This window comes from Oryzias latipes, chromosome 5 (genome assembly GCF_002234675.1).
Source record: "Oryzias latipes chromosome 5, ASM223467v1".
Taxonomy (NCBI): Eukaryota; Metazoa; Chordata; class Actinopteri; order Beloniformes; family Adrianichthyidae; genus Oryzias; species Oryzias latipes.
Genome location: NC_019863.2, coordinates 12,282,362 through 12,570,719, shown reverse-complemented (window position 1 = coordinate 12,570,719; position 288,358 = coordinate 12,282,362). Strand labels below are relative to the sequence as shown.

General features: G+C 38.4%; 1 protein-coding gene across 1 annotated transcript; it reads right to left on the bottom strand.

Moving 5' to 3' along the window:
* Positions 1–53,735: 53,735 nt before the first annotated feature.
* On the bottom strand, positions 53,736–273,260 carry cdh22 (cadherin 22). The gene is made up of 14 exons (XM_004068783.4): positions 273,027–273,260; positions 222,003–222,081; positions 167,776–168,877; positions 155,517–155,811; positions 132,275–132,394; positions 126,977–127,144; positions 124,844–125,025; positions 122,039–122,295; positions 114,145–114,281; positions 95,732–95,853; positions 65,179–65,296; positions 61,166–61,315; positions 60,751–60,852; positions 53,736–55,520 (listed from the first exon to the last, which is right to left on the bottom strand). The coding sequence occupies exons 3-14, from the start codon at positions 168,004–168,006 to the stop codon at positions 54,991–54,993; spliced, it is 2,412 nt and encodes an 803-aa protein (XP_004068831.1). The 5' UTR covers positions 168,007–168,877; positions 222,003–222,081; positions 273,027–273,260; the 3' UTR covers positions 53,736–54,990.
* Between the last annotated feature and the right edge of the window lie 15,098 nt (positions 273,261–288,358).

Sequence of the window (288,358 nt, the reverse complement as noted above, 5' to 3'; positions counted from 1 at the left end):
GGTTTTCAAACCCTACTGCGCATGTGCGAATGATTTATTCCGACGGAAAGTGTGACCTTAGTGAACGTTTTTATATTCTGAAAACATTTTTCTGGGCCCATCTACACGGTTGGATTCTAATCCGACCATTGATCCCATCAAGATATTTTGTACATGTAACCGCGGCTTATGGGGTCGACTCGTAACGTGGCGGGGGCGTGGCATCACGATAGTAGTCTCTCCATCGGGATGTCAGTCACCCATCACGATGGACGATGATATCGTCCACTGGCACAACCCTACTATCTATCTATCTATCTATCTATCTATCTATCTATCTATCTATCTATCTATCTATCTATCTATCTATCTATCTATCTATCTATCTATCTATCTATCTATCTATCTATCTATCTATCTATCTATCTATCTATCTATCTATCTATCTATCTATCTATCTATCTATCTATCTATCTATCTATCAATTTTGGAGTTTTGAGCCAGATGTCATCAAGTCACAGACTAGATGTGAATAATGCACCTCGACAGACAAAGAGACTTTCCCTTTTGCTGAATTTGGATCTCACATAAAAACCAAATTGCATCTTTGCCCCCTTGAATTATCACAAACATTATAATAAAAAATAAAAAAATACATTTGCGATGCACTGTAGAATAAAATTTTAGCATGTATATTCACGGTGCTTCTTTAGCAAATCTCTGTTGTTGCTAATGGTGACAAATGCATTCAGGACTCTGTCCTTCGATAATCAAGGACAAATCGGATCTATCTGTCCTGTTCTGTTTTACAATGTCTTGTTTGCACTCACAAAACATGAATCTCATACAGTAAATAATCAGCTGTGCAACACGCTGGTGAATGGTAATTGCCTGTTATGCCAATCAAAATTCAATTGTCCAAGCACAAATCTGTTATTATTGAATTTATATCTAATGTTCTCACCCGGGCTCTGAGACACATTATGGGATGATATTATTCTCTCCACTACTCTCCCAGCCCCTTGTGTAAAGCTGAAAATGACAACTACATAATTAAGAAGGTTTCATTAGTTAGATGAAAGAAACAGCTGATTCACAGTTAAGATTCTTAGCTATGCCACAGATGATCCAGTCTGATAGAGGAGTGTTAAATGGAGGGTATTTTAACTGGAGAGGTGCTGCTTTAAGGAAAGCAGACATGTGCTTGTTGTTAAGACATTTATTTACTTGTTTGTTTAAAAAATACAGTATTTTGAACTTCTGGATTTGCTACAGGTTGAGGGACTAAAGTTTCTTCTATGTTCTGTGTACATGTTTCTATATCAAACTATTTGTTGTCCAAAATAGCAACAATTGGTTTAGGTTTTTTTTATCTGTTGACCTTAAAATCGTATTTTAATCCTATTTTAATCACAAAACCTTTTCAAACGTAATAAATACACAAGCACTTCTTGCCTTCTGCAACAAAATATAGCTGATGATTAGTTGGATGTCATACAGCAAAAAAGAGTTTAATATGTTGTAGCACAGTTATGGACATTTTTATGTGAAACAAGATTGTGGGCTGCACATATATTAGTGCTGAGAAGGTCTTGGTTCAAATCCCGTCTGGGACTTTCCTGTGTGGAGTTTTCCCGTTTTCTCCAGGCATTCCTGTTAACTCCGTAAGTCCAAAAACATGCTTTATAGGTTAATTGAAGCTTCTAAGTTATTCCTAGGTGTGAATGTGAGTGACCTGTCAAGGATGTACCTTGCCTGAGCTGAGATAGACTTCCCGTGACCCCCGGAAAGGATTCCGTTGGGTGAGTAATTGGAGGATGGATGAAACAAGATTGCTTCTTCTGGAATTCTTACCAACTCCTAAACCTAAAATGAAAGTGTGTTGAAGTTAAATTTACAATTGCATTGAATGCAGGGAAGTTTCCTGTTTATTTATTTATTTATTTATTTTAACAACTGAGCCCTTCAGTTCTTTGGTTACCGTCTGGACGGACCAAAACCATCCTTTAAAGTCCCACTCAAAGCGTCTTTCATTTATTTTAAAAGCATTTCCTGTGGTCTTTTAATCATGATTATGCCATTTTTACCCCGAATCAAAAATCTGTTGTTTTCTAGGACATAGTTTCTGCAGAGCAGCAGTAGTTCATTAGAAATTCACCTCTGGTTGTGGGTGAATATCCCTGCCTCTACTTACCATCATCCATCTATTTACAAGCTCCTACAAACTTACCACCCCAACCCCAACCTAACATTAGTGGTGTAGATGGATCCATTTGTTTGCAAGTGGATGCATCAGAATGGAGCGAAGCAGGGAGCTTGTAGCTTGTACTTTTTAGCTACAAGCTTTTTCCAAGAGCATTTTTTTATCATGTAACCCTACAGAATGATGTTGGTTAAAATCCGACTCTGCAGGGCTACTTAGTCTTTTAAAATATGATTGTGGGACCAAGGGCCAATGAGTGTCAGTCTTAAAAGTTTGGATATTGAGCTGAGGCAATCATTTTTTAAACACAGCTTTGGATTAAATGGTTCATTAAAATGGATCATTTAAATGCATAGGAGAAAAAGAATCCACCCTATAGCTTTGTGAGGTGAACCCACTGAAGAGGATATGACAGAGTCTGATGCAGATCGTAGATTGATGGGCTGTTAGAGAGCAAAGGTGCGAAAACTGGTTGCTGATTGAACTAACTTAGGTAATTAGATTTATTTTAGAAGTTTTGCGTTGATCGTCATTTTTGTTTGATCTGCATAGGTGTTTTTAACAGCAAAAACAGACTCCATAATCTTTGTACTGTCTTCTGTTCACTTTAAACCAACCATCCAGTAAATGGGTGACACTAAAATAGCAAAGCCAAGCTGACAGATTATCACTTTTCTTTCGTGGACTGTAAAAAAAAAAGTGAAATCAGCAAGCAAAGCTTTTGGTTGAAGGAGTACAAGGAATATTTTCTGTCTTCTATTTCACGGCTGGAGAGAAAGAGAGCGTATAACTAATGAATAATATGATTGATTGCCACTTTGTTAAAGGCAGTAATTATGAAGGGAATGAGAAACTGTTTCCATGGAAGATATAATGACCTAAAAAACAGCAAAAGGAAAGAAGTGAATCAGGCACAAGATTTAAACAATCAATGCATGAACATGTTTTGGGGTTGTCTTTAAAAACCTTTAAATGTAAAAGGTAGTGTTTGCATACAGTTGTAATTATGGATGTCCATTTACCCTGCATTCAAGGTTTGTGTTCGCCCTGACTCCTGCTGAGTCAAATATGGCTTTGTTTTGGGTTAAGCTGCTTTTGTTTAAAACACTGCAATCTCACTGCTTTATTTATTACACTTTTAATATTTTTTACAATGTACAATTATAGTTTGTTAGGTTTTCATTTGATTACCTTGTTTGCATCAATGAGAACCCCTTTGAATTGAACTCCTATTTACTTGATTTTATCTTTACATTTTTTTAAGTCAACAGTATTTTAACTTTAAGATACCAATAAGCATTAATGAGTCAAAGCAGTTGACTGAATTATGTTTATTAGGGGTGTGTATCTTTCCCTGCTATGATTCCAAATGTATCTAGATACATGGTCCACAAATCGATACATAGATTCCATTAACCTTCTGGCCATAGGATACAGTCCAATTATCTTATCTAAATGGATATAATCTAGGTATTTATTATTCATTTGGTGTTTAAAACTACAAATAAAAATGCCTTTAAACAGCCAATTTGTTTTTTTCTTATTGGCCCTTTTTATTTTCAGTAACATAAATAGTCTTTCACAAAACAGCTTCAAAGCTTCAAAAGCTGATATTTTGGGTCATTTTTCTACTGTTAAAAGGCCTATATCATGCAAAGTCAACTTTCAACACAAATTCCCAGAATATGGGTTTTGGGGTTGAAAACACCAACCCCAAAGCGGTGTTTTGATCAATTTCTGAGTATTCCTCCAAAAACCTGAGCACCACCAGCCCCTCCCAATCCACGAAAACGAGTGGGTTCTCATATTGTGACTCCACAAAGTGAAGAACAGCCCCTTCCAGAAGGAGTCTGCACTGCCAACACCGCCCCCAGGCTAATACACACTCACACTTTCTCCACGGAGCTAGCATCTTTCGTGGGCGAAACGTGGATACGGTTGACGTCATGAAATGGGCGGCGCCCACATGGAGAAAAAGGCAGTGCCTAGAAGCGAATTTAAACCTGTGGTCATCAACTGATAATGCTGCTAACTCCCAGTGCTCAATGAACACTTATCTTTTACATTTCTAATATTAAAAAAAAAAAAAAAAAAATTACATATATAGAAAATGACTGAACAGAAATTTTTGTTGTGATTTGTCAAATCATGGATGATTTTATTGGTTTCATATAATTTATACGTTTTTTTTTAATTACAACCGTTCACAAGAAATAAAAATCCAATACTTTTAACCTAACCATAAACAGATATATGGAATAATAACATGTTTTTATTGCCCTGATTAATAAAGCCTCCGGTGTCAACAGTTGTCAGTTTAATAATTAGAAAGTGTGAAAAATGTCATCTTTGTTCCACACACCAGGAAACACAGTCATACAGAAGAGGCACAGTACTGCTCCATTATACATATGGTTGGTCAAATGCTCCAATCGACCTCATTTGTCCCCTGACATTGTTCAGATGCAGAGCCCGGCACAAGATAGATCTTATCGTAAACTCCACTTGCGTAAAACTATTGAACTGATTTTACCTCAGGGGCCCTCCTCCTCCTCATCCTCATCCTCCTCCTCCTCCTCCTCCTCCTCCTCCTCGCTCTGCACATAACCACTCAAGACAACAACCCCGCAACCTTAAACGATGTAAGGTCTGGTGTAAAAAGTGTTGTGGAAACCAAATAATAAAGAGAGTCTAACAAATGCCCTCAGGCCATTTCCAAGATAAATTACTTAATTAAACAGACAGATGTCTGCAAAGAAAAAAGAAAAACACAAGTATAAAATGTGACTATTTATGGTTTGGAAAAAAAACAAGGAAGTCAATTTTTATTGTTTTTTTATTCATGAAATTCTATGTTTTTTTCCCTGTCTTTTTCACATTCGTATCATTTGTGTCTATTAAAAAAATAGTTATGTGACCTAGACAGTCTTTCATAGTGATTTCTGGGAATTTGTGTTAAAAGGTAACAAACTTTTTGAAAATCTCTTAATATAAGAAGCTTTTTCAGCTGAACAGAAGCAAAATTGTCATGTCCAATTTGCGTGTATTTGCATCTGTATGGTAAGCTTGGCAGAGTCTTCGTACAGCTTGGCTGGATGCAATGAATGCATTTCCCAGAAAGGGAATGAAATGTGAAAATCCCCGGAGCAAATGCTTATTGAAGTACAGGAACATGCTGGAACAACTAAAAAACAGCACAACTGTTTTAAAAACATGTTTTGTTTTGCTTTTTTTCAAGGTTATATGCTCAACTTTAAATCGCTGTCTTTGGGTAGACCACACTTTGAGTACAAGCAGCAAAAGACAAAAGAAAGCAGCATTTGTCTTATTGCTCCATGTCCTAATATTGTAATAATTATTTTATTATTAAAAAAAATGTAGAAGGCAGTGAAGACTGAACAAATATAATATTCCTTATTCAGATATACAGCTATGGTTTTAACACAACAGTAATGTGGAATGATCAAAACAAAGTTTGCTATGATTTTATTTATTTTACAGAAATTCACCTAGCTACAAAATAGACCTACAAAAGACCAATCATTGCATGTGTAAGTGTGTGGCACAGATCACATTCAGCAACTGCTATTCATCTTGTTTTGTGAATAGTGGTGGTAAAAACTCAAAATTGGCTCTTCATATCCGTTTTGGAGGTTGCAGAAGTTCTGTTTTCCTCCCCTGGGGTCAAGAACTCAACAGTGTGAAGACACTGCACTCAAACTCTGCCATGTTTCCATTGCTGGGTTTGAGTGACATTTTAATTTCCCTTTTTTTGTTTAAAAAAAAAGAAAAGAAGGTCACAGTTTTTCCTGTAGCGGGCAAAGCGTGTTTTTTTTATTCTGTATGTTACCATAAATGGTTTATAGTTTATAGAATGGCAACATTTGTGTAACAGAAAAAAACAACATTATACACTGCCTTTTCCTCTCTATATTGCGCATCATCAATGAATGGTCTATTTTCGAATTTGTGTCATATATAAGGCACAACACACTATGAGGCGCATTAAGCGAGTCAAAAAGATAAGAGAAAAATCTGTGTCAGACTTTATTAACTATGATCACAGTAACTACAATTTGTTTGTTATGCTACGTTGACACCGGCCATGGAAATAGATGGGGCCCAAACTGCAGACAAGATGGCGCCCAGACGTCATTGGCCAGAAGTGGAAATTGTAAAAGATTTCAGAATTGTAGCACCTTTCATTAAAACCTGGAATATGAATAAATGGTTTAGTGTGCAAGGTAAGTTTCAAAAGCGGTGCCGCTTGGCGGTGGTATGTAACACTTTCTGGTCAGTAAAAAGCCCTTTAAAGTGTTACTCAGCGGCGCAAAGCTGCTTTTCTCTGCAGATCAGCTGATTCATACTGATCACGGAAGGAGTTACTGTATGTCAAAACATAGTAGGTTTTGACTGAGTCATTTCTGTGTTAAAGGTTTAAAGCTTAAAAAAAAACAAAAAAACGTAAAAGTTAGGTTAGCCAGTTGAATTAGTCTTTTTCGACGAAATTGGAGATGGGGGGGACAGGACGTGAATTTCCGTGCCTGGACTTCCAGTTCCAGCTAATGATGTCTGGGTGTCATCTCGTTGTCTGCAGTTAGGTCTTTTTGTGGAAATGCATGTTCAAGCAAGCACTTCCAATGAAAATTTCAAACACGCATATATGTGTGTTTCAGTCTTCCATGCTCAAAACCCAAGTTCACACATTGTCACGCAAGATTTTACGTCCGTTTTTTTGGCTCTGTGTACAAAACCTGTGTCTACCGAACGCACGTTGAAAGTTAAACCAGTTGAACTGTGACCAATCAGGGATTCAGATTTGGTGGTGATGTGTGGGTGGTTTCTTTAATTCATGGAAATGTCGACCATTTGAAAATTGATCATAAAGAAGAAATTAATAATTGCAGTGTACGCCCAGCTGGAATTCTATGACACCAAGTCTTCCATGTTTCAGAATAGAGCATGGGAAGCTTATAAGTGTGACTTATAGTGTGGAAAATACAGTATTTAAAACCAGTTTGATATTTTTTTAATTAAATGAGTGGGAAAGCATTCTCATTCACTCCTTTGAGTGGAGAAGTTTGTTTCTGTTTCCACATCTATTCTCTTAAGCTGGTTAGAAAATGTAATTTACACTCCCATCTATGCACTTATAATATAAAAAAAACGAGTTTTTATTTAAAACAGGTGAACTACGTTGAAAATGCTTTGATATCTAACTAAACAATTAAAACAAAGTGAGGAAGATGGTATTGACATCACCTTAAAAGGTGATTCTTCACGATTAAAGAAAAAAATGGAGCAATACTATTTGAAATATCAAATTAAAAAAAACTCTTTACTGTTATAGATTTGCAGCTTCACTCAAAGGGCTCAAATATCAAGAATAGACTTACGTGAAAGAGCAACCTCAAGTATTATACATCTCTGACATGCTAACCTTCGACAGCTCACCACCCCACAGCCTAAAGCCCAAAGTCAGTGATTCAGTCTTTGCTCTTTCATCAGTCACCATGTCCACAAGCACCGTTGAAGGAGCGGCCCACAATGTCACTGGAAATATTGTGTGAAGGGATGAGAGTGGACAGGAACAGCATTGTCATTTCTCAAGTAAAAAAAAGAAAAAGGAATGAAAAAAGGAAAGTAAAATGTAACAAATATTTCTTGCCAACATAACCATCACATGGGATACAAAGCAAGAAAAAAAATGAAATGGATTTTTTTTTAAAATGGATAACATGGAAAAAAATGCTTTACTCAAGGTTGGGAACAAAAGACAGAACTTTGTCCTCAAAGTCATTAATTGCCCATGTGGAAGACTTCGGCATTCAATTACACATCTTTCCTTTCTTTCTCTACGGCATGCTTTGATTCCACCCCTACTTCCCTGATTACAGTAGCCAAAGGTTTAGCTGGAATCTAAAGCTGTTATAGCTGAGCTGGCTCCACGAGTAGCCAGACTAAAGAGAAGTGACAACTCTATCTCGGGGGAAGGTTGACAATAGAGGACATAAGGAGTGAGGAAGAGCAACAGAGAAAGAGAGAGGGAAACAAGAGAGGGAAAAAGCTAATGGAAAGGGAAAAAAAGAGTTAAGACAACAGGAAATTTAATAAGTAGAAAAGGCAGACAAAAGATTTATAGAAATTCTATTTCTGAGTATTTCTTTATTCAAATCTTTTTGAATCAGTAGCTGACGAAAAAACTGCAGTTTGAAAAAGCTTGTGGTTACATGTAAAAGCTACAATCTGCTGGTCGCAAACTCCCTGCTACGCTCCTTTCTGCTGCATCCATGTACATCTTTGTTTTCCTCATCTGAGCTGGTATTTGGCTCTAAACTGTACGGCTGGATAGCTCCAAAATTTCTTGTCATTTTTCTTGCACCAATAATGTAGGTTGGGGTTGCGAAGGGATGTAAGCTTGTCGGAGAGCGTGTAATTAGATGGATGATTGGAAGTAAGGGCAGGCTTACTTCGTGCCAACAGTCCTGCCCACAACTCAGAAGTGAATTTGCTAATACACTTCAGTAGCTCTGCAGAAACTGTCCTAGAAAACCACACAGTTTATTTAAAATTCAGGCTAAGAACGGTAGAATCAGAATTAAAAGACCACTGGCTTTCAAAATATGTTAAAAGATGATCAAAGTATGAATCCCAATAATAAAAAATCTTTTAATATGTTAATGTAACTAACCCAAACAACACATTTTTTCATATTCTTTTGACCTAATCATATCCTGCAAATGCTTTTGTTGCTCTTTGACAAGAAATATGAATATTTCTCTTAAACATTAAGTGACTTTTACAAACACTTGAGATATCACAGAGTGCAAATTACCCACCCATTTAACAAAATGACAACAGATGTCTAATATGTTGACCTCTGCAATAAACTTCATTTTTCCTCAAACAATAAGACTTTCAGGAAATGGGTGATGTGTCGAGGTCGTCATTTTTAAGAACTGAATCAGTTCAGATTGTAAAACAGGTAACAAAACTCTGTAAGCTTCAGAGATATTTAGTAGGAGCTTTTTGGCTTCATAGAAAAGAAAGTCACTGTTTGGCCTTTTTTTTCCCCTCTGGTGCAATTACTTGGTTATGTTAGGTTTGGAGTTGCTGGACCCAAAAAGGCAGACGAGGACTTGGTTTGATTTAGTGAGTTTTATTGTAGGATGAAACAGATGATGTTGGGCGTTGGATTTTTGGTGTTGGTCTTGGTTCTTTTGGGTTTTTGTTCTTTGGAGGAGGATTCAGAGTTTCTTGCGAAATTTTGATCTGGAGGCTTGGGTTCTTGTGGCTTCGGTTCTGGTGGCTTTGGAGTGGACGTTGGCTTTGGCGTTGGCTTGGGCGTCGGCTTGGCTTGGTGTGGACTGTGGGCGTTAGCTTTGGCTTGACTTGGCTTGGCTTTGGATTTGGCTTGGGTTTCGGCGTAGGTTTTAGCGTAGACTTCGGCTTTGGCCTTGGCGAGGGCTTTGGCGTAGGCTTTAGTTTGGCTTTGGCTTGGATCGGCGAGTCCTTCATTAGGGCAGACGAACCGACAATGGCTGGAGGGCCAGATGGACTAAATAGGGTCCCTGATTGGATGTTGAACAGGTGTGCGAGACTGGATCATCACGCAGGTGTGCGGGGACGACCCCGATGCCTGACAGGTTAGGTTTTAGGAAATGGTGATTGTTTTTGGAATCTGTCTTAAATGGAGCAGTCAGACATAGAACTCTTTTGATAAGGTTTTCATATCGGATCTAGTGGAGGCTTTGCCAGGTGAGAATGTGATCCTCCTGAAAACTATGGCTCTTCAAATTCACAAGATCTGATGTAAAAGATCACAAATTTTGAGTTATCCTCGCATCAAAATCTAGATTGACATCACATTTATATCAATAAAAATTAAATAAAAGAAAAACTACTACAAAAATGGCTTACAACAAAAGAAATTATTTAAAAAAATCAAATACTCTTTTTAACATTAAAGTAACTTTACTCTTAGCGTGACCCACAAAAATGATTTCTAATCTCACAGATTGGTGGATAATTCGGCAAATTAAATCAATTAGACAATGAAAGGATACTCAATATTGAAATTCAATAGTATTTATATTCTTGTCAACAAATTGAAAATGTGTATGTCCACAGTCTTACTGTTGAAAATTATAATCTAGTATTGCTTCCAGAGTAACTTGATGTTAATCAAGTCTTAATCTACACTTGTTATTGCAAATTCATTTGTGAAGCTGTTAAAATAATTTTTGCATTTCAACTCCCACCCCTTACTGCACTCATGTAGCTTTCCTTAAAAATTCAGTGATAGAGAGTGTGGTAGAAAATCCAGCTTGTTAGCCCCGTCAAGGGGCATCAGATGCAACATATTGACTCGTTTGTCTTTTAGGTGTGTTGAATATTTATAATATTATTAATAAAATATAAAGGAAAAACAATAATTAATGAAACCTAACACTGGCATAATCACCTGAAGTCCAGAAATGCATTGTTGGTATGAATCTTAACAATCAGCTTTGAAAGCTGCAAAAAGGAGAAAGAGCTGTGAGAGCTGCAGACAGTTAACCATGAAATTCCCTTTCACCAATTTTCCACAAGGATTGAACTGAATCCTTCCCAAGTTACATGTCAGATTCAGTTTGAGTGTGTGTGTTTGGCAAGATGAGAAGATGTGGACTTTGCTCATGTAATCCCAGTTTACAGGTTTTAATCAAGCATAAGCTCAGTCATAATTCGAGGAGGACACTTCATACAAATCTGACACAAGTTTAAATGAAATGAAAGAGGATGCAATTTCCTGTTTTTAGGGAATTCAAATTGCCTTGTAAAAGATTAGTCCTTACATCTAACTCCAGCAATCCTTAGTCATAACTGCCCTTACGGGTGGATACAGGCAGAAATATGGGCAAAATAAGATGTATATTTCAGTAAGCCTGCATGCTATGAGCAATTGATCATAGCTAAGAGTTAAACAACATGTAAGGTTAATTAAGGGTGAAGTAGGCGAGACGCAGGTGTGCGCTCCTAGTGTGTAGCCTGGCAGTTAGAAATGAGGAAATTAGACAATCAGAGTGTAGTTCTTTTGGGCATCCAATGGGCATCTGACTGGCACTTACATATAACTTGCACACCCCGTGCCTGCAGCATTTGAGGGGTCAGTTTTTTAGGGAGCCAATGCTCGCACCTTACTAGTGGCATTAGGGCACTGTGCGACATGTAGCTTACATTGCCCTTACAAATACTTCTCCAAAAAAAAACTTCTCGATGCATTTACCACACATAAGACAAAGGAATGTACCGTTGTCTTTTGTGGGGTAAGACAATGGTATGTTCCATTTTCATGACGTCCATTAAGGTGATCTCACCAGCCTCAAGGGAACAGCAAGACACACCTCCACTTAGGATGCAGCTCCTCCTCTTTCGGTGACCCCAAATCCCACAGCACCCAAAATGGTCAACCCCCTGTATGGGTAAATGGTGAATGGTGTATATTTATATAACTCTTTGGTAGCTTCTTAGGAGGAAAAAAGTGTGCTCACACACGTTCACACACTGATGGGAGCTCCACTGCCTAACACTGTCACCAACCTATACCCATCAGAAGCAATATTTGGGTTCAGTGTCTTGCCCACTTCAACTCAGGGCAGGAACCGAACCTGCGGTCTTCCGATCAGAGGTCAACCTCTACCTCCACAACTAGCGATGTAAGACTAGTGATGTACTACTAACTTTTATACTTACACATATAAATTGTTCCTTTGAGTAATGTTGCAGAAATATAAGCATAGCAGACTGGGTTATATCATTTGGTACCGGGCCGCACAGAAAGAAAAAATAACTTACATTACTTCCGTTTTATTTATTTCAGAATCTGAAAGATTTTTCATTTTGAAAAAAATGCCAGATTCTCTGTTACATCTATCTATGTCACTCTTGACGCAGGCCAAGGCGCTCTTCTCGGTCATGTGGTAGGTTACCACTAAAATAAAACCCAGGAGCGAGCAAAATGAGCAAAAAACAAACGTCTTTGGAAGGTTTCTTTGCCGAGGGGAAAACTCCCACCTAGGAGTCAGAAGAGGAGCCATCGACTTCCAAAAAAAAGAAAGCCACATTTAATAGACAGTACTTCTTTTTTGCACCATGAGTGTGGGAAGGGGAGAGGATGATGACACCTGTGTTATGTACAATGTCATGCATGTCAAAATAAAAGCACAGAGTACGACTTGCCACGTCCCTGTTCCACCTTAATCGTGGCATCGCTACAATAATCGTCCGCTGCATCTATGAGACTGGTCTGTGAAAACTTTGTATGAGGTCATACCGGTCAATGACGTTAAAAAGGTTGGGGACCGCTGGGTTAGATAATGTCAATATTTGAGTTTATTGCTATTCCTCTTTCAGTTTTAGTTTAGATTTTCAGTTAGAACCACTCCATGCATCATTTTGCCTCCTGCCTCTTTCTTCTGCTAGGATATTTAGCCATTAGCTGGTGTTAAAAATGGGCATGTCGTTCAAGGCTGTGCAAGACTTTTTGCACATGTCGACTGTCTGAACTGAAATGGTTCATGAGCCCAGCCAGCGGTCAGACAAATGCGCAGTGGATCGAGCCAGCAGCAGAGAAAATAAAAAAAAAACAGGAAATGCATCAAGTTTGATGAATTCCCACAAAGTACTGCATAAGAAGTGTATTCAGTCAGTCATGAAGTTGTAGAGAGACAGACAGATTAAAAATAAATAAATAAAATAAAAAGAAAGGGAGCGTTGATGTTAATACTACTGCTCATCCAATTCTGGATTCCCTACAGCATGAATTAACATTTTATATTCAGAGGAGAGTGTGAGCGGCTCTGGCTCTGCTGAGGGCTCAATGATCTCTCATAAACTTGGCAAGCTCTGTAGGCTTCTACACTGGCATTTATAATTAGCCATCCACATTCACATATTGCCTGTGGGAGACAGCCTATGTTTTTTTTTATTATCATCATTTTATTATTATTATTATCATACCAACATGATAAATCACTCTTGCGTTTAACAAGGAGGAGTGTCATTTTTATTTTCCATCAGACAAAGATATGTGCAGGTACGTCGATGATAGAGGAATTGAAATCCCCTCTTACAGCTGCACAGCCTTTTCAAAGGTTGGTCAGAATGAGCTCATGACATCAAACTATATCTAAGTGTCAACAAATGTATAAGTACAATATATTTTATCAGCAGAACAAAATATTTTCTCAAAGATTCAATGCTTAAGCTGATAAAAAAATGTCCTCTTTGAAATTAAAAAAGTATATAACTGATACAAGATGCATAGACACTGCTCTTCCTTTTGAGTGTCTTTTTTGCACTTATCAGGGTATTTGAACATCCATCCAGTACTGCTGATGTACATTTTTCTTTTGGTCTTTGTTGTTGTCTTTTGTTAGTTGAAAGGATAAGGTCACAAAAGGCTTTGCCTCTTTGAGTGGTGTGTAGGGCAGTGAGACAAGGAGATTGTGAAAGCGTGGCCACCTTGTAGCATCCTTAGAGGGAAGGTCTTAATGACATGCTCAATATCCCAAACAATGTCGTTAGAAACAAACAAGTCCTGCATCAGTGATCCTGGAGATAATTGCTGCCTAATTTGCATGAGAAATGTTGTCGAACCAATCGGGGTCCTGAGCAAATAAGCATGTACATAATGCCACTGATGCGTAATTAAAGGTGAAGAGTTAATGATAGTTAACCACTGACCTTATCAAATGTCAATCCTATGTTATCCTCTCATCAGTGAGTAAATGTAACAGCAGAAAAACAAGAAGACTGTACTTTTTAATGAACTCTAATGGTACTGACTAAAATAGGAGATTTCTTTTTCAGCAGGTTTTAGTGATAATGTTAGGCTTAAGGCAAATTTTTATCCATTAAATTGTTAACCCTTGTGTTATCTTAGATGACCCCACCCTTACATTGACATGTTCTTCCTTCCATGACAAAGGTGGATAAAGTTGGAAAGATTTCATGTAATCCATGGAAACCAGTGAAGATCACAAATCCTTGAAGAAAAAATGTTCAGAGCTAGTGGGTATAGATGACCCAACTCCCAATGTTAAAGTGCCTAGGATAGCACAAAGGTTACAGTGTAAAGTTATGTACAGAACGTGCATCTGATGCATGTTCAAGAGCGTGCTGAATGTGGGTTCTCGAAAGTGCTTTCAGAAAACTGCAACAAAACAATTCTCCTTCATAATCACTTCCTTGAATTAAAAAGGACACTACCTGTGTGTCACTACACAATTCCAGCTATTAATTAGTCAAAGTTTGACCTTGTTTAACTTTCAACGTTTCAATGTTCAATGTCCGTGCGTTTTGTACGTAGATCCCGAAAACTGACCAAAAAACCATGCCTCGCGACACATGAACATGAGAGTTTTAAACACGAAAGTCCGGTACATGTGTGTGTAACCGGGATAACTTTTATGTTATTTTATAATAGCACAAAATCAGCTCAAGTGTTACCATACCTGAGAGATTTTTAACAGACTGTTGCATTACACTCTAAGTCAAAGCCCCTCCCTCCTTTTCTTCTTCTTCTCCTTCATTTGAACCCCCTATATATTCCAAGGGCAACACTTTTCCTCCCCTTTTTGTATGACCTCCTGTTAGAGGTGGGTGCCATCATACTGAAATAATCTTGCTATCCTAATCCATCCTATTGTTTTTTTTTGGTGTTAATTTTTATTTGTATAATTATAACAATATTTGTGTCTAACTTGTGATGTGATTATTGTAAGATATTGATGTTTTGGGGGAAATATTTTAGTTGATTTGCTGTTAAAGCTTAAATTTTGTTTTGTTTGTATAGGAACTGGAGTGGGCAAAGATGATACAAGTGTATTGTGTTTCTGTATATTTGTTACCAGGTATGTATGGATAAATTTGAGTTTACAATGTGTTACAAAGCTGGTATAAAGCTTTAGCCTAGCTTACTGTGTGTGCCGTATCACGCGCCCCCTTTTTGTATGACCTCCTGTTAGAGGAACTGGAGTGGGCAAAGATGATACAAGTGTATTGTGTTTCTGTATATTTGTTACCAGGAATAAACGGATGTTAACACTGTGTCACGCCAACTAAATAACCAGCACAACGCAGAAAGAGGCCGGTTACATGTGTACATAGACTTTTCATTGGAAGTGGCCACTTGAACACGTGTTGTTGGGGACAATGCAAACGTAGCTTGACAAATGGAGGAATTGATGCATGAACGCGAGAGTTTAAAACGCAGAAGCCCGAAATGGGCACTCATGCTCATTTACATAGACCTTTTATTGTAAGTGGTCACTTGATCGCCTGTTTCTGAGCCCAGTGAGAACATAGCATCAGAGCAAAGGGTTTGATCTAAATCACTTGTATCCAAAAAAATGTTTCTTTCTCCACCCATCCAAAATTTGGCATTATTCAATTTCAATGAACTCACATTATTTGATTGAGGACTGCCTCTCTCCAGCTGGCGTCAATCCATCACTAGTGCTGCTTGTGTGGAGAGTAATTCAACCGCCAGTTAAGCAGACTGCATACCTGCTTCTGCTTGCTCTCCTCCCCGTGTCATTCCCTATTTGAAAGACAGATTATATTGGCCTCCTCTCAACACACAAAACCCTCAACTATAAGCCGTATCATGTTCTGTAAATTAACTGCAATGCTGCCATTTCATCAATAACCGCTTTTTTCTGGTTCTACATAATAGAAGGTGACGCCTGATTTTTCCAGCGTAAAGACATATATTTATGACACTACAATGACACCAAAAATATTCCACAAAACACACCACTGAGCCCATAGTTCTATAACCTCATACTCCATCAATGATAGCAGATCCCAACGATCATACCAGGTAATACTCTATGACTCTACCCATACCAGATTAAGTGTATTTAATTAAAGAAAACTTCAGAGAACCAGTACATGTTTGTACTTTATGTTTCAGCCATCATACCAGGAATAAGGAAAAAAAACCTATTCGAGTCAGCTTTTGCTTTTAAAATTAGATTTGATTTGTGATCTTAGAATTTTTTGAGACACTGCAAGAAAAATAAGCAGGAAGCCAATAATGTTGATATTTATAGCCACTAAAACAGGATATTGTTATAGTGTATATTTATCTACTAACAGTAAAGAAGTAGAAGACTGATAAAAAAAAAAGGTGGACAAATATATTAAAGTGAGAAATGCTACACCAAATAAATTCTAAAATGTTAGATTGTTAGAACATTTATATGAGAAGCACTCACAGGGAACAAACAAGTTACAATGGTCAAATATTAATAACAATAAAGGACAAAAAAATGTAACTGAGGGTGTGATTGTCAAGAATACAAAAGTCATCTGGGACATGAAAGGCAAGACAACGTTAAGAAATATTAAAATGAAAATTTTAGGACAGTGAAAAAGAAATGGATTTAAAGTAAACTCAAAGTTACAGTGTAGTTGTGAAGTCTTTGGATGAAAGCTAAACAAATGCAGCTGAGAAGAGGTGGTTCTTTAACCTGGCTTTAAATAAATTCAGTTTTTCAGCTGATCTGAAGCCCTGGAAGTCTGTTCCAGATCTGTGGAACATAGAAGCTGAATGTAGCTTTTTCCTGTTTGGTTTGGAATCTATAAAACTGGCAAAGGACCAGACCCAGATGCAGCAGCTCAAATGTATAGTGGAGGATGGGCAGGGAAGTAAGCTAAGTTGAACTAACAAAAAATCAGAAATTAAACCACAAAACAGGCAAACAAATATGTACACACCAAACACAAGCAATCCAATACTAGTATAACAAAAACAGAGAAACACCCAGAACGAAATGCATCCATGTTTGAGGACTTTCAGGAACAAAGAAGAATAAAACTGCTCCCCTTGTTTTGAAGCTTAAACAATCTAAATATTTCAAAAGTGAACATCGTGAAAAACAAAATAAATACTTAAAACACGCATTACTGTAGTTTTTGGATTTATCTTCTTCTGAAGTGGTTTAATGAAGTTTACTGCATGAAACCAGGGGTTATTAAATGTACCTAGATTCCTTGCGTATAAAAAAAAATACCTATCCCCTAATCTGTCAATGACGTTCCTGCTTTCTTACTTATAGATGCTGAATTTATTTTATCTGGCATAAACAGAGCTGTTGGCAGGGAACACTGGAGTGCTGTTGTTGAGTGATTTATTCAAGTCCTAAAATACTGTGAATACTTCTTTCATGTCAGCATGCAGACACTGTATCTGCAGGGTGTTATTAAAGATAACTCTACACTAAGTCCTCAAATTGAATTTGCATTTTTTGGTCACTGAACACTATGTGGTGATGTATTTTCAATAATATCACAAAAGGGTTGTGCTCTGGTTTTGATCAAATTGATATAAACTCCGTGACGATATAGGTTTTTTTCCATTTCATTTTAATGAAAAAACTACATTCACGATTCCTATCAATGTAATCAAGTGTGTCGTGCAGTGGATGACGACACTTGAACTCTAAGCTGTGTCCCAAATCTCTTCCAGTGCTGTCTGACATAAAGATGATCTGTAACTACAAGGCCCAGAAGAAACAGACATCGGAAGGATCACTGCCCACTCTGTGAACCGTTTCTGCTTCATTTGGCCCTGCTGTGGCATTTCTCCCAGCTTTTGCTCCTAACTCACTCCATCATAATGCTAGACATGTCAATCAGAGCTCTGCGACAGAACACTCATCTCCCAAGGAGATTATGTGTCATCAGAGGATGGAAGAACTTGCAAATCCCCCTTTCCTTTCACTGCTCCTGTTGAGGGCTTGAGGAGTAGCCTGTCTCCTCCTCAGTGATTAAAGTGGGAGATTGAGTGTGTTTGCGCAGCACACAGAGAGGCTCATTACAATGCGCTAGCATGTTGTCTGAAATAGCTCCAGCCAGGAGCTGTAATCCAGAATGTGCCTAATGAGGGGCCACCCACCCTCTTCATGGGTCTGAGGAGTCAGTTAGACCTGAAGAGACAGAAAGAAGAGGAGGACAGAAAGGCCTTTCTCCATCAATCTTCATAGTGATTGAAATTTGGTAGAAGGAGAGATCAGTGCTGAGGCTCTAGCCTCTCCATCTGGTGCTGCTTTGATTTTATTAGGATTCATGTCAGATGCCAGTTTGAGGAGAAGAATTAAAAAGCATGAAGAGTTACAAGAACATGCCAGCAATCTATAAACAAAAATAAAGTCAGAGAAACCTGGTGGGATGTTGAGGTGAGAAGGGGAAGGAAAAACTGAAATTTCCGAGCTCTGCAGCTCTGAAGACTGCTTTTCTTTTTAAATAATTAGTACATATTGAGCATTTGCACTTTTAATTTAATACAACCCTTTTTGTTTTGTAAAATATGAAGCTCCCCATTTTCCTTCTAGGTTAACAATTCAGTTTTTCTGATCCCGCAGTTATCAGAGGGAGATGTCAGGAATTGGCAGGACCCAAAATGCAGTAAACTGGGCTTGGTGGGAGAAACCTAAAAATTTAATAAGAAAACTAAACCTGTCAGGACCAAATGAGTAACAAAAAGGTGACAAAACAGTTATTGAAGAACTGAAAACCAGACTCTTAAATACATAGGGGGGCATTAACACAAATCAAGACAGCTGTGGAGGATTTAAAACCTAAACCTGATGAAAACAGAACTTAAAGTTACATTCACATCGGAGATGTGACACAGTCAAGAACGAACTAAACATGGGGTCTTGAATGTACATATAATCCATAGTGTTCACACTAGACAGGCAGGAAGGAGCTTCTTCCTCGTCTTCTACTGTTTACTAGCGCATGTCTGCCATGCAAATCTTGCGGATCTTGCTCCAGGTATTTTTTTTCTATTTTCTATTCTGTTATATGAAAGAGTGTCATAGAAATCCGTCCGGGCACAAACCACAATTGTTAATTTCTCCTCCATGATCAATTTTCAAACGGTTGTCCCTTCCGTGAATTTAAAGGGATGTTATCCATTAGTCACTACCAAATACGAGATCCTGATTGTTCAAACTTCTAGTTTAATTTGCAACTCCTGATCAATGTCTTAAAATGTTGTGAATGCAAGAGTTTTGACGTGAAAGCCCGAAATGCGTGTTTACATAGACTTTTCATTTAAAGTGGCCACTTTAACACGTGTTGCCGAGGGCGATGTAAACGTAACTTGACAAAAAAGGAAGAACCGCTGTAGTAAGACGTTAAAAATAAAGAATTTGTTTGTAAAGTTTTATCAGTTTTATAATCCAACAGCTGAAAACGAAATGTGACCGAAAGATCAGCTTAGACTTATTATTATAGGTAGATGCAGTTGAATGTATCTAGGGAACAAAAAGTTTAAGTGTTTTTTATACAAGGAGAACATCAAAGACAGGATTCAAACCAGCAGCTGTCTAAAAGGCAGCTTTTGCAGCCATAAGAATTTAAGTAGGAGGAATTTTGACGGCTTAGAATCGTCTTTTTTCTAAAAGTTCTTATGCTAATATGTGATTATTATGCTGTTAATACATGTGTAGTGCAGCTGTGGCTGCAGTAATTAGGGTTATTTAAATTGTGTTGATGAAGCTTTTTATGTCACCGCTTTAAGGCATTCATTCTGACTTTATGGCATGATCTGATTTTTTTTTTTTTTTTTTTTTTTTTGGTGTTCTATATACTGTTGTCTGTTTCCATGTTGTCACAGTGACAGCAGTACAAGGGTGTCACTGAAGGCCTAGTAGTGAAATGCACAGCCTGCCACAGGGATACGCAAAACAATCTTGTCACAAAACAAGAGTCTAAAGAGGTTCCAGCTACAAGTACATCTCAAGTTACCAATGATACAATAAACTGTCAGTGGAACAACAGGGCTGACACATAAATGGGAGCAAATTAGTTTTGTTGTGTCCCTTGTTTTGTTGATACATTTCCCTAAAGAACGTTTCCCATTTTTCAGTCTATTCCTTTCATTTTTGTATTTCTTTTCTCAATTAATTTAGTTAATTTATTTCCAACCTCTTGCTTCTGTTTTAGTCATATGGAACTGCCTCCTTGTTGCTTAGAGACCTTTTGTGTTTTCTCAAATATTCATTCCCTTTTTTTGCACATTTACAGAGCAATAACACTCAAGGTGTAAGCTCATTTAATTGAACAATAACACTAACTTTGTCCATTTTAGGTCCCTAATGAACCACTTTCCCACTCAAGAAAGGAGAAAGTGTCAAAACTTGATCATGCTGTAATAAGGATTCATTTTGTCACAATAGTTATTCCATGATAGTTATAGAAAAGGATAAAAACATTGAAATCTATAAGATTTTTAGTAGCAAATATGTCAATGATTCACACTTGTGTGAATCATTTTGTGTCCAAACTAGAGCAGAAGTCTCCCATTTGTTGAGGCTGACACCCAGTGATCATCTCTTTGTGTTGCTGGATCCACCACAGGCGCCAGTTTTTCAGCTTTTTGACATATTTACCGGTCCTCCACTCATGTAGCAATTATCCCACTGCAAATGCATAAAAATGCCAAACAGTTTCCTGTGCCAGCAGCTCTTTGCAGCAAGCACTCCTGATGGTTTTGGCACCGTGTCTGTCATATGAAACACTTTTAGTTTTTTTTTTTTTGGTAAACCACGACATATAATTTTACAACAATTACTTGATCATCTGTCAGACTCATTCAGGTTTTGATTATAACTCATTTTAGTTTTGATTCACTTCTCAGTGTTCATATTTAAAATATATTTTCTTAAAGTCTTCCTCCTTTTTCAATAACTGAAACATTTATCTTCTTAACACCTCTGAGAAAATGTATATGAAACTTGAACAAATGTTTACACCAAATCCCATTATTTTTGTGGATTTAATGTCATCAACAACAATTTTCTCTCCAATGTTGTGTCTGCCTATAGAATCAATCTGTGGTTCTCAAACACTGGAAAAATCAAGACACTCCAACTGATTTGTTTTTTCCCCCATTTTACATACAGCTCCCAACGGCAAGATGAGGTCATGTTTAAATATTTGATTTGTTTAGGGAGTTAATTATTAGCCTTGCATTGTGATTAGTCATTTTTACTCTTTCGTTATTTTTGCAAATTTCTTTTTTTCTAAATACTTTGTCAAACTTTACACCTAAAAGTGTAAGCCAGCCTGACCAAATCAGATCCCCCCAGGATAGACGCTATAAGTATTGTTCAATTTCACACTCGGTATTGTTGTATATCAACATTGCTAAAAATGGACATGACTAGAACTTGGCTTTAAAAGAGTTTAACAACTTTAACATCAGCAAAGCAAAAGCAGCAAAGCAAAAGCAGCCAAGCACCGGGACGACGAGCACATCAGCTCCGCCTCTCCACTCTGTTGTTTCCGAGTGTTTGCTTTCTGATTCAACCCAAGCAAGTCCACCTTTCAAATTATCCAAAACAATGTTTTTCTGGGGGAAACAACACACAGTTTCTGAAGTTTGAAACCAAAACAGACCCTGGTGAGAATATTCAATAGAAAGTAATGCTGTAAACTGTTTCCCATGCAGACGGTTCAACCCAATTTAATCTCTGTGATGTTTTGTGAGTTCTCCTTCTTATGTTCAGCTGAATACATTTGAAAATATCAACAAAAAAATCATGTCTGTGCTCCCCAGCCGAACTCTTCTGGAGCCAGATCTTTACCTGAGTTCAGTTTTCATTGAACCTCACTCTGCTTTGCTTTATGTTTCATCAAGAGGAAAATCCGAACTTTCATTTTGGATAATACTTGACACATTGAGACATGCAATCAAATTGTCTTGTAAAGTAGTATTTGAGGGGAAAAAAACGGGAAAAAAAAACAAAGATAAATAACCTTAATGTGCATCAAATTTACAATCTTGTGTATTTTGGAACTTTTTGTTATTCTAAAATTCATGTACTGGGGTGGGGGTGGGGGGTAAATAAAAAGAAATAAACAAACGAAAGTTAAAGCAAACTAAGAACGGATGGTAGAAAATTACAGATTCGTTTGTAATGTTAGTGTATTTAACTACTATTTATCATCCAAAATGAGGTTTTGGATCAAATGGTAGACGGTAGACGGTGGAGCACGTGATGCTGTAGTATCGCGAGAGCCGACGAGAGGAGTGTGGTGAGTTTACTTGGCGGCGCGTAAGTTGTGAGCAAACATTTTTGATTTATTTAATTACACCGCCATATTTAAATAATCCAGAAAGTTTAAAAAATAAAAATCTGAAAAAGTTTGTCAAGCATTTGCCAGCCTGGATGACCTGGAGGACCTGGAGGATCTGGAGAATTACATCGACGAGTGTTTCAATACCTGCCTCATGAAGAAATCCAACACCGCCACTCCGTCCACCAAACGCAACCGTCCCGAAGACTCCCCGGGGGCTGCCTCCTCCCCAGGCAGCAACATGAGTGATATCCTGGATTCGATTGATAAAAGGCTCTCCAGCCTTGATTGCCGTTTAAATCTGCTGGAGATCCTCCATAAGAAATTCCAAGGTCTGCGAGAGTCTCTGGAGTTCAGCCAACAGCAGGTGCAGGAGCTCACAGCGGAGAACCAGGCCCTCAGAGAGACCGTGAAGATCTTGGGCCACGACACCGCCCGTCTCTCTGAGGAAAACCGATCCATCAAGGAAACCCTCCTGGATCTTCAGGCGAGGAGCATGAGGGACAATCTAGTGTTCGCAGGGATTCCAGAAGAGGCAGGGGAAGTCCCGGAGACCATTGTTAAGTCCTTTATAGAGGTCCACCTGAAACTCCCCAAGGAAGAAGTCCAGAAGATCTCCTTCCACAGGGTTCACCGGCTCGGAGGAAAAAGGCCGGACAATCAGCGTCCCCGTCCTATTGTTGCTAAATTTGAACATTATAAACAAAAGATGCAGGTAAAAAGCAGAGGGCGAGAGCTGAAAGACACACATTACAGTGTGAATGATCAGTTTCCAGGCGAGATCCTCCGCCGGCGGAAAATCCTCTTCCCGCTGAGGAGGAAGCACCTGTCTGCTGGAGCCCGTGCGGTGGTTGCCGTTGATAAACTTTTTGTGAATGGCAAGCTGTTCCGGGACCCAGAGGTAACACCCTGGCTGTGCTGAAGGCTTTCAGAGGCGCACTGACATCTGCGCTGCCCAGAAGAAACCCGCAAACTTATTTAACTAGGAAATAATCGGATCATCAATAATCCACACCTCTCAGGAAAAGTGTTTTTTCTTTCTCTCACATTCATGTTTCTGTTGTTGTTTCGTTGTTTTTGTTTTTTGTTCTTTCTCTTTTCCTCTCTCTTTTCTCTTGTCCCCCCCCCTTCCCATGTCCTCATATGTGAATCAGGTAAAGTCAACGCAACCACGGTGAGTATTTATTTATGCACGGAACGGGCGCGCGCGCATACTAGCGCGCATAAGAGCATGCACACGCGATCCCGCACACACACGTTGATAAACTGCAAAAACCTCACTTAGGCTCACACAGGACGCACGTAACATGCAGCTCATAGCCAAGACACGTTCACCCACAACGCACAGCGCTTGTCAGTGTAGCAGGTACGCACAGCGGGCACGCGCACACGGACGGGCACACGCACTATTTAGCCTTGCACTCTCCCGGTTAGAACAGCTATGAACAGTCTTAACATCGTTAGCTGGAATTTGCACGGACTTGGTCCTGGACCAAAGAGATTGAAAGTGTTAAATCACCTGATTGATCTTAAAGCAGATATAGCTCTGCTGCAGGAGACCCATTTATCTTTATCAGCTGGTCATCTCCTGTGCTGTTCCCAGTATCCAGTTATGTATTCTGCCAGTTTCAACTCCAAACAAAGAGGGGTTGCAGTTTTGATTAATAAAAATGTTACATTTACTCATAAGGATACAGTTACTGACCCAGAAGGCAGATTTGTAATCATTAATATATCCATTCAGAACAAGGACTTTTGTATAGCGAGTGTATACGGTCCTAATTTTGACGACTCTTCCTTCTTTCACAGATTCTTCACCTCACTCTCAGTTCACTCTGACTCCACAATCATTATAGGAAGAGACGTCAACCTTGTTTTGGACCCTGAACTTGACAGACTCAGCACAGCAGCAAACCAGCGTACATGGCAGTCTGCAAGTATTCTAAAGCAGTACATGAATGATCTGGGTCTCTGCGACGCTTGGCGCTCATGTCATCCAAGCACTAAGGGGTTCACCTTTTTTTCTCCAGTTCACCATTCACACTCCCGTTTAGACTATTTATTAGTCAGTAACTCCCTTTTGAAAGAAATTAAAAGTTCCAACATTCATCCAATTATTATCAGTGACCATGCACCAGTTTCTGTTACTATTTCAAGGGAAGTACCCAGACCCTCGGGTTCAACCTGGAGGTTTAATACATCTCTGTTAAAAGAGCAGGAATTTATTGAATTCTTTAAAAAAGAGTGGGCAACCTTCTTAGAATTCAACGATACTTCTGAAATATCACCAAGTATTCTTTGGGAAGCAGCAAAAGCAGTCATGAGAGGGAAAATCATCTCTTATTCAACGCATAAAAAACGCAAGGAGAAAGCAGATTTATTAGAATTAGGAAATAAAATAAAAACTCTGGAGACTGCTTATGCTGCTTCTGCACAGGAACACATACTGGGGGACCTGAAAAATTTAAAGCTGCAGTTAAATGACATCATCAATAAACAAACACAATTCCAGATACAAAGGCTTCGACTGGAAAGATATGAAAACTCAAATAAATCTGGCAAATTTCTAGCTAATCAGCTTAAAATTAATAAAGAAAAATCAACAATCACTTCGATTATGGACCAAACAGGGAATGTCACCCATGACCCGGTAAAAATTAATAATGCGTTTAAAGACTTTTATCAAAACTTATACACTCCACAGATCAATCCATCAGAACAAAGCATCAACTCATTTCTCAACAATATAAACCTGCCCAAGTTAAACGAAGATCAAATCACAAATTTAGACTCTCCGCTCTCGTTGTCTGAGCTTCATGAAGCTCTGTTACTTATGCCTAATGGTAAAGCACCAGGGCCTGACGGCTTTCCTGCAGAGTTTTATAAGGAATTCTGGGAACAACTGGCACCAACGTTTTATAAAACGGTAAAATTTATCAATGAAAGCCAATCTCTACCACCTAACATGAACTCTGCCAACATTATCCTTCTTCTAAAACCAGACAAAGACCCCACGAGTCCTTCAAGCTATCGCCCCATTTCTTTAATTAATGCAGATGTAAAAATTATCTGCAAAGCACTAGCACAGAGAATAGAAAAAGTCACTCCTCACATAATTGACTTTGATCAAACTGGATTCATCAAAGGCAGACACTCGGATGACAATGTCCGCAGACTCGTTAACATAATAGACTTTGCTACCATCAAAAACCAGGAAATGACTATACTATCACTGGATGCTGAAAAAGCCTTTGATAGAGTAAATTGGAAGTTCCTCATTGCTGCCCTCCATAAGTTTGGGTTTGGAGAATCATTCATCAATTGGATCAAAATATTATATCACAACCCCAATGCATCAGTTAGAACTAATAAACAGACTTCCAACAGGTTTTTTCTTGGAAGAGGAACTAGACAGGGTTGCCCACTCTCCCCCTCTCTTTTTGCAATATTTATCGAGCCTCTAGCTGCAGCAATAAGACAGAATGAGAGTATTAAAGGAATTAAAACCAAAAACAGCCATCATAAAATTAATCTCTATGCAGATGACATATTACTGTTTTTAAGTAATATACATTCTGTAAATGAAACGGCAACAATCATTAATGAATTCTCTTCTATATCAGACTATTCCATTAATTGGAATAAATCTGTTTTATTACCACTGAACAGTAATGCGGAGCAAGGACTCACAATACCAGTTAAATTAGGCAATATAAAATATCTAGGTATTTATTTTCCCCCCAAAATATCAGAACTGGTGCTGCTAAACTACACCCCATTACTGAAAAACATACAGGACGATCTAACACGCTGGACCAACCTGCCTTTGTCATTATGGGCAAGGTAGCCACGGTTAAAATGAAAATCTTACCCAAAGTTAATTATCTCTTCTCAATGATTCCCACACAACCGCCATTAAAATGGTTCAAAACATTAGACTCATCCATATCAAGCTTTCTATGGAACAATAAACCTGCAAGAATTAGTCTAAAAAAATTAAAATGTGCAAAATGCTGTGGAGGATTAGAATTACCTAACTTCCACAATTACTTTCTTGCAAATAGATTACAATACATCTTAAAATGGTTAAAAAATAATCCAGAAACCAACTCATGGTTAGACTTGGAACAGGCGTTATGTGGAAAGATCAACCTGTCAGATCTTCCATTTATTAGTCAAATAGTTAAAAAACAGGATTGTTTCAAAAGTATTAATATAAATGCCACTTTAACAGCCTAGTGGGAATTTCTCAAAATATCAAAATCATCAATTCAACCGTGCAAAATGACACCCATCTGGAACAACCCAGACATCCTCATAAACAAAAAAATTATCCACTTCCCAGCTTGGCAAGCAGGGGGCATAAAACAACTAGAGCACATAATTATTAATAGAAGATTCATAACTCCCCAGGAACTTCAAGACAAACATGGAATATATAACTTCTTGGAATATCAGCAACTTAAATCAATTATTACTAAAAAGTTTAAATACAGAGACAACGATTTAAAGCTACCAGATGTAGTTACCACTCTGATCAATTTCTCAATGAATAAAACTCTCTCCAAAATATACAAACTTTTATGTAATTTAGATAACAATATTTCACTTCCGACAACAAAATGGGATGCGGATTTGAGCATCAGCACAGATGAAAGTTTTTGGTCAGAACTTTGTCTAAACACCTTTAAAATGACAAAAAATCCAAATCTGCAGCTAATCCATTTCAAAACTCTTCACAGAATTTACTACACTGGACAGAGGATGTTCAAGATGGGTCTCAGTAACTCAGACATTTGTCAGCACTGTGACAGTAATCTACCCGACAATTACATGCATGCACTATGGTTCTGCACGCCTGTCCAGGCTCTTTGGCAGCAGGTATGTGCCGATCTATCAGTCTGGCTTAAGGTTTCAATCACAGCTTCACCGTCACTTTGTGTGCTTGGTGACATGAGTGCCATCGATGTAGAAGGAGGATTAGGCTCTATCATTTTCATAACTCTTTGCATTGCTAAAAAAACTATTTTAATAAATTGGAAAAGCAAAAAATATATAAATATAAGTCAACACAGAAATCTGCTGCTTGATCATATCAGCTTGGAAAAAATGTCAGCCCAAAGTTCAAGTAACTTTGAAAGAATTCGGTCTCTCTGGTCTCCCATAGCTAGCTCCGTGACTTAGGGGGTGGGGGGGGCATGGTCGTCGCTGCTCCTTGCCCTTCTGCCGTGGGCCGGGGTGGGGGTCGGGGCCTCCGGTGCCTGGCCGGGGGTGGTGGGGGCTCCGTTGGTCGGGGGGTCGGGTCCGGCGCCTGGGTGGGGCGGCCTGGGGCGCTGCGTGGTCCTCTGGGCTTGGGTGTGGGGGTGCGTGGTGGGGGGGTGGGGTGGTGGTCTGGCTTGGCTTGGCTTGGGGGGGTGGTCCCTTTGCCTGTGCTGGGGGGGGTTGGCGGGGGGCGCTGCTCGGGGGGGGGCCCAGCGGCGCTGGATGGGCTTCCCGTCTACACCTGGGGCTGGGATCGGCCCTTCCCTGGCTCTGGGGCGGGACGGGACAACCCTCTTGGGGCCCCCGGTCGCACTGGGTGTCATCCGCTTCGGCTGCGGGGTCTGGGGGTGGGGTGGGGTGGGGGTCTTGTCGGCCCTGTCCTGTGGGGGGGCATTCTGGGGGAGGGGGGGGGGGCACTATTGGTACGGGGCAGGGGGGGTTGACGGGTCGGGGTCTCTGCTGAGGCCATCGGCGGTTTCCCCGGCCGGTTGGCTGCCTCGGTCCCGTCGAGGCCTGACCAGAGCTCTTCTAGGGCCGGCGTTTGGGGGTGGGGGCCTGGGCTTGCTCCGGGGGGGGCCGGCGCTTTCTGGCTCCCCTCTCTCTGTGTGGGGGTGGTGGTGCTGGGCCTGGGGTGTCTGCGCCTCCGGGGGTGGGGCCCCGGGGCTGGGTGGGCCTGGCCCCCTTGCTGGGGGGGGGGCGGGGGACGGCTGTTTGACCACCAGGGGACAGTCTATCATCTGTCCCCAACTTACCCCCTTCCTCATATAACCTCATAATAGGGTGAAGGGGTGGGGGGCTTAGCCTGCGATGAGCCTTGGGGGGGGGGGTTTACTAGGCAGTGACCCCCCTCCTGTGGTTGCCGTATGGAGTGGGCCCCCCCTCTTTCGGTTTTATTTGCACCTTAGACATGTAGGGCCCTTGGTAGGGGGGGTGCTTGGACATCACTGCCAGCAAGCAGCGGATGTCCTCCTAGCACCCTACCCGCCAATTTTAACCGCACCTTAGACATTTAGGGCCCCTTGGTGGGGAGGGTGAGGGGACGTCACTGTGAGTAATCAGGAGACGTCCCCTTAGTGCCCTACCCGCCAATTTTAACCGCACCCCCCTTAGTACACACACCCCTCCCCCCTCAATATATACATCCCAACATAAACACACACACATGCACACACACACTCTCTCAAACACACATACACGCACACACATTTTGCAAGGAAGGTGGGACCTAGGACCATCTGTCCCCTGCCTCTTCCCTGGTGGGGGGTACGGGCCCCTTTGCAACGGCGGCTGTGTCCCCGGGGTGCCGGCTTCCTGGGCCCGGCGGTGCTCTCTCCGCGCGGTGGGGGGTTCACATTACATCTGAGCCGGGGGTGTTCGTGTCCCTGGGGGGTGGGTTCTGGTCCTTGCTCCTGAGTGCTGGGCCCCGCCAAATTTCCAACTGTGGCCGAACCTGGTCGGGCCATATTTACAACACCCCTTGTGGGCCCTCTTTTTTCCCCGGGGTTCCCCCCTTCTGGGCGGGGGCGGCGGGCCCCTGCCTCGCTCCTCCCTGGACCAACCGTGGGCCGGGCGGATGGCTGCCTGGAGTGCGGAGTGGGTCTCCCTTGGGGGGTCCTGGCTCGTACCTGGGGTTGGGGCGGGGGGATGCCCGGAACTCCTGGGTGGTGGTGGGGTGCTCGTCTGGGGCTGTGGGCGTCCTTCTCCGGTGGGGCCCTGCGTTGGGTTCTCCCGGCGCGGCGGGGGGGCTGCTCTCCTGGTTGGGCTGGGGCGGCGCCCTCTTTCCCTCCGTGCCTCCCTGCTCTCTGGCTCTGGGGGCCTTGCGGCGGCCCTGCTGGCCCTGGCCTGGGTGGCGGGCTTGGTCGCCCGGGCGGCGGTTGTTCCCTGCCGGTTCCCGTGTGGCGTTGGGGGGATTCCGGCTGCCGCTGCTGGTGCGGTGGGGGTCTTGGGGTGGGGATGGCTGGGCACTCTCCCTCCTTCTTTTCACGTTCCACCATCCACTTTAGAAGAACATAAACACTCACCTGAGCACAGGTGTTAGCTCAACAGACTGAATGACTGAAATATTTCACACTAGTTGGTTTTAAGGCATAATTATGCGTGTGAACACTATCTGTTTTGTGTACATGTCGACAGGTGGACATTTTTGCAACTAACAGGTGTGTTTATAACATTTGAGTGTGTGTGTGGACAGGCTCCGCCCTTTTTTTTGTTTTTTTTTACATTTGAACCTTACCATAATGATTAACAACCAGTAAACTTGTTGCTTTATGCTGCTTCATGGTCTTATCCCCCTTCCCCTCCTATTATCACCCCCTACCCCCCCTCTCTCTAACGTCCCTCTCTCTTCTTCCCCTCTTTCCTTTTCCGTCCGGTCCAACACCAAAGATTTTCAGACATGTTTGAAATTAATAAAGTTTGGCCTCAATTACAAAAGGGGTTTATTCAGACATACCTTTGGTTTGTCTGAAGATTAATAACCCCTCTTGTTAAAGTAAAATATGTCCAACCCAAGAGGCCCTCAGCTCTCATCTGTCTGCCTAGCTGTTGGACAGGACAAGTTAAAAAAAAAAAAAAAAAAAAAACTACTGTTTATCATAGTTTTATCATAGTCCCACATGCTGATCTGCATAATTTTTGTCAGAAAAACAAACCTAAATCTTTTCCTCAGGATAAAATAGAAAATCAGAAAGGTCCCCCTTCTGTAAGAAGTCCCTGGCTGCAGTGTTTAGACTGAGGCGGGCCTCAATGTAGGCAGAGTTAAACAAATTGAGGCACGCCCACTGTATGTGATTTCTTTTCGTCACATACTAATGTTGTTTGCGACTGCAAGAGAGTTCCAATGAACATTTGAGTATACTTTTATACAAGTATATAAGTATATAAGTATAAAAATAAATAAATAAATAAACAAGTATACAAGTATACTTGTGCATTGTACACTTTGCATACGTATATACTTTGTAAATAATGCCATCGCTTCCAGGGTTTATTTATAAGATGAACGACATCCGGCTCATTCACTTGCTGCGTCTGTACACTCGCTGACGCTGAGGAGGGTGGTGTGTTCGTCCACTGAGCAGAAGCAGGATTAAAAGAACCGAAATTGCATTCTCTAGTATAGTGCAAAATATATCTATATGAGAGCTGTTTCATTCTCGACCGATGTATCACTGTTTTGTTCATTCAGCCTTTTTTTTTTGTACCTGTTGCTATAAACAAAAAGGGCTTTTAAAAAAAAAAACTTTTAAAGCAAAAAGTGCAAAGTTGGCCTTAATTTCATTATCTCAGGATACACTCCCAAATCCTTTAGGTGGCAATATTGTTCATGAAAACGTAAAAAATGCGAAGAAAAATATAACAATTACGGTGACGAAAAAGAATCATATACAGTGGGCGGAGCGCAATGCATTCAACCCTGCCCACGTTGAACCAAGCCTCAGTATGCACACTGCAGCCATGGGTAGTTACCTTCTGTAAGTAAAGAATAAAGCCTTTTTTTTACTGCTAGCTGTGGTGTTGGAGAATAGATTTCCCAGATGCCACTCTTGTAAAAGCTGTAAATGACATAATTGTATGTATCTCATACATATTTGATGGATCTAATCTTAGTTATGCCTGGGGTGTCACACAACAAGGCATCTCTGATGTGCACCAGTGGATTCACCTGAGCGCTACCCAAAAAGATTCATTATGTTAAAAATGCAACAGCTTTTGCTGCTTCAAACAGCAGTAAACTGGGACTGAAGGTACTTGTTGCTTACAAAAATGCTAATTTAGGTAGTTTCATGTTTCTTGAGCTCAAAATCAAAGAATCAATTTGCAAAATAACTAAAATTTGTTAGGCATTTTTCAGTCAGTTAACCCACCACAATTCCTCTGAATGCTTACACCACCAGCGCCATCTAGAATAATAAAATAAATATGGCTACAACCACATAATGCGGTTATTCCTAATAGACAGTACTTGTAGTCCAGTCATAGATCAGTCAGCCAACTGCATTGACAAGCATATTACTGACTGCCTATGTTGAGTTTAAAAGCTCCAGACGTCTGATTCCAGATCAGGTTCCTGCCCTCATTGGATTACAATGACTCAGATAATGTTTTAGATTAAAAAACATTGATTAAAGTTCATCAATTTTTTTCTACCTTCCTACAAGCCCCCCTTTCTGGACACGGAAAAGACTAATGGATTGTTTATCCGTTCTATTGGGGCATGAAGAAAATCACTGAACTCACACTTGCCATCGGCTTAAATAAAAATTAATGATGTACAAACACTGATAATTAATTGTGCAGCACATGTGCTTTGCCGCACTACCAGCTTACTCTGCAGAGGGCAAATACTGCATACGGTAGTTGTGTGTATATAACGCCTAATTAAATTTACACTGGATTAAAGACAACAAGCTGCTGAATAACCAGAACAGTCACAAGTTTAAAAATCCACCCACAAAAATCTACCAAAAGCAACACAACAGGAATCACACCAACAACAACAAACATTTAAAGAGCTTTGTTGACCCGCTGAGGTGATTATGGTTAACAAAAAAATAAATAAAAAAAACATTGTTTAAAAAAGAAAATAAAAATGTGATGAAACTTGCCTTGTCAGAAATAAATAATAAAAAAAACATTGATAGTTTTCAGAATGTACCATGTATATTAACAGCATTCCTTAATTTCTTTTTTAAATATTATGAGTAAACAGCGAACAGTTTGAACCAGTTGTCTCAGCCAAGATTAATATGCTTTATTATTTTATTTTTGAAGAGGTTGGCCAGTTATATTTTAGTGAGACTAAAGTTTTTCTCTTTTTTTAATCTAAATTTTGTTAATAAACTAATAATAGTAGAGCCTGGCAAAAGCTATAAATTAATTCCAAGCTAATTCCTAGCTAGATTCTAGGAATTAGCATGATAATTATAAGGTCATTTTATATGATTAAAATTTTGATTTAAAAAGCTACATTTTTGCTGAAAGTAATATTAAAATCAAAATTAAAACCGTTTCATTTGTAACATGTCTGTAACATTCTTAGAAATTGCCTTTTTTCCCCTAAAAGGGTTTATCTGTTGTCATTACTTAGGCTAAAGTTTTCGAACAAACATCACTCAGTGCAACTGCCTTTAAATACAAGATTTTAACACGTTCTGCTTGTTTTTTTTTTTTTGGTTTTCACTCTGTGATCTCGTGCAGGGGGGTATTCCAGGAAGCATGTTTAAACTAGCTTGACTTTAAGCCTGAACTCTGGCTGAAATCCGCCTGAACTCGCTTACTCTGGGTATGTCGGTTCCAGAAGATCGGATATGAGTTGGCGTAATTACGCTCGACTTGGTAACCCTGGGTTAATGCTCGTGCACGGAAGGTACATAAAGACATTCTCAATAGAACGCCGATTTCCGGAGTCACCATGGAAACGCGTGGAGAACCAAAGAGAGCCCAATACTTTAGTGAGACGGAGTCTGAGATTTTAATGACGGCGTATGAAGATTATACGTCCATCAAAAAAGTAACACAGCTGCATCGTCAAAAGAAAGAGTTTCTGCTTGTAGTAGAAGAACAGACAAAGTAAACGCACAAGTTTCTGATCTTATTTCCATTTTCCCTTGTGACGCATACATATATATAACTTATCCAATTTTGCCACCTTAAATGAAATACTTCTATTGGAAACAAATAATTGAGTTAAATTTAATCAACCTAATTTCTTACGTCTATAAAACTCAATAATTGTTTATACAACTCAAATTTATGTATTTATCAAACTAAATGTCATATTACTCCAATTCAATTAATATTTTTTCCATCTTAATTAATTATATTTCTTGATCTCTCATATGTCTAAGTATGAGCCGGCAGATATGCTCATTTTTACAACAATAAAAAGGACGAGGAAAAAATGCACATTGCGCTCAAATTCATTAAGGAATTCTCTTTCTTTGTCATTACACTAATTATTGGTAGGGGTGCTATATGCTATGCTAAACTCATCATCCTCTCCTTCACTCTCACTAATGGTGCAGAGACATAAGCACAGTAGGACAAAATAACTCAGCAAAACATGGCAAAACACAGTAAAACAGCTAAACAACTAAACACATTTTGTCAAAAACCCACACTTAAATCAAAATCCGTCCAGACTGGCAAAGGAAATGGTATCCCACAATCCCTTGCGGTGCCGATCTAACAGCAGCACCAAAGTTACACCTACTTAATTGAATTAATTTGAATGAAAGTAAAATAACTGTCTGTTAACTACGTGTTATTTTTAAACTGACTTAACGAAAAAATAATTTATCTTAACTGAAGCAAATAACTAAGTTAGATCAAAGTAAAAAAGTTGAATTTTCCAACATCCATATGTGGTCCTATCACCCTCTCACGGTGGAAAAAGTATTATCTGAGCTTCTTCATCCACTAAATCATCTTCAAATGGACACGCCATGCTGCTTCACCTCTCTGTAAACAAACTAACCTTCAACTAAACCTGCTCCCGACCAGGTTATGTTCAGAGCATGAGTTGCTATGGCAACTTGACATACCCTGAAAAATACCTCCATTTCTGGAACCGAAAACTGAGGTTATCAACTTCCTTAGCCTCAAACTTACCGTGGGAGCTAGCATAACCTGCTTCCTGGAATACCCCCCAGGTCTGCTTGGCTTCTTCCTCTTGCTCCGCCCACTCACCTGTGCTTCCTGCTGGAGTCCACAGCTGGACCTTGTTAGTTCATTGGGTTGTCTGTCTATTTAAGCCACCTTGTTTTGTATCTCTTTGTTGGAGCGTTTTGTGTGCTACACCTTGGTTTTGGTCTACTGTGATTAAACAGTCTTAAAACTTGGCCTTTGTATCAAGTTTTACTCTGCAGCTGGGTTCTTGAGCTGTAAACCGTAACAGATTTATCTATATACTTTGATGGTGAAAAATATTACCACATTTCAATGTTTACATTCCTGTAACCCTTGTGCTATCCTAGGCAATTTAACATTGGGAGTTGGTTCATCTAGACCCACTAGACAGTGCGCTGAACCTTTTTTCTTCAATGATTTGTGATCTTCACTGGTGTCCATGAATTACATGAAATCTTACCACCTTTTATCCACCTTTGTCATGGTAGGGAGAACACGTCAATGTAAGGGTGGGGTCATCTAAGATAGCACAAGGGTTAAAACAGGTAACCCACAGAAAAGTACAAAATAAAATAAATAAAACTCTTTTGCTGTAATATTAAAAATTCTATTTGTTAAGAAAACCTAATGAAACACAATATTTAGCATTTTCTGGCTCTAATGAGACTTTTGGTTGCCATAATCAAATAAGCACGTCACACGGTGTTGTAGTGGTTAGCACTCTATCCTTAAACCAAAATGTTCTGGTGTGAACCCTGATCGTGTCCTCCCTGTGTAAGGTTTGCATGTTAACTATGAGTACAGGTTCTCTTTGGGCTTTCTCCCATCCATCCATCCATCCATCCATCCATCCATCCATCCATCCACCCACCCACCCATCCTCTAAACCTGTTTTTAAGGTAAAGGGTTGCTAGAGGCTATCCCAACCAATGTTGGGCAAAGGCTGAGTACATCTTGCACAGGTCACCTGTTCATCACAGTGCCCTAGCTTCTTCCCACAGTCCAAAAACAGTGTTTCATGGTCAATCGGTGACAAAATTGTGCCTAGATGTGTGTGTGTGGTTGTTTGTCACTGTGTACCCTGCCTTCACCTGAAAAGGTTGGGATTGGCTCCAGCAACCCCATGACTGCAAAGAAGATGCAACAGGTTGTAAAGATAGATAGCTAAAAATTGGTGGGTGGTGGTGGTGGGGTCAATTAAACAGCCAGGGCACCGATCCTCTATTTGCATTATACCAATTTTGAAGGCAAGGCAGGTATTTGTATGGCAGCTTTCACACACAAGGGCTATTCATAGTGTTTTACTTAAAAATCATATTTAAAATGCGTTGCATTAAAATAACCTTTTGATCTCAGCAATGTGTGGTAACTTTAACAGCTTTTGCAGAACACATTCAGCCTGCATGCTACAAAGTGAATAAATGGAGTCTAAATCCCTGTTATAAAGTCAGAATTGACTATGTGCTCATCCTGTTTATTCTGCTATAACACAAATCCTCCCACAGACATGACAATGACACCAAACTTGTTTGAAGTATGTGTAATGACATCCTCATTATTTTTCATGCAAAAAGGGAATAGATCAAAAGTAGAGAACAGAGGGGGGTTGTGAGGACTCGTGAGACGAGTAATAACCTTGCCAATGGCATTCTTTGTATGGAGATTATGTGTGTGCGTGTGTGTAGGCACTGGTTTGCAAAAGATGGACAAGTTGAGACATTTTGGACTAACGCCAACACGAATTTGCTCCCCAAACGAATCACTTTGAGAAATACTCTCTCTAACATAGGCTACATGCACATAATATGGACTCCTGGAGACGCACTGCAACCTGACAGGGTCTTGCCTGTTGCCTTGATGTCTTGTAAATAAGTAAACTGTGGATTTTTGGAAACAAAATTAAAGAGCTGCGGTTTTTACAATAATTAATTGGTTAACATGTCATATTGCTTGAGCATGTGCAGTTTTGATTAAATAAACATCTGAGCCGAGCTAATTCAAAAAAGGATTTCTGAAGATATAGTTGGTAAGCAGAAATATAAAGTAAACTTGAGTAAATAAAAACTTTAAAAAAAAGTAGGAAAAATAAAAACCATGTTTCATCTTTTAGGGGCTGAACAACATGTCTTGACATGGTGGGGCTCGGAAAAAAAAATATGAACCAATAATTAAATTATTTCTCTAACATAATTTTATAGACTTAGAGTAAGTGGAACCAACTGTATGGCTTTTAATATTACATGAGCCAGATCGTTGAGGAAGTAATTGGCTTTTAGATCTGGCTGATACTACCCCACCATCTCTACTAAGATTTATATTGTTGACTTACTGTACAAGACAGAGAGGGCAATCAGGGAGACAGTTTATTTCAAAGCTCCATCTATCTTTTGCCCTCTGTCTCTAAGAAAATGGTGTAATTGTGTAAGGGCAATGCAGGTGTCAATATTAATGGATAAAAAGAACAGAATTGAAGAAATATTAGTCCAAAAATCTACACACAGATGTATGTATGATATGATATTGAAGGAGCAATCCATTTAAATTAGATTCAGAGAGTATCTAAAGCTTTCTTCCAAATGTATTTTGCTATATTTTCTTTTGATCTTCTAATTCCTCTTTGACCCCCCCCCCCCCCTTTCACTTGCTCTACCCAGGTTTTAGTGGGAATTAAATTCATTTGTATTATGAAAGGACATCAAATTTGTAGTAAAAAAAAAGAAAAAAAAGAAAAGTAACATAGAAATAGAGAGACTTTCCTCTGAGGGTGGTTAGGGTATGAGCTACAAGAAAAAAGGAGACGTGCAAAAAAAGACACAATAAAATACAATTATACAGTTTCAAAAAATCCATAATTCCAGCACATACAAAAATACCCAGATAGGCATTTCACATTATTTTGTTCGACAAAGCTATAAAGGCTCATTCAAAGCTGGAGTGAGCTTCACAAAACCACAAAATGTCTAATCTCCAGGTTAAAAAAAAAATGGAATTAAAATGTCACTAACCCTAGTTAGAGCCTCTACTTTCTAGGTATTATTACTAATTACAGTTCTATTATTATGGTAATTCTTGGCAACCCTCAATAAAGAATCCCATATAATTATTCCATTAGTCTTTATTTTTTATGCATAGCAACAGTCTGAGATATTGGAATGCTTCTTATCGTGATAATTGTAGATGTGATATTTAAATATTTAGACAATTTTGGGCTAACAGGGAATCAAGGCACTGAAATATATACTGGTGGACCCCCCCCCCACACACACACACACATACACATTCAGATATGTCACTGATTTTGCATGTTGTCACCACTTAAGTAGATGAGAAAGGACTTTAACTTTGAAAGAAAGAAAGTAAATAAAAAAAACTTTTTTTTTTTAAGAATTTATTTGTTTAACAGTGCAGAAAATATTTTGTCAATAACACAATTTGCCTTAAGGCCCGTACACACCGGGACGAATATTCGCCAGGCGTTATTCGCCAGCGTTTTTCGCCGCGGTTTTTGTGTTCACACCCAGGCGATTTTCGCTGACGATGAGCCAAGTGAACATGCAATTTCATTCCCTGACATTAGATGGCGCTTAATGTAAATCAGAAATACTCCTGTACACAAGGTGGCGCTGCGCAACTTTACGCTTTTTAAAGTCGCTTTTCACTCAGAAGAAGAGAGCCAGTATTTACGCTCTTGTCAGAATCATACAAAGAAAACATGGATATCTCAAGCACCAGTAGCTCCAGCTCCAGTTCCAGCGATGAAGAAATTATTGTTTTGTTGAATGCTGAAAGACCCCGGAAAAGACGCCGATTTTGGGTACATCCCATAATTACGAGAAGAGAAGAACATGGGGAGTTTTATCGACTGATACAAGAGCTGAAAATGTATCATGAGCGTTTTCGGGGATATTTTAGAATGTCCGTCAGTGAGTTCGAAAATTTACTTCAACAACTGGCTCCCTCGCTGACGAAAGAACAGACACACTACCGTAAATCAATCGACCCAGAACAGCGTTTGGCCGTGTGTTTACGGTGAGTTCGTTTACATTGTTATTCACTTCAATGAATGTTGTAAACATATGTGAAGCGTTGTTAAAAACTAGTATTTGTCTATTTCTGTTTCAGTTTTCTAAGCACTGGGGACTCGTACTGCACTATTGCGTCCAGCTTTCGACTTGGTGTGTCAACTGTGGCTTCGATAGTGAGAGAAACCTGTGATGCATTGTGGCACTGCCTCAGAGATGAACATTTGCCTGTGCCTACTGAAGAGATGTGGAGGAGTACAGCCAGGAGATTCCATGAAAGATAGAATTTCCCTAACTGCTTGGGAGCCATGGATTGGAAACACATATTCATCCAGGCCCCTGCAAACTCTAGTTCTCTGTACTTCAATTATAAAGGTACATTCTCCGTTGTCTTGCTGGCCTTAGTTGATGCAGATTACCGCTTACTGGTGGTTGATGTGGGGAGCTATGGCAGCAACAGTGATGGAGGAATCTTTGCCAATTCTGGACTAGGAAAGGCACTCAGAGATGGAACTCTGAATGTTCCCCCACCAAGTGAACTTCAAGGTGCTCCTGAGTTCGGAAAACTTAACCATGTCATTGTGGCAGATGAAGCTTTTCCGCTGAAACCATATCTCCTCCGACCATACCCTGGACGCCGCCTCCCCACAGAAAAGAGAATTTTCAATTATCGTTTGTCTCGGGCACGGCGCATCTCTGAAAATGTATTTGGCATCCTCAGTCAACGCTTCCGGGTTTTCCAAAGAACTTTACAGGTTCAACCAAGTGTTGTTGACAAAGTTGTCAAAGCTGCTTGTGTATTGTGCAATTACTTGCGCCCCAAAGGAGAAGACCAGAATCATGCCACAGAAGATGACCATGATTGTGAGCAACCACTACAAGGCTTTGAACATTGTAGAGGGCAGCGGGCATCTGTGGAGGCCCAAAATGTCCGAGAACTGTACAAAGAGTACTTCAACTCACCAGCAGGAGAAGTTGCTTGGCAGTATGAACATGTGAACCATGCTCTGGGGAACAGATAACAACCTGAAAATTTGAGCCATTTTAATTATATTTTTCAATGTGAAAACCGCTAGTGTATGTGTATATATACAATTTCTTTGAACTTGAATACACTATCAAATCTATCGCATCTGATTCTTCATTAATTAATATGGCAGCACTCACCACAACAAATTAAACATTTTTGATATAATTTTCTAGCAAAGTTAAAGCATGTTTTAATGTTTAAATGTAAAGTAATTTGGTCACTTTAACATATACTTATCTACAACTAAATGTAAGGTGTACTTTTTAAAGTGTGTCTTTTTAATAAACATTTTTACTAGCTTTTTCTTTAAGATGTTCTCATTCCCTGCACAATGCTGTGCACATAATAGTTATGTTCCTGTAGATGTTGCCTCTAAATGCAGTGACTCCATAATTGGGCACATAGCTATTTCAATAAGAGGTCACGAATACTTATGTCCAAAGATATGCAAAATCTCAAAATGCTACATTACTTTCAAGTCACTGATGCACAATTTCTTTAGGAAAAATGAAACGTTTTATTTTGTATGAACTATGATGAGTTGCAAGAACAATCATAGGAGCGTGCAAATAAGTCACAATGACTGCAGTGCAAATGAAAAGTAGTGCAAATAAACATTTATGAAATAGCTTTTTACAAATAAATTTACAGAATATAAAACAAAAAAAAGACAGAATTAAAATGTAAACAGTAAAAATCTTGGGTTGCCATGACGTAGAGCAGCCATAGTTTGGTGGGGTCTGCGGGGGGAGCTGGTTGTAGGACACCGGTGAATGCTGTGGAAAAACAGCAGAAGAGGCCTGGCCAAACTCAGCATCATGCAATAGGTGATGGATTCTGAGTTTGACCAAAGACTGTACAGCCGGGGACAGTCTTCTTAATGTTGGTATTAAACCAATAGCAAACAGATAATTTTCATCGTTTAGTTGTTCTCTTCTTTGCTCTCTGCGTTCCTCTTTTTCTCTTCTCCGTTCCTCTTTCTCGTTTTCCCTCGGTTCCTTTGACAAAAGGTACCGGTCCAACAAGTCTGGTGTCTCAGGCCTTTTTCTTTTGTTACAAGTAGTAGGCCTCACAGTTGGGCTGGAGAAGGTCGATTCTGAGGATGTGCTTGCCGATCCTTCTCTGTCGCTGACATCTTTATGAATTACTTGATCAACCCCTTCATCCGTATTTTCTTGGGAAATATTACTGTGGACACTGTAAAGACAAATTCAGTTTACATCAGAAACAATAACTCACACTGTGGGCCATGCCACACTCATACCCATTTTGACAAAATACCCCAGAGCTTAATGCTTAAATAATTTTGTTTAGATTCATACTAATTTAAATGTACCATATGTCAGGCAACAACATTTCAGCAGAGGTTACCAATACACAGAACATAAACTAATATACTGAACTAGAGGTGTGATTGTATTGTAAACAGGGAACATGCAATGATATCATGTTAATCATGTTAATTAATGTGTAATGATAATATTACCTTCGAAATTCTGTTGATGCTGCGAGGAACTCCATCACCTTCATATATTTCCAGGCCTTCTTTTGTTTAGCCGCCTGTCCACTTCGGCAGTCTTCTTCGCGCTTTTTTCGCGTGTATGTGTCTCGCAGGCTCTTCCATTTTTGTTTTACCTCCTCCACTACAGCACACAAACAATGGCGATTGTCAAACGTTTGTTGGAACGTACATGAAAGGCAATTAAATTAAATGAAACTCACCATCAAGGCCCATTTGCTGTGCAATGCCACTCCATAACTGTTTTCTTTTGTCCAGATTTTTGTAATCGCTTTCGCGTTTGTCGTAAAGTTCTTTGTGCACGGACACCAACGATACCAGCAACTCTACATTCATCGTGCCCTGCATCTTCTTTGTCTTCTTCGCGGCTGTGTAGATGCAACTCGGCGTCTATCTTCTTTGCTGGTATGTGTGTTCAGCAAGAAAGTTTTGTGTTTGAGCGCCCCCAAGTTGTGTTTTACTGTAACTTCAAAAGCTCCAGACACGTGTGCAAAAACGCCATTCTCATTGGTCGTATAGATTTCGACGCGACGCGTCAAAAAAAAAAAAACGAACCCGAGGAGTCTTTTTTTTTTGACGCTTTGACACGTGGCGTTTTTTCGCGTCGGTGTGCACACTTTCATTGGTGCCCTTTGTTTAGTCACGAGGCGTTAAATGTCGGAAAAAATCGCGTGCGAAATTCGTCCCGGTGTGTACGGGACTTTACTTTGTAATGTAACTCTGGTTGATAATGACAGAGGTCATAGGTCTTCTGTAGGTCTTCAGCAGGTTTGAACTGTAGCTGCCATTTTGGTCCATTCTTCCATGCAGATCTTCTCAAGAGCTGTGATGTATGAGGCTGTCGCTGGAAAACATGGCCTTTCAACTCCCTCCACAGATTTTCTGTTGAACTGAGGTGAAAAGAATGGTACCAGAACTTTGAAAGAAGCCACTCCTTTGTTGCCTGGGTGCTGGATTTGGGAACATTGTCATGCTAGAATATCCAGCCATGTTTCATCTTCAGCGCTCTCAGAGATGGAAGATCCTTTTCTCAATACTGATAGTTATCCTGTCCCGATTGAAGAAAAGGCAGCCCCATAAGTTCTATTTTAGTCTCATCTGAGCATATGACACTCTCCCACTCCTCTTCTGAATCCTCCAGATGATCGCTGGCAAACCTCAGACAGGCCTGTATGTTTGAACAGGAGGACCTTCAGAGGTCTGCAAGATTTAAGAATGGTCTTTTGTTTTTACATTCCATTTCTCACAGTTGAAGTGTAACAATGCTGGACATGACAGACCTCTTTCATATTTGAGAGAGACAACTTGAAGAATCAGGTACTGACAAATAGGTATTTGCCTCACTCTCTGTGAGTGTGTATGTGTTTCTTTATATAAACAAGATTCTGTCAAACTTCCATCTTTTCTTTGTTAAAATAGCTTTTGTACACTGACCTCCTGCCAAGGATTGTATTTTGGGTCTTTGGTACCTTGTGTGACCCTGAAGAAAGGATCCCAGCAGTACTTGTGTCACTTATTTTAGAAAAAACTTTGTTTGTTTTGTGTCATTTAAACAGGTTGCTGCACAGAGTGATTTTCAGAATAATTATGCTTAGGTGTAACCCTTGTGCTATCCTAGGCACTTAACCCTTGTGCTACCTTAGATGAACCCACCCTTGCACTGACGTGTTATTCCTACCATGACAAAGGTGGATAAAGGTGGAAAGATTTCATGTAATCCATGGACACAAGTGAGGTTCACAAATCATTGAAGAAAAAAGGTTCAACCACACTGTCTAGTAGGTCTAGATGACCCAACTCCCAATGTTAAAGTGTCTATGATAGCACAAGGGTTAAACATTGGGAGTTGGGTCATCTAGACCCACTAGACAGTGTGCAGAACCTTTTTTCTTCAATGATTTGTGAACATCACTGGTGATTATCCACCTTTGTCATGGTAGGGATAACACGTTAATACAAGGGTGGGGTCATCTAAGATATAGCACAAGGGTTAAACCAGCTGTGGTGAAACGCTAACTTCTCTGTACCAAAGGTATCATGTGGGTAGCTCTTCAGCCTTGCCCTGTATCATTGTCATGCCAGATACCCTTCTTGATGCAAACAGACTGCAACAGAACATGGTCTAGTGCTTGTAATTAGCAAGATTTTGTTCAGAACAGGTTTGGGAGCCTAATGACTTTTTCAGAATTTTCAGTTCTGGCCACCCAATTTGATGATTATTTTTTTTCATGTTTTATCTTAAAAGTTTAGGATATTTTACATTATTTGATTTTTTTCAAGTAAGGAGCTACACTAACTGATTATTTTTTCCTTTCTCTTGTGTGAGGATCGACATCAACCCAAAAGTAATGAATTTTAAAAAAAAGTGCAATTTCAGCTATTGCATGACTTTTGGGTTGATGTCGATCCTCACACGAGAGAAAGGATAAAATAATAAGTACGTTATTGATTACTTACAGACTGTGTTTTCCATAGTTTTGAGTATGTAAAAATGAGAAAAAGACTTTACATTAACCTATTTCTATATTTTGGAAGAAATAAGGAAGAAAACACAGCATAAAAGCATAGACTGGTGTCTAAAAGAATCAGTCCTTCTGGTCCGGACCCAGTCTGCTTAATTTGGTCTAGATCGAGTCCTGAACCTTGCATTTGGTCTGCATTCAGACTTCAGTCAAGCGGACTTTCCTGTTCCGGACTAAAGTTTGTAAACAAAACCATGTGACTAAAGATCTCTTCAGTCATTGGTCAGGAGTCACGATGGAAATTATGGAAGTCATGCGCTTTTAGTTCATTCAAACTTTATATTTTACTTTCAAGTTTTAAATTTTTGTCTCAACATCAGGCTCCCCGCTGGGACTTTTCTGCATAAAATTTGCTTGTTCTCCACAGTATATCGGCTTTGTTCCACATAGCAATAAACTGGCTTCATATGTTAATTGATATCTCTAGCCCTTGTGCTATCCTAGGCACTGTAGCATTTAGAGTGGGGTCATCTAGACCCCACAAGAAGTGCGCTAGGCCTGCACAATATACCGCAAATTTATCGTTATCGCAATATCCAGCTCTGCAATATGCATATCGCAAAAGACGGCGAATATCGCAATAAATCGCAAACCCAAAATGTGTTAAAACAATCTTCTAGCAGCTTGAAGCATTTAACGAATCAAATAAATCCCTTTATGCTTTGACCAATCAGATGGACGCCTTCCCATTGTTGACCAATCAGATGGAGGCCTATTATGTTAACCCTGGTCCTGAAGAGCCTCAACTATGCCTGTTTTCCAGCTCTCCTTAACCAGCTTGCTGTTGATTGGCTGACTCAAGTGATTTCACATCCTGATTGACTGAACACACCTGATTTTGGTTATCATTATCGAGCAGTCTAGGGAGAATTGGAAAACAGACAGGGTTGAGGCTCTTGAGGACCAGGGTTAGCCACCCTGACGTTTGTCCCCCATGTCGATGAGGGTCATTTGGAGTATAATTTTTAAACTGTTGCAATGAAAAGGGAATGATGTTTTTGTTTATTTTTCTATTTGTTTATTTACCGCAAATTTATCGTTATCGCAATATTGATCACTAATATCGCATATCGCAAGTTTTCCTCATATCGTGCAGCCCTACAGTGCGCTGAACCTTTTTTCTTCAATGACTTGTGATCTTCACTGGTGTCCATGGATTACATGAAATCCTATTCACCTTTATCCACCTTTGTCATGGTAGGGAGAACACGTCAATGTAAGGGTGGGGGGTCATAGGATAGCACAAGTGTTAAATTGCTCCTAAGTATGCATGTTTGTGTGTGGCCCTGCAATAGACTGGCAACCTCTTTAGGGTATCCCTTGCCTTTGCCCAACAGTAGCTGTTGTGAAGCCTGTTGAGGCAACTGTGTTGTAATATTGGGATATATCTATTAAACCGAATTGAATTGAACTAAACTGAATAGCTGGGTTGGCTAAGTTACCCAGGGAGTAAGCAGGTTCGACGTTGACACCCCTTTATTCATTTTCTTTAATTTATTTTCTCCTAAATCAGGAGAAGTAGAGATTCTACTCTGAGCTTCTCTCAAATGATTTAGCATAACTAAAATAAGGAAATAAATAAAAAGGATTTAACAATTTATGAGAACTACAAGTATTAAAGACTTCTAAAGAACTTCTCTTATCCTTGACTTATTGAATTAGTATTTACCCCTGAGATGGATTTCAAAGTCAGCTGAAGGGGACACTGACCCAACCGAAGCAGGAAACTGTAGAGGATGGAAGGAAAACTCTTTTGCTAGAAGTGATCTACGATCCATCTGTGCCTATGAACTATTACACAGAAATTAATGCGGCATGACATGAGGCACAAGAGACAATTTTCCTCCCCGTAAGAAAAGAGACTCATGCTTGAAGCACGTCCCAACTGGTTGATCAGCAGCTTTGGTGGCTATTAGTTTATCTATAAATCTTCTATGTGAACTCCACTGATAAATTGCTATAAGTTTAACAAGACAATTTTAGGCAGGTTGCTCAAGCGTCTTTGGAATGTCTCCTTGAATGAGTCTCTGCAAGGTGACAGTAAAGTGGCCTGCCCAAAAAATATTAGTTTGCAGTGTGGAAAAAGGCTCTGGATTATATATAAAGCCCATTTCCTTCTGTACAAATATTGTTTTGTAGAGGATACCATTATAAAGGGTTTTGCTCACATTGTATCATACGATTATTCATTTCAGTTTGTGTTACTATTCAAATGTAGTATTTTTCTGAATGTCAACATAGGTCTAATGATGTTCCTAAAAGGTTGGAGAAATTATCTTGCATTTCAGGATGAGCTTTAGACATCCAGAGACAACAGGAGTTTCAAGGGCAGCACTCTCTCCTCGCAGTGAAAGGGATCCCTAAGTTCTCCGGCAAAAACTATGACCATGATCACATCACACCTAAGCCTTGGGGTGTCTATGTCCTTGTGGTGCTGGTTCTGGTCCTTGCCCTCGGGCGCTAAGTCTCTCCGAAATTACCACAGTGGGAGCCTGTTCAGCCTGTGTTTACCACGCTCGTGGGGGACCCCGACTTCTCTTGGGCGTCTACCTTGGCAGGGCTGGGTTACCCCTGCCTTGCTCTCTCCTGGACCTCCAGTGGGGTGGCGGGTGGTTGCCTGGGGTGTGGGGCTCGTCCTCTGAACTCCTTGGTGGTAGTGGGCTACTTGTCTGGGGCTGGGGGACTATTCAGGGGTGGGGCCCTGTGCTGGGCCCCCTGGCGTGGTGGGAGGGTTATTCTTCTGGCTGTGCTGGAACTTGCACTCTCTGTGCTCCTGTGCCCCCCTGGTCTCTGGCGTTGGGGGCCCCTGTGGCAATACTGCTGGCGCTGGTCTGTGTGTTTGACAAAAGTGCTTCAGAGGGGGTTTCGGTGTGGGGGTGACTGGGCATTCTCCCTCTTTCTATATTCCATCATCCACCACAGTAACCCATAAACACTCACCTGAGCACAGGTTTCAGCTCACCTTTGCACCAATAGTATGTGAGACTGCATGAAATGTTTTACATGCGTTGGTTGTATGCATAGGTGTGTGCGTGTGAACTGTAGCTGTATTGTGTATGTCATGCTAACATGATTGTATGTGAATATTTTTGGAGACAACAAATATATGTGTAACATTGTGTAACAATTCAAAGGTTGATTTGTTTTCCATTAGAAACTTTAATTAATTACGTTTAGTTTAAGGGTAATAGGTTTGCGTGTATTTCTTAAACAGCCTATACCATGCAAAATCAATTTCTGAGCTTTTAAGAGTACTATAATGTTCATTCCTCACAAAAAGAATCCGCAAAGCAGTATTTTGATCCATTCATGCATTTTTGAGTATTTCTCTAAAAACTCGCTCTCTGAGCGCCAGCCCCTCCCAACTCACAAAAGCGAGCGGCTTCTCACAAGCTGTGAGAACAGCCCCTTCCAGAAAGAGTCTAACCCAGCACCGCCCCCAGGCTAACACACACACCCACTTCCTCAGTTATCAGCTATAAAACTCTTTCATTTTAGAAATAGAATATGGACATCCATCTTTGCAAAAGTTCCGATGTTATTTGTTTTCATGGGCGAAACATAGACCCGCTGCCGAGGCCGATTCTAGGTTGACGCCTCTTTGTGGGCGTCATCCACAAGTAATATATTGCTTATGATATATTACTAATATTTTTGGCAAGTAATATAATATCATAAGCAATAAATTATAAGCATGGATATTGTTTATTATAAAAGGCTTACAAAAAGCATAGAATAGGCCCTTTAAATTAGGACAGGCTCACAGTTTAATCGCCAGTTTTGTTAAATGAAAAAATAAATAAAAGAAGATTTCTTAGATGTAGCTAGCTTTTTGATCTAAAATTCAACGGAAGTTTCCAATGTTGTTAAAAAAAAAAGGCTCAGTTTTCATCAGGTTCAGAATGAAATGATTTTGATCCCCATGTCACAAAATGAGCTCAGTGGCTGACGAAGGGATGGAGACACTGTCAGATTGCTAGCTCCTTACATTAAAGGTAGAATTTGTCTGCTGTGCAGGTGTTGGGGGATTCTGGCTGCTGCTATGGCGGGGGTCTTGGTGTGGGGATGGCTGGGCCCTGTCCCTCCTTCTTTTTACATTTCATCACCCATTTTAGAAGAACATAAACACTCAGTTGAGCACAGGTGTTAGCTCACCTTTGCACAAATAGTTTGTGTGATTGAATGAAATGTTTCACACTAATTGGTTTGAGTGCATAGATACGCGTGTGAGAACATTATTTGTATCGTGTACATGTTGACATGTAAACATTTTTGGAGCCAACAGGTATGTTTATAACATTTGAGTGTGTGTGGAGAAGCATTGTAACCATCCAGCAACTTGTTGCTTTATGCTGCTTCATGGTTTTATCCCCCCCTCCCTTCTATAATACCCCCCCCCCCCCCAACATCCCTCTCTCTTCTTTCCTCCTTTCCTTTTCCATCCGGTCCAACACACAAGATTTCAAAAAATGATTAAAATGAATACATTTTAGCCTCGATTACAAAAGGGGTTTATTCAGACATACCTCTGGTTTGTCAGAAGATTCATAACCCCTGTTGTTGAAGTAAAATATGTCCAACAGAGGCCTTCAGCTCTCATCTGTCTGCTCAGCTGTTGGACAGGACAAGTTAAAAACAAAAGGCAGAATTTATCCAGTCTTCAACTAATAGGTGGGGGCTAAAGCTTTCTTAGTCTAATTCCAAATTGACATGAAGAGAAATAAAACCAAATAAAGCCTGTAAGCAAGAAGTCGAGTGAAATTTGACTTAAATAACAATGTGTATATATATATATATATATATATATATATATATATATATATATATATATATATATATATCATAATAATACACATGATTATTTAAGTCAAATGCAGAGAAAAATGAAAGCATTCTGGGGTTTTGTTGTGTTTTCTCATGCAGGGGAAAAGCTTCAGGAATATACAGTGTAGCACTATTAGGCTTTACAGATTGTATGCCAATAGACCCCTGTTTTTTTCATGTCATGGAATGAAGAATCAGGGAGATGTCCTCCTTTATTTAAAGTGACAGAGCTGCTGCAGAGGCAGTCGCAAATGCAGCAGCGTGGAGCCAGCATCAAATCAATTGCCTTCTACCCTGCCATAGAGCAATGAGTTATAGAGCAGTCACTACTGGCCTTTATATCGGGTCTACCCGCAATAAACCAACCAGGGTAAACACATTTAAGCTCTGTAGTATTTTTGTAGATAAGTGCCTGCAAGTTGGGTGACCAACACATTTTTAACAGTTATGTGTTTTACCACTAAATTGAGACAGCACTTTTTGGTTGTAAAGACTATCTAAAACTTTAAATCAGACTTTTATTGTTCTTCTTTCAGAGTATTAATCAGATAAGAAAATATGTTTAAAGTTAAATCTTTTGAAAACGTTTTTTTTGCACACAATTAGTTTGTCTGGTGTGTTTTATAACCAAGGTTGACATTCATTAAATGCCACCGTGGTGTGTTTCTGTCATTTTGTCTTTGGCTGTTGCATTACTCCAGTGCACCTCGGCCTGCATTAGCTAATTGTTATACTTGTTGATGCTGTGTTGATTCATATGTTGTTGTCCTATGAAAATATGATCATAAATTAGGGTACAGCAAGAAAACACTTGAAAACATGGAAGTAAATTGGAAGCTTGGAATTTCTTTCTTCCCCTTAAGTATTTGAAAATCTGTCACAGTAAATCCAGTGTAGTCTCCTGACTGAGTAAAGTGAGGTTTAATTGAAGGAACGTTGTAATTTAATTTCCAATGAGCACCTCATTTCTTATTCAGTTACATTCAAAGGGTGGGAAAAACCAAAAACCATTACTTCCTTTGGTTTCTATGATTTAGTTTTCTGGTTCCATCCCCCCAAAATTAAGTAACAAGCTCACTCTATCACAAAAGAAGAAAGAGACAGAGAAGAAAAAGACTTCAAAACTGGAAAAAAAAAGCGTTGTGATTTTACTCAGCTGTTGGGGAAGATAATTATGCAGCGTTCATAATCTTTTCTTTTTCTGCTTGCTTCAAAGGCCACACAAATTGGATGAAATTCTTCTTGATTGAGACTGATTACAAGAACAATTTGGTCAAATAGTTAACTTCAGTATGGAAGCATATTGTGTTAAATAAATGTGTGTTGTTTTAGAGCAATTTTCTGTGCTTTTTTGGTGCTATTTTTTTTAAATCTTTTTTAGCTAATTTTTTTCTCTTGTTTTTGGTGCTACATTTTTTAACCCTTGTGCTATCCTAGGCACTTTAACATTGGGAGTTGGGTCATCTAGACCCACTAGACAGTGCTCTGAACGTTTTTTCTTCAATGATTTGTGTTCTTCACTGGTGTCCATGGATTACTTGAAATCTTTCCACCTTTATCCACCTTTGTCATGGTAGGGAGAACACGTCAATGTAAGGGTGGAGTCATCTAAGATAGCACAAGGGTTAAGAAGTACAAACAAACTGGGTATGAACTTCATCAGCTCTTGAAAACTTTAAGATGAACGGCATATAAAAGTTGGAAAGCCACAACGTCTCATTGTCATATACATGATCCGTGTCCATGTTGTTTTATTGACCAGAATGAACCGTTTTATTTGTTTGTGAGTCAATCCCGACAACAGCATCTGGCACAAAGCATCAAAGTCTGTTAGTGACAAGGACACTCAAGTTGTGACTTATAAACTTGTAGCATTGAATAACAAATATCCAAAATTGTTATTGTTGACTTACTTTTACTTAAAAATGAAGTCTGTGCACCGCTTCTTCTGAAGAAACACAAGGATAAGATGTCTGTAGAAGTGTTCCTTTTCTTTCTTCAGTTGTAAAAGTCTCTCTGTATCAATGGAGATCACTGCCAGTGACGTGTCTGAACAAATTCCTGAGTTTAGACAAGTAATCCTCCATTTAGAAAATGATGCTCAACAGTATGAAAGAACAACTGGACATGGCTTGCTACAACTAATTCTATTATTCTTTAGCCGCGGTGTCATATACTCTGGGATCACCATCGCCCTCTGCCTTACTTCTAATGCACATTTTTAGGGGATAAAAAGATTAAATGGATCTCAAACTGGGACCAATGTAATCAGACAGTTGGAAGTAAATAAGCAAACGAAGTAATTAAAAATAAAGCGTCTTTTGTGTTGGAAAGAGCAAAACAGTAAAGGGCATGTATCAGATGCAACTCATGTAGTCATTGTGTGCAGCTCAGGCTGGGGGCAGGGGAGGCATGGGTGGCCAGTGCCTCGCCTGACGCTCTCTCATGTTTTTGAACAGGAAATTTGTAAATTTGCAACTTTCGTATTTATTAAAGAAACTTTGAATTGCCAGAAATAAGTAATCATAGACTAGACATGTCTGAAAAATTTATATTTGCTTATTTTTTTTATTTTAAAATTTACATTTGTTTTCTTTAATTTATGTATATTTAAGCTATTTTATACAAGTGAGGCACATCCTCGCCTGCATCTCCTGAATGCACAACACAAAAAACAAACAGTTCATACTGGTAAACATAACCAGTACTTCCCCAACGAAAATCACAGAAAAAAAAAGCTGCAGTTATCTTGTGAGGTCTTCATTCTCTTGATTTGTGAGTCAACAAGCCCTGTGAAAATCTGGGGACTAGTCTTGGATATTGTATTTTTCCTAACCAAAATACGTCCCCTTCACTGTACAGCAACCTGAAATAGAACAGGTGCTTTACAAAGTAGCAGATACATGCAACCATTTAAGTCTTTTATTCCCTCTTCTGTCTCGATCTTATTTTCCTTTTTTGTTTTCTTCTGCACGTGTTTCTTTTCATTTTCCTTTTACAAGTTCCCTCCAGATATAGATGGCACTTTTGTGTCTGATAGTCTTCTCAGCAAATAAACCCAACAAATGCTCTGCAAGTTGATATAAAGCCCAGACACAAGAAGATAATCACAGTCATTATGCAAGTTCTGAATAAAAATGCATGGGTGCTGAAAGGAGGCTCATTTTAAGAGTAAAGCACACTCTACAGTTTTCTACCTATAAGCACTTTTTGTAAATAGTCAGCAGTGACCTAAGGACTACATCATCTATTTTATAATTTTTTGGGGGGGAAGTTGCAATTGCTTTGTAAATGCAAATTAATGAAAATGAATGTAAGGTTACACCACAAAATAAAAGCTCTGTTTTCATTGTGCTGCATGTTTCACCTACCCCCACTTCCACTTTCAATCAATTGTCATTAACGAGTCAAGTGCAAAGAGAAGAAGATTCTTAATATCCTCTAAGAAAGGAATCAATCACAGAACATCTATCTGCATAACTAATGGTCAGCCTCTTGTTGCCCTTGGAGTTGGGGCGGGGGTGTCCTGATTGATGGCCACACATTCACATGTTCACATGTGCAGGTCATCACTAAAGAGTGACATTTCCCTTGACAGTGATGGAAGATGAATGAGACGCTCATTTGCAAAGAAGGTACTGGATAACAGGAGCAACCGTAGGAGCGTCCCCCTCCTGAATATGTTATGTGGTCTCAAAGCTCTGCTTGCATAATTTGAGTTTGGCTAGTTTTACAATTATTCCTATAACACTTTGTTTCATGTCTAATAGGAGCACATGTGAAAAATATTTATACTCTTTTTTTTTTTTTTTGCAAGTGCTGTTGAATCCAGAGCTTCAGTTCAAGAATTATGTGGACCAATGAGAATTAAAGCAAAAATGACAACTACAAGTTTTGATAGAAATGCAATAAAAAATATCAATTCAAATCTAAAATTAGCTTTACGAATCATCTTTTGTTACCTCCAGCTCCAACCAAATGAATAATTGTTTTGTGATACAGACGCTGCCATGTTGGAGCTAAACAACATCGATTTGACTTGGTCGGTCTGAGTCAGCATTTATGGAGACCATTCTTGCCAATCAGGAGTGAGCTTGTTGGAGGTCCACACCCCTACCACAGGTCGGAAGAATCTGTCAATAAAACGCTATGAACGTTTGAGGCGGGGGCCATTGGGCACCACACACATTTATTGAGGAATCTGATTGGTCAATTAAAAACTTGAATAACCTGGAATGAAGAAAATATGTATAAAAATTTTGGATTAGCAAAAACTTGTTTTAAAAAAAAACTTGTTTTAAAAAAAAACAGGTAGTAGGGCAAGAATGGTTATTCAGACCCACAGTTTTAAAAAGCTCAGGTTTGTGATACAGCAACTGCCATGGGCGGGCCAAAGTCTCCCTCCTCTACTCCAAAAACAGAAAAAAACAAAACAAAAAAAAAACTGCATAATCATCATTAAAGGACCACTGGGAACAATTGTACAATTGAAAAAGTATAGTTGGAGTAGTATTTAAAGAATTTTTGAAAAATGAAAAAAATATTGTGACCATAAAGCAGGGGTGGCCAACCCTGGTCCTCAAGAGCCTCAACCCTTCCTGATTGACTGAACACACCATGATTTAGGTTATCAGCATCAAGCAGTCCAGGGAGAGCTGGAAAACAGGCAGGGTTGAGGCTCTTGAGGACCAGGGTTGGCCACCCCTGCCATAAAGTCTTGCCATTGAGTTAGATTGCACTGCAAACTTAATTCTTCTTATGCTGATTTAACCCTTGTGCTATCTTAGATGACCCCACCCTAACTTTGATGTGTTCTCCCTACCATGACAAAGGTGGATAAGGGTGGAAAGATTTCATGTAATCCATGGACACCAGTGAAGATCACAAATCATTGAAGAAAAAAGGTTCAGCGCACTGTCTAGTGGGTCTAGATGACCCAACTTCCAATGGGAAAATGCCTAGGATAGCACAAGGGTTACAGGAATTAAGCAGCTGAATTACTACCAGGGATCAAACCACTGCATATTTACTTTAGTCTGCTTTGTCGAGCTAATGACTTAACCCTTGTGCTATCTTAGATGACCCCACCCTTACATTGACGTGTTTTCCCTATCATCAAAGGTGGATAAAAGTGGAAAGATTTCATGTAATTCATCACAAAGCATTGAAGAAAAAAGGTTCAGCGCACTGTCTAGTGGGTCTAGATGACCCAACTCCCAATGGTAAAGAGCCTAGGATAGCACAAGGGTTAAGTGGTACTGCAGATGTATGAAACGTATAAAAGTAAGTCATACTCACATCTCAGTGATCATTTCAGCAGCAAATTTAAGCTACTTTATCTGTGGAAACATTATTTTTATGACCAGTACAAATGCTGTTTGTAGTCATGTTGCATTTCATTAAAAAAAAGAAAAACTTTGAATCTGTCCGTCCATGGTATGAAAAAGAGTCAGACCTTATAATCATTCATAATTTAGAAGCTGCTGTCAGAAAACAATTAGCTAGCAATAATTAGTGAAATGGATGCTCCATTAAGTTTATGTCCATAATTTCATTTGTAGAGCTCTTAACTGAGTCATTTACGAAACTATTGCACAGAGCCGCATTTACAAAAACAAAATTATATTTATTTTTTAAAATGTCAATGCTATTTTTCCGTATACACTTGCAGGTTAAGGTCAACATGGATAGGTTGCAATACCAGGTTGGACAGGGGTGAAGATGTGTTACCCTGTAAAACATCTCCTAAATTAGACACAACCCTTCTGCTGGAACTTGTCTCTCTCTCCTTTCCTCAGAGGAAATATTCAATCAAATGCAAAATCAGACATCGCAGGATTTAAAATGAACACATTGTACATATTCACACAAGAAATCTGGAATATATACCGGTTCCCAGTGGTACGAAGCTGGCCATGCGCCAACTTAATAAAAGAGTCATTTTGTTGGTCTTAAATAACTGTTGCGGTTTGTGCCTTATTGCCTTCAAAATGGCGATGGAGGGGTAAAAAAAAAAAAAAAAAAGGACATTGTCAACACAAAATAGTCTTCAGTTTGTGACCTTCAATTTCTCCTTTTTATAAAAACCAAACAAAAATGCAGCAAAAGTACATCAGCCTCATTTTTGCAGACCAAACTCTGCCTCTTATTTCTGCTGTCCTTTCCTTTTTCTGTTTGCTTTTCTCACACACAATTAGAAAAAAAAGTGGCCATACAAAATAATACAAATATCAATTTTAATATTTTTTTGGAATCCACATTTTACATCTGCAGTGGGCATAGTCCTCAACACTGCAGGCCTGTCGTCAAGCAGATTTCTCCCTCTAGTAATGCCCTCCTGCTTTTCTTTTCTTTTTTTTCTCACTTTAGCACAGTTCCACACTTAAAGTCACCATAGTGATCGTTGTTTAAATAAATAAATAAACAAACACAAATAAATACATGAAAATCCTCCTGTTAAATAAGAACATGTTTTCTCAGCCAGTTTGTTACGCTGAACTCTGGATTCATTGTCTCTGATGACAGAAAAGATAGGATTCTCCCATAAAACTCCCATATATATAACTATCTGGCAGTTTTTCATATTTCATACAAATAAAGTTTTTGTACCATAACATAAGTAACACTTTGAAACTCAAGTGAAAAATTAAATAAAAAAAAAAACAAAAGAAGTGGGGGGAAAAAATGAAGTTTTTAAAAATCTATGAAGGGATTTCCAAAAAGCGATAAAGAGGTGCTATGCTCTGTCTTTGACACAGTGTTGGCTTTGATGATCTCCGAAGAGTGCCAGGGGAAATATAAAGGACAAAGTAGAAGCAAAAGGGAGTTTTAAACTGTCTCTCCTCAAAGGAGACGCTGTGCTAGGACCCTTCCTTCTCTGGGCGCTCTGGAGCATAGTAGCCTGCCAGCTGCCTGAACCGTGGTCCCCAGTCGCTGAGGTAGGAGAAATCCTGCTCCGAGGTGGTGGACAGCGTGTTGATGGAACTGAGTGAAAGTGCGGGTGAACTGCTGCCCTCAAAGGCATATGTCTGAAAAGAGTCATATGGCGGCACCGACAGGTCTGCGTCAGCCTGCTCCACCTTCTTTCTGATGTAGCTTTCAAAAAGAGAGAAGTCCGCTGGTGCTGCTGCTGCGGCTCCATCCGCACCTCCACCCACTCTGTTTGCTTGTAGCCACTGTGGCAGTGAGCGGATGTCAGGGCCAGAGTCACTTTTAGACTCTGGGAAGTCGTAGAGGTTCCTCAGGGCGCTCATGTCATACGCTTGAGTGTCCTGCTCGCCTCCCCCCTCATCGTTGTATTTGATGACGTTGTCCCTCATGTCCTCTTCATCCTCCGTCATTCTCTGGCCTTTACGGTGGCGTTTCAGGGTTAGAATCAGCAACACCAGAACTGATAGAAAGAAGGACACAAAAACATTAGATATACTGAACCACTTTGCTTAGATTACCGTTATTTCCGCACTATGAGGCGCACCTAAAACCCCTATTTTGGGTTGTGAATAGCGATTTCTCTCTCACACTTTTATCTCGCTTAATTTGCCTTATATATGACACAAGTTAAAAAATAGACCATTCATTGACAGTGCACAAAATTATCAGGTGTGCCCCATAGTGTGGAAAAAGATGTAATCATTTCAATTAGTGATAATCGTTCAAAATGTCTATATAGTCTTAAGGTATGCTTTTATTTATTTTGACCAGCAAAATGGCATTTAAACCAAAAAGGCTCTTACTATAATAATTACATATACTAAACACAAACAACAGAGACATAAAGTACACTAGGAATAAAATGTTTGCTATAATTCTCATTTGATTTGAACATATGAAATGACAAAGCCATTTAATATTTAAAAAATGGATTGCAGAAAAAAAAAAAAAAAAAAAAAAAAAAAAAAACGTCTGTCAGACATTCACCGCTCATGATAGATTTGCAAACTACTTATCTTTGGGAAAGTTTTACTACTCTGATTGGAACTTTGATTTCACCCCTCAGAAGATCATTTATTATGCATGGGCATTGATTTTTCACAGTCCTGAATGCACTGCACAGGAATATGATTTAAGAGAAATAATGGTGGCCAATCTGTCCATCAATACTCATCAAAGTCTAATGAAAATGAGACTTGGTTGTTATGAAGTTTAAAAAAATCAAGGTGGCCGCTTGTGAAAAGACAGAATTATGTCAGTTTGGGTTGAAAAAGCAAAAACAACCGAGAAATATCATTAAACACTAATGAGACTAGAGGAAAAAGGCTGAATGCACTGAGAAATCAATGAAGATTTAATTTCTGCTTAGTTATTTTAATTACTGCCCTTTATTTCTAATTAGACATAGTACAGTTTCCTAATCTGCTCACTTTAACCATGCACTTTGTCCCTTCCAAAATATCTTTAACATTTATGATTTTTAAAATTAGATGTAATTAAAGTGGGATAATAATGAAGAATCAAACTAATAAATCCATTTTTTATAGTTTGCAATCAAGATCAGGACATCCGTAAAAGCATTTTTCAGAGACATGGTAATGACATCCACGCACGTTTATTAATTACTAAAAATACAACATTTATAGTGTTTTTGCATTAAAATTTTCCTGATAAAGATCCATGCTAACATTTTGGAGTCTTTAAGAGGGAAGACAAACAAAAAAGGTTGATTTTGTTTTTGTTTTTGAAATAACTGGCAGTATGACTTCTCTTCTTCAAAAATGGTAGCTTTTTGACGGTCACACATAGGCCTGCTCCCAAAAACTAGAGTGGAAATATTTGCTATGTCCAGGATGGATTACTCACGATCTTTATAAATTTAGCAGTCTTGTAAAAATGCAATTCGGGAACAAAGTATTTAGTGCTTTGAAATGTCGAATATTGTTGGATTTTAAGTTTTTAAACTAACAAAAGCCAAATGTGCAGCGCTAATGTCACGGGAAGTGGACAAATCTTTTAAATAAAGTGTCGGTGAAGCTTTCAGCTTTCAAAGTCAAAAATAAGACTGAAGTTCTGTTTACTGACATCAGTTCTGAAACAATGAATTTGGCTTTAGCTCCAGTGTTAACTCTCTTTTGACTACCAGTACATCAACCCTTTAATAGTTGATGCAATTAACATAATTCTGAAGCGGAGAAAAGCAGCTTTACACCGGCTTTGCACCCACATCCAATGGTTTAGGATGTAAAGTGTTGCAGGACTTTGGAGAATATTTTCAAGATTTGTTGTTAAAGGATCCAAAACATTAGGGATGTTTATGGGGTTTTTTTTATGATTGATGGTTGATGGGGAAAAAAAACGTGTTTACAGGGATAAGCATAATTTCTTTCTATCTAAATCTTTGGGTTTTTATCAGTTTAGTTGATTCTGATCTCCTGTTTTAAATAAAGGTATAAATGATGGTGATTTAATAAATATAAGTTAATTTTGCAAACATCCATTAAAAAGACATGCATATGGAAACTGTGCAAACATATTGTTTTAAAAATTAAGAATGTTTTTCGATCTGTAAATTGTTGAGATTGATTCCTGATTTGAATCGGATCGCCACCTATACGTAAAAATCCACAGATCTAAAGACCATAACAACAAATTTAGTACAAAAAGAATTAGATAAACCATTAACAAATAGGCAGCATGAATCTTTTGAAATAAAAGGCCTTAAGCCAAAAACAACAAGTCCAAAAGCATGAAAAAAAAGGCCATCAATTATAAAGTGGGCTGAGCTGACCCGTCAGGACATCCATCCATATGCCGTGAAGATGAAATATAACTCCTCTGTTTTCCAGTTAAAGTAGATCAATGTCAGGATTTCATGAACTACACACAGGAAATTCATAAATGCATAAGTACATTCCCCGTATATTTAGTATGCATGGAAATACGCCTGTGGACACTTGCACTTTTTCATAGCCAATGACAGGTCAGGATGTGGAACTAGTCACCGAACATTCGCATTTGATTTCTTTAATAGTATTTCCTTTCACCAAGGAATGCTCCAACATGTCAAAAAAAGGAGGAACAAAGTGAACAGCCATGTTTGAATTCTGCTTGCTTTTTTTTTTTTTTTGTTGGCACTGTTGCCTAAAAGTGAGTAGTGGAGTGAAGCAACCCCTGCACTCCTTAACTAGAAATCATCCATTGTTGATCTTGAATGGGGATTTGATGCAGCCTCTGTGGGTGATGACATTGTTGTCCTCTTTTCTTGTTTGCCGGGCTCCACTGGGGAGATGGTGTCTGTACCCACTGTGTTCATTCTTCGCTTCTGCGAATTTGGAAAATGAATTGCCATGAGGCGGAAAAGAGAAGTCATGGTTTGCGTTAATCTGTGGCATTCACTGCCATGCATACTAAACAAACACTGAGACAATTACTCTAAATTCGCACTAATGAGAAGAGTAATAGGTCGTGGAAAACTTGGCGTCACGAGAACCGTCTTTGGCGCAGATCAGCCAGTTGAGATAAAAAGTGAGTGACATTTTGTTGGTTTTTGATGAAACTATGATCAGACACCTCGATGTTTGGCACAGGCTCACCCACTTACCGCTAGACTGGAAAACACTTGCGTGGAAATCTGGTTAACTAGCAGATTTACATGCTTCAGAAAATGTCAGCGCACTAGCAAGTTCAGAAGTGATTTCTTCAGGAAGCATATGCACCTGTGTATAGCTGACTTCTATACATGCAAAGCTTATACTCATGTGTGCAGATGTTGGGATAAGTGTTCCTGACAAGACGGTTAATTTCCCCTTGGGCTGCGCTGGTTGCCCCCGTGCGGGAGTTCATCACAAGCAGATGGGAGGTAATTGGAATGGATGCATGCAGATGCTTCGACGCAGTGGAATAGATTCCTCACAGCAGGGCCATAAATGAACTGATGGAGAGAGTGTTTGTTTGTTAGGTAATTAGGCAGAAATTTGTTTTCATTTTCCTCATCATCCAGCAATTGATGTAATAGAGGTGGTCCAGCCTCTGAAGAAAGGGAGCGCAGGCCAGCTGGTTTTGGTGGTAACCGTGTGTACGGAGGCCTGCGCGACATTATTCAGGCTGAGGAAATGGATTGCATTATAGTTAAGAAAAGTGCAAGGATTTGACTACGACTACTGACGTGTGCACAAGGAAATCATCGCTGTGACGCATGAAAAGCGGGTCGACATTATGCAGTAAAAATAATAGGATTGCTGTCAGATGCTTCACTCTCAGAGTGTCATTCAAACTGCGTGACAGCTAAAATAAACACAGCTCAGCCTCCGATCACGACCCGTGTAGCAGAGGGGAGATGCTGGAACTTTAGCTTTCACTTTTTTTTTTTTTTTTAATTGTTTTTTTTTAGTTGCTTGTGCCAATGAACTGACAAGGATTGAAGATGTGACATCATTTCAGGATAAAAGAAAGCATGAAAACCTCAAAAAATGTTTCCTTTTTGCCAAGGGCACCATGAAAATTTCCTTTTTTATTTTCCAGCACAGGGTCTCAGAGAAGGCCAAAGCAGACATTTTGAACTCCCGCTTCAGAAGGGATGCTATCCGCCCCACAACACCAAAAACTACACTCCACTACAAACAGAGGTCTATTTTTTGTCTATAGGCCAGCGGGTGTCCTCAGATTTCAACATAACATTTTTGTTGAGGCTTTTAAGGCCCTGCTGAATAAATGATGCTCTCCTTTTAAGGTTTCTCTCAGTAAATGGCTTCGTTAATGGAGACAAACTTTTAACATTTCTCACCAGAAAAAGCTCCTCAAAGAAAATACAGAGCGATGTCAGATGGTTAACGTTAGGGGTCTAGGGACATTGCCCATCATTCTTTGCTGGCACAATCACTGCAGAAAAGTGAGGTTGGGACAAAACTCTCTGACAGCACTGCTGTTCCTTTACTTTCACTGGGGATGCAAAAACTTACAGTTGAGGAAAAGCAAACTCATAAATTTTTCAAATACAGCAATAACATCTGTGGTATCTGAGAGGGTGAGCATGTGCACGTCCTGATGCATTACTGCGTGTTTGCACCTGTATATAAAAATCTATGGTCCTCTGGAAAGCCCCTGTCTATTTTAAGCATCCTGTGCAGATTGATACAAGTGCTGAGGCAGCTTCTTTATCATGTTTGTGTTCCCTGGCCTCCTTGCACTTCACTGTTCTCCATTCCATCTCTGCCTGTGTTTAGTGGATCAAAGTGGCTTGATGTCATTCATAAAAGGAGGCAGCTTGAACAAAAGCTTTCTCCATCAAGAAGCAGCTTGTCCAACAGAATAGAAACATTTTCAATTCGACTCCTTTAAAGGTACTTGCTTGATTTTATTTGATTTTTTTCTGATGTTCATTCAATTTAATCTATTTTTTTTCTTCAATCTCCTGAAAGACACGTTTGACTGACTGACTTTCAGAACAGGAGCTTTGATGTCTTTGGGTGCGCCGCTCAGATCTGCCCTTTTTCTGTAGAACATCCCTCTTTGGATGAATTATTTCTAGTGTACCTGCTGGAGAGTTTGAACTTGGCACTGACCCCAGAAAGCCAACACGGATCCATTGTGCTTATCCATCCATCTAGCCATCCATCACAAACCCATTCATTTATCACTTGTGCATCCATACATATGTATTATACATAAGAGAGCCCTCATCTACTTACCTATGAGGATGAGCATGCAGACCAGTAGTGCTATAAGTGCCCCGGGGCTGAGAGCCGCACTCATTACATACGCTGTTGCATTGCAGGACTGGATGGCCCCATCTGCATTGTTGGGGAAAAAAGAAACATCAATATGTTAAATCAAGTCCAGCAGACGGGGACTAAGCTCTGTCTAACAAAGGTAATACCAGTGTCTTTACTATGCAAATGCTCTACCTGCCTGAAATCTCTGTAGACAGCCATTTGGCTGCAAACTTGTACGCTTGTGTTGTTTTCCTCCCCATGCATATAAGCCGATAAGAACTGTTTGCTAAGCAAAGCAGCGACACTGTGACCTTTTTCTTAATGCTGCTGATGCAAAAGGTGACAGTGATGTTAATCTCAGCGGTGGTGCGGCGCCGACAGTCGCTCTCACCTGTGTCGCAGCCGCAGACGTGGATGGTCAGGGTGCCTGTGGAGCTCAGGGAGGGAGACCCGCTGTCAACCACCAGAATAGGCAGGAAGTAAACATTCTGCTCGTGGCGGTTAAAGCCTGACCTCTGGGTATGGATGCCAGCTGTGTTGTCTGGGTAAACGGTGATGTGAGGTAAAGTGGGGGGATAAAGAGGGGGAGAAAATGTAAAGCAGGGGGTTAAACTCAACTGACTTCATGTTATAAAAAACGAACAACATTTTTTTGTGGCCTAACATATCGGATCCTTTTTTTTTTCCCACAGTGAACAAATCTGGGTTTGAAAAATAGACCAAAGGATGAGGCTTTGACAAATAGTCGGACTGGCCGCTGGTAAAGGATAGCAAGTAATCCATCACTCAGAACATACATCGCTGTTATACCTGACACCTCACAACTCCTCTGGCACATACTGAACAATTTTCATATTACTGCTTATGTACTGCTTATGGGAATGCTACACCCTTCTGGTGTCCTTTTGACTTTTACACAACACAGTCTAAAATAGCTGAACACCAAGCAGACACCTCACATGTATTTTAGTTAAACTTTCTGTCAAATTGTTAAATTATCATTTGCAGGTTCCTAATTCCAAACAGTGCTATTTGTCTGTTTTTACCTATTTAAACCCCAACTACACAAAACATTTCTAAACTGTCTAGATAATGCAAGAAAATTATAAACCTTTGCTTAAAGTCCCACTCCAACTGTGTGTTATTTTTTGCATTGTTAAATCGTTCTCAGTGGTCTTTTAATGGCCAGTTTTTAGCTAAAATATATATGTATATATAGTTTGAACTGTGTTGTTTCTTAAGACATATTTTCTGCACGTCAGCTGTAGCTCATAAGGAATTAGCTTTTAAGTTGTGGGTGGAACTGTTAGCACAAAAGTTAGCCTACCTAATTTCCCAGCATGCCTTTGTCTACATTCTTCCCCGCTTGCGACAAATGCCACACAAGACCAACCTAACATTAGCATAGCAAAAGAAGGACGAGCAATGTCAGAGGTATGTCCGACATTATAAAAAATAGGAGTCCCACTCCAATCATCTTTTTCTAAAGCATTTCCACTGGCCTTTAATTCTCAATATACAGTTTTTACTCAAATTCCAAAGACCTTTGTGGTTTTTTAGGACATAGTTTCTGCAGAGTAGCAGGAGGTCATTAAAAAGTATAAGTAGATAGGACTTCTGGTGCAGAGTACGGAAGTCCGCCCCCATTTCCTGGATTCCATCGGTTTACACTGTCTTCTGCTAGTTTACAGTCCTAGTCTTAATTTTCCTTTATCAGAAAAAATGCCACAAGAGCATGTTAAAAACACCAAAAACATGATTTTCCTCAGAGTGGGTCTTTACCTTCTTTTCAGGATTTTTTCTTTTTCTAAAGGCACAGCCTTATAAAACCCGTCAGCTAAAGAGCTGACTTTTTTTTATTTTTAATGGTAACAAACTTTATTGAGTAAAATTAGGTTTTCCTGTAGGCCACACATTGCCAGCAAAAACTTCAAAGGGCTTTTTGGAGCATCGGGAAAATGCCTTGTCATCATTCTATGTCACCGCTAACCTGACAGAAAGCAACGTGAGGGCACAGAGAGGGACAGAAGACCTGACAGATCCAAAGTGACAGGTTGACAAACGTGTCCATGAAAAGAAACAGAGTAAAAAAAACGGGGAGTATGTGGATTCAAGTGGGGGTTTTGCCTGTTTTTTCCCGCTTTTTCAAAATTTTGTTTAACAAAATGTACACAAACTTTACAGATGAAGAAAAAAAAAAGACATTTTGCATTCTAGGATGTTTTGTGTATACAGACACAAAAATGGAGCTAAAGGGACTTTTAACTTTTCTTATTCATCTATCACATGTTTGTAGAAAGAACAATGTGTGCCTCTGCATTACGCAATGTTTGTGCTACGTGAATTCCCATTCACATGCATATGAGGTGAACTACAGCAGACCTTGCTGCCTGTACACAGTGACATTTCCCTGGCTCGAGCTGCTCCCCTGACATTTTCCAAGTGTCAGATCTATCTTGATTTAGCCAGATGTCACATTTACTTAGATTGTCATCTCTAAACGAAGCATGTGCAAGCATGTTTGCAAAAATACTGACACACTTGGGGAAAAAAAAAGGGACAAAGCAAAGTTATCACTGGGGAAAACATGGGGATTTTAAAATTCCAATACATTCAGCTATGCACATGACTGCTGTCAGCACAAATTTCCACATAAAAAAACTGCTTTTTAATAATTAAAATCCTGGGTTAATACTTTACTTTTTAAATTAAATTAACTGTTTAGACCAATAATTGTATTGTATAACAATTACCCTTATCTGCCAAAAATAGATATTTTTGTACCTTAATATTCCTTTTTGGTAATATTATTAAACTGAAAAGACCAGAGCAGGTGGTGTTTATTCAGACATTTGCCCGATAATGAGGGAAATGCTTAACGGGAAAGAAAAATAGCTGAATTCTGTCTTTGCTTTTAAAAATCGTTTTCATTTTCCGAAGATTAAATAAAGTTTATCCATCTGGTGTCTAACTAAACTGAACGACTGCAAGAAAGACAGGGAAGTCATTAATGAGCAACAGCCTAACAAGCTAACTTAGTACTAGAATAATTTCTGAATTTGCTAATTGCTCTCAAGCTCAGCAAACTTTTACATTTCAAACCCCTTTGATGAAGACTGGTATCATCCTTTAGTGTTTCTTTTAAATAAACTTCATGATTTAAACTTTAACCACTTGAAATAACATTTTGCTTAAAAAAACTGCATTTCAAACTGTATTTTCTGCACTATATGGCGCACTGTAAATAAATAATCTATCATAGAGATCAAAGAACTATAATGCTGCCTTCACACTGAACGTGATTCGCACGTCAGAGGTGTCGAATTTCAAGTTGATTTAAAGATGCGATTCGATTTCCTGGGATACGATTTGAGCGCTCGGTGCAGCGTCTCAGTCTGGCAGCAGCGCGTTTTAAATATCACAGGGCGCTATTTGGGGACCAGAGTTCCAATGAACTTTGGTGATGCGTCCACCAATCAGGGACTCAGCTAAGGTGCATGACATTTTCAGCGACTCCATCAGCCGGTAAAATACAAATCCAATATGGCTGTCCAATGCGAGCATTCTCGTCATGAACTTCCATCCATTTTCTCAAACTGCTGTTTCCCTTTCGAGGTCACAGGGTTGCCGGAACCTGTCACAGCTACTGTGAGGCGAAGGTATGGTACACCCTGGACAGGTCGCCAGTCTGCAGCAATTGCACCTGCCACCTCAGCTTCTGGGAGGCTGGCTGAGCCGGCAGACAGGGTAGGCAACCTGCCCGGGCCTCCTGAACCCTAAACATTTGGCAGTGGCTCCTCCCACATGCATCTGGGGTGTCAAGCTTACAAAGGCATTTTTGGGCAGACAGCGAGCAGTGAATTTGACATGTGTCAAAAGAGAGTCAGCAGGCAAAAGAGTCAGAGATAAGTCCGTCATTCAGTCATACTTCATTAACCGCGTTCACAGTATCTCTAGAACTTATTTTTAACACGCTGCATGTTAGAGGCGTTAGCCACGTTCGCCTATTCAATATTCAATAGCTGTATCTCCAAACCTTGTTTGCAACACATAAAACAACCGACTGATACTGCTTAACAAATGTTACTGGGATTACGCTAACTCCCAATCTTGTAACACTTAAAAAAAAACAGTCTGACACTACGACATATTCACAATAACACAAGACTGACTTTTTGAAAGAGCGCCATATACCTTTCAAAAAAACGCTTTAACATCAGTAAGCACAACCAGAATTAATAAATATATGACACTTTCTGAAAAAATGTAAGGATTTTAATTGCACCATATAGTACAGAGAAAACATGTCTTGTAATAGGGTCAACATTTACCTTAGCTCATAAAGTCAACAGCACTGTATATTTTTTCTACTATTAACAAGAACATAAATATGTGAACTGTTACCTTTGACATCTCTCAGGGTGAAGTGACGGTTGCTGGAGGCTTCAGGTGCCAGGGTGAAATAAAAGCGATGTCCAGATTGTGGTTCATCTCTGTCCACCACGCTGATGGTGTGAATCAACTACAGACACAGAAAAGAGCAAGAAAAAAGAAAGGATGATTTCCACTCAGCCCCACTCAACAAAAACAAGGAAATGAAGATAAAAATCACTTTGCATTTGAAATGTCAGGCTGGTGAGAGAGGGACTGAGGTGAAATGCGATGCAACAGACTGAGAAGGCTTGCCGCAAGCGAATAGTTCAGAGAGTCTAAAGACAAAAAAAAAAGACACCAATTTGTTTCCTTTAGAAAACTTTTATAAAATATATATCTTGTGTCTGAAATGCTTAACCATCACGAGTAGGACAGACACTAGAAGAAAGACAGAAAATGGAAAGTAAAGTTGTTTGCAGCAGTATGGTTTCTCCACCAGGATTGAGAACGTGTGTAGATGCAGGTAGCTGATTCACTGTAAGCTGAATGGACATCAAACACTCTCTGGATGTGCTTTTACCTTAACACAAGGTAAAAGTCACATTTTATTTTCTCTTTTTAGACCACGAGCAGATACTCCAGTTTAAAGTCACATCTCTCTAAAGCTGCGTTCAAATCAGGCTTGGAACCGTACGTTCGAGTGGCAGCTTCCAATGAAAAGTCTATGGCTAGGTACACAACGGCCACATCGTCTTGCATGTAAACGGCCAGTTTAAACAAGAAGTATATGTAGACACGTATCAACCTGACTTACAGGCTTCCGCGTTCAGAATGCTCGCGGTCATGTGTTGCTACGGAAATTTTTAAGTCCAGTAGTGGGCTTTCATTGATCGCACACAGGAAGCTTCAAGAAGTTCATCTGTTTGAGCTTCTTGACCCCAAAATGCTGAACTGTGACTAATTAGGGACCTGGATTTTGGTAGTGACAAGTGGGTAGGGTCTTTTTAAAAATACGGAAGTATCAACCGTTTAAAAGTTGATCAAGTAGAAGAAACTACCGTAATGATTGCGGTTCCTGCACGGCTGGAATTCTATGAAACCAAGATGTACAAAACTTTAAAAAGAAGAAGCCTTGGCAACATTTGCACCATTTTGACTTTAAGGACCAAGCCTTTACCAGTTGCAGGGGGTGAATAAGCGCTGGTGAACAGTAAAATAAAAAAAAAAGGAGAATTCCCCTCCTTGTCCCTCCCGGCTTGTCCACTGTGTGAACACCACGGGCTGAATGCGCATTCATGAAACCCCATATAGCGTGTTCTTGAAAGCGTTATATGCGACCGGTGTGAATGCAACTTAAGTAAACGTACGTAAATGTGCGTTTCAGACCTCTGCGTAGAAAGGTCTTGCAGTCACACGTTTTTCTAAGGGAACGTTTTTTCAAGTCCATTTTCGGGCTCTACGCACAAGATGAGCGACTATTGAATGTGAGATGAAAGTTAAACTAGTTAAACTTTGATCAGTCAGGAACTCAGATTTGGTTTTACATATGGGTAGCCACCTTTTCAAAACACGGAAGTGCCAAACGTTAGAAAATGTATCATGAAGGAGAAATTAACAATTGCAGTTTGTGCCTGCCTGGAAGTCTTTCATATTTAGAAATTGAAATAGAGCTGTGAAAGAAAACGCCTGGAGCAAGATTCGTGAGATCTGCACCGCTTCGACATTTGGCACCAAACCTCTTCCAACTGTGAAGTGCATGTGCTAATATCAAGAGTGTGTGCCCTTATGGTGTGTGAACGCCATTTAAAAACCCACGTTCAGCCCATTCTTCAATGCGCCACACATGCTGTAGAAGTCCACATCTCGACAAATTGTTTCTCTTGTTCTTGCTTAAATGTGCTAAAATTATAGAAGGTAAAAAGTGCAACATTATCTAGGTTATATTGTTGTCAATATTCTTCCTTAAAATATTTAATCCCATAATCCACAAAGTGTCACATCAAAGGTTTAAAGTAAGCTCGGTTGCCTCTGAGAAGCAGAATTATTGCACTTTCACTCAATAAGACTGTAAAACAGATAAATAATTAATTGTACCCAAGAATATTTGATCAAAAGTGTAAAACTTTGGCTACTATTTTTTTTCCTCAGTGGAAATAATGAATCCATTCTTCTCTATTTTAGTTCTACAGAAATGTGACTTCTTCCACAGTTTCTTGATTTGTGCTGCATATAAAAGGAGACAGGTTTAATGAGAGAAAGAATATCAGATGATTCCTCAGCTCCACGCCTAATGTATGGACTAAATCAGTTGCACAAAGCTTTTTTTTTTTTTAAGAAACAAAAAAAGCTACTGAATCCTATTGAAACCCCAAATCAATATATGTACTTTTACAAAGATAAAGCTCTTGCTGTAAAGACGTTTTTATTACCTCAATTTTCGTCATAAGCTGAAATGTGGCTTATTCTTGAAGTTAGCTGTACATTACATTTTTGTTTCCCTGAAAAAACAACAACAACAAAAACTTTTACCATGTTTTTTGTATAATTAGATAGATACACATTTCAAATGAAGAGGTTGTGAATCTTACATAAAGAGCAACCTGAACTGTTCCAAACTGTTGTTTTATGTGAATCTAGTTTTACAAGATTTGTTGGATAGAACAAGAACTTGTCTTGAGTTTTGGTAGCCTGGCATCTTCTCATATTGAGTTAGGAGCCGAGCACATGACCTTAGATTTCTCTTAAAAGGCTTGTAAAACTCATCAATATCCATTGCTGAAAATAATCAACTTTAAAAGTGCTTGAAGGTGAATTTTTGACAAAGCTATCTTCCTATTAGTCTTCCGACTCTCCTCAAAGGTTGCCAAAATGGAATCATCCGCCTTTATCTAACCTACTTCTCTGCATCTGCCTCATTGACACCAACTACCTACCATGAATCTCCTCTTTGGTCTTCGTCCAGACCTTCTTGCTGGTGGCTTTTACCAAAACATTTACTGCCCAAACCATCACAATCTAACTTTTGTTACTTTATCTCAGAAACATCTAAGATGAGCAATTCCTCTGATGTATTGATTTCTGATCCTATATCCATCTTCATCACCCCTAAAGAGAACCTTAACATGTTCATCTCTGGTAACATCAGTTCTGCCTCTTGTCTTTTTCTCAGAGCCCCAGTCTCTAAAGGAACAACATGGTTGGCTGCACCACCATCTTCAACACACTTCCTGTCACTCCTACTGATAATCTTTGGTCACACATTACACCTGGTACCTTCTTGCACACATTCGAACTTGCTTGCACACGCCTCTTCACCTCTTTCTCTTGCTCTGTTGATCTGGATCCAACATCCTCCACCTTCTTCACCTCTGCTCCCTGTAAACTGACCGTTCCACACAGGAAGTGTTGCTGGGGTTAGCTTTATTTCCTCTCCTTTGCAAAGCAAATATCCACCTATCTTGGTGTTCCTCCGCCTGCTCCCTGCTCTCACTACAGACCACAATATCATCAGCAAACATCATGATCCACAGTGATTGCCTCACTAACCTCATCTCTCAGTCTGTCCATCACCACAGCAAACAAGAAGGGGCTCAAAGATGATCCTTGATGCAGTCCCAGATCCACCTTGAACTCCTCAGTCACACTTACACCCCTCATCAATGTTTTACAGCCCTCACATGTTGAACAACTCCAACATACATCTCTGCCACTCAAGAGTTCTTCAAACAAAATTGAAGCTCATCTCATGATTTTTTTTCTCACTTCATAGTGTTTTTCTGTACTGAAAGCAGTACTACGTCACGTATTTGTAACACAGAAAACAGTTCTCCAATTGTTTTTTGTTTTAACAGCAAAGAATTCTCCTACTGGATGTTTAATAGTGTTATGTGACTAAGAAGAAGCCACTTATGAGGGAGGATGAATAGATGCAATAAAAACATTTCCACCTCAGAAAATGTACTTAATAAAGCATGTCTGAATAAAGAAAGAGAGGCAGATTCTTTCATGAATCCACAAAAGGTTTTTCATATTTTTCTAAAAGTCTGCAAGAAGGCTGTCAAATTAGCTTCTGCTGTGGAGGTAAATCTGTTTTGATAAAAAATTAAAATAAAACATGTCCATGCAAAGGATACTGTTGTTGATTTTAGCAAATAACAAATTTATCTTGTGCTATATTTCTCCTCAATTCATGCATATAAATAAAGTTGACCTGATACATATTTTTGTTTAGAGTGTGATATGAAATAAATAAGACAAACTATATAAAACTACACTGAGGAATACCCTTTTTTAATTTTTTTTTATTATTTATTTATTTTTTTAACTTGTTCTGTCCAACAGCTGAGCAAACAGATTAGAGCTGGAGGCCTTTTGTGTTGGACAGGTTTTATTATTACAGAAAGAGGTTATATACCTTTGAAAAACCAGAGTGTAAATTTGTATAAACCCCTTTTTGTTATTTTATTATTTCTTATTTATTTGTTACATTTAGTGTGTGTGCGGAGGGAGAGGGGAAGAATGTGTGGGTGTGTGTGTGGGGGGGGGGTGGGGGGGTGGAAGAGAGTAAAAGGAAAAGAGGTGAGAAAGTTGGGGATACAAGTACTGATTTGAAGTTACTTTTTAAAGCTGTAAAAATTATACCAGATCTGCTGGAAAGACAAATATTACATCAAAGATCATATTCTGACACGATGATGAGCGGAAGGTGTCCGTCCATCAATACACTGTGGGTTAGGAGGAAGGATGAAGCAGACAGACAGGGAGCAGTGTGGCAGTGTGCACATGGGGGTGGAGATACATGCATGCTGCCAAAGTGAACCGAGTGTTCATAAGGGGAAACAGGTCCTCCCCAGCCCAACCAGCCAGACCAGGAGAGGGGGGGAGAGACCCCCAGGCCGGGAGCGCCCCATGCGATGAGACCCAAGCAGCCTGGGAGGGGGTGGAAGAGGGGACCGCCCACCCACCCAGCCAGGCGCAGAGGGGCCCCCCCTACAGGGGCCCACCCGGCGCCGAGAGGCATAGGAAAACCCGGCGTCTGGGCCCCCAGGTCATAGGACAGGCGTGCTTAGCCGTACCAGGCGGCAGCCATGGGGAGCGCCGCACACCAGAGATCACCGCGCAACCACAGCTCCACCCCCCCCCCCCACTACTCTACCCTCTACAACCCTCCTCACCCGCCATATTATCCGACTGCTCCTCCCATACCCCCCTAATGCCCTCCCCACTGCGATGGGGAAGGAGAGCCCCAGAGGAACCCGGTGAGTCAGCCCCAAGGTCTGCCCCACCCATAGGAATACACTTTTAAGGTTTGTAAAAAATTAAGGGTTTAGCTAAAGGTGTATATTGCTAAAGAAATTAAAGCCAACAAGCATATCCTCTTAAAGACTCACTGCAATGAAAAATGTGTTTTTAAAATGTTCTTTTGGGATTTTTCTTATGGAGGACATTATATAAACAAAATTGAGCTTAAAATTGCATTTGTGAGTATTTCTTTATTCAAATCATAGTGAATCAGGAGGAGATGAAAAATTGTGATTGGAAAAAGATTGTAGCTGTAATGTAGGTGTTATGGATCTAGTGGGGAGCTTGTGGTCTGTTGATTATGTTTGTCTTCATTTTCCTCGTTTGAGCTGGCATCTGGTTCAAAACTGTACAGCTAACTTCAAATATAGCTCCACTATTGCTAACCATATTTTTGTTTTTGTTTTGCACCAGTAACGTTTATGATAAACTCCTGCCATTCTGCAGAAACTATGTCCTAGAAAACCACACGTTTTTTAATTTTAATAATTAAAAAAAAACAAAAAAAAAACTACTGGAGATCAAAGGATGCTCTGAGTGGGTTTTAAAGGACTTTTGACAAGAACTCATTGTAATTTATTGACACTTTTTGCAACTTCTTTTAATTTTTCCCCCCTTTATATGTCTTTTATGTACTTGCACATCTCTGAGATTTCTCAAGAGTATAGGTGTTTATGTAGTTTACATTTTTTTAGACTCAAAGAAAAGTGAAAAATGCACGTAAAGCCAGCTTACTAAAAACACTTTTACAGTGTTTTTTTAATTATTTATTTTCCACGGATTCAGGATTCTCTGTAATTATCTCATCCCAAGCAAAACAGCCAATTTTCATCCTCGCCTTTCCACAAGAAATGTGCCCTTTATTCATCCTCCATCTGCAAACTGACTAATCACACAACAATATTGCTTCTTAACACCCCAGCTTTCTCTCTCTTACTGTATGCTGCCTTTAGCCCACATTGGCTTTCTCTGAAAAATACTCTTATTTGTACTTTTGCACACGACTCCGAATCATAAGCCTGAGCAGTGTGTGCATTATTAGAGATGATGATCACACTTCTGAGCCACAGTTGTGGCTTTTCAATAAACAGCTTCTCTGCATTGCCATTGCATCACAAGCACACAACAAGCTTAGTCATACCCATGGCTAAAGGAGGATGTTTGGGATAATGTGGCTTACTTTGTAATTACAAAATGCTGCTGCTTGATTTCAGGGTAAATGACACGCTTGTTCCTTAGAGTGCTTCAAAATATGCACTTGAGAAATACCAGAACACCGCAACTTTATTGCCACTGTTCTTTAAAATCGCACCCATAACTCATGCCTCAAATCTGCTGTATTCTCAGAATATTACACAGAAGCTTAAATTTAAATAGTAGAATCTCTAAATTAGCACAAGAAGAAATGTTTATTGGCATTTTCTTTCTACTAGAGTGCATTAATAATCAATACATTTGATTATCTAGACTAGGGGTCTGTAACCTGAGGCAGCGAAGCCACGAAGCTACTTTTGCCCAAAAAAGTGCTCTACAATTAAACTTTGATTTCATTTTATTTGATTTTACCCCTCCAGTGGGGCTTTCAGGTTAAAGAAAGATAATAACATTTTAATTTAAGAGAGTAACAGAATTCTTGGACTGCAAGACACATCAAGCAAAACTAAACAGCCAGATTAGTCTAACTTCTTTATTCCACTCATTTACAAACAGTTGAAGCACATATCACTCTGCAGGGCTCCGTACAACCCATAATGCTCCAACTATCCATTAAGCGGTGTAGCTTTGTATTTTACTGAAGACGTACTAAAGCATTGTGACCGACTTTTGAGCACCATTTACCACAGAAACTCAATGGGAGTTCAGTCAAAACCACCAAAATTCATACTTAGTGTGTATAGACAGTACAGTCCAAAAGTTTCTCACTCAGATGTGTCCAAACTTTTAGTGTGTGCTGTGTGTATATATACACACACACATACACACTTGTTTGAACAACTGCTGACATTATACTATTACATGTGCTTCACTAAGCTAATCCTGAATGGTACAGAATGTCTTCTTTAAATATAATAAACTACTTTATATAATATATAAAACAAAAAAAGAAAAGAAAAAGAAGCTTATAAAATACAGTATATATACTGTATTTTATAAGCTTTTTTTTCTTTTCTTTTTTTGTTTTATTTATGCAAAAAAGCAAAAGTACATTTGCATTTATCCAAATACCAAAAACAAAAAAATCAGTGTTTTATTTTTCTGAAGGGTGTGGTGAGACTTTTGGCTTGTGGTCAGTAATAAATGACCCAAATGATTGCACACCCCTGACCTAGACCAAATCATAATAACTTAATGTTGTTGATTTTTCAGTAATATGTTGTCGTATCCGTGTGGCTATTTTTACACCACAATGGTTACTGCTGCATATTTGGTCATAATAATAATAATAATCTACAAAGGAAAAAGTATCCTAATGTAACACCTCAAGATTAGACAACTTGTTGAATAATGTTGAACAAACATTTTTTAAACAAGATAATTTCAAGGCAGCAGTCAATTTATTATATAGTCTTTTACACTTTACCAACTAATATTAATCAAGTGGGGAATCTTTTCTTTTTAACATTTACAAGATGCCATAGAGAATCTATTTTTCAAATAGACCACATCAACCAAAACCAAACAAAGCAGCTGCAAACATATTACTTTAGCGGTTTAAGCAGGGAAAATAAAAGATAAACAATTTACAAATAGGGGAAACACCCTGCCTCCTTCTTTAAAAAGATGAATCCTTTACCTGTGTCAGGTGCACTGAACTGCATCTATAGCACATCTTTGTGTGTGTGCTCCTGCATAAAAGAAGGAACTACAGATCCAGTCACCCAGGGTGATCTGTTTAAAAAAAAAAACTGTGGAGTGGGCTGCACAATCTGCCAAAACATTACTGATCTTTTCTCCTTATCTCTCTTGGATGCCTTGTCGTTGACAGGCTTATGTGATTTTGAAGGTAAAAGAATAACGGGAAAACAAGAGAAACTACAGCCAATGATTTTAATATCAACTAGATAGGGAGGAGGGGGTAAATCCTCTTTACTCTGAGAAGAAAATGAGCAGCAGTAAGACTCTTGTAAAAAGCCATGGTCTAGTCTTTGTGACTGTGCCCTCAGCGGGGGACTCTCAGTCAGTCTTTAGGTAAGTGAAAACTGAACACAGAGACAGAGAGAAATGAGCAAGGAGGAATGTGAGTGTGTGGGAGTTTATCGAGCAGCAAGTGAAGATCCTTCTAGCACAATCACCTAATTAGATTTCTATCTAGCAGTACCCTTCCCTGACCCCCTTAAATCTCTTGCATCTCTGGAAAGCTGGATTGGGAGACTTTCCCAAAAGTAGAACCCATTTGTGCCGGAGTTGTCTGAAAGGTGAAGGTTGTGAGATGGAGGGGCTTTTCTCATTCACAGCCAATATCAGCCATCCAGAGACATAATGAATGCGGAAGATAAATAAATTAAGCCATAACAATGTGAAATATGTCATTACAGCTTCATCTGGAAAACTCAGAGTGCACCATTAATGTGGAGGAGGTGCTTTTGAAAAAGAGCTGCCATTAGTCCAAGTGGTAAAAATCTCTTCTTTATTAAAAGCATCAAACTGTCTTGGTGCATTACTAAACTTTGGTGATGGCAGCATGACTTTTTCTTAACTTTAAGTGTTAAAATTTGAAAAGAAAGAAATTGTAGCACCTATGCTATTAGGCAGAGGTAGTCAGGCTACTGGACCAAATATAGGTTCGCACGGAGTGGTGTGTATTGAATAAAAGAGCCAAGAGTCAATAAAAAGGTAGAACATCCTCCCCTCCTTTTCTCATGCACGTCCTCGTACATGTTTCACACAGTTTCCATCTTTAACATCTTGGGAGCATTTAAAGAGTCAGTGAATGCTACTGCTAAGCTTTGAAATAGAGACTGGACTACAGTGACGAGTGGGTTACCTAGTTCAGGATAGGTCAGTCTCTGAGCAGGTTCCCTATGTCTGTTTGAACGTCTTAGGGGATCAGTGATGGTGTCATTAGTGTCAGTGGCTTCTGGGCACTGGTCTGTGTCAGTGACAATCTCTATGGGCATGTCAGAAATGTCTTTGGTTTGGCTGTCTGTTTCAGGGGACTTTTCAGGATCTACTTGAGGTAGGTTTTCTTCTTCAGGGTAAGTATCGACTTGGATATCTCCGTCAGTTTCGATTGGATTCTCTTCAGGTAAGTTTCTTTCTACAGGTTCGGTTAAGGACTCTTCTGGTGGGTTTGTCTCACTTGGTAAGTATGTCTCATCTGATAGTTGTTGACTCTCTTTAGCTTCAGCAGCTTTGGTTGTTTCCACTGGCGTTTGCCCTACAGCGGTTTCAGGGTTCTCTGTGTCAGGTGGGATGTAGGGACTTTTGGTTTCCACTACTAGATCATGATAATCGTAGTAATAGCCAGGATCAGAATCTTCACAATCGGACCCTTGTTCAACACTTTCTGTTTGTTGGCGTGTTTTGGGTCGCCTTGGTTTGTCTTTCACAATTTGTTCTGCTTCCTCTGGGCTAGCAGGAAGGAAACCGCATGGCAATAACAGGTCACGATGAAGGGTTCTTTGAGGACCGTCTCTTGTCTCTGGTTTAACAACATAGACAGGGAGGTTGTTTGATTGTTTCACAATGATGTAAACTTCAGGTTCCCAGCGGTCGGCTAACTTATGCTTGCCTCGCATACGAAGGTTTCTCACGAGCACTCTGTCGCCTTCCTTCAAGGTGGACTCAACAATGCATTTATCAAATCTTGCTTTGTTGCGACTGGCCGATTTCTTTGCCATTTCAGTTGCTATTTTGTAGCTGGATTCGAGGCTTGACTTGAGGTTGCGAACGTACTCTGAGTGGGAACTTGGCTGATGGTCAACTGGCAGACCGAACGCGAGGTCGACGGGTAGCCCGGGCTGTCGGCCAAACATTAGTTCATATGGGGTAAACCCCGTCACCTCATTCTTTGTACAATTATAAGCATGTACTAAGGGTCGGACGTGTTCGCGCCAGTGTGTTTTCTTGTGATTCTCCAGTGTGCCAAGCATGCCGAGGAGGGTCCTGTTGAACCGTTCAACAGGGTTCCCTCTCGGATGGTAAGGAGTAGTTCGTACTTTTCGAATACCAGCCAGCTGACAGAGCTCCTTTATCGTGCGAGACTCGAAGTCCGGACCCTGGTCACTATGAAGTCTCTCGGGAAAACCATAGTGAGAGATGAAGTTTTCCCAGAGGAATCGAGCAACTGTGCGCGCCTTTTGGTTTGGAGTTGGCAAGGCGAGCGCATACTTCGTGAAGTGGTCTGTAATCACTAACACATCCTTCGTGTTGCTCGAATCTGGCTCTAGACTTAGAAAGTCGATGCACACCAACTCTAGTGGACGGGTGACGACAATGTTCACGAGAGTTGCGGCTTTTTCTGGTCGGGCTTTGCGACGTGTGCAACGTTCGCAAGTCTTGACCTTGAGCTCAATGTCTGTGGCCATTTTGGGCCAATAGAATCGCTTTCTCACCAGGTCCCATGTCCTCTCGACACCTAAGTGTCCCATGTCGTCGTGTAAACTTTTCAGGACAAGGGGTCTCAACTCTTGTGGTAGCACGAGTTGATACTGCGTTTGTGCACTTTCTTGTCTGGTACGATAGAGGACTCCGTCTTTAAGGACTAACTTGTTCCACTCTCTTAGCAACAAGCCAAGTTCAGGAAGCTCATTTTTTGCAGTTGGTGGGGGTTTTTCTCCCAACGTTATCTGGTTGACTATTTCTCTGATGCTTGTATCAGCATGTTGTTTTTCTTTCAAGTCTGATGTCGTAAAGTGAGGAATGACTGGCAAACCACCAAGCTGGTCCTCCTCTTCATAGCTTTGGGGGACAGCTTGGGGAGTGAGAGCAAAAGACAGAACCAAAGGATTGTCAGTGATGGACTCTGCTAGTTCGTCTGTGGACTGGTGGACAAAGTGCTTTTCACAGATGGCTTTTATTATGCTCTGGTCAACAAGGTTTGAATGGTGTGTGTCAGGTAGGTGCCTTTGTGTGAACTGTTGGATTCTTTCCAGTTCTTTCTTGGACAGCATGTCGTCTGGTTGTGCGCTATGTGGGCGTCGGGATAGTCCGTCCGCGTCCTGATTTTGTTTTCCTGCCCTGTATTGCAGTTGGAAGTCAAAGGTGGACAGCGCAGCTAACCATCTGTAACTTGTAGCGTCAAGTTTTGCGGTGGTCAAGACGTACGTTAAGGGGTTGCTGTCAGTGATCACAAGGAAAGGGCGTCCGTAAAGGTAATCTTGGAATTTTTCGGTAACTGCCCATTTTAGAGCGAGAAACTCTAACTTGTGTGCAGGGTACTTAGCTTCACACTTTGACAACCCGCGGCTTGCGAAGGCGATCACACGTTTCTGACCTTCTTGTGTTTGGTAGAGGGCTGCCCCCAACCCTGAAGTGCTTGCGTCTGTGTGCAAGGTAAAGGGAAGAGTAGGGTCGGCAAACCCGAGCACTGGGGCACTTGTCAATTTTTCGATGATTTCGTCAAATGCTGTTTGACAGTCCACATTCCATCTTGCTCCAAAAGGATCTTTGGGGTTATGATATTGGGCTGTGCCGGCTTTGGCACTTGTCTTTTTATGCAGAGGTGGATATCCGCTTGTGAGTTGGTTGAGAGGTCGCATGATCTTTGAATAATCCTTTATGAATCTGCGATAGTATCCACAGAATCCTAAGAATGTCCGCAATTCCTTCAAAGTGTTTGGTTTTGGCCAGGTTTTGAGTGACGAGATTTTCTCAGGATCAGTCTCGATTCCTTTTTCTGAGATGATGTGGCCAAGGTACTTTACGGAGCTCTGGAAAAACCTGCACTTTTGTGGCGACAGTTTTAAACCATACTCTTTCAAACGACCCAGGACTTGCAAGAGGCGTTCTTCGTGTTCCTCCAAGGTTGAAGAGAACACTATTAGGTCGTCAAGGAACACAAGGGCTTGTTTCAGGTTGAGCTCTCCCACGCAACGCTCCATGAACGTGCTGGGGGCATTTGTGATTCCTTGAGGCATTCTATTAAACTCAAAGAAACCGAGGGGGCAGACGAAGGCAGTTTTCTGTTTATCGGCCTCCTCCATTTCTATCTGATAGAAGCCTGATTTTAGGTCTAAGACCGAAAACCAGTGTGATCCACTTAAAGCCGAGAAAGACTCCTCGAGATTGGGTAAGGCGTACGAGTCTTTTACAGTCTGCAGATTTAACTTTCTGTAGTCAATGCATAATCTGACATCTCCATTTTTCTTGCGAACGACTACAATCGGGGACGAAAAGGGAGATTCAGACTCGCGAATGACTCCGGCATCGAGGAGCTGTTGCAAGTGGTTGCGTACTGCCTCCAAGTCTTGCGGATGTATCGGCCTGGCCCTGTGTTTGAAAGGTGTAGGGTCGCTGAGAGTGATGTGGTGCTTGATTTTTCCAGTACGACCAAAGTCAAGCTCGTGTTGGGCAAATACCTCTGGCATTGAGTTTAACTTGTCTGTTATTCTTTGTTTCCACTCACTAGAGATGGGGGAATCACCAAAATCAAACTGGAGATTTGACTTGTTCTCAGATTTTGGATTCACTGTTTTATTGTTTGCAGGCTGGACACTTTGGATAGCATGAATCTCTGCAATGATTGTCTTTGGGGTGAGTGTGATGGCATGATCAGATTCGTTCTTGAGGATGACTGGTATGCAGCGAGGGAACTTGGATGGGAGGGTTGCTAACCCATCTTCGACAAAAAGGCCACCAGGTAAAGAGGTGGTTGTTGGCGCCTCAACAGTCACCCATTTTCCAGTTTCTGGTACTCTGCGAGTTATCGATCCTTCCAAAACTTTTGTTTGTCCAGCTCCAATAGTTTCACAATCAGTACTGTGGAGTCTGACTTCACCCAAGCCTGAATTAACGGAGTGTTTTTTTCTGGCTGCAAGTGTTTTGAGAACGACTTTGTACCCATATGGAACTGAATGTTTTTCTTTGGAATCTACAACCAATCCGTACTGCTCATACAAGATGTCCAAGGTGTTAGTACCTATCAGCAGCGAAGGTGAGTTGGAGCTTAAGTTGGGAACGATCAGGGCTAGTGTTGGCACTTCAATGTCCGCACCCAATGAACTCTTGGGGAACGTGATGGCAGTTTCGATAAAGCCAAGGTAGGGGACATTCTGGCCGTTCGCTCCTTCTACCTCCAGCAGGTCGTTTAAGCTGTGGACAGGTAAGTGAGACAGTTTTTCTTCGTAGAAGGATTGGGAGATCGTCGTTACTTGCGAGCCCGTGTCTAATAGACAGCTGCACACATGATCGTCAATGGCTACTTGGGCAGTGCACTTCGCTCCAACAAGACCTTTTGGAAGAGAAAGTGACATTTCAGCTTGTGTGTGGAAGTTCAAGACGCGTTTCTTTTCCTTGGGACTCTTTGTCTTTGGCTCAGCTCCAATTTGTCCCACAACTGGAGCCCTCTTTAGTTTAAAAAAGTAGGTTCTTGTCCATTCACTTTGTCCCATGCCATCTGCTTGTCTCTTAAGAGTTTCCTTTTTTCAGCAACTAGGGGAGAGTTTGGCTCATTTTCACACTGGGGCTTGATGTGCTCGTCCTCCCCACATCTGAAGCAGTACCAGGGCTTTGGACGATTTCTTGGATGAGGTTCTGATTTTTGTTCTGAAGGCTGTGGCTTTGGAGTTTTGAAACTTTCAGGGGGGACTTTTGTCTTGGTCGAGTTTGTGGATTTTGACTTGACTTTACTGTTTGAGTCTTTTTTGTTCTTTAGAGATGCAAGATGGGACTGCAGATTGGCGATCTGCTTCTTGAGGTCTTGTATTTCAGAAAGGGGGTCAACAGTTTTTGATGTATCTCGCTCTGGACTTTGGGACTGAGCGCCTTGGTAGTTGGAAAACACTTTTGGTTTTGTTGTATTCAAGTGCTGTTTCATGCGCGACATTTTCGCTGTGCGCCTTTTCTCAGCAGTCCGGAGCATGAGAAGGAGTTCGGAAAAGTTAGGTGGAATTTGCCTTTTCTGTTCGAGTTGGAGCTCTGCTATTAGCTCATTGTCCCAACAGCCTCTTATGAACTGCTTTAACAGCTGCTTGTCTAGTTCACCAGCAGGAACACCACCTCTTATGAACGTGGTGTTCAGCATGACTTGAAGACGCTGGAGGTAAGACGATGGTGCCTCACCATTATTCTGCACAGTGTTCAAGTATTTGGCAAAGAGGTCGTCTCCATCTTCAACCGTACCGAAGGCAGAGTCGAGTATTTTCAAGTAGGTGGAAGGAGGTGACTCTGTAGGTATGTGCTTTACCAGATCGACAGCAGGTGAAGAGAGACTTTCCAAGAGCCTCCTGGATTTGCATGAATCAGGCTGTCTGGGGTCTCTTAAAAGGAGTTCCACACTCGAGCGCCAGCTCTCATAGTCGACTTCGTTGTTTGGGTGGGGACAGCGCCCTGAAAAGGGTCTCAATCTGAAAGGAGTGTTCATCTGAGCATTGAAGTCTTCAGTTTTGAGGGTGGGTGTCTTAACACTGTCTTGCACTCGTGGGGGATTCTCAACTGGAGCTTGGATCAGTGGGTGGACTGGTTCAAGAGTTGGTGGGTTCTCTTGCAGAGGACTGAGAGGAGCATTCGTGTCAGGGACTTGGGGTGAGTCCTGGCGGTCACCTGAGTCATTTTCGTCAGGGTTAACTACTTGGCTTATAGAGGAAAGTTCGTCTCTCAGTAAGTCTGCAAAGTCTTTACCTGTCAGTCTTGCAATGTCTCTCAGTTCAGTCAGGTAAGTCTGAGTAGCTGTCTTGCTAACTACGGGGCTGTAAACTGAGCTTAATGCTTCGACAAGGTAAAGTATGTCAGGTTTGTTCTTGGGTGAGAATCTGTATGGCAGTAAGCTAGATAATGCCTGGACTGGTGCACTGGACGCGTACTCAAGAAAGGACTGCTTGCCCTTTTCTGGACACGGGGGATCTACAGGTACCATTGTCTGAATGGACCCATATTGTTTGAGGAAGTCAAAAAGCTCTTCATCAGATTCAGTGTCAGTTAAACCAGTAATAAGAAGTGAGTTCGGTATCTTAACATTACTTCGTTGCACGGCTTCCATTTTTTGTTCAGTTCTTAGTCAAATTTGAGCTCTGAAAATTATTTACGAACCACTCCTGGCTGGCTCGCCAAGAATTTGTAGCACCTATGCTATTAGGCAGAGGTAGTCAGGCTACTGGACCAAATATAGGTTCGCACGGAGTGGTGTGTATTGAATAAAAGAGCCAAGAGTCAATAAAAAGGTAGAATGGAAAAAGCCGGCAGTTTACTGAACAATTGACAAACAACAATAAACATACAAATTTGGTTCTTAAGTAATGTTAAGACACCTTTTCAACACCCTTTATGTTGTTTTTTTTCCTTTACTTTTTCTGGTAAAGTTCAAATAAAAGGTTTTGTTCAAGTTAATTTCAGTTTCAATCTATTTTTCTTAAAGATGACCGGTCATTTGGTTTAAAGGGATTTTAGTTAAAGAACTGAATTTATTTAACTTAAATTTAGTTTAAGCTCTCTTTTGAGTTTACTATATTTACCCTTTTCACTTTTTTTTTGTAAATCAGTTTTGTCACTTTAAATTTACACCAAAAGTATCCTTTAAAGTTACAAAATATCAGATATCAAACAAAAGACAATTCAATATGCAAAGCAAACAAAGAACTGTTTTTCTAAATGTCCAATTGCTTAGCAAAATCCTTTAAAGTTTGTTAGCAGACGTATCCAGTTTTGGTAGTGCTCCTTTAAAGTATATTGGATCCACAGTTAGTGTTCAATCTCCTACCGCGACCTTGGCAGAGATTTTGTAGTAGTGAGGAAAAGTAAAGGACCACGTGATGCTCTACAGGCAGTCCGGATTATCGTGCTCCTTGGGTAGGCTCGCCATCCATGGATCAGGAGAAGTCCAGAACGATCCGGTCCGGAACCGTCTCCCAATTACTCTCGGGGGGACTCAAAAACCTGGCCAAAACTCGTCTGGTAATGGCATAAAATCTTATTTGGCTCACACCCCTCTTCCGGTCTGGCTAGACAACAGGTTTGCACCGTTATTTTAGTTTTTCACCGTAGTTTTTCAGCTAATGGCTACTCTGCTGCGCGTGCTTGCTGTCTCTGCCCTAAACAGGCCTATCTCTCCGCTACGCAACGCACAGGTTGGGGAGGGCTCTTGAAAAACTTTAAACTTTATCGACAACAAAAACAATTTCTCTTTTTAAACAAAAATAGTAATAAAACCTATAAATTATTAATGTTAATACTATTTATATTTTTATCCTCACAACTTTTAGCTGTTTTTATCATGTTGTTTATTAATATTTATTGACCTTTTTATATCATTGTAAAATGCTCTATTATTACTGAGTGTATTTGTAACGGGGGTTACAAAATACAAAATGCAGGTCAAATTTAGCCTTTTCTAAACTAAGATCAATATAGTTGATAGGATTTTTCTGTTTAAACATGCATTGTTATTGTTTTATGCAAGAACCGCTTCATGTTTGACATACATAACATGTATAAGTGAAGGAATTGCCTTAAAATTACAAAACACAAACTAATTACAATCCAAAATTAGAAAGCAGTGAAAAAAAGTAAACAAAAAGCAAGAAGTTTCACACAAGAAAGAAAAAATATGTTGCCAGTCGAGTACTACAGCTGTCACTAAGTTTGCGTAACAAAAACACATCAATAAAAAAATAAATAGAAAAAACGTGCATGTTTTGAAAAAAAAAGGTTTTTGAGCTTGGAGGACGTGGTTTTTGAGTCGCATCGAAATTGACAAAATTCGCAAAACTGCAATGGAAACAATCAAATGAGCCATGTGACCAACAACTGGATGGAAATGCTTTCTGGTAGGAACTGGATGCCTTGGGCACTGCACAGCAGGCACCACAAGAGGTCCCACAGCATGAATCTCTCCGCTGGCCGATCAAGCAGGGAGGGGAGGGACAAGGTGTGAGCAGCAGGAAAGGTGTGTGCGCTGTTTACACAGACACAGTGGTGTCAGATTGGGCAGTTTTCTGCTCAAATTGGGTGGGTTTTTGCTCAAAATGCGCTGTTTTTTGCCCAATCTGGCAACGCTGGAGACAGGAAGGTGCTGTGGTCCCATGAACTTTTTAAGTAAATCCAAGCTCTTTACTGCTAGTATTAAAGAAAACTGCAACGAAAGTATTGAAAGTATCGATCTCATCACTCTAGTATCAATATTTCCGCTTGGTATTGATACTATAGGCAGGAGCTCAGATTGATCCGCCCACCCCTAGTTAACAGTACAAACAGTGCAAATCACAACCAAAACATAATCAGGTTGCACACCCAGAAAAATAAATTTCTTAATATCCTTAATGAAAATGTATAAGTCATCCACTAAGAGAACTTGTGCAACTGGTAACAGCAGACATCAAGAGAGGCTTTAGTTGTGAGATAGTTTTGCCAAAGAAAGTTTAGAAACAGAACCAAAAAATACAATGGACATTTAACTCGATTTAACTCTTAGTGAAAGAGGAAATTGTAAATGCTGCATGTATTTGGTATAGAGTTCACAGGCTATATAGCTGGTTAAACAAGAATAACACATCTCAATAATCTTAGCACATTCACTATAAGGCACACTTAAAAGCTTTGTATTTTTAAAACCCAGCAGTGCGCCTTATTATCCAGATCGCTTTAAATATGGTATTAGTTCTAAGTTAAACCATTCAGTGACAGTCCACATTATAATCCACCTTAGTATTTTCCACCCTATAGAGCGGAAAATATGGTAGTCATTTTTCTTAAATTATTTACTCGAGTTGGTAAGATCATAGAGGTGTTTACAAATTCTCCTCCTCCTAATGACTGCAACGACTGCAGCCTTTTGACTGTAATATATTGTGCTTAATGTTGTCACAAAGCAACTGCAATGCTCTTTGATTTATGATAAATCACTTTAGTGGAAAAACCTTGATCTATCTGCAACTTATCCTTGCCATTTTTTGCTTTTTAAAGCCCACATTGCCTGTTCAAAGGCAAAAATGCAAATATGCGTTTATTTACCAATTTAACAGACATATTCATTAAGTAGTCAATCAGGTGCTAAATGCTTTTGTGTGTCCTATAAATTTCTAGATTTTCCCTCAAGAAAACATTGAGTAAATTCGGCCCCTAGTTTCCTGCACATTACCCGTTTTTCTAGTTCTTCATATTTTTTTTACCTTATTTTTTTGCTTGGCCTTTGGGTAAACTTACATTTTTAATTTGTGAGCTATTTTTATTTTATTTTTATTCTTTCTTTGATTCCGTACTTGTGGTTGAATCTCTTGCATTCATAATCACGTGGACTGTGTGTGTGTGTGTGTGTGTCAGACAGACTTTGCATTTAGCTGTTTCTCCCAAGGGGTTTGGAGGTTGGCGGTGCAGTGGCTAAACGGAGGTGATCTGTCGGAATGACCCACTCAACCAGCTGTGAGATGGCACTGCGAAACTGACAAGCCTCTGTTACTCCAGGCAATACTTAGTATTTGCCTGTCCACCCTGCCTTTTTTGTTCTCCTCGTGCACATGGCACATGGCATATATGCATGCGTCTGTTTTCAGTCAGATAGGGACAGCAAAAATGGGTTAGCAAGCAGAAGATTCTCAAACCGTTCTAACATTAATAAAGTTCTGACAAGTTCATATGGTAGTTTTATTGGAAATGATTGTACCAAGAGAAAAAGAGAAAAAAAAAAAAAAATAAAGGAAAAGATTGTACCAGGATAAAATATAAATCGTTTACACCATATTTGATTATTTGATGAAAACAAACTTAAAAGACAAAGTCTTCTGTGGATAAATGGATTTAAAATAGGTGGTAAAACCTTTTTAAAACACTTTGATGTGTTTTTGCATGCATGTACAGCGGCAATCTCTTCTTGACAGCATAACATAAATAGTAATGGTTTTATCAACATTATATTTGACTCAAAAATCTGATCCACAGTGTTTAAAATAATTTTAAAAAGATTACATATCAAATAGAAAGAAAAAAAACTTCCAAATTTTGTACTGATATGTACCTTTTTAGAATTTTATTTTGAAAAGGTCAGTTACCAATTCCTTTAATCATTAAAAGTCCACCTTAACATAGGCAGTACAATCTCGGAAAGCTAGAAATAAATGTCTTTAACTGGTTTATGTTTGAAAGAAGTCCCTTCAGGTATGTTCACTTCTAAATATGAGTCTGGAAAAGGAAAATCAATGAATTTCTTTTCAAAGGGCTAAAGTACTTCAAGTTTTATGTTTGTGGAACTTTAAAAGCCTTTTTCAAATTTTTTAATGAGAAATGAAAAAGTCATGTACATGTTAAGTTATTAGTTATTAGTTATTGAAATTATCAGCACTTTTCCAAATCTTTATTAATTCAGGGAATATTTGTTTGTGACGTGTACAGTCAGTTAGTGAGCTATTAAGGAAACTGATTGGTCGGGTAAAACATGGTGATCAGACCAAATATTGAGTGTGTAATATCTGATACCAGTTTATTCATATTGGGATAAATCTTTCAGAAACATCAACTGTCATCGGTTACTGCACTGCTGGCTTTAATAAATGTATCAACTTTTCCATTTATTTCTCTTCCTCATTCTTTTTATCCAGAGGCAGGTCATGCGGGGAGCAACCTGAACAAAGACCCCCAGACCTCCCTCTCCAAAGAAAGGTCCTCCATTTCTGCCAAGAGGACCCCCAGGCACTACCAGGCCAGCCGAGAGACGCAGTCCCTCTGGCATGTCCTGGATCTTCCCCAGGGTCCTTTACCAAGCAATCTCAACTGGCCTCTGTCAATGTGGAGGAGCACCGACTCTAGTCCAAACTCATCCCAGGTGACAAAACGTTACACCCCAACTCTAATGAAGTGCCCAGCCACCATATAGAAAACTCACTATAGCCATTTGTATCTGGGATCTTCTCCTTTCAGTCATGATCCATAGGTACCCTCACCGATGTCCAAATGTGAAGGTCGAAACACAGATTGACCAATAAAGTAAGACCTTTTCCTTTCAGCTTAACAACTTCTTCACTACAACAGACCAGTACAGCCACTCTATTGCTGTATCGTCAATCCCACACTTTTTTCCCCTCACTCATTAACAATCAAAGGTACTAGAACTCCTCTACTTGAGGCAGGAGCTCTCCACCTATCCAGAAAGTACACCTTTTTTCCGGTCAGGAGCCAGGGCTTCTTCTGATTTAGAAAAGCTCATTTTCATTTAAGCTGCTTCAAACTCAACTGCAAACCGTCCCAGTGCTCATTGAAGCTCGATGATTGGTTTGATGAAGCCAACAGAAAAACATCAACAGCAAAAACCAGACATGGATTATTGACCCCAGATTACTTCCAGACCTTGGCTGTTCCAAGAAATTCTGTTCATAATAATGATGAACATACAGTAAGTTATGACAAAGAGTATCCCCTCCAGAGTCAAACATCTACTGGGAACCATCAGGAGTTACTGCTCGTAGTCTAAACCAAATTCCTGCTCTGGTTGCCCATAGTACCTCCCATAGAATACTACCGGAACATGGAACTAGATTGAACAGAACAGAAACCACAAAGCACATGTGGATTGGATGGGTAAACTCCAATAAACCATCAACCACTCTGTGAAAGGTGTGGGTGTAACTGTCAAGCCTGTGACAAAAACAGTACAGTTTCTCCTGCATCAGTGGTTTGACCATCAACTAAATTCTCCTCTACAGTACTCTGGAGTAAACTTTCCCAGGGAGGAGTGTGATTACCCTGTTGTTAGAGCAGATCCTGGAGCCCACATCATTGAAAAGAAGGACCACCACCCCAGTCTCCCAGTACTGAGGCAGTGTCTCCAGTTGCCACACAGACACAAACATACAGTATGTCAGAGACATTAAATGCTTAGGGCCATTGCCACCAAGGAACTTTTTGACTACATTTGTGCCTGTGAAAGGTATCCACCTGGGTGAACCTCACCTGAATAACTATCTTCCTGCTTAGCCTTCTGCACAAGTTCCAACTCGGTAAGGTGACATTCCATGAACCAATGGTTGGATTCCATCTCTGGATTGATTGCACAGCATCAGGTCCTTGTGATCCTTCATTTAAGTGGTGAGCCAAATGGAAAACAATTTCATTTAGGCCTTTCCAAGGTGAGAGGGACCCTGGGCACCAGGCACATACCCACAAGACCAGGCTTGGCTCAAAAATAGGACCCTGGTGAAGTCAATGCGGGCGATGTAGCAAAGCATCTATAAGGTGTGTGTCAAGGTGTGGGGGCTCGAGAGCAGGTAAGGACCCAAATGCAGAGGCGGAGGCACGTGGTTCAAGGGCAAAGGGTTTAATTATAACAAAAAGCGCTGCAGAGCAGGATTACAAAACAAACAAAAATTACGTTGGCGTGGCTTGAAACATGGAACAAGGCGTGAAGACAGGATGACAAAGACACCATGACAAAGCTAATGGACCAGCACAGGAGGAAGGCAGAGACAAGACTTAAATACAGACAGGGCAGACAAGACACAGGTGAACACGATCAGGGCAGATGGGGACCAAAGGAAGTAAAGCTCAAGAAACAAGACAAGACAGGAAACCTTTCAAAATAAAACAGGAAACAGAACCAAACAAGACAGAACAAGAACTAAAATGAAAAACAAGACACAACAAACTCAAACCATGACAGTGTGTTTAATACAAAGAATAATTTAATAATCTTGACTTTATCTTGACCCATCTGCAAGTTGATCTCTCCTTCTCTGGTAACTATTATTAGTAAAGATAAATTCCTTATAACTTAAAATAAAAAGCTAACATATAAATGATTTTAACATTTAGCTTTATAATGAGACAATTAAGAAAAGATAATAAACTTTAAATCACTGAAACCAGAGTATTTAAACCACTTTCTCAGCTTTGTGCACTAAAACAAAGTAAAAAGTACAAAATTGCTACTCAGTCAAGCTCAAAAGGTGATCTATTTTGCTTCTCATGTGTCCCGAAATGCTTCAGAGTTCGACTACTTTGGTCACTACTTTGGTTGGCAGTTTAGTTTCTGATTATACATCTTGTTCAATGAGTGCTGAAGACATAAAAATGGAGCAAAATCTGTGGAAATTATGAATTTGGGTATCAATACCAAGCGGAAATATTGATACTAGATGATGAAATCGATACTTTCAATGCTTTCGTTGCAGTTTTCTTTAATACTAGCCCCCCACCCCCCACCAAAAAAAAAAGAGTTGTTAGCACAAATTCAGGCCGAATAAAAGCTTACAAATATATTACTGATATTTAGACAAATGCTCCTAGGAACAAAAGAGAGGACCAACTCAATTAACCTTCAGCTGACTGGTCATAGTTTACTTAAAGGGTATTACTTAGAAAGCCTCTGAGCCGCTGTTTACACTGAACTGTAGTGATCTAGCATTGAACTGCTGCATTACTGGATGATATTTAAAACAAATTGTGGTTTAATGTGTTATTTATTATTCTTTTGTACATTAATTACTTACAAATATGAATCAATGATAAGTAGGCCTGTTCAGACTTTTAATGTTTTTCTTAAGCATATTGCAGCAGGTTTTTTTTTTAACTTAAAAATAAGACAAAACCATTTGGATGAATCTCTCTGTTTCTCCCCTTAATAACAAGTACAAGAAAAAATAACTAATGCTGGCTAATGTTTAAAAATGTACTTTGCGTGTATGTGTACTTAAAAAGTGAAAGGTTCCTCTTCAACCCATGACTTTGGTATGAACTGTGTCACTAAGAAAATTAGCCAATATTACACAGTTATTACGTGTTTTTCACTAAACACTATACTCTATATCCAAATGAATACATCTTCTAAATAAAAAAAAAAATATGCACTGTCACTCTCTGCTCTAGTTAAAAATCTTTGGCAAACTGATTTTACTAACCCAGAGCAGAACTGTAGGGCTGACATTCCATGATCAAGACTTGGTGGTACCACAAACAAGACCCATTAGGGAGCCTCTCGTTAGCTCTGTAAAGCATGCTTGCATCTGAAAAATCAAGAGTGAAGGTTTTTTAAGAAGGAAATGTGTGGGTGTGTGAATGCATGCTTTTATTTCACAGCAAATAATGTGTCCGCGCATTTTTGGGTAAACACAACAAATGCATTTATTTGAAAGGGATGCATAAAATCACTTTGTTGTTCCTCCCACAGCCTCACTGAATAGTCTGGTTATAAAATTACTGTTTACTTAGGTCAGTCTCTACTCTGTTTTATCTGGCATGTAAGACAAGTGGATTATTTTCAGTAAAATCGTCAAACAAAACGTTGTTACTTTTGTCTAAAATTAAGGAAAAATGGGTAGAAAATTGCATCAAGCACCAATTTTTTTCCTCCAGTCAAACAAACGTAATTAATATGGATATAGTTTAGCCTCATATACAAAAGGGGTTTATACAAATATGAACCTTGTGTGTCAGAAGATTCTTAACCCCCTTTTGTAACAGTGAAATATGTCCTTCAGCTTTTATCTGTTCACTCAGCTGTTGGACAGGACAAGTTAAAAAAGAAATAAAAATCTTTTAAGAAAGAACTATCAAAATTCACTTTCTTTTTCAATCAGTTAAAGTACCATTCCAGTCATACATTAATTTATTTTCAAAGTAGTAATTTAATGATAATTATATATAATTTTTTGGCCAAATCACTGTCATTTTCTAAGAGCACTAGTTTACATCTCCTCACAATCCCAGGGTAAAATTAGCAGTCATTAGCAATGTCAGAGTTATCCTGCTGTACAGTTTATACAGTTTTGGCACTAAATTTTGCACCTGGTTCACCACAATTTGGACAAAGACATACTCAGAAACACAGTTTTAAGCTTAATCTTCTACATGAAAGTCCTCCATCATTGGAAAAATGCTGCAAGAAGATGTTAAAAACACCAAAAACATGATATTCATTGGAGTGGGTCTTTAAACATTTAAACATAAGCAAAGCTTAAAGGTAGAAATAAAAATGAACAGATTTAAATCTATTAATGAGTATGTTTAGCATTTCCAGTATTCTGAATTGATAAAACAACATTCTAGGGAAGTGCAAGAAAAAAAAATGCTCTTTTTATGAAAAACATCTGTCAACTGATGCAGAAACCTCTGGGTTCTCTGTTTGGCAGCTTATTTTACTAAATAACTAAGTGTATCTTTAGTACAGGCAGACATCAAAGCGCTTGAGTGTGTTAGGATTCAGCTTTTTAAATCAACAGATCCCCTGCAGTTTTGGATGCTGTGTGTATTAATATTACAGGTTAAAGCACCGTAGAATTTCTCACCAATGGGGAGGTTTGTTCCAATGATATATTTATACATGATAGCAGGTACAACTGTTAGGAAAAGATGATCTTTGGTTTGTGCATTTATTATAGGAAATGACATAAATAAAAAAAGCACCCTTGAAAAAATCTTGACTGTATATACCTCCAACACTGTGGATTAAAAAGGTTGTAGACCAGCATACAATTTTGGAAATATAGAAAAATTGATAAATAATAAAATCACCCTTTAGAGCAGTTCAGTCGAGCTTCTCCTGTTATTTCTCCCTAATGTTGTGATCACACAGAATTCTATTGGTTGGGCTTCTCTATCTTGTTGGTTTATAGGTAATCCACCCCATACATGGTGCAATCCTTTTATGTTTATATGTTTTTCACTTTTGGATTTTTGCTGACTAAAGAACTGTTTCTAAAGACAGTGGGTCTTTAGAAACAGTTCTTTAGTCAGCAAAAATCCAAAAGTGAAAAACATATAAACATAAAAGGATTGCACCATGTATGGGGTGGATTACCAATGGAAATGGTGTTTTTGGTGTTTTTAACATTTTCTGGTGGCATTTTCTCACGATAGAGGACAAATATGAAGCAAATTAAGCTTAAAATGGCATTTTTGAGTATTTCTTTCAAATTGTTGTGAATCAGGAGTAGATGCAAAAATGTAGTTTATAAAAGATTGTAGGTGTGACGTAGAGCCTACAACACCAAACCAAAAGCTCGCTTGCACTGCTAATGTTAGGTTGGGACTCTGAGAGGCTGCAAGCTAGCAGGAGAGAGTAAAGTAGATGGATGACAGGAAGTAGGGGCAGGCTTACTTCACACTAACAGTCCTGTCAACAACTGAAAGGTGAATTTTTAATGAACTAGTGCTGCTCTGCAGAAACTATATCCTCGAAAGTGACAGGTTCTTTGATTTTGGCTAAACACAGCATAAACATATTATAATTAAAAAGACAACTGGTAACACTTTGAAAGTAGATCAAAAGATGATTGGAGTGGAACTTTACTCACGATACGAAGAATTCAAAGCGAGGCAGTTTTAATGTTGCATGTAGTAGTTCCTTTTACAAATTTGCCTTAATATAAGAACTATTAATGCTATGGGAAATATTTTTGCAAGATCATTTGGTTACTGGGAACAAAGAACTGTAATTTAAAACACTCTGAACCATCTTTTTTGCAAAAAGACTAATCATCTCTGCATAATTATGAGCTCAAGGTTAAAGCAGGGTCTCACAGATGGGAAACGGCTTTGTGAGAGTGAGAGACTATAGAGAAGTATCTACAGGGGCAAAGACTGGCAGAGTAGCAGAGTCAAGGGTGTAGTGGGGGGGGGGGGGGGGGGGTGACAGCAGAAGTTATGAATCTATAGAACAAGGAGGGGAGAGGCCAGAGACTCATTACAAGTGTAAATGCAACTTCCAGCATGGGAGCCCCACTTTAAAGTTTCCTGTTTTAATTATTCATTTTCTCCTCCCATGATAATGGGGTCTAAGTCAGCTCAAGGCCTGCTGGCTGGCTGTGTAAGATGAATGAAACACTCTAATGACTTTGTCCATTTTTATGGTGATCAGTGGAGAGAGCTGTCTATGCATTTGATTGGAAGGAAAACAAAAGTGCCCTTTGTCTTGATTTTTCCTCACAGAATCCCGCAGCTTAATTGGTGCATGGTAATCAGGTCCATAAAAATCTCTTTTTAACCTAATTTTGTTGTTGCTTGAAAACCCCTGCAATATAGAAATTCACAATCAAGTGTATTATTTCAAAAAAAAAAAAAAGAAATTCATAGATTAACTTTAAGATATTTTTTTTACTTTATCATTGTAATAGGCTATGCACCACAAACACACACAGAGATGATTCGACAGAATAAACGATCTAAGTCAGTTGCCAATGTTTCTAAGTAGGCATGTGGCCTCTGTGGAGGGCTGTGGAGAACCTGGTCAAAAGCTGCAGCTATTTTGCAATTTCAGAAGCCCCCGGATTTTGTAAAACCTGTCTGAAAGATCACATCACCAGAGCACATCAGGAAACCCCCTCGGTGCGCTACCTTTCCGCAGAAAATTGCTCAGCCATCAGCAACAAGAGCAGGAGCTGCAGCCTCTGTGATTCAATATATTAAACAGAGTAAGCTTCGCCAGTAGCTCACTTGCTCCTGGCAAAAAACATGCACATCATCAAGTAAAGCTGTTATTTAATCCAATTTCTTTCAAAGATGTGGCAGTTTATTAATTTTTCACTCTACTACAGCTAAAAAAAAAAAAATTAAAACAATAGCGAAACGTGTTTTTTGATAGTAAATAGACTCATGCTTGTGGCTGGGGCAGATTGTTATTTAAAGAATTTATTGCTTTTAACACTAGATTTCCTTTTCTTTCCCCTGCCTGTCTTCTGCAGTTTCTTTCTTTCTTTCCTTCTTTTTTTTTTTTTTGCTAAAGGTTAGCCTTAAATTATATATAACTTCTGACATTCTAAATTGGGGAGAGAGATTCAGTTGTATTATGGCATCTGTTCTGCAAGTAAAGATTTTCAGCACAAAAGATTTTCTGCACTCAAATATTTAAGATTGTCAATTAAGGAACTGACTCCACTGATTAATAATTGCAAGGAACAGAGGTTACACCTTTTACTGTGGTCCTAAAGAAGAAGCAACATTTTTAAAAGATATGAACTTGATGTTAAAGATGACTAAAACATGCATATTTGTTCAGTTACAGTTCTGTTTTTGCACAGTTAACAACTCTTTATTTTCTATAACTACTTTTTATTGTAGCCAATAGAGTTTGCAATACGTGGCTGAGGAGTCATTGATGTATTGAACTGACTCTAGGTCCTCGGTACCGGTTATGCCTTGGGCCCTAGAGTCCCTTTGAAATGCCCATGCTCTCACAAAAGCCTATCTTCTAACGGACTAGTTAAACAAGGCTTCAAATTCAAACATACTTCAAAGACCTAAAATAGTATTCCAAAAAGCAAATCCAAAGAAGAAAAAGAAGCACCTAAAAAATAGATGCATGGTCATAATGTGGATATTCAGTAATTTATGCAGAAGAGCAGACTTCCTGAAACGCGTCCTTTTTTCATGGTAGATTTAGCATTTGCATAAACATTAGAGGAGAAAGCACCAAAAATAGTCCCAATAACACTTTCTGACATCCATTTTAGAAAACATTCCAGCATTGTTTTTTGTGTAAAAATTAATAATGATCAACCACTGCTTGTCCAACAGTCATTTGAGCCTTTTGTGAACTTTTGATTTCACCCTTAGATATAAAGTCTGAAGATGAGCACAAAGTGCTGAATAGGAAATTTACCTGACAGTGTGAATTTAGACTTGCTGGGTTCAACAGCGGTTCCTTTGAAAGTCCACAACTTTAGTCTGCACTTTCATGGGATTATCTGTTTGACACCTAACAAATCTGAAGGTGAAAAGGCTCATTATCCCAGCTGGGGTGTTATGGCTTGAGCCTGGAAATGTAAAGGCCCAAGACTTGACCCTTTTGATAAGTAGGCAATGTGACAGCCTGGGTAAAGCAGAAATCTATTTCTCTTGAAGCCCACAGACACGTAGCAATGCTAATTAGTGAATCAAGAATGATGGGAAGATGTTCTTTTTTGTTTGCCCTGCAGGATTTGATTATTTGCTTCAATGGCTTTGATTTTTAGACACTAGCATATGAAGAGAACTATTTTAATGTAAATATATACGTTCTGAGTTTAATTTAGACAACTTATCAATCCAACTCTTGTGTGCAGCTTCATTTTCACCACTAAGACATTATTATGATTGGATGCACTTTCAAATCCAATTTTACTTTTTGAAGTTAGTGTAAACCAAGTCAAGTACTTCCTCTTTATTTGTTGGCATCACCCTTTGTGGAGCGGACACTTAAGTTGGCTTCATCCTGGGAGCTTCACAAAGCTGTGAAGATCATTAATTAGCATGCCATAATAGCAGGTATAAAACAAAAGCCATGTCTGTTCTGCTACGTGCACATTCTTACAATAGTATTTTTGTAAAGCTAAAAAAAAAAAAAAAAAAAATGTACACATCCCATGTTTTTATCATGTGAATTACTACATTTTGCAATTTTTATATCGTTGACCGAAATTGTGTGTTGGACTGTTACACAGGAAACCAGAGTTTGATTGCCAAAGGCGACGATGAGCTGATTCGCGGAGACGATCCCTGATGGGATGTGCCGAAAGATAGTGGGGTTTTTTTATTTTATTTTTTTTATTATCCATGCTAGTGTGTTATTTATTACCAGCATTAGGAATCATTTTTCTGGTTCTTGGGCAAGACCCTTTACGGCAGGGGTCGGGAACCTATGGCTCGCGAGCCATATATGGCTCTTTTGATGGTCACATGTGGCTCGCAGACAAATCTTTAATTATACTTTTTTTTTTTCATTAGACCAGTCCTTCTCGGGCGCGATGCGATGCCAGAGGCGCGCAGTAGTAGCAGTGCTTAGAGAGAGAAATCTGCGCCAGCGCTATCAGTTACTATTATCCATTATTTCACAGAGTTTGTACCAGCTGGAAACCTGTGAATTGACGTGCCTAAAACTGCGCGCTCCCGTCTCTGAGAAAGAGCGCGCAGTAGCGGGGACGGGATGTGTGAGGAAGACAGCGAGGGTGGGGCTGAGGTGTTTTGGGGACAGTCAGCAGGTGAATCGCGCAGGGATTGTAAAAACGTAAAACCCGCTGCCCGTCACTCACTGCAGCGTGTGAGTGTGTGTTTGGCTCCCCGTCTGCATGTGAGCAGTCTTTGTCACATCTACAGAACATTCAGACCTACGATCACGTTTAAGTCTCAACGCCTGCATGAAGCAGAAACTCACAACGTATCAACCAGACTAGACCATCAGCAAAACCACCACGAGAAATACTCATCATTTATTAGCAACAGAATAACAATGTTATTAAAAAGAATCCACAGACTTATTGTACTTTAAAAATGTTGAAATTAAATCAAATGCACACATTCATTTGTATATTTAGTTTTAAACAAATTGTCGCGGACTGAGTTGGATGGCTGTTGGGCCGCCTTAAAAGTTCTGGAGTTCATTGAACGCGTCAAGCAGAGATCTGATTGGCCCTCAGTTCTGTCGCTCAGCCTGTTGTTAGGTAGTTTGGACCAATGGGGTTCAGCTATGGGCCGAATCAGGGAAATGGGAGGGCTGCAGCGGGAGCAGGGGAATATAAAGTTGGGAGAAGCGCTCTCGTCTCGGCGGGAGAGATTCAGGAGTTGCTGAATTAATTGAACGGCGTTTGTTGCGGTCTGCAGTAATCGGAATAAAGAAATTTAAAAGAGGTTAAGTCTCCGTGCCTCAGTGTGGGGAAGGGACACTACATTATTGTATGGCTCTTTCGAAATTACATTTCAAAATATGTGGCATTTATGGCTCTCTTGGCCAAAAAGGTTCCCGACCCCTGCTTTACGGTAATGCCTAACTATGTAGCCACAAGAAATCCAACGTCTGGGTCTCACTGTGCCGGTCCCCAGCCCGGATACAATACAGGGTTGTGTCAAGAAGGGCATCTGGTGTAAAATAAATAAACATAAATGTAACCTAAAATGGTTACAGTAGAACAGGAGTGGGATTATATAAGTTTGCTTCCTTCCACTCCCTTTCAAGCAATACTTAATTTTATGTCTAATTATACTAAGTTTGATTAGTTATTGTATGAATGTATAACTGATGATTGTATTGTTTTTGTGTATTATTCCAATTTGATTGCTTGAAATAAACCATTTCAAATCAAAAAATCTCTGCCAAACTACTGGTCAAAGCTGATTCACTGTGGCAACCCCTGAAGGGATATGGCAACTGGTGAACAACAACATTTTGAATGCAAAATGAAGCATCATATTTTATTTTACCTGTTTGGTTTGATATAAAAATGGGGTTGGGTCTTACCTGGCCTGGTTTGGCATCTTCACATATTGAGGCTTCAAATGGTGTAGCAAGTTCAGGAGGGTTGTCGTTTACATCCAGAATCCGGATGCTCACGGGGGAGAAGGATGCCATTGTGTGGTTATCTACAATGCAACAATACAGTACACATTAAGAGTGCCAGCAGATCGAATCGGAATTCTGAAAATGCTTTGTAATCAACCTTAACTGTGGAGTAAAAACTGTCACGTAACATCATTGTCTGGAAACGGAAATGCTGAGACTCCTTAGCGCGCATCAATAAGTCAGATTCTAGGCACTCCACCTCATCAGTAAAATATTAGCAGGAAAATTGCTCATTCCCTTTATGAAACAAAACTGCAAACATCTATTTTAGATCTGCAATTTACTCATGTAGCTGCAACCCAAACATTTTCAATTTGGAGCATATCATTTTCAGATTAAGGCCCAACAAACAGTAATACTTCAGCTATCTGCCGCTATTTGACAGTTGAAAGAGAAGTGCAGCCACCGCTATAATTCTGCTGACGAGTCTGCTTTTCAGTATGAGGCTGGTAGAGGCCAGGTGTGAGAATACGTGGACGGCAAAAAATGAGCATCCACTTGGCTCAGGCAATTACGAAAAGAAAAAAAAAGCTCAAATAGCATTTATGACAAAATATTATATTCGGTAAGGATGTTTCATGCATTTATAAATATGACAATAGAGTCATAATAGAGACAATAGAGTTGAAGGGGAATAAAAAGCAAATAAAATAGGATTTTTCCTTAATTTTTAACATATTCCTTAAGCCTTTGATAATGTCAGCTAGAAGTTATTTTTGCTCAAAAAACATTATGTACAGTACACACAGAAGCATCTGGCTCCAAGTACACGTTCGTGCCGATGTAAGAAAGTGTGTATCAAAGAGGAACAGAGAAAAAAAGACAGAGAACATTATGTGGGAGTGATCTGGGTGCTTGCAGTGTTGGTCTTGATATCCTGGCTAATTAGAGTACACAGACAAGCATAAATTGGTGTACACAGCAGTCATCACCCAGTTAACACATCGGAGTGGCACCCCACAGAAAACGTAACAACATGCAGCGACACACAATTACACACAGGAGGAGAAATCCACACAGACGCAAGCTGTTAGAAGAATTGCGTCGGATGTATTTGATTAGTTCAGAAATAAAGGCAGATATTTGAATTCTGCATAGAAATACTGTCAGTATACAGTACATACACAAGCATTTGCATCTAAAAGGGAATATGTATTTATTAAATTTGGAGAATTGTTTCAAATGCATTTCTGTCAGTATGTTTAACAATGTCATACATGACCATAAAATTAACAAAGTGAAGTTTAAGCGCAATTACAATGAGGAGGATCCACCTTACTTACACTGGGTTGTTGCGTCACTCTACACACTATTATCAATTAGGCATTGAATTTAGGGCTGTAAAAGTTCATCTTAACAACAATTCAATTCTATTCTAATTTGTGGTTGCTGATTTGATTTGTCATCAATTTTGGTTCATTTTTAACGATCCGATTCACTGACCTAAAATCAATCCAGGCCATATTTAGCCAAAAATCCTACCAATGTGACTCAGAGATAAATACCTGGGTACTGAACAGTGCAGGTGAAGTTTTCCACATTCCTCCCATTTCTTGCAAGATGATTAAGTGTAAATAAGTATGTGTGCAAACAAACGAGAAGAATGAATGTCAAATCTAATCCCATTTAAATTTCATAAAGTTCAGTCTATTGTAAATTCTCCACATCAAAATAATCCAAAGAGAATATTATTAGAACATTCCACCACACTTTATGGTCACGTCTTTGAATAATTCAAAGTGTTTCCACACATTAGACTGGAATGATGACTTGATCACATGCATTTGATCATTATTTTGTTAGTAGAAAAACCTACCATGCCTCAATTCAAATAGTATTTTCTAGTGTCGATTGTAATCAATGGATTTATTTTAAATTGATTTTTATAATGGTATAGGTTTATTATATTCATAACTTTGCTTTAGAAAGATAAATCTGGTTAGACTGTAGGAATAGATATTGATTCATTGTATAAGTTTATAAATCATTACACTCCTACCATTGTTTTTTAGTTCATGGATTATTGTTTCTTTGCATTTCTGTGTTCCTCCTGCTTTGTTATGGTCTGGTCTCTAACCACCATCAACGTTGACGCTCTGGGGTTTATAAATCTACAATTCAAGCTCATCACAAGCACATAAGACGTCATCAGCCCAAAGCCTAACAGTCAAGGATTATGAATTTATTAAATGCACATTTTTCTGCAAAGGCTGAGTCACACAACCACTATGTACATGTTGCAAATATTGCATGCATGAAAAATGGTCATATAGGATTATATGTGGAGAAAGTGAGAAAAGTTGTAGTATGTACGTAAACGTTTAACACATGTATCATGAATGAACAACGTTAAAACCACGGAAGTACAAATAAACCACACAAAGAACTCCTAAATCTATGTAGAACATGAGCTGTCTGTGATTACTGCGCTGTAAATACACAATTCATTAGTGATTTGTTCATTAATTATGTAATTTGAATGTAATATGTGCACCGTATACATGATATAAAAGTTTTACATTGGTGGTGCATGCCTGAAAAATCAATTGGACATACATGGAACAGCCATGGAATGCCACAATTTTGTGCATGCATCTTGCAAAAATCACTCACAATTGTATAAGTTTTACTTAATAATTGTGCATAAACAACATAAAATGCGCATGACCCGCATAATTCTCACCTGATTTAAAATTTTGAAAGGCTCAAAACAGAATTCATGTAAAGACCTGTAGCCCGAAACCCTTGACGGACATCTGCGGGCATCGACGGATGCCGAATGTTAGAAACTTTTATGAGTTACGTATATCACGCATGTATTATGAAAGACGGAAATTTCACATGTGGAAAATGTTCAAAATGTATGTAGTGGCTGTGTGACATGACCTTAACACAAACAAATCCTCAGTCGCAATCCTCATATCGCTCTTGAAATTAGTTTAAAGATAACCCTGATGAATCATTTTCCCACCTGGACCCCACTTGAAAAAAGGAAGACATTCAAACTCAGTCAGTTTAACCCTTGTTCTATCCTAGGCACTTTAACATTGGGAGTTGGGTCATCTAGACCCATCTAGTCTTTCAAACTAAACTAATTTAACAGTCGACTATGACTTTTTAAAGGATCAACTAAAAACGTACAACCACGCTGTTAAACAGGCAAGGACACTTTATTTTTCTAACCTCATCACAGACAATAAAAACAATCCCCGGTTTCTTTTTAAGACTATTGATTTTTTATTAAACAAAGATTTTAATAAATCCATCATGCCTCACTCACAAACTGCATGTGAGGACTTTGCTGACCACTTCAGGAGTAAAGTCAATGCTATTAGATCCAACCTTCAACAGGTACATAACATTAATCCTAGCAGGTCAGTGGCACTGTCTTTACCTGAGGAAACACTGGAGAGTTTTGTCCTGGTTGATGCAGAGATGCTTGGTGGAGTTTTTTCCCAAGCAAACACTACAACCTGCCTCTTAGACCCTATTCCTACTTCTCTTTTTAAAACATTTTATAAATTTTTTGAGTCCGAGATTTTAAACATAGCTAACTGCTCTCTTCAGACGGGGGTCTTCCCCTCTGCCTGTAAGACGGCGGTGGTGAGGCCCCTTCTGAAGAAGAGTAACTTGGACCCAAAGATCATGGACAATTACAGACCTGTATCCAACTTACCATTTTTAGGAAAAATTATTGAAAAACTTGTTTTTATTCAATTACATGATTTTTTAAATGAACACGATGTTCTTGAAAAGTGTTCTTATAAGTGTAGTCTGGTTTTAGGACAAATCACAGTACTGAGACGGCCCTTTTAAAAATTTTAAATGATCTTAGAAATACTTATGACTCGCAGAAACTTTCTGTTCTGGTGCTGCTAGATCTTAGTGCCGCCTTTGATACAGTGGATCACCAGATTTTACTTGACAGACTTATTAGTCGGGTCTGCCTCTCAGGAACTGCTCTTAACTGGTTTCACTCCTATCTCACAGATCGCCATTTTTTTGTAAGTATGGATACTCGGTCCTCAGGAGTCCATGAAATTAGTTGCGGCGTTCCCCAGGGTTCAATCTTGGGTCCAATACTTTTTAACTTGTATATGTTGCCTCTTGGGGATGTCATCAGGAGACATGGCGTTGACTTTCACAGCTATGCTGATGATACACAGCTTTACATCGCCGTGTCTCCTGATAACCTTGAACCTGTCAGCACTCTTTTAAACTGCATTTTAGATATAAAGCTGTGGATGGCAGAAAACTTCTTACAGCTCAACCAGGACAAAACTGAAGTTTTAATCATTGGTCCTGAAGACAAGAGAGAGATGATTTTACCCAAACTTAGGAATTTTAAATCTTCTCAATGTGTGAGAAACCTGGGCGTACTTTTTGACTCTGAGCTGAATTTTATTCCTCACATCAGAAACGTTGTGAAAACAGGATTTTACCATCTTAAGAACATTGCCAGAGTCCGCCCGTTCCTCTCTCTTGCCAGCACAGAGGTCCTAATGCATGCTTTTATTTTTAGTCGTTTAGATTATTGTAATGCCCTGCTCTCTGGTTTACCGAAAAAGTCAATCTCAAATCTGCAACTATTACAGAACTCTGCTGCACGAGTTCTGACGAGGACCAGAGGGCGGGAACACATTACACCTATTTTAAAGTCGCTGCATTGGCTCCCTGTGCGTTTCAGGATTGATTTTAAAGTTCTTTTAATGGTTTACAAATGTTTTAATGGTCTTGGACCTTCTTATTTAAATGATGTTATTTTAAAATACGAACCCTCGCGGACCCTGAGGTCCTCTGGCACTGGCCTCTTAGTTGTCCCTAAGGTGAGGACCAGGACACATGGTGAGGCTTCGTTCTGCCATTACGGCCCTCGCCTGTGGAACGGCCTGCCAGAGAGCCTCAGGGCTGCAGAGACTGTAGAGGTTTTTAAGAAGAGGCTCAAGACCCACCTTTTTAGTCTGGCTTTTACATGACTTTGATCATTTCCTATGTCTTTTTTATTTTTTATCTATCTATTTATTGATTTATTTATTTACTTACGTATTTATTCATTTATTTATTTGTAAGGACTATTATTATCTCTGTTTTTAATATACTATTCTTTTTATTGTTATTTTACCAATCATACGTAGGTTATGTTTTTTTTTTTTTATACACTGTATTTTATCCCACGAAGGGAAATTCTTTCTCCGCATTTGACCCATCCCCTTGGGGAGCGGTGAGCTGCAGCCGAAACCGCGCTCGGGAGGCAGTAGCGTTAAGGGTCTTGCCTAAGGACCCTCACTGGGTGATGTTAACTGCTCGCCATTGATATGGTAATTGCCCCCAGTACCATTGCTCATTCCCCTCTGGGAATCGAAGCCTGGTTTCCTGCGTGGTAGCTTCCCACCTTACCAACCGAGCTACCCAGCCGCATGTTTTAATCAGTTTTACGTATTTTATTTTTTAAATACTAAAATATTTAAATCTTATTTTATTTTTTATCTTTTTTCTATTTTTAGTGTTGTTATTTTATGATAATTTTTATTCTGATGTTTTTAACTCCAGTGTTTCCTCTTGGGGATCCATTTTTCTGGGGCACCACCGGCTTGACCTGTAGGGGGTGCTATTGCTGCGGTGCCCATTCTGGTTGGGCGGGCTGGGGTCCCGCTCTGTGGTCTAATAGCCATGGAGTGGGCCCTGGGCTGCTCTGTGCTGGGCGGGCGCTGTGGTAGTGACCCCTGTGGTCGGGCTGGGCCTTGGAATAAATGGATCCCCATCATATCGTTTCCTCGCAGCAGTACCAAGCCAGACCTTCTTTTAGCTGCAGTTCTTTGTTTCTGTTCAGGGTTCTACTGGGGGAGCTGGGTGGGGTGTGGGTGTGGGTGGCGTGGTGGTTGAGGGAGGGGTCCCATCTTTGTGTGATTGTCCTTTGTTTGCTGTTTTTAACAATTTTCTGTTTTTTTTGACTGTTTTATCTGCTTTTATGTTAAGCGTTTTGTGTTTTTAACTGAAATGAAAGGCGCTATATAAATAAATAAAGTTTGAGTTTTAGTTTCTGCCAAGGTTTTATTTATTTATTTGATGCTCCAGACCTCATACTCCACTAGTGCAGTCTTAAAGAAAATGCTTACTCTCATGGTTTACAGATTTTAAACATAAGACTTTTTCAAGTGTTCCTACCTTGATTTGTAGGTCAAAACACTTGAAATGGATAGCAATGAAAGGATAGAGAGGGTTTTAAAAAATAAATAAGAACTACCTGTCTAAGAGCTTTTTCTACCAGCAAATGATAAAGACTAAACAGAAGGAACATTTGGACTGAAACAGAAGAGAGGTAAGATTGCAGAAGAGACAAGAACAGACAGTGAAGAAGTGACAGAAAAATGTGAAAAAAGGAATGAGATGAGAATATTGGAAAGAGACAAAAGATGGGAGTGATGAAGAGACAGATGAAGACAGACAGTCTTCTTGAGCTTCAGACAGGCCTTATCATCTGTTTGTACTGTCCATCCAAATTGGTTCTAGCACAGTGAAAAATCATTTCACTTGGTTATTTCTCATTTAAATTAAGGTTTTCCTCGAAATAAATACCCTTCCAAAGTCTTTTTACCCCTTATTACCCTTTTTCTACACTTTCCAGTGGTTCATTTTAAAAGAATCCAAGTAAAAATTTTACATCAGACACATTATGTAAGTGATGGACAAATGGATTGGCGAGATTAAACATTACTTCATTAGTGAGTCTCACATATCACCAAAATGTAACACATAATGGAGAGGGCTGTTTTAAAGTAAAACTCAAATAAGTAAAAGGCAGAAAAAAAATTGTAGGAAAGCAACTATGATGGATAGAAACCCAAAAGATGAAACAAACAAGTCATATATCAAAATCTGTGGTGAGTGTTGAAAAGAAAAACAGGCCTGTTGGGACTTGCTGAGCAGGCTGAACTTCCACCAAAACAAAACAAAAAGAAAACACGTTCAAGTTTATTGTTTCCATCATGCAATGAACCCGACTGAAGAGGAAGGAGACGCCTGAAAAACTGCCAGATTATCTTGAGAAAAAACAGGTTGATTTACCAGAGTCCATTAGTGTTGGAGTGACATTAATTACGAGAGAAAGACTTGTTGACATAACGCTTACATGTCAGCTGGACTGCTTGACGAAGGCCAGACAGGCACATCAGGATGAAGTCTTGTCAAAAATATCAAACTGTATAACATAGTAACAGGGATTTGTGTACGTGTATGTGTGTGGTTTAAACTGAACACTAAACACTGCTCAGTTCAAGATAACCAAGTGGCCATAATGCAAGTAGACTTTAGAAACATACAAAGTTCAATAAATAATCCACACTTTCCTTATCTTCTATTTTATTCTATATTATTGTAATTTTTTTTTATTAGTGCATTTTTGATGATAAAGACCACATTATTTTTTAGAATGTCTAAACTACAACATGAATTAATAATACTCAAAGAATATCTATGGGTGAGTCCAAATTCTTTCACCAGATCCCAACCCCTTAAAAGACTTTTTAGTGCAGGACTATCTAGTGCGCTAGATTTTAGTATTGTAACGATTAAGGGGCCAAATCAGTAAATTGATTTATATTCCTACAATCCAACTAGATCAATCTGTTTGAGGTGAGTTTTTACTCAAAATATAAAATAAATTGATTATATTTGCCATTATAAAATACCATTTGGATTGAGACATGGTAGGTTTTTTTCAATATGACGTAAAAACGATCAAGTTCCATCACAGCAGACGTCACACACTTGATGGCAGCAAAAACTGACCAAACCATCATGCAAGTCCAATGTGTGGAATTTCTCTGAATAAGATATTGTGACCATCCAGTGTGGTAGAACCTTCTAATGATGTCCCGTTTGATGTGGAAAAAAAACAGTAGTCTGAACTTTATTAAACTAAAATGTGAATGGGTTTGACATTCATTCTTGTTTACTTGTTTGTTAGTGCACATATTTAATTTACACTTGATGATCTTGCTAGAAATAGAAGGAATCGGGAAACATCACTAGTTCACTTCCCAGGTATTTATCACTGAGTCACACTGGTTTAAGTTTTGGCTAAAGATGTCCTGGATCCATTTTAGGTCAGTGAATCGGATTGTTCCAAATGAACCAATATCAGTTATGAATTGTATCGGCAACCACAAATTGTTATATGAGTGGAAATGAATCCTTAGAGCTCAAATTTTATTGCCATCCAGACACATTTTAACAACTTTTTAACTTTTAAAAACACCAAATACATTGTCACCCGTTTGCTAAAGTAAAAACCTAATAAATAGGAACATTTTGTGAAGACAATTTATGAACCCAGTCAGTCCTGATGAAGAAAATATGGATGATTTATAAAAAACCCAATTTAAATAATTTTATTCAAATGACAAATTGTTCAAACGCAATGCATTGTGGTCTCTATTTGCCAATCTAGTTTGAAAAAAAGACTTCTGGGAAATTTCTAGGGCAATTAATTTTCGAATTTTAGATTCAAAAATCTCTATAACATGGCATGTGCACTATATAGTGCACTAAATAGTGAGGGAATTTGGACACAACCTCTGTTTTTACTTCAGTGTGCAAACAAATCCACTATGACATGCAGATTCACCAAAAGAAAAAAAAATGACATCGCTGCAGAATATTTCTTAAATTAGGAGCTAAAGCCTCACCAAAGTTTAATTTAAATGGGGGGAAGCAGCCAATAAGAATCCCGGCTTCAGATAACGGCATAATCCTCACATCAATGCAGATTTTAATTGACTTCTTTTTGCCAACACAACAAGAAACTACAAAGCATGAAGAGTCACCAGTGCACGATATTTCTTCCTCTTTTCCTCCTGTAATTCTACGACCATCCCTATTGTGACATAATGAAAACCAGCAAAGATTGGGATGTTACACATTTTAACTTTCAGTCCCCCAAATTGGAAACAGATTAAACAGTCTAAGAAAGCTCCACCCTTTCTCATTCTAAACTCTCCATCCGTTCTTTATTCATTAAGACAGGTTCAGTCATGTGGACCAAAAGGCTGTGTTCTAAATCTGTCTTCAGATAAGAAAGAATAAAAGGATTTTAACAGATTATTGGCACGCTTCGCATCTGTGCGCCACACACCAGCTGTCAAAAATCTTACTGCAGCGTTGTATCTCAGGCACTGAAATAAGTTGGCATTTCTGTGGGGAATGTAGACAGATGATGTGAGTGGATGAGCATGTCTTTACATGCATGTGGATGCCTGGATGAGCGTCTCCAGAGTCTCTTAGTGGTTCCAATCCCACACTGTAGCTGATAGTAAATATAAACTCATGAATCACAGGGAAATATACATTGCAAAAAAAAAAATAGTTGCAAAGATTCTCAAAATGTTACGCGACAGGCTGGCGACCTGTCCAGGGTGCAGCCAACAGTAGCCAGGTTAACACTTTGGCTGCCCTGTGACCCCAATAGGGATAAAGTGGGTTAAGAAAATGGATGGACTGATGGTTCCAGACGGAGCAGCGGCTTTCTCCTGCCACAGTGCGGGACAGCTGCTGCTCCTCACTGGGAGAGTCCCTGACTGATTTCTAAAGGATTTCATAGAGACGTGCATCAACACTTTTGTACAGTTCTTCAAAATAAATGAACCATCCACGTCCTCCATGATGAGGTCGACAGAGTTGCAGGTTAACACACTTTTGGACAAATATCAAGCAGCAACTTTGACGCATAACAAAGACAATGCACATGATTTTGAAACACAAATTGCGTTTGGTGTGAAGGGACAATTGATTTAAATTTAGTGAAAACCATAGCCTAAATGCACCTTCATAAACCTGTGTTAAGCGCATTCTTTAACACACGTCATATGCCCAGCATGTCCATAGCTTAAAGGGTTCCAACTAGCGCCTATAAGTGCTATGGAAGCTAGATAGCCAGTTTTTGTGACTTGGGTATGGGACCAGGATAAATTTATTGCAGGAAATCTGTTTTCTTTGAGAAAACATTGTACAACAGAGGCTACTGACACTCAGCACAAACCTTTAATAGTGGGTAGGCAGCTGAATGAAAGGAGGGATGGTACGCATTGAAGATAGCGGAGGTGTGAAAAGAACTTTTTGGCTGAAGGAGACTTTCTGCAATAACTGCCTGGTTTTAGTCCTCTTTGGACTAATGACCTTTCCTAAGTGCACCACTATGATGGTGGCATATGATGTAGTATTGTTAAAATTGAAAAATGAAGTAAAATAAAGTAATTTTGATTTTTTTTCTCTTTAATAGCTGAAACCTACGGAGCCCGTGTCCTGACATTAAGATATAAAAATATATCTTGTTCCCACAGATTAATATCTTGTTCCCACAGGTTATTATGTCGTTCGCACGAAATACTATTCCGTTCCCACAAGATACTATTCCGTTCCCACAAGATACTATTGCGTTCCCTCAAAATACTATTCCGTTCCCTCGAAATGATTAACTCGTGCGAACGCAATAATTATGTCGTTCGAACGCAATAATTAATCCGTTCGAACGCAATAATTATTCACGTCATAAGTCATTCACGCGGATATGCTCTTTGTACGCCGGCAAAAGCCGCTTTCAGCTGTAACTTCCGTGTCTCTGTGACCCATATTCGTTCAAAAAAGGAACATGAAAAACAAAATTGATCACTTTATTACCGTCTCAATGAATATAAGAAAAATATCACAAGATTTATGATAACTAGGCTGCTTTGTCAAACGATAGCTCCTGCTAGGCTAGCTCCGCCGCAGAGCTCTCTGTTTGATCATGTATGCCGGCATTTGGGCAACTGGCTGGTCTGTTGTCAGACAGCTGATATTGTAGTTTAGGGTCGAATAGGAATAATAATATTCAGGACTTGTCTTTTATTAACTTTAGCAGTCAGTATCTTTACATTCGAAGGCTATTAGGCTACATGCTAACTGACTAGCCGATCATTTCCTGTTATTAATTTACGTCATAGATTTACAGCAGATACCTTCACATTTCTGTCTGTGTGTGTCTCATTACATTGCATTGAAGACACGGAGGATGTTTAGAGAACAGATTTATTTATTTTAAAAAGCACAGAAGCATCCATCGTATTCACGTTCACATCATCATCTGGTACGCCCTCAGTCATCTTGCTGCAAAAGCCGCTTCCTGCCGCTACTTCCGTGTCTCTGTGAGCATTCAATAGGGGTAAAAATAAAAGCAAGAATGGTCGATCTGTTATTTTCTCGATGACAATCTGAAAAATATCATATTAAGCTGGCTGCTTCGCCGAAAGCACTTACCTTTAGCTTGTAGCATAACAACAATGGCAGTACGTCACGTTTCCCAGAATGCTTTCCTGCCAATCATTGGCCAATCACCGTGTCCCTGTGACCAAGGTCTAACAACAAGACCAATGGTTGGCCGCAAAGCATTCTGGGAAACGTGACGTACTGCCATTGTTGTTATGCTACAAGCTAAAGGTAAGTGCTTTCGGCGAAGCAGCCAGCTTAATATGATATTTTTCAGATTGTCATCGAGAAAATAACAGATCGACCATTCTTGCTTTTATTTTTACCCCTATTGAATGCTCACAGAGACACGGAAGTAGCGGCAGGAAGCGGCTTTTGCAGCAAGATGACTGAGGGCGTACCAGAGATCATCATCATGTGAATGAACGTGAATACGATGAATGCTTTGTGCTTTTTGAAATAAATAAATCTGTTCTCTAAACATCCTCCGTGTCTTCAATGCAATGTAATGAGACACACACAGAGAGAAATGTGAAGGTATCTGCTGTAAATCTATGACGTAAATTAATAACAGGATCAATGATCGGCTAGTCAGTTAGCATGATGTATCCTTATAGCCTTCGAATGTAAAGCGACTGACTGCTAAAGTTAATAAAAGACAAGTCCTGAATATTATTATTCCTGTTCGACCCTAAACTACAATATCAGCTGTCTGACAACAGACTAGCCAGTTGCCCAAATGCCGGCATACATCAAAGAGCTCTGCGGCGGCGCTAGTAGTAGCCTAGCAGGAGCTATCTTATGACAAAGCAGCCTAGTTATCATAAATCTTTTGATATTTTTCTTATATTCATTGAGACAGTAATAAAGTGATCATTTTTGTTTTTCATGTTCCTTTTTTGAACGAATATGGGTCACAGAGACACGGAAGTTACAGCTGAAAGCGGCTTTTGCCGGCGCACAGAGAGCATATCCGCGTGTATGACTTATGACGTGAATAATTACTGCGTTCGAACGGATTAATTATTGCGTTCGAACGACATAATTATTGCGTTCGCACGAGTTAATCATTTCGAGGGAACGGAATAGTATTTTGAGGGAATGGAATAGTATCTTGTGGGAACGGAATAGTATTTCGTGCGAACGACATAATAACCTGTGGGAACAAGATATTAATCTGTGGGAACAAGATATATTTTTATATCTTAATGTCAGGACACGGGCTCAGTAGAAACCAGAAGTACCTTGACATACAAAGATATTTAGCTACTATAGTGTCTTTTTTTTCTGTTGCCTTATGTATGAAACTCTTCTTTGGAGCCTACTTTTTCATCCGGAAAGAAAAGAAAAAATCAAAGTAGTAGCATTGTTTGTATCAGCTTTTGAAAATTATATGTCACTCCAACTTTACCTGATATGTTTCCAAAGAGGAGACTGTCAGGAAGTCTGAGTGGAATGGCTGGTGACAGAGAATTAAATGCTTTTCCTGTTCTAAGAAGAAAGTATGCTTTCTGAAGGGGAAAATAGTGCACAGATAAGAGGTTGTTTTGTCAGTTTTAGCAAGTGTCTGCTGAAGGGGCAACATTTAATTTGGGTCCATTTTAAGCCATGTTGTGGGTTCATCGTGTTTAGGTGGAAGAAAACTTTTTTTTTGGCAGACTAATTACTGTTTTTTTGCTGTTTTTTGTCATGTCCCAATATTAAGAAAAGATGAGGTTTAGAAATGTCAGGAAGATGTTGGTTGTTTGCACTGATACACTTACAATGCAACAGTTCAAAAGCTACAAATGGACTGGGGCAATTAAATATTATGGAGCGTAAAAATGTCCCCAGAGAAGCTGAACTTGTGGCCCTTGCTCATAAATTAAATAAATAAAAAGAATTCAAAGTGTTCCAGCTTCACAATCGTAATCTTGCCGTCCTCCATCTTGTTTGCGGACATTTTCCTTTCCGTCTCATCTTTTTCCTTCTGTCTCTTGTCTTTGAATGGAAACCTCTCAGGGCTATGTGGGCTAACGGCCGATAAGGAAATACTCCTGGTGGTTATTCTAACGGCGATGACCGCTCACTTTGTCTGTGAAGATGTCTCCGTGGATTGCAACATAGGAAAGCCTTATCTTTCAAGTGCAGGGATGTGTTTACGTCTGATACGGAAAGGTACAGGGCCACTTTAAATGTTCAATTGACATTAAAATGTGCCGACCACATAATGCCAAACACAAAGAGATGAAGGACAAAAGACCCTCAATTACTTTGGGAGGGTTCAGGCAGTCTAATTTTCTTAATGTTTGTGCTGGGTTAGACTGCAGTCTATTCAGCTTAAGCTGGTATTGATTATTGGAGTAATCACAGTCAGGGGAAATATGAAGAAGGGACAAAGATGAAAACAATTCTAAATCAGTCTTGTTTATCACATTGTTTACCTTCTCCCTTTGTGTTTGATAGTAGATCCCGGTTAAATTAACAATCCATCACATCTGCTTTACTAAAATTGCTTTCAATGTGTCAGAACAGAAAAGTGAGGAAAACCAAACCTCTTAGTTTTCAATGTTCACTCTTGGCAATACATTCTATTTTCCATTTTGTAAAAAAAAATAACGCATTGAGAAAAGAATATCTACACTCTTAAATAATTTCTGGTATTGCAGTTGTCATCCTAACAATTTTGATGGCTATTTATTTTTTACTTGAAGCATAAAAAAAACTTGTGATATAGATTTCTATCAAAACAGCTCTGATGTAATTGGAAATGAATACTATTGGTTTTGTAGCTATCCCAACGATGGCTATAAAACACGACCATTATATGGGGGGGATGGAAAATGCTGTTAAGAATAAATAAAATAAAATGCTCATTAAGAATAAAGTAAGCACATACGATTCAAAACCGAAAAGACACAATGGAGATATTGGCGGCAGTATGGAAAAACAGATAACAACATTACTAGAATGGTGGAATAAAGAAACGGAGCAACTCTAGACACTAGAGTCAGCCAGAAGGTAGAAAGTTCACTAAATAGCGAGAACAAGATCCCTTCTACTAAACAGTGTCAGCAAAATAAGGGTATACAAGGGAACAGATTCAAACTGAATAATAGCTGGAAGGCAAATGGAAGCAAGAACCATCTTCGGATATGAGGCTAGTTGATCTAAAGCCTGATTGGACATAATGAATTTAAAAATGGTAAAGATACAAATTAGAGTAACTTGTATGAGGACTTATGCTACGTTCACACTGGGCATGTGACGTATATTCAAGAATGATTGGCATATAGTGGAATGTCGCTACCCAATTTTAGCACATATACCGACAGTTGAAAGAGGCTGGGCGTGAAATGTTGAAGAGCTGAAAATTTCACAAATTTTGCTCCAAGCTTTTTCTTTCACAGCTCTTTTTTTCAATATATGAAAAACTTGGTGTCATATAATTCCACACACAAACACAAACTGCCCATTTATTTCTCAATGATCAACTTTAAAAAGGTTGTCACTTCCGCGAATTAAAAAAGACGCTATCTATACTTCACTACCAAATCCGAGTCCCTGGTTGGTCAAAGTTGAACTGGTTTAACTTTCAACACACGTTCAATGGACACAGGTTTTGTATGTAAATATGTGCATAGCGACGGATGAACACAGAAGCCCTTAATGTGCACATATGCACTTTTACATGGACTTTTCATTAAAAGCAGACGGTTAAATGTGCAATGCCAAGGCTGGTGTGAACATGGCATAATAGTTCAAATTCGGACTAATCCAGATTCTGTTACTTCAGAAATACCTGAATGCTTAGTCTCACAAATAAACAATGCATTGATGTATCACAGTGATCCCAAGACTCTTTAGTAGTAGTGTAGTGAATCGAATTACAGGTGAGTTCTGTATACAAAAAAGGGTTAATTAAGCATAACATGGCTATGAGACAACCTCAGGCCTGCCGAAATTTGTAGACTTTATCAATAACTCAATGGGTCTGTGGAAAACATCTCAAGTTAAGTTCGAAATCATTTGCATAGTTTTGCTTCAAGTGGGGTATATACTCATCAGGTGCATTGTTCAGGCTGCTGGAACACCCATTGCCAGATCATCATAGAGTGGGAACAGATAATGGTTCTGAAGTGAAGCAATCATCAACCATCCCCTCTATACGGATTAAACAGTATGCCAGAAATGAGAGTGATCACTCACAGGTCCACCTCATCAAGGTGAGGCAGAAAACGTCAGACAGTTAAAAGTACTTTGGAGTCTCACAGGCAAATGACACTCAAAGATTAGCATGACTTCGAAAGTCATTGCCTTTCTATGTTAAAGGGTGGGGAATCCTGATTATACAGTACCATACAGCTGATTCAGCTTCAACTAGACCTAAATTGTATGTTACACCACTGAACCATATCATGAGGAAAGATCATCTTTGCATCCCTACTGCATACGTTTGCACATGTTTAAGATAAAAGTGTCAAACACACATGTCTTGCTAAATTTAAAAAGGATTTATTATTTATTATTTTTATACATTACACCAGGCTTAGTATGGGCCAACTGAAAGGTTTTTGTTTCATTGCTTATAAGCAAATTAAAGGGCCTATATCATGCTATTCTTAAGCCTTTCAGAGTAAACTATATCTATCTATGTGATAATGTATTACATTTGGCACACTAAAGCACACATTTTTCAAAAAAAAATGAGTCATTTTTGCAGCTCATTTTTCTACCAGGAAGTAAGACGGCTCGATCTCTGAGGCACCGCCTTGTACTCCTTGTGGGTGTCGCCTATTTAGTGACATCAACCTAAAGTTTCTCGCCCACCAAAACGGACAACATCCGTTTTGGAGGAATGCTCGGAGATGCATGAAGGGAGCAAAATACCACTTTGGGGTTGTACACTTAAAAGTTAAAAAAAAAAAAAAAAGCTGATTTTGCATGATATAGGCCCTTTATAAAAAAGATATCTCTGATGTTTTTGTTGTTGTTTTGTAATAAAAAAATTTCAAACCAAAACAAAATTGTGATCCTAAAATCTAGGTTTGAGCCAAATCATATTGACAGTGAATTGTTGAATCCCTAGCTTCAACCATAATGTCTTCCAAGGATGGTAACAAGAACAAACATAAAAAAAAATGCAATAAAGTGGTCCTAAATAAAAGCCTGACTTTGGAAGCTCAGGACAATGTGTTGCTGAAACAAACAGAGCAGATCACCAGCTCTATAAATGGCTCAGTAATAGAATATAATCAACAATGGACCAATCCAAGATTGGCATGCTGTTTTGAACTTTTTATTATTTTTTGAATTATTCTTCAACTGTTCCATTTGCCATAGATGAAGTGGTAAAAAATAAATGCCCGGGTGGCATGGGTCCCGTCTTTGGGGGTGCTCCTGGTCCGGGGGTCTCCCCCTCTCTCCTAGTCTGGCTGGTGGGGCTGGGTAGTATCTGGTTCCCCTTATGATCACATGGTTCACTTCGGCAGTGTGCACGTATCTCCACCCCCACCTGCACGTGCAGAATGCCACACTGCTCCCTGTCTGCTTTATCCCTCCTCCTAACCCACAGTGTATTGATGGACAGATATCTTCCGCTTATCTTATTGTCAGAATTTCCCTTTTGGATGTAACATTTGTCTTTCCAGCAGATCTAGCATAAATGTTTCACATCTTAAAATCATAACGTATTCAAATTAGCAACAAAGCACTTGTATCCCCTCACTTTCTCCCTTTCTCTTTTTTTGTTACATTTTTCTTCTCCCCCCCCCCCCCACACACACACACACACCCTTTTACCCTCTCCCTCCCCTTTCATAAAATTATATATATATATATATATATATATATATATATATATATATATATATATATATATATATACTTAAAACCCAACATGTAGCAAATTAATAAAAAGAATAAAAAAAACAAAAAGGGGTTTATACAAATTTGCCCCCTGATTACCCAAAAATACACAACCTCTTTTTGTAAAAGTAAAACCTGTCCAACACAACAGGCCTTCAGCCCTCATCTGTTCACTCAGTTGTTGGAAAGAACAAGTAAAAAGAAATAAAATAAAAAAAAAATAACTTCCGTTAGTTAACCTCTGTTAATAAAATGACAGTCTTAAAAATGAAAAAAAAGTAAAGAAGCAATAAAGTATTTACATGGCTAACCCTTAAACTAGTAAACCCTCAATATCACTTCATTTTTGTGACTACAAACTGATTAAAAGATGATTTGTCAAATGGTATTCTAGAGCATTATCTTGTGTACTCCATAGAGACTGCCCAAGACAAGGGGTACACGTTGGAACCTAGTCCAATAAGACATGGCTTGATACAGGATAAGTTAAGAGAATTCTGCAACAGAACATGAAAGTTATCTCAGCAGATAGTAATCCAGAACGTGCCCTCCAAGGTTACAAAAGCAGTCATGGAGGCAGCACAGCACTGCTGTTTGGCAGCAAATACCTCTATTGATTTGAGACTATGCTTTCAAGAACCACTGTATTCCTGTTCCAATACACTGCTACCCTCGCTCAAAGCTCGAGCCCAAAAAAACAAACAAACAAACAAAAAGAGGCATCGCTTTCACAGAAAACGGCTCTTTTCCACCTCAACCATTTCGACACTCAAATCCACTGTTACTTGTTCAAACAACCTGCTGTCTGCAGCCTGACCCCTCAACCCAGCATCCAGGCTTCTTTACATGCAAAACCTCCGCTGTTTTTTTTTTTCTTTCCCTCATATTTCACTCAGGGATATCTGTGAGACAAACGTATCAACACTTCCAGCAAACAGAATTCCAAATGTGATGCTGATATTAAATATTCATGGTGGATGTGTTTATTTTATCTAACAGAAATCCTCTTGACAGTTGCTGTTTAATTATTAGATGTAATTAGCTTGTGATGAAAGTCCGGGCCAACAACAACAGACAGTTTCCAAAGTGCGGGTAATGCATTCTATTGTGTTTTTATTTTAAGAACAGTTAGAATATTAATCACAAAGTCAAATGACATGACATAACACTTTTCTTCAGAATTGAATAATTGGCCTAATATTGTTTTAAAACAGACAACGTACCTGCTTCTTCTGCCTTCACAGTAATATTGTGCCAGCCTGCAATCTCTCTGTCCAGGATTTTTCCTAATGTGATGGCCCCCGACTCCGGATCAATGTAGAAGATCATTTCCTGGTCTGTGGTTCGATCAATGGAGAACCTGTTGCAGAAAAAAAAAAAATATATTCCTTAATAACGAAGAGGGATCTTGTAAAGCATTTCTAATTTTAGTAATGCATCACATGTTTAAACACCTAATTAAACCAAAAAAAGTGAAAGTAATATTATTTCATTTACAAATTCTGCAAAAAAACAGGAGTTCTGTTCTTTTCCAATTAAAAGTAACTGCTTAGGAATTTTAAAGTTCCAACCAGATGATGTAAATCCTAATTTGTATGATTTGCTTGCCTTTTGTGACCTAGTGGAGCAACAAATTTAAATCCAGTATTATAAAAAAAACTCCAGTGGCTCAGTGTTCATTAACAAGCACACTTAGTGCCTGAAACCATAATCAGTGACTGTACTGCAAAAGACCAGGGGCCTGCAATTATTTTTGCTTTGATTGACCCTGATAGTTCTTTAGCTGTTGTTTTGGTCAGAACTTTCTTGAAAAAAAACAACAAAAAAAAACTCAATTTTGTTTTTTTCTTTTTGTGACAAAATAAAATGATTGTGATCACATTAGATGTTGTTTCTTTACCTTTACTATTTGTATTAGCTGTAGTAATTATTACCTTATTTTCTGCACTATGAGGCACACCAAGAAGCCCTAATTATTAAAAAAAAATCTGTTTAATCTGGACCGCCTTATATATGGATACATTCTGGCTATTTACTGATGTTTTGAGAGGTACTCTGTGCTCTGTCAAAATGTCAGACCGTTTATTCGATGAGTTTCAAGCAAGTTTGGGTGTTATTGTAAATTTGCTAATGTAGCTGTTTTAGTGGTATCAGTCTATTTTTTTAAATGTTGCAAACAAGGTCAGGAGTTACAGGTATTATAAAAAAATGCCAATGTTCACATTAACATATGTTTTAGTGGAATCCGTCTGTTTTTTAACGTGTTGCAAACAAGGTTGGGAGTTGCAGGTATTGTGAATATGCTAATGTGGCTGACATGTCACAAACAAGTTTTAGGCTATGTCCGAATTCCTTCACTACTCACTATAGTGCCTTCGCCATTTTTTAGTGCTGTCTGAATAAACAGTCAGGACCATAAATATTTGGATAGAGACAAATTATTTCTAAATTAGTTTTTGTACATTACCACAGTGAATTTGAAATAAAACAACTCAGATGCCATTGAAGTGCAGACTTTCAGCTTTTACTCCATGGGTTGAACAAAAAGATTGCATACAAATCTGAAATGTGGTTATGTACAGAAACTAAATTAGAAAGAATGTGTCTCTGTCCAAATATTGACAGTCCTGTCTGTACAATTCCAAAATCGAGTGTCCTAAAAATTTTCCAGAAGTCTCTGAGAAAAACCAGTGCACACCGAAGCTAGATGGGTGAATTTCTTTTAAAATCCATGGCACTTCATAGTCCCACACTATTTAGTTTTTTAATAGTTAGGGAGTAAGGTGGGAGGGGCCGGTTTAGCTCGTGCTGGTTTGCGGCGCCTTCCGTCCGTGAAACCAGGGTTCGAATCCGGGCTGCTCCCTATTCCCTTCTCTGCTGCTCTGCCGGTCCTAAACCCGGTTGGATTGAGAGGGTTGCGTCGGGAAGGGCATCCGGAATAAAAACATTGCCAGAGTTACTGTGAACACAGGTAATAAAGTCTGACTAATTGACTAATTTCTGATTCTTAATGTGCCTTAGAGTTTGTTGTGCCTTCTTCATGACAAAAGTTAAAAATAGACTATTTATCCTTTTAATCTGGTGCGCCCAATAGTCCAAAAAATATGGTAGCCTAAAGTAAACTACTAAGTATAAAACTAGAATATTAACTGTACAAAATATTAGACAAAGAAAAGTGGCTCAAATTGTTCATAAATAATAAGTACATTTCACAAACCTAATTAGCTTTGGAATGATTTGACCCTATAAACATGTGTGACAAGGGAAATAGAATAATAACATCAATGAATGTGCCCTTAACCGTTAAAAAATAAAAATACACTACATAGTGGATTCCAGAAGGACACAGAAGTGTAATTGAATTTTTTTTTTTTTAGGTATGTGGGGAATAAAAATGTTGGTGAGTCGACAAAACAGTTTCCTTATTTCTAGTTTCTCTTTCCCAAAACCTAAACACAAATACGTGCTCACAGCTGGCACTTTTACGGCCACATAAACAATAACAAGAAACCACGGGCCCCATCAGCTTTTATGGCTTTTGAGAGACATTCCTACCAGCAGTCTTTTGGTTCCTGAAGAACATTGTTTGGATGTAGATATAAAGTAAGATGACACATTTAACTGATTTAGATAAAGAAATCAACGAGTTGATCACTGTTCCATTTTTAGACTAGGAAAAGCAGAACTTCGGAAAAATGTAGATCCGTCAAAGGACTGTCGATTCCTGTTCCGACATTCTGGTAGTAGGGCCAGAATCTGACTTAAAACACATAAACATGAATCCATCCTTTTTTGTGTCAGTGCTTCCAGCTACTGCTGGTGATTTAATGGTGGGGGGGATATTTCTTGGCAGATTTGAGGGTTCATTAGGCTTTGTCTAAAGCACCAGCCAACCCCGGTATTCAGGCAAACCATAAATTCTTGTTGAGATAGTTTTTACTGATGGTAGGTATCAATATTTTAAATTAATATACTGCCACTGCACAGATCCAGTTTTTTCTTTAACTTAGTTGAGTATTGTCTGAACCATCCAAAATTCCCCCCCAAAATGTGTTCTGATGTTGTCAAATTGAAAATGTGATTGCAGCTTTAAATATTTTATATTTTAACGTGTGATCTTAGCCCGTCGGTTTTCTAACTTTTAAGTCACTGTGGTGGGAGTGTTGTCACAAATATGGCAGGAAACCAAGTGAAAACAAATAAGGCAGTAAAGCAGAACAATTTGAAGCGACATCTTCATCAAAGTCAAGCTTGAAAGCTCATACTGTAACCAGACAGTGTTTTCTATACGTACACTACTCCTTCTGCTTCCAAAACACAGGACAAAAAATACATTTTACATGTGTTGATTTTAATGGAGCTTAAATTTATTTTTTGGCCCTGAAATGTCATGTTTTTTGTATCTTTCCTTGAGTATTTTGTTAAATAATCAAAGAAGAATGTCAAAAATCACAAGATTCTTGCTTCATCATTCATATTCTTCTGCAGCTAAATTATTTGTATCAACTAAAAATGTAATTTTGACTGTCCGAGGTCACACTGTACCAAGGGTCTTTGGGTTACATGCAATTATAGTAGATGATTCTACTACTGCCTCTGTATATTTAGTATAAATAGTTGCGGCAACCCAATTGTTTTGAAAATCGTTTGCGTGGTCACGCATGTAGACTGCGGCAGTAAGGCGGCAGTCAGTCAGGCGATGACACTGTTATGAAATTGGGCGACAGCTGGTTGGCCACAGGGCGGTAGTAACCGGATTGCCGGCTGGCCGACTGGCCGGCAGCAGCCCTGATCGTAGGATGTGTAAATGTCTCTGGACGGGGTCCATATCAAGCGCCACCTGCTGCCAGCCACCTTGTAGCCTGGGTGTTTTTATAAAGTGGGCTATTCTGCACCATTGGTCACTACCAACCCAGACTTTGAGCACACATTATGATGTCAATTTACTCGCAGTGGTGCTATCATTTTTGTGCAGTATCAATGCCACACGTTTCTCATGGAGGCCAGGATTGCCAGATAGTTGTCTGTGACCATTGTCTAAGATAGCTGTTCATTGAGACTTACAGAGAACTATGGTTTTGGGACATAAACCTACAATTGATAATTGTTGTTTTGTCCAATAACCAAACCTTATGCCACAGTTGAAAAACTTCAGGGCTATTGTCAAAACCGTGGGTGATAAGAAGACCCAGAAATAGCTATAGGATTCTGGCAAAACTGTTACATCTCAAAATAAAGATCTTTTTTGCAATCCTTGTTGGGATCCTGAGAAGTTTTCTCAAGTTTAACCTAAATATCCATAAACTGTAAAGTTTCCTTTACCATATCTTCACTTCACCAACAGCAGAGGAGTTTGGGGTTCTGTGACTTGAGTCACACCAACACTCCCTTCAAATACCCAGAGGAAAGGTCAGGAAAGTGCTTAGCAGTATTAACTGTGGAAATGCTGCTAAAAAGACTCCAAGGAGTATTAAAGTACTCTGCAGAGCACCCAGCTCTTTAATCTCTTTCTGTTCAACTGCACTGTCCCTAAATGCTTTAGGTTGGTCACATAGTAGCTGTTCCTAATAAAATACCTGCCAGCAGCCTTAATGATTACAGTGCTGTCATTCTCACTGCCACAGTGATGAAGTACTCTTAAAGGGCTTGCTCTAAAGCACATCAAATCCTTCACCCCTCCAAGCTTAGGTGGTATCAGTTTGTACACAGAGCCAACAGTTTGCCTTGAAAGGCCAACACGGTAAACTGGTAGAACATTGAGAACAAACAAGTTCATGCTAAAGGAGGCTATTTAAAGTCACACTCTGATCACCTTTTGATCTATTGTAAAGCGTTCCCAGTGGTCTTTTATTCATGATTATGCTGTTTTTTTAGCCAAAATCAAAAAACTGTCCTTTTTTGTTTGGAAAGTTCCTGCAGTGCGGCAGTAGTTCATTAAAAATTCACCTCTGAGTTGTGGGTGGAATCGTTACCATCGAGTAAGCGGGCCCCCAATTTCTATCGTCTATCCGTTTACACTCTCTCCTGCTCGTTTACAGCCCCTCATACACCCAACCTAACATTAGCAGGGCAACAAAATGGTGAGGAATATTGGAACTATCCAGCTGTTCTGTTTTGAGCCAGATTCCGAAATCTATTTGGATCTAATTGTCTGCGAGTGGAAGCATCAGAATAGAGCGGAGCAGGGAGCTTGTGGCCTGTCAGTTGTAGCTTCGAAGTCACACCTACAAGCTTTTTCCAACAACTTTTTTGTCTGCTGCTGATTCAAGAAATAGTCTAATTTTCTTCACAAATGTCCCCCATCATCAGAAAAATTCAACAAGAACAAGTTAAAAACACCTGAATCACCATTTTCATCTTAGTTGGTCTTTCAGATTGTCAAAAGTTGCTAAGCTTTGATTATATCACTCCTAGATCCTGATCTTCAGCAGATGTCTTCTGCTTTGCACCTCTTACACCAACAAATATGCAGTTAATTGCACAAAAGCAACCCTGAATATTTAATATTAAAACCTCCCAGATTGCAAATGATAACCAACTGCAACAATTCAACATCTGCAAATGAATTCCTCCAAAACTAAATAAATGTTGCCAGATTTTGGGGAAGACATAGAAATCTTGCCCTCTTCAGATTGCAGAAGACATGGCCAAGGAGGGCAGTTACTTCCTGTTCCTGTGAATACGCATCTCTGAATGATTATACAGCTTCTCTTCAACTACAGAGAGGGAATAGAGCTCTGAATGTGCTCAAAGGTTCAGCGTAGCTGCTCTGAATTGCGCTTTCAGATGGTCCAGTGGATTCAAGAAGGACAAATACACAATTGTGTAAGTCACTGAGCTTTTTCACTGCCTTGGTTTCTGCTCCTGCGCAGCACTTTCTTCAGATGCAACATGACAAACTCACCGATGTACCCCTTTCTCCACGGCATATAATAGCATTTATACAGAGGCACAAAATTAATTGTCTGAAAGGGGTGAGAAGTGGAGCAACCTTTCAGGGTGCTGTGACACTCTACACACGATGAGCGTGACACTTTCTTTCAGATTAGTTTCACATGAACATTAGAATTGTGTCTTGTGTAAACAAGAAACCACTACTTCTGTGATTGTTGTTGTTCTGTTCAATGTCAGTTTACCTGCTATGAATATTTCAGAGCAAAATATTAATTGTAGAAAGACTGGAAACATAATCCTTTACCTCTATTCATAGCTTAACCCTTTAACATCAGTTACATCTAAATAACACAAACTCTTCAACCATCCCCGAATTGCTTCCCTACACCTACGGCTTTTGCCTATCCCTAAATTTATCCCCCTAAGTGAGGGGATATGGAAAAACAGAATCTTCAAATTTGGACGTTAATAACGCTGGATGATGTCATCAATAGATGTCGGTCATTTCCATTAGTGCGTAGCTGTCAACGCTTGAAAAATACATAACAATATTTGCCTGACTTTAAAAAGTTTCGCAGAATCAAAAACATAATACTTACATTGAAATGTAAACTTCTGTGCTTCAGAGCACACCCATGTGAAGAAATGTGTTTCTCCTCTACGTCACAAGTGCGATGCGGATCACCCTACTGGCGGAGGCATACTCAGCCCTAAGTTGCTATGGATCCTCTAAGGAGCCAGAAGGGTAAGGGAGCTATTCGGTTTCCATAAACATATCCTAAATCTTTGACTGTTCATGTGGAAAATGTGGATTAGCTGATTCTGACACAGAGAAAGCAGCTTTTCATATCAGTTTAGCACCGATATACAAGACATTACATAACGTAAATTGTTGCACAATGGCGCAGGGCCGCTTTTTTCTGTGATAGAATCAGTTGATTTACATTAATTGTAAAAGCACTTCATTGGTGTACGCACTGTGTTGCATGTCAGCACAAGGCTATTTGTCTCCACTTCAGAATCTGCCGGAATTACTTTAATGGCATAAACGGAACAGTTAAGGTAGTCCAAACACTGGAACTTAAGCTCTAATGTCAAAAGGGTTAAATAAAACATCAGTCTTCATAGAAGACCACAGCAATCCTTATTTCCCTGCCAACGTTCCCTTCTTTCTTCTTCTTTTTTGCAAATTTAGCCACACACGCCAAGACAAACACACATTTCCATGTGTGTTTAAGCCTGTTTTCCCCAGACAGCTTTGGCTACCGACTGCCAAGGGAGGAGGGAACGACAACACTGACATTTGTGTTGTGCTTTATTACACCTGCAACTCTAGTCTCCTGCATTTTGCCTCATGCATTTTTAATCAAAGTAGTTTATCCAGGCCCAGCATGTGCTTGTGTTTACTTTGTCTGTAGCACCATCAGGAAAATTACATATTCTGATGTCAGACAGGGGTAATGGAATCTGTAGCTATATTAAAAGTAAATGAGTGGTTTTATATCCAAATATTTAAATGTTAAAGTATTTACAATGACAAAACTGTTTGACCCTGAAAAATGTGTATAGCTTTTAGAAAAATAAAATTTCTTTCACATGTTGCTAATGTGCTTCTGTCACAAAAGGAACTTAAAATAGATAAAACATAAAAAAAATGCTTCAAGAGGACCGCATTACAAGTTTTTGCATTGTAGTATCAGTTTTAAGCCCTATCTGAAACTTTATCTGATTAGTATTTGAACAAAAAAGTGAAAAAAGATGAATAGATTTCACAGGTAATAGTTTTTTGATGAATAAAACAGCTTGGGTGGCAAATGAGGACATAAATGCTGATAACTGATAAAGTATCTGAAGTATTAGACGCATTATTTTAAGTAAAACTGCATGAATTAAAAGTTTTATGAACACAAAGTAACACTCTTTTGGTAAAGTCAATTTGGGTAAGTGTTTCCGTCATTTATGTTTTTGATAGATAACTGTTTGAAATAAAGAATCTTTGCTTTTAACAAATCAAAAGCAACTGTTAAACATTTGCCCAAACCTGAAAATTATAACAAAATGTTGAATGCTAAATATGTAAAGCGATTGTCATGATGTAGATGACAGATCCAAAGAAATTGCAACTGTATCTGATAAAATCAAAAAAGCCTTATTTAAGTTTTACATTGTTAAACAGAAAACTAAATTGTTTTATTCCCTTTAATCGAATGAGGTCATGCATACCTAATGGGTTTATTCTTCACATCTGGATCCCTGGCAGTGACGACGCCAACCAGCGCTCCGACTTTGGCATCCTCCTGGACTTCCATGGTTGTGCCATCTGCTGGTTGAAAGATAGGCGGCTCGTCTACGTCTGACACGCTCACACGCACGATAGTTTGGTCCCGAAAAGAGCCAAGGTCAACAAAGCGAGGATCGACGTGCTTGTTCACGGCCTCTACCACAACATTGTGTGTCCTTTTGCTCTCAAAGTCCAGTTGCTGGGGAAAAAAAAAAACAAGACAAAAAATACACAGTAATGAAAGACCGTTTTGTAGGAGTAACATTTTATAAAATTACTCGATGAATTGATTCCTGCAATCCAACAGCACTAACCTGTCTGGGGAAAGCTGTTAATCGAATTGACATATAGCATTATAAGTTTGTTCAAAATGAAATGAATAGATTATTTCAATATTGGAAGATACCATTTGTATTGAGCGAAGGTAGGTAGAACATGAAACGTGCCTGATTATTGCTTTACGTGAGGATTTTCACAGATGTATCACAAATTAACCACATTAAAACCACAAAAGAAGTATGAAAAACCACGCAAATAACACGTAAATCAGCTTAGAACATGAACCGTGTGTGATTATTTCGCTGTTTATATGCAATTCATTAGTGATTCGTTCGTCAATTATGTAATTTTAACATGATATGTGCGCCGTAGATGAAAGTTAAACATCAGTTGTTCATGCATTAAAAGTCCAGTAGACAAATTGTGGAGTGGTCATGGAAAGCTACAAATTTGCGTATGCATCTCGCAAAAATCCTGCACAATTGTGTACGAGTTACGTAAAGATTTGCGTATAAATTACGTTAACTACTTGTAAACTGCGTAATTCTCAACCGACCAAAAATGTAAAGCACCTCAAGTAACAACCCGAATGACTAACGCACGAAACACTTCAGAATTCCAAACATCATGCATGTATCACAACAGAACAAATCTTCATAAATAGAAAATACGCAAAACGGATGTGGTCGCTGTGTGACATGGGCTTTATCTCTGAGTCATACTGGTAGAATTTTTGGCTAAAGGTGTCCTGGATCGATTTTAGTTAAGTAAATCGGATTGTTTAAAATGAACCAATGTCAACCATGAACCGTATCATCAACCACAAATTACTATATGAATCGAATAGTTGTTAAAAGAAATCGTTCCAGTCCTAATTTTAACACATCAGTAGCAAGAGAATGTTTCATTCTTAATTATTAAGAGTACAATTCAATCCACTAATGTTTTTCACAGGGTGACTGCAAGTGAAACCAGCAACTTCACCGCAATCAAACTAACTTTGCTCCTTGACCACAGCAGCCACCCCAACACACACAGTCTGCAGAAAACCTGTCAGAAAAGTGATCTCCCTCTTTACCTTGAAAACCTTTAATATCCATGCTGCTCATTGCTGACAACTTGCTGCCTAAATACTTAGACAATTCCAACACAACAGTGGCAGCAAGGTGAAATTTAATTACCACTGACAAGTAAGAGTGATCATTAGTGCCACATTGTTGACAGCATCCAGACTGAACTCATGTCACTTTCAAAAATCTCCTCTTTTTGTGAATTAAGTGATATGTTGCTGCACCAGCACTTAAAACTTCAGTTCAAATATTGATAGGCAAAAAAATAAAATAATAAATTTGCTCCCTAAAGTTAATAATTCATTGAACAGCAGTCATCTCTCTCTAAATCTGTCGTCTTGAAAGGGAGCATGATCATTCAGTTACCGATTTCTGCTCAACTGGATTCCAATTACTTTTACTTGCTCAAGGTGCCAGAGACTCAAGCCTGTGACAAGGCAGTGTGAAATTGTTCTTACAAAATATGTACAAGATTCAATAAATACTTTACCGAGACGTGCACAACATCCCTTCAGAAAGAGGGACACTCAGAGGTTTTTTCATCCTATTTTTCTCTTTCACTCTCAGTAATGGAGAAGAAAAGATTTTTTTTCTTGAAAATCCTGAAAATCTGAACGTCATTAACTTTTTAATGGAAAACAACCATATTGTAGCACAACTTTACTTTTCCTTTTCTCTGTCAGTGTAGTAAGACAAAGCCTTGTGAAACATGTTGTTTAATTCTGAAAAGGTTCTCGTCTCTTTCTTGTTGTAGGTCTCATTTTGATTTTTTTGGAGTTAAAGTTTTTTTGCATAGTTTGGCCAGGGGTGTGAATAACGGTGTATTCAGACTGGACATAATTGGTTGTCTTAAAGTGAACCAGAGTTCATTTCCATCGATGATTTGGAACAAATTTTCAGTTTGACTACACCCACTGGTCTGGGACCAGGGACCGCTCTTTGACCCATCTTTCGAGGTGGTCATGGTTTTGTTTCCAATCGGACTGAGCTCGGAGCGGAACAACTCAATCAAAACGGCCACTGTAGCTAGGCATTGTGCAATGTAAACAGAGGAACGGAGAGCATGTCCTTTATTCTATGGTTATCTGAATAAATGTACATTCCTCCTATGTTTCATGAAGCTAAATAAGCATCTTAATGTTACGCTGGTGAAGCGTCAAGTGAGTCTAATATTGTCATCTATTCCGTTATTATGATTTGCCTTTCAAGATAAAACGTCCATTCTTGTTATCATATTTTGTTTAATAACTTTCTCCCAAAAGTGTGACTTATATGTGATTTTTTTTTTCCTTATGATGCATTTTTTGGCTGTGGCGGCGTATACTCAGGAGCAACTTATAGTCCGAAAAATATGTCAATCAGAAAACAGTAACACCAACGTCTTAAATGTTTTTGTACCTTCTTGATGGCGACAACTGCCTCCTGCGTCTCCACGTCTGTAGTAACCTTGAAGAGTTCCCCTCCTTCTCTTATCAGATAACTCATGTCTGTGTTCTCTCCCATATCTGCATCTGTTGCAATGACGCGTCCAACCGGTGTCCCTACAGCAGCTCCCTCTGACACTGAAAACTGGTACATCTCTGGCAAAGACAGAAAGCCGCCAGAGGGAGAAAAGCATAGATATTTCAACCAAGGTGCATAAATGAAGTTGTAGAAAGCGTCAGCATGAAGGATGGGAGATAAAAGTCTCACAGGAGGGGGGGGTGAAAGATGTGAAGAGTGCGGTGTGCAGAAAAAAGATGATGGTATGGAAGAAATGCAGAAACTACAAGCAAAGAATATAATCAAAAAGGAGTGAAAGGCAAAAAAGTTGGGACTGAGATTGACAAATATATGTTATGCTTTCCTTAATTACATCCACTTTCACAAAAGGCACATTTTATATTTATACTTGAACAAAGTTTACACAGCTCTATGTACAGGTATATTATATTGCATCTCCCCTAATGGAAACTGTTAAAGGCTGTGCCACGTACATTTTGCACAATTCCACTTGTGATATTTTGGTCTTTCATGATAAAGAACATGCGTGATATTCATGAGTGTTTCTTGCATTCATCATTCGGCCATGTGCAGATGTCCTTCAAGGGTTTCAGCCAATGTGTCTTTACGAGAATTCAGATTTGAGCTGTTCAAACTTTTTGGTCGGTTGAGAATTACCCAGTTTACGCGTATTTTACGAAGTTCAAAAGCAATTTTTACATAAATCTTACGCAATTGTGCATGATTTTTGCGACATGCATACGCAAATGTGCGGCATTCCATGACCGTTCCATGTTTTTCTAGCAGACTTTTCACGCATGTACCACTAATGCATAACTTTTATATCACCCATACGGGACACATATAGCGTTAAAATCAGGCAATTGACATACACATCACAAATGAATTGCATCTAAACAGCGCAATAATCACACGCGGTTCATATTCTACGCTGATATACGTGTTCTTTTTTTGTACTTCTTTTTTAAAATCTCACATAAAAGCCACAACGTTTCTCACTTTTTCAACGTATATTCATGTAGGACACGTGCAATCTGTGCAATCTGCGCAAAATAGTAGTGGCGTAGTAAAAGTGAAGTGGCTGTGTGACACAGCCTTATGGACGCTTAAAACATATGATCAAAATGTAAACCATCTAAACAAATCTCTTTCTATAAACTTTCTATAAAAAAATTATGCAACACATTCATAAAATCTGCCACATTTTATTATGGATTAGAGTTAAATTTAATAAACATAATCACTTCTGAAGGAATAATTTTATTCAATCACTGAAATTGTCAATCTCCTGTAAAAGAGATTTATGAAACTTTTTTATAGTTGATCATTTTAACTAGGTAAAAGTGATTTATTGAGAGGAAAAGCAAGATTCAAGTCTCTTATTTAACTGTGAAATAAAGGCTCATTGAAGAGCAGATATTCGATAAACATGTTTGGTTGTTCTTGGAAGCTTTTGGCTGCATGTTTATTAGCACACGAATATGATTCCAGAAAGACAAAAAAAGTCACTATTCTAAAAGTATTAAGCCAATCTCCAGTCTTGTTTTAATGAGTTTTGTAATTTTAGGGGCTTGATCTAAAAATGTCTGTAAAGCATACGCACACTGAAAGCACCGCAAGAGCCATTAAGCCAAACACCAACGGCCTGTGATAAACGTAAAGTACAATCAGTTGTATTGATTCAGTTTTTTATGAGCCTTGCCTAAAAAATAATGATCAAATACGCTGCGTAAAGCATCAATTCTCCTTATTTGATAGTCTACTTTGTTATGGACTGCTGGACTGAATGGCTCATAAATTTAAGCAATTTTCTTAGACTAAATGCAGATCATTCACGGCCCTGCCTGCCTGTTGCTGTCAGCGGCCTGCAGGTTTGCAAGATATACTGTGCATATTTTATCAAGCACTTTTTTTAATTTTATGTCTAGAAAAAAGTCTCGTGGACTTTTCCAACTCCGTTCTCTTTCTCCACCTACATCACAATCTTCTTTTGATTCTGAGGGAAGAAAATGTGCAGGACACACTCACTCTGTGGGAAGCGTGGTGGGTTGTCATTAACGTCTGTGATCACTATGGTCACCGTAGTGGAGCCGGAGAGACCACCCATTTGTCCTGCCATGTCTGTTGCCTTGACGACCAACTCATAACGATCCTGTGTCTCACGGTCCAAATCTGCCACTGCTGTCATGATGATTCCTAATGATTTAGAGATGAAGAAGAGTTTGCAGGAGTGGGACGGAAAAAAGGATGAAAAATAGTTTCAAAATGAGGCCACTAGAAACGGTTACAACCTCTTACTGCTTATGCAATAACAGCTTGTGTTATACCTTTCAGTAGGAATATTAGCCTCAACAAATCACTGTAATATGGAGGCATAAGTGCAAAATGCCGTCTTTCTACTCTTCACACACGCTGGGAGGAAAGGACTGTGTCATAGTTAGCCCTCTGCACACACACACCATTTATGACTCAGTTGTATTAAAATGAATAAAATATGGGGGCAGAATGAAAGCATGCCACAGCTGCCCTGAACAGCATTATAACTCTTCCATGGTGGCAGGACTGCACTCCTGCCTAAGAGGCTGATAACTAGAACGCATGCAAGGGACGTAAAGTACATTATAGAATATTGAAAGATTTGGTAAATACCCACACAATCACACTCTGTGTGTGTGTAGTTCCAACATTCTTCCACATTGAATGTTTCCTCGAATCACAGGCTGACTGATTTAGGATTTTTCTATCATTTAAATAAGCTAGTCTAAACATTTAAATTAGTCACTTTCAGCTAAGTAATGTGAGTTATTTTTAGGAACGAACCAACGACAAGCCATTTTTGCCACTTTCACTCTGTGAGCTTTCTCTTTCAACAATTTTAAAAAGAAAGTAGAAAATATTATACATTATATGTATATATAATTTTTTTTTGCAGAGGGAAGAGTGAGGGAAAAAGTGTGAAGAATAAAAAAGGGGGAGGTAAAAGAAAAAAAAAGAGAGAGGGAGAAAGGAGGGGGATACGGGTGCCAAGCTGCTAATTTAAGTAGGTTATGATTTTAAGCTTCACAAAGTTTATTCTAGATCTGCTAAAAAGAAAAAATGTTACATCCAAGAGGGAAATTCTGACACTAAGATAAGCAGAAGATATCTGATGGGTCCATAGGAGCGAGTCATAAAACAGACAAAATCACTAAAAAAAAACCATACAATTTGTAATCCGTCACCAAACACAGTCGTGTAAAAAAACAAAAATAGTAAAAAAATAAAAAATAAAGTGATGTCCTTTGTTTTTTTCATGTGACTGTCCGGAAGTTTATGTGTGCTGGGTACTTAAAGACCCACTCCGATGGAATTTATGTTTTTGGTGTTTATAATTTGGTCCTGTGGCATTTTTCTCATGGTGGAAAAAAATAAGCTTAAATTGCATTTGAGTACTGCTATTTCTTTATTCAAATTGCTGTGAATCTGGTTTGTAAAAAAACTACTACAGTAAGCCACAAGCCCCCTTCTCTGCTCCACTCTGGTGGATCCATTTGCAGACAGATCCATGTACAACTTTATTTTCCTCGTCCGAGCTAGCTTTAAAATGTAAAGCTGGATAGCTCCAACATTGCTTGCAACTTTTGTTGCACTATTTTTAGGTTGGGGTTCTGACGGGATGTAAGCTAGCTGGACAGAATGTAAACAGATGAATGATGGAAAAGGGAGCTGACTTACTCCGCGTCAACAGTCCACAATTCAGATGTAAATTTCTAGGTAGATGAACTACAGCTGCTCTGCAGAACTATACGATGAGAAATGACAGTTTTTTTATTTTTTATTTTGGCTAAACATGGCTAAATCAATATTAAAAAATCATTGGGAACAATTTTGTGATAGATCAAAAGATGATCAGAGTGGGACTTTAAAACAATTTTTCCACCTGCCATAATAAATAAAAACAAAGAACAGTCAGTTTCTTGACTCTGAGGTGTCAGCTCATCTACTATCTTTCTGCTGTCTGAGTAGAAACCAATCATCCTCTCACAGTGCACTGCAGTCCTCAAATATTCAAAACTTCATGCAAAATTAAACAGAACACATTCTGTAATGTTTTAATGCCCTTGATCTTCTAAGCTCAGAAATTAAAATGTTTCCTTTATTGCCTGTGTGTTTAGGAAAGTGCTGTAAAAACTGGCTCGATGTTAAGAGACCAACATACTAGTCATCAATGTAAAACAATGTGGTGCTCATGTAACCAGAGACTGCTGTTTTTTTTTTTAAAGAAAGATGTCCCTGCTACTGTGATATGATTGCAAAGGGGTGATGTTATATTTGAGAGAAGACATGGGACTGCGTGAAAGGCATAGGGAGGCTTAACCAGGCATGACCAGTTCCACTTTAGACTGCACAACATGCTGTCCCTCCTTTGCCACATACTAATCTACAATCAGAGTTTGCACTGTGTGAGCAAACTTTAAGGTAATACAATCTGCAAGAAAACTGTAAGATTGTTCATTGTTTACTATTATAAGACACAATGCATCTATAAAATGCAGCAATTTTAGTACAATAGAAAAACATTGTAATGTTCTCTATCAAGCCTTATTGACTCCTTTGACTAAAATGACATTTTTACAGCACTAAGTAGTTTTTGTTGTTTAAAATGAGTTTAATAATTTTGACATCTTCTGCAATTTTATCTGGACTCACTTGTCCAGTTGTTGCTTAAGCCTTTCAGAGTAAACTATATCCATATAGATGATAGTATATCACCTTTGGCACACTAAAGAATGATTTTTTTTTCATGAAATATTAGTTCTTTTCGCAGCAGATCTTCCTACCCAGAAGTAAGACGACTGGGTCTGTTCGGCACCGCCTTTCTCTCCGTGTGGGTACCACCCCATGTCATGACGTCAACTTAGAGTCAGCCTCAGCAGCGTGTCTGCATTTCGGCCATGAAAACAAACAACATCCAAACTTTTGCAAAGATTGAGGTGCATCTGATCCAATAATCAAAGGGTCAGCGGTTCGATCCCCCTTCCCCCCAGTCAACTGTTGTTGTGTCCTTGAGCAAGACACTTCACCCTCCCTGCCTTCAGTGTGGCTCCACTAGTGTGTGAATGTGCATGAATGTCCCAGTGATGGTCAGAGGGACTGTAGGTGCGTACTGGCAGCCACGCCTCTGTCATTGCCAAGTATGAATGAGGGGTGAATGAATAATGGACATATTGTAAGCGCTTTGTGCGTCTGGACAAAGCCCAGATCAATCAAATCCATTATTATTATTATTAAATTGTGCATTTTTGACGATCATCGCTAGCTCCATTGTGAAAGTGTGTGTGTGTGATGGCCTGTGCGCGGTGCTGGCAGCACACATTCCTCCTGGGAAAGGGCTGCTCTTCACTTTGTCACGTCACAAGGTGAGAATCCACTCGTTTTTGTGGATTGGGAGGGGCTGGTGCACAGAGAGAAGGTTTTTAGAGGAATGCTTATAAATGCGTGAATGGATCAAAATTCTGCTTTACGATTGTTTATAGCGAGGAACTAACAATATATTGTTACACTAAAAACCTCAAAAAAAGTTGATTTTGCATGATATAGGCCCTTTATATGAGTTAGCTTTATTATTTTATGTAAACAAAAGGAAAGTATCTGAAGAAAGATCCTTGCAAAGACTAATTAAATGAGTTACTGACTAAGTACTACCCACAGGTCAGTCTTTTCCCACAATCTTTAAACCATGAAAATGTAGTCACTTAGTCACTTTAGTAAGTTTAGGAGAGGTACATTTCTGTGCTGAACTTTCATACAGTCTGACTGTCTGGACTCCCACCCATTATCCTGGTAGGTCTGCCTTAAAGATCGGAGAGAGGAGCCAGGTGGAAGGAGAGTCATGAGGCAGAACAAGAAATGGACCTTTAGGTCTCTTGGACTGTCCTACTACGGCAGAGCGATTTATCATTCTGGCACCCAAGCTGACCAAACCAAAGTGGTGGAGACCAAAAAGGAATCATTAAAACTTTTGAGCTTTTCTCTGGGGTGTGAAGGAAACACTATATGCTATCCCTAAAACACTATTAGATGGTGCTTTTTATACCATATTTTCTGTACTATAAGGTGCCCTTAAAAGTTTTATTTATTTAGAAAAAAACAATATTGTGGCTTCAAATCCAGATCACCTTATAAATGGATTAATTCTGGTTGTGTTGAATGATGTCAAAGCATTTTTTTAAAGGTACACAGCACACTGTAAAAATGTCAGTTGGGTGGTATTGTAAATACATTAATGTGTCTAACGTGTAGAGGTGTTGGACATTTTTTTAACATGATACTTACAAGGCTTGGATAGAGTATAGTCACAGTAGCATTTCTTTTAGCGGTATCATTCTCTTTTTTTACACCGGGCATATGACACGCGTTCAAGAACACGATAAATGCTCATTTTTGAACACGCTTTCAACATATTGGGTTTATAATAGACAAGCAAGAAGTGGTGTCTTCATGTTTTTCTTTTGTAACTGTTTAGAAGCACATGTCCGCCACCTATAATTGGAAGAATCTTGGTCTGACATGTTGATGTGGAGCAAATCTCGCGTTTTTTGCTCCATGCTTTCTTATTCACACATTCGGATTTATGAAAGACTTGGTTGACTTCCTTGAATCAAAAAAAGACGCAACCTATATGTCACCACCAAATCCAACACCCTGATTGGTCAAAGCTTACTTGGTTTAATTTGCAATGCGCACGCAACTACCAAGTGTTTTGTACATTGAGCCCAAAAATGAATTGAAAACGTGCATAGCCTGGCCTGAATGTGAAAGTTTAAATGCAGAAGACCCAAACATGCGCCTTATATATGACAGAAGTTCAAAAACAGGCCATTCATTAACGGTGCGCCCTATAGTGCAGGAAGTAAGGGAAGGTTGTATTTGTAGGAAATGTGTCCATCTATTTTTTAATCATTTTTTTAATTGGCTTAATGAAAATAAAGTGGTTGGATTTTTTTCCCCCCTAAATGAGCATGAAAAAGACCCATTTTAAAGTGTTTGTATTTGTTGCAGTTATAGTTAAGAAAAAAAAGCTATTTAATGTGGAAAACCATGTTGCTTGATGGTTTGTAGCTTTTTTTGTTTATCTGTGAAAAGCATCCCAACTGTGCAGCTAAAAACAAAAGTATTCTGTTTATACTTCCTGTTATGGCCAAATAAGGTTCTTAGTTAAAATACCTGCACAAACTATTATACACAGGTTCAGAATGGGCTGGAACTGCTGGTTACAATTGTAATTTCTTTTAAGAAATGAGAAAGTAATTGAACATGTACAGCATCATTTTGTTTTGTTTTTACCTGTATGCCTGTCCACTGTGAAAAACCTTTCCCCATCCAGCACGCTGTACACCACTCTGGCACTGCTCCCATAGGTGGGGTCGTCAGCATCTGAAGCCGTAACCTTCATTACAGACGTACCTGTTGAAAGGGGACAGCATAATATCAGGTAAGAAAAGGGAAATGAAAAATTTGAGCCATGAGGCTGCTTGGAGCAAGCGCTGGAGGCTTTTAATGTAAATGTGTCTATTGTCAGATTAAAGCATAGATGTGAAGATATTTTAGTGCAAAGCAAACCCTTTTTAGCCCTTCCACTTTCAAAAAAGCAGCTACATCCAGGACATACGTATGTTTAAATAAAGTTTGGTTAGTATTAGTTCTGGGACAAGTGAGTCAAGAGAAAATTGCAGAATAGGTCACAATTATTAAACTCATGCTGTCAGAAGTCAGAGCTGTGTCTCCCCCTCTGGTCACCGGCGGGAACCAACTCTAGAAGTCTGAAAGCACTACATCTCCCAGCAACCCCAGCGTACACTTCCTGGAATACCACACACCTGACTCTCATTTGCAATCAATCACAGTAGGCTTAAACTCTGCACTGCGCCTCTCTCAGTGTAAAGTATTGTTTGTGCCACTCTGTTTGCATTACCGAACGCTATATCCTGACCTTCTGATTTGCCTCTGTTTGCCTGCTGCCTACCCCAACTCTCGCCTGGATCCTGACTATTCTCGTTTTTTCTGTGATGCTCGTTATTGACCTCTGCCTGCCTGACCTTGCTTTAGCTTTGTGGACTTTCAGCTGAGCTAATAAACCTGCCGCATTCCGAACCAGCTGTCTGCTTGTTGTCACACGTGCACACCCCTGTTATGCATTTATGAACACTTGCACTGTAAAGTGAAAAAATTGTGGCATCAGTAAACTCTTTCAGATCTTTGAACATCATTTCCCAAACTCTCATTTTAAATTTTCCAATGACTTTTTTTTTTTCTTAGTACATCCATGCTACTTTGCCTTTTGATTGGCACAGACGTTCTCACAGATAAAAGGAGAAATTGAGATGTTCAGACAAGATTTTATCTTCAAAGACTGTAAGTCGCTACAAAAATCTGCAGCAAACAATAACGGGCTTTCTGTCACTTAGGCAAAGAATAACAAGGGCAAAAAAAAACAATGTTCAGATGAAGTCCTACAACAACAGTTTTAGGAGTGAGATTGTTCAAGCAATTTTTTTACACTCAGTGATAAATTTGGCAACAGCCGCGCACAAACAAGCCTCTGGAAGCAAATGGAAAGAAGCGCCTCACCATTTAGCGACACGCTAAGTTACCGATCAGCTGAAAGCCCTTAAAACATGAAGATTCATAGGTTAAAAAACAACTGTATGCTTGTCTTCCATTTGACCTCAATTCATTCACATAAATATATTCACAATGGGGAAAAAGGATGATAAAAGCTTAAATATTCCAAGGTGCCACCAGTCCTCAAGGACAAGGAATCACTCTTTTTTTCTCCTTGGGTAATTACTGACAGCTGGTGTTGTCCACTAAAGGTCACCAAGGTAGCCTTTCTCAGAGCCCTGTCATGCTTCTGCCTGGCTACATAAGGACTGTATGCTAATGTTGCTAATTAGCAGGAGATGTCAGAGCAGCGTTTATTTTCTGTCACTGAATGGAATTCCTAAGGGGGAAAAGAGAGGAGGAGAAGCCAGCAAACTATCATTGAAACCAGTCAACCATTAAATCAGATTGCCCAACATACTATTCTGCTGCCATCACCTATAGCGTGCTTTTGTTCTTTCTTTAAACGGCTGTTTTGTAAGCTAGCACCTAGCATGTATCTGGACCGCATGCATACCTTAGTTTGTGAATTAATTCGAGGAATCCCTGGTTTTACTGGGGCTTGGGCTAGGTGGCTGTTTGGGTTCCGCTCATGTCTGGAGCTCAGTGAACGCACCATGCAGAGATGTTTTTTGGCCCTGGGTTCTGTCATTCAACCTGTTGTGGGGGGATTTATGGGAATATAGTGAGGGGGACTGGTGCACAAGATGGCATTAAGGCATCTGAGGAGCGAGGTTCTACTCATAAATCAAAAAATAACAACAAAAACATTTTCTGTGGAGTGTTTTTGTTGCTGCTGTTGAGAGTTGTTGGTGAAAGCTGTACAGTGTTGGTTACAGCCTACAGTACCCACAAAATAAAGGGGCTCAAAACAGAAATGTTTTGGCAATTCAGTGTGCAAAGGAGAGATGGACACTACAGTATTTTCTTTGTTATTTCGTTGTTATTAGAAAACAATCCCCAAAAAAAGTAGGGTAGGCTTCTGTTTAGGCATGTTCGAAAAACTCCAAACTAAGTCTGAGAATGTATTCTGACGGGAAACATTTGGTTCGCTTAAAGTGAACCAGAGTTTGTTTCCCCAAAAAACCCGGAACAAATTTTTTGTCTGAACACACCCAAGTGGATCCTGGTCCGGGACCATAAACCGCTTTCAGACCCATCTTTCAATTTGGTCTCTGTTGTTTGTATTCAGACTGGAAAAAACATTTTGGTCGGACCCAGTCCACTTAATTTGGTCCGAAAACAGGCTCATTAAAACAATTTTTAACGTGATCCACGTTGCTTCTCACCCTGTTTTCCAGACAATGTATAAGTCATATGCACTTATCAATGTACCTTAGCTGGCGCCTGCTCAGTAACCATCTTGCAGCATGCCTCAGCCATACCACAGTAGCGATTAAAAGGGTTGTACCTGACGTTAATACTGATGTTAAAAATTGGTCAGCGAACTGTAAAATTTAAATAGGAGAACTATCCCAACAAGGATTGCAAGGCATGGGACATTCTTTAAACATTTCTTATTGTTTTGCCCCGCCCTCATAATTCCTGCCCAATGACTGAAGAGATCATCAATCACATGCTTTTGTTTATAAGCTTTGGTTTGAAACAGAAATATCCGGTTGAAAGGCACTCTGAATACAAATCAAACTTAAGGTTCAGGACTTGCTACCGACCAACAGAATTTTCAAGTCTGAACACTTCCTCAGATTTAAATAGGATCAAAAAAGTATTCTGCATTCTGATTGAAAGATGGAGGGACATTATTCTTTTTGACAATGTTGTAGCAACATCTTCATTACAGACGACAGGCATAGTGCTTAAGTAATTGTGTTTACCTGTTTGGCAATACTGCTGTGGGTCCAACAATGCCATTTCCACCACGGCACCACATCCTTATCCTAATTTTTTTTTCCCAGCTAAGAATCAGTTTGACACTTAGTTTTTTGTGAATACAGCCGACTGCAACGTCAGACAGTTTTTAGAAGAACTATATAAATGCAAATGTTTTCTATATTGTGTTTATATCAAGTGGAGAAGTGGAGCAGTGAGTATGACACTTGAGTTGTTATTCAGGTTTTGGCTTGCAACAGTATCTTCAGACAGAGAAGCCATTACTTACAGTATCTGTTGGCATTGCTTCAGCAGGATTTGACTGTTGATGAACTTAGAAGCATTAATTTAAAGATTGGCTTCCTAGAATTGATATTCAATGCACACACTGTGGTAACGAGAGGAATGTCTGTTCGAGAGAGCGGGTCCATATATTCATAATCTGAAGCGATGTTCATCTCTCACCAATAAAACCTCCATCTCAAACTCCTCGTAGATGAAACAGCACAAGCTATGAATTTAAAGACTTGCACGTAAATAAGTGATCTAGTTACATTTAAGTATAAATACATGTGTATATTGCATTTTTCACACATTATCATAGTGGACTCTATTGAGGAACCTGAACTGCTATTTTGTTTCACCAAGTATTTGTATATATTGAAAAATGCACAACTATTCTGCAATTTTAGAGTGACAGAGGGTTTTTATTTAAAGCCTAATATTTTTCACGTGTAAAAATGATTTTGAAGGAAACTAGCATTTCAGTGAACAAGACAAACTCGACTATTTAAAAATAGATGAGTTTTACAAAAACCTCAAAAACTAAAGTAGGATCTGTTTTATTTTTTAAAGTTTTTACTGGATCCCCATCACACGGTGGCATTTGTCTTTGTCATTGTAAGCAATAAAGCAGCATTTTTCAATTAAAGATATTTTTTATCCCTGAAGGGTAATCAGAGGTTGTAGTTAAGGGGTTACAAGTTTGAAAGAGGATCAGTGGTTTACCTAAAACAGAAAATACCAACAAAGTCAGTATTAAACAGGATTGAGAGGATAAAATGATAAATTAGACCATAATGTGAACATTAAAAGAAAAAATAAATGGCGAAATGTTGAACACAAGGGAGCAGGATTCAACAGGGGGTGGGTGACAATGGCTATGTAGTCTGATTTATGCACAGGTTTGGCTTAATGGTATCAACACAGGCTGCTGGAATGGCTTCCCTCGCCATTTCCGCTCTCTAGGGGAGATGCTTCAATTACTGTGACGGGAGTTGGTGGAGTGTGCCACATGTGAGACACCAGACTGACAGCTATTTAAGAGGCAGCCTCGTAAAAGAGATTTGTGCCCATCTTAGCTGATGCTGTGCTACGACGGGCTTCAGTGGTGGGGTCTGACGGCTGCAGCACCGAGCCCCTCTCCTGCTCAACTTGCTTTAATCTGTGCGACTTAGTGCTCCCTGCTTGCATTATGGATCATTTAGTAAAGCCATAAAAACAGAGATGTTTTCACATGAGAAGATATTTCTGCACTGCTTTGAATGTAATTCCTTTTTTCCTCTTCCACGTAAATGCTTCTTGAAAGAGGAGGGGGTACGAGCCACTCAAAAAGAATAGGAGAGAATGAATGAAGTGTAAAGGAAAAGAAACTCTGCCATATCATAAAAACCAATGGTCTGCTTACATTGATCCTCTTCCAGATCCCAACATGGATTTTAGGATATTTTTTATCTCCCATGAAAGAGATTGTAAATCTGTTCTTTGTTAACTCTGTGAAATGTGTCTATTAATAAACCCGGTCAGTTAAGCAACACTGTAAGCCACTGAAGCGCTCAAGCTTTAAATCTTGACATGATTGTTGAATTTCTATTATCTGAAAATTATAACAATATTATTTATTAATTATATTTGCAAAATATCAAAAAGGAAAATTACAAATATTCTTATGCTTTTCAAAAATAAAAAATAAAGACATGTGTCGGCAGTTACAAAAAAGTCAAAAAGAATCCTTGCATTCCCAATCTACTGATTATGGATCTATTATTTTGTTGTCATTCAATCACACATGTTTCATGTTTCACACAGATTTATGCACAAGACCCCATACACTTAGATCAGCCAGAATCAATTATGTCAAACAGTGGTTGGGAGCACAACGGTGTGTGTTCTTAGTCATATATTTAAGGGTAGTTGGCAGGAAATATTGATTGTAAGTTGCTCCTGCCGTGTTGCATTCCCCTCTTCTGCGATCCGTTTGCTCCCAAATGCCTCATCTACTGCTAGCATGACAGGTGTTCCAAATGGTGACTGCAGTCATTTGCAAACTCTAGAGGCCAGAGCAACCTGAAAGGTGATTATTTGTTTAATCCCCCTGTGGAGTTCTGGCATTACGTACAGGAGTGCAGAATCTTGCAGATAGACATTGTGGATGTGAAAAAGAAATAAGGTTCAATGAATTAAAGGAAGAAAAAAAAACATTAAAATGTAAAAAGAAAATGCATGAAACGCCCTTTTTGGTTGGTTGATTCTTAACTACATAGTCTAATACTTTGGTGGTTTACACAGCTGTGGAACTGTAGTTTTTTTGCCAATTTATGAAACACTCAAAAATTCAGATCAAGGAAATGTTGCTTACACAAAAAACACATTAAAAACATTTACAAATATTTATTTTATCTATAAGTGGTGGAAAAAAAAACTCTTAAAGTCCAACTCCGATTCTCTGATTTATTTTCAAAGCATTCCCAGTGCTCTTTTCAGTATGATTATGCCGTTGTTAGCCAGTCACAAAACCTGTGTCGTTTTCCACGACATAGTTTCTGCAGAGCTGCAATCGTTCATTAGAAATTCCTCTCTGAATTTTACCATCTAAAAAGAAATAGCCAAAATCAAAAACCAAACCAACCATCAAAGCCAGACTTGGAGATAGTTATTCATGAATTTGTCTCCAGTAGGTTAGATTACTGTAACGACTTGCTCACTGGCTTCCCCAAATGAGCTGTAAAAAAGCTTCAGTACATCCAGAACGCCCGTTGCTCGAGTCCTGACTAGAACCAGGAAGTACCATCACATCAGTCCTGTGCTCATGGCTCTGCACTGGCTTCCTGTTGCTCATAGAATAGACTTTAAAGCAACTCTGCTTTTTAACAAGTCACGCCATATGAACCATATCGGACTCTGAGGACCTCAGGGACCGGCCTCCTGCGGGTGCCCAGAGTCAGGACTAAACAAGGGGAATCAGCGTTTCAATCTTATGCAGCTAAAAGCTGGAACAGTCTCCCTGAGGTTGGGAGACCGGCCTCTATTGTGTTAAGGTTCAAAGCTGGACTCAAAACATTACTGTTTAGCCGTGTATATAACTGAAGGGTCCTTATTGACACCTTTTCATTTTCTTTTCTCTTTCCTTCCTTTTAAAGTAAATTTTTATGATGATTATGTATGTTTATATTGTGACTTTAATGCATTTTCCTGTTTTGTGGAGCACTTCGAATTACTTTGTGTTCAAATTGTGTTATATAAATAAACTTGCCTTACCATGGTGACCCCTCCCCTCTCCTCTCCATGTTACTGAGAGCTCTCTGTTTACACTCTATCCCAGTACTTTACAGCTTCTCACATTCCTGACCTAATATTATTGGTGCAACAAAATTGGCGAGCAGTATTGGAGCTATCTAGCCGTACAGTTCTGATACATATTCCAGCTCAGACGAGGAAAACAACGTACGTGGATTTATTTGTCTACAAGTGGATGTTATGGAATAAAGCTGAGCAGGGAGCTTGTGGCCCGCTCATTGTATTTTCTATGTCACAAGTAATTAATTTTTTTAAACACCATTTTTGTGTCTGCTCCTAATTTAAAACAATTAAAAAAAAAAAAAAAACTCAGAAAAGCAAATTTGAGCTTAATTTTCATAATGTACGTCTTCCATCATTATCAGAAAAACGGCACAAAAACATGAAGAAAACACAAAAAATTAGTTTCATCAGAATGGTCATGACCTTTGAAAGAATCTTAATGTTTTAGAGTCAGAACTGAGTGTGAAAAAGTGAAAAAGTCATTTATTCCTGTTTATGTTGCAGAAGGGGACATGGCTTCTGCAACCTGAACATGGCTTTTTTTCAAATAAGGTACAGGTTTGGATAAGTTTCAAAAATGAAAAAAAAAATCACGATTTAAACAGACATTCTTAATATATTAATAGTACCGTAATTGCCACATTGTGGAGCGCATCGGATTAAAAGGCGCACCATTAATGAATGGTCTGTTTTCAGATTTCTGTTATAAGACGGACTGAACTACAAGGCGCGTTAGGAGAGACAAAAGAGTCAGAGGTAGCTCCGTCAATCAGTCAGACTTCATTATGTGTTCACAGTAACTCTAGAACGTGTTTGTAACAGGCTATAGATTAACCATATTAGCCTGTTCACGCAGTCAGACACCACTACATATTAGCTACGTTAGCGTTTTCTTAACGACATCCTACCTTGTTTGCAGCAAAAAAAAAAAAAAGGCTGAAATTTTGACCAAATTGCTTTGACATATAATGCTTTTCAGATTATAAAGCGCACTGTTGTTTTTTGGAGGAAAAAAAAGAAGGCTCCTAAGAGCACCTTGTAGTGTGGAAAATACGGTACATGTCTTGTCTTGTCTTGCCTTTTGATAAGACAAGACAAGACATGACAATCCTTTATTTGTCCTGCAATGGGGAAAGTTCAATATATTTCAATAAACACCAAATCTCACTGGTGTTAAATTTGTATTGACACAAAAAAGTTGCAACGTCTTACTGAAAGAAGTAGAAAATAAGATAAATAACTTTTATGTACACTGTGGCCAACATCTTGTTCCAGGTTATTTTATGCACTGTTGCAACTTTGAGCGGCCCGTTTACTGCCAGAAACAAAGAAGGAAGGCAGTTAACAACAGTTTTTATCCCTGTCAACAACTGTCACATTATTTATGATATATGCTTTATGATCAGCTGCCAAAACCCTGTAGAGCCAGATTTTTAACAATCCTTACAGACTGAAGTTTATTTGGCCTAACTGACGAAATACATTATCTCTTTTTTTCAAACTTCCAAATGCTAAACTTGTTTGTATTCTGTACCACGAAAAATATTAATTCTATACCTGAATAAAAGCCTTTTGTTCTGCAACAAAGTTTCAGGAAAATAACTTCTCCGGAGGTGGTTGATGAAAGAAAATGTGTGGGGTCCTTTAAGGTCAAAGAGTGGAATGCACTCTGTGAGTCAGGTAGTAGTCTTTCTGACATCATTTATTTCCTCCATGCTCAATGCTGTGCCTCACGGGGGCATTGAAGTGTTTCCCCAGTAATACGCCCTTGATAACCAGTAACCGATGGAGCTACTAGAGAAGTACAAACAAGCCTTCGGAGAGGGAGACAAGAAATGAATGATGACTGTTTGCTGAGGAGTAGGGTACAGCAGAACAACCTCGGTCACGGATCACAAAGAGTCTGGTCATATCCAAAAGCAGAAAAAAAAGACCACCTGTTCGCCTCCAGCAGTCAGGTGAACCCACATCTGGAGAAATTGAACCCTATCAGGGTTGCGTGTCTGGATGGCGTAAAGACAAGAGGTGTGGAAGCCGATGCAGGCTGCTTACAGGAGGCTTAACAAATGAGTGTAAATTTAGCTTAAATTAAGTAAAGGGTGGTGTGGAAGACCTCATACCTCTGATAGCCTGGTCTCTTTTCTTTTTCTTCCTTCACAATAAATCCTTGATCTATAACCTTTACAGGTGTTAGTTTTGGGCTGAAGGTATAGAAAAGTATTCAAAATAATAACTGTTTGTTTCAGAGTATTGTTTAAGTTTTTTTGCACAGTTAGGCTGTGGGTACATATTATACATGGGTGTGACTCTTGGCAATTTAAAATTAAATGTAAAAAAATTAATTATGTGTGCTCATATCTGTACGTGACGTGCTGCTCAAGTCCGATAGGTGGATGGAGTCCAAAACCAAATGGAAGGGAATTTGATTGATCTAATGCTAAACTTTGTAATATTTTTCTTTTTTTTTCCCATCAAGACAACGATAAAAAGACCCTTTAATCTGATTCTTATTTTTATTTTTTCCTTCCTCTGACTATTGGCGAACAGTGTGTTGTCGAATTGAGTCACAGAGATGTGGAAGTACCACCGAAATCGGCCGTCATTCAGACGCAGCTCCTGCAGTAGATGGTAAACCTCACCGTACTGAGAGTCTCTTAATGATATCATGAACCCAAACATGGAGACGTGATTACCAATGCTGAGCTCTCTAAATCAAACAAACCTGATCTCTTAACATCATCTGTGTCTTCCAAGCATTGTAAATGAGATGGAAAGTCAATTCTTCCATGTGGCGATGAGGCTAAAATCCTTTGACAATAGCTCCTCCCACACGCGTCTGGAGCATCTAGTTTATGAACACGTTTTAGGAAAAGCCAGTGCTGAAAAAGAGGCAGTGGACACAAATTTGGTGCGTGAATCGCCTTCAGTGTGAACGCAGCATTATGCTGGGTATGGCCGAGTTGTTCAGAAGTGTTACACTTCTCACCCAAAACTGTGACTTTTACTGCAGTGCAACTTATATATATGATTTTCTCTTCTTTATTTCTTTTTTTTGGCTTCTGCAACTTACTCCAGAGTGGCATGTAGTCCAAAAAATTATGGTAAAAAAAAAGTAATAAAACAGCAATGGAAAGTTTACAGAAAATCTTTACTGTCACATCTAATCATTTTTAATCATTTTATCAAACCATATCTGCTGCACTTTTGTTCTTAGATTTAGGGTTTAAAATTATGTATTTTTACAAATGTTATTATAAGCTTAATAACTTGCATTGATGCAAAATAATTCATTAACATTGTCCTCTAATGTATAAATGGCATTCGTAATTATGGCGAGACATCACTCTCAATTTCTCTAACTGCCTTGCCTCTTATAAAATATTCCAGAAATAAATATGAAAAAAGTAAGCCTATTATGTAAGAGTTTTGTTTTTTCTGTTTCATTTTTTCTGGTGTTGTTTAGGATCTGAAATATGACTCTGTAAGCATTATTTGATTATCTGATTATGAAAACTTCTCACTTTGGTCCAAAATTAAACATGTTTACCCTTATTGCTCCTTATTGCACTTAGTTATATCAGAGCAGCAGGAATTAAACACTTTTTCCAAATTCTGTGTCCACAAACATTGTCTTCTTTTTTGCATAGATAAATGGAGACAGTACAACTAAGTAAGGGTTAATGGCCAACGAAGCATGCATTCTCACTTTTAACGCACGGCGTGGAAGCCTGAACCAGCTGGTTGCTTCCGTGAAGGCCATTAACCCGCTTATACCATGGTACTTACAAGATAAATAAATGTTAACCAGTTTTTAGTCCTTAATTCTTGTTTTTTTTTCTGATTTGGATCACTTTTTTCACAAAAAGCAGACTATTTGTTACATGGTGCGGCGCCTTGTCATGGTAACATGACAAGGCGCCGCACCGTGACAGTAAATAAAATAGTCTTAAAGTGTTAAAATACAGATCCTGTGCTGTATTTTAACACTGTGAAATAAAAAAAAACTTCTATTTTATAACTTTGAAATTAGTTAGTTGAGCAGAGCATCAGCATTTTTAAAAGGGTACTGCTATTAAAATGACTTTTAAAGTTAGTTTTGTCAGTTGCTTATTGCCACTGAAGCAATGTCAAATACTGTAAGCTCTGGGTTACTTCATCCTCTGGGTTTAAACTTTTACCGTCTCACTTAAAGCTACATAAATACTTAAAATTATAGAGTAATGAAGACGGGGAATCCAAAGGAGAAACATATGTGCATAATTAATTATTAAAGCCAGATTTTTGTGGAAAACCAAATATAGAGTAACATGTTAGCAAACTTACATATTAGCTCATGAAAAACTAATCAAGAAATGTTTGTTTTAAGTTAAAACTGTAGCTCAGCGCTAAAGTAAACACACCGCCAGAGGCGAGTCTCAGTAAGAGTATGTTTCATTGAAAGGGTATTTTTAATGTAAATTTTATGGAGGATCAACTTATTCTATGTTTATGCGTGAAAAAAAGTATGTAATATTTCAAATGTTCAACATCAAACTACACATTTCATGGCCTAAAAAGGAACTGAAAATGAAATGTTCCTGTGGACATGTATGTATGTCCTTTTTCTTTTGGAGAGAAACACTTTTAAATTGAATTCTGTAATGTTTTCCTATGTAAATCTGGCATACCGAGCCTCTAGTACGATTTCTGAAATGAGATAAGATGAATATGATAAGATCTTTATTGACCCCTGAAGGGAAATTGAGTCGTTACAGCTGCATATCCATCTGCTAATTATGCTTTGCCTTTGCTACAAATCTATTTCATTACTAGACCTAAAGCAAAAACGTCCATGTCAACCACACGCTGATCTATGAAATCTTTTTTTTTAGTTAGAGCATCTCTAGTAGTCATACCTAAGTTAGACTACCGTCTAACATTCCAAAATGCCATGAATACGACCTGAATACTCGTTTTACAGCAAAACCGGCAGATGAACGCGCTGTGGCATTTGTCATTGGGAGGCGGCAATCGTTTTAAAGAAAAAGTTAAAACTAAACAGCGACGGACAATTTTCTGACAGCAGTCAGTGGCCACCCAGGCACATTTGGAGATCACGCGGTGGCAGTCCGGTGACAGGCTGGTGGCAGGAAGGCAGCAGCACGATAACTGACTGATGGGAGGGGTCTCCGAGTTCCCCCCAAAATTGTGTGATGGTCGGCCAATTTCAGACATCCACCCTTCAACCCCCTACCCCGGTGCTGTCCAATTTTTCAAATTCGTACGGTAGCAGCACGGGCATGCAACGAGGGCTGTTGACATGTGCCTGGGAGACCAGGAAATGACTGGACAACAATCTGGCAATCTCAGCCACCGTTGGTCCTGCATAGAAATGGGGAGATGGCATTGATACTGCACAAAACTCATCATGGCGTTGATAGTACCACAGCAACTCCAAACCTGCATCTTGACAAATTGCGGCAAAGAAGGGAAGAATAAAAAGAAGACAAAACATTGTGCTTTCTTGGAGGCATGTTGTCTAAAAATCTGTAAATTTATAAATTTATAACATTGCATTGTGTGCTCAAAATCTGAGTTTCAAACGACCAATGGTGCAAGATGACCTGCTTTTTATGTACACTGCCGGCCGGTGGCACTTCATAAGGACAGCCATCTGGACACATTTACACATCGTCCAATCAGAGCTGCTGATCCGACTGCCACCGCCCTGTGGCTGCCCGATGTCGTAATGGTGTCAACCCTGCCTGACTGCCGCCATCTACATTCATGAACACGGCAACAATTTTCAAAGAAATCGGGGGGGCGGCAGCTAATCTTGAAGATTCAGCCGATGCCTCCCATCGTGCGGTGGCAGTTTTATTTCTGACCGTATTTTAACAAAAGACATTTTCACAATTTAAGTAACTCCTACACAGTACAATCTATTGAAACTAAATGCTTAGAAACTACAGCTACCTCGGTCAATTAAGAGCAATTTAACTTTTTTGATAACTTTTTGCAAAGTTTGCATTAAAAAACTTACAGCACCTACAATTAAGCAGCTGTGAATGACGTCATGTTATAGTAATAAATGTTCTAATTTGACATTGATGTGTCTGACTATGCACAGTTGTAATAGTACACATTTAAATGTAAACTTTTTTTACTTCACTGAAAAATCATTTAAAATGTTCCCAATATATCCCAATCCATTGTTTTGTATAAATAGTTGTAAAAATGTAAACAAGAGATAGACAGATAACGTTATTCTTTGCCAATGATTAACTAGATAAATGTATAGTTTGTGTTTTCCATGGGCAGTCCAGTAACATGTAAAATGTGTGAATAGTTTAAGTGTATGAGGAGTGAAATCACACAATTCTACACAATAAATGTCATTAAACGTTTTTGAAATAGATTACAGGCATTCAAAGATTTCAGTAAAATCCTGAGAAATGTTGAGAAATTCAAACCTTTTTTGACAGCCATCACAAAAAAAACCATGTCATTGATTCTTTCTATACTGCTGGGTAAAACAAAATGATCCCATACGTTGAAAATCCATTTCAGTGACAGGATGCTAGCGGTGAGCCATTGTTTGACCTTAGTTTGAAAAGGTAAGTGTTCATTCCTCCTGATCTTTGTGCATCTGTCCATTTGAGGCAGGGGAGAAAGAGAAGCAATTTTGCCATTGCTCATCTTTGGTTTCGCCATAAAAAAGGAGATGACAGAACACAGTAGATGAAAGGCTCAGAGGGGGAGCTGAGGCTGAAGAATCATTTGCTGTTGGCATCTCTGATGAAGAGACATCTGTCTGTGAATTTCTGTTTACAGTAAGGAGAAGCTGGAGTGTAAGGTGCCCGCCAATGTCAGGACAAGTAGAGTCTATGTCTTAGACACAGTAAAATAAACTTTTAAAAAGTGTCAAAAATGTACATGTCTTCTAGAAAAATCTTCACCAGCATTTAAATCATGACTCTTAACACCTTTAATAATAGCACTATGAATGCATGGTTGTCAGGAAACAGCATTAGCAGTTATGTAAGGGTTAATGGCCGACGAAGTGTGCGGTTACTACTTTTTAACGCACGCCGTGGAAGCCTGAACCGTCCGACGCGAAGCGGTTGCTTCCGCGAAGTGCGTTAAAAAGTAGTAACCGCACACTTCGAAGGCCATTAACCCGCTTATACCATGGTCACTTACAAAAGCAATACATATTAACCAGGTTTTAGTCCTTAATTCTTGTTTTTTTTCCGATTTGGATCACTTTTCTCATAAACAGCGTACTATATGTTACGTGACACGTAACATATAGTCCGCGTCGCGCAGCACCACCGCTGCAGTCAAGATTCGGCGATATATATATATGCTGATCGTCCCGATGGGTTGAATAAAGCATCAATTCAGAGGGAAAGTTAATCGCTTACCGCTTGTTTTTGCCCAGATGATGAAGCAAAAGGTTGTTTTACAGAAGCCGGCGCAGTGATACAAATCATTTAAGCTAGCCGACCGGAACTTATTTTTTCACCGTGCGGTTATCAGGTTTTAACGCATACCCAGCAGCCAATCAAAATCGAGTATTCAACCGGACCATGGTATAAACCTATGTATACTACCAGAAGGCATGTAAAAGAAGTCTCTAACTGACCAAATTAAAAACAGATCCCATAAAGAATTTACTTTTGCAGGTTGCATATCAAGCAAACCAGCTACTTTACAAATATATAAAGAAAGAAAAAACAAGCTTGTTTACAGTTTCATAGATCTGGATAGGAATAGACCAAAGAGTTGATTTTATGGAATTAGGTCTTTAACCCTTAAAAGGCTTTGTCTGATTGGTCACAAATGTGCTACCATGGACACACTGGATCTCAACTGATATTAAGAGGTACGCAGTTTTGGTTGGACCTGATTGGTTGCTGTAAGTTTCAGCAACCTCAAAAGGGAACTCTCCGTGTGCCAGTCCCAAGTTTAAGAAAGAGCAGAAGTTAAGGCCACAAAAAGAAAAATCTATTTTTAAATTAATAAGTAAATTTCAAGTTAAGGTTGAATCAAAGTCCCTATAGTTGTCACACACCAAGGTGTGTAAAATTTGTTCTCTACAACTGACCCATCCCCTGGGGGAGCGGTGAAGCCCTAATCCAAGCCGTTAACGCTGAGTATCAAGTAGGGAGGCTTTGCGTCCCATTGTTAGTCATTGATATGACCCGACCATGGATTTGAACTCACAACTTTCCAGTCTCAGGGCGGATACTCAAGGCCACTGAGCAGTTTGGTTTTTCCTTTCACCCAAGCGGCCAAAAGGAAAAACAAACTGGACTGCATTTAGCTGAGATATGAAACAGGTGCTGGGGAGTCCCGAGGTTGACAATGAAGTAACAGAGCTTTGTTTTGTTTCCAGGGATTATGGACATTTCCCTTTAAGTTAATGTGACACAGCCACTATGTACATGTTTGTGCATTTTCCTTGTATTAAATTTCGATCTTTCTTGATACATGCGTGATATATGTGTCATAATTGTTTCTTGCGGACATCGTTCATCGATTTCTGTCAAGGGTTTCAACCAACGGGTCTTCACTTGAATGCGGTGCTGTTTAAAATTTTTGGTTGGTCGAGAATTATGCAGTTTGCGTGTAGTTTATGCACAATTATTATGTCAATCTTACGCAATTGAGCATGACTTTTGCAAGATGCATACGCAAATTTGTGGCTTTTCATGACCATTCATGGATATCTAACAAACTTTTCACACATGTACCACTAATGTATAACTTTTATATCCCATATGTGGCGCATTTATCACATAAAATTACGAAAATGACATGCAAATCCCTAATGATTTGCATATAAACAGCACAATAAACACACACGTTTCATGTTTTATGCTGATCTGTGTGTTCTTTGTGTGGTTTATTCATACTTCCTCCGGAATTTTAACACGGTTCATTTGTGATCATTCTGTGAGGATTTCACGTAAACATGACAATTTTTTAACTTATATTCACGAGTTTTACCCATGGCCACAAAATGTGCGCAGTTGCTGTTGAACACGGCCTTCAATTATCTTCCAGCTTCACTGTCTGTCACTATTTCCTTGAATACTAGAAAGTACTAAAATTACCCTTACACAGTATGGACGTTGGACAGACAGCAGACCTTTTACCAAGGTAGAAACTGACATGACGGACATTGAAGTCATGGCTGCCTAAAAGATTAAGGAGAGCAGGCTTTCAGACACAAGTTCATTCTGTATTGTGAGCAAAGTTAACTGAAGGTCCTCTACGTAGTATTGATGCTGTCATGAACATCGTAAATTTTTATGCATTTAACCTTCAGCTCGCATTACAGCTTTTTCCAAATCTTTGCTGGTGTGCTTGCAGAACACACGTTGCATAAAATCTGGTTCAGCAAAGCTGTTCAAGACGAATTCTGTCATCGCTGCGTTATGTAGTCTTTTCTGTAAACTCAACCAGAAAGTATCTTTTCTTTTTTTTTTCATGACATAAATGTTCTTTCTGTGACATTGTTGGACGTCTGATCATTTAAAACACGTTTGTGGCATTCTTGGTTGTGAGGGATCCTGCTTTTGGATTTGAAAATGCTATATTTTTCAAGCAAATATAAACCTAAAGAAGACGAACGACAGGAATATACAGACTATCTATACAATTATGAAATTTAAGATAATTAGTCATGAAATGGCTGGTAATTATATATACATACTCATAATTATTCTAAATCATACATACACCTCTTAGCTCTTACTAATACAGAACATGAGACTTTTATATTAAGTTAAATTTCAGATCATATTACTTGAAAGGGAGTGGAAGGAAGTGGATTCATATAATCTGTTTTGCACGGATTTGTTTTCCCTGACTTTATTCATTTCTATTGTTTTTTACATAATTATCATTATCCAATTCTTATCTTCTGATTAATTATTTGTAGTTTATGAACACAGGTACTTGAAAAAATAATAAATCCATAAGTATTACTAAAAATCAAATGACAAAGAGGAAGTTCGTGTTACATAAAGAGACAAAACAATATTTCAGTGCTCATTATTATATCACAGTTTAGGTATCAAAAATGAAAATATGAAACCTTCCACACACTTGGAGAGATTTAATGAACAATCATTTTGAGGTTCTTATGTCAAACTTTTATGCTTCATTTTCTCGCAATTGCTTAAACTGGCTTCCTTCACTTTTAATGTCCTTCAACGTGGCTGTAAAAGTTATACTTAGTTATAAAATGTATGATGAAAACTTACGATTCATTTATTTAAAGTAATATATTTAATTTAAAGTAATATGATGTTACAGGTTTTGTTTGTTAGATTTTAACTTTCAGGTCAGGAAACCTTCTAACCAAAGAACCATTTCTGAGATTTCTCACCAGGTCAGACGTGGAACTATCAGCAAGATTATGCCGTTGACTCGGTTAGCTTGAGTAAAAAGGCCTCTTCTCTGTAAGGTTGGTGCTTCTTTTTTGGTTAGATCTTAATAAGCCATGTTCTGCCAACCCATCCTCAGTTTTATCCTCAGACTTTTTAAAGGGCCGTGTCACTCAGCCACATACATTTAACACAGATTGCACAGAGGAAAATTGCTCTTACGTGAATACATGTGTAAAAAGTAAGGAAAGTTGTGGTTTACGTGAAATTTTCACCGATGTATCACAAATGAAGGAAAGAAGTAGAAATAAACCACGCAAAGAACATGTAAATCTGCGTTGACGATGACCCGTGCATAAGTATTGCACTGTTAATATGCAATTCATTAGTGATTTGTCCGTCAATTATTTAATTTGAATGTGCGATGTAAAAGTTGTATATCAGTACATGTGGGAAAAGTCTGTTGGACATACGTGGAACAGTCGTGGAAAGCCACAAATTTGTGTATCTATCTCGCAAAACAATTGTGTTAGATTTACATAAATAAACCATGTAAAATACATGTAAACTGCATAATTCTCAATTGACAGAAACTTTTGAACTCAAAACCGAATTCACGTAAAGACACCCTCAATGGACATCTGCACACATCAACAAACGCAAGAAAGACATTTGAATTACCTATATAATGCATGTTTCACAAAAGACCCAAATTTTCTATGTGGAAATGCGAAAAATGTACGTAGTGGCTTTGTAACATGGCCTGTAAGTGCATGTTTTTATTCAGTCTATTACTATCAGGTCCTTTTTTTAATATCCTTGTTTTGCCTTGTTTGATTATTTTGTCATACATTTACCTTTAGCAGCTTTGGTTATGGTCTAAGGAGATTTATTTTTAAAGTTCTTGCCTCGAGCCTGGTCTCTTGCATTTGGGTCCTCCACCTTTTTCTGACCCTCTATATTAAAGATTTACATATCCTAAGGCTCTACATTTGTTTTTTGTAAAATTAGTAAACAATGAAAGCAGAAAGTAACTGCCTTTAGTAAGTTTTCTTTTCTTTTTTTTCTTCTGTGTGTTCGGTTATTTTTGCGTCAAGGTTATAATTTACTCAAAGATGAATGAACAGTTCAGTAAAAAAAACTGTCTAGCTTTCTTAGAACAGTGACATGCTCGGCTTTTTGTCTCTAAATGAAAGCGGCATGGATGATTTTCAAAGCAGTGAAAACCACATTTAAAAACAAAAATTTTCACTGTCTAAATATCTTTCACACACCACCCCGACGTCAGACTTACAAACGCAATTATCGAATTTGTTTTTCCCATTACTTTTACCATCTTTCCAACCTTGAAAAACAAAGAAACAAGCGCAAAAGTGTTGTTTTGGGTAAAAAAGCGCTGAGCAGGCACATGAAGAGGAAGACAGGCTGACAGAGTGACAGGAGTGGAGGCTGTGTAACCATGACAAAGATGGGCACAGGAGGACATGACAGGAGTGATAAGTAAAGACGAATATGCTGAAAGTGCTGACTGATCATTATTTTCCTACAGTTGTGGTATTGTGTGTTCCAAAGTGATTTGCTTGTAGTTACCTGTGAAACTGCACAGTTAGCAAATCAGTGGTGTGAGTAATACTTGCAAACGGCTTCAAATCTCAGCACAAAATGCATCACTAGGCCTGCACTCAAATTACAATACAAATTAGCAATTGTAATCAGGCATTGTGCTTTTGGACTTTCTTTGAGTCATACTGACGTTGAAATATCTGTAGAGACATTGTGACTGAATTGAGGCTATTCAGGAAAGATCTATAAGGTCAGAGAAATGTTTTTTTTTTTTATGAGTGACACAAGTTACATAAGTGCATTTACTAAGTAATCAAAAAGAAAAGAAATACTCAAAAACTGGTGAGGTTAAATGTTGTCATTTATCCTATTTTCCACATTATAAGTATAACTCGCAGCAAAGCATTTATATATATATAAGTCACACTTTTGGGAGAAAAGGTCAGTGTACACACTTGGCATGTAATGTGCGTTTCAAAGCTGGATTTTTGAACACACTTAGCATACACTGTTCACACTGGACTGTCGCTACCTGATCCCAGCACGTTCTCACACCTGGAAAAGGGATCCAGCCGGGCAAAAACTGTGATCGTTAATTTCTCTTTCATGATGACGCCACAAAATCCGAATCCCTGATTGGTTCAAACAGTTTAACTTTCAGTGCGTGTTCAATTGTCGTGTGTTTTGTACGTAGAGCCCGGAAACTAACTTAAAAACTTGCATAGAGACGGGTGAATGCGAGAGTTTTAAATGCGGAAACCCGAAATTTGAATAAACATGTGTTTACATAAACTTTTCATTGGAAGTGGTGGCTTGTAGGCACATTTCCAAGCCTGGTGTGAACATATCATAAAACTTCTTAGCGTTTCTTTTTGAGTGTGGCTTTCAGTACCAAACACTGATGTTTTGAGTCATCTAGACCCACCAGACAGTGCTCTGAACCTTTTTTCTTCAATGATTTGTGATCTTCACTGGTGTCCATGAAATCTTTCCACCTTTATCCACCTTTGTCATGGTAGGAATAACACGTCAATTTAAGGGTGGGGTCATCTAAGATAGCACAAGGGATAAGTGGCACTTGAGTATAAGTCGCACCTCCAGCCAAACAACTCCAAAAAAAAAACACGGTAGTGGGAAGTTAAAAAAAGTTATTTTGTTTTAAATGCAATTGTCCATATTTGTAGTGATGTGGCTTATTAGCCTGTAATAGTTTGTTAGCACAGAAGAGCAATAATATGGCTGAAACATTTATTTGATATGTTAACACTAACAAAACTATTTGGTATGGTCCAATACTGAAGGTGTAAAAATGCCCATTTGTGCTCAACTTTAAAGACAGCAATGTTGCAAACACCTACAAGCTGGGGGCAGTGATAAGTGCAAGCAAAGCTGCTCTTATCCGCCACCTCTTTCTTTCCTCCCGTCACTCATGGCCATTGTGCTTGTGACCTTATCACTGACATGACAGATAGAAAAATACTGTTGGCTTTAGTTGCTGTTTAACGGGAGCACAGCAGAATAAAAGAGCGTGGACACGTCAGGAGAATGCTTGACTAAGCAGCTGGCGGTACCTCATTAGGGGTAGTGCGACAAAGTAATGTTTAAAACATGAACTGAACCCCCATTTAGTGTGTAATTTGACTGAAGCACGACAGGGTCAAACACGGAGAAGCAGCTGAGGTGAATGGGTCAGGATCATTAAGATTGCATTAACAGGCATTAACTAAGGATGACCTTGACGGCTCCATCTCTCTTTCTGAGCAGATAATCATTCTCTTTTTTTAATGCAACTGCATTGTAGGGCTGAGCCGCAGTATACGGTTCTTGAGTTGATTTTTCATTGTGAAAAACTGCTGTTTTGCTGTCATCCAAAAAACAAAGCAACAGCGCGTCACACATTTACATTCCATGATGCAAACAGGCTAGGAAAGTGAGAGAAACGCAACAGCTGTGTATGACAAAGTGTAACTATTGTAGGAGCTCTGTCAAAAATGAAGAAAGGGTTAGGTTCCTCAGGTTAGGCCTCAAAAATGTGTAACCCATTTGGATGTCAGCTTGTTTTTGCACCACACTAGCAAGGGGTCATCCTTCTTTTTTATTTATTTATTTCTATGTACCTTTCTGTCACACACCTAGGTGTGCGAAATTTGATCTCCGCATTTGACCCATGCCCTGGGGGAGCGGTGAGCTGCAGACTAGTCGCGTTCGGGAGGCGGTAGCGTTAAGGGTCTTGCCTAAGGACCCTCACTGAGTGTTGTTAATTGCTCGCCATTCATATGGTAATTGCCCCCAGTACCACTGCTCATTCCCCTCCGGGAATTGAACCCTGGGTTCCTGGATGGTAGCCTCTCACCTTACCAACCGACACAGATGAAAATTGTGTTTTTTCGGCAGCCCATATTTAGTTCTGGGTACAGGTATCATATTAAAAGGGTAAGGGTTAACTGGGTGTACTGAGAGTTCGGAGTGTCATATTCTTCTGAGGCCATAAAATGCTTGGAAAACTATGCTGTGATAGAATCAGTTCAAATATGTATATGTATATATATATATATATGTATATATATATATATATATATATATATATATATATATATATATATATATATATATATATATATACACACGTTTGGTGGGCATTCCCCCTCTTTACCCATGCCTATGTTCGGTCTTGGTTTTTGGTGTTTTTGATATCTGCCTGTGGCTGTTTTCTCCTAATTGGAGGACAAGTATGAAGAAAATTGAGCTCAAAATGTAATTTCTGAGCATTTCCTTTATTCAAATCATTGTGAATCAGGAGCAGACAAGAAAATGCAGTTGTAAAAAGCTTGTAGCTGTGGTGTTGAAGATACAATTGGCGGGCCACAAGCTCCCTGCTCTGCTCCATGCTGATGTATCCACTTGCAGACAAATAGATTCATGTACATCTTCATTTTCATAGTCTGAGCTTGCATCTGGCTCAAAACTGTACAGCTGGAAAGCTCCAATATTGCTCACCATTTTCTGTTGCACCGGTAATGTTAAGTTGGAGGTGTGAGGGGCTGTAGGCTAGCAGGAGAGAGTGTAAACAGATGGGTGATGGGAAGTGGGGATGGGCTAATTGCACCAACAGTCCTGCCCACAACCCAGGTGAATTTCTAATGAGCTCCTGCCGCTCTGCAGAAACTGTGTCCTAGAGAACGACTCAAGTTTTATGATTCAGGCTACAAACGGCTAAACGATAATTAAAAAACCAGTGAGAACGCTATGAAAATAGATCAAAAGATGATCATAGTGAGACATAGTGAGAGAATACAAGTAATAGAATCTAGAGGATGCTCAATAGGTGTGCAACCACAGAAGGCTTAAAAGCTATGAAAGCTGTTGTTATAGACTTTTATGAATTTATGAAAGAAAGTTTAGGAACTTTAGCTTCAACAATAATTACAACTTTTTTTTTCCCCCCCAAATGATTCTGTATTTTTATATCCACAGACAACACAGATATACTTCACCCAAACCAGTATACCTTTTCAAATCTCCTTCATTTCATTTTAAGAAAAGTTTTTTTTTAAAGTAATTCACAATGTCATTTCATCTTTTTTTTTTTGCATGTTTTTTGTTTTTTTGCTGCAGTTCACTTGGACAGCCACTCACTGCCCCACAATTCCACACAGCCAATTTAGTTTTTGAATGCTGTTAGCAAAAAGAGACCTGTGGTTTGGATCATGCTGAGAAGGCAGGAATTAATTTCTATCAGGCTGTCAAAGTATTAGTCCTTCCTTTTTGCACCATTCTATATTCACTCAGTCAAAAAGAGACCCCACGCACACACACATTTATTACGCACACCATTTCTGGGCGCACATGGTACTCTGATACGGCTTGGCAGGCAAACAGAATTTTGTTTATTAAACATCAGCTGTCTTTGACATTAATACCATGCTAATGAAGCTCCTGACACCCTCTTTCACCTGTCTCTTCTATCCCACAGAGAATATTAAGCAGCCACAGGGTGCCGCTAATATGGCTGCCTATAATACAAACATGTTTTTTTGTTTTTTCTTTTACCACCAAGATTAAAAGCATTGCAGCTTTACTTACAAAAGCCCTGCAGGAGATGTGGTTTACCTCCTGCCAACTACCCCGCCCCACCTCTGTGTGCCCGAAAACAGTAAAACTGCAGAGCTCATCAGGGAATACAGCTCTTCATTTGGCCCTGTTTTATTTCCATGTCCACATTGTCTTCTTCGTTTTTTCTTTTATTATTCCTATCAGCAGCTCACAGCTCAATGTCAGGACCCTGTCCTCCATACAGCTAACTGTGAATTCACTCTTTGTAAATACCCTTTCATCTAATATAACCACCTTTCACAGATCCATTGCTGCTGTGAGGAGCATTTTAGCTTACTGACATTACTGGCACTTTTTTTTCCCCTGCTTCCTTTGATCACAGGGCATAAGAACATGTTCCACATTCCTCATGGTGATGAAGGCGCTAATAGAACTGTCCACACAAACCCACACAAACCGTGGGTCATTGTCAGTTCAAAGCGTTAAATAGCTTAAGGCAGACTACATGCTCCCGAGCTTACCTATAGGTGAGAGTTCAGCCACGCTGCCAATGTAGGGGCCTTCCAAGAACTGCGGCTCGCTGTCATTGATGTCCTGGACCTTGATGACAAACTCTGACTCTGGTTCCAGCGGGTCGTCGGTCAGCCGATCCCTAGCCTGAGCCCGAAGCGTGTAAAAAGCCTTCTCTTCTCGGTCCAGCCTCTCCGTGGCGTGTATGTCTCCCGTGAGCTCATCGATGAGGAAAATGGATCCTGCCCCCTCTCCAGATATGGTGTACTTTATGTTGCCCTCACCTTCGTCCGAATCTGTGTGAATCTGTCAATTAAGGAGGAACAAGTTCATTTGTTTCTGTAAAATGATTCAAATCTAAATCCGTCTCCTAGGAAATTATTGTTAGTTTTTTGGAAACATTGTTTTTTTTCTCTAAAGGCCTGCATTGAGCTCATTGTGCAACATAATTAGGGGAAAAATGTGTCCCGCTATAGAATGTCAGAGACTATTGTTCACTGTCTTAATGCAGATAATTTATTTCCCTGTATACACACTTTTATGGCAGCACAAGTTTCTTAATGTGTTTGTTTTGTTTTATTAAACCGGTTCATGCAAAAAAACAACAACTTTGGAAATGTTTACAGTAACACAGAAGATGGAACAAGTGTGGAATAAATCTTTTCATATTTTTTTTAGCTTTATTGTTAAGCTCTGTTTCCTAAAGAACTACAGTAAGTATTATCTCTACAATTTGGTTTGTATTTTAGGTCATAAAATCCTATTTTTATCTGTTTACATACTATGTTACTACCTAAATGAGCTTGAATTCAACGATATTTAGTAAAAATAATGTTTTACTTTAATATGGATGTACTGTAAGTTTTTATTTTTTCCTTTTTTGTTTGTTATATACTGCTCTGGCTTTTATTTGTATTTACATCTACTTAGCAACAGCTATAAATGTTAGTACCATACAAAAGCAAACTCCAGAGTTTGGTTGTGTCAGCTGTTCTAGGTAGTAAGAGGCAATCAGGGGAGTGCTGGAGTGTCTCTGATTAGGCCAAAGAGGACACATTTTTTTCTAAATTGTACAAAAATGTATCACTGCTGTTGAAAAAAATATATATCTTGTGAAAAATGCATCCTAAAAGCCTTAAGCATGGGTCATATAGAGAGTAAACCATATACCAAAACACTGAACGATAAAGACCCAAGAGTATATGGCAGAAGATCAGAGCTGGAACATATTATATGGGGGGAGGGGGCAGGATACTTTGGCAGGGTGGCAAATGACAACATATTTTTCTTTATTACTGTTATAGATAACAATATTAAAAAAAAAGTACAGTTGAGATTATATTACTAATGTAAAGCTTTAGCAAAAAAATGTGTGGAATTTCTTGAAAGATTATGAAATCTTAAAAATTAATTAAAAACTATTGCTTTAGTTGTTGTTTTCAATACTTACAGAAGCTTTTATTGGTGATTTCTTAATCTTTGTTGATATTGATACTACTATTGACAAAAAATGAGCTTTTTGTTGGGTGGTAGCCCCCCTTTAACCCCCTGTAGTACATCAAACCCGGTTTTATGTTGAATAAAATAATGTTCTCATCAAATATGATACTAATAATTAATTGTCAAAAAATACCTGTGAATGTTTGTCACAATCTAAAGAATACAGTTTTGGCCCCTGATCAATTTTTTAGAGTTTTACAAACTGAGGAAAAGTGAACGGAATGACTCCTACGTATGTGTTTACTGTACAATTATACAAAACAATTATAATAGAAAAAAAATCTGTATCTCAAATATTAGATCTTTTAATGTCCCACTCTGATCATCTTTTGATTTATTTTGAGAGTTGTCTTTTATTTATGATTGTGGCATTTTTACCTATATCAAAAAATCTGTTGTTTTCTAGGACATAGTTTCTGCAGAGCGGCAGGATTCATCAGAAATTCGCCTGTAAATTGCGGGCGGGACCGTTATCTTGGATCAGTCCACCTTCACCTATCTGTTACTGGGAGATCGGAGCAGGGATTTTGTGGCTCGCCCAGCCAGCGTATTTTCACAAATAGTCTTTTTCAAACTACATTTTTTCATCTGCGCCTGATTCACAGCAAATTGAATAAAGAAATACTCAGAAATGCAGGTTTGAGCTTAGATTTCCTAAGCTATCTCCTCTGTCATCAGAAAAATTCCACAAGAAGAAAACAACAAAAACTCAATTTTTATCAGAGTGGGCCTCCATGGGCCTGTTCTCCGATCAGTCGTCAATAAAAGTAGATGCACCTTTTCTGTATTCTTTTTACAAGACATCATGAACAAATGAGAGGATCATGTTTATTTAAAAAACATTAGTGGTATAAGACAGAAAGATGCTGGAATTGAAAAGTGAACTTATAAGAATCTTTTTAACTGAGAGTCACATTTTCACCCTAATGTGATTAAAAGACTTTCCAGAGGTGGTGATAAAAGCTATATCAGTCCCAGTCCCAGCCTCCCCTTTGGCTCTTTAACAAGCACTATAGACTTGTTCTTCTCTTCTATCTCACCTTCCTTCTGAAATTATAATTCAAAGCTGCCTTTGCAGTGCAACCATGGTTCAATCCACTGTAAAGTCTAGGGGAGAGGGGAGATCGCCTGGGCTCCCTGCTTAATATTTTATAAAGGCTTAATTAAATACAGGTTTCTATCACCCTTACGGGGATTTTCATTAAGTATTTGTCGTAAAACCACAGAATAATGCAAGCCTCTGCCCTGATATTGCTTCCCTCATCCATTCTCTCATTTGTCTGCCTGTCTTTTTTTTGTTTTTTTTTTTCCGTCTTTTCCTACTGTTGTGAATAAACCTGAAGACAAATTCAAGAGCAGCCAGACGGAATATACTGCCGGGGACTTGGAAGTATCAATATTTCAGTTACAATAAAAAGACTTTCCCTGATCGAGGGAGTGAAAGTTATCCAATATAAGTGAGCTCGCTCTTTGACCACCGGACATGTTTGCCAGTACACTTCTTCTTCTGCAGATTTGTGTGAAATATTCTCATTAGATGTTGATTATGTTTTTTGTGTGCAAATGCATACAAATGCTGGCGCCCTGCATTAGCTCTCTACAGTTACTGCAAGTATGAACACGCCTACATCTTGCATTCGTCCACCACCAGACGTTCTAGCGCCTCCATGCCAGCAAAGTTATTTCAACATGCACATGAAGACCGTGTCACACAGTCACTACTCACATTTTGCGCATTTTTGATGCGTGAAATTTTTTTCTTTCGTGAAACTTACATACATACATATGTGACTTGCGTTCGGCACTCGTCGATGTGTGCAGATGACCGTCAAAGGTTTTGACCGACAGGTATTTAGGGGAATATTGGTTTGTAGTTTACACATATTTTACGTAATTTATATGCAATTATTACGTAAATCTGACGCAACTGCTTGATTTTTCTAAGATGCAAATGCATATCTGTGGCTTTTCACGGCCGTTTCATGGATGTCAGACGGTCTTTTATATATCGTTTATAGATATCCCACTCCAATTACGCAATTTACGTAAAGACCTTTTTACTTTTTCCAGGTATATTCACATATGACCAATTTTTATCCGTGCAATATGCTCAAAATGTATGTCGTGGCTGTGTGACATGGCCTTGAATAAGCAGGAAGGTTTGTCTTTTTAGCTGGGATAATCTTACTCCCCTTCTACCCCACCACCACCACCATCCAACCTCCCACCCCACCCTGAGGCTGGCTAAAGCCTTCCTTCTGTCAGGCCATCCTCTCTGATGTGATCCAAGCTGGCAGCTTCAAAAGCACACGCATCATTTTGGGTTTTTTAGACTTTTTTTTTTTTTTTTCAAGTTGGTCTCGGCAGACTGAAGGTCACAGCTTGAGCATCTAGTTAGTACAAAACACCACTTAGTGTAGAGATAAAGACAGTTTCATGACACCAAATGAAAATGTAATTCATGTAAAGTAAATTTGGTAAAAGTTAAAAAATTGTATTTGTTAAGCAATCCTTAAAGGGTAACTAAAATAAAATAAGTTTTGTATTTCAACTCCTAAATGCCACACTCAAAGGCTCAAATCCAGCAAACAAGAGATTTCAAATCCAAATCCAAGGCAAGTTTTAAGTAGTGGCTGTTTTCCTTAGCATGGAAAGAGCATCACAATGCCCACAGGGATTCACAAACCAATCCAGTAGCTTAAGTCACTTCCATTGAGGAGGTCTCAGCTAACATAGTGTCAGTGACATTGAGCTTTGCTGGGAGTTGGAGAAATGGATTATTCTGCAAGAAAGTTGTAGCTTGCAGTTTGCAATCCCCCTTGCGCTGGTTAAAAATACACCAAGGTGAAACCAAGATGATCACAGCCCCTGATTCTGTCTTTTAGATAACTAAAATATTTTATTACAACCTGTCAAGGCTGCAGAACTGTGGCAGCTCTTCAATTTAGGTAGAGACATCACAGGCAGAAAAAACTGACACGCATGGATTCAGGCTGATTTTCCTTCTTTCCCTGCTGCTTGTAGCTCCTAAAAACCAGCAGGAAGTTGTGCAAACAGCAGTTCTCTCACTGAAAGGTTGACCGTGTTTGGGTCAAATCTGATTAATTCACAACTTTAAACCCGTAAATATATATGTATTCTTTTACTTCTGATTGCCTCAAGACCTTATACTATCCTCTACACTAAAAAAAAAGTGATGATCATCTTTTTCCATGAATTTGGTGCTGTTAAACCCAAACTTAGGGTTGAAGGATTTTGGGCATCACACTTTTACAGCTTTGTGTCAAGATAGACAACCAATGCTTTTTCTTCTAGCATGTCCTCCTTATTAAAACACCTATAACATGCAAAAAGAACTTTTTAGACTTTCAAGGGTATTTTGTTGATTCCTCATAAAAAACAACCTTAAAACGATATTTTGCCCCATTCTTGTTTTTCTGAGTATTCCTCTAAAAACCTGCTCTTCGAGCATCAGCCCCTAACAACCTATGAAAACGAGTGGGTTCTTACATTGATTAATAATTGGGGGGAAAAAAGAAAAATGTCCTTGTTTTATCAAAAAAAAATAGAGAGAGACAGAGAAAGAGATAAAGAGATAGTGAGTGAGACAGCGAGAGAGATGTTTCAGTAGTATTTAAATAATTACAAAAAAAAACAGAAATTTTGGGAATGGAGGAACTAACTGGAAAACTATTGTTACACAGTGAACTTTTTGATGCTTACAATAATAGAATAGAATAGAACAGAATAGTTTTGCAGATTTGCAAAACAGATGCACTGAATCCTTAGTTTACCGACGGTTCAAAAGTGGTAGCAAATTGGCTGTCTTATATAAAAGTCTGTGTAATCAGAAGCAGGCCTGCCAGATTTCACCGCGGCTTGTCAAGCTCTCTGATCTTAACAGCTTTAAAGTGTTAACAAGGTGACTGTATCAGAGACAGCAGAGGAGGAGATAGCAATAAAGGAAAGGTTCAGACCGCAGGAGACAGAAACAGGGCCCGAGATGAGAGAGGAGAGTTAATGGCAGCTAGAGTAGAAAGAACGGCTAAGAAAATAAAAATCAGAAGGAAATTAATTGAAGACACTTGAATAGAAAATGGAGGATCCGAGATCAGAGGTAAAAGAGTTTCAAGACTTTGTAACATCCAGTCCATCCTTCAACCTGTTTATGCTTGCAAAGGTATGGCGGTGATGAAGCTAATCTAAGATTTTACACGAGGCACCATAAAGAGGTTCAATCATTGCAACAATATCATTTACTTTCAGCCTACTAGTTACTAGGGATGCAACAATTCTAGGTTTAAAACCAAACTGTATGTTGCAACATTAAACCAAATCGAGCAGAAAGTGAATCGTTGCGTCCCTACTGTTTACGTCGAAAGTGTCAAACATGTGTTGTGCTAAATTTAAGAAGGATTTATAATACCATGGTGAATACTTGAGTCTGATTGGCTGTAGGGTATCGATTAAAAAGTGATATACCACACATAAAAAAGAAGTTCGGGTCCATAGCCCAAATGCTCTGTATCACTGCGCTGGTGTAAATGCCAGTTAGTATTCTAATTATTTAAATTTGTTTAAAAAAAATAAAAAATAAAAGAAACATAGGCTGTCATACCCTTTCCCGTAGTTTATTGCAAGCAAGAGAGTAAAAAAGAGGAGTGATTTTATAGTTTCCTTAAACCTGTTTGGTTAATTTGAAGAGTGGGATGCAGATGAAAAGAAGGAAAGAAAAGAATTCAAGATAAAATACGAGGAGGAATTGAACTTTTTAGATTTCAAGCTTGGTTTCTCAAATTAAATCGTCCTCTTTTGTGAAAAAAGTGACATAAACCTAAAAAATAACAAGATGAAAGAACAGAAAATCAACTGAAAAGACATTTTTTTTGTAAGTGACCTAGTATAAGCCAGATTATGCCCTTCGTGTTGTTCATTATCAGAAATTAACGGACTTCACAGAAGCAGTTTTGGAAGTTCGAGCTTTCTGTCGTCTGTTCATTTCTGATAATGCAAACCTCTTCGACCATTATCCCTTACATATTTTATTACATAACCCAGGCTTAATTTAAGCCAATAGACAGGTTTCTTTTACCAATTTAAATACAGGGATTCTTTTGTCATTGCTGTTTTTTTCTAATCCACCAATCATATATCGAACCAAAACAAAAACCCAGGACACAAAAATGTGTAGAGTGTTCGTGTTGTCGAGCTGGACAGTCATTTTTCTGGTGATTCCAACATCACATGAACGCAGCATTTGTCTAAGTTTGTTTAAGTTCTCTTTTTTTTTTTTTGATTTTTTTTTTTTTTTTTTGAGGGACATCAACCCAATAATGCAATTGTCACTAAAATAACAATAAAAAGCCACAGTTTTGAAATAAAAATTACAAAATGATTTGTTTTATATTATAAATTTTCAATCAAAATCAAAGCATGTTTTCATCCAGATTCCATGTTATTTCTTTCTTTTATGAGGGAGATAACCAAAACACTTCATCTGGCTCCTATTTTTAAATGTAGAACCTTTTGTGGCCCACGAGTCAAAAAGTGTTTCCACCTCTGCTCTAAACTGTACAGCTGGATAGCTTCAATATTGTTCACCATTTTTGGTGCACCCAGGGCCGTCGAGCAGCTCTGCCTGTCAAACGCCAGAAAAAAAATCAATTTATAATTGATTAATTTTATTGTGTTCAACATTTTCTCTGACAACCTGCTTTGTTTTGCTGCGGATTGTAATAGAAAATGGCAAAAATCAGACTGAGTTGGAGTGTTTGGGTTTGCTAATGTCTGAAGCTCAGTGAATGCACCACACAGAGATGCTCGTCGGCCCTGAAATCTGTCATTCAACTTGTTGTCGGGGGTTTTAGGGAAAAAGGGGAGGGGGTTGTTGCATGAGACGGAATTAAGACGTCTTCGGAGCGTAGGTCCACTAATTAAAAAAAAAAAAATGACTAAAAAAACGAATTTTAGGAAATGTTTTCTTGTGCTTTCCTTGTTGTTAACCACAGCATAAAGAAACGTAAAACAGGTAAAGTCTCAGTATCTCAGTAGGGGAAAGGGAGAGATCAAAGTTACAGTATATTCTTCATTAGCTCGTTATCACAAGAAAACGGTAAAGAAAAAAAAAGGCAGTTTTCAGCCTCTGTACTATTCTGATCGTTTGCTATTAATTATGATATCGCTTAACATCAGCTCCATTAAAGTCAGTAAATGACCATGTGATTATTAAATTTAATTTCAGAGGCTCAGCTGTGGAAGGCACAGGGTGGGGCAGTGGGGAACCACAAGTGTGCTGACTGCTAATAGCAATATCTAAAAGAAAATACGCTTGCTGCAAACGTCCAGCAGCAGAGAGGCGCACTGTGAGATGGAAAGACATGCATACAGACAATCTTCTCCACAGGAACACCATTATTGGCTGTGTTATGCCTGGCCACTGCCCCAGTCACATGAAATTTGATAATAATTATATTAATAACATCATCTCTCTTATCCTGCTGTGACACTCTCTTAAACTCCCTAAAGCTATTTTCCATCAGTTCACCGCCTTCCTTGGTTGATAATGAATCACAAGGCAGCCTTATCTTTTCTAATCTGCCTTCAGAGTCCCCCCTCCTCCTACATTTCCTTTAAGATGCAACGCTCGGTGCTGTCAGGGCTGCCTGTGGCCGTGTTGCTGGTCTCGCTGCAGGAATGCATCACAGTCACAACTGCAGGCAAGTCGTGGTCAGGGATAATTATTTTACAACGGCATGCTCTGCATGCTGCGAGGAGCTCCCCTGCTCGTCCTGTAGGAATAGAAAGATCAATATATGCAGATGCAGTATTAGCTGGTCAGATGCCATGTCTAAACGATTAGGAGCAAGGGGACCACATGAGCATGATGGATGTCCACGTGAGTGATTGCAAAGGCTCAGTTCTCTGTGCGTTATTGTTCTGTCTCCTCGTATAATGTCTTATGTAAAGCGAACGTTCGCACGTCGCCTCTGATCAACTTGCTAAGAATTATTAGAGAAGCAGCCGATGAACTGGACACATTGGAATGAGATGTGTGAATGAAGATGAGGAATGGGGGGGGGGCATAGAGATGATTAAAACATAGAAAGTTTATTTAATATATTCAAAAAGGGTGTAGTTTAGTGCATGTCTTTGGTGGGAAAGAGAAAGATGGCGTTGACAGGGCCGGATATAGACATGGGCAAGGGAGGGGGTAATGCCCTCCTAAATTCTGAGACTATCCCCCCAACCCCCCCCCCCCCTCAAAAAAAAAAAAAAAAAATTTGGGCTGACCCAGAAAAATCCACAATTAACTAAGTAAACAAAAACTAAAAGACAAAAAATGACAAACATCTTATTAAAACCCTAATCAGGGATGGGCCTTTTTTTTTCCGGAAAAAACCAATAACCAATATTTCCCCTGCAACTGTGGCCTATAGGTGATATTTGCTGATACCAATACTTAAATGTCTACAGTAACACAAAGTTTAGATTTCCTTTTTTTTTTCTTTAGTAGAAATGCACAACTTTTCTTCTACTGGAGAATCACATTGTACTTGACCTTTTTAACATACAGCAACGGCTCTCATAGGAACAAGTATCACTCGTTTGTATGAGATCCCATGAGATTATATGAATATATCTCTAAGCATTTAGAGCATTTATTGAATATTGGACATCACTGTTAACCATAAACTCCCCATTGCCAAGGATCTATTAGGAACAACATGTATCCCTATGAAAACATTTACCTGAAAAAAAAAACCAGAACAAAAAAAAACATAAGCTTCCTAATCTATTAAGAACAAGTATACATTATAAAAATTAAGTGTTTCTGAAAACTGTCAGAAGAACAGCGGTAGATTTTTTGTTATCGGGCCGATAATGCAAAATTCCAATTAGGCAAATATCCGCCAATACTGATACTGGCACCTTCATGTACCCCAACAATTTATGATAACGAACACCTTGTTGGGCTTTATCCCTCACATAATAGATAATATCTGTTGGGTTGTGGCTTTGTTTTGGGTTAGGGTTAGTAAATTGTTGTTTCTCTTTCGGCTTTTCCCATCAGGGGTCGCCACAGCGAATGAGTCGCATGGTAAACTTGGCAATGTTTTACGCCGGATGCCCTTCCTGACGCAACCTTTTCAAAGCATCCGGGCTTGGGACCGGCACAGAAGTAAAGAAGGGAATAAGTGTCAGAGTCGAACCCTGGTTTCACGGACGGAAGGCGCCGCAAACCAGCACGAGTTTCACCGGCTCCCTCTGGTTAGGGTTAGTAAATGAATAATGATAATAAAATAATAATAATAATAAAAAAGAAAACATTTGTTGTAGTTCATATTAGAAGATGATTTGTAGAGATGATCATATAACCCATAAATAATTACTAGTGTATCTGCCTTGTTAGGTAAATTCAAATAGTACTATAGATTCATCTAACTGAAGTTACAGGAATATAATCCATGTAAAATAAAAAAATCTGGCACTAAAACAAAAACCTTATTGGGTAACATAATAATAATACCCAGAAGATAGGTTCGCTTCTATTAAAGCTCAAACGCTACGTGTAAGGTTTTACGTCTCTTTTAAAAAAATGGGTAAAACAATCATAAAAAAAAGTATAGCCAACTAAAGCAACTTTTTTGTTGACCTAACAGAAACTTTGTTACGAGGCTCAATAGTCTGTGAAAACTGTAAAATAACTAAATAAATCAAACTTGCACAACAAAATGATCGAGAGGTTCAGCCTTGAAAAGCTCGCTATGCAGAGTGTGGACTGAAAAGCAGGCAGTTTTCAGCACAAGTGGGTCAGAGAGCTTCAAGCACCATCGAAGAGGCGACTTTTTGTTCTTTTTTTATTTTTTATTATTTTAAAGCAGAGTCCCACGTGCTAAAGCAACATCAACGTGACAACGTTGTGTTGGATTTTTGAAACAGATTTAAAAAGCAGCCAGAACAACTGTTTTACCTTTTATAGCAAAAAAAGAAACCGTCATTTGTTTAATTTTTGAAGAAAGCTTGGTTTTGAGTCATTTTTTTTTATTAATTTCATTTTACTTAGGATGATAAAGATGTTATTACAGCAGTTTTTTTTTTGTAAGCCCAAATAATATTAGTGACTTTTTTTTTGTACATTTTCCTTTTTGAAATAATACAATTGGGTTTAGTCTTTAGTCTCTAATATTAGATGAGCATAAAAAGCACATTTTTTTTTCAGTTTAGAAACTGTTGAAATGCATTGTATTAAATGAAAATGAATCATCAATTTGATACATAAGAGGCCAAATCAGTAAGCTGCACGTGTTAGTGCCTATGTTCATAGATATTGATAATCCTGTAGTCCTGAGGCCAACAACTGACTGGGTTATCTGAGTTTTAATAGAGCTAAAGGATTTGCAATTTTTTGCAGACACAACGGCATAGAGTGGTGCTAAAACTTGAATTTACTATGAAATAAGCCATAATGCATGCATTTATACTACTTCTGCAAATTTATAAGTAAATCAATTTTTATAAAAAAAATCATTTCTTTTTAAGAACTGATGCTCTACAGATAAAAAAAAAAAAGTTAACAAATTAACAGATATGAAACGCCAGGATCAAATTAGATTTTCCATCTATCAAAAATGGGTTTTGAGTAAAAACAACAGAAAAATACCTTAAAATTATGACTGACATTTCAAAACTGTTGCAAATATGCTGGTTTTCATGCTGTAGTTAAATGAGTGATTATGCGAGATATGTTCACGCATTTAGAAAAAAAAAATGAATGTTTGTTATCAGTAGCACACATGGAGACCATCTTAATCCAGATAAATTAAGTAGTAATTAAGTAAATTAAGTAAATAAAGGAGCAAAAATGTATGTACAAATCATGCTTAAGGCATGTTTAAACACTCCTATAACCTTTGAAGCTTTTCAGCAAACTAAAACTTGAACGAACGGATCAAAACACTAAAGTATCAACAGATTAATACTGTACATTACCCAACCTAAAATACATTTAATTCAATGCATTAGTCCAATTTTAACAGAAAGTCTGTGCTCAACAGCCCCTTTGTGCAGATGTGTTGTGATATATGAGTGGTACGTGTGTTTTCTCGTCTCTTCAAGGACACTAACAGAAATGCTTTGGGGGAAATGATGTGAACAGCTCATTATAGAGATTTTGTGTCGCTAAAAGGAATATAACGAGGAAAGCCAGTCAGCACGAGTATTAAGACATGTTACTATTTTTTTTCTTTAACTTGTCCTGTCAAACAACTGAGCCAACGGATGAGCGCTGAAGGCCTCATGTTACTAATTTTAATGCAAATCGGAAGTTTGTTATGCAAATTATCCTGCTCTTTTTGCCTTGATTATTATTTTTACCATTGAGGAATTTAATTTCTGTATAAGTTACTGTTTTTTGCACAGCTTGACCAGGGGTGCAACCTATACTCAATATTGTTTTATATTTGATCCGTAAAAAATAAATACTGGCTCATTTATCCGTTATATTCCCATGATTTGTTCAGAATTGTTGCACTTCTCTCCCAGAAGTGCGACTTATATTTAGAATTGACTCATCTATTGACCTTTTTTTAGGTCTTCTTTGTGCATTTTGTGGCTCCTGCAACCTTTACTTTGTAGCAACTTATGCTCTGAAGCGAGTTATACTACTAAAATTCCAGTAAATCCTTTAACACATGTCTTATTTTTATATTTTTTATCTAAATTCAGTTACTTTGTAAAAAATTGTACATGATGAGAAACAATACACCTTACCTTTCCAACGTATAGCGGCTCAGTTCCTGTGTACTCTTCCACCACAAAAAACTGGTTCCACACCCATCCTCTCTTTACACGTTCAAGTGATGAGGCTCCTTCCTCCTGCTTGACCTGTCCTGAGATTGTGCCACTAGTCCTTGAAGCCCCGGACTTGTTAAAGTTACAGCAACACAAAAGACCAAGTGTGGCCAAAAGCGTCCAAGCTCGGACTCTCCCAAAAAATACCATCTTGACTTTAAAAAAAGAACTTTATGTAGCACACGTGTGGACACAAATGGTCTATTTCGGCGGTGGTTATATTCCAGAAACACCTGAAAAAACTTTAAAAGCTTTCCAGGAAAAAAAGGAAAAAAAGAAAAAAAAACTTGAAAGTTAATCCATGGGATCACAAATCAATCTGAGGTTGTCTGCAGAATACTCAGCAGGCCACAGAGCATCATGGATTTGAATCACCTGCTGAGAGCGTGTTTGTTTGTTGTAGCATGATCAGTCATTGGGATTCTTCATATTATCTGCTTTCGGCTTGTAAAGTTTTTTTGATTTTCTCTTCAAAGTATGACCTGCAAACTGACTGTGAAATGTTTTTCAAGGTTTTCTAAGACAAAAAATAAAAGAAGTGATTTAACTTGATTGACTCAGTGGTCAGTTGAGAGGAAACAAGGACAAACAGCCATTAAGAAACATGTTTTTGGAGAAGGATATTGATGATGTACTAGCACTTGTGGACCCGTAGTATTTACTGCCTGTGGCTCCGCTAAGGTCACTCTGAGCCATGTCAGCACCAGCTTTATGAGAGAGCTGGTTTTATGCTTTAAGCCTAAAAATTATTTTATGTTTTAATTTTATTTTTTCATTAAAGATAAATAAATGAAATTTTGGCCAACTCTAGTTCTTGAAGAGCTCTAAGTTTTAGAAGCAGAAATTCAAAAATAAAAAAGGCAAACTGAATTTACTGCTGGTGATTGCATCTGATCGTAGAACCTTTTCCCCTTCAAAAGAATTCATGGTTTGATGTGATCTTTTCCCAAAATCTTGATAGGAATTTTGTTTCTCAACACGGAGACTCCGTTTTTTTCTCTCTCAAAAGCTTGAAAATTACCTGAAAGACAGAAAAGACAAGAGATTAAATTAAAACTTCATCTCTTTCTAAATCCACATCCTTAAATATAATTTAAATGGTTTACACATATTTTCCTCTAACTCCATTTACATAAACACAACTATTAGGGCCACTATTAATATATATACAGTGAAAAACAAAAGTATGCTAAAAAAGTCATACTGTACATTTAAGAGAAAAGAAATTGTAATTTTACGAGAATAAACTTTTACATTTATAAGAAAAAAGTCATAATTTTACAACAATAAAGTCATACATTTATGAGAAATAAATATATGAGATGAAGTCGTAATTTTACGATAATAACGTCAGAATCAGCTTTATTGGCCGAGTACAGTGCATATACAAGGAATTTAGCTTAAGTGTCTTGTGCTTTCTTATGCTCTTGTGCAAACCAAGTCATAAATTTATGAGAAAAAAGTTGTAATTTAACAAGAAAATGGTACACTTTTTAGAAAACATTGTTGGTTATTTAAGCCTCAATCCACTTTACATGCCGACTAAAGGCATCAATGCAACCATCTATTTATTTTTTATTTATTTTATTATAATAGGAATTTATATGTTTTTATGCCTTTGGACCTCTTGTATTGTCCTTCCAATGATGTGAACAGCACGTCCAGTGGAAATCCACTCATTGTGGTGTGAATCTTCTCCTGAAGAGGGCCCATCTCCTGCAAATTCTTTTCAATATCCTTATAATTATAATAAACAGTCCTGATTCACTAAAAGGCTATTACACTTTCACTTATTTGTAAAACTAATGCTGAATGACGGACAATGAGCTCTACGTCTCTTATACTAAAACATGATATTGGTTGGCTGTTTTAGAAATTTAAGACTTTATCCTTATAAATTTTCAACTTATAACATATGAAATCATAATTTTACTCTCTTAAAATATTCACTCTTTTAACTTTATGAGAACAAAGTTGTAAAATGAGAATAAACTAGTAGCGTTATGACTTTTTACTCATAATTTTACGACTTTATTCTCGTAATTTAAATTTCATTTTTATGGTGGCCCTAATGCTCCGTCATACATAAACACAAACATCATTGGTAATATTTACCATGTAGCAATATGTTTTAACTTATTGAAAGGCAAAAGGAATAATGGTGCCTATCTTGTTGCAATCTGATGTTGCATTTTAGAAATGTGTATCCTTGCATTCTTTAAATACCACAAACATTCATGCAGACCCATCAGCCTTCCAAGCATCAAGTGACACCTCTCCAAAGAAATGCAGCAGAGCCCACACAAAACGATTTAGCTAAAGGAACACCACAAAGAGTCTGAGGTTTTAAGATGGGCTCAAATCTAGCAAAACCAAACATGAAAAAATCCTGATGACATCTGGGAAAAACAAGCTGGGTAAATATAAGAATTTCAAATATAAAACATAAAAAAACACTCCACCGCCCACAGAGCAAGAAAATTCATTGCTAATGTCTCAGTGCCAGACAGTCCATTACACCCTCAGATATTCTTTGCCCACAGCCTGGTTGGTCAAAAGTTTTTCTTTGGTATTAAAGGTAAGGCTGATTCATCTATATGAAAGAAAAATGTGAAAATCTGTCACTGAAAGAAGTTGAAAAAGAAATTGTTATTTAAGTGTAACAAAACTCCAGACAATCTGGCATTGAGAAATAGAAAACATGTACATACTGTAGGTATTTCTTTGTCAGGCTCTTAAAATGAAAATCAATATTGGTTTTGCAATCAAAAGACTCCACAAATCTATTGTTGGGAGTGATTCAGCCCTGCAAACAACCAACCCAATATCCTGAACTTTTTCTTAACACAAATTGCCTACTTTCATTTAGTCAACATTTGGTTTTAAAATATCTATTTGAAAGGAAATGATCTATAAAACCTTCAAAGATCTCAGGTTTCTGAATTGTCTGTCTTTGGTCTTAAAACAAAACAGCAGAAAATAATAATACTATTGGAATTTTCTCAGTTTATCCAGACGCCCATGGCACTTATAATGGGTGTCCGTTATTCATTAACTCTTCATTCATACCTGGTGATGGTAAGCTACTGGTGTAGCCACAGCGGCCCCAGGCAGACTGACAGAGGCGGCCCATCTGACTATCACCTGAACATTCATACGCATTCACACACCAGTGGTACCACACTGGCGGCAGGGTGGGTGAAGTAACGACGGTTGGTTGGGGGGAGCGGGGATCGAGCCGCCTACCCTTCGATCACTGGCCAACCTGCTCAACCACCTGAGCTACTGCCACCCAATAATCTGCATTTTTTAATGAACAGCAGATAAGCTTGATAATTTATCCATTCATTTATCTTCCAAACCAATGCTGGGTCATGTGGATGCTAGAGCCTACCCGGCTATCGTTGGCCAAAGGTAGGGTAGACTCTGGATCATTCACTGGTCCACCGCAGGGCATATGCATAATTCGGTCACATTCATACATTGCATGGCTCTTAAATGATTTCTGTAAAACACAAATGTTAAATAAAGCAAAGCTCTACCCATCCCTTTCATGTGCTGCTGAGTCACAAAACCCATTAAGTGTTAGTTGATGTAGGATTATCCAAAGGGAACTTTTTACCCAACAGTTACTCTTGTGTTTGGAAATAATTTCAAAAATGTGCACTGAGCTGAACTGGACCAGGAATGTTGTGTTAAAAAAACAGGTAGAAGGAAAAAGAAGAGCAAAATAGAGTGGTTCATCTCACATCCGACCCAGGGCATCTGTTTGCCTTTTGTCTGACTGATGAAGCGGCCATTACATCGACCAACTGATTAATTGCATGAGGGAACACTAATTGGATAAAAGTACTAATCAATTATTTCCACCCAACACCCACTCAATACTTGGGAGAAACATGAGGGAGTAGAACGATGTTGCAGACACAGTCGGTGGGTGTTGTTAAACACAAGCAGAGTTTGGCCGAAAAAAGCCAGAGCTGACCAAGGAGAAACAGGAAATGCTCTAAAGGAGAAAGACCAAGTCAAAATAAGAAGTGAAAAATGAAATGGTCCAAGACGGAATGAAACAAACTCTGCTGTGTTGTGTGTGCAGCTGTGATTAATGGTCTCATTGAAACGTTCAGAAAAAAAAGCGAGAAGCAAAAAGAGTAGAAACAACAACATTTAGTGTGTCTCTGGTCATAGAACTTCAAGAAAGAAGAATTGCAAAGCCAGCCAAAGAAAAGCTCCTCAGGCCTGTAGATGGTTTATCCCACAGTATTTCTCCAGGTTGGGAGAGGTCTTCTAATCTCGCTCTGCTTTTTCCCAATAGTGAGCTTGGAGATTTGGGGGGAGACTCGTTCTCAGACTGCTGGTCAGGGCAGTGTCCGTGGTATTGGAAACAACTGCTCATGGGGTGTCCAATCTCCAGAGCAAACAGTTCATGGGAAACTTAAACAACTCTGACCTTCTCAATCAGAGTTGCACTGTTGGTGTGCTTAATGGAAGAACTTGGAGATTGTCACACACCGTATAATTGACCCTGCTACTACATTTACAAGAAACCCAGTCATGCATTTCAGGGATTCAAGCTTAAATGAATGTGGCTCACACATACTGTATATGTAAACTTGTCAGGTAACCAATTATGTTGCTGGACTTGGGTCTCTTTTTCTGTGAAATCCCCAATAACTTATGTTTTTTTAAGTTCAGTAATGCCTTAGTCACAACTGCCCTAATGGTTTCATGATCATGCACATCTTTCCCCAATGTGCCTGCTGTGGGTAACAGGTCACAGCAAATACTTAAACAACACATAGGGGTAAGTAAGGGTGAAGTAGGCATGTTGTACGGATTTTTCATTTTTTCAACTCCATGGAACCCTGCACATTTCGGAAGGTGCCGGTTAGCTCTGTTCAAGTGATAAGTGTATGCTTCTTGCTCGTCTGTTGCCCCTCATGCATGCAGTAAATGGTAAAAAAAATATATAAAAAAAACAACATAATTATAATCGAAAGACAACTGGGAACAATTTATAATAGATCTCAAAGATGATCGGAGTTGGACTTTAAACAAATGGTCTTTGGAAAAGGTTTTTGACAGAACAATTCATTTACAAATTGCTAGTATTTCAGAGCCTAGATCTGTGCAATGAACAAGTTAATGTGTTGAGTTGTTCTTAATGGTACCTGCCACTCACTCAGGCTGAACACATTAGCTTCTCCAAGTTTATGAGGTCTTTAGTTTTAGCCCAACTCGCAGACTATAATCCATCACTGTGTTAGACTGATAAACGTAACTTTCAATGGGCTCATGGTCCTTACAAAAGAAAAGAATCCAATTTCTGTTCTGATGAGGATTTTTTTTCATCAACGTAATACTCACATTTACCAGCTGACACTACTTATTATGTAATAGAAGAGATGATTGGAATTCTGGGAATTAAAGATTACTTTGGGAAAGAAAGCTGTAGATTATGATAAGGACAGATGATGGAAAAGAGATGGTTCCTCTTTTGCGTTCGGGACATGAAACAAAACTTCAGTTGATCACAAACTATCATTGTCTCACATCCGCTGAGATTTAACTGAAATTTCTATTAAATGGAATCCTGCCATGTATAGAACTGTGTGCTCTGGAGGCTTAGTTTAATATCAGTTGCCATAACTTTATTGCCCAAAGCACATTTTTTTGTTTGACTTTGTCCATTATGTACGTCCTTAGGTCCAGTTCGAGATGGATCCACTATAGGCTAAAATTAAGCTTGGTCTGCTTCTACTGCACTTCAGCAGCTTTTCAGCATCTTTAGTCGGGATTTAAGACATTTCACCAACCTGTTGGCTGCCCAGAATACCAAATATATTTACAGAGTAAACTTTTGGAATGCCCTGGTCCTGCTTTTTGGAGAGATGCAACAATTTTACTTTTCTGTAAACTAGGAAAATACCATTGTTTGTACTCTGAGAAATACACAAACTTCAGTTTTCCATGACAACAAGGTGGAAAATGATCAAACACTAAAAGTACACCATCTGAGTTGCTTTTATGAAGATTATTTTGAAGTAGAGTGCTTTGAATTTGGTTTATAGTTGAGTATTTTTAGCAACATAACAGAGTACTCAACAACAAGGAACCCTTGTTGACACAGACACATTGGGTGACGTGTAAGCTTTTCGCAAGATGGATCTTTTTTGAAACATCAGTGAGTTTTTATCTGAACTTCTCTAAGTGTACCCTCTACTGCGTCTTCTAATGTATCCCTGGCCCCTGCATAGAACTGTAACATTCTTTCCTAAGGAATGTACATCTTGTATTTTCCCACTTATGCAAGGGAGCATTCTGTAAAAGGTCAAGGGGTTATCTTTTCTGCAGCTGACAGGATGTTCTCAGTTCTTTTGTTGCATGTCACCTGATGTGATAATCTGTGGACCTTTAAGCATCATTTATGTAAAACTCCTAATCTGATAAAACATTAGGAAGATATTCATCCATCCATGCATCTTTTCTTTCACTAATCCAGGAGCGGGTCATTCAAAACAAACATGTCCAGAGACTCCTTTCCTGATCAATTCCTCCAGCTCCTCCCGCGAAATCCAGACATGATTCCATGCCAGCTGAGAGATCTAGGCTTGAGTCTTCCCCAGAATCTCTGCCTGATGCGACATGCCCGACCTCCCCAGAGAGGCATTCAGACCAGATGCTCGAGCCACTTGGATCCCCTCTGGGTGACCAAGCTCCTAACCCTGTCTTTGATAGAGCGCCCAACCACCCTACAGAGGGTATCAAGAGGGTATTGTTCTCTGAGTCATGACTGAAAGTACTGGAAACAAAGATTGACCTATATATTGAAAGCTTCACCTTCTGACTCAGCTCTTTCTTCACCATTGGGACCAACACAACGACCTCATAACAGCAAACCGTACCAATGAGCCTTTCGATCTCACACTAAGATCTTCCCTCACTTGTGAAGAAGACCCTAAGATACTTAAACTACCTTCCCTTTGGGCAGGAGCTCTACTCCCAGTCAAAGAGATCAAACTCTCATCCGGCTTCACACTTGGCTGTGAACCCCCCCCCCCAACACACACTGAAGGTCTTGACTCAGGGAAGCCAATAGGACATCATCAACAGCAAAAAGCAGAGCGGAAATCCTCTCTGTCCCTCGGATGCGCCCAGAAATTCTGTCCATAAAGAAGTCCATGAAGTCCACCAGGAACAGGTCCAACTTAGTCGGTATTTATCTTTAAAAATGGACTCCTTTCATCTGTAGGAGAGCTGAAGCTCAGCTGAGTGTGTGCTTTTCTTGGCTTATGGTTGGAGGGCAGGAAGTCCTGATAGTTTACTTTTGTCACGCTAAAAAATTAAAGCCTTAACTTCAAAACAAATGTCTAAATTACAAGTTTCAACCATTTTTGAAAAATATCTGTTTTAATTGTAGTCCGATTTGATCCTGGACAATAAATTGCAATTTTCTAGATTGTTCCCTACAGGGATTTCTCCAATTTACTCATTTTTGTTACTGTAACTAATAAAACAATTAAATCTTTGCAGATATTTTAAAGTCTTCCCCTCCTTAGATAAAAGGAGACATACTTTCGACCAATAAATATATTTGAAAATAAGCTATCATCCATTAATAACATTTCTCTTAGGTGTGTTTTTTGTAGTTATAAGGAGAAGAGACCATTTTCGATGTAGTTCGACTTTTTGTGCACTGTCCTAAAAGCTGCCTAGCTAACGTTGTTGGTCCTCATTTCAATGTTTTTATTTTTTATTTTGCTGAGGCCTCTGGTGACACAAAAACAGCAGAGTAATCTCTGGAGAATTTTTGCATGGTTCCATTTTAGCCTTAACTCTAAAAATAAACAGGCAGATGGCCAATAGCCTGTCAAATGTTGCCTACATTTGCAAAAACATCCACCGGACACTGCGGATTAGTAGGATTTCTTTAAATACATTTCAAATATCCATTTCCAGCCATTCTTTATCACCTACAGAACAACTTAAAACAAATAAATTATGAATACTTTAGTAAACGCACTGTACACAGGTTCAAATTAAGGTTTAAGACGGTTTAAAAACTAGATTATTCATAGACAGTTTATGAAGATAAAAAGGATTTTTTTTGCCCTGTGGCGCTTTGAAATGAAGTAGATAAAAGGAAAAAAAACCCTGCTTGATTTAAACTAATCAGAAGTACTTCTTTCAAAGTTTGCAATTAAAAATGTTCGAGCTGTGGAGTCATAGCTTCAAAGAAGTATAATATTTACTCCACCATGCCTCAAAGGCATACAACACTGGGATGTAAACCTTTGCCGTTCCCGTACAGTCACATTCTGTGCAGACGCTTCATTTTTTAATTAAAATACATTTGTTTCAAATGTGTTGCTGTGTTCCAACGCCTCAGATTTTTTTTTCTGTTTAAATATTTTTATCAAGTGTTTGGTGTCTGAAAGGGAAAAAAAAATCTAGTCGTCTACATAAATCTCTTTCTGTTGTGTTTTTTTTTCCACAGAGGGAATTCCATTACGCGTGTACACATTTACTTATCATTAGGTCTAAAAGTGGGTAACTCTAATGAGTAAAGAGGAAAAAAACTGTGAAGTGGAACAAGAGCCCTTCATAGTAAAAGGCTAATTAGTGCAATCTCAGTTACTGCTCTTTTATTTCCTAACAGTGACAATATTCTCTGTTAATGAGAAAACAATAGATCTGTTTTTCCTCCAGGTCTTGAATCCAATTGTAAAGAAGAATCACTTCTGTTTTTCTTTTATTTTTTTTTAAACAGATATATTGCCGACCTTTAAATCTTTGGCGATAGTTGTATCTGTTTCGTCCCTCTATCTCTTTTCCCTTCTGTACTCATTCCTCAGTCCAAGGCTATTGGCAAACCCTGTGCAGTCATGTGTGACCTATTAGAGTGCTGGATGGATTTTAGAGCACGGCTGCAGCCTCTCATCAGCGGGCATGCCCAGAGCAAGCCCTCTGACAGCTGGCAGCGGACAGACGACAGCCAGGCAAGACTGATCACTGCAAACTGATTGGCACAAAGCCAATGACCAACAAACAGACCTCTCGGTCTCTGTGATCCACACACACGCGCAAATTCTCACACATACAGATCCACGGGCATGGAGATATGCAGTGTGATCACGTACTTGTATTTAATCAGAGACAAACTAATGTGCAGTCAAGTTGTTAGGAGACCCCTGTAGTGGCAGGAGGTTTCCACTTAAGGTTGCAAAGAAAAAGATCAAACTCATAACAGGGAATTAAGGAGTTAAAAATTAAAACGATGGAAAAGGTTTGGGATAAAAGTGTCACAAAAAGTGAGCAACTGACTAACATATAAGACTCGTTTTTTTCGGAGATGCTACAGCTAAGGACATGGAAGTAGAGTTGTGTGACCTAATACATCCCAAAATGCAAAGTTAAGATTTTAAAATTCTGCCCGTCTCATTATAGAAAATCAGTGGAAAAAAAGCTGAATCATTGGAAAATACTCTGTCCACTGTAAAAAATAAAATAAAGATGCTTTCTGAAATATGAATGACCCTAGCTTTAAATATGCATGACAGCTCGTAAAGGGCGCCGTCTGGACCTGCAATTTAGACACCCCGCTTTGGAGCTGTTGGCTCACAGTACCTCTCTTTGCGGCAACAGAAATGAGCATAAACATGGCACGTACGCTTTGTTTTTTGTAAATGATGTGTGCATTGGGGAATGTTTTGGAGCAAAATAAATCTTTTACTCAAACAGATATCCAAAGGTGCAAAAGATGAGGAGTTTAGATAAAACTGTTTACGTGGTCAGGTGTTGACGCAGATGCGTTTCATCCAAGGCCACCAATAAATGTTTTTTATAAGCAAGTGTAGCTTAGGGCAGCCTGGAAGTAATGGCACATCGATAAAGATTTGTAATTAAAATGCCAAACAAATAAGTTCAGGTAAACTGTGTCTTTATTTAAATTTACAAAATTGTTGATTTGCTGTGCACTTAATTTGAAAGTTTATTATTTTCTAGAAACAAAGTAGTTCAAATTTCAGACAAGTGTACCACACCATGTGTTTGCATGTAGTGAACTGTTAGATTGGATTTTTTTAATTGGATGTTGGATTGGATTTTGTCTGATAAACCTCTAACAGGAAATAAAAATGAGCATCTTGGTGAGTTTCAGACAACCATGAGAATGGTACTATAACTATGAAGCAAAGAGGTGGAAGTATTATGGTTCTGGACTCCTGCAGCAGGACCTGGGGCCTCATTTATAAACGTTGCGTACGCACAAAAGAAGGCGTACGCCACTCTCTACGCAATAGTTGAGATTTATAAAAAGCAAACCTGACGGGAAAATGTGCGGTCCTTCACGCAAGCTCTGACCCAGGCGTACGCACAAAAACGGATGAAATGAGAAACGGCGATGCCGTCGGCAGATGGAAGAAACACGTGAAAGTGAAAATGACAATACTGCCTCTCATAAATAACATGAAGACTTCACAAAGCAAGTCTTTCAATTAACAGCCTACACGAACACCCGTTTGATCGATCAGCAGTGAAACAAACAAAAAAAAATCAAACGAAAATTACAACAGAAATTCAAATGAACACATATTTGCAAAAAGAAAAGTGAAATTTGTTCTGCAATATTGGCATGTTGTGCAATTCATCCTCATAAATAATATAGTTAACAGAACGAAATAATGTACAAAACTGATATTTCCGCCAATGTGTCCGTCTGGCGGAGCAGATATAGGTGCTGACGTGCGGACGGACGGACAGATGTACTAATTGTCCACTGGGGAAAGTTGTTTTCATATTAAAACATTTCTTCATAAGCTATGGAATTATGGTATTCATACATATGCCTTTAGTTTGTTTTATTTTTGATAAAACAATGTATGGCGTATGTCTCAACCATTCAGAAAGCAACAAGAAATTACATTTGCGCTGAGCATTTCCACGTCGATTATTACCGACATCTGTAGCTTGTCAGATGCAATTAAATGGATGATAATAAAATGCCCCATCACAATGCGTAATGACGCACAATGGCTGATCTTGCGCTCCTAGAAGATGTGGCAAATGGAAGAATTCGGAGTGAACGCATCTTTAGACAGCAAGAAGACTTGCTTATGAATGGCTTATGAGCCGGTTCCGACTTCCTCGAGCCGTCCTTTTGGACCTCTGCGGGCTTTGGGCCCGGCGTTACAGAGGAGCACTCGGAGAAACCACGCGTGTCACCCGGTGCATCTGGCGCTCCGGCCCCCCCCCCACCCCAGCCCCGGTCCGAGGTTGTGAGGCTACAGCATTTACAGCGTCTGCCACGTGCCTTTTTGGCATTAGTAATGCCCACACTGTGCCCTCCAAACAACACTTTTCTCCTCTTTTCCACCTTGCCAACGATAAATTCTACTTCACATTGAGTGAAGTTACGTTTTTTTGATTTCCTCTCGGTGTGTGCCATGGTTGCGCAATCAATGAATATTCATTTGTGGGCATTTCACGGACTATTTATGGGCAATTATGGGCGTGTCATGAAGCCGCAAAAGCTGCACAGCATTTAGAATTGGTTGTGATTTATTAAGGGAAAGATGCGTAGGATGTGCGTGCGCACGGTTTTATAAATCTGAATATTTCTGTGCGTACGCACGTCCTATGTTTCATCCGTACGCCACTTCTGACGCAAATCCTACGCAAAGTTTTATAAATGAGGCCCCTGATCCTATAATTCCACTGAGACGATGTGGAATAACCTGGAAGGGGTTGAACTGCCCAAAAACCTTTTAAAACGTTTCAGATTAATTATTTCTACGTCAAACAGTAAGTAAGACTTTTACCCAGACTGTTTATAAAATTGGTAAATAGATACAAGAAGCATCTCACTGCAGTAATTTTAGCCAATAGGGTGTGGTGTCCTAAACATGCAAATTTGGAGAATACCAAATAAAACGAGATCTTAAACATCCTTTTATTTATTTATGTATTTATTGCTTTTATTATTTAGCTAAATTACTTTGATCTCTCAGGATATTAACCATGAGATGAAATGTAAATATTAAAAAATGTCACTAACTACAGGCTTTCACAGGATTTCACAGGATCAGACAACTGTATTAGAATTTGGGAATTTCTATGTAGAAGAAAAAAAAAGTTTCATTCTTTAGAAACACTTTCTCACTCAAGTTGATGGGGGTGAATCCGCCTCTAACACGATTTGTGGTGTTCATCAGCTATTCATCATTTATGAATAAACCAGATCAAACAGACTCATTTCCAAGGAAGTGTTGACTTGTTCAAACACTCTCCCCATAGCTGTGACAAAAGCTGTCAGTTCAGGTTTTCGGGTCACAACTGAGGAGATCTTTTCCTGCAGTGGAATAGCAGGATGAGTAAAAGGGTTTAGCCAGTGATTTTTTTTTTGTTTCTTTTTCATTTTCTGTAAAAGATGTAGGAAGTGCTTTGCCCTTTTTGTTTTTTTTTTACAAATAAAAACATGATAAATAAAACATATATAATGCAACAAATGCATTTTCTAAAAGCAAAAACTGTCCATTTTCAATTTGAGAGTAATTAATGCTGCTTTGAAAAACATTGTTGACATATTTTTGAAATCATTGCCCAGCACTGCATGTCCAGTTGTGTTAGAAAAGGCGTTTTTGTGTTAAAAAAAACTCAATGTTTTTTCTTTTCTTTTTTAGAAGCTCAGTGTTAAATGTGCCTTAAAAACTTAGAAAAGCATCCACTGGTGTTGCAACATACTGCATGTTGAGATGGATCTTTGCATCTTCAATACATTGTAGTTTTTAGTAAATAAGGCTAGTAGAAGGAGGACAAAAGGAATAGTCAGTAAAGGGGCAGTCTCTGTAAATTTTGTTTTCCAAGCATAAACATACGTGACCCTGAACGGCCATTATTTAGTGTTTATTAATTAGTATTTTTATTTTTGTTGACTGACTTCTACATATTTATGCGTTTCCATTCCACATTCGCACAAAACTTTATTGAAATTCTAGAAACATAAAAAATATATAAAAATCGCAGTTTCACAATTACACTGTTTTCATTAAATCATAATTATGTGAGTAAACACAAACCAACTCACGCGATAAGTTCTTCAAAAACATGTTGACGGATGTGAACAATGATTTACAGCAGATATTGACAATGATTTACAGCCAGTTCCTTCCAAGTAAAAACATTGCCATCATGTTGTTGGTCACGTGACTCATTTCCTTCGAAAAATGTGTTTCCATTGCACTTTTCCAAAATATGTCAATTTCCATACTCCTCCAAAACCACCACCTCGAACCGTAGACTGTTTTTTGCCCGATAGATTTGATTTTTTCGAAATTGTTGGGTTTCCATGAAGCGTATTTATTTACCTCAGACCAAATTTGCGCGGGTCCATAGACAATAGAAATACAGCTAAAGTTTGTTTAAATGTGTTTAAGCGTTTCACAATGTCAGACATAGTGACATTTACCGTATTTTCCGGACTATAAGTCGCACCGGAGTATAAGTCGCACCAGCCCAAAAATGCATTATAAAGTAGAAAAAAACACAGATAAGTCGCACTGGACTATAAGTCGCATTTTAACTTTCACAACCTTATATGACACAATCATAGCAGACTGTTTATCTAATAATTTCACAGTAATTTTTTCTCAAACTTATTTATTTATTCCTTTCATGAAGCATCATTGGCTAACTAATACTCTGTTTTCATCCTGTATTTGTAGAAACAGTTTTCACTTTTATTGCATTTCTGAATCTATGAAATCATTGGAAAATAGAATATTATGTTGTTAACCTTCAAGATCTTAGTGTAAAAAAAAGTTTGCTGATTCTCTGAGTCACTTAACATCCTCTTGACACTTAACATATCTCATACATCAAATTGACCCAGAAACATCATCTCTGTTCCTCACGAATGAACATAACAGGAGGGTTAACAATGTATTTATTTCAATTTATTTCTAATATAAGTCGCTGCGGAGTATAAGTCGCACCCCTTGCCAAACTATGAAAAAAAGTGCGACTTATAGTCCGGAAAATACGGTATTTACACATAAAAACAGCTTACATTGACATGCTGTCGTAATTGTAACCCATACAATGTTTGCTTGTTTCAAATACAAAACAATGCTATGGTGTATTCACCTTTGTTCAGTTTTGTTTCTGTTCCCTTTGCATTTACACCGAAGCATCAAAGAATCTCTACATTTTATTAACTAGAAACACATAACGGTTCAACGGCCGGCCAGTGGCTGGTTAATAATCATTTTGGCAATGTTTATTTTTTTCTTACTGCTGTGTTCTGTTTTCACAGTTAAAAACCGTTAAACGTTTAATTAACATTGTCTTTTTCTTGAAAGGTTCCCGTTCCTGTGCTAATGCATCAAACCAAACTAATTTCTGCAGTTTTTGGCGTTTTTTCACCACTTTATTTTCTCGATTCAATAGGGTTTGCTGCGCAGCTTGTTCTACTGCGCGCACATACGGCTGACTACCTCAGTACAGTTCATCTTCCTCTTCTATCACAAGAAATACATGAATGGAAATCGTAAAGAGCGCCTTTCCAGTTCGCACTTGTCTGCCTTCCTCTGCTCTGGGAGGATTAACTCGGAAAGATTTGCGCTCAATACATCAGTGACCAACTTCACACTGCAGGAGGCACACAGTTTCTCTGGAAATAACTGACTGTTTCCCTGTTACAGACCCTTGATGCTATGAAGGCTTTGAACTCTGCTCACATTGTGTGCTCTCTTCTTAAAGCTTCCTTTCTTACCAAGCCCTCCCATTAGGTTATTTTGTTTGAGCCATGTACCTTTACATTGCAGACTTCCGAAAAGTTTAACCACTCAGGAAGAGGTTAAAACCCTGCTTAATGAACTACAATCAACAGCAGTTTATCCAATGAAAACATGTAACACTTCTAAGTACTAGAACTACAAAAAAGGAGCAAATGGCCATTTCGTATCCTTCGTGTCTTATTATAGTGATATTTTTGCTTTTAATACATTGTTTACTAATTTTAAATAAAATATTCTCCTCGCTATTTTTCATTTTTTGTTTTTTTTTGTCCTCAACATCTCTCCACCCACACCTCTAAAAATCAATCTTTTTAGGGTTTTGCATTTTGTTCTTTCAGCTTTTTCAGTTTGATTTTCAACATTGTATTCCAATATATGAAAGACTTTGTTTTATAATTCCAGCGGTGCACAAACTGCACTTATTAAATTCCCCTCAAATTTTCAAACAATTGTCACTTCGTGAATTAAAAGGGACGTCATCCATATTTTAATACCAAATATAAGTCTGTGATTGGTCAAAGTTTTACTAGGTTTAACAGCAAGGGATGTTCAATGGCCGCATATTCTTTTTTAAATTCGTTTTTTAACATAGAGCCTGAAAACAGTCGTGGAAACTTGCATAGCAACGCATGAACACAAGAATATCGAATACAAATTTACATACATTTGACATAGATTTTTCAAGCACGTTATAATACCAAAACATCATATATGGATGCATGGGAAGGAACCCCCCCCTCCGCTTCACATGTTAACACTTGTTAACACAGTCCAACTAGTTGTTTTTTTCGAAGTGCTGAAAAAAAGGGATCCCGGAAAGCTGGTGATTGGTTTAGGTTTTTAACCTTAAAAATAAGTTTACTTTGATTTCTATTTTATATACCAATCTATGTGTGCCTCACGTTGATACGTTGTACTGATTTTATGTTTACATAAAGCTCCCCCTCTGCACAGACACAGCCACGAGCAGCTTAACACATCCAGGCGCTGTAGATACCATGACACACTCGGTTCCGTCTTCCGATGCCAGAATCTCCCGATCAGATGGATGAAAGCCGCTATCAAAGCCAAACCCGGGAGGAGTTCAGACAGTCTGCTTATTGGAGTGAACCCGACACCAGCGTCCGATCCTCTATGCTATGCTTATTAAATGGCCTATTTTGTCATTTTCAATCCCAATTTGTCACAGTCACTTGGCCCCAGCAGGTCCCAGTCATGTCACAGGGAGGAAGAAAAAAAAAAAGGAATGCATATCAGTTTATTGAAAACTGTGGTAAAGTTCTAATAGGCTGTTTTCTGTGAGAATAATACAAAACAAACAGCCCCTTCAGAGAAAAGTTAGGTTGCCATGCAAACCAGCAAAAGAACAGTGAATACTCCAAAATGAGCAGACCATTAGATGTTGCAGCTTAAACAAACATTCAATATTAGAGATGAAGGAATTGTGTTGAACCTTTTACATGCAGTCAGTTCATATCTTTATATGATGTGTTGTCCTGCTTTTCTTTAACAGTAATGTCAATTTGTTTATTAAATCATGTTTACAACATTACCCCCTTTGGCAGGGGAAGCACACATTTAATTAATTCAGTACAACTTTTAAAACAACTTCCCCAAGTCCAACCCTATCATGCCCAATACCAAGATGATGAGAATGAACTCAGCTTTAAGGCTTTTCTTAGCATCCCCACCCATTGAAGGATATTGAAACTCTACACAACACTTCACAAAACACACATGCTTCAGCGCGTCATTAATTCAAGCTAGTAAACAGCTAACATATGAAAGAGAATTGTCCACAGATGTCACAAATGGTTGTGTCATTTTTGTGAGACAAAAACACAAACATGTCTTCGAAAAACAGCAGCTGGAAGAATATGAGTTTAGGGACTGTGTGTGTGTGTGTGTGTGTGTGTGTATTTATGCATGACTTGTAAACAAACCTTTTTAAGCCCGAGCATGTCAATAAACATCTTAAAGTTTCATAAGGAGATCCCGGAAAACAGAATGGTAAAACCACTGCTATCAAAGCAATAGATTATCGAATCAAAAAACAAAAAAAACAAAAAAAATCCGACAAAACTTTCTAAAGTTTGTTCTTTAACCCTTAAGCCTAAATAAGTCACGTTCTTTTACATACCATGAATCTTTGACCGCCTACATTTTCTGTTTAATTGCGTAAAGGGATGAAGAGTTAAGGTAGTCAAAAGAATGTAAACACGGGAGCTAAAGCTCTGGTGTTTAAGAGTTGACTTAACAAGAGTAAACAAGTACAATGTCATGATTTCCCTGGTATTTCTGCTATTAAGCTACAGCTGGACTAGCTATATGGCAAGTAATTAGTTAAAATAAAACGAAAAATGTTAGACACAATCTTTTGTTTCAAATTTTTTCTGCCAAAAATTTGAATTTTATTTATTTAAAACAAAAGGTCCAATGGAGCCCTCTTTAGAGGTTTTCACATTAATTGTAGCTAACATGCTAAACAAACAAACCAAAAGCTTACTCTGGCGTGCGATACGCTGCAGTCTTGTTTAGCTCAAAACAAACAAATGTTTGATTCACCTAGCAGCATTTCTTCTGCATGCCATTTCAGTTTGGGCGGGTCGCTCCTGACCTCTTATAGGTTGACCCACTGTTTTTTTTCTTTTTAATAGTCATGTATTTGCCAGGAAAACAGCTAGCATGACCTTTAAATTTAAAAGAGAGTAAACAGGGTACTGAATTTACTCAAAGATTTGTTGAATTAGCAGTATTCTGATGTTACTTTAAACATGGTTTAAAATATCAGTGAAAAGTAATCTATTTTTCCTCAATAAATGACCTGCAAAAGTCAGTGGATGCATTTGAACAAACTCTTACATAGAACAATTTTAGCATGAAAGTTAGCTAATTAATTTACTCACTTGAGCAACATAAATTAAGGACTTTTTTCCTGTTCCTGCTTTTTTTCCACTTCCTGTAAAAGTTTGTTTTTGCACTTTTGCAACAATGTTACATGTCTTATCTTACTTTTTGACCAACATTGTGAGTGAAAATCCCTATACTTGTTAAGACGTGCTCAATTTACCCTTTAACCAATCTACATTATTTTACTACTGTAACTCGTCAATCGTTTACGCAATAAACATTATTATTAGAGCGGACGAAAGCATCCTGAAGTTTAAGAAACTAAGCTGTGAATGGATTTGCCAATAAATCTTGTTTACTTGTTTGTTTGTACACATATTTAATTTACACTTGATTATCTTGCAAGAAAAAGAAGTTATTTGGAAAACTTCAGCTGCACTGTTCATCTATTTATCTCTGAGTCACACTGGTTGAATTTTTTCTTTTGATTCTTTAAAATGAACCAATATCGATTATTAATTATATCATCAACCACAAATTCTTAAATTAATCAAAGGGTTGTTAAAAGGAATTGTTACATCTTTGTTTTTTTATGATGATTTAGTTTCAGTTTTTTAATCATTTAAATAAATAAATAAAAAACAAACATGTATCATTTTCTTATCATTTCTTTTTTGATTGATTCTAGTTCTCAACATACATCTAACACATTTCACCCACACAAAGAAATAAAACTGATCTAAAAATCATTAAGACTGCATTCCCCTTGACTGCCAAACAGCCTACACTCTAGGATTATGCAACTCTGGTGCCCACTTTCTCTCCAACTGGACTTTATATTTGAAATCCAAAAGCCTATGTTATATTGGCAAGTCTGTGATATGCAGCCGAGTGTGACTTTGGAGGACAAAATCTGCATTGACACAGAGAACTGTCTGGAGAATGGGTGCTGCCTTAAATTAGGCTGCAGTGTTTGCTTATGGTTTTAATGAGAGGTGACATATTGTCAGTCCCTCGCTAAAGCGGGCCTCCTAATTACACTAATTGATGCTTTTCCACCCCTGTCCCTTGCTCCCTCGCCTTTTCTTCAGAACTCCTTTACTTCTTGCCTTGTTCCTTTTCTCCTATCCCAATGCTTCAACACTGAAAAGCTACAGCTCTCATAGCGAGACAAGCCTGCAGCCTCTCCTCTCTCTGAGTTTTTATTCATATATTTTCCTTAAATTCTATTTTAATGAGGTTCAAATTTTTTTTCCTCCCCTGTCTATCAGAATTGTCTGCCACTGTTGTTTTGGTCTCCATCCCTTTCTTTCTCTTTATCCTTACTTGTCTCTCTGCCTCTACAGCATGTGACATTGTGGATACTAGAGGAGCGCAGGCTGCCATGAATGGGTTGCCAGCTTAACAATCACTAAATCACTCATCTCACGGGTGGCTGGAGCTCTACATCCATAGCTTTGGCTTCAAGTCGATGGAATGGGAGGGGATGTGAGATATATGACTAGATGAATGAAACTAAAAAAAAGTGTGAATAAAAATAGAATACAAGCATTTGCTAAAATACTCCTGGGACTTCTATGCATGCTACGCCTGCTGTGTAACAGGAGACGGCAGATGACCGCGATAACTGACAGCTGTCAGCGGTCATGGCTGGGGCAACACTGGTGTCTGTCAAATCGCTGCTCTGATTCTGCTCTCCGTTTTGAGCTGACTAATTACTGCAGCCTCTGAGGACAGCTGAGGAGCGGTTCAAAGCTACTTCAGGATCGCGCCGACTACGGTAAAATCAACCACTCGAGTCGCCAAAGAGGAACCTCAGCGTTCCTTTATATTTATTTAATTTGAATACAAAGACGGTTCCTGATAGCATTTTTAAGACATTAATGAAAATATGAATATGATAAAATGTATGTCCTTTAGACCAAAAATGTATATAAGCATATTAGGTTTTTAATAATTGCATCCAGTGCAAGAGTGACAACGTGTAAGAGATGGGTCTGCAGGATTCAATACTTGTCAATACAGGGGATGTCAAGTCTTTCGTCACTGAATAGAACAATAGGATACTGATTTGAATTTATGTTGTTGTTATTATGATATATGTAGATGAATTATTGTTTTTTGGGGGGGAATTAATAAAGATAAATACAAAGAGAACATAGCCTTTTTTTTAAATCTAAAATATGTCAAAACTTTTGACAGGGCTTTGCATGACTTCCTTTCAAAATAAAAGACACTCTGTGCCACATTGGTTTTTCTAAATACAACAAGTAATAAAAACAGCAAACAAATAAAGAAAAACTGTTTATTTTACAGTTTGTAAAGCATTTCAGCCAGAAATCTGTAAATCTAACTGAGTAAAATGAAATCAGAGCAAACTAAGTGACTCTTACCATAATTTTCAAACAAGACACTTCAAAAATAAGAAATCTGCCTTAAAATCCAGTGCCTTATGAAATCCAGTTGTGCTTGCTGACCTAAAAAAAGTTTTTCTGTGATAAAATCTGTCAACATTTTTTTTATACAACTTTGATAAACTATAAAGTCGTGTTGTACTGTAGTCAGGAGCCTCACAGAGTGATACGTACTGTTTCTATTGTTTGTGAATGAGTTTAATAAAGTTTGTTCTACTTTTCTTTACTTCTTTTTTTTTGCTTTACAGTTACTTTTTAAACTAAACCTTTTTTCTTCTAACCTGAGAGCCACGGTGTTTGTATAATTGTGTTTCTTGCTCTTCCACTTCTTTCATGTCTGTTGACGTGATCTGCCTTCAGCTGTACATAACCTCAGAAACATTCAAGTCTGACATTTTGGAGGAATCCAGAGGCAATCACATGTGAATTTGCCTTTAATCAGTGGCAAAGTGAAAGTCCCAATAATACAGTGACCCTAAAGTCCAAATCATACCAACAAATATCTAACTGCAAAAGCATATTAAAGATCAGAACCACAATTAAAAAACCATGACAAACGATTCAGAATAATAAAAAAACAAAACACAATTTAAAAAATTAAAGACACTAAAAAGGAAGCTAAAGTAATGTCAAGAAATCCAGAACGAATTTTTTTTTTAACTAAACACAAAAAGAATCGGAAAAGGAATGATGGAGATTGCTAATTGCTAATTGGATGATTTTTGACATTTGAGTTTTTTCAAATGCATCTTCAACTTATAAAAGCTTTATGACCAGGACGGTGTACATCCAATATCACAAAAAACTTGTGATTGAAATGACGGACAAAATCAGCAATGTCTGATTTCCCGTGTCTTTTGTGTTTCTAACATTTCATTCTAAATTCTGTAAATTCCTTTATTTTCCCAAACGTTTCATTTTCATTTCGTTTGATTTTTCTGAACTTTTGTTTTGGTTCCTAAACTGTAATGCTGTTTTTCATCATTTGTTTTGCTTTTTATGTGATCGTTAATATGTTTTTGCTTCCAGTTATTTGCTGACGTGATTTGCATTTCAGAGCCACCGTACAATATCAAACCCAGAGCATAAAAATAAAGAAATATACAGAAAATTCAGCAGTTTCAGAGTATGTTTAAAAAAAAAAAAAGAAATTATCCAAACATATCAAAAGAACACATTTAATGTAGGTGGATGAACTGCTCTCACCGGGTGGCTCTACTATTCCCATTAGATGAAACGGTGGTCAGACAGGATCAGGCTTTTCTGTGCTTTTCTTTCCACACCACACACCTAGGATAGCTGAGTTCTTATGTTTGTCTGAGTGTTTGTTTAATTGTGTGTGAAGAACGCACAGGGCTCTCTTCTTTAAAGCTCCAGGTGTTCAAGATTGGATGCTTCATAAAGAAACATGCTGATTATACTTATTCTTGCCTCTGTTAACACATCTTGTCTTAAAAAAAAAAAAAAAAAAAAAATCACCGTACAGTGAGCGGTGAAAGTAAATACAAGTTGATGCAAGATGACATCTGTGTGGCTGTGTTTGGAGGCACAATAGAAGATGACATCATGCTTTCACATTAGGAGAGATGAACATGTTATTTGCAGAAAGGTCAAGCTTTCAAGCCCGGGGACAGGTTGTGTAACTGCGGTAATTATTTTGTAGCTTCTTAGGAATTAGAGGGAAGTTCATGTCAAATGCCAAGAGCCCATAAATAGGCTGTTTGAACGCTCATCTATTGGTTTTGAAAGGTCAGTGGTAAGCATGTTACTTGCTAAAAGTAATTCATTTAATAAGATTATTTCCTGGTTTGTTCCTTTTTTAAAGTCACACAATTGAAAAAGAAAGGTTCTAAAAGCTTCCACAAGCAGTATGTCAGTCTATCCATGCATAAGATTAAAAACAAGAATCAAGAAACAAGGTTTTTTGGTAAACCCATTCAAATTTTAGTTTCAAAGTTGTTTTTCCACATTAAAATAATACAAACAGAGCATTATTACATCATTCTACTACACTTTGCTCATTTCAAAGTGTTTCCACACATTGGACTGTGATGATGGCTTGATCATTTTCTTGCTGCCATGTTTTCCGTTTTGATACCACTTGGTCATTTTTACATCATAGTAAATTAAATCTACAATCAAATAAACCCATATGGTATCTTCCAATATTTATATTATTGGTTTTTTTTATTTGAAATGATTTTTTACTGGTATAGGTTAATTTTTTTCAATTCGATTACCAACTTTTCTCAAACAGATCCATCTGGTTGGATTGTAGGTACATAAATCGATCCATTGACTAGTCATTTAATTGTTACATCCACAGTTGTAACAACTACTTAATGAACATGTAAAAGTGAAGTAGGTGGGACGAAGGCGTGTGGTATGGATCTTTCTTTTATCAACCACCTAATTCTTGTGCATTGTGCAAGTGGAAAAGTGCACGCTTCTTGCACACCCCTTGTGTGCTCCTTGCGTGCAGTCTGACTGCTAGAAATGAGGCAAGGGTGTGCATAGGATGCGCAATAAGGTTTTGCGCATCCTATTGGTGTCCTATGGGCACTCGCAATTCACGTGCACACCCGTGCATGCAGCATTTATGGATTACTATGACTAGAGTGCGGCGTTGGGGTATGACAGCATCACTCGTACATTATTAGTGCGTATAACTGACTTTATCCTTACAAATACTTTACGGTACATATATCACACACACAACGTGTGCCAACAAGGGGCCAAATGCAGGAAGGTTATTTTCCACAAATGGTTTTAATTCCAAAGGCTTACATGACACAAAAAAACGAACAGAACACTCCAACACCAGTGACCTGGTGAGGGCTCCTTAAATACCTGTGAGATAATTGACCAGAGGAAAACAGCTGCATTTAATCAGAAGTGGAGCAGCCTGAAAAAACTAACACAGAAGCACCCAAATTTGTGAAATATCAATGGTACGTTCCATTCTCATGACATCTCCTAAGGTGGCCTTACGAAGCTCCAGGGAACCACAGGTACACCTGCGCTCCCTTTGAGATGCGTCCATATTAAGGATGTAGGAAAAGAATCGTTTTGGCGATATATCAGAATATTTCATTTGGTGATGCTTGTATCCATTTAAAATGTTTGAGACTATACTCATTTTAATTATTTATGAGCGTCCTTCAGCGTATGACGCTTGTTTTCCACTTGAACTCCCGACCACTAGTTGGCAGCAGAGCATACGGAGCCTCTTTGAACAGCTCTAGACCACACCAAAACAACAAACCTCACTAGAATCAGCTTGTGCTAAATGCTAAAGGTTCAGTCAGTCTCACAGTTTTTGTTGTTATGAGACATGTACTACTTAGGTTTTGCTTGGGATGGGTACTGAACCAAAACTATGTGCCACATTGCTGCCAATACCTTATAAAAACACGGGTTGTGGTGCTTTTTAGTGGGCTCCAGATGATAACGAGTGACTCTTCTGATGTATCGTTAGACGTGTATTGTGATACGTATCGTAATGCCAGACTCTGGCCAATACACACCCCTAGTCCATTCCTCTCTACAACTCTCTATGGGCCCGGACAACCCAAAAACCTGCAGCACCCGTAGAGGTATGGATGCATGTGACAAAAGCATAAACAGTGTACAAAACTTACATTTCAACCAACGTTCTCTTGCTCATCTGGAAGGAGCTTTCAATTTGTTACAAGAGACATGACATGAACATTTAAGGATGTTGGCAGTTTAAACCTCACATCAATATCCAAGGCAAAAAAGGGTTTTCTCATAAAATGATTACCATTAATCCAGTTTTTCAGTAACTTCAACCCTCAAGAACACGGATTCATTAACAAATTCTTATAGACTATTAGTAAGCTGTAAGCTGTGGAATTTTGAATTCACGTCACCAAACTTTGAGTGGATCTAAGGTCTCTGCTTTTTTTAGCAGCTTGGAAGTAATGAATAAGAAGTGCAGATAAATCAAACAATGGAAACTGATTTCACATAATAGCCCATTCACAGGACACACCTCCTCATTGGCCCAGTGGAAAGCTTTTCCAAAATCAATAGTTGGCCGAACATTCACTTTTTTAGAAATGCAGAAACAGAGTATCTCAGTCTGTCTCACTTCAGCGTGCATGGACACACACCGCAGCTTCTAAGAAACAAATTTGTCCAGAATCTCGTAATAGCTTCTTCCAATTCCAGTTCTTTCTTCCAAGGATTTGATTCATTGGAAAACATTTAAGGAAGACACTAGTTATCATGGCGGCGGATAAACAGCCCTTCTAGAATAAAAACACAGATCAAACCAAACTCAGATCAAACTCAGCTAACTTATTCATTAATCTGGTCTATTTCAAGTGCTGGTTCTAATTCCAGAGAGGTCTTTTCTGTGTGGAGATTGCATTTTCTCCCCATGCATGCATGGATTTGCTTCAGGAACTCTCACAGTCCAAAAAACGGGCTCCAAAATTTGATTAGTGACTCCCAATTGTCCCTTTAAAATAAATGGAATTGTGTCTAACCATGTGTGACCCTTTGACGAACTGATGACCTGTCCAGGGTATACCCTGGCTTCACCCTAGAATAGCTAGGAAATGCTCCAGCGACCCTGCACAGGACTATGCTACAAGACGATGGATGGATGGATGGATGGATGGATGGATGGATGGATGGATGGATGGATGGATGGATGGATGGATGGATGGATGGATGGATGGATGGATGGATGGATGGATGGATGAGCTGATCAGTGTGAGAAAATGTGGAACAGACACATTTGTGAGAACACTGAAGCATTTGGTTGTTTTATAAGAATCTAGCAACAGTGTAAAGTTTGGACCCTTTTACAACTCGTAAGCATATTTAAGACTGGATTTGCAGAACATAATTTTCTTAATAAAGTATTCTGATAGTCATCTGGTATTTACTGACTGATTTTATTACACTTATAAATGAAGATGTCTCAATCTATAATATTAAGGATGCATTTTCAACTACAGATAAAACCTAAATAAACATATTTATATATATATATATATATATATATATATATATATATATATATATATATATATATATATCCATATTTGGTAACACTTTATAATAAGATACATTTATAAATCCTTAACTAACTGTTAACAGTTATTTAGCAAGTCATTTATTGCTCAATAACTAAGATTTTATTAATGATTTGTTAACTAGCTATAACGGATAGTTATTATAAAGTGTTACCATATATATATATATATATATATATATATATATATATATATATATATATATATATATATATATATATATATATATATATATATATTCAGCTATTTTTACATTATATTTCTTTTCTTCTGTATTTTGCTTTATTTTTTATCATTTAGATTTTTTTCATTTGCAATGTAACATGAGCTGGCCCAGAATTACAAATTTCATTTCACCCTGAGGTGAAATGATAATACAAATCCTTGAAATATGTATAAGTCTTAGCATGTGCGCACACAAACATCTTTGTTTTCATGAATTTGTAATTGGCTATTTTTTGTTTTTTGCGAATCTGTGCATCTCACAAAAATAAATAAGCAAACAAACAAACAAACATCTGGGTTTTGGTAGAGTTTAAAATTTGCCCCAAAATGCTGGAATTGACCATTTGTACATATATATTTTTTTCAATTGGTAAGGAAATACTTTTTATTTATTATTATTTCTTTTTTATTTTCTCTTATTTTAAAATGACATTTCCTGCGACAGTTTTCTGGAGTCTTACTGGATCAAAGCTCTTCAAAAAGCGATGAACAGTGGATAACTTCAGAAGGCCCCTGGATGCTTCAAATCACTGCTTGTCAGGACCACTCTGACTGATTAGAAAGGTTTCAATATAAAACATTTGTTTTTCATCTCATTTCCTTTCATGTCTTCTTAAACAAAGCCTTTGCTTTTACAGTGTTTTTTTTGGATGAGCTGGTATTGCAGCTGCGTCCGTCATGGTCTCTTCTTCTGTCAGCAATCCTCTGCTGTCTGCCATTCCCCAGACATGATTTTACTATCAAAAAAATGCCTCTCAGTGCCTTTAAAATCCATTTTACCACAATCTGGTTTGCAGTGCAAAACAGTTTATCTCTCCTTTCGAAAGAACATGAAACCCACTTATGGCTTTTGATGTATTATTTAGTAGCAAGTGGAATTTATTTATTCTTCACGTCCAAATGCTGTAAGTTCTGCCAAAAGGAAGTGAGCCTCAGTCTTCATGATGCTGCGCTAGTGCGTGTGCAAGTGCAGCTGGTATGCGTCTGTGCAGATGCTATTCATGGTGAGCTCCACCCCATTGGCTGCACACCTGCGCTCAATCAGCAGTCCACTGGAGGGTTCAGAAGCCTGAGTCTGGCGCCCACACTTTGCCAGATTGTCTCTTTGTCTTGAGATTGCAACACACTGACTTTCAGACATCATAAATGTTGTCTGATGTGACCTTACCACAAACATTCATTAATTTCAAAACTTTATATAACTTCTGTTTTGTGATAAAAGATTAATTTTTTGTAGGATAACATTGTTCGTGCAAAAAATGCTTCTGACGTTTCAGTGTATCCATTAATAACTTTATTTTTTCACGCTAAGTTTTTTCAATACTAAAAGTGTAAACTCTTTGTTGCACTACAATATTATTTTAGTTTTACAATCACTTTCAGGCGCTGCAGTGGTTATCTCTCTCACCTCAAAAAAAGAAGGCCCTGGTTCAAATCCCGACTGAGTCTAAGTCTGGATCTGGATTGCAATGTTCTCCCTGTGCATGCGTGGGTTTTCTCCTGGCACTCCGGCTGCCTCCCACAGTCCGGAAACAAGCTTCATTGGTAGAGTGGTGAGTCTAAACTGTCTTTTAGGCGAGACTGTGGAAGGTATGTCTTTGTGAGCCCCTGTGATCGACTGGCAAAATGTCTAGTGTGTACCCCACATTTGTCCATCAGTAGCTGGCAGCACTTTGAACAAGGCTGGATATAGGCATAAGCTAGGACGCCATAACACATGATGGCCTGAAAAAATCCAAAATTCACTAAACAAATAAAATTACTTCCTGGTAATGCCTCCTGGACGCCTCCCTGGAGAGGTGTTCCGGGCATGTCCCACTGGGCGGAGGCCCCGGGGAAGACCCAGGACACGCTGGAGAGACTACGTCTCTCGGCTGGCCTGGGAACGCCTCGGGGTTCCCCCAGAGGAGCTGGAGGAAGTGGCTGGGGCGAGGGAAGTCTGGGCATCTCTCCTTGGACTGCTGCCCCCACGACCCGGTCCTGGTTAAGCGGAGGAAGATGGATGGATGGATGGAAATAAAATTACAAAAAAACAAAAACATAAAAACAAACAATACATAAATAAATAAAAGAAAAGAAAAAAATGTAAGGATGGATGGATGGATGGACAAGTAGACAGACAAAAAAAGATAAATGTTCCCTCAACAGGGCACAAAACAGTGTCCTGCTTGCGCCTGTCCCAAGCCCGGTAAATGCAAAGGGCAGTGTCAGGAAGAGTTTTCAATATAAAACTTAAAGGCCTTAAATAGATCAAAGAAGAAAACAGATTTACGAATAGATGAACTGATATGATGATAGCATGGTCTTCTAAGGGGCTTGGACATGGATATGATACCCCAAACTCTCAGCATACCAAGGCCTAGTCAACTTTCCCCCTATTTTGGGGCTGGCTAAATCCAGGCCTGACTGTGAACCTGAGAAAGAATGGAATATGCATAAATTATATATACTGTATGTTTCAGAAGATTTTCGCGGATGTACTAGGTGAATGAAGAACTGAAGAAAACAGAAAATAAAAGACATTGGCTTTTTGTGTTCTCTGATGTGACATCCACGCTGTTACGATGTTACTCATCTCTTGAGTTTGACATCAGTTATATGGAGGAATTTTAGTGTCCCACATTCAGACTGAAAACATTATGACTAAGTGTGGTCTCTTCTCTTGCAGCCTTTGCTCATGTGTTATGTCCCACTATGATAGGCCTTGATATTTCTCTCACAAGGCCAACTTTAAATCATAAAGATACCTCCTCAAGTCAGTCTATTCAAGCTGACCTCTTAAGTGCAGCTGTTCTGACCTTCCATGCATGTCTGTGGTTTTGTCATTGCAACTGTTGCACTGGGAGCCCAAAACATCACCCTAAAAGCTGTGTCACTTAGCCACTACAAAAAATCTGTGCATTTTCCACAAATGAAATTCATTCATCCATAAGTATTTCCTGTGTTCCTCATTCGTCGGTGTGCGCAGATGTCTGTCGAGGGTTTCGACCAAGCTGTTCAAAATTGGTGGTTGGTTGAGAATTACACAGTTTGTGCGTATTTTACGTAGCATGTACGCATTTATGAGTAAATATTTGTAATTGTGCTGGATTTTTGCAAAATCTATGTACAAATTTGTGGTTTCCACGACCGTCCATACACAAGTCTGACGGAGTTTTCACGCATGTATCACCAATGAATAACTTTTATACATGGCGCACATATCATTTTGAAATTTCTTCATGGATGCACAAATCACTTATGATACACATATAAACAGTGCGACAATCACAGACAGTTCGTATTTTACGTTAATTTGCGTGGTTTGTTTCCACTTCTGTGGTTTTAATGTGGTTCATTCTTGATACATCTGTGAAATTTTCACGTAAAGACCACAACTTTTCTCACTTTTTCCATATATATTAATGTACAACCAATTTTCATTCGTGCAGTATGCTCAAAATGTACATAGTGGCTTTGTGACACAACCCAAAGTTACAGCAAGTCAACTAAAAATATGAATGAACTCATTTTGTCTAATAGAACGCAAGCCAATGATTTAAACTCCCACCCTTGAAGAAGCCTAAACCAGTTGTCTTTATCCATATTGTCATCATAGAAGACTCCAGTAAAATTGACTTTCTCCAACTTGAATCCTGTTAAAGTTCTGCCATTAGTCCTTAGCTCTAAAGCAGCTACCGGCCACTAAACCATGTGAAAAGAACTGACCTTAAGATCCTGTTATCAGGTTCTTAAGCTAATCTAAAGACAACATCACAATCTAATAGCCGAGAAAGATTTCTTTTGTGCAGCACACCTGGGATTGACCGAAAATTTCTCCCATCTAAATGTTATTTCTTATTTTTTTCTTTCTGTCTAAATCCGTAGCTTGAAAATACAATTTTAGCTGCCATAACATGTTTTTTGTATGTGTGTGTTGTTAACAACACATTGTCTTTAATGAGGAGGAGGCATTCCCAGACTTTTGTGAGGGCCATATAGTAAAACTAAATCAAGAGCTTTCTCGAAAGTCTGTTTTTTTTCTCTCTCTCTTGGATGGCCGAACAATCAAGTTCGCATTTGTATTCAGTCAGAAATGTGTTCAGTTTAATGATAGCTAGGATCGGCCTCAGTGACCCCAGTGACCCTATTCGGGATGAAGCAGGTATAAATAATGGATGGATTAAAGTCATCAGATTAGAGGCAGGGTATCCCATGGTCGAGTTAGCAGTTCATCACAATGTCACACAGACAAAAAAAAATCATACAAAAAGTACAAAAATGTTATCTTTTCCTTCAGAGTCAATCATTTTAATTTGACTCAACCTGAAAATCTCCTCTTTGCAAAGTATTTCTGCTGCATCTGCTTATTTTTTTTTTTACCTCCCAGGTTCCATGACTGGCAGGCTCATTACCCTATCCCTATTACAATATTGCCTAATCAATCTCCCCCAAATATTCTCACTGTGGCGGAAAAGGTCAGGTTTTGCATGAAAATGATCAGGGAAGAGAAAGGAGCACCTCAAGGAGAACAAAAGGCTGAAAAAGACGAGTGTGTTTGTGTTAGATTTCAATTTACTATTGCACAAAATGGTCGCAAGAACTGATCAATATTAATCAAGATGTGATTAAGATGAGCTGTGTGAAGTTTTCCTTTCTTGTGAAATCCAGACCGGCATCAAAAAAGGGCTCTAGTGGTAACAATGGATGGAAAAAACAAACATGAGGTGGATGATAAGCCAATTAAGCAACGACAAAAAGACAAAAGTATATATATTTTAATACGCTCCCTATTCCTTTAGATACGCTTCCAGCCAGTATAAAGCACTAACACTGACGAATGCAATCAAACAAGAGAAACTCTCCAAGAAAATGACAAGCGTCCTTGTGGGCAGTAATGCCTCGCACTCCACTGTGAGGAAAATCACACCTTTGGAGGCAGCTCACTCACTCCCCGCCGAGGTTGCTTCACGGCCATCTACTTGGGAGAGTGAGCTCTCAACATTATGATCAGTGTCATTAGGACACCATTGGAGTTATTACCATCATTAAAATAATAATAATGTCTATCGAAAGTAAATCAGATTCGCAGCATGAGTCGAGAAGGACCTGCAGGAAGAGGGGAGAACTTTTAGGTTACAATCAGCACCTCTTGGAGTTTCTCTATACATAAAACACTGATTTTCTTCCCACCTCCTTTTTTGGGCATATTGCTCTTAAAAATGAACTATTCACCTTTGAACATTTAAATTATTTATAGACAGGCAGCAGAACGTGGGAAACATTTCGAACTTGTAAAGATTGTCTTATTTAATAGGAGGTGGGTTTTTCCTTCAAAATGTAGAACACCTCCATTGTAATTTGCACGCTAAATGCTCTAAAATGAGCTTAGTGTGACTAAATTAGATTGTGAAAATATTGCTAATCAATGCATTAACTAAAGGTCACATTGTACACTTTATAAAGAATCAAACGCTCATTGAAAAAATGATTACGATGAAAAGCAGCTTCCTGCAGGACATATACTTTATGTCTTTCTGTTTTTATTTTTAAACAGCACACTGTTCTGCATCCTGATTGGCTGTTGTACAGATACGAGCAGTTTCTACATTTACATAGATGTTTAATCATGATCAGATCTTTGTTGTTTTGACTCTATGATACTGGATTCATTTTTCATTAAAGGTTTGAACTTCAAGGGTTTAAACAAGAGAGAAAAGTCTGAAAATGTTCATATAATCGGTCCGAGAAAAGTGTAGAAAGTGTGTAGCTTTAAAAGTCAGATAGTTGAAACTATACTTCCCACTTCGCAGATTTAAATGGATCTTATCCCCGCAATAAATGGGCGGCAGTTTAGCTCAGGCAGTAGAGCAGGTCAACAACCGAAGGGTTGGTGGAGCGATCCCCACTCTCCCCCAGCCCCCCCTGCAGCTCAGCGGAGAATCCCCATTGTGGGATAAATAAGAAGTAAATTAATTAAGAATGAGGGAACAGTGTATATAAATGTATACATATTTCTCTTTTATGACCGATTTACGACACAAAAATGTTCAACATGTACAAGGTTTTTCTATTCAAATCTCTTTTTTTCTGAGGTAATTGGAATTACCACAGGAATATATACACACAAATCCAGCTTTGTTGGTTTTTGATACCAAATGTTTTAAAAAATGTTTCACATTTTTAAGGCCAGCTACAGAAAATCCTTTCTGAATGAATACACAGAAGACAAACTTACTCTTCCTGCATTGCGTTCCATGTGACCTACAGCATTCCTTTACCTATTTAAACTGAAAATACAGTTACATTTATAATACGTTTCTCAATCATAAAGAAAAGAATACATGTTTAAAGCACGACTTAAGGCTGTGCTAACAACATTCACCCAAAGCATTTTCAACCAAAATCATTCCAATCCAGCACCCAAGGCTGCTTTTTAAATCAGCTTTTACAAACACTATTTAAGTCTTAACGGTGAACTTTACAATACAGCAAAAAGGCCATAGTAACTTAGAACTATCACAGAAACTATAAAGAAAATGAAATTAAAAAAGTACGTCATAAAGTTTGCCTTGGATTTTAGATTTTTTTGTAAACTGACTTGGTAGATTATATTAAGATTTATTAAAGTCCCACTCTGATCATCTGTTGATCTATTTTAAAATCATTCCCAGTGGTCTTTTAATTATGGTTATCCTGTTTTTAGCTAAATAAAAATAAATAAATAAAAACGTGTTGTTTTCTAGGACATAGTTTGTGCAGAGAGGCAGGATTCATAAAAAAAATGATGGGCGGGACTGTTGGTGTGGAGTAATCTGCCCCCACATCCCGTCATCCATCTGTGTATACACTCTCCCCTGCTAGCATACAGCCGCTCACAATCCCAACCTAACATTACCGGTACACCAAAAGCCGTAAAGTTCAGCTTGACGAGTAAAACAAAGATGTGCGGGAATCTAGTCATTTACAAACACATACATCATAGGAGCTTGCAGCCTATAGTAGTAGCTTCTACGTCACACCTATAAGCTGTTTTCAATGGCATTTTGTTGTCTGCTCCTGATTTTAAACCATTTGAAGTAATACTCATAAATGCAATTTTAAGCTTAATTGTCCTCTTGTATGACCTCCATTATCCAATACAAGAGCATGATAAAAACACCAAAAACACCATTTTCATTAGAGTGGGTCTTTAAATTTTTATTTAGAACACCATTTTATGAAATATTGCATTTGAATTTCACTGACTATGAAAGCATTCAGTAGAAACCGAGAAACAAAAATGTTGCTTTTCACCTTCTTATCTTGGAATGCAACAAGAATGGACCTGTGAGACAGAAAAAATGTAGGTCTAAAAAGTATTTTTTGTGCGCTTCCACATCAACGAGAGAGCAACCACAGAGCAAGTACATGTCTGCTTTCAACCTCCACTTCCTTTCATTTTTCTTAATTACCAGGCAAATATTCTCTCCTCTTCTGCTTCATTAGCGACTTTGTTGAGCGTGGAGTGATGTCAGGAGATGATGGAGGGACAGAGCAGTGAAGCAAGAGGAGGCGGGGTGGTGGTGAGGGAAATGATATCAGCAACAGCCATTGTCTTCATTCCCAGATTAGGTCCCCGGAGAAGTCCCTCTGAGTGCTCCCAGCCTCTATAATTCAACCAACAACTTTGACAACAATGCAACGACAGACTGCGCTTTTGATGGGTGACCCGCTCTTGTCTGGCGAGGCTAAAGGAATATTTCGGCATAATGAATTTTTCGTGGATTATCTCAGCCCACCAGGCGCCTCTTCCATTGTGGTACAGAAATGTCTTGATTTGTTATTTGCCCTTTGTTTTTGGATGAGTAATGTAAACATCCCAATCGCGGCAAGTCAAATGAACGCAGCGGACCACTTCCCTTTCAAATGGGTATTAATATTCCAAATTGCCTATTGTGTCTCATTAAGCAAACAAAAGAGATATGGTCAGTAGTCAGCCAGAGTCCTATTAAGACCCAAGCATTAGGAGGGAAGAGAACTCTTTCATTTCATCAGTGCTGCTCGTCTGAAAATCCAAAGCTTCATTTTTTCTATATAACCCACAGGGATTCTGACTATTTTTTCCAATTTAGAAAATTCTTGTCAACCGCCCCAGGAATTATTTGACTCTTGCCTGCATCTTTTCCTCCACCTCTTCTTCTTTTTCTTCTTCTCTGGTGTATTTGAGTCTTTCTTCTCTTCCTTTCCTGCCTCTGACTCTGTCTATATCCGCGTTGCCTTCCCAAGCCATGCTTCTAAATTGTTATTCCCAAGTCATTATCTTATTTGTGCGTCTCCGCTCAGCTGTAAATCCTCCAGGTATTCCTTTCTATTCTCTATTAACTTTGCTGCAGTCAAGCTTCAGCTGCCAATCATCGAACACTGCTGTGAGAGAAAAAAGAGGAGCAGATTCAAAGACAGGCGAGAAAAGACAGACACAAGGACCCAGAAATATGGTCAAAAAGTAACCCAAGGACAATGAGATAAAGGGGCTTAATCATTGAAGTTACAGGAAAGAAAAAGACTGCAGGGGGAAAAAATATACGATGAAGAGATGAGAGAGCCTTTTAGGGCTAATAGAGGCTGTAAGGCCAAAAGAGACACCAAATGAGGGGTCAGGGGCTGCTGTTTGTCGACTGCTTGGGGAGCTATACCGGAGAACGGGATAACTTCCTTCCTTATTCTGTGTATTTGTGCTACAGATAAGACCCAGAGTGCTAGAAATGTAAAGAATATGCTATACTAATTGGGGCCTGGATAAACACAGGGTTTGCAAGAGATTTACAAAGGAATAAAAACACCAAGACTATGCGGATATGAGCCAAAAATACCACACGGCTGATAATGGTTGGTATGAAAATTAACATTTGAGGTTGTTCATTTGAGATTTTTGTTATATTTGTACATGTCAGATGTAGGACACTATAGAATAATTGCTTGCAGTGTTATTTTATAGTCATTCCCATGAGAAACAGCTTTCAAATCCAAGAATATTTGTACAATTGCTAATGCATGCGTGGACATGCAGACGTTTCAAGATAAATGTGTAGCACAATGGCCATTATGGTATCAAATGGTATCAGAAACGAGTCTGTAAAGAGACATCCACATAATATTCTATTAAACTGAATCAGCAGACTTCCTCTAACCTAAAACATCAACCAAAAGGACTTGATATTTGTTTGCATGTTTTTTGACATGCTTTAATTGCAGTGAAGCTACACATCTACATTATCCTTTAGTCACAACTGTCCTTCAGGGTGGATACGGGCTGTCTGCAAGCAAAAAATGGGCAAATCTGTGCGGAAATTTCAACATTGCATAGCAAAAATGGTCTACCAGCATGATGTGGACAATAAGTTATATAGAACACTTAAAAAACACGCAGGGGTAATTAAGTCAGGATGAAGCGGGGAGACTTCGGCACGCTCCCTGAACCCTGTGCACTGTGCTGTTAGTGCTGTTATCATGTGATAAGTGCGCACTCCTTGCAGCCTAACTGTTAGAAACGAGGAAATTAGACAATCAGAGTAGTTTGAGTGGGAACCTTACATGCGCTGTTCAGGCACTTATGTATCACCTGCACATGTAGCTGAGTGTGGTCAGTAAGGAGCCAATGCACACACCTTACTGATGACTAGAGTGGGGCGTAAGGGCACCACATGACAGCATCACCTACACATCAGATGTGCAACTTACTTAGCCCTATGAATACTTCCTGATACACTTACCACACGCACGTCAATGGTATGTTCCATTTATACGATGTCCCTTAAGGTGACTGCACAAGCCACAAAAGAGCTACAAGAGACACGTGCACTCCAGTAAAGTTCCAGTCTGATCAACTTTTGATCCATTTTTAAAGCATTCCCAGAAGTCTTTTCATTATAATTATGCCGTTTTTATCCTGAATCAAAAACCTGTCGTTTTCTAGGACATAGTTTCTGCGGAACAGCATGAGTATATTAGCAATTTGCCTCTGAGTTGTGGGTGGGGACCGTTGGTTCAGAGTCAATCTGCGTTCATTTCCCCTCATCCCTTTCTTTACACTTTCTCTCACTAGCTTGGAGGCCCTCACAACCCAAACCTAACATTACCTCTTCAACAAAAATGGCAAGCAATATTGGAGCTGCCCAGCCGTACAGTTCTGAGCCAAATAGCAGCTCAGACCAGGAAAACAAAGACATACATGGATCTTATCCTCTACAAGTGGATGCATCAGAATGGAGCAGAGCAGGAAGGTTTTAACACCTATACGTCACAGCTAGCTTTTTCCAACAGCATTTTTGCATTTGCTCACAACAATTTGAAAGAAAAAATACTTAGGTAATTTTAAGCATAAAGTTCCTTTATATATGTCTTCCATCATCAGAAAAATCCCACAAGAACATAGTAAAACCCCCAAAAACACAATAATTTAATTTGAATGGGTCTTAAAAATGCAGCCACTCTTTCCTACGACCCTCTACGTAACACAACAACCTGCAGCAGCTTGTATTGGTGCCTATGACCACAACACTAAACACAGTCTCATGAAAACAAGGTAAAACTCAACATTTTAAACTTTTTAGACTACATTTGGTAAATGGGAACCAGTAAAAATACATTTTTCTTGGCTCTTATGAAGTCATGCAGAAGCCAGAGTTGGAGAATCTTCAACCTCACAGCCAACAGAGTCCCTAAATTTAGGTAACTGATTAGTGCTGTTGGCAGCAGAGAATTCAGAGAACTAATGACCTACATAGAAGCAGACTACATGGTTCCCTTTTGGAAAATCGTATTGCAAAATTCAGTTTCAAACTTTCTGAGTTGCAGATACTGATATATTTTTGTGATGTGTAGTAGGGTTTTATCATGGAAACTTGATTGTTCCATCTCCGTTGTATTATATGTGGCTCTAATTCACCTCATTGTTTTAATTCTAGTTAGAGACTGCACATGGAATAATAGATGCTTTTTTTGTCTGTAAAAAATTAGCATCTTTTAGCTGGATAAACAAACTGCTAAACACCTGAGTGCAAATGAAATATTCATCTTAGCAGGTGAAATTAACAACTGCAGTGTTGCGTTTGACAAAGGTGATTGAGAAAGTTGCACACGATAGATAGAAGCACCAGTCACAAAGGAGACAAAGACAATTATGACACAGGAGACAGATTCAGGGATAAAAACTGTCAAAGACAGGTGGGTCTGACCAAAAAAGGGACATTTCTTTGTTTTTTTTTTTGCATCTGTAAAATGTGTTTCCATGAAATGGGAAGGATGGTAAAGACTTTGTGAACTTTAAAAAACCTCTTGTTAAAAGCATGAAAACAACAAAGCTCATCTGATGGCTTCTAAAAAAATGCAATAACTGCAGAGGATGAGACATATCAGGAATCATCCTTCTGCTTGTCAACCCTGGAAGTTGACAGGATGAGTTTATAAAGAGAAAACAGAGGATATAAAAGGGATTCTATACTTCCTGTTTATGAGTCACAGTGTTGCAGCACATATGTTTAACAGGAAAAAGAAAAATGGAAAAACTTCTGAGGTTTTTAGGTTAAAGTGGATTTATGTCTCTGAAAGCATTAGTCATTTACATTCATTAAAATTAATTAATTACCAGCACAGTGTGCTTCTTCATACTTGTTGATTGTCTCTTTAGCTAAACCAACGCATTCTGCACTTTTCAAGCATTCAACACACTTTTGTCCTTTCTTGTTTTTTTATTATTTTTATTAAAATAATTTACACAGCTTTAATAAAATCTAAGTCTTTTAACTTAATGGATCCAATCTACAGAAAAAATAATTTTTAAATGAAAATTGTTAAAATAAATGACATCTATATTTAAGAACAAGTTCAAAATCTGTCTGATTTGTTTCAACCAAAAATTCAGGTTTTCTAAAGAGTATTCTCATTAAAAGAGTAACAAATGTGCTTTAACATCATGTTTGAAAAAGCCTCCTGACTTTGGATCGCTGTGTGAGCGCCTGACTAAGCAGCATAAAGAACCTCCCTCTCATCTGTGGATGTGGCCACAATAAGAATACCTATTTAGCAGACAGTGAGTATAACTCCTTTTTTAATATAAAGTGAAATATAAATTATATACATGTTTTGCTTAGTTTGAACAAAAAAGAGAAAAAAATCAAGGAAGCATTAACAAGAAATGAGAAAAAAAGGCAACTCGACATAGAAAATATGAGGCAAATGTGATAAGATATCTTGCTTAGATCCACATTAAAATCAAAATCTACTTTTCCTTTTCCTTTTCCATTAGAACAATTACGTTTATTTATATTTCAAGGTGTACCAAAGAAAAAAGCATGTTCAATGTCTTGCCTTGGCATAAAGGCCTCCAGAGGAGCTTTTAGACAGCTATATGGTGTCCCCTTAGTCTGGCACGTGCTTTTATTTTCTAAAGCCCAAAATAAATCTGTAACTAAGGCATAGTAATGCCTCATTTCCATTGAGCAATATGGTACGGTCTGGTGTGGTATTTTGAGCGTTTCCATAAAATGGACCGAATCGTACCATTTTTTAGCCCCCGTTGGTTGCAAGTCCATAATAAAACGGACTGGTTTGGGTGGAGTTACTGTTGAAATTCATTCATTGGGTGAAGGTCATTACGACAAACGAAAGCTTTAAGAAATCCGCTGTCTTCCTCTTCTCTCAAACAACATTTAATGCTTTATTTATACGAAGAACCAGAAGCCAAACGGCAAAAAATGAGCTGCTGGATGACCTCCATTCACCTGGACCATTCTAAACCGGCCCGCTCAGTGGAAACAATGCTTTAGGAAACTTTCTTTGCAAAGAGATTGCCCAAATATAAATTTGCAATGTTGGTGTTTAGATTCTACAAAGCGCTGGAGTTGTTTTTCAGGACATTAGCAATATCTATATAGCATAATAATGAGGGTTAGAAAGATGAGAGTGTGTTGGGTAAAAGGAAATGATCCATGTCACCATTAGAATTTAATGTAATTACATATGTTTCTCATAATTAACATCATGATAGTTTATTTAAAGTGTCTGTAAACAAGCACAAGTTTCTGACCATGCATGTGCCGTCTATGGCAAACTAATCCCATGCAGTTGTCTGCGAGCCTCCAAGTTCTGCAGATGCCAGCTGAGGCGTGCCAGATAACAAATGAGACGCGCAGTGGACCAGAAGACACAGTAAGCTTTTATAGCTTTAGTAACCAGTGCTATCAACGATAAGATCAGCAGATAGTCTGGCAAAGATAAAATGTCTGCAGTCTTCTGCGATGTCTTGTTTTTCACTTTGTGTGTCAGCCTGCCACTGTAAGACTGATTAAGACACATTTACTGCATAATCTGTTCTGTAGTTGTACATTTGGTTCCTTTTAATGCATTAGTTCACACACATTGACCAGTAGGGCCCAATACATTGATTGTGAAGAAAGTCTGGGTGGATCAAAGGCTATTAAAAAGAAATGAACTAAAAAATATACATCAGACAATCACTATCCTCACAGTGAAGTATGTCCAGAACAGCCAATCTAACAAGCTCTGATGCATACACCACCGACCTCCTACCATTGTTGAACATGTGTGTGACGTGAGGTAATGTAAGCACTTTAAAAGATGGTTGGTGGGAAGAGGGGCATCTTACTTCGTGCTTAAAGTGCCGCCCACAACCCAGAGGTGAATTTCTAATGAACTCCTGCCACTCTGCAGAAACTAGGTCCGGGAAAACCACACAGAGTTTTTTCTTCTTATTATTATTTTGGCAGAAAATGGCATTATCATAGTTAAATGATCACTTTTAAGTTCCACTCCAACTATATTTTTCTCAATTGTAGAACCAGATTAATTCAGATTGTATGACTGATGGTTACTTAGTAGCTTGTAAGAAAAATATTCATTTGAGCCTTTTAATTAGTCATGAAGTCAAGCTAATTCCACTATGATTGTTCAGGATCCAATCCGTTCAGGGCCACCGTTAAAGGTGTTAGGACGCACTGACTAGTCAGGCGCACCCAATGAAGGCCTTTACATTCGTGACACACGCACAGATAGTGTCACAGATTTCCTCTCCCACTGTCTGATGTGACACAGTGAGTGGAGTCTGAACTGCTCTCCCAGAGTGAGGAGCTGGTACTTGTTTGTTCTCTCCGTCTATCTAAGATTGGTAAACACAACGCCAGCCTGTGCTCTGCATGGAAATCAGCCGGGGAAGCTGCTCAGCCCTGTCTGCTTGGATTAATCTTTAACAGGTCAAGGTCAGACGCATTACAACAATGCCAGGCCCGGTAATAAGCGTGTCTGAAGATTTTGCAAGCTCTAATTTAATTCTGAAAGTTTAATGTGGAACAGTTAAGGGACAAAAAATGAACGAGAGAACTGATGCACGGGGGAAAGGAAGTGAAAGAGAAGAAGTGCAACAACTCGGGCGGTGAATTGACGGTTGCCTGAAGCAGGACCTTGTCACAGCACCACTAATAGGTTTCCACTCAAACCCTCCTCCACACATCTGAATGTTGCAGTGGTTTTCTTTGAAGAATTATCCAAAGCTTTCCAGTGAAGGACACAATCGGTTAGTATTCTCCGAGTTTGCAGGCTCGCTTTGTCAAATTAATACTCGCCTAATCTGGCTTCAGAAAGAAAAAGGGAGAAAAAAAACAAACACTTCACATAAAAGCAAAAAGGTGGTAACTTAACGCCAGAAAAACAAACTGTTTCCTAAACAATGTAGGAATTTGATTTAACACAGGGAGACAAGACTTGAATTTGCTGTTAGTCTTATGGGACTTCAGCTCCGCCTTGTCTTTTCTTGTTCCCATGAATGATAATGGCCTCATATATCCTGGAAGGCCAGGGTTGTTAGTAGTAATTGCTCCTGGAAATTGAAAATCCTTTGTCACGTTTCTGACTTTTTGTGGGACTGAGAAAAGACACTTCACCAGCACTGATGGGCTAAAGGAGATGGGAAATGCTTCCAAAATAGCTTAAAAATTGAATATGTATCTAGTTTGTGAGTTGCATTTATCCCACGCCTTATGAATTTCATGACATAATTAAACTGTCACATCTATACACGTGGTTACAAAATGAAATGGATTTAAAAATATAAACCAAAGTTGGGCTGTTTACGCAAATTTATTAAACAGCTGGCCAATGGGAAAGTCCGTTAAAAGTGTTTGTTGGCTTCAGCTACTTCTAAGATCTTTTTCCTGATAATCTGCTTTGTTTGTTGAAGCGGCTGGATGGTTCAGTTGGCTGAGGGGTGGTTTCCTGCGATGAGCTCCATCCAGCGTGGGTCCTCAGGAAAGGCAATTCAGATTACTGCCTAACTGACTGTGTCAATGTCTGGATCCCCCTGTCCCGGCCCGGATAAACACACATTCAATCAATCAATCAATTTATTATTTGTATAGCACTTATAAAAGCCAAGGCAACCAAAGTGCTTAACATAAAATCCAATAAAATCACAAACAATATGATGCAATAAAGAGACAATCACAATAAAACAATAAAATCAATTTAACAATAAAAGCAATAAAACAATAAAAACAATAAAAGAATAAAATTAATAAAATGAACAAGTCCCACTAGATACGCTCACTGGAGTTAAAAGCCTGAGTAAAAAGATGTGTTTTTAAAAGAGTCTTAAAATTACTGACAGTTCTGGCAGACCTCACAGAATAGGGGAGAGCATTCCAGAGTTTAGGACCTGCAACTGAAAAGGCTCTGTCTCCCCGAGTCACAAGCCGAGTCCTGGGAACCACTAAAAGCATTTGATCTTCAGACCTTAGGACTCGACATGGACGATAAACATGCAAAAGCTCAGAAAGATACTGAGGTGCCAGACTATTCAGACATTTAAAAACCAAAAGTAGAATCTTAAAAGAAATTCTAAAAGACACAGGCAGCCAGTGAAGTGAGCGTAATATCGGGGTTATATGCTCACACCGTCTGGTCCCCGTTAACAGGCGGGCCGCTGAATTTTGAACCAGCTGGAGACGGCGGAGCAGAGACTGATCCATACCACTGTACAGAGAGTTACAGTAGTCCAGTCTAGAGAAGATCAAGGCGTGAATCACTTGTTGCAAAGCGTGAGGAGGTAGATATGGCTTGACTTTGCTAATTAGCCTTAAGTGATAAAAACTAGACTGGACTACAAGACTGACCTGTTTCTCAAATTTAAAATGCCTGTCAAGGTTTACCCCGAGATTTCTAATGAACGGAGCATCTGAAGGGTCCAGGGGGCCAACAGCCCTACAGCAGCCTGTCAGCAAGTCAGACTTTCCAAAAACAAACACCTCTGTCTTGTTTTTTTTCAGACAGAGGAAGTTCAGCTCCATCCAAGACTTGATGTCTGCTAAGCAGTTCTGTAATCTGTCGAGACCCTCTGCTCCTTCAGATTTTAGGGGAAGATAGATCTGGATGTCATCTGCGTGGCAGTGGAATGACACGTTATGTTTCCTAAAAATGGACCCCAGTGGCAGCAGATAAAGTGAGAATAAAAGCGGGCCTAAAACTGAGCCTTGGGGTACACCATATTTGAGCGGAGCCTCTGAAGAAGAGCACTGTCCTAGTTGGACAGAAAAACTCCTGCCACCACATAAATATGAACTGAACCAACTGAGTGCTGTGCCCTTCACACCGACAGACTGCTCCAGTCCAAGGTTGTGTCAGGAAGGGCATCTGGTGTAAAAAATCTCTGCCATATAACCTGTGATTCGCTTTGGTGACCCCTGAAGGAATAAACAGAAAATTAACATTTGTAGCTGTGACATTGTAGCAGACAATATAGGGAAAGTAGGGAAAATGCAGACTGGACACATTTGGTTCGCGTAACGTGAAACCAGAGTTCGTTTCCCCCGATAATCCGGAACAAATTCTCAGTCTGAATAGACCCAAGTGGACTCTGGTCTGGGACCAGGAACCGCCCTTGGATCCATCTTTTGATGTGGTCTCAGTTCGATTAGCAGACTAGCGCTAGTAAACAGTAAAAAAAAAACAAAAACACAGGAATAAGAATCCTCTTCTCTGCTGCTACCTGTGTGTCCGGTGTGAACAGCATCAGCTGAATGTGCGTTCATGAAACTGAAGTCACGCGGCCAATGTGAATGCAGCAAAACACTTCAACACACGCATGAAAGTAAACTGTAAAAAATTAGTCAAATCTTTCACCTGAATTTTCTGTCTGATTTATACTTCTATTTTTTCTGTCATACGATTGCAAACTACTTGGCTGAATTTTTTTTTTATTTTTTTTTGTTTAACCTTTTGCTTTGGTTTTCTAGACAGCTGGGAATCATTCTATCAGGAATTGCATCTCTCTGCTTATAGCCAAACTTTCCTCTCTTCACTTCTTTTGTAAGCATGCTCTTGTCGCAGTAGCTAACTTGTTTTTTGTCCCTGTCACGTCCTTCATCTACTGTCCCCTCTGATCCCAAACACTAAAGCAGATGTTCCTGGTTCTGCCTCTGATGGAGGATTTGTTTTTCCATAGCTCAGCAGCCAAACTTTTACACAGGGGGAAACTTTTGACAACTTTTGTTTTCATTATTATAAGTATAGAGTATGGCTCAACTAAGCCAACATAGACAGATCCAACGTTTTCATCTCTGGATGTGAGGGATTTGCTTTAAATTTCATCACACGGGATCCTTACCTTTTTTATTATTGCCTCACACATCCACATTCCCTCCAAAGAAGTGTAATAAAATTTGAAGCTGTAGCTAGTATATTTTAAGTTAAATGTATACACTTAATGCATTTAGTCATTTATCATTGAGCTCTTATTTTATGTGTAAGGCTACTTTTATTTTGAAAAAAAAAAAAATATATATATATATATATATGACTAATAAACAACTTTGTTTTCTTTAGATATGTTTATTTCTCAAGGACGAAAATAATTGTCACAAGGTTAGTGGTTTTATTTTTTTTAAACTTGCATGTTATGTTTCATCCTGTTGCACTCATTTATTTTTCATTTTTGTTTCTGTTTTTTTTTTTTTAATAAATGGGGTAATAAAGAGAATTTTATAATGAGCTCATTCATATAAGCAACTGACACTTTATCTAGTATTTGCATGAAAAACCTATGTTTAAATACTACACAAGGTCCAAGCTGAACTGTGGTTATAATTCCAAACATGAGAGGTTTAAACAACTTAAAATCCACCACTTAACACCACTTTCTCTGTCAACAGGCAAAGCTTTATTTTTAACTTTTAAAAATTGGTCTTTTTTTAATTTGTGGAAACTCTTTGCATTAAGCTATTCTGAGGGAGTGCAGCATTTTCACCTCCTGAAAAGTGTGCAATAGCGTGGCACATCATTCTTGTGACAGAGAACGGGCGATTTAAAAGCCACTTGATAGGTATGGTAATTGCTGCCAGCCCAAAGACATGAAGCCTGCAGCCTTGATTCTTTAGAAGGTGCACAGATAAATAATCCTATTTTAATGAGAATCTCATTCATGCTGAGCTTACACACTCATCTACTGTAGGGATTACACTGTGCAGTTGTTCATTTAAATGCATCCTTTCTTTCTCAGATGTATGAGCAGTGTGACTGATAGAAATGATTGCTGCTTACTGCTTATATCCCAGTCAGAACGATGCTTCAATCATCACCACTTTTGTCAAGTTAAGTACCGACCTGGAAGTCTTAGTTTAAAATAGGAAAAAAAAATAGAAAGAACTGAACATCTTGGAGAGAAAAAAAAGTCCCAAGCTGACGGGAATTATGGGCGACTGAAATATGCTTTTAAGTTGAAGCGTTTAGGTTTGCAATTTGGTTTAGGGCAGGGGTCTGCAACCTGATGCTCCAACACCACATGAGGCTCATATCCCTCCATTGTGGCTGATTAGCTTTAAAGAAAAAGGTTAAAGGTTTTAAATAAATAATAATTAATTAACATGTCAGATGACTGGGCAAAATGATGGTAAAATGTTAAATCTATTGTCAGAGTGCTTTATTATTAGAATAAGCCTAAAGCACTTACGTTTCTGCTGCACAACAATGTCTACTATTTAATTGCATTTACATGTAACCTATAGACTTTTTAAAGCAATTGGATTCCACACCAATGATGTCATGTTTATATTTGATGGTCAACCACATTTTTAATTCAAGTAAATCTGCTGCAGTAGGAGGATATTATTTGACTTAGAGTGTATTTTATTTTGAAAGGAATTAGTTTGTGCTGCTGTCAAAATAATATGATGAAAGCATACTATATTATATAGTATAGTATATTATATATATGATATTATAAATCAATTATCGTAATGTTCAAAAGCTATACTTTATAAATGAATGGTTTAATGGCCACAGAAAAAACATGAATTTTTCTAAAAGCGTCTCTCAATGGGTTTTGGTCAGTAAGAAACTGGACCAAATGGTTCTTTTACCAGTAAAAGCTGCAGACCCTTGGTTTAGGGCAACCAGAATTTTGAGGATAGCACTGAATGTGCTCCTTTTTTTCTGCCCTGTGCCCATCTGTACAATTATTTGTGTGAAGTTTTGTTTGCGTGCAAACATGAATTTGATTAGTTTAACACAAATGGTTGGGGTGTAACGATTCATTTAATCAATTATTCATTTCATATCATAATTTGTGGCTGCTGATCACATTCACTGACCTAAAATTGATCCAGAACATCTTCAGCCAAAACTTCAACCAGTGTGACTCAGAGATAAATACCTGGTACTGAACAACTGAGGTTTTCCAGATTCCTTGTATTTCTTGCAACATAATCAAGTGCAAATTAAATATGTTTACAAACAAACAAGTAAATAAGAATGAATGTCAAATCCATTCACATTTTCGCTTCATCAGGTTCAGCACACTGTTGTTTTTCCACATCAAAATAATCCAAAGGGAACATTATTAGAACATTCTACCACACTGTATGGTCACATGACTTTGTTAAATACACTGTTTCCACACATTGGACTGGAATGATGGACTGATCTTTTTTTGCTGCCGTCACATGTTTGATTTCTGCTGTGATACACTTGCCGGTGTATTTTACGTTAAAATAAAATAAGCCTACCATGCCTACCATGGATCAATCCAAATGGTTTTGTCCAACATCAATACAATACATTTTTTTCATTTTTTAAGGATTTTATAACGGTAAAGGTTGATTTGATTAACAACTTGCCTCTGATTGATTTATCTAGTTGGATTTTAGGAATAAAAATCGATTCATCAATTCAGTTGATTAGTCTTTACAGCCTTAAATTATTTTTATAACCGATTCAAAATGTGCAGCATATCGCTTGTAAACATTGGTGTACCAAAACTGATAAGGAAAAGGCCAGAGTGTTGTAAAACTTGAACATTTTCTTTGATTTTTCTGAAGCAATGAACTTGTTTGGGGGTCTTTTTTCTTCTGCATGGCCATCACACAGAGCTGTCCCTGACGGAAAACATAAAAACATCACAGATAAAATATGGAACGCTCAAGTCACGGCTGATGTTTCACACTGCTTTGTAATGCCTTCAGGTGGGTTTGATAACACTAAGCTTCTACGTTCCCATGAGTCCAGAAGTACTTTGACACTTTTAAATAGTTTTCTTTAAAGTTTTATCGGGTATTTTCTGGTTTCTAAGAGTAACTTTTGGTGCTTTGCTGTGAAAAATTCAATAAAACACACATGAAATCCTTTCAGAATCCAAAAATTGCTAATATAAAATCGATTCTTGTCATCAGTGACGGGGGAACTCAGACATTCAAAGCAATTATTCAGCTCTGTGATTGACAGCTCTCAAAGCTGTACACTTGTTTAAACACACACAAGTTCACGTCATCATTCATTAACACAGTGGGTTACACGACCACGTCATGTTGACTCATTCTCCAGATTTTCCATTCCTAGGAAAAACACAAGAGATGACAACACAACACTCACAGGGGGTAAGAGAGTAAATACAGCCACTTTGTCTTCATTTGGAAACACATGAATAATGGGCTAGCATTACAAGTGGCACTTAATAAAAATAATTAAATAAATGGAGACGCAGCAGCAACAGCAGAGTCTGGAGGGAGCGTGGAATATCCAAAGGCGTCAGCTGAGCGATTGTTTTCGTCCCATCCTTTACCCCCAGTGGCACGGGACTCAATCAAACTCTCCTCGCACTCGCCTGTGCATGAGCACGCCAAGCGCAAACCTTCCTTCCCTCCCTCAATTAAACACCCACACGTCCATAATTAACGACTGTTTTTTCTTTTTCTTTCCAGAGATCAATAAAGCGCCTGTTCATTAAAAGACCCCTTTGCTTGCTCAAAGAACCTTTTGCTCAGTTCACTAAACGACATCTGAGGCGCCTAACCAAATTCTCATGTTTGTGGATCTTTCTTTTACGCAAAGCCCGTGCACGGTATAGGAGTCAAAGACAGGCAGAAGAGGAAACGCTCTTCAAAGAGACTCAATGTAAAGAAATTTAATTTTATGAAACATCAAAGTGGTCTTTGCTTGGAAACTTTATCTCAGAGGACAGCCTAAGGACAGTAGATTAATCGAAGAAATCAGTATAAAGTGTAAAACAAGCTAAGAAAGAAGATTTGGTTGTTACTCTGACAATGTGGTGCAGCGCTGTCTAAAAAAATGGATCTATCATGCCGTTGCCTCATCGTGTATTTTCTTTCCCAGATAAAAGTGGTGTTTTTAACTTCATCTTGTGGCATTTTTCTGATGATTTAGGACACATATAAATAAAAATAAGATTAAAGTTGCATTTCTAAGTATTTCTTTATTCAAGTTGTTGTAAATCGGGTGCAGATAAAAAAAAATGCTGATTGAAAAAAAGTGCATTTATGATGTAAAAAGTACACTGGACAAGCCATAAGCTTCCCGCTCCACTGCATTTTGATGCGTTCACATGTAGACCACTAGATCCATGAATGTCGTTGTTTTCCGCGTCCATCTGGCTCTAAACTGTACGGCGGGATAGCTCCAATATTGCTAACCCTTTTTGTTGCACCAATAATGTAAGGTTGGTGGTGCTGCTCTGTGCCAACAGGACAAATTTTCAAATCAAGTGCAACAAAATACTGTTTTCAATTCCTTATAACCATATACAATCCTCCATCCCTTTGCGAACCGACCCCGAGCATCACTGTTTACAGGGGCAGAAACAAAAGGCTCGCCTGTCACTTCTTAAAAGATAAAAGTTGAATAAACAACAGGAGCTGGATTTATCACAGAGTGTGATTGACTGCTCGCCACCTGCTGCAATAAACGTCCAACGCAAAGACCAACCATCGCTTCAGTCGGGAGAATATACACATACACAGCCAAATGCAGTTTGCCCACTGTAATGATTACTGTATGTTGTGCCGTTGCTTCTCACCTCTTCCATCTGCCACACAATCACAGCATCCCTGGAGATGGATAACAGGGTTTAGGCACCAAACAGATAGTATTTTTTTTATTGTTATTTTTTTTTTTATATAGGATTTGCCATCTGAAGCTGCAAGTTAGAGTCAATGTATTAAATGATTAGGTTAAAAAAACTCAAAAAGTTTTTATTACATGGGTAACATTGTTATCTATGTTTGATTTTCTTTTCTTACAAGTAAAGTTGACATTATTTTAAGAGCTACAATAAAGATCATGTCACTTGATATTTTTCAGAAAACAACTCAAAACAATGTTTTAAACATCATTTAAACGCATACAGTACTCAATGCAATTTCAAACTGACTTTGATGCTACGTTCACACCGGGCTCAGAAATGTGCGCTCCAGAAACCACAGTCAATATGTGAGTTTTTGGGCTTCCGCAATCAAAACTCTCACATTTACGTGTCGTTACCCAAGTTCTTAAGTCTGTTTTGGGGCTTTTGGTTTAAATCGTGTGGCCATTCAATGCGTACTGGAAGTTAAACCAGCTGAACTTTGACCATAAGGGAATCGGATTTGGTAGTGGTCCTTTTGTGATCATGAAGGAGAAATGAATAATTGCGGTTTGTGCCTGGCTGGAATTATGTGACACCAAGTTTTTCATACATCTGCTTTGACATGTCACACCAAGTGAGTACATGCACAGACCTGTGTGAACACTAGATGCTCAAAGGGCGTTAAAAGTCAGCGTGCCCTTGAATGCACCACACATGCCCGATGTGTATGTAGCTGGAAGGCCGTGTCACACTTTGCCCATATTGCACAGATGGAAATTGTTCATATGTTAAATTACGTGGAAAAAGTGAAATTTACATATATGTATCACAAATGAACCACGGTAAAATCACAGAAGTACAATTAAACCACGCAGAGAAGACGTAAATTAATGTGAAAACATAAAACCTGGGTAATTATTGCGCTGTTTAGTAGTGATTCATTAGTGATTTGTGCATCAATTATGACATTTTAATGTGAAATGTATGCCGTACATGCGATATACATCTGTAGTTATACATATACATACAGAAATTATACATCTGTAGTACATGTGTGAAAAGTATGTTAAACAATACGTGGACCGACAGTTCCACGTATGCAAATGCGCCTAGCCGGCATAATTGCCTTAAATTAACGTTAAAATTGCATGTAAGCTGTGTAAAATACGCATAAACTCCGTGATTCTAGACCGACCAAAAATATATAATAGCTCAAAACTGAATTCACGTAAAGACCCGACAGCTGAAACCTTCGATTGACATCTGCGCACATCGACGAAAACAAGAAACACTTAGGAAATGATTAAATCACGCATTAATAACGAACAATCAAAATTTCATATGTGGAAAATGTTTGTAGTGGCAGTGTGACAGGGCGTCAAGACAAAATTGTGAGACAAAATTACTGTATGATAATTCCCAAGGAGCTGAAGAACAAAAAGATTCAGTGGCTTCATGACTTTGTCATCAACTTAATAGGCTGAAGAAAGATGATAAGGCTGATAAATAAGTGCTGATTATAATTTCCCAGCATCAATCTTTTTGTCCTCTAATTTTTACATCTGCGTGTATGTCAGAATCCAATTTTTCAGAGCCAATTTAAAATCCCTTCACTCTTGGTCACTCGTGCTGCAGATGGATTCCCCCGTGTAACATCTGCTGGTCTCATAACGGTGCACATCCCACCATTCAATCCCTTGCTCATAAGCTGGTGAAAAATTGCCCCTAAGAATCGTCTTCACAGTGGAATCTTCATTGATGAGGGCAGCTGTTGGCTGAATAAAGCCAAAATAGTGCTTTATTTTGTGTGATGTGCTAAAGACTGACTTCTCACTGTCTTTCCTTGCTCTGATGAATGTGGTCAAACGGCCCTGAATTCCCCGGCTCCCCGTGCTCCGATGTGTGCCAGTCTCTTGGATTATGAGCCATATGGAGGCATGTGAGCTCACAAGCATGAGCAAATGAACTCAGTAAGTCTAACACACTTACACAGGCACGGCTCGCAGGCACTGACTGGGGGAAATCAGCAAAGGAATGTGCGTGTTTGCACTGATAAATACTGACATGTTTTGAAAGGTTGCATATTTTATTCTGAAATGTCACTCAGCTAAAAATGGGAGATTTGCAGAAATCTTTGGAGGAGAATAAAATTCTAAACATGCACATCCATGTCTGAATTTTTTAAAATTCTTAGTTGTTCATCCAAATCTTGACAATCTTATTTGTCCTGTTTCTTGTCCTGTTTCTTTAAATGATAACTCTAAAATACACGGTAATCAATATCAATCGAAAATGAATTGCATAAATTATGAGAAGCAAAAATAGTAGGTAAGAGTGTCAAAATGTTATCTGCAGAAGAAAAGAAACAGAGGGGCATTAAAGCTCCGTACAGCTACACAGATGGTAGAACGACAGCCAACTGTCATGTGGACTGTAAAGTGCAGCACAAAGGTCACTGTAAGTGTAACAAGTTATTGTCATCAAAGCACGAGGTTTGTGTGTGTATTGGTGTGTGTTAGTGCATGCACAAAGAACCAGTTTCTCAGTGCACGCGCTGAGTCTGGGTTTGATCAGCGCCGAAGGATTTAAAGCTACTAATACCTTCTCCTGGCTTGGTACCAGTGACATACTTTTTTGCTACTTCATCTTTTCTAAACTGCATATCCCTTATGGGGCGGGAAAACAAAACGCAGGGAAAAAAAAAAATTCTATTCAACAAATTTGAGTGCAAGCTCGTACCCACAGTATAGCATTTCATCTGTAAAACAGAACTGAGGAAGGTTTGTGGATTCTTTTTTTTTCTTCTTTCAGCTCTTTTTTTTTTAAATCAATATCTTTTTTTGAGCTAAATTCATCATTTAAAAATGATGTTACACTGTCTGGGATTCTATTTCTACCTCATTTTGATGTCAAAATAAGTTATTATTATTGTAAATAGTTGTAGTAAATAAATGCCGATTATTATTATTATTACATTATCGAAAGAAAGAAAACTAAAGGTTATTTTCATATTTTGTTCCAAAGTTGTGCAAAAAGTATTAATTTGTGCAGAATTGTGTTTTAATTCGACAGTTATTTACATTTAACATATGAATGTGGAGCTTTAACTTATGGATTTCTGCAGTGGTGAAAAGATTTTAAAAAAAAGACTCATCCCAGGAATGATCTATGAAATATGGCAGCATATAATAGTGCCGTTCATTTGGAGGTGCTTTATTACTAAGGAAGAATAAGAGAGCTTTCTGATAACAGTAGAAATACTGTTTGCCTAAAAGGCCACAAGGCACATGGTAAATATTTTTAAACCTCTTTTTTGTCCTTAGCCTTTATAGTGCGAGGGAAGCGTTTGGATGCTACCAAAAAAGCTCAAGATATTCCATGCAAATTATAAGAAGAAAAAAAAACATTTTTTCCTGGCCTAGAGCCATCGGGGAGCAGTTCCAGCTTCCCCACAGATAGCCCTAGGTCTGCACTATGATACACCCAGCACACTGAACTAAGTAGCATTTTATAAAGTAGGGCCAAAAGGCTCTCTTACTGAAAAAGCACAAACATTTCAGACTTTAAAATGATAAAAATGTGGAAAGATATTTATAACTGACAACAGTTTTGTAGTACTAAAGGTGAACAATTTAGGGCTATGCTGAGAACACATGCATGTTGGTTTTCCGCATTTGGGAGTGCTGACTTAAAAAAATATACTATATAAAATATACTATATATATATATATATATATATATATATATATATATATATATATATATATATATATATATATATATATATATATATATATATATATATATATATATATACACCGTATATATATATACCGTATATATACGTATATAATATATATATATATTTCCAGTTTGTTGATGTGTCAGCTTTGCAGAGAAAAAGACAGAGTACCAGGAAGCAGGTCCATGTTTTAAAATTAAAACTTCTATTTTCCAAATAAACACTTTATTTTAGATTTGAGGAGGAGTGCCCATGCGAAAACTTTGGCCGCCATTTTTTTTCTTCCATATATAACATAAGTTAAATTTTGAAAGTACAAAAACTTTAACATCATTTCTAACACCAAACATACATTTTATAAGGTTTTTATTTAAAAACATTAAAAAAAATGTTCAATGTTTATGATGAAAGAACAACACAAAAGATGATACAAAAGGCTCCAGTCAATTGAAATCCTGAAAACAGGTTAAATACAAACCAAAGCAGAAAGCTTTATTAATTTTATTAATATAATATAAAATATTATTAATATAAAAAAAATATCACCGCTGTTCTCTGGCAATCACTGTCATTTAGCTCACAATCTGGTGCTCTAATCGCCATCAACACCGCCTCCCATTCAAACAGTTCTGTTCCCGCTGAAGCGCGGATCACCTCTCGCTGTCAACAGCTGCAGCCGATCACTGCTGCTCATTCCAATACTGACTGTCGACTGTACAACAAGCTCACAGCTACGAACCTCCTCAGTTTTTGCAAGACTCCACCCTGTGGAGAGGCTGTGAGGAGCAGCAACAGCGAAAGAGGTTAGCAAAGACAATTCTGCATTTCTGTGACAGCAGTCAGCTGTATCAGAACAAGTTGTCGGCCCATATTTTCAACATCTAGCTGAACCCATTGGACGTCATGATGCACACCAGATGAAGACAGGATACAAGAGGCTGCAGCGTACAGCAAATCATGGTCTTCTGCAATGATTCTCCACACTAAGTTGATGGTCACGGATGGAGAAAATCAGCTGGATTGATGATTTCATGAGTTTCAAAGCACTATTCTTAATTTATTCACAGATTAAGAATCAGAGCAAATTATGTGTTGATAATTCAATAAAATATCTTATATTTATTGCGCTTGTCATTTGTGTGTGTCACTCATCTGACTATAAATAAATACAATAAATTGAAAGAAATTATGGTGCACTGAGACTACTAAAGGCTGAAGTGAATTTCTGCAGAACATGTACAAAAATCAACATCCTTGGAGTATTTCCTGTTTTTGTTTGTTTGTGTTTTAATGCATTACATTCCCAAATGTATTCACTTGCCCATCCAAATAATCACAATGAGGTGTCCTCATCACTTGGCCCGCCCAGAGGTGTATAAAAATCAATCACTCATGCAGACAAACATTTGTGAAAGAATGGGAAGCTCTCAGAAGCTCAGTGAATTCCAGTGTGGAACTGTCTTAGGATGCTACCTGTGCAACAAATCCAGTTGTGAAATTTCCTCGTTCCTAAATATCCCACAATCAACTGTCAGCTCTATCATAACCAAAATGGAAGACTTTGGGAACAACAGCAACTCAGCCACCAAGTGGCAGACCACCAAAGAGATCGCAGACCTTCTGCACATTCAATTGCTGCAGAGCTTCAAATTTCATGTGACCTTCAGATTAGCCCAAGTACAGTACGCAGAGAGCTGAATGGAATGGGTTTCCATGGCCGAGCAGCTGCATCCAAGCCACATGTCACCAAGTGTCAGATGCAGTGGTGTAAACCACACCGCCACTGGACTCTAGAGCAGTGGAGACGCTCAGGAGTGATGGATCACACTATTATATCTGACAATCTGATGGACGGGTCCGGGTTTGGAGGTTGCCAGGAGAACGGTACATTTGGGACAGCATTGGTCCAAGTGTAAAATTTGGTGCAGGAGGAATTATGGTGTGGGGTTCTTTTCAGGACTTGATCTTGGCCCCTTAGTTCCAGTGAAAGGAACTCTGAATGCTTCAGGATACCAAAACATTTTGGACAATTCCATGCTCCCAACCTTGTAGGAACAGTTTGAAACAGGGTCCTTCCAACATGATTGTGCACCAGTGCACAAAGCAAGGTCCATAAAGACATGAACGACATAGTCTGGTGTGGATTAACTCGACTGGCCTGAACAGAGTCCTGACCTGAACCCCATATAACACCTTTGGGATAAATTAGTTCGGAGACTGAAAGCCAGGCCTTCTCCAACAATATCAGTGTGTGACCTCACTAATCCAATTTTAGAAGAATGGCCCAAAAGTCCTATGAACAAACTCCTTATGGACAGCCTTCCCAGAAGAGTTGAAGCTGTAGTAGCTGCAAAAGGTGGACTGACATCATACTGAACTCTATGGGTTAGGAATAGGATGCCACTTCTGTTCATATGTGAGGCAAGGCAGGTGAGCCAATACTTTTGGTGATATAGTGTATGATATAAAATGTCTAAAAACACCAAAAACACATTGCAGTGTGTCTTTGTGTGTATTGTGACAAACACTATATGGTTCTTCTTGATCACTTCATGCAAACACACATTAGAGCAGAACTTTATGTCTGTGTATATTTACTTTTTAGTCTATTCTGTACACAAGATTATGCATGGTTTACCCAAGTACAACTATGTCTGGTATTAGCACACTTACTTTGAGGCTGGCAGATGATTGGTCTTCCTACAGTGGCTTGGCTGTTCCATTGCACCCCACATTTGTCTCTTTTTACAGCCTGATAATGAACACACACAAAAAAGGACAGTGTTATTATTAGATGTTATTACATTCTTTTCCTATAGTTAAATTTTTAAAATGACAATCTCATGCTTACTTTCACACATGCTCCCCAACACACAGACACACTCCTGGATCCTCCGCCACACACACGCATTCTTTGACCTTTTCACTTAAGCTCACAACTATTTTATTATTCCAATCAACTTTGATTTATCCCAAATGTAACACCCTTATCTTTTGCATTTGAATAAGTCAAATCCCAGGGTTTAATAGCGATGGATCACATTAACACATTTATTCAACCAGACTCTTTTGCTCTCATCAATATTTTTCCCTTTTTTGAGTCAGACTCAACCTTCTAATTTTTCGTTTTTCCAATGTTGTATGCATGCAAAATAAGGAAGTTGGAAAATGTTTCTAAAGCCCTGATCATGTTAAGTTTTATTTGTAGCTCTATCAATAGGGTGTGGATGCAGCAGAATCCTACATAGCAATGCATGCATGAAAGTGGATAACAGCTTAAGAAATAATCCCCTATGTTTGTCAACTCACTGCTTATTCTCCTCTTTTTTTTTCCTTTTTTTTTAGTGATTGGAAGCTGGGTTGCTTAAACCATCAACTCTACATGCAAATAACATGCTTGTTGTCCACAAACCAGCTGGAATAGCTTTTGTGAATAATTGCTCTAAAGTCCTTCAGGTTGTCTCCTCAGTGTCATCCAGAAATTCTCTTTCCTCTGTTTGTTGCCACTTTTTTTTATCTCATCAAAGTATAACATGCCCTCAAGTGAATTTCTTTGTTATGGCATTCCCCAGTCAGACTTTTAATAGATGAGTTTAGGGACAAATGGAGGAAGGAGACAATTTACTAATGGAACATTAAAAACAAAAAAATGAAAGTTGTGGACAAGATTTTAAAAAAAAAAGGATGAAAAGCAGAAGTAAAAAACCAACAACAAATTTTAACCTTTTGGACTTTTTAAGCAGATACCAGTATAAAAATATAAATTAAAAAAGGTCGTAGACTGCTATGATGATACTTGGTACAAAGCTGAGAGTGATGGAGGATGCTTTCGAAAGAATAATGCAGTGGGAGAGGCGCAGTCTCCAATCCTCACTTAATTACCTGACGCAACCCAATCAGCAGGGTCCAAAACACAAACACAGAAATGTCAGGGTTCCCCTGAGGTTCCAGAGCTGCTTTGACTGCTAATTACCACCTAACTTCTGTCTAATCACATAAAACTTTATCCTTATCTCTTGTATAACAAAGGGTTTCCTTGTCCGCATTATAAGTCAACTCTTCTGAGTGCAACAACAACCTCCAGAATTTAGAAAACTATTTAAAGCTTCATCTAGTGTGTGTGCTGTCCAGGTCATGTATGGACAAATATTTTTATTTTTATAGATGTAAATATGGCTAAAGTTTATAAATAAAATTCAAAAAGTACCACACAAAAAACAAGGAAAATAGCCAATAACACTAATGATTGGAAATAATAAATGATATCTGCCTTAAGGTGCTGAGTTATGAGTTTTCCGCACTATAAGGTGCGCTTAAAATCCTTAATTGTTTTCAGAAAACAGCGCGCCTTATAATCCAGAGCGTCGTCTGTGGTGCATCTCCATTGCGTTGTGTGGCGAGTCTGTCTCACGCCCATGACTTAGTTTACATTGACTCTGTTGCGTCTCCACTGTGTCTCCCCCTCAACTCGACTCCCGGAAGCACCCGTGTTGAGTGGATTGTCCAATTCTCCTGGTTCATCTACAGCATTTGGCAAGCAGGCCATATCCCTTCTCCTTCCTCACTGAGTCCTTGTAAAAGGCCTGTTTTGTGTACTAAATGTTCTGTTTTTGTACTTCCAAAAGTAAACTGATAGACGCTGGTGTTATCTAAGGCGTTAACCTGCATTATCGCGTGGGCATATCACCTTTAATAAAATACTGTTCTGGAGTCACAATACATCAATCCTGCTATCTAGCTTCAGATCCACAGACGACACTGTGGCCGCAGCACTCAGTGCACTTTACCACCTGGAGAAGCAGAGGAGCTACATCACATCCATGTGCTCTTTGGTTTTTGACACCATTTTTTCTCACCAGACAAGTGGACAAGCTCAATGACTCGGGGCTTCCATAGTCAACCTGCATGTGAATTAGCAGCTTTGTGTCCGGTTGTAGTCAGAGGGTCAGAGGTAGCCGACATACCTCCACAGCACTCAGCATCAGAACCACTTCACTCACTACTACACCCCTGCCCAAGACACAGGTTTTTAAAATTTTGGCTAAAAATGGCCTAATCTGAATGCTTTAAAAGTAGTGCAGTGCATAGGAAAGTACATAGGAAATTGTCTTACCATTTGAACTTCTTCATTTACAAAATATTTTAAGCTTGACAACTTAAAAATAGCAAACCGCACTTGTATTTTGCACACAAAAAAAAATCCTATACCATGGTGAAGTATGTGATGTTTACGCTGTCATTACAGTGTATCTTAGCCAATATGGCATGCATGATTTACCATGTCATTCTGAAAGGCTGTTATTGAAGATTACAAGCCTAGCAAGTGTAGAAGAGGCATTCAACCTGACATAAATTTTATTTAAACAAAAGTAAACTGCACTCAGTCGCACTCAAGTGTGATGTCTCGACTCTCGGTATTGCTTATGTCGGTCTGCATATCACTGGGCAGCATATTAGTCACAGCAGCCTCCCATCAGAAGCATGGAGAGGTCAGTAAGGCGATCCAAGGACATTCTGATGTGTACAAACTCGTTTGATTAAACCATTTGGAGTTTGTGCATCAAGACAAAACCTCTCCTTAGAAAAATGTCTTCAGTCTAGGACCTGAGATGAATATACAAATAAAAAACTCATCACTTTGTCTTAGCATGTGTTTGTGACTTTACTCAATGACATTGCAGATTGTCTCAACTGGGCCTTGGCCAAAACACCTCAGCCTTGAGATAATATTGATCAAAAAATGTGATCTACTTCCCAGGTCTCTATTAATTTTATTTTTAATCCGTGTAGTCAGTATTTTCGTTGTTTACATCATTTTTGCACAGACAAGGTGAAAGGTTAAGGTCATGTCACACAGCCACTATGAACATTTTGCACATATTGCACGTATGGATGGGTCAAACCTGCATAGATGTGGAAAAAGTGATAGAATTTGTGGTCTTTTCATAAAATGTGGTAAGTTGGTAAGGTAAAGGGTAAAGGGTAAAGGGCTGCCACGCAGGAATCCAGTGTTCAATTCCCGGAGGAATCAATTAACATCACCCAGTGGGGGTCCTTGGGCAAGACCCTCAATGCTACTGCCTCCCGAGTGCGGTTCAGCTGCAGCTCACCGCTCCCCCAGGGAATAGGTTAAATGCGGAGAAGAATTTCCCATTGTGGGATGAATAAAGTAAAAAAAAAAACATGTTAAAACCACGGAAGAAATGCAAATAAACCACACAAAAGACATGTAAATCAGCGTAGAACATGTGCAGTGTGGGATTGTTGCACTATTTCTGTGCATTTCATTAGTGTTATGTGCATCGTATATGTGATCTAAAAGGTATACATCTGTGTAACATGTATGAAAAGTTCGCTAGACATATGTGGAAAGCCACAAATTAAATGCATCTCGCAAAAATCACGCGAAACTGAGTAAAATTTAAGTAATACTTCCATAAATACTGTCCCGTCTACAACTCAGGTCACTCTGCAAAAACTGTCCAAGAAAAATGACAGAATTTCTGATTTTGGCCAGAAACAGCATAATCCTCATAAATAAGCCACTGGGAGAAATAATACAATTGATAAAAACATAGTTGGAGTGGGACTGTAATGGGTTAAAATGACAATGGGTGAGACTATGGGTATTGTCAAAAATCATCACATCAGCATTAAAGCAGTGGTTAACATTTAAAAGAGGCCACCTAGATATATAAATGTCTAGTTTCTCACATCATTACGTCATTACCTCCCATTACAGTCGTAGAGTTAATCATAAGGACCCCCTGAGAGCAAATGACACGGTCCTCTGAGAAGCACCATCCTAAATCCTATGCAGATTTTCCGCCTCCCAGTGTGTATATTTTTGCTGCATTCTGAGCATCTGGGGGCGTTTTACACAGATTCCCAGGAGGGGCAAGGCTATTTATACAGCATCTTCACAAAAAGAGGATAGTGTGCAGATACTCCTCCCACCTCTAAGCCCCACCCTTGAGGTGACAATATTGACACACGATGGCCCAATCTAATCTTTTAATCACTTTGGTAACTTCACATCTCCAGGTAAAACAGGAAAAGCCAAGACTGGGGAAGGAAAATCGTCTGCTAAAATATGATATGATCCTTGAACACATGGAAAAACACACACTTAGACTGTGCAGCTCCACCTTCTGAGTAGCGTGGTGGAGCCTTCAGTATCGGTTGGTATTAACAGATCAGCGCAGAGCAGCAGCCACCCTGCTTTTAAGTCTTTTCTTGAGGTAGTGCTTCAGAAGCCTTCTGCAGAAGAGGATAAACACACAGGAATCCCCGAGGCCCAGCACCTCCTCTCACGACTGTCTTTTCTGGTCCCTCCTCTTCTCTTCTCTTCTCTTTTATTTTACCCTTTTCTTATTCCCACTTTCCTTCCACCTTTTATTTTTTGAACAAGTGACACTTTGAGTTGCAAAACTCACAAGCTTTAGGGGTTTGAAGTTTGCTATTAGTGTGTTTTTTTTTTTACAATGCAGAAGTTTATATTTGCTAATTTTTTGCACTGACTTTCAAACTGTACAGGTGAATGTCCATCTAGGTTTGCTGCGTGCAAGTAATTCCTTCTCTACAAATCATTTATTTGACTCCAAACAAATGACTTAGCTTTGTTCCCTGCCTCTAAGAGAGACCCAGACGGATCTGATTTCCATAGCCTGAGTCTGCATAGACATACAGTAACTCGTGACTGTGGGTGAGGGTAGGCACATAGATTGCTTGATATTTTGGAATCTTTGTCTTCTGACTCAGCTCAAGTTTTCACTACAATGAAAGAATCCGGTCAATCTTATACTCAATCATTTCCTAACTTGTGAACTTGTGAACAATCCTTAAACTCCTCCACCCAGGGAAGTGACTCCTTTCTAACCCATAGCGGACTTTCACTCTGTTTTCAACTAACATTTGTCTCAGTTGGAGGTACTGATTCATATCCAAGTTTAATCACATTCAGCCACAAATCACTCCAATGAGAGCTGGAAGTCATGGATTGAGGAAGCCAACAAGTCAGGCGTGTTCAAACAACAGAGAAAGACAAGAAAAGCAAAGAGAAAAGCCAAATTCATTCCTACATTTGGCTGTACCGAGAAACTGTTCATCATACGTTTCCAACAAAGCAAAACGTTTCCTCAGATGTAGTCCATCTCTTGATGCTATGTCACTCTCAACCATTGACTATATAAGTGAACTGGACGGAGTGAGTGTGACATCCTTCCTTCCGGTTCCAACCAAATGAAGTCAATTCAGTCGCCATTTTTCTGCGATACGGCCATCACCATGTTGGAACCAGACTTCCTCAGTTAGCCGTAATTGGTCTGTGTCTGTCTGGATCTTCATTTCTATGGTAATCAGAAGTGAGCATGTTAAACACCTCTTCCACTGTACGCGGGCTCGGAAGAATTTGTCAAACGCTTTGGACAATCAACGCTAGGCCACCTACTTTTGTTAAGGCATCCAACTAGCACTACAGCAAAAATTTTCATTAAAAATGATAATAGCTGTTTATTTCTCATTTGAAACCTACACGATTTTGACTTTCTGGGTCCGGAGGGTACTTCCTATTTGGAACACTAGGGGGGGAGGAGGCTATTCAGTCCAGTTCTCATAAACAGTCAATGATCCCAACTAATCAAACTACTAATAATTGACAGTTGGTGGGTAATTAACCTTTCTGGAAGTCTGCATGTCAATTCAAACTGAACTTTACAGAGTTAATAAAGTAAAAATAAAGTTTGAAGACAGTAGATTATGTAACAGCAGTGTTAGGAAAGTTACTTTCTCACTACTGAATCTTGAAAGTAACTGATTCAATAACTTAATGATTCCATAACAAAAGTAACTAAATAACAGGAACAGTAACTATTTGCATTATTATAAAGTTGCTATCACATAAAAATTTGTACTTTTCTAATCAATTTTACCAAAGTCAACTGAAAAAAGTAAAATAAACATGTAGATTACCTTTAATATTTATTAGATAGTATAAGCTTGTTTTTTTTACAAAGTAAATATTTAATTATATTTAAAAATGAAATTAAATGCAATTTAAAAACCATAAAGTGTGTTTAACCTTTCAAATAAACAAATCTAATTTACGATATCAGACATTTGGTTAGGTAAACATTCATACTTTTTTTTCTGGAGGTCGACAAATTCTCCCCCCTGGACATAATGTCCACTTTATGTCTCTGTTCTTGCCTTTGACCTCAAGGATTTTTAAGTAGTGCTTAATATCTCCAACTTTCCATCGGGTCACTCTAGACTTGTGGTTTTTACAACTTCCTCAACCAGTTTGTGTGTAGGATGACTGTAAAACAACCTTGGCTCTGATTGGCTACCATGAAACGTCACAGCCTTAGCAAATCATAATCTCTTATGCTGTGGTTCCCCTTCTGACAGAAAGACACTGGATTTGACATACAGTATTGGTGTGTTTGGTTTGCATGGTTTATTAAATCAACTCAAAGTGATGTACTACACAGTCACCAATTAAACAATCCACAAAATGAAGACAGTAACATGTCCAGTTTTACAATTAAACAACTTTGCATTAAATTAGCTAAATAAAAAAAGGGGCAACAACACATATTTCTTTCACCCTCAGAAATAAACGAAAAATAACAGAATGTGTTTATGTACACAAATATTTACACATATTAAGCAATTTCAAAGCATTTTTGTGGTGCAGATTCATTGTAACCAATAAATGTAGGAAAACATTCTGACAATGTTTGACAGAGCCTTGATGAAACACCCTGAGCATAGCAAGTTTACAGTCCAGCCTGCTGCAGTTTGATGCTGCGTGTTCATCACTGCTGGACTCGCTTCATATCACTAAGCTTTCACTGCTGTCTCCTGCAATCACAGAGATACAGTTGTACAAGACAGCTCTGCACACCTTATCTCTGATTTCATGTCAGTGCACAGTTTCAGGCCATACAGACCCAGAGGATTGTTTCATATAATTCACTTTCTCTGACATCTACACAACAGCAGAACTAGCATTACTCCACTAAATAAGTTGTGAAATGAGCTTTGGTCATTCTGAAATTGAAAGTGATGCAGAAGTAGGGCCTAATCCACACTGGATAATAGAAACTCAACCACCACGGGAGAAAAACAGTCTGATAGTCTCATTAATCGTAATACTGAAAAAAAGCTATGGTTAAAAACGCTGAAAGCCACCCTCCTTAAAGACCCACTCCAATGAAAATTGGGTTTTTGGTTGTTTTTAACATGTTCTTGTAGAATTTTTCTCATGATGGAGGACATTTACTAAGAAATTAAGCTTAAAACTGTTACTTTATACAAATCGTTGTGAATCCGGAGCAGACAGAAATAAATACCAGTTTGCCCATTTTGGCAAAACAACTCTGGTTTGAAATAAATAAACATCTTCAAAGCCTCTGTTGATGGCTGTGGAACAGATGACATGTCAGAAATTGACGTCCAGTTTTATTGTCTGTGGGCTTCCTCTTTTTTCCCCCTTCTCCTTCGATTTTTGTCTCAGTGTCTGCACAGCTGTCCATCTTCCTCAGTCTTCTGAAAATTGAACGCAGCAGAAAGAATGGCCCGCAAACAGCTTTCCAAAAATGGTTGAATGACAATGAGGCTTTTAAAAGCACTTGGCCATCCTAATGCTCACCCTATTGACAATATTGATTTCCCCTTCCTGCTAGGAACCCTTAAAGCTCTGTGCAAAGGAGACTATCAGCTGTGCCCCATGATGGCAGTCAGCACAAGTCAGTCTGTGTGGTCCAAGACAAACACTAATGCAGACAAACACCGGCTAAGAACAACACAGCATTACCTTTAAATGCCAAAAATTCTTCTTCATTCTGTCTGACATTGAGCCCTGCCAGTCACAGAGCTTTGTTGAAAACGTCTTCCTACACAGACTATTTCATAACTTACATGCCACGACGTACATGTTGCGCATATTGCACGGAGGAAAAATTGGTCATACGTGAATATTCATGGAAAACGTTAGAAAAGTTGTGATCTTTACTTGAAATATTGATGTATCACAAATAAACCATATAAACCACACAAAGAACATTAAATTAACTTAGAACATGAACCGTGTGTGATTATTGTGCTGTTTATATGCAATTTATTGATGATTTGTACGTACATTTCATACTTTGAATGTAACAACACGTGTGAAAAGTCTGTTAGACATACCTGGGACGGCCATGGAAAGCCACAAATTTGTGTATGCATGTCACAAAAATCACTCACAATTGTGTGAGATTTACGTAATAACTGCATATGAGCTATGTAAAATACACATCGACAAATGACGAACCCAAGAAACACTTATGAATCAGGTATAACGCACGTTTCACATATTTCATACGTGACCAAAAAATTTGCAAACTATACGCAGTGGCTGTGTGACATGGCACTTAAAGTGCGAGTACTGGCTCCTTACTGGCTCCTTATAGAATTAATGCTTCATACACGGAGTGTGAATGTGAAAGTAATTGCACGGAGGAAGACAATAGGATGCCCCCACAAAATGTGCTCTGATTGTCTAATTTCGTCATTGCATGCAAAGAGCGGGCACTTTTTACTTGAACAGCACTTTCCTGCGTGCCTCGCACAGATTTGCCCATTTTTCACCAGCAGACAGTCCAGATCCACCTGTAAGTGCAGTCGTGACTTAGGATGAGTTTTTGGAAAAGAGTCAAAGGAAATCAAGAGCCTTAAGATGTAACAATGTATCCACGTATAGATATAATGACCTGTTCAAAACAATGATGCATACATTTCGGAAGTCAAACTGAGTGAGCACGAGGTTCTTACAGGATGAAGTATCTAATTTGTTATGTTCACTTCATCCTGAGATAACCCTTTAACTGCCAGCTCAACCAAATGCTGGAGCACATTTGGAGAAACATATTTTTAAAAACATTAAGTATCTCCTGGTTGGGTAGTTAAAATGGTAAATAGGCAACATCAAACTGTATTTTTTTTGGCTAAATTGAAGGACAAACGTTTTAAAATGTACCAAGTACAGAAAATGAGACAATGGATTCACATGAACTCTGAAAATACACCTGTGAACAAAAAAAAAAAAAAAAAAAAAAAAAAAAATGTGCCTCTGAGAATGAGACTGTTGTAGCAAGGTTACACAAAGAAATGACACATTTTCCAATAAAAGGCTGCTATGCGTGACAGTTCCACTTGTTTGAATAGGGATCTGTTCCACACTGACCTTGACTTTTTTAATGCTGTGAATTTTGACCAAAGAATAAAAAAAAGAAGCTTTTTTCACATTAGACCTTGCTAATGAGAAGCTCAATCCGAATAAATCCACAGCCAAAGAGACAACAGAACTGATCAAATGCGTTTCCATGACACATATGTGCCAAACTTTATCGAACTTATAGACATGTAAAATCTTACAATTTCGCAATCCCACTGTTTCCATAAAACAATACTTATGCGAATAAACAAACCAACTCACGAGATAAGTCATTCAAAAATATGGTGACGGATGTGAACAATGATTTACAGCAAAGTGTTTCCATTACAGTTTTGTGAAATATGTCAATTTCGATAGGCCATGCAAACCACCTCATCCAAGCGCAAAAACCTTTTTTTTATTTTTTTTGTGCAATAAATGAGAGGGGTTTTTCCCCCCGAAATTGTCGTGTTTCCATTAGACTAATTTATTATCACAAATCCAATTTGTGCAATTTCATAGTCAATGGAAAGACTGCTATTGTCTTGCAATCTAAACACTCTCATACTCAATCTGTTTTTTGTTTTGTTTTTTTCTGCTGAGGGTGCTTGCTTTACAATTGCACTCTTAATAAAAAGCAATGACAGTTTCAAACATGTCCTTCTGAGGAATAAGCATATATATCGATGCATGCATTTCCAGGACAAGTACAGTGCATGCACAGTTAGATGACTTATGTAGGTCAAGGCAAAATTACTGAGCCTGATTGAGGCAAAATGATGTACTTTCAACCAGAGAAAAGCCCTCCAGGATTGCAGTGCAATTTTTCTAGCTTGCAAGTTATAGCTTTTTATCCCTCGGTTCTAGACCAGTTATTTGCATATCTCCATTCATCCGTTTTACACACTTTTTTTTTTTTTCCAGCTCAGGATTGCAAACATAATAAGTCTTTCTAGCAAAATATCTTTGCATCCAAAATTCTTGAACCTAATATTACAGTTTTGTCAGAGATTGTACACTGAAAAACAACACAAAAGATTGCATTAATGTGCAGCATGCTGAGAAAATACCTGGAGAATTACACCCTGCAAACATCAAAATGTTACTCTGCCTGTCCTCTCAGTCAGACATCACCTTACTTGAAACCAAGCTGAAGAAAGCAGACACATACAGAGCTACAGTAGTGTCAAAGTGTCGGCTCTCCAGGAAACTCCGGTGACTGATGTTAAAGCGCATCTCATCTGAGTCACGAGGCTTTTATCTTCCCAATGTGATGAGTTCAGACATGGGAAGTCTCTTTCTTTTTCTTGAACCTCACATTCTCCAGCCCTTCACGGGGAAAAAGGCAGTGGCGTGATGACCACTCATCGACCCGTCTAAATGGAACCATTGTTCAGAGGGAGAAACCAGAAGCAATCATGGCTCCTGTGGCCGCCATAATATGAAGAGGATGATAGATGTATTGTAACAGATCTTTCAGACTTTTCAGCCACGGCGAACGCGTTCCAGCTGAACACTATCCATTAGTGGACACAAACCGGGCCAGGAAAATCTATAAAACAAGGGTGGCAAATAGGTTCGATATTGGGTTTTGTTTGGAGAAACTTCAAAGTTTAAGTAATGTATTCAGGGGACTGTTTGATGCACAAACACACCAAATGTGGTTCAACACTGAAAGTCTTGTTTTGGTCTCTTTTTTTTTCTTACAAGAGAAAACAGAAGCCTTTCTAACAATAAGATGAAAAAGAAAAGTACTTTAGGTAAAGGTGTCCAAACCTTTTGCAAAGAAGGTCAGATGAGGTGAGATGAAAATGTGTGAGGGCCAACCAATCGGACTGCCAATTTTTATACTCCCATAATAGATAGGGGCAGGAATCTTGAGGAAACTCATAATTTTATTTGATTACGATTCAGCAGTCAACGAATGGATTATGAAACGATCATAAAGGCATCCTGAATCTGCAATTTCTAGAAATGTTTTCTCTTTACCGTAAGACACTAGACCAATGTTACTTGCTTTTCTCCACAAAGTGCATTTTTAAGTAAAAACAAGATTAATGTCCTCGTTTGACTTTTATTAGGACTGTAACAATCTGACATGACAAGTATTTCAATTGGTAATCAAACATTTTTCGCAGCATCAAAAGGGAAAAAGTTTCCCTGAACTCAACAACCTTAAATAATTCTCTACCACAGATTATGGACTCAAATTCTCAAGCTCCAATTGTCTTCGTTATTCACTTCACCTTTACCGAAGATGATGGAAGTTTCCTTAAGAGAACCAATTTTTGACAGTTGGAAGTGCTCGTAGCAGAACTTATTAAAGCCACAATCACAATGTGATTTTGCAAATTTGTTGTGTCCTCTACATATTTGGTTTTGTTGCGACAGAACTTTAATCCGAAGCCAAGTTAACTTTATATCATATTTTATTCTATAACAGATTATAGATTACAGATTATTTACAGATTACTGAGAATTTTGTGTTTGAAAACCAGAAATAAAATGACAAAAAAACAAAAACATGAACAATGATCTAATCTGGGTTTATTTTTCCTCGCCACTCTTTCACCTTTTCTATTAATTATTTATAGTCAACCATTTAGAAATGAGCTAGATAGTGTCACTGAAATGGTCCAGTGATCATGTTGCTACAGGCTTATAATGATAGAATTCAGCCAACCAAAATCAAGAAATCATACACACAGTTTTTAGAAAGGGCTGGGGGAAATTTCAAAGTAGACCACATTTAACCCATGGGCCAGGCTTTGGACATGCTTGATTTAAGTCTTTAGAACACTTATTTATTCTGAAAGATTGTAATTAATTATATAACAGAAGGGTTCTATAATTGTTACTTGTGTTTGAGGAGTTTAGAACAACAATGACTACATATTGCAGAAAACCAAGCATGTTTAATATGATGTTAAATTATCACTCCGATCATCTTTCAATCTGTTTTAAAAGTGTTCCCAGTGGTCTTTTAATTATGAATATGGTGTTTTTAGTCACAATAAAACACGGTCATTTTCTCGGACGTAGTTTCTGCAGAGCGGCATATAACCTCTTAATTGTGGGCGTAACCATTGGCACGGAGCAACCCCGCCCTCGTTTCCGGTTGTGTAGCTCCCATCATCAAATTTTCTTTGTCTCAAATATACTCTTTTTCCAACAGCATTTTTTCATCTGCTCCTGAATCACGATTTGAATGAAGAAATGCTCAGAAATGCAATTTTATCTTAATATGCGTCCTCTATTATCAGGAAAATGCCACAAGAACACCCAAAATCTAATTTTCATCAAAGTTGTCTCTAAGCCAAAACACTTTCAACGGTACTGCAAAGGTGCTAGAAGAGAGGTGTGAGCGTGTCATTGCTTTCTCCCAACTAAAAAGAAAAGATTTCGATTCTTTTATAACAATCAGTTGAAAGCTTCTTTTTTAAAGAGAAACAGAGTTTTTGTTCCTTTCAGGCATTTCTTTCCTGTTAGACCTGGATAGATTTGTTTTAGGAAACAGAGTCTGCAGAAGATGCAAAGCAAAAGCAACCAGTCTGAGCTTTTTAACTAAAAGCTGCTAAAATACTACGTGTGGATAACAGGACAAAGGAAGATCGGCTTCTGATAAAGTGCCACGTCCCACGAGAGGTGACCTGCTTATGCAACGCGCCTCCCCTTTAACCTAGCTGTGAGCCATTCTCACCTGTCAGATCGTTACCTCGATCCTTGCTCACGAGCAAGTGCATTTTGTGTGAGTGTTTGTCCCAGATTGTATATTCCTTTGTGCTCGAATGAATCTTTACATGTGTCACAGGCTTCGTATGCTCGTGTGGTTTTTTTAAATTATTTTCATGCAAGAAGAAAAGCTACTTTTTTAAACCCTTGTCAACAGCCGGAAGCCATTTAAATAAAACTCTTGGTACTTTTATCCTTGGAGACTTCATTTTCTCTTTCAAACTTGTTCAGAGACAGTTCAGTTCAGACAGCCTTTCCTCTGAGTGCCAAATAGGACATGGACACTTCTAGTGTCTTTTCTAATTGTACAACAAGTGAGGTGTCAATAGAGATGTTAGAACCAATTTTAGGTGTAGCCATCAAAGCATTCTCATTTGGTTCAATATATAAGTGCATACCTGATTTGCACAGATTCGTCACCAATCTTTTCCTCTTGATGCTTAGAAACAGCCTAAATTAAATATTTAAACCCATAAAATTCTCTTAATTTGCAAGTTTCACAACTGCATTTGAAATTTACAGTATACATTGTCATAGTTAATGAAAATGCAGCTAACGTGCTAGGATGTTCTAATAATGTTCCCTTTGGATTATTCTGATGTAGAAAACCTGTGACAGTGGGCTGAAATTTATTAAACTAAAATGTGAATGGATTTGCCATTAGTTCTTGTTTACTTGTTCGTACACATACTTAATTTACACTTGATTATCTTTCAAGAAATACAAGGAATATGAAGAGCTTCAGCTGCACTATTCAGTAACGGGTATTTATCTCTGAGTCACACTGGTTGAATTATTGGCTAAACATGATGTCCTGGATCCATTGTAGGTCAGTAATTGGGATCGTTTAAAATGAACCAATATCGACTATGAATGGTTTCAGCAACCACATATTTTGTTGTGAATCGAATTATTGGTCATATTAATTGTTGCACTCTTAATATATCACTATCCAGCAATGAGAAATAAAGTGGCATTGCACCTCTCCAACATGACCAAGATAGGAGGGAAACAACTTTTGCAGAGAGAGCATCAACCACAACCTTCTGGATCTTGAAATGTGAGGCTTGGCTTTGGTCAAACAACAAAAGTAGACCCAAAGCATCCTTAAAAATATATTTTTGTGTTGATGTGTTCATTAGTTCATTTTAAAAACAAGCAGCATGAGCTGGTCCCCAGACGCTAATTTGGAAAATGGGATTGCCGTGAACAAAAACTTCTCGAACCACAAGAGTCTGTGCTTTATATATCTGGACTCTGAGATTTCCAGGAAATACTCAAACAGAAAACTCAATATTAGACGAGGGAGGTAATATATCTGTGGTCAATCCATGATCACACATTTGTTCTTGGAAAACTATGACATGTCTTTAGAGGGATTCAATTAGCTGTGACAGAAAATAAAGATAAGTTGCGATATAACCACAATATATAAGTAATAATATTAGTTTGGCTACAAAAGGAAACATATATATATATATATATATATATATATATATATATATATATATATATATATATATATATATATATATATATATATATATATATATATATATTTATAACCTGACAAAAAAAACCTAAGAAAAAGAGTCAAAATGAACAATAGAACACAAAACAAGCTAAATCCAAATCAAACACACAAGAAGATGCACACAGATGAAATGGGAACATTTCCAACAAAGAACCAAAATATCCTACAATAATAGTCTATAAGTGGTCTACACAAGAGCACAAAAGGTATCCCCGTATCTTTGTTGTGGAGTCTTTTATTCATAGATATGAGCAGGATGAGTGGATGGCTCTCACTAATCTATTGTACCTCCTGGGAAAAACACACTGTACCCCTCTTTTGATTCTGAAGATCTCCATGTGAAAACATTCAAATCATTTCTGAAAGGTTTTGAAATTGGTCAAACATGGTCTCCCTGCCTAATGCAAGATATGTTGCATTTGACAAACGCATCAGATAGTGCAGTGCAGCCACTGTGGGAAAGACTTTTACTGTTGTCTTGTTTTAGACAGTTTTGTCTTTAAATTTTATAGTTTATATTTATTTAGAAGAATATTTTCTGCCTTTTTTAAATTATACATTTTTTTTAGTCTTTACAATTTAAGAAAAAACAATAATTTGTTTTTATCAATTTGTCAGAAAATACAGTGTAAAAAATTACCAAATTAAAAGCACTCAAATATGTGATTATAAGCATATTCTGTTTTATTTTTTTTACATTTAAGCATATGGTAAATGGTAAATGGCGTATACTTATATGAGACCTGCACTAAAACAGCAGCTGAGTTTCCATTATACATATGCGCAAAAATGTATCAAAATTCTAGAACTTTCCATTAAATCAAAATTATGCGACTTAACACAAACTATCTCACGCGATACGTCATTCAAAAACATGGCGACGGATGTGAACAATGTTTTGATTTACAGCAGACACATTTAAATTTCTGCCACGGCAGTAGTGTTCATCATCATCAATCAAAGGAGATGTTGGCGTCTTTTTTTCAGTTTTTGCGAAATATATTAATTTTGTGAACCCTCACAAACCACCTGCTACAAACACAAAACGTTTGGGGTTTTTTGGGGGGATGAATACAAGTTTTTTTCGAAATTGTCGTTTTTGTTTTGATCAAATGTATTATCCCAAATTCAATTTGCGCAGTTCCATAGTCAATGGAAGCGTAACTAATGCCAAGACATTGGTAGAGTTTTCAGTGTAGCTATCAATTTTTTTTATCATTCTGGGAAGGGCAGTGATAACATTATATATCTGGACTCCAGTATTCTCACAGTCAATTCTCTCATCTAGGATGGTATTCTCAAGGTCACACCTTCCAATACTCATAAAAATGACTAAAAATAAAGATGGTTCTTCTTGCACTCCTCAAATCTCAATTATGCTGAGTTTAAAAGTTCTTTTTTTTTTTTTTTTTTTTTTTTTTTTTTTTTTTTTAACTTGTCCTGTCCAACAGCTAGGCAGACAGATGAGAGCTGAGGGCCTCTTGGGTTGGACATATTTTACTTTAACAAGAGGGGTTATTGAGTTTTTAATTTAAATCTTTTTATTAAAAGTTCTTGACCAAATTGCCAGAAAGGATTTTTGTAAGTGTAGAGGTCCTGGGCGCATTTTCTGTCATAAAAGAGTACCTGAGATTAAAAAAAATCATAAAACGGAAAAACTCCAAAGGGCCACCAGAGGCAGACATCAATGTAAAGAACAAATGAGATTTGATACTAGTCAAACGCAGCATATCAATGCATCAACGCTATGATTGCTCATTGGTGCTCATGTCCACAGAACCTCAACACCTTGTAACCCCTCTGCTGAACAGGAACTTTCACGTAAAACAAGAGTTTTCGGTGTAAAATATAGGGCTATCTTGCTGACAGCTCTGCTGAAACAGCGAGACAACAACACACAACACATCAACAAATCTTCAACACAGTATGAAAGAAAAAACAAAACAATCAAAGAGCTGCCCAGGCCCAGTCAATGCCTCCCCTCCGAAGTAACACAGAGCTGTCCATAAACAAAGACCTAAAGATGTTAGTATGCTAGAGCAAAACAAATATTTTTGTAAAATACAAAGATTAATGTTTTTGCACAATGGTGTCTACTGTCTACCAAATAAAGGATATTCAGTTTTTCTGCTTTAATCCTTCGAGTTTTCCAAAATCAAGAGGAGCGTCAATGCAGGGTGTTGCTCTCACTTTCTGTTAATCTGATTTAAAGACAACAGATAAATTAAGGTTATTTTTATCTTTAATCTTTATTTAAAGAATTGATCTTTGACTGCTGGATGATAGTTGAACATTATAGGGGAATCATTTTCAAATGTGCTTGTACTTTTGAGACACTTAAACTTCATTAAAACTAAAATAATCAAAACACTACATAAAAGAAGTATTTATTTTACTTTTTGACCATTTAGAATTAAGAGCAGCCAATTTCCCACTACATAACATGAAATGAAAAGCCTTGAATTTTTTTCTAAATGACGATGCACCTTATAATCCAGAATGTTTTATATTAATTGGATCAATTCTGGTTCTGTTCACTGATGTCGAAGCAATTTTTGAGACTTACCCAGCGCTCTGGGTGCTATAGTCCCACGCCTTATACGACACAACTTCAATAATAGATCATTCACTGACAGTGCGCCTTATAATCTGGTGCACCATAAGGTGCAGAAAATATGGTTTAAGAAAATGTGTCTTTCTCCTTACTGCTTGTTTACACCATTACTACACAGATTTCTGGACAGAGTACAGCACTCAGGCTTTGAAAACCCTGCATATTAATCATTAAATGTAATTCTTGAAAAGCACAAACTCAAATTCCTGTTTCGAAATGATAGAGAACAGCAAATGGGCGACAACATTTTGTTTGGCTTAGTTCTTATTTTCCAAATCTAATTAGTTTGATCTATTTACACATTTCTTTTAAATGTGTTATGTGTTTGTGGGTCCTTTTTTTATCTTGGTGATCATTATTCCTGTTCAAAGACTGGAACCAAATCTGTGTTCTGAATGCTTTGCATTTTCAATGTCTGCCACTTAAAAAACCAAACAAAATAAAAACCTTTTTGGACAATTATCTGAAGGTTGTAGAGTTTTCACAAATACCACCTCTTCAGATACCAGTAAATACAGCTCCTGTTCTTTAGTCAACAGGCAGCAACTATTGGATTCGTCAAAAATGTGTTGGTTTAATACTAAGCAAAGAAATGGAAGAGCTTTGTCTTGACAGGAACAAGAAGTTCACCATGTCATTTAGTGAATCAGGTTTTCTGAAGTAGTGCCTTTAAAAACCCTGGCATTGAAGAAAGTCTCCAGCAAAAGGAGAGTGGCCTAGGCTTTATGAAGAGTTCATCCAGGGACCACAACCCTCCATTCCTGCCTCCCTGCCTCGCTTTATCTTGCCAGTTGTTTCCCAAATCTCCCCACCTCTTCCTTTTTCAGGCTTGGCCAAGAGAGTGTTTAGAAACAGTGTGTAGAAGTGTTCTGTTATCCCCCCACAGCGCCTTCCGGGTCTGAAGATGAGTAATTTTCTCACAACAAGGTTTCCCATGATAGCTCTCTGCTTAGAGTAGCTATTAATGCCCTTTCTTGCTCAGTGGTTTGTCAAATGCATTAATCTGAGGCTTGGCTATGGATGGAAGACAAGGATATAAGAAAGGCAAGTCTAAAAATCCAAGAGAGGAACTAGGACTATTTTTTCCTCCGTTATTTTTGTTTTACTGCAATCTTATCAAGTTTGACTGATACAGTAATTGCATTTCAATACATTTTACAATCCATAGTTTCATATTTGCGTCCGCATATAGCACAGAAAGCCTGGAGAGTAAAAAAAAAAAATTATAATCAAGGATTAGTGCTGCAATAATGCATGAAGTCTTTGCTGCATTGTGAATACTGGGAATAAACGAGCTGTTTATGAAGAACCCAAGCATTTGCTTCTGCAGGACTTTTTTTTTTTTGTGTGCATTTGACTCACACCTCGCTGTGTTGACTGATTGTAATGATAGTTTGTGTAAACAACTGTAAAATTGTCTAATTATTGAATTCAGAACTGCTTATAGGATCAAAGGCAATCACAAGTTTTCTAGTCAGAACAGGAAAATGTCAGCCCCAGGGATGTGTCGAGCGGAGATAAACGCGCAACACGAGAAGTCAAAGTATCTGTGGATAATTACACAGGACTTCAGGGGCTCTTTGTCTGCGGGAAATGAGTTGTGCTGGGTGTACATACGCAGCAAAACAGTCTCTGAATTCATTAGATTCTCTATCTAAACAGAGAATAAATAATATATATTTATGTTTTCCACTGATTTTCTTCAATTACTCGAAAAAAAAGGAGACCAACACAAACAAAGCAGTAATGGTCTGGTAGAAGACAGAGTGGGGGAAGTTTTGTTTTTCCCATCAATTATCTCAGAAGTTAACTGTTAGGCATTGTAAGAATGATATTTGGAAATTTTGTTTTTTTAATTAATGTATTTTCTGCACTACAGGGAGCCAGATTTACAATCAATGGTCTTTTTCAAAGTTTTGTCATATCTAAGGCTGTTACGGCCTTCCGGTTCTTTCTGTTTCCTTCCGTTCTGTTGGTTTTTCTGTTTGTTTACTCTTTCCCCAACTGAGGGGTGGACCAGCAGATTTGGATCAGCTGAAGGGCTGTCACCCAGACATTAAAAAGCTGGGAGATGCTGGCGTGGATACAAGAGGAAGACGATACGCTGCGTAGCGAGAGGGCTGGAGTTGACTAGTAAAAGAATAAATGTGTAAACCTTAACCACTGGTCCTTCAATGGGTTGGGGCATCCCATTCATCCCAATGTCATCCTCTGTATCCTTCTGTGTGGTTATTTTATTGCGATCCATGGGTTTGGTTTAGTCAGAGGTAAGTCTGACAGTCAAACTGTAATAACTTCATAACACCAGAACATGTTTGTAACATGCTACACATGTTAGAGGAGCTAGGCGCATAGGTGAACAACCAATACCTGCATCTTCCAACCTTGTTTGCAATGTGTAAAAAAAAAATGACTGATACCTGTTACTGTTACCTGTTACTTGTTAGTAACATGTAAAAAAAAACGATCCAATACTGCTACATGTTAGCCGCATTGGCATATTCATGATACCACCCATCAAACATTTTGATATTGTCCGCACTGTAGGTCCCACCAGCACGAACATTTTATGACGACTATTTATGAATTTACTGTGTTTTGAAGAGGAAAACATTGATGGTTTCTTAAAAGAATGTATGTAAAAACATTTATTATGTTTTAAAAAAAAATCAATTGTTCAAACACAATTAAGCAATTAACCTGGGGAATATAACAAAAAGACTGTGGAATATAGTGGTCTATATTCCCCAGTCTAGTTAGCATCAATGCACACTGGTTTTCCGCAGAGAATTCTGGGAAATTTCTAGGGCACTTGATTCAGACTGCACTACAAAATGGCAAACACACCATATAGTGCACTATGTATTGAATAGCGAAGGAATTCGGACACAGCCACACCCCTACACCACTATACCTTAGCGTATTCACAATACTGTAACTCCCAACCTTGTTTGTAATATGTAAAAAACAAACTGATCCAGCTAAAACAAACATTACCGTGACCATGCTAACTCCCAACCTTGTTAGTAACACAAAAAAAACACAGTACAACACAGTACGCTAATGCGGCTACATGGTATTCACACAAGCAAACATTTTAACAGAGCATCATGTACCTCTCAAAATCACTTCAACGTTAGTAAGCACAACCAGAATTAATCCATATGTTAGCCACAGTATTGTTTTTTGAAAAAAAAAATAAGACTTTGGATTGGTCTTCATAGGTGTATAATACATTAGGTATTTTTTAACCCTTTTTATCTTACGTCAATACAGTTTATGTGTGTTTGTCATCATTCATGGTTTAGTTTCATTAGACTAATGCTCATAGCGGTGCAGTAATTGATCAAATGTTATCTACAGCCTGATAATTAGAAGATATTTTCACCAGCTTGCTAAGAGTTTTGCTTCCTTTCAGAGTCATAGGTAGGTTAGAAACAGAACGCAGCCTTAGTATACTCAACACTTTCACGCTTAAAACCACGGATTGGACTGCTCCACTGGAACAGACTTTCTTTTCATCATTCTAAAGGGTTTGAGTGTCGCTCTTAAGGCTCCTGATGCTTCAGTATTGTTTTGGCAAACCTTAACCCATCATCACTTAAGCAATCTGCTTTCACTTCCTTGTCATTTACTTGTTGTGTGCCTGGCCAAATATAAAAAGTTGCAAATGGCAACTTTTTATATTTGAAGGAGTTTTATAACGCTAAGAATCTCAGAATGCATTGCTATGGCGACACACATGATGCTGAAATACATTCCAGACATTGACCTTCATTCTGTGGTATATTTAAATGCCCAACCACAGTGTTTTTTTTTTTCAATACTGATTACTTCCCTGAAGATTAGCTTTAGAAAGAACTGTTGTTCTTTAACCTTATCTCAGTAGCTGAAATTTATTACTGTGGCTGAGCTCTTTTAGACCAAACTCATAGGAAGCATTTAAATTGTCAAAAGTTCATGGTGTGTGTGTGTCTGGAGGAATTTAAATACACTTTTTTTTTTTTTTAGATTGGCCTAAAGAAAAATCAAAAAACATGGAGACAGAATTTTTCATGGCAAAACTGTAACATTCAATCTGCTAAAATTCAGAGAAAACATTCATTTCTTAAAAATTGATAAAATCTTAAGAATATATATATCTTTTCTATGTTCTAACAGTAAGGACATGTCTTGCATTTAATAAAAAATTGGGTGCTCTTTGTTCTAATTTTTTTGGGTTTGAAAACAAAAAAAAGACACTATGTGACTGTGCCATAGACATGATGTGTGTCCATTTAGTCTATGTGCGATGAACTTTTTATTATTGTTTGTGGTGATGCAGAACATCACTATTTCGTTAAAAAAGGATCTGCCTGCTCTGAGCTTTAAGGTTTCCCTCGACATTTTAGCTTCAGAGTCTTTAAACCGTCTTCGTGATGCTGTCTTATTAAAAGCGATAAGGAGTGGAGAAAACAAGTTTGGTTCTTCAGAGCTCTAGGATTGGGACTTGGAAAACTCCAAACACTTTAGAATTTGGTTATTAATGTTACTGGATGATGTCATACTGATGGAGAGCGAAGTGAAGAAGAAACAGAGCGCAAATGGTTATGTGCCCAGAACAGAGTTGTGAGGCAGATATAGCAGTTATTCAACTGGCTAAATGAAAATGTAAATTGCAAACTGTAGTCATTGAGAAGCAGAGCTAAAGCAATGATGCAGTCGCATTTCAAAGACCCACTATGAAGATTTGTGGTACCGGAACCATGATTTCCAACATTACATCCAAACGAGAAGCAATGTTTTCTTCTTTTTTCACCAAATCAGCTATGAAAAACCCGATCAGACAATCCGAAGCAGACTGCTGATCACTGAGATGAATGGCAAAGCAGAAGATTAGGGGGTGAAACAGAGCGATGACATGAGTAAATAAATAGATTTTTTTTTCTCTTTAATGACGCCACTAATAATATACACTGTAGTTGTTGTTTATCCATTTTGTTTTTTCTTCAAAGGAAAAATCATAAAAACACCTTCTATATGCTTTTCAAGCCAATGTACATAAGTTAAATAGACTTTTTTTACCTCCTTCAAAAAATGGCTTTTGATTCCGTTCTGCCTCCTAAAATTACTTTGAGTTCTTCAAATACAAACTACAAAAATGAAAAGTAACAGTCATTTCCAAAAAGGTTTTAATACTTCGAAACCAATTGTGCAGTGCAAAGGCACCTGAAAGGGGTCATTTGGCACTTCAGGCCTGATGGACCTCTTTGGAAGGAAGGAAAGCCCCCTGGTGAGCTTTTGGTTGAAATTTGAAGGCATAGGTAAAAATGTTCTCGTTTTCTGTAATGTTTTAAAATTCTCTTCTTATCTTTCCCATCTTGTTTTTTTATTTTTATTTTCTTTGTTCCACTCAGCACACTTTGCTTTTCTTCTTACTCTCCATCTTTCAAATTTTCCTTTGCCTTTTTTCTTATCTCATCATTTTTATTCCCTCTTCGTGTGCTCCATCTGCAATTTCTATAAAATTTGAACTAGAGCAATAAATAACACATAGATTCTCAAGTCCTTGTGTTTGATATATTCTTTAAAATTTGATTTACACAGGCAGAGCACCTCCTTTGCAAACACAGCAAATAGACATCCGACCACCACCACCACTTTCCACTCATCCTGTCACCCCCACCTTTACCTGGGCCTCACATTTCCCAGGAGGCATTAAACTCAGTGGCCCTGTTTGATTTAGGCAGGTCAGTGTCAGTGTTCACTACAAGCCCACAGTGAACCATGAATAATGGATCTGCCACAGGTCTGGGTCTTCCTGGGACTCCCAGCTGCCCCCTTCCTTCACTACCACTGCCGTGACTGGAATAGGCAATGTCCTATTAACAACCAATGATTCAGAAAAGGCCCCTCTGGTAAGGCATAAGAAACAGGAAACGAGCAAGAAACACTGTTAGGGACAAATAGGCTTACAAATTCGAGTCTAACCATCATGTGAGAGGTTATAATTGAACGCATAGCACATTTTTAAGGATGTAAAAAAAAAAAACAATAAAAATGTTATCCTACCTTGTGAAAAAATAAAAGAACCAGCAGTCAACATATCAACTCAAGCCAAACGTTTGGAAGTTTTTCAATCTGAAATTCTATGTTCCAAATGATATGAGTAACATTAAAAAAAATAAAAATCAGGAGAATTTACATTTCTAGGTTCATTCTTTTCCAGCAGGGAATATAGAAAAACCTGCCATGAGCTCCTAATGTCCCTTCATGCAGCCATGTGCCATACTCCACATTTATGAAAATTACTGGAAAATTGGATGGAAACTAGATAAAAAACGTAAGCCTTGATCTTTTGGTTTAATCACCTACATCTGTCTGTGCTGAATAAAAAAAGCAGTTTTTTTCTGTTACCACTCTTTGGTATTCCATAAAATGCATTATTACAATCATAACTGACACTATATAATATTTTAACCCTTGGTGCGCACATCTCTGCCCTCTAAAATAAACTGAAAATTTGTATCATTTACTGCGTCACTGCGCAATTGTGGAGAAGCAATCTAAAGTTTTTCTCCGCTACACTTAGAGAGGTAAATGGCAAAGGCTGAGGATAAATCCAGAAGCCCACAAGTGAAGTGAAAGCCCACTACTTTCACTTCACTACCTTTCAGCAAAAAATGATGAAATAAAAAAAATCTGAACCCCTAATCTTGCATTTCTGAACGCATTCATTATTTAGATTAGGCTTTAATATTTCTTCTGTACAGCAATTTCAGAATGCTGTTTTAGCATTGTCACAAAACCACTACTTACATTTTGCTATTATTGCACAAATGAAAATTGGTCATATATGAATATATGTCGAAAAAGTGAGAAAGGTTGTGGTCTTTACATAAAAATGTTCACAGATGTATTCGAAATGAACACATTAAACCACTGATGAAGTTCGAACAAAACATGCAAAGAACACGTAAATCAACGTAAAAGCCAAATCTGACCCAAAAATTGCGTAAGATTTACATAATAATTGCATAAGAAATATGCAAAATATGTGTAAACTGCGTAAATCTCAACTGACCAAAACGTTTTAAACAGCTCAAAACCAAATTCATGTAAAGACCTGTCGGTTGAAACCCTCGACGGACATCTGCACACATCGATGAATGATGTATACAACAAAACACTTATGAATGATGCATATAATGCTTGTAAAATATGAATGATTATTGCACAATAAAAATGTAAATTGCAGCCAGAGCAAGTCACAGTGTATTGGCAGGGGTTACTGGGTTAGGTCAAGTCTGTGGGGGGGGGGGGGGGGGGGGGGGGGGTCACAAGTCTCAATCTCCTGTGTGGTTTTCACCACCCGGGCAAGTCTTTCCTGTCTTGAGAGGTGCAGCTGCCGCACCACACCGTAGCACTCAGACAGAGGATGCTTTCTATGGTGGCTCTGTAGAAGTTTCCTAGTAGTTCCGTTGAGAGTCCAGTCCTCTTGAGCTTCCTGAGGAAGAAGAGTCTCTGTTGAGCCTTCTTCACCAGGTGGGATGTATGCTGCGACCAGGTGAGGTCAGAAGTGATGTGGATCCCCAGGAATTTGATGTGGTCCACCCGTTCCACCTCCTCCCCATGAATGAGGAGAAGGGTGTGTACCACCTTCTTTGACCTTTTGAAGTCCACAAAAACCTCTTTGGTCTTGGTGGTGTTCAGGAGACAAGGTTGTTGCCGGCACACCATCCTGTTAGGTGCTAGATCTCCTCTCTGTAGTGAGTCTCATCATTGTTCCATATGAGACCTACTACAGAGGTGTCATCAGCAAACTTCACAACCAAGTTTGTGGGATGGCTAGCAGAGCAGTCATGGCTGAACAGAGTGAAAAGGACCAGGCTGAGGACACACCCCTGTGGGACCAATGTGGATGATGTGGAGTCCCCGATTCTCACCAATTTGCAAAATGCTCGTAGTGGCTGTGTGACATGGCCTTCGCATGAAAAAAAAATTAAGAATTTGCAAAAACAAAGGCATTAATAGCAAAATTATAATGTACTTTAGTGTATTATTATATTTTAAAACATTTGTTCTTACTGAAAGTGGAATTTGACCAAAAAAAAGATGTTTTGAAACCTTGTTCTACCAACTAGCAGCTGCTGTAGCAGCCGGCCACACATAGTGACATTTACTGCGTTCTCTCCTTTATCATTTCTCCACATAGTCAGCTACTCGCCTTTACATCAGCCCTCTTTTCTGGCACCCCTTTGAAACATGGCAAGGCAGAAACCAGGGGATTTTTCTTTTTCCCAATCACAGTGCTGATAACTTTCTTTTCCCCAAAGCTGCAAAAACTGCAAGAACAAAACATTTATTGTATTTCGTGATCGTTGAAATGAGTTTAATTACCTGTCACAATGAACAATGTGCCGTTAGAGACTGTGTCAGTAGATAGCATGTGACTTGTTTCTTTCTTTCAAATGTGCCTGGCTATACAGCTCAAGCTGTTAGGATGCAGGTTCAGACAGATATGGCAGAATAGCTGTCAAAATATGTTTACCAGGATCATACATCTATTCTTATGTTCACACTTACAGGCCACAAAGGAACAGGTCATGGGGTCTACTTGAAACTTGTGGGTGTGATGTTACAGTACCACCAAACGACAATGAACTCACAGAAAACTTAGTAGCAAAAACATCCGAACAACTTTAAGAAGTGCATATGCTGTCATAAAAACTGACAAACACTATAATGGCAGAAAAAAAAAGAATGCAAGCTAAAATCACAAGCTTTTTAAGAGCCCTTTGCTTTAAAATAGTGTTTAATGGTGTTTTAAAATGTTCTTGTGGCATTGCTGTCAAGATGGAGGATATGTTTTAAGAAAATTAACTTTAAAACTGCATTCCTGAGGGGGTTTTTTGACGTTGAGAATTGTTTTGAGATAGAAGCTACTACGACAAGCTGCTTCGCTCCATTCTAGTGCATTCACTTCCAGACGACTACATCCATGGACGTCTTCATTTTCCTCGTCTGAGCTGGTATCTGGTTCAAAACTTCACAGCGGGATAGCTCCAATATTGTTTACCATTTTTGTTGAACCAGTAACGTTAGTTTGAGGTTGTGAGTGGCTAAGCCACTGGAAGAAAGTGTAAACACAGGGATGATGGGAAATTAACCGTTCTACCCAGAAACTATGTCCGAGGAAACGACACAGGTTTTTGATTCAGAATAAAAACGCCATAATTGTAGTTAAAAGACTTCTGGGAACGCTTTTAACATGGATCAAAAGATGAACTAGAACTTTAGGGGAGTGCAGGTGTGTCTTGAAGTTCCTTTGTGGATTGTTCAGCCACCTTAAGGGACATCATAAATATGGAACGTACTATTACGCCACACTCTAGTCATCACAAAGGTGGGTGTAAGCTAGTGGGAGATGGATGGCGGGGAGTGGGGATAGACTTACTCCATCCCAATGGTCCAGAACTCAGAGGCGAATTTCCAATGAACTACAGCTGTTCTGCAGAAACTATGTTCTAGAAAATAAGACAGGTTTTTCACAGATTGATTTTACCACCTAAAAACGGCATAAGCAGAATTAAAAGACCACTGGGAATGCTTTTAAGATGGGTGAATAGATGATCGGAGTGGGGCTTTGAGTTTTTACTTCAAGTATAAAATAGTGTTTTGCCTAATATGCATCTGAAAAAAATAATATTAAAGGACTGTAAAAATAAAAATAAAAAGGGCATCCAGGTATGTATTAAACAATTCTGTTCGGACAAATGCCTGAAGGACATAATTGTATATCTATTTTCAGCTGGCATTACCATATGAAAGCTTATAAAGTGCACAACACTGGAAAAAAAATATAAAGCACCAGCAAAAGATATTGCAAAAACATATTTTTACATGCAGGCACATTAGACAGAGTACTGGGAGCCTAATTATTCCCACTGTTATCTCAAATAGTGCCCTTACAGCAAGGAAACGGCAGAGTTTGGCATGTTTTTGCTTTTGCTACTTATGATCAGAGGAGGAATCTACGACGAGTCTCAACCAGGACATGTTAGCAGAAACACCACTTTAAAGAAACGAGGCAAATTATTCCAACACCCGTTCCCTGCGTTTTCAAAAATAAATACTTTTCATGTGTTCATTACAGTTTTAATGCCAAAGATGTCTGTAAACATGGAAAAAATAAAAATACTAGCTTCCAGTTCTGTAATTTCAACCCTTGATGACTGTTTTGCATTAAGCTCACAGTGCTTCTGAAATACGATGGTGGAAAAGGCTTTTTTTATCCTGAGACTCTCAAGCAAATGCAAACTTTTATGACTCTTCTGGCTTTTTTCATTCAATTTTAACTGGAGAGGATGTAATAATGCTGATCACTCAGTCATTGACCTACAACGGATGTAAAGGTCAGCTTTATATGGGAAGACAGGACTTGGGCTTGGTGACTCAATTAGGGAAAAAAATATTTAAAAAAGACAATAAATTAGATTTGAACAAGATAGAAAGCTGGTAAATTAGATAAATGCTGAGTGGGCAGATAAGGGGCAAACCTCACTTTTACGTTACTGAATTTTAGAACCAGTTGCATATGAAAAATAGCCAAAGAAATACACCATAAACACCACAAACACCATAAACTAGAGTCTATCCCGTAAAATGAAGGCTAGATGCTTTATGTTTAAGTGGCAAATGTCCTTATCAATACAATCAAAAGCAGCTTCCAGCATAATTGTTCTTTTTATCAGTTCTATTACAGCCTTTCTAGAAGCATCAAGTTATGGCAATAAATAAGTCCAGGTACTGGAGAGCTACAGTGCAATTGCCCATCTCACATGATGGATCTCTAATAAACAGTGCATCCCTCACAAAAAAGAATTATGCTATCTATTTCAATGTCTTCCACGGTGCCACATCTCCCACACCAAAGCAATTACCAGGAGAGCTGATGCGCACCACTGCCAAAGTCATTATTTATAACTTGTTGTTTAAAGTGAATCTTTTTAGATTCTTCATTCTATTTATTGAGTTATTTTTGTTCCTGGTATGTATAAGAAAGAAATGTTAGTTAGCTATCAAAGAAAATAAAAAATTCTTAATACAAAATATGACATGTTGTATTTTATGTAGTATAAGGCATACTTAAAAACCTTCATTATTTTCAATAAATGACAGCGGGCCTTATAATTTGGAGCCACTTATTTTTCGATTCATTCCGGTTGTGTTTATTGATTCATTCATTTATTCATCTTCTAAACCGTCTTAATCGGGGTCACGGGGCTGCCGGAGCCTATCCCAGCCACTCGTCGGCGAAGGCAGGGGACATCCTGGACAGGTCACCAGTCTGTCGCAGGGACACAATCACACACCCATGCACACGCACGCCTCCGGACAATTTAGAGTAACCAATTAACCTATGAAGCATGATTTTGGACGATTGGAGGAAGCCATAGAAAACCCATGCATGCACGGGGAGAACATGCAAACTCCACACAGAATGGTCCCTCATTGATGTTCTGTTTCAGGCCCCTAGCCGGGCCTTCTTGCTGTGAGGCAAGAGCGCTAACCACCACAAGGCTGGGTGTTAGTAGCTGTGTTTTCATTGACTATGAAATTGCGCAGTTAGCCCAATGTAAAGATGACAATTTCGAAAAAAAACTATTGAAAAGAAGTTTTTGCGCTTAGAGGAGGTGGTTGTTGTGGCGTGTCGAAATTCATATGTTTCGCAAAACTGCAATGGAAACATTTTTTTGAATTCAATGAGTCACTTTACCAACAATCGAAAGGCAATGTGCTCCTTGGTAGTAACTGGCTGCCTTGGGCACTGTAAAGTGGGCGCCAGAAGAAGTACATAATGAATCTGGAATAATTACAACAGCCGACCATTCTTTTTAGATATAATTTTTATAATTATTATAATTTTTTGATATAATTAAGTAATTGTTCAACTATTATCATAAACTTTTTCTTTGTCTTATGAACATCAGGTCAAGTTGTTTTTGTTCAATTTACCTTAAAATGTCTATTTTGCAAAAATATATCTTAGCTAAAAATATATATATTATCTATAAATATATATTAGATAAAGATCATTTCTTCTAAGGTGTAAACAAAAAACATATCATGAAGGCACCCTGATAGGGAAGAAAATAATAAAGTAAGTAAAATATGAACTTTATGACCTCGTGAAATAAAAGCAAAGTAAAGATTTTGACAAGCTGAAGGCTCTTGTCAAAAAAACTCACATCTTTCACTATCTAGCTCAAAACAATTAGCTTCAAGCTTTTGGAACAAAGAATGTAAAGGATTTTTTTTCCCCCATGGAAATAAGAGTCCTAGAGATAGGTTGCAGAGTTAGAAAATGGTTGATTTATTTATTTATTTTTTATTTCTAATTATTAAAAAAAAATGGTTGATTTAATTATTAATTTATTATAGACTAATTGCTGATTTGGGGCAGTAAGCGCAGTTGATCAGCAGCACTAGCTTGTTGATAGGCACATAGAGGAATGTAGCTGGCTAAAAATGTGTTGTTTACTGCTTTTATGTTATTTTAAAGCAGTTTGCACGGTGCCCTGCTGAGCAGCTCAGCTGGTAAAAGTATATAAATCTGACACTTTTGTTTGATTTCTTTTTTTCTTTTTCTTTTTTTAGCAACAATTTGCAAAGTTGGCCTTGAAGCTGGCAATCAAAAATGTTTGGCATAAAAATACATGCTGGACTTAATTGACAGATAGAAAATAAAAACATAGCGACGGATAGTGCATTATTAGCAACGCAATTATTGCCAACATGAAAGCTTGCAGCTCATAGGATGATGTTGTCTTATATCCTTCTGTATTGAACTAAACCTTTATACTGTATCAAATTTTATTTGTTTTCCTATTTGTTAAAAAAAGAGATGAAAAAGCTATACCACCCATCCTAACAAGTTAATTGGATGCTGTACTAATCTGACTCCTGCCAAGGTTTTTCTTTTATACTAAAATAAAGAAAGCATCACAGAGGAGGAACCTGTTAGACAGTGTCAGAGCTGGAATGAATTAGCTTTGTGTGCAAAGAAAAAAGCGTGTTACTAGTGATTAAAAAGTGAGACCACGATGAGGCAAGAGAACCAGTGATTAGCATCGTTTGTGCATACATCCAGGTTTCCCCAGTTTTCCAATCATAGATGATGCTAGAAGCCAAAGAGATGCTGTGAACTGGGATGGCTTCCCAATCCCTCAGCTCAGAAGTATTGTTGTCTCTTGGGTATTATCTTACAAAGCCCATTATGCCTCAGAAAGAAAAATAATAGACAGCCCCAGAACTATAGTACGTCTAGTTTTCACATTGACATGTATGAAGAATACACAACACATGCACATGTTTAATCTTTGCAGAGATGTGTATTATCAGAGCAAATCTCTGCGTGCTCGAGGATTACTGATATAGCTTCATGCAGCTGTGCAACATTAAAAACAGATGTGACATCTTCACATCATAAATTGTCGGTGACAGATAATGTGAGTACAGCAAATTCAGCAATATGTAAACAATACATAAAAAAGCCAAACACTTCCACCGCATAACCCACTGAGGCTTATCATTTCTTGTGTGTGTGTGTGCAGGGAATTGAGCTAAACAGTCTACTTGGTGCCAGAAGCTTAGCTCTACAGTACAGCAGATGCAATTTCCCACAATCTTAAGGCCGTGTCACACAGTCACTACTTACATTTTGTGCATATTGTATGGATGAAAATTTGTCATACGTGAATATCCGTAGAAACAGTAAGAAAAGTTGCATTTTTTTGTCAAATTTTCACAGATCTATCAATGAACCACGTTAAAACCACAGAAGACGTACGAATAAACCGAGTAAATAACACAAAAATCATTACATAACATGAACTGTGTGTGATTATTGCATTGATTATTTAAAATTCATTTTGGATTTGTGCGTCAATTACATAATTTTAACCCAAGATGTGCTCCGTTTACGTGATATAAAAGTTATACGTTGGTGGTACATGCGTGAAAAGAACGTTAGACACACGTGGAACGGTTGTGGAAAGCCAGAATTTGGGGGTGTATTTTGCAAAAACATTGCAAAATTGCGCAAGTTTTACGTAATAAAAGCGTATTACTACATTAAATACACATAAACTGAGTCATTCTCAACCAACCAAAAATTTTGAACAGCTCAAAACCGAATTCACAACAAACAAAACCTTTGATGGACATCTGCGCACATTGACCAATGACGAACGCACGAAACACTTAAGAATTACAGGAGTTCCGGTTCTGGGTTACACGGCAGGACGCGTGGCGTGCCTCTCTGCGAATACAACTATCTTCAAATTACTTAAAAGGTTGATTTTCAAAAAAGAGAGCTGACCATGCCCCCGAAGAAACCCCGGGAATACGAAGACCTCAAAAAGACTCTTGACATTATTCAAGAAACGCTGAAAAGTTTTATGGATCAAGTGTCGGCTAAGCTAACGCCACTTTGGGATATGATGGAAGAGTTCCGAAGATTTCGGGCTCAAAACGAGCAGCGAGAAAACCAGGTCGAGATTCTGGAGAAAAGACTGGACGATGTGGAACAGCAAGTAAGGATGAATAATGTCATTCTCACTGGAGTGAGAGCCTCGAGCTAGCACTGCTAATGCTAGCGCTAGTGTAGCTAGCAGTGCCAATACGGAGATCGGTGCAGTGTCTTTGGAGCAGCAAATACATTCATTTCTCACATCTAAAGGGATTTCCCTGGATCTCAATACCATCGAGACCTGCCACCTGCTCCCCAGGAGAAAGGAGACGGATAAACCAGCGATCCTCATCAGGTTTGTGAATCACAAACACAAGCTAGCTCTGATGACCCAAAGGAAACAACTGAAAGGTTCGGCTGCTTATCTGAACGACCATCTGACCAGAAGGAATGCTGAAATCTCAAAACATGCTTCTCAGGAAGCAGAAGCAGATTGAGAACACTTGGGTTAAAGGCTGCAGGATTTATGTCAAACCGCTCGGTCCAGAGGACCGGTCAAAGGTTGTGGTTGTGAACACCATGAAAGACTTTGAAAAGTGTTTGATCACGGTCGTCTGAAACAACATGGAGTAATAAACCAAAGAGCCAAATAATTTCAAGAAATATGATTCATCACTTTACGTAACCTGAATAACAGCAGAGTTCTGACCTGCAGACAACTTGACCTCAACTTTCACCGCAGCTGATATCAGCTGAAGAAGGATATGGACCTGAATCTAATGTCTGCAGACATAACATCGAAGAGAACTATTAACTCTGTTTTGAACCCAGGAGATCAGCTGTTATCAGTAAAAGAAGAAATACCAACCTTGGACAATCGACAGTTATGGACCCTTTTTACTCTTCCCTTACAGCATTACTTTATTATATAAAAAAATACAAAAAAGAATATTAAAAAAAGTAAAACAAATGATTAATCACTTATTGAAAATTGTTAAATTGATTAACTTTTAATGATAATACTTCACTTTCTCCAAAACTTGATAAATTGATTCAAAAATCTTTCCTAATGTAGCATAATTTTGCACATGTTTTTAACTTTTGATACTTGATGAAATTTTTGCTATGAAAATTCCTGAAACAGTGTTGTGTCTATTTTACTGATATAGTATTATGTTTTATTCATATGAATGGCTTTTATAAGTAACATAATCTGCATATAGTTCAGATGACTGATCTGCATTTGCCATGTTGATTTCTAAAATAGTTATTTTTGACGTAATACTTAAGTAATTCATCTTTGTCATGTGCTTTATCGATATCTTATGATTTTTAATTCTGTCTGATAAAAACTGGGAACCGGATATTGATAAATCATGTAATAAAATGGTTACAGTATAATCGGGGTGGGATTATATAAGTTCGCTTCCTCCCACTCCCTTTCAAGCAATATTTATTAATATGTCTAATTATCCTAAGTTTGATTAGTTACTGTATGAATGTATAACTGATGTTTATATTGCTGTTGTGTATTATTTCTACTTAATTGCTTGAAATAAACCATTTCAAATCAAATTCAAATCAAATCAAATGTCACCCATATATCACAAAAGACCGAAATGTCATAAGTGCAAATTGTATGTAGCGGCTGTGTGTCATGAACTCAAACTGTCTACTTGGGGACAGAAGTTAAGCTCTGCACTATTACATTTTCCCACAATCTTAAGGCCATGTCACACATCAACGACGTACATTTTCCACATGCTGCAAAGATGAAAATTGGTCAAACGTGTATATATGTGAAAAAAGTAAGAAAAGTTGTGGTCTTTACATAAGGTTTTTTACAAATTTATCACAAATTAACCATGTTAAAACCATGGAAGAAGTAATACATAAGTAATACATAAAGTTATAAATCAGTGGTACATGCGTAAAAAGTCTGTTAGACAGATTTGTAACGATCATGGAAAGCTGAAAATGTATGTATGCATCTTGCAAAAACTGTGCACAATTGGTTTATGTAATAATTGTGCATAAACTATATGTATTTACCATGTTAAATACATATAAACTGTGTAATTTTTCTTTCGACCAAAAGGTTTGAACACCTTAAAACTGAATTCACATATTGACCTGTTTGCTGAAACCCGTGATGGACAACTGCGCACATCGATGAATGAAGTACATTTATGAATTACCTATATCATGCATGTATCATGAAAGACCGAAATGTAATATGTCGAAAATGCACAACATGTACGTATGTATGTAGTATGTGGTATGTACTATATGACATGGCCTTCAGCACTAAAACACAAGTCTATACTTTTTTGTTTTGTTTTAATGGAACTTCCAAATAAAAAAATGTTTTTTTTTTTTTGTTTTACATTTTTTACCAACCACTCACAAATAAAGCAAAACAAAAAAAAACAACTTTTTGAACATGTCTTTTCAGGTTTTTACATCATGCTGAAAAAATGCTGAGGCTCAATCCTTCAAGTGACAGTCCCCCCAGGGATTGTAGCAGAAAATTAAAACAGTTTTTTTTCAAGAAATATTGACTGAACCCGCGCTGTTACTCATATATATTTCTTAATACATTAAAACAGCACTCAAATTTAAATATATCGGGGGCTGAACTTTAATAATAAAAGTGCAAGTCTAGGAAACTGCTTTCTAAACTGTATTTTATCTTTGCACTCAATTTAAGGTTTAAGGCCGTTGGTTTGAAGAATATTTTCTGCAAGGCAGCTCATGAAACAGGTCTAAGTGGGAAATAAAGCTTTGCATCCTTAATTATCTGTGAAGGTTCTTTGGTAAACAAAATGTTTTGTTGATTTCTTTTTTTCAAGTGCCTTCTTTCTGTTCAGCTTCCTAAATGCAGAGGTAATTCTAAGGAATCAAAAAAATTCAATTAACAAAATGTATTTATTGTTGAATGTGGAAACTCTGTTTTTTTTAAAGTCAAATGCAAAATCTGTAGTTATTAGGAAACTACATACCAGCTTTACTTGGTAGCATGTTCATCTGTTTTCAGGCATTGAAAACATTTGTCCTCAACTCAGTTTAGTGAAAAAATGCATCTACCCAGTCAAGGCTTTTAGACATAGTTAGGATTGATTGATATTATAGTCTTTTATGGAGGCACCTTACAAAAAAGCAGAAGTCAACTTTTTGCCAACTGAGATGTGTCACAATCCTCTCAGGTTAGTGAAGAAGAAAGCTAACAAATTTACTGTCTGTGCTTAAAAAAGTTTTTTTTTTCTGTTGTAAGACATGAGAAGAATGAATTTGTGCTGGGAAACAATAGATACTGTACATCATATGCATGTGTGAGCACAAGTGCAACTTGAGAAGACTAAAACTATCCTTTTTGAATTCATATTAACTGTTGCTGGTAAAAAAAATTGGGGTGGGTTTCTATGTAACATCTTAAAGTCACACTCTGATCATCTTTTGATATATTGTAAAAGTGTTTCCGGTGGTCTTTTAATTGGGATTTTACTGTTTTTAGCCATTAAAACTAAAAACACTAATTTTCATGAACAGACTTTCTGCAGAGTGGCAGTAGTTCATTAGAAATTCACCTCTGAGTGGTAGGCCCCACTATTGACACAGAGCAAGCCCACCCCCGCCTCCCATCTTCCATCCGTTAACACTCTCTTCTGCTAGTTTACAGCTCAAAAGTTCACATTAGCAGTGAAACAAAAATGGCGAGTAATATCAGAGGTATTCAGATGTACGGTTGTGAGCCAGATGCCAGCTCAGACGAGGATAAAAAGACCTACATGGATGTAGCTGTCTGCAAATAGATGCATCAGGGAGTTTGTGGCCCACCGATTGTGGTTTCTGTCACGCTTTTTCCAAATGCATTTTTTCGTCTGCTCCTGATTCACAATGATTTGAATAAAATAAATGTAATTTTAAGTTTAATTTTCCAGGTATATGTGCATTCCATCATCATTAATTTCACAACAAAATGTATCCCAAAACATCATTTTCATCAGAATGGGTCTTTAAGATTAAAAATTGTATAATTTAACATCTGTCCAGAAGGTACCTGTTTTTTTTCTAATTTTACAACATGAGACGGAAGGTAAGAGGAACAACCAGATCAAACCACGCCTGACTTAAACAGCATTTTAAATTGTTCATAACCATCAATGAGGTAGACCCTGTAAAAATTTGACGTGTTTTTAAGATTAGCACGACAAAAATGAAATTAAAGCAAAAATATCTTCTTTCCTGATACTTTTTTAAGGAGGTTAATCTTTTTCTGCTGATCCTTAAAGGCAAAATGGTTTGTCATGGTTTGTCAAGAAAAATTACACATGTGCTTTCTACCAGATATCTTTGTTATAAGAAGATAAATTCACCTAAAGCCCACACACCTTTGTGGATAAAAAAAGGAGCATGACTGCATGGTTTCAGAAAAAAATCCCTCTATTGTAACAGTGCAGCAAGAAAATGTCAATCAATCTGATTAATTAAATCAGACAGAACGATTAAATGTCTTACAGTTTATCCCCATGAATGGGATAAAGACAAAGAGACCACATGAAATATTGTTTTGCAAAAATATCCAGCTGTGCTTTCCACACAAGTCCTTTTACTGAATTATATCATTACCATTAAGGCCTCCTTGTGTGCAAAATGTATGAAAGTCAGATAAATATTCCTCCCTGGGCCTGCTGTTTCTGTCTCTGCCACCAGGTTGCTGCTGTAATGACTGGAAAACAGAAACTTGTAAGCTACAATCATGAATTAGTACAAAATAAATAAACGATGCGGAAACCCATGCACACGATGAACAACTTTTATACTAAAGTTGAATCAATTCTTGCCTCACAAGCCTTTTTTTTTTTACCCCTCCCCTTTACTCAGTCTCATTTATTCCCTATTCTCCAGCATCCCCCTCTCCTCTCTCAAGGGTTGAGATCATGCCTCATCCCTTGAAAAGAAAGTTATTTTTCCGCATTATTGGCAATTTTCTACCCTAAACTAAATGATTTGCGTCCAGTGCTGACAGCTGAATAGATAAATTCTTAATCGTTTTCTATTATGCAGCATGATTGCTCTGGCTGGCTGACCCCCCCATGAGCACAGAGAATAAGTCACTGGTGCTCACTGCCATAAAGTAGTTTGCTAATTCTAAGGGCCATTAGTTGCGTGTGATTGAAGCAACATAAAGGCAGAATCCAAACCATGTCGAGCTCACGCTTTGTGGTGTTAACCACAAGAGAGGAAACTTTTTTACATCTTTAGGAGCATGGATTGCTGCATGGAGAGCCTGTTACATGCGCATGCATACATGGTTGGGCCCTAATGAGTCCATAAACATGTTTAGACCCCAAATGATACTAACACAGGCAGAGATGCATGTATCCCCAAGAGGGCACTCCCAATACATAATTTAGCAAACACATAAAAACTTAAGGATGTGTTGTTTGGGTGTACGTACGAGTGAAAGTCTTCATTTCTTTGTAAAAGTGAGCCATACACTTATATTTAAACTGTTTAAGTTTTCATCACTTCATAATATCAAATTCTTCCGCAGAATCAAAGTTTTTAATTTGTTTATGACACAATTTTTCATGGCAGGCTTAATGTCTCTAATCTCTCCATTACTTCATCAGGAGATTGGAATTTCTGCTTCCTCACTTCAAGGTGTAAGCATTGTGTCACATTGGAAAATAGCTAAGCTCCACTCCCTCCAAGAGTTATTGCTTTAAATGGAAGAGCTTACTGCCCGTACCTTTCATAAAGCTGCCATTTACAACACAGGAGCTGTGATCCATCAGTCTGGATGCAATGTAAATGATACAGGCCATAACAGTGAAAGATTTAGTATAATTTTCCTGAATTCTTTGCTTGACTCATGAGCCTCATGTGGATCGTTTGAACTTTATTTCAGCGGCCATGTTTCAGCAACTATTTTTATCTCAATGCCACCACTGATATTCACAGCATCAGCAGTACACGTTATGAATTCATGACACACCTTAGTGGACTGTGCTGGGCGGATCTTTAGACTATCACAACCCCTGAGCTACAGCTAATTAAGAACTTTTATTTTATTTTAATCTCACAAAGAGAGGCACTGAACTGGTTAAAAGTAAAAATGTTTACAAATTAAAGCTACGGTCACTTAAAGACAAAGAAAATTCAGCTAATATAGTAGAAGCTTCAGATTAAGCTCATTCACACTGCCATGTCCTTTTGCTTACCATAATTTCCACACTTACAAGACTTAAGTATTTATTCATTATTTTGGACAGTGCAACTCATGATCCAGAGTGCCTTATAAATTAATTTAACTGGTTGGGCTAACTGATCTTAAAGCTATTTTGAGAGCTCCGCAGGACTCAGTCAAAATGTCAGTCTGTGTTTTTTAAGAGTTCCAAACAAGTTTGGGTGTTATTGTGAATACGCTAACATGGCTAACTTGTAGCGGTAAATGGTAAATGGCATAAATTTAAATTGCATTTTGTACCTTCTTTCGAAGGCCCAAAGCATTTTACAGTCACAGTCCCATTCACCCATGCACACACACATTCACACACACATTCACACACTGATGTCGGCTCCGCTGCCGAACACTGGCGCCAACCTCCCACCAGAGGCAAGGTGGGGTTCAGTGTCTTGCCCAAGGACACTTCGACACATGGGCGTGCAACGCAGGAATCAAACCTGCAATCTTATAATCATGGGTCGACCGCCCTACCGCTGCACCACGGCCGCCCCGGTGTCGGACTCTACATTTTTTTACGTGTTGGGAGTTGTCTTGTGTTGCGATGTCACACAGCTACTAAGTACATTTTGCACAAATTGCACAGATGAACATAGGTCATATGTGAATATTTGTGAAAAAAGTGAGTACATTTGTTTCTTTAAGTGAAATATTCACCAATGTATTACGAATAAACCATGTTAAAACCACGGAAGACGTACAAATAAACCACGCAAAAAGCATGCAAATCAACGTAGAACATGAAAGATGGGTGATTATTGAGATGTTTATTTGCAGTTCATTAGTGATTTGTGCGTCAATTAAATAATTTTAACGTGATATGTGCGCCGTATACGAGATATAAAAGTTATAATGTACATCGGGGATAAATGAGTGAAAAGTCTGTCGTGGAAAGTCACAAATTTACGTATAAATCTCGCAAAAATCACTTACAATTATGTACGAATTAAGTAATAATTATGTATAAACTATATAAAATACACATAAACTGCGTGATTCTAAAGTGATCGAAAATTTTGAACAGCTCAAAACCAAATTTACGTAAAGAGCCATTGCCCGACAACTTTGACGGACATCTGTGCACATTGATGAATGACGCACACAAGAAACACTTGTGAACTACGTATGTAGCATGTGTCACCAAAGAACGAAATTTTATACACAAAAAAATTACAGTGTAATTGCGTGACATGGCCTTTACAAGTATTGTGAATTCGCTAGCGCTGATAACAATGTAGCATTGTCAAAAAGGTTTTTTTTTCTTTTACGTGTTATTAAGAAGGTTTTAAGAGTGCCAAACAAGTTTGGGTGTTATTGTTAATTCACTAACATGGCTAACATACAGTGGTTTTGGAATTTGTATTTTTATTTTTTTTTGTGTTACTAACAAGATTGGGACATAGCATACTTCGCATTTTGTTTTAGTGATATCACTGTGTTCAATGTGTTGCAAAACAAGGTAGTGATGACAGGTATTGTGAATATGCTTACATGGCCAACGCTTCCAACATGGCTAACGTGTAGCGTGTTATAAACACGTTTTAGAATTACCGTGAACACCGTTAATAAATTCTGGCTGACTGAAAAAGTTTTCTCCAAGTCTTTGTCTCACTTAATGCGCTGTATAGCTCGGTGCGAGACAGAAGTGACGTTGCTTTTGACAAGCAGCCCCATATCTGGAGCTCTCGCAGCCGAACTTTGTGAGTCCTCTGACAGCCATTGTGTCACTGGTCAAGCAAGTGAGTGCATGGTAAAGACAAGAAAAGGGACACATCTGACAGACATCTACTTTTCCACAGCATTAGCTTACAATAGCAACAAACTTTCTTCCTCTTCTTGAGCAAACCCCGGAACTTTCTGCCATGCTGTCACTGTGTCGTGGCAAGGCTTGTGGACTACAGAGGAGAGATCCTATGAGGACCTGATAGGCCTTTTGTTCTTGGGTTTCTTATGAAGAATGAAATGTTCTGCCAGAAAGAACGCTGCTTCTGCTCTTGCAGCATCATACATGAGAAGAAGTGTCTCTCTTTGTGGGGTATAAACCAGACTTCAAGTGTGTAACTGCATGTTTTATCCATGACATGGCAGAAGCAACAACATTTACTGCAATGTACCAGACGTATCTTTACAGCATAGTACAAAAGAAAGCTTAAAGTTTTCAAATCAAAGATAATCATCTCAACTTGATCAAACTATAAATCTAAAAACAGGACTAAAGATCAAAGACACATGAGAGCTTAGGATAGCTGCAGCCATGACCTAACAAATCTTGTAGCTTTAGAAAGCTCTAAGCAGACTTTTTAATTCACAGTTTGTATAGAACAGTTCTTCCTTTTACAGAAAAAGAAAACAAGAATCTTACATAAAAATTGAATTATGCATTATCCCCAAACTGATCCAAAAAAGTTAGTTTTATTTATTATTACCATTTTTTTAAAAGCATTTCTATAATTGCATGGTCAAAAACAATGCAGTTTTTTGGCATAATGTGCAAAGACTATTAAATGTTAGGGACATTTTTTTTTTTCAAATTCCACCTTTAGCTTGAAAGAAAGAGTACAACTAAAGACTTATCTATGGCTAATGGCACTTTCCTTAGAAAATAAGGCTCTTTTTAAATAACTTATATTAGTCTGGAATCAATATTAAAACCCTACAGAACCATTTGCTTCATATTTGATAAACACATTTCTGAGACCCACATCTCATTAGCATGATTCAAATTGTCCTTAAAAACCCATTGTATAAAACTTTGTCCATGTCTGCCCTGTAGTTTATCATCATTCCACTAGGCATTAGAAGGTATTTTCCTGCTCATTGCAAAATGACTGATTCCACGAAATTTCAAATTTTGTCAAAAATAAATTTTTCATTCAGTCACACTATGTTACAAATATGTGGATCAAATTTGAGACACTGGGTAAATAAGGTGTTTATGTAATTAATGTGTTGTTAAAAAACCTCTAATCTTTTCCCGCCTCAATTTTTTAAAATGTTAATGTTTTTATTTTAAGGGGATGTTTCTTGTTTTAAATGAGAAGAAGTTAATTTACACTATTTAAAAAACTGATGGAAACTACATGTGTCTAAAATATATATGTGTATATCTGTCTTTTTTCTTTTTTTGTGCTTTTTTAGAGTTTCAAAATGAAATATTTCCTACGCTTCACAAAAAACAGAAAACATAAAATGCAGTTTATTGCTTCATGCTTTTTCCATTTACTTCTGTTTGCAGGGAGAGGAAAAAGTTGTTTTCCTCTGCTGTTTTTAACAACAGATTGTTGTCCATTTGACAGCACATGGGCATGGACAGTAACAGTGGTGGAACAGAGAGAAAAGTGCTGCACTTCTCTCTCTGACTGGCATTTTCCACCATTTTCTTTGACAGATATTGTGGCGTATCGTCATAAAATTGTCCAGAAATTCATCAGTCATCACAGATTTGAACCTGATAATATTGCATTGCAGCCATTGCCACATGTATTGTAACGTAGCCTGCCCCCACTTTACATGTGACTTTCCCAAATTACAGAATCCGTACTCATTCAATTTTTCACTGTCACTTAGAGGGAATATGTTTTTGCAATTACTTCAGCGTGACACACCAAACACAATTATGCAAGAACAATTCATCAGCCGCAAGATTGTAATTCTGTCACACAGAGATTAATAGGAGAAAGAATCATGAGCAAAAGCAGGAGACGTAGACAGAACTTCACTATATATTGACTGGAGTCAACCAATTGTTGCTAAGATGCATTATAATTTATTTAAAAAGCATGTATTCAATGGTTAATTCTGATAAATCCATTCTTGAAAGCTACATACACATTTTAGCTCATGGGGTTCACTTTGGACAACAAGGGAGGGGCTTTCTCTTCTTTATCTACCGTTTACTAGCATGTGTTTGCCACCTATACCTGGAAGAGGCTTGGTGCAAAATGTCAGAGTGGTGCAAATCTCAAGAATCTTGCTCCAGGCTTTTTAATTCACAGCTCCAATCCGATATTTGAAAGACTTGGTGTCAGATAACTTCAGTTGGGCACAAATCTTGTCCTTGATCAATTTTCTAACAGTTGGCACATTCCACACCATATCAAATGGGATGCCATCCATATGTCACTACCAAATTCAAGTCCCTGATTGGTCAAAGTTCAACTGGTTTTACTTTTAACGCATGTTCAGTGGCCACATGTTTTGAATGTAAAGGCCCGTACACACCGGGACGAATATTCGCCAGGCCTTATTCGCCACGTCTTTTGTGTTCACACCCAGGCGATTTTCGCTGACGATGAGCCGAGCGAACATGCAATTTCATTCCCTGACATTAGATGGCGCTTAATGTAAAACAGAAATACTCCTGTACACAAGGTGGCGCTGCGCAACTTTACGCTTCTTAAAGTCGCTTTTCGCTCAGAAGAAGAGAGCAAGTATTTACGCGCTTGTCAGAATCATACAAAGAAAACATGAATATTTCAAGCACCAGTAGCTCCAACAAAGTGAGAACCAGCCCCTTCCAGGAAAAGTCTGCACTGCCAGCACCGCCCCCAGGCTAATACAAACACACTTTCTCCACAGACCTAGTGGTGATCTGCAAACTTGCTTCCTTTTATATACACAATATACACATCCATCTTTGCAAAAGTTTGGATGATGTTTGTTTTCGTGGGGGGGAATGTAGACACACTGCCGACATGGACTCGGTTGAAGTCATGAAATGGGTGGCACCCACAAGGAGCGAAAGCGCTGCTTCAGAGAACAAGTTGTCTACCTCGCGGTAGAAAATTAGGTGCATAAATAACTCATGTTACATTAAAACTGGGTTCTATAGTGGGCCAAAGGTAACGTATTATCATCTATTCAATATGGACATAGTTTACTCTGAAAATCTTTGGAAAAGCACAATATAGACTTTAAACTGTGACAGTTGTATGCAGGAGAGTGCATCTGTCTTTGCTGACAGCATTTATGCTGTGGTAATTTAAATAAAAAAAATGTAAATGAATTTATGTAGCAAAACATTTGCTTTCTAACTGCAAAAATAAATAATCTGCCACTTTTGTCTTCCAGTTTTATCAGTTCAAACTATTTACCTTGTCAGTTACTGAACCAAATAAACTCATTAAAGGAAGATTGATAATGAACTTTATAGTTTACTTTGCAGGACATCTAACTACAGAGAGACGTCCTTTCAATTATGCCAGTTCTAGACTGCTGCGGAGAGTCAGTGCATCTGACAGCTCATCGTAAATTCTCAATTAGAGGCTTGCTTTGACTATGAGATTCTTCAGACTTCAAACATTTCACCTTTTGGTGTCCTGTTGATTTCCCAAACACAGGAGAAGAGCTGAAAAACACAAAATTACCCTGTCTACATTATTAAATGAGTATTTCCCACCTTTAAGCTAAGTTCACACCACCCTCGACGGTGCACGTTCAAGCAGCCTCTTACAATGAAAAGTCTATGTAAATGCACATAGAATAGAATAAAATTGAATACAATTGAATAGAATAGAAAAGAAGCTTTGTTGTCATTTGTCCATCATACAAATGTGTTACAGGCTACGTGAAGTAGTGTTTCCTGGGACAGGGAGAATGAAAATTAAGAGCAATAAGACAAAAGACTAAAATATTAAATAAAAAAAATAAAAATAAAAATACTAATAAAACACCAATAAATCAGAGATCTCTGTTGATCCCCAACTAACTCAACCTGTCAACAAGTCCATACATGAATGTCCAGTTAAAAGTGAAACAATCACATCCTTATTGTTGTTCAGGTTTCGCTAATCTCGCATTTTCGGACTTCCGAGTTCAAAACTTGTTACCCTAGTTTCTACAACCATTTTCGAGCTCTATGTAGACAACGTGCGGCCGTTGAACGTTTCGTTGAAAGTTAAACCAGGTTGAACTCTGACCAATCATGGACTGGGACTTTGCATGACGTATTGATGGCATGCATTTCAGTTCATGGACGTGCCAACCATTTGAAAGTTGATCATGAAGAACAAATAATTAATAATGATTTTGGTTTGTACCCGACCAAAGCTATATGACACCAAGAGACCAAAGAAAAAATGTCTGGAGATTTGCGCTGCTTTACCATTTTGCACCAAGCCTCATCCAACTATAGATAGATGTGTTAGAATCGGGTAACGACAGTCCAGTGTGAACACCAAGAATGCGCGTCACATGTCTGGTGTGAACTTGGCATTACACTTACTGCACATATAAACTGAAACAAATGTAAAGAACTAAGCATTAACTGTTTACACATGAAAAGCATCCCACAGTATCCTTGCTTGGGTGCATAAACCTACAAATAACAAACAAAATATAATAACTCGCTTTTCTTGGCATCAACTCTAATCCTTTGTTTATTTTAATCTACTCTAAATAAAATAAGCCCTTATATTTGTATGCATCTCTGTGTGTATGAGTGTTCGTGAGTCACTGACTCAAATGCACATCAAACGTATCAGCCTGAAAACGTGGACGAATTTGCCTTTCTTGGCAGCCTTTATCCCTTTAAATCTGACACCGATGCAGAAATACACCAGCGCTCAAGTTTCTGCCAGTGAGGTTGTGCCAGACAGAGAGGAAGAATTTCTGTGAACCGTGACATCCAGGTGAAGAACTGCCTGTTTCCAAAGCAGTTGTTCTTCCCACTCCAGTGCAGGAGCCACAAACAAATACCGGCAGACCAGCGATGAGTGCAGATTGCACATCAAGTGCAAGATGTATCCATGGATTCTTCATGACTTGTCACTAAGTTTCAACATTTTTTTTTTCCAGATTTAGCTCTCACAAGACTGCAGGCTTGTTTTATGGAATCTTCACCAAAATTTTTTTGCAAATCTTCGTTTGTAGTCAAATCTTTAAGTGTGATTCAAAAATAAATCCCTTTTTATCTCAGAACCCTAAGGAATCAAAATTATTCTGAATGCATACAGATATGCCTATGATACATGCGTACGCATAAAAACTTGAAAGCGTGTATTCGGTTTCATCTGAAATCTGCATTTGGTCATGCACCATTGGCTTTAAATGGCATTAGAGGCTGCTCCCATACAAGCAGATTTTACTGCATCAAAAGGACAGATGGACTCACCAGCTGTCTGAGTCTTGTTGAGTTTGTGTTCTCCTCTTGTTGCTAAGTTCTTTGTTGGACAGAATTACAGCACAAGAAAACACAACACTGTCTTTGAGCCCCTCAGACAGATATAAAACCATCAATAAATCTATCTGGCCCTCCAGATTAACATAATCCAGCATTAAATGCTGTGTGTGTGCTTTCAAAAAGTCTCTGTGAGACATTTACATCACTACTTACGTCATATTTTAAATATTTTTTTTTATCAGAGATTGTGTCTTTTATTCATTCTCTACTATCTCTTTATACTGTTTAAAGTCAAATGGAAGCTGTCCCAGCTGTCACTGGATGAGAGGGATAGTACCAAATTAGGATTAAGATTTTAATTTCTGAGGTTTAAAAGTGATTACTCAATATCAGATTTTATTCTAAAACCATTAAAACAGCTTGAAGGAAATTGTCTATTTTTTTGGTGTGTTAGTTTTTAATTATGTGTCCAAATGACACCAACAAATTATTCAATTGAAAAACAATTTGAAGATTACAACAAAAATCAGAAAAGTAAAACAAATAATAAAAATGACACAATATTTTAGAAATCTTAACACCCCCCGCCCCCACACCCCAATTTGAAATGGAAAATAAAAAGTTCCAGAAAAATAAATTAACAGAAATTAAAATGAATCAATGAAACGCAATAAGAAATGAGAAAGGCTGATTATATATCCATTGTAATTGTGACCAAGCACACATACTAATGGAAATTCATTTTGGTCACATTTAATACGTGCTGCTAAAATGCCCATATGTATTTTACATGTCTTTAAGGCTAACCCCGTATTTACACTAGTCTGTCTGCGGTGCGTCTCCATTGCGTTGTCCGTCTCACAACTGCCAGTTAGTTTACGTTGACTCAGTTTAGTCTCGGTCCGTCGCCTCTTCCCCCTGGCTCTCGAAAGGTAGGTTTGTCCTGCCACCCCCATGTCTAGTTTGCCCCGCTCTTTTTGCTCATTCAATACTTTCAACCAGAAAAAGTAAGTACTTTGGGATATCATGATTGGATGATGACGTTTGATTTTTGACGTGTTTTTTCAAATGCATTTTCAATGTTCGCATACTAATACAAGCTTAATGATTAGAGCAGAGCATATCCAGTATCGCTTTGTGTTAAATAGCTTTCAGTTGAAATGAGGGACAAACGTCATCATCCAATCAGTGATGTCATATAATACCAACCTTTTCCAGAGTCTTATTTTCTTTGGTTTTCCTTTTGATTTCTGGAAATTGCTTTTTTCTTTTATTTCAGAAAGCTTTTATTTTTATTTTTGTTTCTTTTTATTGAAATTTTGTTTTGATTTCTAAAATGTAATATTGTTTTTTAACTATTTATTTTGCTTTTTTAACTGTTATTTCCATATTTAAAGTGCGTTGAGTGATATGATGTGTCTTCTTCCAACGTCAGGGCAACCGTAAAAACAGGTTGTTGACTGGTTTTACCAAATATGCAATTGCCATAAAAACATTTTTGTCAAAAACTCCGTTGCCCACTCTGTGATCTAACTACTTTGCTGAGTTAGCTCACCAAGTGAGAGTCCTGAAAAACTGCTGGATCAAAGCGTTTTCCGTATCCCTCTCCTTGTAATCGAGGGCAAACAGGCCTGGAAAGTCAGCTGCGGATATCTGAGAGCTCTGTCTCCTCTTACCTGGTGCTTCTAACACTTAGCTCAGTCACTGATGTAGTTGATGCAATCTCTGGCCTGTGGGGGGAAATGAAGTGACTAAGGTCTGACTGTTCCTGACCGCCTGCAGGACAGCAGGTGTGAGGAGTGTAGCAGCAAAAGCCTGCATGGATGTGAAAAGGACAACGAGAGAAAATGAAGGAGAATGGCGGGGACGGGTGGATGACAAGCTTGAGAATAAAGCGTGTACCACAACGACGAGTCCAGATCAATTAGTTGGCGTAATCGGTCCCCTCTCTGTTAGCCATAAAAATCCTCAGGTTTCCCTCCATACATTTCATCGTTACTGCTACATCGCTGCCATCTATCACCCTCTTTCTCATTCCAGCATGCTGCCATTTTTTCTTTCTTTGCTCCTACGTCTATCCGAGCCATCTCTCCTTTAGCACTACACTTATGCGCCAGCTTGGTAAACGGTAATCAATGTCTAAGAGCTTTAAACTGCTTCATCTAAACGATTTTTCATAGTCACTGGGGGGGGGGGGTTAGTGTATATAAGAAAGAGAGATGGGGGGGTCATACTGAGACGTGGGAAATGTATGCCCAGAGTTTTGCTCCATTCTGACACATTTGTAATGAAGCTTTTAATTTTGTGTATCTGCGATGTGTAAGCTTTCGGATCATTTGTAAAGCTGGCTGCTTGAACTTGGGACTGACTCCAGACATGAACGCGTTCACTTTTGGTACATAAATCACCATCAGCCGTGCTGCCATCTGGATCACTGCAACACGGCCCGTGTAATGTACACGCTGCTTAGACTATTGCTAAAATAAAAGGAGAATCAGAAACACAAAGCAGACAACTATCTCAATAAGATTAAACCAACTGCTTCTATTTAGTTAGTGTTGAGAGAAAATGTTTTCTACGTCTTTTAAACATCACTCCTAAAATTAAATTTGCACAAAGTTCTTTTCTTCACAGAGAGAAAAACTACAGTTAAACCTTGAGTTTAGGCTCTCATATGAATGTTATTTTTACATGGATACGTGCATTTTATGCTATGTTCAAGAACACATATTTGGTGTTCACTAGGGCTGGGTTGCTAAAATTGATTAATCGTTCCAAGCTTAATAGATCAATAATTGATCAACAAAAATAGTGATCGATCGTTAAAGCCTTTCCTTTTCTGGTGACTTAACACATAACAGCAGTTAATCAAAGAAGCTTGATGCTCACGTATAATGGAATTTCCCATGGGTCGGCTAATGCTAACGCTCAGTCGACTTAAATATACATTGCTGGCTAAATTCAATTCAATTCAATTTTATTTGTATAGCCCAAATTCACAACAACAGTCGTCTCGATGGGCTTCGCAAATGACCAGGTTTATATACAAACAGGCATACATTTACCAAACTCTTTTAAAGTAACCATTTTTCTTCAAAAGCACAGTTTTTTGCTCAATCTTCTGGAATAAAGTATAATGCTACAGCACAAGCTCCACCTAGTGGCCAAACTGAAACGCCTTCCAGGGGAGGCGGAACATAAAGATCTGCACATTTTTGTTGGAGCTTCTCCGTTTTAAAAATCATGTAACACTGTATGGAAGTAAAAATCTTACTGGTTTATTATTTCACTAATAAATGTTATTGTATGTGAACTGTATCAGATTAAAATGAGTATCTGTGTAAATTCGACCATGTAAATTCAAAACAGAATCAAATTAATAAAATCTAAATAATTGTGAATTGAATCAATCCAGGCTTTGGTGAATTGAATCGATTCTGGGGATTATTGGTGATACCCACCCCTTGTGTTCACAATGTACAAGCAGGGAGGGGCTTCTTCTTTTTTGTTTACCAACACATCTACAGTTGGAAAAGGCTCGGTGTAAAATGTCAAAGTAGTGCAAATCTTACGAATCTTGCCTTTTCTTTAACAGCTCTGTTACAATATATGAGAGACTTGGTGTCATAGAATTATGTATGTGCACAAACCGCAATTATTAATTTCTCCTCCATGATCAATTTTCAAACAGTTGACACTTCAGTGAGTAAAAGGGAATGTTATTTATATGTCACTACCAAATCAGAGTCCCCGATTGGTCAAAATTTGACCAAGCTTCAACAGCCGTGTGTTTTGTATGTAAAACGGTCAATGAAACGTCCGTAGCGATGCGTGAACACAAGTGTTGAAACTGTTGTGCTTATTTACACAGACTTTACATCGGAAGGGGTCACTTGAATGCACCCTGGCGAGGGTGGTGTGAACGTTACTTTAGGATTCTACAGAAAAGTGGAGTCTCCCTCTAATTTCCAGTCCTAAAGCAACAATTACAAAAGACAACCATCAGATACTTTTACTGCACACTGAAGGGGTGACACCATTTACTGTGAATGTGAAAAGTTCCACTTTTATAGGTGATACAACTGTCAGGAACCAGAGGTGTAGGACCCAATATGAAGGAGATCAGACAGAAACTTAAACATTTAAGAAACCCATAAAGAAAAAAAAAGGTGGTGAAGCAGATGATCTGAAATTAAAGAACTCAAAACCAGTCACTTCTATAGGCAGTTCAGAAAAATAAAGAGAGCTGTGGATGATTATGAACATGAACCTGGTGTAGCCTAAAACACCACACTAAAGTGCACATTCCTCACAAAAAGGGGCTGAACAGCATTTGTGTGAAAACAAAACTATCCGTGGTGCAAAGTGTCCCTTTAAAGCGCTGTGCATATCGCAAGACTACGCAATGATAGAAAAATACCAAGCATCTCATGATAACACTGTGCCACTAAGCTACAGATGTTCACACTAAACTGTCTGCAGAAATCTGGAGACTCCCCAGACTAATGACACTGATGAAGCGGTTTTTATTTTACTCCTTAATTTTGTGTATCGCCTTTATATCTCTCCTTTTAAAACACATGAGTTTTGTAAAGTGTGCCCTTTGCTTCATCAGATCTGCATCTAATTGGAAAATGAATGTTACTAATTGGCTGTTGAGGAAATAAATCGCTTATTTTCCGAAATACGTGTGCCACCCACACACACACACACACACACAAGTAAACTCACCAACAGTTTGTTTTTGGGTTTTTTTCAAAGGCAACAATGTTTTCAGGGACATTTTTGACTTCATACTGAATTATTCGTGGAGTAAACCTATTACATCATGCACACAGCATAAAGGGTTACCCTAGATTTTAATCTAAAAGCATTATGAATAAGCAGAATGTAAATAAGCGAAGTACAAGGATTCAAGCATGTTGAAATTTCAGAATAAGAAGGTTAAAGAACTTCCTTCGGTTTCCTCAAACTCTGTTTAGAAACAACATGCTCCTGCATCCAACAAAAAAAAAATCTCTAATAAAATAACCAACTATGTTGAAAGAGTAAAAAAAAATGGAAAGGAAAAGACCTTGTTTTTTCCTCCTTGCAGAAACGCCCTAATCCAGCACTGTAACTGTAAAGGATTATTTTGGAGATTATAACGCGAGTCCGTCATATTGTCCCCACCAACAGGCTTTTCAGTCAGCTTCCCATTGCAAAGTGGCACACATCCAACTTCCCCCAAACGCATCCTGTTGGCGCATCAAGTGGCTGCAGTCATCGGAAAGCAATCAAACGGAGCAGAAGCGCGAGCTTTCATCACTCCCTTCCTTCCATGCGTCTGCATGCGGAGATTTCAGATGCACATGACTTCATCTGCGGCATCACAGGTTTATTTAACATACATGTATGTTGGAAAATGCCCCTCCTGAAATGTGCGCACTCCTGCACAACCTTACAATAAAAATACAGAGTTTCAAATGCATGCGCATATTAGGGAATGTCTCAATCGCGGAACTCGTTACAGACTAAACTAACCAGACGTGAAATATGTTCCAAGTGGTGGCAACAAGTGATGCTGTTCAGCCTTGAAGTAAGGATGGTAAACGTTCGGGTTAAACGCAAAGGAACTAGTCACTCCAGTGAGGTTTACAAGCGCGTCAAGGAGCAGTTACAATAATAATAAATAATAATAATATTCCTTTAGTTCATGCAAAAAAGTGTCTGCACAACAACAAAAAATCAGTCAGGAAAAGTAAGCACGCACCAAGTGAACTTTCTTATTGGATGTAACCATCCCTGAAGTCCTACCTTCTCTAAATCTAATCTGGTGGAAACAGACGCCTTTCGCCCAGGCAAGTTGCAAACGGCTGAACAGACCGCTGGAGAACTTGCAGCTCCTCCTAGAACCACGGCGATGCGACTCCCTGCCAAATGAAAGTCGGAGGGACAGACGTCCTGTGCGCCTCGTCTTTTTCCAGCGCGCGGCGCGTGGGCATCCTCCGTTCAAATGAGCGCAGAGACACACAAGGCAGAAAAAAAGAAGAAAAAAAAAACCCCACAGAAGCAGCTGTCAGAGCGACGCGGTGTGGAAAGCCCCTGGTGGTGATGGAGGGAACCTACAGCTCAACATCAGGGGGAATTGCTGGGAAGCAATGAAAAAAAATTCTTTTTAAAAAAAAACTGGTGGATGGGGGATTTTTTTCCCTCTCAAGACAAAAAATAAATAACCATTCATGCAATAAAATAAGAAGTTCAAAAACGTATGGTTTTGGCATTATCACAAGAGTATTGTGCATCACTTCAATCGTTACAAGTCATCAGACAAGAAGAGAATTGTGCAGCTGAGGGAACCAACAGGAACACACACTGAGTCAAAATGACTTAGAGAGCAAAAGGCATCCACAGCACAGATAAAGACATTTTGCATCTCTGTGTGCTTCTCTTATCTTCTTGGGTTTTTTTGAAGCCAACATTTTCTAAACATACAGCAGTTAGTTGGCTTTTCTGAAAAAAGACAGTCCCTAAAACGGTGTATTTTTATAAAATCATTGTTCTGTCTTTGAGCGAACACATAGGAGCATCATGGTTTTTAGCAGCCATGGCAGGATGCAGTGCCATTTACGGTGCCAGCATGAGTTTAGGAAATCAGCAACAAAAAGGAAATGAATCATTTGAGCAAAGTGGACCGCCATGCATTTGTCTGGAAGTGGTATTCAGATAAATCTTCTTTGGGTTTTTGAGACGGTGGAAATGTCAAGTATGCCTGCTTTGGCTGAAGTGCTTCACCTGTTAATCAGTGTGAGCGCGTGCGTGGACGCTTGTGTGTTCATGTGCCGGCGTGCCTCTGGAATATGCAGTGAGAGGCAAGGGGACAAGAATGTGACAAAGACAGAGGGAGGGGGTCCAGCAGCAGATTACCCACTGTCACAGGGATTCTCTCTGAGGCCCAGTCAGCAAGGTTACGAAGGTTAGGAAGCTGATGTACCAACACAGATTTAAAAGCTTCTGGGCATGAGCTGCGTGCAGAGAGAGAGAAGGAGGGGGGGGGGTGCAAACAGAGGGGAGAGAATCAGAAAAAGAATGGGGAGGCAGTTTCAGAGTCAAGAGGGATGGAAAAATAAGAAATAAAAAGGAAAAGAGGAATGTGTTCCTTTGGAATTTTCAGATTCCACAGGAGGAAATGTGACTGTTTAACCTAAAGTTTCTGTATTTCTTGGCCAAAAAATGCATAATAAAGAAGGAAAAAAAATCTATATATGTCAAACTGTGGTATAAGTCGCACTTTTGGGCAAAATTTATATAACAAAATATGGAAACAAAAACAGACATTTCATCTTAAAAGGTTAATATGGAATAGACAACAATAATAGACTTTGGAACAATTCCGCTGAGGAGAGTGCTTCTTTTTCTGCATTTCTGTCAGCAACAATACTGATACAGTGCCCTCTAGTAGTTTCTAGTGACATAATAACCAACACAGGATTTTTTTGTTTTCAAAAGATCACATATAAGTCACACCTGAGTACAAGTTTTAGGGGCCAAAAAATGCATGGTAAAGAAAAAGAAATCATAAGTCACGCTGTACTAAAAGTCACACTTTTGGGAAAAATATATTTAACAAAACATGGAAACAAAAACAGAACATGCAATTAAACTCTTCATATTACTACAAATCACTAAATCTGCTAAATACTACTTCACCCTCTCCGCCGCGGAGAGTTCTTCTTTTTCTGCATTGCTGTCAGTAAAAATACTGATACACACCTACAGTGCCCTCTAGTGACTACTAGTGAAATAATAACCAACACATGAGCTTTTTTAATTTATTTTTTTTAAGATAACATATAAGTCGCACCTGAGTATAAGTCACACCCTCAGCCAAATTATGCAAAAAACTGAGACTTATACCTCAAACAATATGGTACACAAAAACGACTCAGTTGGTTGAGCACAGGACTGGCACATGGAAAATCAGGGTTTGATTCCTGAATCCTGTTTGGGTCCTTAACCCTTGTGCTATCTTAGATGACCCCACCCTTACATTGACGTGTTCTCCCTACCATGACAAAGGTGGATAAAGATGGAAAGATTTCATGTAATCCATGGACACCATTGAGGTTCACAAATAATTGAAGAAAAAAGGTTCAGGGCACTGGGGGCGCACTATTGGGTCTAGATGACCCAACTCCCAATGTTAAAGTGCCTAGGATAGCACAAGGGTTACGCAAGACCCTTCATGCTACTGTATCTGCCAAACAGAATGTATGGATCAGTGACAGCTGATACGTTGTGGAGACCCATAGGGGGATGTGCCAAAAGGTGAACACCATTTTTATTAGGGGTGTTTTCTTGAAACGTTTTCCCCCAATTACTTTGATTTTGCAATATCTTTTTTTTTTTTTTTTTTTTTTTTTAATCTGTTCAGAACCTACAGCACAACCTGCAATAAATACACCTCTTGCTAGTCATTCAGTCATAAAAGGCTCTTTGCATTGCGACAAAGGTCAAACAAAATTAGTAAATGTCTTGAAATTTGCCGTAAATTTCAGATTTCCAAGATATAGCACTGGATTTTTGATTTGATGAATGAGTCATATTTGCAAACTGAATTTCCCCTCCAGCCACAGCTTGAAGATTGCATCTTTCCAAGCCTAAACACTGGATTTCGTTCAAAAACTGTCGCACAAAAAGCCCGAAAGAAAATATTGGGTTAAAAATACATTTTGCCTTGCAAGCATCTTTTTTCCATGTACCTAAGCATTTACAATATGTCTCTGTATACTTGCTGTCCCTGGTAATTTACATAGCCAGCTCTTGGGTCGGAAGTGCTGAGTAAGGGCAGGTCTCTTGAATATTACATTTTTTCCTCAGCAGCAAGGTGTTGAAACACTGCCCATGCCTATTGCTTAAGTCTGTAATGGGAGCCGGAGGCCTAAAGCTAAACATAAATATTTGCAGATATACTACTTTGAGATACAGTTGCCAGGCGATCAATACCAGCCGCGGAAAAATAATGTGAAAAAAGGAAAGAAAAATATAGGTGGGGGCATCAGCGGTTCATAATCTAGATCCTAAAATATACTGTCTGTAAATCACATATCTAAGGTACGTTAGCACCATAAAACATATTTATCTCCTCAGTTATTCCATTCGTCTTGTCAAAATATGGCAATTCTTACTGGATTTCTCAGCTGTCCTAAAACTAACGTGCAATTTTGAATGAAAGAAAGCAACCACCATCTTCTAACAGCTGCTATCGCAGCAAAGTCATCTGATTGGAAAGATTTAACACTAATGGCTATATTTTAGGTTGTTAGGATGGCATTAGATACAAAGATTTGCTACTTGCACAATGACAATCGGAGAAAACAAAGCTTTAAAATACACGATTTTTTTGTAAGAAATAACTAAAAATATTTGTAGCACAAAAGAAACGGTGTACAGTAATCTCCACAACACAGAAGTCTAACAACAAAGTGAGAGAAATGGTCCATTTTTCTACTATTTTATCTCTTGGTATACTGTTTGTTTTTTTGGACAAAACGTGCAAAACTAAACCCTTGTATTAATGACTTTAAAATCTATTTAGTTATTCTCTAAAATGTTTAGCAGCAGCTACTGAAGGTTAACAAACAGAAATGAATTACACAAAGTAGAGTTGAGAGGCCGGCTTACACTTCCTCGTGATATTGCCTTTACAAATTTTATTTCTCATTTCTTTTCTTTTTTTAGTGCAATCTCTCCCTTTTTGCTCTGATTGTAATTTTTTTTCTCCCTTTTTTTCCTCATATTTATGTTGGAAACCAACATCACCCCAAAAACCTTGAATGGTAGATAAGCCTTTATTGTACATTTTTAACGTGAGTAGTCTTTACTTTTCATTTTGATCTTTTTACGTTTATTTATCACTATGACACAAAGTCTTTCATGCTTCATAATAGAGCTGTGAAAGAAAAGGTCCAGAGAAAGATTTGCACCACTTTGACATTTCACACCAAGCCGCTTCCACCTGTAGGTGGTTGACAGGTGCTGGTAGACAGTAGAAAAAGTAGAAGAAGCCCGTCCCTGTTTGTCCAGTCTGAATATCATGGGCTAAACATGTGTTTCCGAATGCACCCTTAGCTTGTTCTTGAACGTGTATCACATACCCAGTATGTCCGTAGTTTCAGTGTCACAGTCCTATTCAACCACACATTTACACACTGACGGTGGCTCCACTGCTGAATACTGGCGCCAACCTATAAACACCAGGAGCAATGTGGGATTCAGTGTCTTGCCCAAGGACACTTCAATATATGGGTGGGCAGGGTGGGAACCAAACCTGCGACCTTTCAATCAGAGGTTCAACCGCTCTACGTCTGCACCACAGCCACCCTCTGTGAGAGCTTGTAGCTGATTGATCAGCCGCTCGTGGATGGACCTTACACGAAAAAACCCCAATTGTAGAGAACATGACCACCTGATGACTCGAGTGACCTGTCTACACCTTAACATCCACAACATTTGGACATTTTGTTGAAATGAAAATGTTTGATGTGAAGCACTTTGAGCTACTTTAGTTGGCAAAGTGCTTTACAAATAAAGTTTGATTTGATTCTGTTAGATTCTGTTCATCAGTCGGGTGGGCACCTCCTTTTGCAAAGGTTCACCTTAATATGTTCCTCTGCAGCCCACAGGGGGGTCAGGATGGTATTTCAAAAGTTCAGATTTCTACTGAAATTGTTGTCCTTTATTTATCTATTTGATTTATTCTTGTCATATTTACTTTGTTCATTTCCTCTTTGCCTTTTTTTAAAATACATAACACAATCAATATTTAATCTGCTACAGTATTAGTTCTATTACAGTATTCTGAGTGCAGTTAAAGTCGGACTGACTGACATACGCATCTCTCACTTTTTGTCTCGCTTAATGCGCCTTATAGTTCAGTATGACAGTTCGGTGCGCCTATAGCGTTGATAATAAAGTACATAAATGATTCACATCATCTTGAGGAAATGGCTTTATCCCTGAAATGTCTCACTTTTTATTATATTACAGCAGGATTTATGTAAATATTAAGTATTTTCTTGGTTTAAATCTCATTTGTAGTCCAAGCAACTGACTTCTAAAACCTGAATGATTCCCAGAAAAGTTCACTTAAAAAAAAGCTGTATTACTGTATTACCAATACTGTATTATTAATATGCTATAATGTTTGTGATTTGGTGAATTGGCTTTCTCTCTGCGTTTCAGTATTTAATGCAAAAATTAACCCCCATTTGCAGAGTTCTAACTTGTGTATGGGCTAGTTTCGGTGTAGATCCAGAAACTGGCCATTGCCCACACAGGCTTAGTCACTCAGCATGGCTGATGGATTTCCAGGTTGTGGCAGACCAAGTCGCAGCAGTGAGCTCATGTTTGCATCCCATTTACATTTTCTCAGGTGAGTCACAATCCAACATGTCAAATCAGGCTTGTGTGGTTAAAGAATGTGCTCATTTTTATTCAGTCACAACCATGTCCTGAACCAAATCAGCACCTGGAGCAACCCTCAAAATCTCAGTGAAAGACTGGGCTTCAAAGCGGATCTCAGTTCAGAATCGTGGCCAAGTTCTTATTCCTGAGCTGGAGACTGGATCAGCAATGATCTTGAATCAGTAACTTGGACAGTAACTCATTTCCATACAGTAGACTGCAGAAAGAAACAGCTTCAAAGCAGATTCCGTATCAGCCCCTTGGACAATTTCTCATTTCCAAACAGATGAATGTAGAATCATAATGCTTTGAAGCTGATCCCATATCAGCACCTTGGGCGTGTTCTTCTTTTTTTTTTCAAAAGGAGAAAAGCTGCTTTAAAGCTGATCCCCTATCAGCTTCATGGACTACTTAAGTTATTCATGCAACTTCACCCCAACAAACGCCTTTTTTTATTTTTAGAGGCGTAGAACTGTAACAGGAAATTGTGACACTTTCATCGTTCCTTATGTGCCCCCTGGGTGGCCACAGCACATGGCAAAGATGTCTGTAAGCTATGATGAAAAATTGACATGGTCTATTTGAATTCCTTTTATTTGAACACACAAAAATTGTGTGCATCAAAAACAATTTCGTAGACAAGGAAAGGACACAAAGAGCAAAAACTCAAAATAAACTTGTAGAAATCAATAGTCTGCAAGTAAATCTCAATAATTTGTATCGTAATCACACAAAGATGAAAAATGAAGTTTGATAACAACATAATATGAATAAAAAATATACAAATAATAATAGTGATAAATCAGTTTGTGCTCTGTACCTGAAATCCCTAAAGTGATAAAGCTGAAACTTGAGGATGAGTAAAGTTGCTTCCTTGCAGCACATCTCTGCACCTCAAGTACATCACTGTTTTTCTTCTTTAATTCAATAAAGACTTTCTGTGCTGTGTGTCAAATTATAACAGCTCTGACTCATTTAAGGTTCACTCCAGCCATTGCTTGGCCATTTCAATCCAATTTGATTCAATCCAATAAACTCTATTTATCCCTAAAGGCATGGTTTTTATGGTGAATAAAAATATATTAAAACAAGCATTGAGCAAAATGCTCTGCAGTATCAGAGCTTGATACATTTGCTCAAAAAAGAGACAAAATGTATTGTTTTGTTTTTTTTTAATTATGATTTAAAACTATACAAGCATTATTTCCATGAAACTATACTTTTCTCACTTTCTAAAAAGACATTTTTGTAATAACCTAGCAACAGATGGAATTAATTTCACTCTGGACATCAAAGACAAACAAGATGTCTCTTACAAAGCACTTATAGAATACCTCACATATGGTGAGTGATTAGAAAACTCACATCAGAAGCATCACTGCTGCCCCTCTAACTGGACTTTAACCGATTATTTCACATCCAGCTAAATCTGCATTGGAATATTTTCTTGGCCATGTTGAAGTGAGCCTCGGGAACCTAGCCTAAAATTGGCACCCAAACTCCTCAGATTTGAGGAATCAGAGTGAAGCAACTGGACGCCATAATCAATAGTTTATCACGCGTCTTTTACTTTTGATTCTGAGCGAGAGCCTTTGACTTGAATTTACTCTCTCCAGCATGTTTGAGCTTGAAAAGCTCAGAGCTTGAGATCTCTCAGTTAAAGCTTGTCTTTTTTTAAATGAGGAAAAGACGCAACTTCCATTATATCAATTCTGAGTGGATACAAAATTTGCATTCACCCTTCTGCAATTCTCATCAATCCATCTGGGTTAACCAGCAGTGTATCACAAAGACTCTAACTTCAGATATGATAGGAACATATACAAGTGTGTGCAGAAACAGTGCTGTCATACCATTTTTTAATGTGATTAGTTTATCATGACCTGTAATTATTAAATCTATTTTAATCAAACCTAATAATTGCTGTAAAAAGCCTAATTTTGAGATATTTTCTTTTAAATTCCTGACATTGGGTAAACAGTAAAAGATCAAAATACAAGTAAAGAACTGGCTTTTTCTTAATTTATTCCAGTTTATCGCCATTTGCGATCAGCACTCAATGTACCCCATTAATTTATGATAACGAACACTTCGTCGAGCTTTATCCCTTACATAATAGATAATAGCTGTGCTGTTTTTTGTTTTTTTTTCTGTTAAGAACTCCAAAGTTGCACATTGGCGACGTCACAGCAGCGAAGCAGCGCATGCCAGATACAGGGAAACAAGACCTGCACTGAGAACAATGTAAATTAAAAAAGTAAAAAAAAAAGGTTCATGCAAGTAAACGGTTGTATCCTCGTTTTATATTTAAGAACATGACAATAGTTATAGATTGAAGATTAAATTAAAGTGGTAAAAACAGAAGAACGTTTAAGAAAGTAAATTAATTAATCACGATTAACGTAATCATTTGATTATATATATATATATATATATATATATATATATAATCAAATGATTATATATGATTATATATATATATATATATATATATATATATATATTCAGAATTCACATTCAGAATTCACGTTGTACGATTTTTTAAACAATTTATTTGTATATTACTGTGACAAATAAGTATTTGATCACTTGATTATCAAATAGATTTTCTGACCAGCAAAGACCTGCTGTTCTGCTTTTAAATAGTCCAACTCCACTCTGCTCATGATTCTAAATTAGTGGCACCTGTTTGAGGTCGTTAGCTTTTATAAAGGCACCTGTGCACCCCACAATCAGTCAGAAGTCTAACTACCAACATGGGCAAAACCAAAGAGCTGTCAAAAGACACAAGAGACAAAATTGTAGACCTTCACAAAGCTGGAAGTGGCTACGGGGCCAAGCAGCTTGGTGAGAAAAAAACAACTGTTGGAGCAATTGTCAGAAAATGGAAGAGGCTAATGATGACTGTCAATGTCCCTCGGAGTGGGGCCCCTCGCAAGCTCTCACCTCGTGGGGTATCAATGATGCTAAGGAAGGTGAAGAATCAGCCCAGGACTACACGGGAGGAGCTGGTCAATGAGCTGAAGAGAGCTGGGACCACCGTTTCCAAGGCCACTATAAGTAACACATTAAAACGTCATGGTTTAAACTCATGTATCGCACAGAAGGTTCCCCCGCTGAAGTCAGCCCATGCCAAGGCCCGTCTGAAGTTTGCCAATGACCATCTTGATGATCCAGAGGAGTCATGGGAGAAAGTCTTGTGGTCAGATGAGACCAAAATATAACTTTTTGGTCTGAACTCCATTCGGCGTGTTTGGAGGAGAAAGAAGGAGGAGCATCATCCCAAGAACACCATACCTACAGTGAAGCACGGGGGTGGAAGCATCATGCTCTGGGGGTGTTTTTCTACACAGGGGACAGGACGACTGCACTGTATTAAGGAGAGGATGAACGGGGCTCTGTATTGTGAGATATTGGGCAAAAACCTCCTTACCTCAGTCAGAGCGTTGAAGATGGGTCGTGGCTGGGTCTTTCAGCATTACAATGACCCCAAGCACACAGCCAAGAAAACCAAGGAGTGGCTCCGTAAGAAGCATATCAAGGTAATGAAGTGGCCTAGCCAGTCTCCAGACCTAAATCCAATAGCATATCTTTGGAGGGAGCTGAAACTCCATGTTGCTCAGCGACAGCCCCGAACCATGACAGATCTAGAGAAGATCTGTATGGAGGAGTGGGCCAAAATCCCTGCTGCAGTGTGTAGAAACCTAGTGAAGAACTACAGGAACCGTTTGACCTCTGTCATTGTTAACAAAGGCTTCTGTACCAAATATTAAGGTTGTTTAACTCAAGTGATCAAATACTTATTTGTCACAGTAATATACAAATAAATTGTTTTAAAAAATTGTACAATGTGATTTCTGAATTTTTCTTCAGATTCTGTCTCTCACTGTGGAAATGCACCTATGATGAACATTTTAGATCCTCCATGTTTTCTAATTGGGAGAACTTGCTAAATAATCAAATTAAAATACTTATTGACCTCACTGTATATATATGCCCAGCTCACTGCACGGGGCATGTTTGTTGAGAAAAGTGCTAAGTGGTATAATAAACATGGATTCTGAGACCAAAAGGGTTCTTTATGAGTTTAACCGGGATTATAAGCCTCTGATTGGCTGACAACTGCAGGAAGATCGAATTTTGGCTGATCTTACGATGAAGGAGTTTGTTTTAATAGCTCAAACAACTAAATATAATAATAATAAAAAAAATGTGAGATAATAACTGAAAACAAAATATTATAAGTAACAAACTGAAGTGTCCATTTTAGAGCCTAATAGGCGAGGAAAGATCTGTGAAAGTCTCCTTCCTGCAGTGAGGCTTTTAAAAAATGATTCATCTGTAAACTTGCAAATTAATGCTTTGTTTTTCTGATCAAATTCACTTTAACGCCTTTTTAATTGTGAACCATTTTAGGAATTTGATCATTACTTATTTGTGAGCAAGACACAGGCGCAGATCAATAATTTTATTAATGGTTTTGCAATAAACATAAAAAGCATGTTCTTTTAAATCAGTTCTTTTTAACACACAAGCCTTCATATGGTGAACAAATCAGCTTCAGCACATGGTTAACACCCTTTTTACAACAAACCATTAAAATCCAAATCAACAAATAATTTAAGCAAATCACATGGAGAAATGTCTTTTGTCTCTTTTTGTCTGTGATCCATTTGACCAAATTTTGAGGCCTATCAGCTCTGATCCATCTGTTCATTTTCTTCATCGTCTGAGTAGCAAAGATTCTCATATCACCGAGACTCCTGTAGCCCACAGCTAGATCACAATCCCCCAGAAGCTGTTGCAAAGTACCACAGCTTGATAATCTTTGCTGATTTGATCTTATCTCTTCACAGGCAATGGGATCTTCTTCAAAGAAAACCTGTGAGTTAAAATTATCCTCAGATTTGGTCTCAGAGCTGATCTATACATCCATTCTTCACCTGGAAGAGCTTAAAAGGTAAAATAAATCTTTTCAAGATGCTTCTGAAAAAATTAATCTGAACATAAATCAACAAGTACTGTCCATGATTGCACATGAAACCGGCAGTCCTGCTCCTTGTGGCACACAACCACTATGTACATTTTGCACATATTGCATGGAGGAAAACTGGTCATACGTAAATATATGTGGAAAAAGTGAGAAAAGCTGTGGTCTGTGAAATGTTTACAGATGTATTATGAATGAATCACATAAAAACCACGGAAGACGTACGACAAAACCATGCAAAGAATGTAGAACATGCGTGATTATTTCGCTATCCACATGCAATTCATTAGTGATTTGTGCGTCAACTACATAATTTCAATGTGATATATGCGCCGTTTAAGCGTAATAAAAGTTATATATTAGTAGTACATGTGTGAAAAGACTGTTAATCATACGTGGAACGGTCGTGGAAAGCCACACATTTGCGTATTGCAGAAATCATGCACAATTGCATAAGATTGACATTATAATTATGTATAAAATGCGCGTAATTTTTTATTTTTTTTATTTTTATTTTTTTAATTTTTTTTTTTAAAAAAATAAAAGAAAATACGCGTAATTTTTAACAGACCCAAAATTCTGAACAGCTCAAAACTGAATTCACGTAAGGACCCGTTGGCTGAAACCCCCGATGGACATCTGTGCACTTCGATGATTGACAAATGCAATAAACAATTATGAATTACAAATGTCACGCATGTATCATAAAAAGGCCAAAATTTCAAAATGTATGTAGTGGCTGATGTGGACTAAAGAATTAAAGCTGCTTCACTAGTAGGGCAGCAACCAGTCTGAATCAGTTCTAAGCAGCAGGAGACCTAAAAATAGTTTTTCATATTTGCCACATTAATCTTTCTTTGCGCCCTAAGAGACATTATATTGAGGGTAGAATCTAGTTATTTCCAAAAGAGAGTTTCTTAAGTCAAATAATGTTAGCAAAGCTTTACATTACATGGTGTATGAGTGCACAAACGGGAGGGTTCCTTTGTTATGCAGGAGCAGTTTATAGCATTCCAGTGTCTGTCAGCCAGAGCTTAAAAAAGCAGGAGGATGAAATATTAGTATTTGGTGTTCATAACACAATTTCACAGCGGCAGTCGTAGCTTACAAATGGAAAAAAGAGCAATATTCTACTACAACCTTACATTAGTCGTGTGGATGGGGTTAGCTTTTTCTATATCAGGGACACATATTGGTCATACTGGATCAGCAGAAAATTGCAGCTATTCTTTGGAACTTGTGAACAAGAATTTTAAACTAAAAAATGATGTGGTTATTTTTTGTTCTTTTTATTTTTAAATAACGAGATGAAGTTGACCAACATTTGTATTTTCTAAATGGTTGTTATCATCATCATCTTATTAAAAATGGAACAAAGTGCCGGTCATTAAAGCTAACCATTGTGAAAACGGTTAAAAACAAATTTAATAAAGTGAACAAAAACGTAAAAACTTCCAGGTAAAAAGTCATATAAAACACAATAAAAACTTAAAATGTAAAATAACAGACCAAAATCTCATGTGTGACCAAATACTTGACTATAAAAATTAGTCTTTTGAGTTTATCCCTACACTTCTTTTTAGATTACCTCAAGGAGAAGTTGATCAGCTGATCTGAGAAACCGGGCTGGAGTGTAGAAAGAGATAAGCTCATCAAGGTAACCTAATTAATTAACTTTTTAAATTCAAGTTGCAACATAATAGAATATGCATTAAGAAAGCACGGGAAACATGCTGTCTAAAAATGTCTCTCATCAAAATAAATTAAACATAAGTACAGAATTCATGAGGTTTTCACTCTGGGCCAATTGGTTGTGCAAATGAAACAAATCGACGTGCTTGTAAAGTAACCAATAAACAAAAGCAGACCAAAACTTATTTAAATTCACCATCTGAAAGTTTTCCTGAAATCTCTAGAACTTTGTTGTGTTATTAAGTGAAACCAACTCACCTGAAACGTCACAGTATTGTAGGGTGGCAGTGCTCAGAATAAGCATCAAACAGAAAAGTTGGCTAGTCTCTCTGGCCCTTCAGCTGCCATATTGATAAATGCATTGGGCTCCCCACTACGCCACTTTTACCCGTGAGGCATTTTCCAGATATTTTTCTGTTTTGTGTATCCCAAATCCATGGAGAAGGCCTCTCTTACTCTCTTTAGTTTACTTTCAATCTGGTTTTTGAATAGTCCGCAGGTAATCATGTTGTAAATGTATCACACCAGAGTTATCTGGCAAATTACGGGTGCTGTAGGGTTTTAGGTGGTCCGGGCTCGTGGAGGGTTGTAGAAAAAAGTGACTGCATCTTAAGGGAAGTGCAGATATGTCTTCAGGCTCCTATGAGACTTGTGTGACCACCTTACACAAAATGAAAAAGGTACATCATGAAAATGGAATATGCCATCGTTGTGCGTGCATTAAAGTGTATCGTGTCTAATGCAGAGACGGGTCTGTTGGTTTGATCTGCACCACAGCTCAGCTCTGTCAACAGCCAAACTGGGTACACCAGCTTTGGTGCATACCAAATCGAGCTAAGCAGTCTGGTTCAGACCAAAGATGCCATTGTAAATTGTGTGAGACAAATTTGGGGATTTAACCTGTCCTATGACCTCTCCCTTCCATTGACGTGTTCTTCCTACCATGACAAAGGTGGATAAAGGTGGAAAGACTTCATATAATCCATGGACACCAGTGAAGATCACAAATCATTGAAGAAAAAAGGTTCAGAGCACTGTCTAGTGAGTCTAGATGACCCAACTCCCAATGTTAAAGTGCCTAGGATAGCACAAGGGTTACGGCATACCTAGAGAGGGCTGCCAGAGTTCACAGAAGGCTGGTCATCGGTTGGGTCACATCAAACATCTGAAAGATGTAACCCAGTGCCCCTTGACAATTAGCATATGGTTCAATTACTGATTAAGCCACTTGGATGAGTAGCCAAATGTTTTAAAGGAAGAATATTTCAAGAACAGATGCCAAGACTCAACTTTGAGACAACAGCAGTTATTCTAAGAATTAAATAATCTCAGGTCAGTATTGAGTTGATCACTTAATTAGATTAAAATTAGGCAGACTTTTTTTTTCAGGTGTGAAAACCTTTTTGAGCGCACAGCAACACAGTGGCTGTACCGTAATGACAAATAATACTTTTATAAAAGCTTGTTTTGTTATTTTAGACTTACAATGTCTACGTTCAATGATTGTGTGAAGATTGGAAAGTATTTTTGCTCTGAAACAGATTTTTACACCCACGCTTGCAGAATTTTTTTCGAAGCTGTTGGCAAAAGGAAAAGAAATGAAGACATGCAGCAATTGTTTGTCATTTCACATTTCTAATTGTTCAGATGGGCTTTATGTATAGATTTTAATGAATTCCCAAACGATAAGATTTGTGTGGTTATGGTCAACCCGTGGTAGTTTATGGCCCACCTTTGCCCCCTTAAACTTGTGCCACACATCCACTGTGTACATTACATTTTCCATAAAATAAAATTTCCATAAAATTACGGACTTTCGTGATACATGCGCAATATACGTAATTCATAGGTGTTTCTTGCATCTGTTTTTCGTTGATGTGCACAGATGTCCGTCAAAGGCTTCGGCTGTCGGGTCTTTACATGAATTCAGTTTTGAGCTGTTCATCATTTTTGGTCGGTTGTGATTTACGTAGTTTACACATATCTTATGTAGTTTAAATGCAATTATTGTGCACTTTTTTGCGAAATGCATCAGCAATTTTCTTTCCACGACCGTTTCACACATGTCCACATAGGTCTAATGGACTTTTCACACATGTACAACCAATGTGTAACATTTTTATTGCGTATACAGTGCACAAATCATGGTAAAATTACCACTGAAGTGCGATAATCACACAGGGTTCTATGTTCTGTTCATGTTCTACGTTGATTTCTGTGTTCTTTGTATGATTTATTCATACTTCTTCCGTGTGTCTTGTCCCACCCCACCCCAAGGTGCTCCAGGCCCAGATCCAATGCCTCGACCACACAAGACCTATGCCGGCGCCCAGATGAGAGGCACCCCACCATCCAGGAGTCCTTAGCCCCCACCCACCCCCAGAGGCAAGCCGGGACCACCCATGGCCAGCCTGCACTGTACACCCAGGCAACCTGCCCGCCACCCCCACCGAGGACAAACCGGAGGAAGCGGCAGAAACTGACCGCCTGACTGGGAAGTCTGACACCGGCAACTAGCAGAAGCCCCAGAGGGGATGCAATTAAAATTGGTGGTTGCTTTCACCAATGACATCCACATGTATAAAGCAAATTAAGCCTGATTTGTGGGCGGGGTCGCTTCAACTGTCATTTCTTCAGTGGTTTTAACATGGTTCATTCAGGATACATTTGTGAAAATTTCACATACAGACCATAACTTTTCTCACTTTTTCCTTGTTTATTCATGTATGACCAAATATGATCCATGCAATATGCACAACATGTACATAGTGGGTGTGGGACACAACCTTTACAAAAATCTTTTAGCTTTTAGCTTTTTAAGTTTGCTTTGTATCTTATAAGAAAAACTACTGTATTGTCCTCATGAAAACAATGGAAACACTAATCGAGCAAAAGCAGTAGATCTCTTACCCTGATGACTAATTTTGGTTCATGGTTTCAGGGTATAGTGCCAAGAGTGGGTCAATATGCATTTCCCTGCAAGAACAGAGACTGCTTATAA

Bases quoted from the DNA above. Each gene is read 5' to 3' on its own strand.
- cdh22 (XM_004068783.4), bottom strand. From the start codon at position 168,006: ATGGTATTTTTTGGGAGAGTCCGAGCTTGGACGCTTTTGGCCACACTT. The intron at 132,395-155,516 runs GTAAGCTCGGGA...CCCTTTCAACAG, and splicing joins GGCTGAACTCTCACCTATAG to GTACGTCTGTAATGAAGGTT. The intron at 61,316-65,178 runs GTAACAGTTCAC...CCGTTTACCCAG, and splicing joins CACCCTGAGAGATGTCAAAG to ACAACACAGCTGGCATCCAT.